At 36.5% G+C, this 239,452-nt stretch overlaps 29 protein-coding genes, 4 long non-coding RNA genes and 3 pseudogenes across 57 annotated transcripts; 15 read left to right on the plus strand and 21 right to left on the minus strand.

The window, feature by feature from the left end:
- Positions 1–7,209: 7,209 nt before the first annotated feature.
- Positions 7,210–13,290, minus strand: LOC104707042 (protein ALWAYS EARLY 1-like). Of its 3 annotated transcripts, none has more exons than XM_010423293.3 (18): positions 13,029–13,290; positions 12,353–12,508; positions 12,153–12,251; positions 11,986–12,051; positions 11,796–11,873; positions 11,378–11,552; positions 10,940–11,148; positions 10,563–10,839; positions 10,203–10,423; positions 10,055–10,111; positions 9,514–9,825; positions 9,265–9,443; positions 8,914–9,190; positions 8,610–8,798; positions 8,366–8,503; positions 8,074–8,151; positions 7,686–7,964; positions 7,210–7,570 (listed from the first exon to the last, which is right to left on the minus strand). In XM_010423293.3, exons 2-18 carry the CDS (start codon positions 12,452–12,454, stop codon positions 7,406–7,408), a joined length of 2,901 nt encoding a protein of 966 aa, XP_010421595.2. In that variant the 5' UTR covers positions 12,455–12,508; positions 13,029–13,290; the 3' UTR covers positions 7,210–7,405. The 3 variants fall into 3 exon arrangements, with proteins under 3 accessions (XP_010421595.2, XP_087318241.1, XP_019083977.2); XM_087462115.1 differs by having other exon boundaries at positions 13,085–13,251; XM_019228432.2 differs by lacking the exon at positions 13,029–13,290 and having other exon boundaries at positions 12,353–12,672.
- A 2,603-nt stretch (positions 13,291–15,893) lies between these two features.
- On the minus strand, positions 15,894–20,853 carry LOC104707043 (long chain acyl-CoA synthetase 7, peroxisomal). Of its 6 annotated transcripts, none has more exons than XM_010423294.3 (23): positions 20,232–20,853; positions 20,073–20,133; positions 19,882–19,959; positions 19,714–19,785; positions 19,553–19,634; positions 19,298–19,403; positions 19,124–19,200; positions 18,989–19,033; positions 18,808–18,894; positions 18,556–18,645; positions 18,375–18,454; positions 18,200–18,293; positions 18,027–18,115; positions 17,846–17,934; positions 17,614–17,743; positions 17,369–17,487; positions 17,150–17,273; positions 16,979–17,065; positions 16,799–16,902; positions 16,619–16,704; positions 16,436–16,522; positions 16,266–16,352; positions 15,894–16,172 (listed from the first exon to the last, which is right to left on the minus strand). In XM_010423294.3, exons 1-23 carry the CDS (start codon positions 20,356–20,358, stop codon positions 16,077–16,079), a joined length of 2,097 nt encoding a protein of 698 aa, XP_010421596.1. In that variant the 5' UTR covers positions 20,359–20,853; the 3' UTR covers positions 15,894–16,076. The 6 variants fall into 6 exon arrangements, with proteins under 6 accessions (XP_010421596.1, XP_087317500.1, XP_087317499.1 ...); XM_087461374.1 differs by having other exon boundaries at positions 18,196–18,293; positions 19,298–19,371; positions 20,232–20,490; XM_087461373.1 differs by having other exon boundaries at positions 18,196–18,293; positions 20,232–20,473.
- Positions 20,854–20,894: 41 nt separating this feature from the next.
- Positions 20,895–23,104, minus strand: LOC104707044 (DUF1995 domain protein, putative (DUF1995)). 2 transcript variants are annotated; one of them, XR_015563702.1, is made up of 9 exons: positions 22,654–22,968; positions 22,391–22,478; positions 22,184–22,297; positions 22,006–22,088; positions 21,797–21,911; positions 21,625–21,732; positions 21,474–21,539; positions 21,274–21,367; positions 20,895–21,132 (listed from the first exon to the last, which is right to left on the minus strand). XR_015563702.1 is itself a non-coding variant. In XM_010423295.3 (9 exons), exons 1-9 carry the CDS (start codon positions 22,917–22,919, stop codon positions 21,025–21,027), a joined length of 1,026 nt encoding a protein of 341 aa, XP_010421597.2. In that variant the 5' UTR covers positions 22,920–23,104; the 3' UTR covers positions 20,895–21,024. The 2 variants fall into 2 exon arrangements, 1 of the variants encoding a protein (XP_010421597.2); XM_010423295.3 differs by having other exon boundaries at positions 21,625–21,716; positions 22,654–23,104.
- Positions 23,105–23,107: 3 nt separating this feature from the next.
- On the plus strand, positions 23,108–27,223 carry LOC104707045 (kinesin-like protein KIN-14S). Of its 2 annotated transcripts, none has more exons than XM_010423296.3 (12): positions 23,108–23,462; positions 23,567–23,671; positions 23,939–24,030; positions 24,185–24,284; positions 24,370–24,633; positions 24,732–25,011; positions 25,116–25,277; positions 25,365–25,580; positions 25,678–25,715; positions 25,825–25,988; positions 26,084–26,200; positions 26,283–27,223. In XM_010423296.3, the coding sequence occupies exons 1-12, from the start codon at positions 23,453–23,455 to the stop codon at positions 27,048–27,050; spliced, it is 2,316 nt and encodes a 771-aa protein (XP_010421598.2). In that variant the 5' UTR covers positions 23,108–23,452; the 3' UTR covers positions 27,051–27,223. The 2 variants fall into 2 exon arrangements, with proteins under 2 accessions (XP_010421598.2, XP_010421599.2); XM_010423297.3 differs by having other exon boundaries at positions 23,341–23,462; positions 23,576–23,671.
- An 11-nt stretch (positions 27,224–27,234) lies between these two features.
- LOC104709462 (LOB domain-containing protein 22 pseudogene) lies at positions 27,235–27,831 on the plus strand (annotated as a pseudogene).
- A 187-nt stretch (positions 27,832–28,018) lies between these two features.
- On the plus strand, positions 28,019–28,108 carry LOC147939939 (U6 spliceosomal RNA; annotated as a pseudogene).
- A 768-nt stretch (positions 28,109–28,876) lies between these two features.
- LOC104707046 (mitochondrial Rho GTPase 1) lies at positions 28,877–33,790 on the minus strand. 2 transcript variants are annotated; one of them, XM_087461611.1, is made up of 15 exons: positions 33,343–33,746; positions 32,868–33,000; positions 32,577–32,726; positions 32,351–32,392; positions 32,079–32,255; positions 31,677–31,931; positions 31,386–31,454; positions 31,254–31,309; positions 31,078–31,159; positions 30,560–30,771; positions 30,361–30,430; positions 29,873–29,985; positions 29,630–29,780; positions 29,348–29,534; positions 28,877–29,215 (listed from the first exon to the last, which is right to left on the minus strand). In XM_087461611.1, the coding sequence occupies exons 1-15, from the start codon at positions 33,561–33,563 to the stop codon at positions 29,142–29,144; spliced, it is 1,992 nt and encodes a 663-aa protein (XP_087317737.1). In that variant the 5' UTR covers positions 33,564–33,746; the 3' UTR covers positions 28,877–29,141. The 2 variants fall into 2 exon arrangements, with proteins under 2 accessions (XP_087317737.1, XP_087317738.1); XM_087461612.1 differs by lacking the exon at positions 32,351–32,392 and having other exon boundaries at positions 33,343–33,790.
- Positions 33,791–40,937: 7,147 nt separating this feature from the next.
- On the minus strand, positions 40,938–43,332 carry LOC147939940 (replication protein A 70 kDa DNA-binding subunit D-like). The gene is made up of 10 exons (XM_087461086.1): positions 43,186–43,332; positions 42,840–43,097; positions 42,730–42,743; positions 42,461–42,585; positions 42,279–42,363; positions 42,074–42,203; positions 41,837–41,947; positions 41,538–41,636; positions 41,356–41,469; positions 40,938–41,174 (listed from the first exon to the last, which is right to left on the minus strand). Exons 1-10 carry the CDS (start codon positions 43,330–43,332, stop codon positions 40,938–40,940), a joined length of 1,320 nt encoding a protein of 439 aa, XP_087317212.1.
- Positions 43,333–45,598: 2,266 nt separating this feature from the next.
- LOC147939941 (uncharacterized) lies at positions 45,599–46,401 on the minus strand. The gene is given in 2 exon segments (XM_087462466.1): positions 45,599–45,791; positions 45,858–46,401. Coding segments are annotated over 2 exon segments (291 nt in total). The 5' UTR covers positions 46,036–46,401; the 3' UTR covers positions 45,599–45,678.
- Positions 46,402–49,619: 3,218 nt separating this feature from the next.
- Positions 49,620–52,095, minus strand: LOC104707050 (serine--tRNA ligase, cytoplasmic). The gene is made up of 8 exons (XM_010423304.3): positions 51,805–52,095; positions 51,626–51,696; positions 51,168–51,329; positions 50,966–51,080; positions 50,689–50,882; positions 50,501–50,604; positions 50,218–50,401; positions 49,620–50,136 (listed from the first exon to the last, which is right to left on the minus strand). The coding sequence occupies exons 1-8, from the start codon at positions 51,935–51,937 to the stop codon at positions 49,744–49,746; spliced, it is 1,356 nt and encodes a 451-aa protein (XP_010421606.1). The 5' UTR covers positions 51,938–52,095; the 3' UTR covers positions 49,620–49,743.
- A 4,197-nt stretch (positions 52,096–56,292) lies between these two features.
- LOC104707051 (Tetratricopeptide repeat (TPR)-like superfamily protein) lies at positions 56,293–58,607 on the plus strand. Of its 2 annotated transcripts, XM_087462646.1 has the most exons (3): positions 56,293–56,429; positions 56,888–57,206; positions 57,300–58,607. In XM_087462646.1, exons 2-3 carry the CDS (start codon positions 56,910–56,912, stop codon positions 58,515–58,517), a joined length of 1,515 nt encoding a protein of 504 aa, XP_087318772.1. In that variant the 5' UTR covers positions 56,293–56,429; positions 56,888–56,909; the 3' UTR covers positions 58,518–58,607. The 2 variants fall into 2 exon arrangements, with proteins under 2 accessions (XP_087318772.1, XP_010421607.3); XM_010423305.3 differs by lacking the exon at positions 56,293–56,429 and having other exon boundaries at positions 56,794–57,206.
- An 80-nt stretch (positions 58,608–58,687) lies between these two features.
- Positions 58,688–61,461, minus strand: LOC104707052 (mevalonate kinase). Of its 2 annotated transcripts, XM_010423306.3 has the most exons (6): positions 61,318–61,461; positions 60,721–60,857; positions 59,920–60,169; positions 59,578–59,825; positions 59,079–59,486; positions 58,688–58,978 (listed from the first exon to the last, which is right to left on the minus strand). In XM_010423306.3, exons 2-6 carry the CDS (start codon positions 60,851–60,853, stop codon positions 58,881–58,883), a joined length of 1,137 nt encoding a protein of 378 aa, XP_010421608.1. In that variant the 5' UTR covers positions 60,854–60,857; positions 61,318–61,461; the 3' UTR covers positions 58,688–58,880. The 2 variants fall into 2 exon arrangements, with proteins under 2 accessions (XP_010421608.1, XP_010421609.1); XM_010423307.3 differs by lacking the exon at positions 61,318–61,461 and having other exon boundaries at positions 60,721–60,953.
- A 178-nt stretch (positions 61,462–61,639) lies between these two features.
- Positions 61,640–62,384, plus strand: LOC104707053 (uncharacterized). Its single transcript, XM_010423308.3, has one exon. The coding sequence runs from the start codon at positions 61,665–61,667 to the stop codon at positions 62,307–62,309; it is 645 nt and encodes a 214-aa protein (XP_010421610.2). The 5' UTR covers positions 61,640–61,664; the 3' UTR covers positions 62,310–62,384.
- A 657-nt stretch (positions 62,385–63,041) lies between these two features.
- Positions 63,042–65,109, minus strand: LOC104707054 (signal peptidase complex subunit 3B). Its single transcript, XM_010423310.3, has 6 exons — positions 64,692–65,109; positions 64,404–64,451; positions 63,903–63,965; positions 63,710–63,763; positions 63,450–63,536; positions 63,042–63,347 (listed from the first exon to the last, which is right to left on the minus strand). Exons 1-6 carry the CDS (start codon positions 64,815–64,817, stop codon positions 63,222–63,224), a joined length of 504 nt encoding a protein of 167 aa, XP_010421612.1. The 5' UTR covers positions 64,818–65,109; the 3' UTR covers positions 63,042–63,221.
- Positions 65,110–71,857: 6,748 nt separating this feature from the next.
- Positions 71,858–77,080, plus strand: LOC104707055 (uncharacterized). Of its 5 annotated transcripts, XM_087462309.1 has the most exons (10): positions 71,858–72,212; positions 72,311–72,996; positions 73,385–74,031; positions 75,431–75,512; positions 75,609–75,644; positions 75,757–75,894; positions 76,165–76,251; positions 76,336–76,383; positions 76,472–76,548; positions 76,712–77,080. In XM_087462309.1, exons 4-10 carry the CDS (start codon positions 75,438–75,440, stop codon positions 76,857–76,859), a joined length of 609 nt encoding a protein of 202 aa, XP_087318435.1. In that variant the 5' UTR covers positions 71,858–72,212; positions 72,311–72,996; positions 73,385–74,031; positions 75,431–75,437; the 3' UTR covers positions 76,860–77,080. The 5 variants fall into 5 exon arrangements, with proteins under 5 accessions (XP_087318435.1, XP_019083991.1, XP_087318434.1 ...); XM_019228446.2 differs by lacking the exon at positions 73,385–74,031; XM_019228447.2 differs by lacking the exon at positions 71,858–72,212 and having other exon boundaries at positions 72,743–72,996; positions 73,967–74,031.
- Positions 77,081–85,452: 8,372 nt separating this feature from the next.
- On the plus strand, positions 85,453–93,573 carry LOC104707057 (ABC transporter A family member 7-like). 5 transcript variants are annotated; one of them, XM_087463302.1, is made up of 29 exons: positions 85,589–85,880; positions 86,018–86,083; positions 86,168–86,349; positions 86,469–86,527; positions 86,623–86,711; positions 86,805–86,876; positions 87,078–87,523; positions 87,992–88,088; positions 88,281–88,358; positions 88,458–88,583; positions 88,703–88,785; positions 88,923–89,009; positions 89,201–89,260; positions 89,380–89,449; positions 89,524–89,585; positions 89,772–89,878; positions 89,959–90,046; positions 90,171–90,261; positions 90,481–90,576; positions 90,665–90,768; positions 90,888–90,976; positions 91,069–91,323; positions 91,455–91,566; positions 91,669–91,742; positions 91,847–91,923; positions 92,053–92,141; positions 92,219–92,313; positions 92,428–92,522; positions 92,628–93,573. In XM_087463302.1, exons 17-21 carry the CDS (start codon positions 90,041–90,043, stop codon positions 90,942–90,944), a joined length of 354 nt encoding a protein of 117 aa, XP_087319428.1. In that variant the 5' UTR covers positions 85,589–85,880; positions 86,018–86,083; positions 86,168–86,349; positions 86,469–86,527; positions 86,623–86,711; positions 86,805–86,876; positions 87,078–87,523; positions 87,992–88,088; positions 88,281–88,358; positions 88,458–88,583; positions 88,703–88,785; positions 88,923–89,009; positions 89,201–89,260; positions 89,380–89,449; positions 89,524–89,585; positions 89,772–89,878; positions 89,959–90,040; the 3' UTR covers positions 90,945–90,976; positions 91,069–91,323; positions 91,455–91,566; positions 91,669–91,742; positions 91,847–91,923; positions 92,053–92,141; positions 92,219–92,313; positions 92,428–92,522; positions 92,628–93,573. The 5 variants fall into 5 exon arrangements, 3 of the variants coding, with proteins under 3 accessions (XP_087319427.1, XP_087319428.1, XP_087319429.1); XM_087463303.1 differs by having other exon boundaries at positions 85,610–86,083; positions 86,168–86,367; positions 86,623–86,876; ... (3 more) ...; positions 91,069–91,183; positions 91,267–91,323; XM_087463301.1 differs by lacking the exon at positions 92,053–92,141 and having other exon boundaries at positions 85,453–86,083; positions 86,623–86,876; positions 87,078–87,202; positions 87,378–87,523.
- Positions 93,574–103,622: 10,049 nt separating this feature from the next.
- Positions 103,623–105,104, plus strand: LOC104707058 (uncharacterized). The gene is made up of 7 exons (XR_015563094.1): positions 103,623–104,003; positions 104,113–104,159; positions 104,283–104,333; positions 104,439–104,550; positions 104,640–104,717; positions 104,841–104,959; positions 105,063–105,104. It is a non-coding gene; the product is annotated as an uncharacterized LOC104707058 (long non-coding RNA).
- Positions 105,105–105,985: 881 nt separating this feature from the next.
- On the plus strand, positions 105,986–106,408 carry LOC147939942 (glutathione S-transferase T2-like). Its single transcript, XM_087461087.1, has one exon. It carries the CDS (start codon positions 105,986–105,988, stop codon positions 106,406–106,408), a length of 423 nt encoding a protein of 140 aa, XP_087317213.1.
- A 3,639-nt stretch (positions 106,409–110,047) lies between these two features.
- On the plus strand, positions 110,048–110,766 carry LOC147939943 (uncharacterized). The gene is made up of 2 exons (XR_015563194.1): positions 110,048–110,241; positions 110,522–110,766. It is a non-coding gene; the product is annotated as an uncharacterized LOC147939943 (long non-coding RNA).
- A 1,268-nt stretch (positions 110,767–112,034) lies between these two features.
- On the minus strand, positions 112,035–112,922 carry LOC104707059 (uncharacterized). The gene is made up of 3 exons (XR_754541.3): positions 112,683–112,922; positions 112,395–112,567; positions 112,035–112,303 (listed from the first exon to the last, which is right to left on the minus strand). It is a non-coding gene; the product is annotated as an uncharacterized LOC104707059 (long non-coding RNA).
- A 5,303-nt stretch (positions 112,923–118,225) lies between these two features.
- On the minus strand, positions 118,226–119,559 carry LOC104707060 (E3 ubiquitin-protein ligase ATL31 pseudogene; annotated as a pseudogene).
- Positions 119,560–123,840: 4,281 nt separating this feature from the next.
- Positions 123,841–126,242, minus strand: LOC147939944 (uncharacterized). Its single transcript, XM_087461088.1, has 3 exons — positions 125,774–126,242; positions 125,401–125,663; positions 123,841–124,014 (listed from the first exon to the last, which is right to left on the minus strand). The coding sequence occupies exons 1-3, from the start codon at positions 126,240–126,242 to the stop codon at positions 123,841–123,843; spliced, it is 906 nt and encodes a 301-aa protein (XP_087317214.1).
- Positions 126,243–126,305: 63 nt separating this feature from the next.
- LOC147939945 (uncharacterized) lies at positions 126,306–129,037 on the minus strand. The gene is made up of 9 exons (XM_087461090.1): positions 128,749–129,037; positions 128,424–128,661; positions 128,260–128,336; positions 128,046–128,155; positions 127,690–127,928; positions 127,445–127,593; positions 127,082–127,207; positions 126,482–126,838; positions 126,306–126,358 (listed from the first exon to the last, which is right to left on the minus strand). Exons 1-9 carry the CDS (start codon positions 129,035–129,037, stop codon positions 126,306–126,308), a joined length of 1,638 nt encoding a protein of 545 aa, XP_087317216.1.
- Positions 129,038–140,915: 11,878 nt separating this feature from the next.
- On the minus strand, positions 140,916–144,690 carry LOC104709470 (uncharacterized). Its single transcript, XM_087461091.1, has 10 exons — positions 144,664–144,690; positions 144,197–144,318; positions 142,330–142,454; positions 142,169–142,253; positions 141,921–142,056; positions 141,773–141,828; positions 141,647–141,688; positions 141,433–141,556; positions 141,193–141,351; positions 140,916–141,101 (listed from the first exon to the last, which is right to left on the minus strand). The coding sequence occupies exons 1-10, from the start codon at positions 144,688–144,690 to the stop codon at positions 140,916–140,918; spliced, it is 1,062 nt and encodes a 353-aa protein (XP_087317217.1).
- Positions 144,691–148,649: 3,959 nt separating this feature from the next.
- On the minus strand, positions 148,650–150,594 carry LOC104707061 (uncharacterized). The gene is made up of 6 exons (XR_015564777.1): positions 150,455–150,594; positions 150,272–150,348; positions 150,077–150,125; positions 149,834–149,948; positions 148,850–148,934; positions 148,650–148,761 (listed from the first exon to the last, which is right to left on the minus strand). It is a non-coding gene; the product is annotated as an uncharacterized LOC104707061 (long non-coding RNA).
- Positions 150,595–157,157: 6,563 nt separating this feature from the next.
- On the minus strand, positions 157,158–161,702 carry LOC104707062 (branched-chain-amino-acid aminotransferase-like protein 2). Its single transcript, XM_087462066.1, has 21 exons — positions 161,572–161,702; positions 161,143–161,241; positions 160,963–161,034; positions 160,781–160,873; positions 160,538–160,675; positions 160,387–160,445; positions 160,245–160,299; positions 159,808–159,876; positions 159,535–159,723; positions 159,342–159,442; positions 159,203–159,257; positions 159,038–159,124; positions 158,875–158,926; positions 158,697–158,782; positions 158,561–158,614; positions 158,386–158,469; positions 158,241–158,312; positions 158,082–158,162; positions 157,966–158,001; positions 157,644–157,802; positions 157,158–157,425 (listed from the first exon to the last, which is right to left on the minus strand). Exons 1-20 carry the CDS (start codon positions 161,638–161,640, stop codon positions 157,674–157,676), a joined length of 1,680 nt encoding a protein of 559 aa, XP_087318192.1. The 5' UTR covers positions 161,641–161,702; the 3' UTR covers positions 157,158–157,425; positions 157,644–157,673.
- A 375-nt stretch (positions 161,703–162,077) lies between these two features.
- On the minus strand, positions 162,078–164,343 carry LOC147939946 (S-adenosyl-L-methionine-dependent methyltransferases superfamily protein). Its single transcript, XM_087462065.1, has 10 exons — positions 164,126–164,343; positions 163,962–164,028; positions 163,618–163,746; positions 163,466–163,529; positions 163,286–163,373; positions 163,109–163,193; positions 162,972–163,028; positions 162,776–162,892; positions 162,611–162,684; positions 162,078–162,534 (listed from the first exon to the last, which is right to left on the minus strand). The coding sequence occupies exons 1-10, from the start codon at positions 164,230–164,232 to the stop codon at positions 162,201–162,203; spliced, it is 1,122 nt and encodes a 373-aa protein (XP_087318191.1). The 5' UTR covers positions 164,233–164,343; the 3' UTR covers positions 162,078–162,200.
- A 49-nt stretch (positions 164,344–164,392) lies between these two features.
- On the plus strand, positions 164,393–166,292 carry LOC104707064 (tagatose-6-phosphate ketose/aldose isomerase, putative (Mog1/PsbP/DUF1795-like photosystem II reaction center PsbP family protein)). Its single transcript, XM_010423334.3, has 7 exons — positions 164,393–164,786; positions 165,144–165,223; positions 165,308–165,368; positions 165,474–165,531; positions 165,619–165,676; positions 165,771–165,843; positions 165,946–166,292. Exons 1-7 carry the CDS (start codon positions 164,484–164,486, stop codon positions 166,036–166,038), a joined length of 726 nt encoding a protein of 241 aa, XP_010421636.1. The 5' UTR covers positions 164,393–164,483; the 3' UTR covers positions 166,039–166,292.
- Positions 166,293–166,366: 74 nt separating this feature from the next.
- On the plus strand, positions 166,367–171,158 carry LOC104707063 (uncharacterized). Of its 2 annotated transcripts, none has more exons than XM_087461601.1 (12): positions 166,367–166,690; positions 166,801–166,892; positions 166,990–167,072; positions 167,179–167,259; positions 167,364–167,446; positions 167,628–167,679; positions 167,771–167,860; positions 167,961–168,029; positions 168,138–168,239; positions 168,375–168,443; positions 168,525–168,581; positions 170,717–171,158. In XM_087461601.1, exons 1-12 carry the CDS (start codon positions 166,614–166,616, stop codon positions 170,801–170,803), a joined length of 942 nt encoding a protein of 313 aa, XP_087317727.1. In that variant the 5' UTR covers positions 166,367–166,613; the 3' UTR covers positions 170,804–171,158. The 2 variants fall into 2 exon arrangements, with proteins under 2 accessions (XP_087317727.1, XP_087317728.1); XM_087461602.1 differs by having other exon boundaries at positions 166,999–167,072.
- A 325-nt stretch (positions 171,159–171,483) lies between these two features.
- On the plus strand, positions 171,484–174,866 carry LOC104709472 (glutathione synthetase, chloroplastic). The gene is made up of 12 exons (XM_087461598.1): positions 171,484–172,083; positions 172,340–172,509; positions 172,613–172,688; positions 172,782–172,912; positions 173,013–173,135; positions 173,255–173,335; positions 173,447–173,527; positions 173,612–173,681; positions 173,771–173,892; positions 173,998–174,137; positions 174,224–174,416; positions 174,509–174,866. The coding sequence occupies exons 1-12, from the start codon at positions 171,781–171,783 to the stop codon at positions 174,630–174,632; spliced, it is 1,614 nt and encodes a 537-aa protein (XP_087317724.1). The 5' UTR covers positions 171,484–171,780; the 3' UTR covers positions 174,633–174,866.
- On the minus strand, positions 174,850–175,533 carry LOC104707065 (inactive Serine/Threonine-kinase, putative (DUF679)). The gene has a single exon (XM_010423335.2). The coding sequence runs from the start codon at positions 175,531–175,533 to the stop codon at positions 174,955–174,957; it is 579 nt and encodes a 192-aa protein (XP_010421637.1). The 3' UTR covers positions 174,850–174,954.
- A 688-nt stretch (positions 175,534–176,221) lies between these two features.
- Positions 176,222–184,211, minus strand: LOC104707066 (sugar transporter ERD6-like 18). 4 transcript variants are annotated; one of them, XM_010423336.3, is made up of 18 exons: positions 183,909–184,211; positions 183,022–183,084; positions 180,464–180,553; positions 180,301–180,360; positions 180,110–180,175; positions 179,937–180,002; positions 179,332–179,407; positions 179,103–179,167; positions 178,901–178,993; positions 178,694–178,780; positions 178,489–178,573; positions 177,912–177,955; positions 177,568–177,630; positions 177,357–177,416; positions 177,177–177,230; positions 177,024–177,083; positions 176,730–176,844; positions 176,222–176,464 (listed from the first exon to the last, which is right to left on the minus strand). In XM_010423336.3, exons 1-18 carry the CDS (start codon positions 184,053–184,055, stop codon positions 176,325–176,327), a joined length of 1,434 nt encoding a protein of 477 aa, XP_010421638.1. In that variant the 5' UTR covers positions 184,056–184,211; the 3' UTR covers positions 176,222–176,324. The 4 variants fall into 4 exon arrangements, with proteins under 4 accessions (XP_010421638.1, XP_010421639.1, XP_087317725.1 ...); XM_087461600.1 differs by having other exon boundaries at positions 176,264–176,464; positions 176,730–176,779; positions 177,039–177,083; positions 183,909–184,111; XM_010423337.3 differs by lacking the exon at positions 183,022–183,084 and having other exon boundaries at positions 183,909–184,181.
- Positions 184,212–192,369: 8,158 nt separating this feature from the next.
- LOC147939947 (uncharacterized) lies at positions 192,370–192,975 on the plus strand. The gene has a single exon (XM_087461092.1). It carries the CDS (start codon positions 192,370–192,372, stop codon positions 192,973–192,975), a length of 606 nt encoding a protein of 201 aa, XP_087317218.1.
- A 3,131-nt stretch (positions 192,976–196,106) lies between these two features.
- LOC147939948 (uncharacterized) lies at positions 196,107–198,490 on the minus strand. Its single transcript, XM_087461093.1, has 5 exons — positions 197,680–198,490; positions 197,561–197,593; positions 196,916–197,403; positions 196,612–196,755; positions 196,107–196,553 (listed from the first exon to the last, which is right to left on the minus strand). Exons 1-5 carry the CDS (start codon positions 198,488–198,490, stop codon positions 196,107–196,109), a joined length of 1,923 nt encoding a protein of 640 aa, XP_087317219.1.
- A 9,857-nt stretch (positions 198,491–208,347) lies between these two features.
- On the minus strand, positions 208,348–222,348 carry LOC104709473 (sugar transporter ERD6-like 17). Its single transcript, XM_087461094.1, has 14 exons — positions 222,009–222,348; positions 221,841–221,903; positions 214,928–215,017; positions 214,691–214,750; positions 214,463–214,528; positions 212,407–212,472; positions 210,890–210,963; positions 210,729–210,795; positions 210,555–210,642; positions 210,361–210,446; positions 210,146–210,230; positions 209,738–209,781; positions 208,525–208,610; positions 208,348–208,426 (listed from the first exon to the last, which is right to left on the minus strand). Exons 1-14 carry the CDS (start codon positions 222,153–222,155, stop codon positions 208,348–208,350), a joined length of 1,101 nt encoding a protein of 366 aa, XP_087317220.1. The 5' UTR covers positions 222,156–222,348.
- Positions 222,349–235,108: 12,760 nt separating this feature from the next.
- LOC104709474 (uncharacterized) lies at positions 235,109–236,436 on the plus strand. The gene is made up of 2 exons (XM_087463455.1): positions 235,109–235,243; positions 235,491–236,436. Exons 1-2 carry the CDS (start codon positions 235,239–235,241, stop codon positions 236,434–236,436), a joined length of 951 nt encoding a protein of 316 aa, XP_087319581.1. The 5' UTR covers positions 235,109–235,238.
- The last annotated feature ends 3,016 nt before the right edge of the window (positions 236,437–239,452 follow it).

The raw sequence follows: 239,452 nt of genomic DNA on the forward strand, positions 1-239,452 counted from the left end.
AGAAAGATAATGAATCCTGAATAAACAGATCTAATAAATCATAAAATCTCTGTGAAAAAACCCTAAACCTAACAAGCAAACTACTCAGACATATTCAATGAATAACAAAACATAATTCTGGATAATAAGCAATTGAAATTAAAAGAGTAAAGAGGGAGTTTATGAATTCTTCTCTCAAAGCAGTTCCGATCTCTCTCTCCCAAAAAACTCTCAAAATCTCACAGGGTTGCAGAAAATAAAACTTGCTAGAATAAAACTTCCTGAAAAATAACTTAAGGGTTTCTAAAACCTAAAAATACTATATATATGTCCTAAAACATGTCAGAGGACTTATGCTGCAATTATGGAAAACTTCGGGCAACTTTGTAAAACTTCCAAATTTGAAGACTTGTCTCGACTAAACATGGGTGTCGACCGATGCTCATGTGGTGTCGGTCAATGCAACTTCGTATAATCAGACTCCAAATTGATTTCCTCCGGTTAAATGCTCCATAATCATCCAAATTGCTCTATTTCGCTCCATCCGTGCCAAAATCCTAGAAAACCAGTTAAGAATCTAAAACATCTTAGAAAATAAATCAAAAGACTCAAAAAGCACACTTATATCATGGTTAAAACCGGAAAAACCATTATATATCACAGCAAATATGCCATAGAGACCTGAAGCTTGAAAACACATTGCTTGACGGGAGCCCTGCTCCGCTTTTCAAAATCTGTGACTTTGGTTACTCTAAGGTCTGCACTCTATTCATTCCCTTCTTCTTTGCGCAATTTGTCTCAATCCTGATTAGTTTGTTTCAAATCAAAAGTATTATCTGTTCATTCGTCTTGATTTTTTATGATCTTGTCCTGTTTTCTATTTCACTTCTACTGTTTAGTCATCTATACTACATTCAAGGCCTAAATCGACTGTGGGAACTCCAGCATACATAGCACCTGAAGTTCTTTCACGGAGAGAATATGATGGCAAGGTACACTGCTCATGCCTTCTTATACATATCAATTTGTCATTAATGCATGATTGGTTATCAAAGTAAGCAAATAGTGTCGTCAAGGGAAATGTATGAGGAAAAAACTTTAGACTGCTCTAAGATTGATGTTATAGTCGGTCTAATATATACTTTGAACTGGCGTGGTCTGTGTAAAACCTTTCCCTGTAGAGGGCGGAGTTATGCTACGCGTGCGGAGCTGGTTGAGACTGCAACATAGATTGAGGAGGATATCTGGGCACAGTCAGTGGTGGTTAGTCCAGCAGTTCAGCCTAGTAGGGCTCAGCAGCAGGATGGTTCTAGCAGGGGCGGTAAGCATGCGCAAGGAACCAAGAGAAGGTGGGAGGCTATGCAAACGTCGAGTGGTGCGAGTTGCTTCAGGTGTGGAAGCAAGGATCACAAGATTTCTAGCTGTCCCAAGAGGAGTGCTCCGACAACAGCGGCTCGTGTATGCTATCATTGCAGGGAGCCAGGGCATATCTGACTTTGTGTCCCAAGTTGCAGCCGGTGGCAATGGCAGCGTTGTAGCAGGTGCAGCCTAGAGGGCAGCAGGTGACACGAATCGAGCAGGCACCACGGGTTTACTCAACTGCAGAGACTGGGGGACCCAGTGCCGGGGCGATCACAGGTATAATTTCTGGTACTTAAACTTTGTGAATTTCAGTAGGTTCAGATTTTATGTTTTTCCCGTGATAAAGTGTTAGGTTCTCAACACATGAGGTTTGTGTAGGGACCTTGTTGGTGGGCGGGTTTAAGTCCCAAGTTATGTTTGATTCTGGAGCTTCTCATAGCTTCATTACTCCGGAGTGTGCAGAAAGCGCGGGAATCAGAGGGTATTCCGGAGAGTGTACAGGAGTTGTCAGAGTTGCGAGAGGCAAGTTCCTGAGGGTTATTGGACGGGCCAGAAGAATTGATATTCAGATCATAGGGGAATCGTGGCCAGCGGATTTGCTTATCAATCCAGTGGAGTTGTATGATGTGATTCTCGGGATAGATTGGTTGCATCGGCACATGGTGCATTTGGATTGCTATCGGGGTAGAGTGGAGTTTGAGCATCCATGAGGGAAGTTGGTTTTTCAGGCTATTAGACCAACTTTGGGGAGTCTCATGATCTCGGCCATTCAGGCTGGGAAGATGATCGAGAAGGGCCGTGAGGCTTATTTGGTTACCATATCTATGCCAAAGTCAGTGGGGAAGTCTACGGTTAGTGGTATCCTGGTTGTAGAGGAGTTTGAGGATGTGTTCCAGTCGTTGCAGGGGTTACCACCATCTCGGTCTGATCCTTTTACGATTGAACTGGAACCAGGGACGATGCCGTTATCCAAGGCTCCTTACAGAATGGCTCCAGCAGAGATGGCAGAGCTGAAGAAACAGCTAGAGGATTTGTTGAGTAAGGGATTCATCCGTCCTAGTGTATCACCGTGGGGAGCACCGGTGTTGTTTGTCAAGAAGAAGGATGGGAGTTTCCGGTTGTGTATTGATTACAAGGGTTTGAACCGGGTCACTGTGAAGAACAAGTACCCTCTTCCGAGGATCGATGAGTTGTTGGATCAGCTGAGGAGTGCTACTTGGTTCTCCAAGGTAGATCTGGCGTCGGGTTATCATCAGATACCGATAGATGAGGCAGATGTGAGGAAGACTGCATTCAGGACGAGGTATGGGCATCATGAGTTTGTGGTGATGCCTTTCGGGTTGACTAACGCACTAGTAGCGTTTATGAGATTGATGAACAGTGTGTTTCAGGAGTTCCTGGATGTATCTGTCATCATTTTCATGGACGATATCCTGGTTTATTCTAAGAGTCCTGAGGAGCATGCAGTGCATTTGAGGGTAGTTCTGGAGAAGCTACGGGAGCAGAAGTTGTTTGCTAAGTTGAGCAAGTGCAGTTTTTGGCAGCGTGAGATGAGTTTTTTGGGTCATATTGTGTCTGCAGATGGAGTTTCTGTAGATCCGGAGAAGATTCAGGCTATCAGAGATTGGCCTAGACAGCAGAATGCCACAGAGATCAGGAGTTTTCTGGGATGGGCAGGTTACTACAGGAGATTTGTGTAGGGGTTTGCGAGCAGAACACGTCCTATGACTAAGTTGACAGGGAAGGATGTTCCTTTTGTTTGGTCACAGGAGTGTGAGGAAGGCTTTGCAAGCCTGAAGGAGTTGTTGACTACTGCGCCAGTTTTGGCTTTCCCTGAGCAGGGACCCTATGTGGTTTATACAGATGCATCTAGAGTTGGTTTGGGATGTGTGTTGATGCAGCATGGGAAGGTGATTGCCTATGCTTCGCGGCATTGCGGAAGCATGAAGACAACTATCCTACTCATGACTTGGAGATGGGTGCTATAGTTTTTGCCCTGAAGATTTGGAGATCTTATCTTTATGGTGCAAAGGTACAGGTAATTACAGATCATAAGAGTCTGATGTATATATTCACTCAACCTGAGCTGAATTTGAGGTAGAGGCAGTGGATGGAGCTTGTGGCAGACTATGATTTGGAGATAGCCTATCAACCTGGTAAGCCTAACTTGGTTGCAAATGCTCTGAGTCGGAAGAGGGTAGCTTCGGCTCAGGAGCAGGAGATGGAGTCTCTGGTAGGAGAGATCGGTGCGTTGAGTTTGTGTGTTGTGTCTCAGGAACTGTTGGGTTTGGAGGCGGTTGATAGAGCAGATCTTCTGAGCAGGGTGCAGTTGGCTCAGGAGAAGGACTTGGGGCTGGTGAATGCCTCAAAGGATGTGGATTCAGAGTATCAGGTCTCAGATAATGGTACTATCTTGGTGCACGGTCGGGTTTGTGTGCCCAAGGATGAGGAGTTGTGGCAGGAGATCCTGAGAGAGGCTCATGGGAACAAGTTTTATATTCATTCAAGAACGACTAAGATGTACTGTGATCTCAAGAGGTACTATCATTGGGTTGGGATGAAGAAAGATGTAGCTAGTTGGGTCGCGAGGTGCGACGTGTGTCAGCTAGTGAAGGCTGAACATCAGGTTCCAAGAGGGTTACTGAAGAGTCTTCCCATTCCAGAGTGGAAGTGGGATATGATTTATATGGACTTCATGGTAGGTTTGCCAGTTTCCAGGACGTTTGATGCTATTTGGGTCATTGTGGACCGGTTGACTAAGTCAGCACATTTTCTGGCCATTAAGAAGACTGATGGAGTAGCGGTCTTGGCTAAGAAGTATGTGAAGGAGATAGTCAGGTTCCATGGGTGCCAGCGAGCATTGTGTCTGATAGGGATTCCAATTTCACTTCGATGTTATGGAGAGTGTTTTAGGCAGAGATGGGCACTAAGGTGCATATGAGTACAACTTATCATCCCCAGACAGATGGACAGTTAGAGAGGACGATCCAGACGCTGGAGGATTTGCTGAAAATGTGTGCGTTGGATTGGGTAGGCCATTGGGCAGATCACTTGAGCTTGGTAGAGTTTGCTTACAACAACAGTTATCAGGCAAGTATTAAGATGGCTCCTTATGAGGCTTTGTATGGGAGGTCATGTCGTACACCGTTATGCTGGACTCAGGTGGGGGGAGAGGAGCATTTACGGGGCAGATTTTGTTCAGGAGACCTCAAAGAAGATTCGGGTTCTCAAGCTGAACATGAAGGAGGCTCAGGATCGGCAGAGGAGTTATGCCGATAGGAGGAGGAGACATCTTGAGTTTCAGGTAGGAGACAGAGTGTATCTCAAGATGGCCATGTTGCAAGGTCCAAACAGGTCATTCACTAAGACTAAGTTGAGTCTGAGGTATATGGGTCCGTTCAGAGTGATTGAGCGTGTTGGAGCAGTGGCTTATAGACTGGAGCTACTTGAGGTTATGCGTGCATTCTATAAGGTTTTCCATGTTTCTATGTTGAGGAAGTGTCTTCGTGAGGATGATCAGTTGTTAGCTAAGATTCCTGAGGATCTTCAGCCTAACATGATTTTGGAGGCGAGACCAGTGAGGGTTCTCGAGAAGAGGTTCAAGGAACTTCGAAAGAAGAAGATTCCTTTGATGAGAGTCCTTTGGGATTGTGATGGTGTTGAGGAGCAGACTTGGAAGCCTAAGGCGAGGATGAAGGCAAGGTTTAAGAAGGGGTATGAGAAGCAAGCCGCGACTTGAGCTTGTCTAGCCTGGTCCCATATGTAATCCGTGGTTGGAGCGGGAATGAAGTATTCCAGCCCATCTCTCTTGTTTACTTTTGTTATCATTCATAATTTTAAAGAATTTTCTTAATTTATAATCTTGGCTATCGTAATTACTAATTTTAGAGTTTAAGTAAAAACGATAAATGTTAGAAGTTTAGAGTTTAAAAGAAATTGCTACTATTATCATTTATGGTAATGATGAAGTCGAAGAAGATATTGCGGTAATTTTAGAACAAATTACATGTAAAGAAGCAATTATCGCATTTAGGACTCTCCATAATTTTTGGATGCAATTTGAGAAGACGACGATGAAAAAGATTAGAGATGAGCTCCTGTAACATCCGCGAACCAAAATCACGGTTTAGGGGATTGCATCGGTCGATGCATATAGTGCATCGGTCGATGCAGGTTCAGTTTTCTGCGGACGAGTTAAGTTAAACGCTGCGTTTTGGGTTAGGGAAAACCTTTAACACGAGTTTTGTCTCATTAGTCGGGTTTTGGCCGCTTTTGAGAGAAAAAGAAAGAGAGAAAAGTTCCCTAAGTGTTCTTGAGTGTTCTTGGTGATTTCTGGAGATTGGAAGTTGTTCCTGTAGAGATCTGTAGTTGGGATCGTTGTAGGAGCTTCCTGGAAGTGTTTTCTTGTTGGTTTAAGGTTCAGATTCGTCTTGGCAAAGGTAAGTGCAGGACCATGGCTTATCTAAGCTAGAGCTTCTCTGATCTGCTTGTATATGTGTTGTTAGGCTTGTTAGATGGTTATTTGGGACGTTAGGAAACTTTCTTGTGGCTTGGGATCGAGTTTTGTGGTTGCAGGAACAAAGATCCGGCGAGAAGCTTCGGGGAACATGATGCTCGGCATGATGCATCGGTCGATGCAAGTGCGAGGACGACGCGTAAAACCTAGGGTTTTCGTGTTATGTCGAGCATGCGTCAGTCGATGCAGTGCGAGTGTCGGTCGATGCATGTGTAACTTGCATCGGTCGATGCATCCCTTGTGTCGGTCGATGCATCCCCATGTGGTGTCGGTCGATGCAGAGTCCTGGTTTGTTATTTGTTGTTTGTTGATTGTTGGTTGATGGTTAGAGATGTCTATATTGCTTGTGTGTATAGCCCAGTAGATGGGAGGATTGCCTTACTGAGTGTTTATAAAATACTCATGCATTGCAATTTGTGTTTGTGGTGCAGGTAAAGGCAAAGTGTGATCGTGGAATCAAGGCAATGAAGAGGAGGATGTTTTAGAGACTCGATTGGATCTTGTCTGGCATTGCTAGGTTGCTAGAGTTGGGTCATTAGAAACATTTCTAGATTGCTAGTTTCATGTTTTCTGATGATTGGTTATTGGATATGCATTATGTTATAATATTGGGTTATTATTGGTATTGTTTATTTCCGCTGTTGGTTGTGGTTGTGGTTAGGTGGCTAGTGGATATGGGACCACTAGTTGTAGTTTATTTATTATTATTACTTATATATTCTTATTATTACTTATATATTCTTATTATTAAAAATATAAAAAAAACGGGTTGGGTCGTTTCAGCTCCAATAATAATGCAAACAACAATAGATTCATATTTCACTAGTTTTTTTAGATATATATATTAATATTATTTGATTATTAATTTGTAATATTGATAGGACCATATTTTTACATAGGATTTCCAAAAAATTATTATTTTATTAATTTATCAAAATATGTCATTTTTTATATCGGCCAAACTCATGACCAAAATAATTTATTAATTTATAACGAGTATTAATTTATAGAGGTTCTACTCTAGTGGCAACAGCAATACTAATATATATCATTAAAAACTATAGTTTTTGGTCTAATCTATGATTGTTTTATTTATTTTAAAGTTTGACTCACAGTTATAGTAGTCGTTTCAAACAAAAAAATTAAAAACTCAAATTTGTTAAAGTTGTCTGTTAAACGTAATTAAATTTCTGCGTATTTTATTTCCTATTGGAATTGTTCTACTACGTAAATAAGGATGCTAATAGTAAATATTTGAGATTTTTTTTAAAATCTATTTCTTGGATCATAAATATATATTTAAAAAAAAATCTTCAACTGACCCAAGAGAAAGAAAAAAACCACATCAACAATTTGCATGAAGCATATTTAACGGAGAAGAAGACAAAACTGAGAAAGAAATAGATCCAAATTTACATAATCAATGGTTAACTAACTATCAAGAGCTTTTAGAGCTGTTCAAATTTATTAACTAACTATAAAACTACGCTTACCTATCAACATCTTCTTCTTCCACATGTCAGGTTAATTATATAGAACACAACTGTTTCATGTTCTTACAAGAGCCATGATTTGAGTCTTGATCCATCCCATGCAAGTCTGAATTTCTCTGTAGATCGGCATGTTCTGTGGACACCGCGGCTGCAAGCCACTCACTGCTGTCTCCATCAGCTGTGCCACATCCGCTGGTGGGTAATGCTTCTCTGTGCACATCTGCATGTCGATATAACACAAATAAGTTCATATCAAAACCGCAACTGCATGTATTTCGATCTCAGGCAAGTGAACAGCTTTGAATTCTTGATTTAAATTTAGACTTTCAATTTACCTGAATCATGAGCCAAGTTGCAACACAAGAGGTGATAAGCTCTGAAGGTATTTGCATTTTGTTTTTTCCTGATCCGTCCTGTGATGCCAAACCGTTAATCGGCTCTGCTGTGTTTGAGGGATGATGATCCAAGCTTCCATTGGTATGCTGTTGATGCTTGATACCAGAAGACACTATAGAGTTATCTAGTGGCTGATGTTTGCCAATTGAGCTTAAAGCTTGTTGGACCATATTCCCTGCCTCTTCGTTGTTGTTGTTGTTCTTCCCCGACAATGCAGCCTAGAACCATATATTGACAACAATTTAAACAAAAGAGATAGTTTTGTTTCACTTTGGCTTCTCTGTATTTAGAGTTTCTGAATTCTTTAGATATATATATTACAACTACCTTCATAGCTGCATCCACCATTGCTTGCGCTATTGTCTTTGAACCACTGACGATTTCAATCATTTCTGGCTCCATTTCCTGAAAAGCAGAATTATGACAGGTGAATTTCTGAAGCTGTTACTAATTTAGCAATGAGCAATCCAGATATTGATTTACTTTAACCGGCACAAAACTTGACAAATTATGTCTATACTTTAAAACTGAGCAATCTGAAGACAGTTTCCACGGGTATAGCAGATCATTAACTTAAAAGCTTATTTTGTTACACAAATAAGGCATACAGATTCATTACCTGCGCATCTGAAGTACGCTGCAGTGTCAGAGGTCGTTGAATTTCAGTTCCTCTTTTTTGGCTATTGGTTGTGACAGATTGATCAGTAGTGTTGGTTGCTAACACTTTATCAAACAAAACTGACTTCCTGATATCATCCTGCAAAGAATTATGGAATTATGCACAGAGTTTACCAAAAAGTATATGGAAAGAAAGACCAAGATCAAAGCTTTGACGCACGAGTCAAACGCCCATCTTTGTTTACCTGTTTCGAAGGAGGATTCATGGAGAAGTTGACATTCTCTAGCACAGAAGGAGAGAACAGAACAGATGCATCAGAGTTTGAGTGTCTGTTAGGCTGTGCTTCTTTGCTTATAGACAAGCACTTATCGATTTGCTTCCTCAGACCCTCTGGCATGTATTCCAACGGATTTAAAGGCATGCAGTCAATGTCCTGTCAAAAAAGGGATTTATTAGATCATCTGAGATATACAAAAAGTGGACAAACTATATATGAATCACAAAGAAGTAAAGTTGTGTCAGCCGAATTGGTATAGTTTGTGATTTACCATAACTAACTCAACGCCCGATTCATCAAACAGAACGTTGCACTTGTTATGATCCACAGTAAGAATCTTGCCATCACGAATTTCCCGTGTCTTAGGATGGATGGCAATGACTCTATTCCCGACTGATAAAGGCCGGGCCAAATCTGTATGAAGCACTTCCCTAGCACATCCACGGACCTCTGTATAATGCTTTCTCACAGATTCACGATATTGTTGAAGCTTATCCCGCTCGTCCTGTAGGAATCTCTCAGAGAATCTCCGAGGTCTTCCGAGGGAACTGGAAAAATACAGAATGAGTAACCTTTTCAAATCTTTATATTTCCATCAACATACACAGGAAAGTTAGTAAACCTTTTAATGACACTCCATTCAAGACGAGTAAGTCTTGGAACATGACCAAGCCCCACATGATTTAGATAATCAGTGAACTCCATCTTTGCAAACCAGGGATAGTCAATAGCACTGTAGAACCATTCAAATATGCACCATCGACGTACCAATGGATATGACAGACAAGTCGAAACTTTCTCCTGTAAATGAAATAAGCAAATTAAAGACCAGATTTTGGATTCGTAAGAGAAATGAAGTTAGAGACTCTACCTTTAGTAATTCATATTCTGAAAACTTTTTGCAACTAAGTGGCTTGTCATGAGTGGTTTCAGAAGATACTCTTTGTTGTAAAATTTTCTTCAAACTCATCTTACGCCTGTTTGGAGGTTTCTGTGGCAAAGTCACTGGACCCGAACCTGAAACTTGTGTAGCTGTCACTACTGCATCCGGTCCAGTTATTTTCTTATCACTAGTTGAAGCAGATTCTTCCGAGGTCTTTGCAGTTTTCAGCTGATTCACTGGACCTTGACCAGAACGTCTTGCTCTGACCAGAGTCTTCAAATTATCATCTTCAGCCGATTCCTGCAATGCAATAAACAAAAAGCATGAGAGGACGCACAAGCTATAAACAAAAATCAACAAAAATTACTAAAGCATTAGCAGCTTTGATCGAAAGAAATTTTTCAAGGATCCTAACAATTACATTGTAGACAAGCAACCACAGATCACAGAGTACGGCTAAATCCAAGCCAGGAATTGCAAATAGGAAAGAATTAACGCGGATTTTGCATATATATAGATTTCAAAATACCTTAGTATCTAGAGATTTTATCTGAATAGACTCTTCTAAAGCTTCTGCATCTAGCACCTGACATTCAATGTAATTTGCATATAGTTAAGTGATGCACATAGCAACGACGAGATAAATAGAAAATCAAAGAGAAAATTGTCTTTCAAACCTTTGTTTTACGTTTTCTTCTTGAAGTGCCAACATCAACGGATTCCTGCACAGATTTTGGTTTACTTTTATCGGCGGCTGAAATTGCATGTAAGAGACTATCTTCTGGCCCTGCTTGTTTTTCTTTTTCTCTGTGATGGCTTGTAGACACGGTTTCCAGAGTGTTAGATTGCTCATCCACGTTGTTCGCTATTCTTTCTTCATCCCGCTGTGCAGATGATTCTGGATCCAACACAATAAAGTAGAAAATATAAAGAGATGAAAGGTGAACATATATTTATTAATGGGTCTCTTCTTTTACCCGCACAATATACATCTTTAATGGCACAACCCCAGATTAATAAAAACAGTCAATGCTAACCTGATTCCATCAAACCCGTTGGAGCCAGTGCAACTGACACATCAGCCAATTCCTTCAGAGCTTCTAATCCATCATCATCACTTCCTTCTGCTTCTTCAACTCTCACATTTTTTCCTTTCTGGGGAACCTCCGCGGAAACAAGTCCTTCAATATCCATCAACAATGCAATATCTCTATCAGCAGCTCCCTTTTTATGTCTCTTATCTCGACTTATTCTCACACTATTCTCAAACATGGAACTATCATGGTGCTTGAATTGAGCTTCCTGTGCTTGTAACTGGCAAAAGCAAAAACAGTAGAAATGTGTTTTCAATGGATCATGACTACACTGAAAAGAAATGACAATAAACTTAAATTTCTAGAGCTATAAAAAGTACCCTTTTTCCAAGCCTAAGTGGTGTGCTATCACTGAGTTCTGTTCTTCTATATGGAGAGCCTCCTCCCCTTCTTGATGCATCATCATTGGCATCAAGTTGTTTCTTGGCTCTTTTATTTGGTGGAGTAGAATATTCTCTGTTATTCCTCTCGCATGTAATTGCTACAAGAACCCGAGGTGTACGTTTCCCAGTGGCGCGTTGCCTTTTTTCTGCATAAAAAAAAAGTAACAAATTTTACGTTCTTGAACATGAATTTGTTACTCTGACACAGAATTCCACGAGACATGCTTACGCTATAAATGCTCTGAACTAAAAGTAAAATAAAAGGCAGCTTGTTGTTCATTTGCTCACCAATATAAATCGCAGAGCAACCATTTGTTTTAGCATCTTTCAAACCATAAATTTTTAAAACACAATTTGGGAAAGTAATGATTGTACCATAAGCTTGTGTATGCTTCAAGTGTGAGAGGCATCCTTCTGCTGATGCAATTGAATGTGGTGGAATAACTTCCTCTTGAAAATCACTAGCCTGAACTTTAGCACGTTTGCGCTTCTGATTTTTCCTCAGTACTCCAGAAGCATCATGGTCTTCTCCTTCACTTTCGCTCCCCTCCTACAAAAAATTACCATAAGCATGTAGAAACTGGACCACACAACTTTACTAAACAGACAATCTGACCCAACCAATTAGCCACATCTTTTGTTTTCATGAAAAATATAGATAACTAAACTTTTTTTTTTTAATGTGATTGACTATACTGGGTATGTAGATTAATAAACTCTTCAACTTTCCTTCCACCTGAATTTTCAAGCAGGAAGTCAGATAACATGAAGTTTAATAAAATAAACAACTCACCATGACGCTGTAATGATCAGTCATCATTGCAATGAGGCCAGCTACAGACGCAGTTCCCTCGGGCAAGGATAAGTATGCCTGGAAGAAAAGGCAAACCAAATGAATGATAAGGTATTCAACTAGTTCACTGTTTAACATAATGTAGTTCTAAAGGCAAACAATGTCCATCTCAATCTTGTACTCATCATACCCGATTCATAGAAAAGAGAGCTTCCACCATCTCAACAGACCGGTTATTCCGGACAGCAGCAGCTACCTAAGATGTTTCCAGAGAAAGAAGTAGTAATCTTAAGACTTTGGAAAAGTCATACAAAAAAGGATTCAGAAAGTACTTACAAAAAAAAGAACACAGTTTACCTTTTTCCAGTCTCCCACATGCTTACGATAAGCATCATAGAAACGCTCAAGCTCTCCTTTGGTCCACTGAGGTCCCAATTTGTCAGTCAGTTTCTTCTTCTACAATTTGAGAAGAAACAACCCCATAGTCAAGAAACCAAAGATACAGACAGATAAGAGCGAAATAGAAGAAGAAGAGAGTCTCTAAAATTAAAACTCACTCGTTGCTTGGTTTTGGTGGAGCTCCCAACATTATTGATATCTGGAGAAGCTTCACTGATGAAGCGCTTGTTCACACTCTTCAACTTCCTACTGGGCGCCATAATAAACACTTGATTCCCCGATTTCTCTGCCCAGTTGATTCCAACGAACCCGATCTGACCAAGATACGACGTTACAATTGATTTAAAGAACAAAAATTTCGCAAAACCCCAAATTTTCAATTCCCATCCATCAGTACGTCGATTGAGAGAGTTATAAATTCAAACACTTTACTCACAAATCTCTCTCTAAAAAAAAAAAAAAAAAAAAAAAAAAAAAATCGCACTATCAATCAATAAAGAAAACAAAGAATCTCCCAAATCGGAATTCAAAAAAAAAAAAAGAAGAAGAACCCAGATTCAAATTACCCAATACTCTCTCGTTTCTTCGAGATTCAAAAACAAAATCAAAACAATCAAATTCACAACTTCGAATCCAAAATCACCTTTTTATTTGTAAAAAAAGAACTTCGATTTTAAAAAGAAACGCATCGACGACCAGAATCCCAAAACCAATCCCCCAACCATAACACTCCTCTCCAATAAAAAATCGAATAAAGTGAAGTTCAAAAAAATCCCAATTAGTTCTGTTTTAAAAAAAAAAAAACCCTAAATCAAAACAACAGATCTAACTCACCGATTACACAGCTCAATACACTCAGAGAAGAAGAAGAGAGAAAAGCTCACAAAAACCTTGTTCGAGAGATCGATTAGAGGAAGAGGTTTAAAAGAGGGTGAGAGAGAGAGAGAGAGAGAGAGATGGAGAAAAAAAGGATTGAGATGAAATAGAGAGAAGAGGTGAAGAGAGGCGTTGCCGCGAAACTTGAATAAAAAGGACAGACTTAGAGAGAGAACTCTCGTAAGCCAATAGACACTTCCCCCTTTTTATAATTCGTCATATTTTTTTTAAGTATATCAAAAGCTTTCGTTATGTGTCTGATACGTACACGTGTCTTTTCATTTTCTTCACCGTTCGATTTTTCTGAGTTTCTTTTAGGGTTTGTGGTAACGGATACATGGGATTATATTTGAAAATTACCCAATTTTTTCATTAAAAATTATTATTATAGCATCTTTTTGATGCAGAAATTTGCTTCTTTTTTTTTCTTTTTTTTTTACAGATTTTAATAGAAAATAATTATCATATGTGTATACATTGTTCTAAAACATTTAATATAATTATATTGAAAATATGAAAATTAAAGTAACATGCATTATGTATATTTGAATTTAGGCAGTGACACAGATAAGATACTAAATAATATGGTCTAGTCAAATCTATATAGAGCATTAATCCAATGTAAATACGTTGTCATATATGTATAATGTATCACTCATAATTGTATATTTATTTGCTTATTTATATTACCACGCGTCCTTTTACGGCTGGTTATTTTCTTATATAAAAAATATCTCTTTAGTATATATCCAAATACACCGAAAATGCATAATTTAATCTATTACTGTTTGATATTCTTATAATTTGACTATGAGAAAGAATCTACCTTGGATTTTTTTTAAAAATCCTTCCAATAATATGACAATACATTCAATCTATTGATCATTACTATTTTGGCTTTCTCATAAATTGACTATGAGATAATCTATCTTAAATTCTCTTTAAATATTCCAAATAATAAAACAATTTTTTATGTTATGAGATATGAGAAAATCTATCTTGCATTTTCTTTAAATATTCCAAATAATAAAACAATTTCTTTTATGTTGTTAGATTTTAGGTAATGTAGATTTCTGTAGTGTGTTATGAAGATTTCCTATCATGATTGTTGGTCAAAGAGAAAAAATGACACTCCTAAAAGAATAATTCCTTCAAATGTAATATTAAATTGTCTTGATTTTCAAAACATCTACTTGGTGCTTCTTGAGTTGTTTGTAGTGTGAATTAGTGATTGTTATTGTTGAATACAAACCAACGTGTTATATAAGTTTCTAATATATAATTCAAGTCAAACCCTATTTAGTATAATACCTTTTGGGAATGAGCTCAATAACAAATCTGTGCGGACTTTGTCATCTCAGCCCAAAGCAGACAACATCATATTAATGGGACTTGACTTAGACTTAAAAAGCCCAACAATTGTGATACTTTAATTTCTCTGTTAAAATTCAGATCTTCCCTTTTTCTTAAGTTTTTTTTTGTCTCCATATATTGTTTTGGTCTTTAGCAGATCTATGTTACATTCAGCTTTGGGTTTTGGAAAGAAATTGAAAACTTTTCTAAAAAATATTATGACATGTTAATAGAGTATTTTGTATCATTATAGTTTGAAAATACAACATATCAATTGTTTTATAGATATGAGCCCTATGAAAAAATTCAAAATTTATATGATTATTAATTTATGATATTATTGGGACCATATTTTACATAAGAATTTCAAAAAAACTATTATCTTATTATATTATCAGATTTTGTTATTTTTTACATTAAACTAACAAAATTTATTAATTTATCGTGTTTATTAATTTATAATGGTTTTATGTATATCATAATAAAGACTAAAGATAATTTTACCCACATTTCTCTGACAGTATATTCAGGGTTGCAGACTAGATTCAACATTTGTCAGATTATGGGTTAAAATCAATAACTAGTTTTAGTTAATATTCAACCTAAAATTTGAAATATTCCAATAAAATCATAATCAATAAAACATTATTTAGATAATTGTTACAATGAAGCTTAATAGAAAATTTCAGATTTGGAAATGATCAAATTTGAAGATAATTAATTGGATTGAAACTGGAAAAAAAATGTAAAGAACAAACCGGTCTAAATATTGATTTTCCTTTTCAAGGATTTTATTTTGTTATAAAAACTTTAAGGGCGGCGCAGCTTTGTTGGAGAATCCCTGATAGGCGACAATGGGTATTTCTTGTGACAAGATGCGTGCCACTGGAGGCAAGCAGAAGCAATGGAGGAAAATGCAAAAGTATGAGATGGGAAGGCACCCTGCCAACACCAACCTCTCAAACAACAACAAGAGTACGCTTGGGGAAGTGAAGCAGTTACCCACAACACCAGAATCCTTGATGACGTCGTCTACAATGCATCCAACACCGAGCTTTTCGTCGGTACTAAAACACTTGTCAAGAGTGTTATATATATGTTCTTCAGATGGATGCAGCTTCTATTGAAGCAATGTTATCTCCAGCGCTTTGGTGCTTAGGCTGGCCGCAAGAAGAAGAATGCTGCTTCTTCCACCAAGAAGGATTGAGAGGAAGGTGATGAGGTACCAAGAAGAGTTGGATTTCTACATGAAGAAGATCCACAGAAAAAGGGCAAGGGTGCTGCTTAAGAGTCTGGTCTTTGCCTAATGCTTTTGTCTTACTTATAACATGTTTTGAGTCTCAATTGTCTGAGGAACTATGTTTTTGGATTACATTGTCTCTGATATTACTGATGAGAAAAAGAAAACCTAAAAAGGCCTCTTCAGCCAAATCAAAACTAAACCAAACTGTACGGACCTGCACTGGTTGATTTAGTGGAGCAGCATAGTCTGCTTGTTTTATTACGAAAGGCGGTATAGATGAAATTACAGCACGATTCTGTTTTTTCTTTCGCATCATCAAATCCACCTCTAATCCCATCTTTTACAGTTCTATAATCACCTCTGTAATGCAAAAATAAAATTAAAGAAACACTTCTAAGAAATGTGCATCTTTACAGTTTAGAAGGCATGGGGTCCAAGGCTGCGATTTCCGCATACATTTTGGATATTGCGTCTGCAAAGTAAGCTTTTGCTTGAGGTCTCTTTATCTGTTTCAAAGTTTTAAACACATAAATTTTAGAGATTCCGAGGTAAGTAACAACTTTCATTGTGGCTATCAACTTCACATTGTTATTGGTTACCTTGAATGTTGGTGTCAGAAGTCCATTCTCTAAAGTGAATGGCTCTGGTACCAAAGTCACAGCCTTTGCAAACTCAAATCCTCTCAACTGTATTAGCACAAATTAAATTGGTGAGTTGATATTTTTTTTTTGTGACAGATAAGATTATTTAAGGCAAGTCTTGTTTTTACCTGAGCTTCTTTTCCAACACCATCCATCTCGGCAAGAACAGCCTTTCGTGCTTTTGGATCGTTACAGAGCTGTCCTAGATGCTCATACTGCAATCAATAAGAAATGATTCTAAAACTTTGAGATATTTTCTGTAAAAGAAGCAGAGGAAACTCTGTAATATCACTCTGAGTTAGAAATAGTACCTTAATGCCTTCTGATGCAGCCCACTCTTTCATAACATCTGGGTCAACTGAAACAATAGCTACTAGAGAAGAATTGAAGCTATCTCCTACAATACACATTATGGCTAGGTTGAGATACAGCACAAATGAAGAAAAAGAAGCCTGTTTGGTTTGGTGGAGAGAGCAGAGTCTTTTGCTTACCGTGTATGAAACACTGCGAAACAAATCTACATTTGGTATAAACATTTTCGATCTTCTCTGGTGCTATATATTCTCCTTGCGCCAACTTAAATATGTTCTTCTTCCTGTCATGAACATCGAAACATTTCAACTCTTTAACAACAAATAAAAAAATATCAAGATTGTTTTTAATTACAAAACCTGTCTATGATCTTGAGCCGACCACCAGGTAACCACAACCCGATATCTCCTGTGTGTAGCCAGCTATCCTCATCAATAATTTCTCTCCTGCTCAAGTAAATGTGTCAAGACTCATGTCTGCTTATTAATACATATAACCAGAGCCACTAGTAAAACTGGAATATGTGTTACGTTTGTTCTTCATCCTTGTAGTAGCCTTTGAAGATGATTGGCCCTCTTACACAGATTTCACCACGTGGGTATGGTTGATCTTCCGATGTGTAATTCATTTCAGGAACATCCACAAGTTTTACCTCTGACGAAAAAAACATTTTCAAAACACAAACCAGTCATACATATTGGATCCGTAGGTCTTGCCAAGTTTGGATTCTGATATAGCACATTGCTTACCACACGCTGGATTAGGGGATCCGACATGGCCAGATAAAGTGTCACCTTCATCCATAGAACTTATGACACAAGAAGTCTCGGTCATACCATACCCTTCACGCACCGAACATCCAAAGCATCTGTGTTCATCATGATGACCAAAGACCATATTTTATCTGTTTGACTTAGTTTCAGATTCTTAGAAATCAGTGAGAGTGGAACCATGGAAGAATGGTTCAAACAGAGAAACCAGAAAATAAACTTACACTCTCAAGAAATCCATGACATCAGGTGACAATGGAGAAGCACCAGACCCCATAAAGCGAACACGTCCACCAAGCTTTTCTTTAATTTTGTTGAAGACCAATTTATCCCAAAGTGCAGACGGATTACGCCCTGAAGAAACCACACATGAGAAAGAAAGAAAATAATGCAGAAAGCTTGAAACAGGTATACTTTGGTTCACTTTTTTAAACTGTTTCTATTAGCAGACAATACCATTTACGATAGCTTTCTTCTTTGAGTTATAGGCAATTTCGAAAAGCCGTTTTTTCATAACCCCAGATGATTTCACGGCACTTGTAATTCTGTTGAGATTAAGAGTAACACATAGAACCACGAAAATTTCCACAATAAGTAATTGAAAATTACATGGGAAGTATAAGAGTGATATTTTTACCCATCATATATTCGATTATATAAGCGAGGGACACTACAGAATACTGTTGGCCTTAACACAGCAAAATCATTCATCAGCTTCAAGACATCCTGTCCAAAGAAGTATATACATTAGTCTGATTCCGTACCACAAGTTAGTTCATTTCATATGTTACAAGACATGAGCTCACATACTCCCTGATAGAAACCGATAGCAACACCACCATACACAGCCAAAATCTGATTTGCACGTTCATATATGTGTGCCAACGGAAGATATGATATGTAACTAAAGATAAAAGATAGTTAAAGATCTTTTCTATTACAATAATTGCAAGTATGTGTGTCACTTCTGAAAGGTTCAACTCACATATCTGAAGGTAAAAAGTCTATTGCCACACTGGAACCAGCGACATTTGCGATCAAGTTTCCATGAGTCAACACAGCACCCTTCGAAACAAAGAACATATGAAATCAATTATAGAGTTAAGTATTTAGCCTTAAAGTGATATTCATTCACCATTCAACAAGAAGAACTGGAAACAACGCACCTTTGGTGTTCCTGTGGTTCCACTTGTGTAGCATATGGTTGCAATGTCTTCGGGTTTTGGAGGGTAAAATGGATGTAAGCTACTTCGACCCTAAAAGATAACCAGTAGCAACATGAAGTCTCTTTCACTACCAAGCAAAAGCCATTACAAAAACAGAGGCATTTACAGTTGCTATATAATATATTAACCATTCATATAGCTAGTGACAAGATAACACCACACGTTTAGTTAAAACCCCTTGTAGAAGACTACCTGACTCAATAGCTTTTGGTATGATACAATTTTGACTCCAGTTCCTTGAGGAAGTGATGGCAAATGCTCGTCCGCTCCTCCCACCACCTTATCACAGTGCAAAAAAAGATATATGTAAAAGTAAAAAATACTACAGTATATATCAACTTACAGTGAAGTTACACATTTGAGAAGAACATACCACAATAAGACGAATGGATGGGATTTCCGCTAGGAAGCTTAGCAACTGCATAGTTCCCAACCAAAAAATAAACGCAACTCATGATTGAAAGTGCTGCATTTTAGCCTGCACATTAATAAATCAAAAGACACTTACAGTATTTAAGGTTTGTGGTACACAAAATATAGCCTGCAGAGTAGCATGATTCACAGCAAACTTTACAGCATCTGGACCTGCGTAACCATAAAATCATATTAAGAAGAGACGAGGCTTGCAAACCCAAAAATTAAAGAGAAAAAAATAAAATAAAATCAAATTCAGATTGGTTACCAAGTGTATCGTATAAAGGAACAGAGATAAATGAATATGCTGCACAAGCATGATCCGCAATCAACCACTCTGGTCTGTTAATAAAATAGAGTCCAACGCAAGCTCCCTATTAAATGAGGAAATTTTTTCTTTAAACAAAAAAAAGAACCTGGCTGATAAAATCAGCTGGAATACATAATTTTGATGGAGCTACTTGAGCTAGTTCATATTGCATAAGTTTCATAATGAACACTTTCAAAGTAGAGTGAAACTTACATGGCTAATTCCATGAAACAAGAGTCCTGAACCAATGGCTTGTCGTTCAGAAGCTGTTTCTGCATAAGTCATCCATGTGTACCTTCAAAAAACATATCACAGAAACATAAATTGAAAAGTTATATAAAAATCTCAACGCAAGAGAACAGTTTAAAACTCACTCTCCAACGGTTCCATCAAGCCGAACTCGTGTACCCAGATACTTGTTATCAGGATATTTTTCAACAGCATGTCTGATTCCATAAAAACGTAAATCCAGCATTAATTTCACAAACTAAGCCAAGCCAACCAATTAAACAAGCTCAAAGAAGTAATCCACTCAAACTTACACAAAATTGTCATGTAAAGTCCCGATTTCAGGATGATCCTGGAACCTGCTAATGAGCTTCGTAGGCGACTTTGCAGATCTAGCACGACAAAAACAAAAACAAAAACAAAAACAAAAAAGAGAATTTTTCACAAACACATACATACACTTGTTAAAAACCAAACAGAGAAAAGAGTGTTTTTTTTTCTGGACCTGTAGACATTCCATTTCCCAGTATCCAGCTTCTCTGGAAGCACCACACTATAGCTATCCTCTATAGAGAGAAAACAATTCAAACCTCTCATACTCAAGAAACAGAGAACTCAAAGTGGTTAGTATATAGGAACAAAAAAGCTGATCTCAGGTGCTTACCATTTAAGAAAGGTGAAGCAGAGGCGGTGGCGTTGAGGAAGAGAGATGTTTGGTCGTCAGCCGGAGAAGAACCTAGGTGAGATCGAACGGTTTCAAGACGACGTTGTGCCGGCGATGAAAATTCCATTTTTTCTTTGTCGATAATTTTATTTTTTTAGAGGAATACGAAATAAACTGATCAACTAAAGAAAATGACGTAACGAATATATAAATTAAAAAACATTGAGAGATGAAAATGGTATGTAATCATGTGATTGCTACGGCTGGCTATAATAAGTTCCCTAAACCACATATTTTGGAGTATGTACATTTCTCACATATTTGCTTACGTCAAATAAGGCACGCTTCTCTATGTGGATAATTTTACCATTTCACCAAAATTATTTTTTGATCCTTATCAACATATCCATGGTGTTAAAGAAGCACTCATATATTCATTGCCCATCAAACCTGACTGTTTTGTTGTGACTGGCCATGGTGTGACACTGAAATAGTGAAATCTTTGCAGCTGATTCACTCAGGCACTTATATTCTCAAGGCTAACATATAATCATCAAACAGCTCAGTATCTTCAAGCAAACGTCTAGACTGGTTATGCTGTTGAAGTTGTCAGCTACTATCTCTGGATCAGAAAGAGATTTAATGAAACACACACAGAGGCTCTGCATAAAACTCTTTGCTGAGTACGAATTATATTCATTGTGATGTATTAGCATACAAAGATATACAGTATACCCTTTTGTTACATTTCTAGTTCCAAACAGTTTTAACACTTCGGAGAGGATTATCATCTCTACATTGATTTCATAAACCTGTTAATGGATGAAAAAATTCCAGCGGCTTGGCTCAATAGAGATGGCCCTTCTTCATCTGATTTCTCTTCTACGCCCCCATATATTATCTGCAAAAAAGAAAACATTTCATCAATGGAAATGGCAGTAACACAAGCTATGTAACTAGGATATGCAACAAATTCTTTTCATGATGTAAGAATTTGTCAACTCAATAAAATCATAGGAATCAAATCTAGTAGTCAATTAACCTCAAGATCCTCGGCATCAGGTCGACCTATGAGTTCTTTAGCGAGTAGATACCGGCCTGGTCTGTCTTTATTATCATAGAAGACTTTCCATTTTCTAGAAAATAGTAAGGATTCAAAAAAAAAAAACGATCAGCTTGTAATCGATAAACCATATCTACATGGACTTAATCAGATAAGAAAAAACCAAGTCTGAGTCTTACCCAGGATAACATCTGAAAACAGCACCAGCAGCCAGAGGTCTCATAGAGTAAACCGTAGTAAAAGAACTACAAGCGCCAAAATGAAATGAACAGTTAATGATGTTCAAGTCAAAAAACCTTGTCAAGTCTCATTAAGAATTTTTCCTTGTACCTTAGGAAGTAGCGTCTTAGTTTTCTCACGTTAAACCCAACTCCGACTTCCTCGCTTATAAGACGAGGGTTCCACATAATGAGAGGCCTTGGCTTGAAAAAGAAATGTCTTCTTGATGTTAGAAGAAAAGGTTCTTGGCAAAGTCAAAATTACGAATGACAGATTTAGTTACCGGGTCATCAGCAAGCCCTTTTGCAATTTTCTCAACATATTCCAGCATTTGGTAATCAGGAACAACCATGACAATGATCTCATCTTCTTTCTCCACTGGTTTCCGGTCACTTAAGCTGCATCACAACAAGAACCATGACTGCATATTATTTCATTTCCCAGACTGTGTTGAGCTAAAACTATCAAGCTCTCAGGATGAAGCAGACTTACCTAGCAAATCCAAAAGTTGCATCCTTCCACCGATATTTGAGCAATGCAGCAGCTCCAGCATCTGGAAATACGGCTTTAACTCTCTAGCAAAACCAATCCCAAGCACTAGGAGTTATTGTTACTGACTGACTCGAACAAATGTTTTCATGTAAAGAGGATTCACAAACAGTTAGCTCACCTCACAACCTGTTTCTTTAATGAGAGTCTCCAAGAAAACACGCGAAAGGTCCCAAAGTTCAGCTTGTGCACCTTCATCATCCAAAAACTGCAGCTGAGGAATTAAGAGCTCAACCTGCAAGATTTGATGAGTCATAATCTGAGAGCTGATACCAAATCTCTTTTCTAAATTCCAACAAAGAGTACAGATTTAATCACTAGTCCTTACGATAGCTCTTGTTCCTCCAGAGTTCACAAACGCGGCACCTGCTTCACCTGATTGCCTAACAGCTCCTTCCAAATCATTAGGCAAACAGCTGAAACAAAAAAAAGACATCATTTTTAGCCTTATGTTCCACAAAACTGTTACAGAAACTGACGAAAGTGATCAACTTTGAATCAAAGCCAGTGGTTCTTCCTTCACAATGATAAGAAAAACCCAATTCACAGAACATCAAGTGTAATCGAATAAAGAAAACGAAATTACTGAACTCATCGTCGTCTTCTTCTTCTGGTTGGTCTTGAGGTTCTTCTAAAGGTAGTTCCTTTGAAACAGAGGAAGTAGAAGCTGACGTGGTTTGTTCAAGAGGAGACTCACCCTGAAACTTCTCGAATTTGACACATGTTCTTAGCCTCGAAGTGGGAGAAGCAGAGAAGCCGCTAGAGAGAGAAGGCGAGAGGAATTGGGTGGTGGAGAACGAACAACTACGGAGAAGATAGCCATGGAAACAATTTGGTGGTACTGAAGAACAAGCCATGGCAGAAACGAGCCTGATGTCGAATATACTATGAGATTGAAATAGATTTGTTCAAACAGTTGGAACAGAGGGTTGTCTATGTTTAATTATCAAATTCAGGGGTTTTTAATAAAGAAACCAAAAGTTTAGGGACTGTTTCTTAATTTATAAAATCTTTTATCCTTTTCTTCGCCGAAACGCTCCAAGCTGAACCAGAGGTTTGAAAACTTAACAGAAAAGGTTAGGATCCGTTTCAGTAACCCGAAACCGGATTTGAATCCGAATCCATGTTCTCTCTCACGCTCCTCTTTGGGTAATATGATTATAGACGTTACAAAGCTTCTTTAGATCCAACGGCTCTTATTCATCTAAATTCAAATTCTCCCCAATTTTACCTACAACACTCTCCTTCTCTCTCTAATTCTTTCACAATCTCTCTCTCTCTCTCTCTCTCGCATTCTCTTGTTCTCTCTCTCTCTCTCTATCTCTCGCTCTCTCTTTGATTCAGAATTTAGGGTTCTCTCGTTCTTTGGGTTCTTTAGCGCAGATCCGCCATGGAAGGAGGTATTATGTTCTGTTTCTGTAGTCGTAATTGTGATTTATGCTTACAGATTCATAAATTGATCTGTGGTTTTTGTTTGATTCGTTTTCTTTGATGGTTTTCGCAGATCATCTAGGGTTTATTCCAGATCAACATCAAGAAATTAGCAACGATGGTGATTTGTCATGTGAATCGAAGGAGTCTTCTGTTAACAATCAAAATTCCGATTCTGGTAAGGGTTTGATTTTTTTTGTTCTTTGGGGTTTCTCGTCGTGAATTGTGATTTTCAGTAGAGAACTTAGTTTTGTTGCGATTGCGAAATTGTGAATTAGATCGGCTCTCTCCTTCAATTATCAGAATTAGGTTTTTGGGGGTCGCTAACATATCCCGTGAATCTTCTGGAAACTTTGTTTGGTAGACTATATAGTATGTATTTGTAGATTCACTTGCGTCGTTGACTCTGATTTGATATTTGAAATTACTGATTTGGATGAAACAGTGGAAGAAAGTGAGAATGCAGTAGTTTCTCCTGCCAATGGACCAACGCTTCCAATTTTGCAGAAGATGATCGACTTCAGTGACAAAATTAAGGTACTCTACTTTCTTTCTCCTCTTCTTGAATTAACACTATTACGACAGTTCCTTGTGAATTTGCAATAGTAACCTGAGGTTGTTTCAAGATGAAATATGACTTTGCTTCTGCTAGTGTTTTATGTTCACCTTTTTTTTTATTATCATGTCTTAGGTCTTGAAGGATGAACATGCTTTGGTATCGAACCAGATGAAAGAGATCAAGAATTGTTCCTTTGTACAACCTGAAATTTCCAAGGCTCTCCAGCTTTTGAGTCAGTACCTTTCTTTGTCTTAATATTAGCAAAACTTGTTTGCTTTGGTTGTAACCTGATATTCGTTAACCTGTTTTAATGGCAGCTACTAAGCTTGGAACTCTGGAAGAACAGTACTTGAAAGAGTCATCAGAGAGGAAACGGTTATACAATGAAGTGATCCAACTCAAGGGAAATATCAGGGTCTTTTGTAGATGCAGACCTCTAAACCAAGCTGAAACAGTAAATGGCTGTGCTTCTGTAGCTGAGTTTGATCCATCACAGGAAAACGAGCTCCAGATACTTTCATCTGATTCCTCCAAGAAGCATTTTAAGTTTGACCATGTCTTTAAGCCTGAAGATGGCCAAGGTAAATTGAGACACTACCTTTGCAACTTTATTTGTCTAAACCTATGATCTTCGTACACTACACCTAACGATCTAATCTGACTGTACCTTCATTTGCAGAGACTGTTTTTGCACAGACAAAACCTATAGTTACTTCTGTGCTGGATGGATATAATGTCTGCATATTTGCCTATGGCCAAACTGGCACTGGCAAGACATTTACCATGGAGGGAACACCAGATAATAGAGGAGTGAACTATAGAACCTTAGAAGAGCTATTCCGCTGTTCAGAAAGCAGAAGTCATCTCATGAAGTTTGAGCTATCGGTTAGCATGTTGGAGGTTTATAATGAGAAGATAAGGGACCTCTTAGTAGATAACTCAAACCAGCCCCCTAAAAAGTAGGTCTTCCATTATGTTTGTTTGGTAGTAGAATAGACCGCCTTACAATTTATCTTTCTTGTTAAGAAAAACAAAAATAACGGTATGTGTTGTGTGGATAAAGGTTGGAGGTTAAGCAATCAGCAGAAGGGACACAAGAAGTCCCAGGATTAGTCGAAGCTCAAGTTTACAATACAGATGGAGTGTGGGATCTGCTCAAGAAAGGTTATTGTGTAAGATCTGTGGGTTCAACAGCTGCAAATGAGCAAAGCAGCCGATCTCATTGGTAAGCAAAATAGAGTTTAGAATCTAAAATCATTTGAAACGAAACCTGTTACATACTTATACCAACAGGAGATTTCTTTTTGTTCAGCTTGCTGCGAGTGACAGTGAAGGGAGAGAATTTGATAAATGGTCAGAGAACCAGAAGTCATCTTTGGTTAGTGGACTTGGCTGGCAGTGAGCGAGTAGGAAAGGTAGAAGTTGAAGGAGAAAGGCTGAAAGAATCTCAATTTATCAATAAGTCGCTTTCAGCACTCGGTGATGTTATCTCTGCCCTTGCATCCAAAACAAGCCACATTCCTTACAGGTATTTCCCATTTCTTCCCCTTCTTCAAGGCATTTGCATATGAGATATCCTGGTTATTGTTCATGACATTTTTTTCCCTCCTTTTTTGCAACTCCAGAAACTCAAAGCTCACCCATATGCTGCAAAACTCTTTGGGTAAAATACCAATTTTCCTCTTTTTTTTCCCTTTTTCTGGGGCACATGATTCATACGACATCTTGTTTTTCATCTGGATGGTGTGTCTATTTCATTGTGACTTATACAGGTGGAGATTGCAAGACATTAATGTTTGTCCAGATTAGCCCAAGTTCTGCGGATCAAGGAGAGACACTTTGCTCCTTAAACTTTGCAAGTAGAGTCCGGGGAATTGAAAGTGGACCTGCCCGGAAACAGGCAGATGTGTCTGAACTACTCAAGTTAAAACAAATGGTAACGTGATTTCTCCAACTTCAGTTCATTTAAGCTTTAACATATCTTAGGCTGATTTTTCTTTTTGGTGTCTCCTTTATAACAATAATAAACAGGCCGAGAAGCTGAAACAGGAGGAAAACAAAGAAACAAAGAAACTGCAGGACAGCGTGCAGGAACTAAAGCTACACCTCACTGCTAGAGAAAAAATATGCAGAGTTCTTCAAGATAAGGTAGTGCGCGTTAAATAGTGGATTCAATATGTTCTGTGCTTTCTTCTTCTAACTAACGGTTAAAAACTAAATCATGTTATAGGTTCGAGATTTGGAATTGCAACTAGCAGAAGAAAGAAAGACCAGAATCAAGCAGGAGACACGAGCTCTAGCAACTGCATCATCATCATCAACAACATCTAAACATATGAGAGAGACACTACCCACAATCACAGAGAAAAAACCGCCTTTGGCTCCTACAAAAATGCGAATGCCACTCAGAAGAATCACAAACTTCATGCCCCAACAACCATCTCAGGGTCCTTCTAAGAGATTCTCGGATACAACGTTCAAGGAGAATAAGAATAATAACAGCCTCAGAAGATCATCACTGATGGACGTGAGTACTCTAGTGAAATCAAGAAGAAGCTCCATCGCATTCAGACCCGCTCCTCCATCAGCCATTGGATCAGGCAATAAAACCGTCCTGCCTACAAGAAGAGTCTCAATTGCAACGGTTAGACCAGAACCATCATCGTCATCAATGACAACACCATCACGCCCTCCTCTTTCATTCAGAGGTGGTGACCCGAGAAAGGCGAGATACTCTAAGCTCTTCTCTCCAGACCACAATCTGGTGACTCCGAATGCAATGAAAAACAGCAGATTCATGAAGAGCCCTCTTGGAGGAGGAGGAGGAGGAGGAGGCAGCTCGTGGAAGCCGAGCCATCCTACGGTAATTGCATTGCAGAAGAAGGCGGTGGTGTGGAGTCCTCTTAAGTTCAAGAATAGAAGACCATCCCTCGTAGCGATACGACCTTCTTCTTGTTCTTCTTCATCCGCCTCTGACATGCTTCGGAGGGAACAATAGGTCTCTGGATTTTTTTTATTCACTGTCTTTGTGAAAGTGTTTGGTTTTTAAACATTCAGGTCGTCGTCTATAAAACTTTAAAATAGGGTTTCGTTTCTTTTTATCGTCAAATTGTTAACTCTACAGAGATCTTGTGCAATGGTTTTTAATCTCTCAAGCTCAAATTCATACGATTGTGTCTGTTTGTGTTCTTATTCTTCTGAGTTTTAGTACTCCTTATTTCCCTCACGACCGTCACCGCCAATTTCCTCAACGCGCATAAGCTATTTGGAGTCAGCTACATCACCAAGATCATCAAATCCCCTCCTGAGAAAAACGCAGCTATGCATACAGTCATGTTTCAGTATGGTTGTCGTGCCAATGATCCTGTTGATGGATGCTATTGGCATCATAAGAAAGCTTTAATACCAGAACGAATTGGAAGTTGTTCTTCAGCTACTGGATATGTTCCGTGACCGTGCTCATCATCATCATCATCATCATCATCATCATCAAGAACCGCAAAATCCAAGATGGAAAGAGACAGAGGATCTCTCGAGTTTTTAAAGTTTTTGTGATCTAAGCAAACAACAACAGTTCGATTTCTTACAAGAACCAAATCAACAACAACAATATTGCTCTTCCGGTAATAACTTCAATGGGTTACAGGTGTCTTAAACTTCAAGATTCATCAACGAAAGTGAATATGAAGGCAGGTTTCATCGATGAAATTGAGGACATTAAAAACCCGTGGAAGAGGTTTTCTAGCGGAAGACACGAGTTCAAGCAAAGTGGAATCTGATTGAGTAAAAATCTTGAATATATGAAAATAGCTCGAAGTTCGAACGAGTGCGAAATAAGAAAAGGCCCATAAAATATTGAAGAGAAAAGAGGCCCATTTAACTAAAGACAACAGCACTTTTCTCCCACATCGTTTAGCTGAAGAGACAAAGCTTTGTTTATAAAGCGTTAGAGTCGAGTACGTGATTGTCCCTTTGTGGACATCCGATAAAATTGGAACGATACAGAGAAGATTAGCATGGCCCCTTCTCAGATCGATTTCTTCTTCCCTTGTTCTTTCCAAGCAGACCATACTGTGTATACATGTTCGTTTGCCATCACTACTGCAAAGAGTTCGTGGTGGTCTCTTGACAGAAAATAGCAGGGAAAAGGTTAGGAAAACGGGAAACGATAGTAATAGCGTTTGGTATTGGCTATTCGGGTTTGCACAAAACCTCCTTTATTGTTCTGTTTATTCCGGCTTCTTCAACGCAACAGCCAAGTTCAAAATGACAGGGTCTCCGGTCATAAGCAGCCAAGAAGATTTTGATATAAGTCTTCGACTTCACCAGCTTCCAAGATCAAGAGCCCACCTAAATTGGCTTCGATTTCTCCACCAAAAAGAAGTGGAACTAACGTTTTGATTTCTCTGCCTAAAGCAAGGATACCACCTTTTCAGTTTTCACCATCAAGATTGGGGCCAAGGCTAGTCTCACCATTGTAGGACAGAAGAGTATAAGAAGGATTGCTAAAATGAGAAAAAAACGAACAAGAACTGTGACAAGTTTGGTAACAGAATATTTCTCAACGGGAAATATTGAGCACTAGGGTCCTTTAAAATTTGGTTGCAAATGTAACTACAATCTTGGATCCAAGATCATCCTTTAAACTCATGAAAGAAGAATCTTGGATCCAAGATCATCCTTTAAACTCATGAAAGAAGAAGAGGACACATCCATCTGGGTGTCGATTTCTTTTCCTCTTGTTTTGTTTTTTCAAGAGTTAAAAAGTGTTGCTGGGTTAATTCGGAGAACAGGTTAAACATGAACAAGATTAAACACAACAACAAGACAAAGTTCTATTGTATTGAAGAAATCAACACAATGTGTCTATTGGCAATGTTCTCTCTTTTTTTTTGGGTAGTCCCTAAATATTTGTGTTGCTACAGATCTTCTTCCACAATTACTTCAAACAAAGCCCATTTCCATTAAACTTCTAAAAACAGTACTCTGGATCAAGTTAATGATAAACAAACTCAGAACAAGAGATTTGATAATATCTTCTTCTCGTCTTTGCACCTTAATAGATTAGAATTTTCATTCTATATCTTTCTTACGCAGAAGCGCTCTTTCTTGTGGCATACACACGGTAAGCAGCCAGCCCAACGACCACAGCAGCAGCTCCAACTGTTTACACAAATCATGAGACTGAAATTAGACTTCACCCAAACATGCGTCTGAAGCTTTTTTTGTTACGGTTTTGTTTGTTTGTGAGAAAATTCATGTCAAGATTTAGGACTCTGGGAAAAGAAAACATACTTGAGACGGCCATAAGAGAACGGTTGATTAGCCTGTTGTAGTGTTTGCGGCTTTTTCCTGCTTCAGTCTCTGGAATACTCAAATGAGGATGTTGTGCCGCAGTTATGATTTTGCGGAATAAGTTGTTGAAATCCCCCAATTTGGAGCTGATGGATACTGGAGGCTCTATTCCCATATCTTGTGTCATCTGCAAGAAGATCCGTGTGCATAAATATGTATGTATGCAAGCAAGTATTCAAGTTATTCTCAGTTCATAGACTCGAAGATCAATAAGAACCCTACCCTGGTGGATTCTTGTATGGAAATAGGAAATGAATCAAGATCGTCTTTTGCTGAAACCATGAGGCAAGGGACCTCATATCCAGTGGCCTCACCGTAAGTTGCAACTTTAACAAGCAACTCCGTCGCTCTTTTCCATGACGACTCATCCGAGCTGGAGATAACAATGAACTCAGTTGTTAAGCACAAACTACAGATAGAGAATGAAAAGGCATTTACTGAAGCATATTTCGACAAATGATTTACCTGTCATACACGAAGACAGCTATGTCACATGCAGCCAAGGATTCCTTGGATGCAAATAGCCCTTGAACTCCATCTTCTGGAATTTCCCTCATGATAAGAGTTTTCTTTGAACCCTACACTCATAGATTTGCAATCATCAGGTTAAGTACATACAGAAACTCAAAAGAAAGCAGCCTTGAAGCATGCCAAAAAATATACAACCAAATAACATCTCTAATCTCTTGAGAAGTAGCACATCAGTAAAGTTTTGTATGGAACTCCCTAGTTAAAAAAAAGCATGTATCCCATAGAAAAAAAAACGCATCATAGATACCTAGCTAGTTCCCGTCCTCAGTCCCCAAAATAATACTCAACTTTGTCATTTTTGTTCAGTACTTTGTTCATTGAAGATTTCTTTGCAAGGACAAAATATATCAAAACTACGATACATATATATTTTATGCGCGCACAGATGTAATGATTCAAATTGCATACATATACTGACTTACCCCAGATTCATCGACCATATTTACTGCATAACGCTCATCAGTTGTTGATCCCTGGTTATCAGCATATGACCTAGATCATAGAGAAACATAACTGTAAATCAGATGGAGAAGTCCCCATGCTTATAAACATAGAATTGTACTCTCTTCTGTGTGTATTTTGAAAATGCAACAGGTTGTGGTACGAGTTAACATGACAAACCTTCCAAGAAAGCAATTTAGTAAGGCAGATTTTCCAGCGTTATTAGGTCCAAAAACAAAGCACTGGAAAACTTTTCTTTCACATTGCTGCTTTTTGCGATCTAAACGTCTTCTCCTAGTAACACGAATAGCAGTCGATGGATCACCCGGAAAACCAATGTAAATCAAATTTTCCACACTCTGAGCCGGTTCTAATAGTGTCATCAGTGACCACTGCAAGGATAAAATTGAAAGATTAGCACAAATAAAATTTGAATTAGTGCAATGGACAAAACTTGGCCTAGATAAGAAATCCACTCACAATCACAAAACCACATATAACCCAATGATAATTGTGTATGTTATAAAAAATAAAGACACGTAAACGATTACGTCTAAGAGAGAGAATTGAGTGACATGTTAGTCTGTCAATCAACAAAATCAAAGAAATGAAACAAAAAAAGGCTGAGTATATGTATAATGCATCCACGAGAAAAGCTTCCTTATGTATTAAGGATGTACAAGAGGAGAATTGATTACCATTGACAGGAAAGAGTCAAAGGATAGACCTCCGAGGGCCGTTTTCTCCGCAGCATCCTCATAAGGTGATTCCTTCCAAGGACTGCCATTCACAATTGAGTATAGCACGTCAATATAATGGAGACTACCATAATTAAAATTACATGTTCTTTGCCTTCTGGAGGTGGAAGAAGTACCTTTCAGGTGCAGTTGAAAAAAGGTCCTCGATCTCTTGAGGTCTCAGATTATTATCCTGCAACGTACAAATTCAGTCTGAAAACTATATTTGTCAACTCAACACTAAGACATAATAAACAAAAGAGACTTACCTTGTCGTCATCAAACAAGGCATACATTTCCTTCAGGAATTCGATTGCTACATTTGTCAGCTCAAAACTCTGCAAAAACAATGAACACAACCATTAGCTGCACAATATCAAGGAAGGCAAGTTGAAGTGAGCTGTAAGATAACCGTGTGCAATAATGTAGGCATCCAAAATTCTTATTACTGATAAGGCTCCAAATTTAATATTTGATATACAGCGCATCCAGTAACAGATTATTGAAACACTAACAAATAAATAATGAAGCAGCAATAAATATTATTTCTACAAATCTACCTGATCGGGCGCTCGCTTGAATAATGAAGACGGAAGCAATTCTTCAGCAAGTCTTATATCATTATTATATCCAAACTTCCTGAGTACAGTCCACGTCGTCTCGAGCCTCCCTTTCTCAATAAAAAGTGCATGTAAAAACAGGAAGCCAGTCACTGTCAGTCCTCTTTCATTCACACCTTCTGGCAACTTTTCTTGCACAACCCTCTTAACACCTTCAATTTCAGAAGGCTGCAATGGTGCATGGAAGCACTTGACCTATTGTAAAAAAACTATTAGGTGCGTCATGGGGATAACAACATTACACTCTTTAAGCTTCTTTCAAAAATCTGAAGGACAGACCGAAGTCAATTTCAAGACGAAATAGCAAAAGCTCATGAACACAAGAAGGGGAAACATAAGAACCTGAAAGTCATTTAATTCAGCCTCGCTAAGAGCACCATCTCTATCATGGTCACAGAGTATAAAGATACGTTTCAATGCCCTTACACACCGGGGCTTCAGTGCCTGGGAATCTTGATCAAATAGAGGTCCTGTTGGGTGAAGGACAGTTTTTTGTGCATAATAGAAAACTTCTTGTGCCTACAGAAAAGCACAATGATAGTTCAGACCTGAAATATAAGAGAACAATGATATGGCATTTCCAATTCATGCTTGAAGGCATTTCCAGTTCAGACCTGAAGGACTTTTGTTTTCTGACTAGGCATTTCCAATTCATGCTTGATAGAAGTCCAAACCAATCACAACAACATTTCAGTTTCAGGTTAAAAAATTAGGACATCTAGTGTCCTTAAAATTTCTTAGTAAGAGAATCGCATGCCTAAACTACCTCAGACTAATATTTATGCCATGTTTTAACTAAGAATATATTACATCTCAAGAGGAATAGAGAAGCCATGAAACCTGGAGTTGCTTCAGGGCAGAACACTCGATACATGTCTCTATCTCCCGAAACTGCTGCATTATAGGTGACATCACTTGTTCGAGGCTGACCTGGTTATTGTCGTCTCTGAAGTCAAGCTTACACCCTGCTACTATAATAGGAATTTTTACCTGTTCAAAAAGATCACAAGAAAATCTTTATACTTTCTAGCACGAGGACAATGATATGATCAATAGATAAGATACTGTGCACCTTCTAACCACAGCAAGATTGACATGACCAAACAGAAGATAGAGAGAGGAGAATCAAACCTCTAATCGCCGAAGCTCTGGAAGCCAGTATTCACTTAACCGGTCGAGAGTCTCAGGTCGATCACAGGCATATGTCAAAACAACTGCATCAGCGCGCTTCAACTCCTCAGCAACCATGTCCCTATCTTCTGGCCTGAACACATAACGAACAAAAACATCAAAAGATACTTCAAGAACCTAAACAAAGCTGTCAACGCAAGAATATCCTACACCCTTCTTTCGGAACACTGCAAACAGTAGCTAAACAGTTTGCACAGTGCTCTATCCCAATAGAAAAATAAAGAATTTTGAGCTAATAGTATCCTTCCCGGTTCATTCATAGTGTAAAAAGCCTAAACACAAGGTTAAATTCCTCAGCAGTCACCAAAAGCCACATTATTTATCTAAAAAACTAGCAATAGCATCGATCGTTTTCCTTCAAAGTAACCTTAATCCAAAAGAGAAACAATGCAGTGAGATTATTATATATACATACTTGGAGGAAGTGTCGACAATGGTGACGGGTATATTGTCAGGGAAGAATTCAGCAGGTAACTTGGTATCAGGCAAAACAGGAGGGACATTGGGAGAGAAAACATCAGTAGCTGCAGCCACAATCAAGCTTGATTTCCCAGTGCCCTTATCACCAACCACAACGATTCTCACAGACTTGGGTGAACCAGGACAATCAACCGTACCAGCTGAGTACCTCGCCATCTCAAAAAAACTGCAACAATTAGAGAGGCTCCAAATCAGGAATCAAGTACAAAGATTGACGAGTTTTATTTAAAAGGAATTTTCATTTTAAATATATATATATAATTTTTGATAACTTTGCTCATATATATACTGAGCCCGCCCGTGGTCTTTCAGATAGACGTTAAAAAAAAAATTCTTTTCATCCTATCCTTCTGGCTACCGGTATATGGAGATGGTTTGATTCTGAGAGTTGAGGAGCCGGCCAAGAGGCCAAGCAAGCCAAGCAATGGCTTGCGGCCGTGCGTAATAAAATGAAAATTTCGGCCATTTTCTATGAATGTTTTCCTTAGGCCAATGGTTTAGTTGTCATGTCATTGGCACCACTACTCTAGGTTCAAACCCTAGAAGCTGCATCTAGTGTGTTTTGTTTTTTTTGGCTTGTAGTCCTAGAAAGTTCAGCGTCGGCTCTGTATATATATATATATGAATTTTATAACTATTAACTACCAAGTTAGAATTAATTCCTATGAAAAGTTTATATGTACAATGTATCAAAAGATTTTATGGAGTGTGTAAACATGATGAAATTTTTTGACTTTCTAAATTTTGAAATATTCATTGGCTCACATTTAGAGTCACATCTTATTACAGAATATACAAACAAAGAAATATATATATATATATATATATATATATATATAAAGTAATTATTCTAAATTTTTCAAAGGATGAGAAAGAGAAAATCAAATTGGAGAAACAAAAAATCGGTTTGGACATGAGAATTAATAAAAAGGGTTTAAAAGAAAAAACTAAAATTTGATTACGGATTTTTATAGAATCCAAATCTAAATATAATTTATTATTATTTAATCACTGATTTCATCATGCATAAAATAGTGTTACTGAATTTGATATTTATATATCATGCTTCAGTTCTTTTTATAGGTCAATGTCAATTGACTGAAATTTTCATTGTAATATTAAAAGGTTGTGTTGATCAAAATTTAGATTGTTTGATCTGTTTTTAAACAATCGAGAATTGAATTCAACCAAATCGAGACTTTCGGTTTTTAGTATCAATTCGATTCTCTACTATAAACTGGTTGAAATATTTATAATTAGATTTTTTTTCAAAAAAAAAAAATATATTTATAATTAGAATATTGATTATTAAGATGACACAAAATAACCGATCGGTTTTACAAATCTTTATTATATCATCTTCGACATACTTACTCTCATGTGTTTTTTTATTTAGTTTTAATCTTCATGACAACAAATTCTTTGATATCAATTGGTTTCTATTTAATTCATCATAATCTTCTTTTAACATGTGCTATAAAAGGATTCATATATTTCTCTGACTCAAAATGATATTATGGTTTGGATATTCGTCTCTTATTATATAAAGTTGGGTTTTCAAAGTTAGTTATTAACAGGATCATGACACGTGTTAAGTATACTGATAAGATATTGACATGTGTCAAAAATTATCAGTTTTCAAAACAGCTAATTAAGATAATAAGATTAAATCTACATAAAATTTACATGTTTATTATATCTAAAAAAATTCCTAAATCAAAAAGAAAACTTAATGAACTAATCTATTTTTCATTTTACGCTAATTATATTATACGTGTTTTCTTAATTAGATTTTGACATGTAGAAACAAAAAAAATCACTAAACATGTATATTATTATTAATCAATAAATAGGGAATAACAAATCTAAAAAGAATAACATAAGTTATGTCAAAAGAATTATTATTTTTGAAACGTAATAAGACAGCTAATTAAGAAAATAACATTATATCTACATAAATTTACATGTTTATATCGAAAGATTTGATCTTTGATTTTTTTTTTTTATGATATAATTTTGCTTATCTATTGCGGTCTTTAATTCATGCAGGTTCTTCAATGGAAGCTATCATATGCAATGAAATGGAATCAAACTATATAAAGCCTGCTAAATTAATCGAAGATAGGACACTGATGAATGTTCCAAAAGTGATTCTACGGTTAGTAGTGTTATAAGTTTCGAAGATTAGTTGATGATTGATGTTTCTGGTCAAAATCTAGAGTTTTCTCTTCTGGATAACGTCAATGATTCTGGTATTGAAACAAAAGCTACTTGATAGAGTAAAGCAATTTTGAAATTTGGGAAGTTAGAACGGTAAATCGTTTTCAAATTGGTTTCAAATCGGATTTATGTGGTTTTTTATCGGGTTTGGTTCGTAAACCATTTAAACTCAGGTATATAGAGAAATATATGAGAACTTTTGATTCGGGTAAAAATAAGTTGAGAACTTACGATTCGAGAATATTTGAGACGAGGTCATAGTTCTAAGTAATTTTTGTACAATGCGATATTTCTGAAGAGTAAACAGGTCATCGATCTTTAACGTGATTATGACATATGTCATGTTTTTTTTTGTCAACCAAATATTAATTAGAAAAGTACTCCAGAATTAGTGACCCAACTTGGAGGGAAAGAGTTTACAAACGAAATAGATGACCTTAAAGATCTAGACGACCGAGCAAGACAATCCGCTCTCAAATTCGATGAACGAGGAATCTTGGACAGGGAGAAGAGAGGAAAGGTGGCCCGAAGCAGGTGAAAATCGTCAAAGATATTTGAGAAAGCCAGTCAATCTTCAGGAGATTGAATCATCGTAACTAATTCGGCGCTGTCCGTCTCAAAGCGCTGACAAACAACTCCATTAGCGAGTAGACACTCTATTGCCCAAAGTAGAGCCTCCAATTCTGCGTGAAGCAGGGAAGGGCTTCGACGAAGACATCTAGCACCCAACAATAAAAATCTGATCTTCGCCAACTCCACAACACCAATCTGATCTAACATATGTCATGTTTTGGATTGTTTATGAAGTTTTTATTTTGTATGTCTCAATTATCTAAAACTTATATATACCATCATGATTATAATTTTCAAATTTTTATTTTTATTATGTTATATTACATTTCTTTCAATTTCTCAATAAAAAACTTTTATTGGGTTGGTCATAAAATCGTTGTACTCGAGTTAATAATTTTCACCAATTCTTCATCCAAAATATATTTGAAGTAAAAAAATTCATGGTTAAAAAATTTATGACACAAAACAATTTTAGTAATTATAAGAACTATAATTATGCCAAAATGAAAGTAAAGTAACATAAAATTTGTTTAATTTGTTTAAAAGACATTTAAGGTGGTGATAAATAGCATACTTTAACAATAAAATAATTTTGGGTGTAAGAGCATATTTTTAATGGTAAAACGTACAATAAAATTATACGTGGTTATTAATTATATGTTGTTTTGATGAATTCTTTGCATATAAAATATTTTGTAATAAGTTGTGAAATGTTCTTGAAAATGTACAATAATAATATTTGTACTCATGAGTATTTGGTAAAAGTTTTGGTGGAGTATAATTTAGCTTTAGATTATCGTAATAATTGTTATAATATATTTAAAATATAAAAATATAAATAAGTGTATGAAGGTAAATACAAATATGATTTTTTTCTTTAACTAAAATTATTAATATATTTACTTCAAGAAATATTTTTTTTTAATATTTAAAAAAAAAATTTTAGGGTTTAAGATTTATTTTCTTCAACAATTATAACTGCACATCGTGCGGGCCCTTATCTAGTAACATATAAAAGTTAAATATATACAATTTTAGTGGATAAATCAAAATAATAATGAGCATGATGATATATAAAGGATATGTATTAACAAATTCAAAAGTAACTATATAAAACATGTGTCACTTATTTTAATTTATTGTGTATACAAGGGAAAAAATTGTAAATAGTAAACTCTTTTTTATTTCTTATGAAACTTTCAGGTAAATATTTGTTTGTAACAAAATATATTATGGGAAAATTCTATAACTAATTCGTGTTAGAATTTTCTTATTATAACAATAAAAAAAAATTACTTTCTTCTATTTTTAGAAATCCTAATAAGATTATACATAACTAAATCAACGATAATTAAAAGCAACATAAACCAAGATCTATCCTAAAACACAACATAATTTTGTTTGTATTGATTGATTTTTTATGAAAAAAGATAAACGACAATGTATTGATTTATATAGTTTTTTTTTTTTGGACAAACACATGATTTCATTCATTCAAATCAAATCAAGGTACAAAGTGGAGACTCAAAGATCCCAAAGTTTAAAGAGTTACAAGAGTAGGTATTCCCCAATACCATAAGCAAGAAAATAAAAGATTTCGAGGTGAACACCATGAGAGCTATGGAGCAAATGCGATGAAGCAGATAGAAACATGAGAGATCATGGATACTCGAAAGATCATCATCGAATGAACCGATGGATGACAGAATTGTCAAGGTCAAAAGACACGTATACGTTGTAGGAAGATCCAAAGCCAAAACGCTCGCCAAGACGAGGTACACTAGAAGTACGATGGTAGGGATTCTGAGGACCATGGTTATTGGGTCCAAGGTAGGATGATGTAGAGCGCTGGTCAGAAGGTATCTTCCATTGGACCAAGGGTAGTCTTCAAACCATAGGGTCCGAGAGCTGGAGGAGGCACTGAAGTAGAGAAGCTTGAAGTCGTCGAGTGAGACACTTGGGGAGCAGGGCGATAGACCATAAGACTTTAAGCCAATACAAACAGATCTTCCAAGGAAAACTAAAACCATAAGCCAATGATAAAGGTCAAACTGTAACAATACAGGTGGGTTCTCTCTGACTTGGGGCCCTTGTCCAAGGAGATTAAGAAATCCACACAAAGCATGTAGCCAGTAAGACCAAAGAAAAAGCAGAGTAGGCTTGGTCGATTTAGTTTTGGACAACACGGGCATGGTTTGGTTGAAAGAGGGTGGGTGAAGCTTAGGTTCCAAACTCTTGAGGGTAAAAAACATATCTCATACGAGGTTAAAATGCATATAGGTGGGATCAGGAATCAGGTATGTGAAACAAGGGCTGAAGAAGCTTCGGTAATCACCGCTCTTAAGCGACATGATCATAATGCCGAACTTCTTCAAGCCTTTCACAACATGAGTAAGAATCCTAGATGTTTTACTAGGCAAGTTTCTCATAGACATAATAGTTGGGCACAAAAAACCTTTCAATGTGAAGCTTATAAACTCATATTCCATAAAGCTAGGTGAAACTAATAGCAGGGTTCTCAACAAAATTTTGTATAACCAGAGCAGCCAAGGTATGTTAAAAGCTTCCAGGGAACACCACCTAAGTTGGCTAAGGGTAGACAAAGGGTGGTTAAGAGCAGACCTGTACTTTAGAGAATGATAGTCTAGATCACCATTTGTTAGGCGGTAACAGGGAGAAGAGTCGGAGGACCACTCTCGGAGGAAAAACACAACGCTGTAACACTCATCACAAGCCACCGCCGTCGTCTCTATCGCGTAAGACTCGGGTGATGAGGGAGGAGGAGGTTCAACAGAGGCGAGTCGAACTCCGGATCTAGGCAATGAGGAACAGGGGAACTCTGAAACTCCCGGCGGACTGGCTGATATAGTCACAGAGGGTAGAGATTGTTGTTCTCCACCTCCGCCTAGCTTCAGAGATGAACAAGCCTTATTCGCCGCTTGGGTTCTTCGGTGAGGGTTTGTAACGATTAAAACAGAGCTAAAAAAAGGGGAAAAAAGAAATGGAGATCGAGGTAAAGGGATAGTAGAAGCTTGAAATAGAAACGGGAACCAAGATTTCCCGACGCCGGCGAGCAGAGAGCCCACCGGCGTCGGAGGAGGATGGTTGAAACGGCGCTTCGATGTTCCTGCCTGGGAGAGAAAAATTATTGCAAACTCAGTTTTGTGGGGTTTTGATTTATATAGTTAACAAACAAAAATACATTGATTTACAATAAAAATAAAATGTGGACAATTTTTCATCAAGTATTATTAACTAAGACGTATTATTACTTTTAAAGCAGTCACGCAACAAATCGTTACCATTAGACTCTCCTTCAACATTTTCGCATTGAACTTTAAGTGTTTTTCCATTTTCCGTAGTAATGTTAATATCATCCATAACAACGTTTTCGCAAGATGTGGTGACACTACACTTCAGCGTTATAGCTTCTTCATTTAATGTTGTTCCATGAAAGCCAACATATTTTATATTGCTAATTGCCACGGCTGAATCCTAATAAACATAAATACATACATTTTCAAAATTTATTCATACTTTCAAAACTATATATATATATATATATATATATATATATATAATGTAGAATATTTCTCTATATAAAAATTTACCTCTTTTGCATTAGGACGTCCTTTATCAATATATTGTTGGTCGATCATAATTGGATTTTTTGCATTAATGAGCGTAATGTTCTCAAAACTTATGTTTCTTGCATATCCCTGGCCACCCTATAAATCAAAATTAAGATTAAAATCAAAATATTGTTAAATATTTATTTTATTAATTTGTAAATAATATAGAATAATAAGTATAGAAGAAAAAAAAATACCTCCCATGTCTTTATTCTAGCTCCATTCATCGTTCTATTAAAAGTACAATGCGTCACTTGAACACCACTAACTGCATCGCTTGCTCCATCGGTTATAATAGTTCTATAACAGTTATATAGGAAGATTATAGTAAATGTTTTTTGTTGGATATATCTAGAAAAGAGGAAAAGAGTGATTGGAGTAACACCACAATTTATGTCTTTTTCTTAATGTTAGTTGTAAATTTATAGAATCAAAACAAAGACTTTGGAAGTATGTAAATGTTTATATTTTGACTTGAATTCATCCATGCATTGGTTTACTTTAAAAATATGAATTAGATTATAAATTCGAAATCTGTAATGTAAAATCATTTAAATAATATTTATAATGTACTATATTCAATTCTACAGAATGCTTGAATTAAAGTATATTTAAATGAAAAGAGAAACATAACAATAGATTACGTTGTGCATCACCATAAAATATTTCAATCATGTAAATTTTGTTACAATAAAAATATGAGTCAGTATCAAATGTCTCTTTATTGATGGATACATGATGAAACTGATGGATTTCAAAGTATATTTCTTCATCATATACTCCATTGAAAGTTTTGACCCCTATAACAAGTCTTTACCATCATCAATGTCTCTGTTGAAAGAGATCCTATTTTACTAATTTAAAGATTTCTACATTAGTAAATGAATTATTTTTGATTTGTCTCCAAGAGTAAAGGAAAAAAACTAAGCACTCAAAAACTAACCACTCAAAACTAAGCACATTCTTGAAAAAATACCATAGTAATTTATTGATGACAAAGCAATCTTATATAGAAATACGATTAAAGGTAAGCATTATAAAGATGCTTATTATTGTTCAACTGAAAAATATGAAAATAACAAATTCAACCAAACATGGAGTAGGACTATGCTTTTCCGTGATCAACATCTTCACAGCTAATGACTTCATTCAAATCCTTGGTAGGATAATCTCCTTTATCTTCGGTGAAATCAGTAGAGAGATTGGAACATTGTTTCTTACTTGTAAATGATTGATCAATGGTAGGGTGGATCGATTCTGTTTTGCGCTTCGACGAAGGAGTTGAACTGGAAGAATGATTAGTTTCATATGGCTCAGTGCCATTGGTAATCATCAGTGATGCCTGCATGTAAATAGTATATACATTAGAGTTATGCATTAATAGTATAGATATATATAGAGTCATATATATAAGTTCAAATAAAAACCTGTTCAGAATTGGTGAGACTAATTCGGTCTATAGTATTTTCCGATTCTTCATTACCAATTTCCATGAATTTATTGCCTTCCTAGACATTAGCAACCTTGTAACTATCCCTAGCACCATAAAGATTGTCCCCAACAATACATATCAGAAATTGAAATGTCTTGCCACAGACAGCCTTAATTGGATCATGGATCAGATTAGGATCCATAATCTGCATAAGTAACATTTTGTTAGATTCCATATTTTGTTAACACATGTGTCTATACTAAAAGAAACTACCTCTTCAAATGAACCATTTAGTATTTCAGCTGCGGAAACACCCACGATTTTTGATGCCCAAGTATCAAACGGGAAAACTTTGGTCTCACCACTTTTGTCCTACACATGGACATGTAATTTGTACCTAAAGAGGAATAAATCATCGAATATATCAACAAACAAATACTAATATTTCAATAGTAGATCACAATTTAGCTTAATTAGAAGACTTACTTAGGTTCAATCAACGTGGCCCACTCGTTACAGGTTTGACACCTCCACCTTGGTTTGCTTGATTTCTTGACATCTTCCAATTTAACTGTCAGGTCCTCTTTATCGACCTTCTTATTACACTTTTGACAGCTAATATAGAACCAAGCCCAATCTGTATCGATTGCTGATATAGTACATGCGATTCTACATTTTCCTACCTATCAAAATAATATAACATCCTTAAGCTTGTATCACATTGATTATCTATTTTAGATTATGTAAATTACCTCTGTAAATTATAAATGTAAATGTAAATTATAGAGTATATCATAAATGTAAATTACCTCTGTTTCAGCAAGTACATCAGCAATCATTTGCAAAGGGAAATCAAGACCACTCTTGCTACCATAAGGGTTATAAACTCTCTTCCCACCAGAATTGGTGATTGTTAGAGCCAATTGATCCGCAGGGAGACTAAAAGTAAAGAGAAAATAGTAAATAATAATGAAACATACTTATTTTAATAATTTCAACTCTCTTTGAATATACATGTTCTGAAAAGCCTCCATATCTGGTAGCTGAAGATTGATCATCAAGATAGAAGAATTGAAAGCATTCTTAATGTATCGTTTTTCTGAAATCAAATATAAATATGATATATTAGTCAAAGGTGTTAAAAAAATAGTTATGATATTGTAAGTGTAAATGTATAATATTTTCTGTGATGTTACCTTTGAAGTTGTTTTGTTTAACAAAGCGTAGGAAACACATGACCATACCATCACTTGACTCATTGATAACACGATCTAAAGCTTCAGCGTAGGTTTCCCATAGAGTACACGATAATCGATTATCCCTATGTTAAGAATATGAACAAACATAGATTATATAAAAATAGTTTAACGTATAAGCAGTGAAATCTAAATATATATCAATAGATTTATAATATTACTCAGTTGTTACGACTTGTGATCTCTTCTATCCCTCCAGAACTGACTACTTGACCAATAACGTCTGTAAATATAGATAATACAACATTGTTTAACGGTTAATAAATTGATCCTTCTAAAGTAGAAACAAAAATATATGTATTTTTAAATTACCTTGCACCAGATTTTTGTCAAGATTTCCAACAAGTATACTATCAAACGATGTGAATGATAGGTAGTGATCATCAGATACATTAGCAGAAGGAGAAATTGTGGTACCATATCTTGTACTGATCTTATACTTTATAAGAGAAGGACGCAAGTAGGCTGTACATAGATTCAAACCAAAAGTTGATATAATTTTCCAAGTTCCAGGCTCCAAATCAGCTTCAAACTTCTTGATATGATCTTTTCTCACAGTAGCTCCTATTTTGTCACCCTATATAAACCAAAAAAAAAAGCAGTTAGAATGAATTGATATTAATCGATTAGTAAAGGAATATTAAATTGACATGTAAAATGCATACTATTTCGTGAGCCAGAATCAGTTTTATTGATTCACCAAGTTTAGCGGTATTCATTCTCCAACTATGGAGAATTTTAACTTGAATACGCCAAACATTTTTGTATGGTTTCAGATCTTTCAAGGGAGTGTATGAAAGGGGGAGAGCCATCATTTTGTCAAATGAATTTAAAAGTCTTCTTTTAGTATAATATTTCAATAGGAAGCTCTCAATATATTTATAGTCAAATTAGGTAGATTTATGTTATCACTTAGAAGTTAAGATTTGAGATTTCTATTATACGGAAAATATATTTAGTTACTTGATTCATTACAACTGGAAGATGAATATTCTTTTTCAAACTTTATCGTAAAAGATTAGAGAAAAATTATTATCTCGGAAATCAAGCTTGTATTACGATTTGGTAAGATGAATATTCGTTTTCAAAGTTAAGATGTGAATGATAGGTAGTTAAGATGAATATTCGTTTTCAAAGTTAAGATGTGAATGATAGGTAGTTAAGATGAATATTCGTTTTCAAAGTTAAGATGAATATTCGTTTACAAAGATTTTAACTGAATCACAAAATATATCTTTTAAAAAATTATACTGAAAGATTATTTGTTAAGATCAATCACGGTAATTAAGCAATTATGATAATTTTTGGTAATTAACATATATGGTTTTAATTTAGATACCTTAAAGGACAATGAAGTCGGAGTGTTTACCTCTAACGAATAACTCTGTTTGGTAACGGAAATAACTATTATTGAACAAAATCAAAAACAGGATCCGAATATTTTAGACATGGAGTATAAACAGATCCGCGAAGTTTTTTTCTTCTGTTTCCGGGTCATACAGGATCCGCGTCCTGTCTCAGTGGTTATTTAGTGGGCGAATGAAGGGTAAAATGGTCATTAGGCTAAATCGAAAATATAGGTTAATTTAATTAAATTAAGTGATTCTCTAATCATTTTTAATGAAAAACGTAACAAAACAAAGTCATAGTCCAATTTGAGTCTAGTAATTACTTCAGCTTTAATAAAATAGATATATTTATAGGGGTTAACCGTAATTTTAACTATGTTTATGTTTTGAATTTTTGGTACAATTACTCTAGTATTTGTTTTTTAACCATGACTAATCTAATTTTTACGGTTAATATATAGTTTAGTTATGAGCCGTTTACAATCTGACATATACCGGTTAGACTATGGTTATGTCTACGTACATTAAAGTGGAGGGTAAAATTGGGTGAAAAAAAACTATCTGGATAAAATGTTTTTGCGTAAAAGTTTAAAACCTTATCTCATTGTAGCAAAAAAAAAAAAATGAAAAGAAATAAAAATAAAAAAAGGGTCAATTGCTGCTAAGCGAGAAAGAGGGTTTTGAGTATTTTGTATCGTTTCTGCTGTGAGAAGAGAAAAGGAGGAGAAGGAAGGAAGATGATGTCCGGTGGGAGCTACACGAACATCGATCACCATAAAGTTTCTGGATCTGTTCCCGTAAGTTAGCTACCTCTTTCCTTTTTCTGATTCCGTCCTTGTGTTTCCGTGATCCTTCTCTTTTTTGCACTTTGTCATTCTTTGATTGTATTGTCGAGATCCTCTCTCCTTCTGATCACATCTTGTTTCCATCGCAGGCCGTTCTAGATCCTGGCCATGTCACCGTCAAATTCGCAGGGAAAAAAATTTCGTAATGAGAATTTTGAATCTGTAATAGAACGGAAGTAGGCTTTGTAAATTAGAGGCATTTTTGTATTTGTTGTTTGTGAGATTTTGCTGGAATCTCAAAGTCTTTTAAAAGGTTTATAAGATTTGCGTATGTATTTTTTCTGTGGTTTGATTGATTGAGGGGGATACATTGTAATTGCAGACTCAAATCTACAAACGTTTCCTCCATCTGCTACTCTGGGAAAGATCTCTGGTGGTACTAATCCTCCTCGAGATGCTGACGGTAATAATATTATATCCTTTTACATTTGGTTAAGATTCTATTCTATGGAGGTTTTTGCTCTTCATTAGCTGAGAAGCCCTTCCATATGTCTTAGGGCTTATATAGTTCGATCTGCTGCAGATACATTTTCTAGGCCTGTGAATGGTACAGATGAACCTCAGTCTGGTGGTTGGCTCCATAGATTCACTGTTGGTGCTTACAAGCCTTACTTTGATGTGGACACCTCAGATGTCGTTGAGAGACTCAAAGAATCTCTCTTTCCTTTCAGAGGAACATTTACAGAAAAGACTGCCAACAACCCTGATCTGTAAGAGTCTCTTCTTTACCGTTTTTTTCGCCGTGTAGAGATAAGTGGACTGGATTTAGTGCTTTTTCCAATTTAGTGCTCAAGAGAATAAGTTTTGTGTGTTATAGGTACAGGCCATTCTGGATATGCACAACGTTGATCTTTGTTGCAGCATCCATAGGAACATTTGTTACATACATAGCACACAAATTAAAGAAACAGGAATGGAACTACGATATTAATCTGGTGACTTGGTCTGCCGGAGTGTTCTACGGTTATGTAACCATTGTCCCTCTCGCATTATATGTTGTTCTCAAGTACTTCTCTGCTCCATCAGGCTTAGTCCAACTTTTCTGTCTCTACGGATATTCCCTGTTCGTCTTTATCCCTGCATTGGTGAGTTAGTGTATTAATTCCTCTATTACTCCCAAATGAGACATTCAATGAGATATACAAACCCCCAAGACTAAAAAATTGCTGTTTCTGCAGTGTCTCTCTGTTGTGCCACTAGAGATATTCAGATGGGTGATTGCGGGTTTAGCTGGATTCATGTCTGCAACATTTGTGGCATTGAACCTCAAAGCACATATTAACTCTGCAGGAGAGAGATGGTTCTTGATTGTGGTCAGCATTTTTCTTTTACAGCTGGCGCTTTCAGTCGTGCTGAAGCTATATCTGTTCACTGTCACCGTAGAAAGAACTGACCCCTGGATACCAAAGGCGTCCTTGGGGTGATCTCATAGTTACTACGGGTTGGAGACAGATTCATGCCTTCAGAAGACAAAGCTGTGTGTTTTCAGGTGTTTTAACTACAGTGCGATTTTTATATCTGAATCCGTAGATCATGAAAGAGTCTTTTTTTACCTTGCAGAGTGACCAATTTTTGTAATACTAGTAGAGACTGAATCCGTGTTGCATGATTCTTTCATTTGTTGTCATCAACATGAATATTACGAGAATACTTCATAAGTATAGATATCGTATAGTAAATTGGGATTTTAATCTCTCTCCCCCTTTTGGTTCAATTCCAATTTGAAAAAAAAACCCACTTATTTTCACTACCTCTATTCCTTTCCAATATTATTAAAATCTCACTTTACCCTTCTCATATTATATTATAAATTTAAATCTTAAAAAAAGAAATAAAAATAACAGAAAATAAATATTCTCTCTCCTCCCTCATTAGCTATATAAAAAAAAATTGAATTGTTTTGAATTTTGAATCCTCCACGCTCGTATTTCCTCTCTTCTTCTTCTCTATCCACCATTAAAACTCACTTCAAGATAGTTTTGTTTTCTCTTATTAGATTAGCAATGTGAAAAAAAAATCATTAGATATAGCATCATCTAATGAAATTGTTGTGGAATCTCAATTTGAAGGATTTGAAAAATTGTAGATTTGTAAGTTTATTTGTTCTTATGCTTGTTAAGGTTAGTAGACTTATTTTCTTAGCGGATTAAGGTCTTACGTTGGTTATTATGATTGAGAAAGGTTGAATTCGAGAGCTTGAATGCGGAATTTTGTAGAAAAATTTGGGGACAACTAGGACCATTGGATACAACTATGTAGAAAATTACGGATCCAAAAATTTGGTGCAACTGAGACAAATGGGTACAACTATGTTTATGGAATGCTACAAAAAATGTGAAATTATATATAGACCGTTTTCTTTCTCTTTCTTTTCAGGTGACAATGAAAAAGATTTCAGTCATACGCTTTGTTCAAATATGATGGATACTATTCAAATATCAGAGAAGATGTACAATGGATTTCAAGAGAAAGGAAGTATTTTCTTTTCTTATGAAGACATCAACTAGTGATGTATCATATGCTAAGTTGGTTGAGAAGTTGGTAAGAAGAGGTTGAAGAGGCCAAGTGGTATCGGCAAGTGGTTTAACAATGATGGTGACCAAAGTTGATTTATGATTGCTTTATTATGATGATGTTAGAAAAGATGGTGTTTGTATTTGTATTTTGTCTGTGAAACTTATTTGTTTTGTTTCGTACAACTAAGTTTCAATATGTACAACTTTGATTAATTTCTTTGTCGTATTTGTACTTATGTTGAGTTGTTTTTCTCTGGTACAACTAAGTACAACCAGTACAATTATCCTCTGTTGTCTTGCTTAATTTGCAGAATTTTATAAAATTAGAAAACTTAAAACCAAAATAAAAACTGTCTTTTAAGATTACTTTGTATATAACAACCACAAAATTTTAACACATAGATCCACTTCACCTGTAAAAAATAAATCTAAATCATAGAAATCCAAATTCTTACATAAACAACCACAAATTATGAGAATTGAGAAATGATGGTGGTTTCAAGGTTATTTTGTACACAGTTGTCTTTTAAGGTTATTTTGTATATAACAACCACAAATTATGAGAATTAAGAAATAATGGTGGTTTCAAACATTTAAATACACGATAACTTAGTAAATGTAATCTGATTACCTAATATCATAAATACAACTAAAAATTTATATTTTAGAGTAGAGAACAACTAATTTTTGTGGTTTTTAGAACAAAGAACAACTATGTTCATTTAAGTACAACTGTGTACAACTAAACAACTATATGATTTTTTTACAGCGCCATGTGTCACAATGTGGGCTTTTGACGACGCAAAAAGTTAAATTTAAGAATTTTGTTTTAGATCTCAATAGTCAAATGAGATACATTTTTACTATTTTCTTCAAATACATAGTTGTACTTAGATTTACTAAGTTGTACCAAAATATTAATTTGTTAAATAACCAAAAAATATAGTTGTCTCTAAAAATACCAGTTGTACCTAAAAAAGAATTTCATAAACACAAAAGACAAAATATCCAAATGCAAATCCAAGTTTTCAAATACACAAACAAAAATCAAATCTTTTTTTTCTCAGCCATGAAAGGAGTAGTGATGAACTTTGACGGACAGAGCTTCCCCTTCTCTCGAGTAGTACATTTCTTTCTAGCACACATTGCTTGAACTTTCATCTTTGGGCATCCCACTAGTAGCCGCCTGAGTTTGAGATGTCACAATCGCACCACCATCCATCTCAACCACCGTAGTACACTTCTATTCTCTTTCTTATTCCTTCATTCATCTCAACCATAGATTCTCTTTCTTTGGAATAGAGGGTGAGCTTTCACTATGTCTTGCATTAGATCCTCCTCCTCTGGTTTTAACTATTGGGATTGGTACCTGCAACAAAAAATTCAATATCAAACTTTCAAAAGCAATCTCATTATCTAAAGCAAAGAGATAAACTCACACAATCCAAACACAAACACAAACTCATACAATCCAAACATAAACACAAACTCAAACTCACACAATCTCACATAATCTCATTATCTATCTACATAATTATAAGAAATAAGATGTGTTTTTCACGAAATCATTTCACAAACACACATTTCACTATCCCAAACTTAGAACTCACAAAATTCAAATCTTTTTCACACAATTCAGAAAACTATGCCCACCAATAAATCGAAATGAGGGATCAAAAGCAAGAAAGAAACAAATAGAATTGCTTACAGTGACCGATAATTGAGAGGAAACGGACGCCAAATTTTGATTTCTCACGGCGGATTTCTCCAAAGAGAAGAAGAAAGGGATTGAGAGAGATGGACGACAGAAAAGAGAAGAAGACGAAAGAGTATCGAGAAAAGAGAGAAGAAAAAAAAAAGATGAAACGAGATTAATCTTCCTCTATATCGTTAACTCGAGTCGGAGAAGAAAAAAAAACTCAAAGATATTAGAGTTTTTTTTTTTTTTTTTGGATCCAAGGATTTAGGGATTAAGATTCAAAATTGATATGGATACCTGAAACTAATATGGTTCTAGATCCAAAATAAAGTTGGGTCTGTAAATATGTCAAAGATTCTAAATTTATTAGTCTTTTACTTATAATTTATATAACAATAAACATTTAAATATATTATTTTTATTAGGGGGGCTAAATAGAATGGAAATATAGATGAAGGGGCTCCAGAGATTAAAATCCAGTAAATTGATATGCTACCTACCCTTTATGAGTTGTTTTTGGCTATGCTTGACTTATTTTTAAAAATCTTAACTCAAGTTCCTTAAAATGCCAAAAGTTTGGTGAAATTGGTTCAAAGGTTTAGCTCATCTTTCAAAGTTAGATCGCGTATTCTGTTTTTTTACTGAAGCAAAGTTAACAAGAACTTGTAAAAATTACTAAAGGAAATCAGATAACAAATCAAAGGTCCTGCTGGTAAAATAACTCAAGTCCAAAAAAGATTCCACAAGAAAATGTATCGAAGTGTTTCATTGATTTCAAAAGAAAACAGAAGAGTCGTTAATCATAATACATCAATCAAGCTTTCGATTTCTTCCCTTTGGTATCAGCAACTACGGGCTTAGCTTTGAAAGGCAAAAACGTTTCTCCTCCCATAAACGGCTGTAGAACCTCAGGGATATCCACACCACCCTCTCGCTGGTAGTTCTCGAGAATGCAGCAAATGGTCCTCTCTGTTGCAGTAAGTGTCGAATTCAGCATATGCACATACTGCTTCGTCTGCTCATTGCCCTTTTTCTGACCGTATCTGATCTCAAGCCTTCGGGCCTGGTAGTCTGTACAATTGGAACAGGACACAAGCTCTCTGTAAGTCTCCGACGAAGGAAACCAAGCTTCCAAGTCGTACTTTTTGGCAGCTGCATCGTTTAATGCTCCAGAGACGATCGACACAATTCGGTATGGAAGCTTTAGCTGCATAGAAATCATACAGTTGACTAGTTAGAAACTATTGAAAAAAAAAAAAAAGTTTCTTGACTTAGGTTTAGAAATTACCGCTTGGTAAAAGTCTTCAGAGTTCTTCATCATCTCATCCAGCATTTCCCATGAGGCATTGTCGTTAGGACCAGTGATGCAGAACTGTTCAATTTTCTCAAACTGGTGAACACGGAAAATACCAAGAGTGTCTCTTCCATGCGAACCAGCTTCTTTTCTAAAGCAGGACGAGTAACCAGCATATCTGAACCAAACGAATTATAATGTTGGCAGCATTCCCAATACATGAAAGAAACAATAGTCTTATAACGCTGCGAGTAGGTATAACTATGTTTGTTTATACCTTAGGGGAAGCTCAGTCGGATGGATCCATTCATCAAGATGGTATGCACAAAGAGGCTGCTCAGCGGTTGCAATAAGGTATTTGTCATCTCCTTCACCAGTCACCTGGACAAAAGAATAACAATCTTCTCTGAATAAAAACTTCTCTTCACATCATAATTATCAAATGTTATGTAACAGATGAAAGACCTTGTAAAGCTCTTCATCGAACTGCGCCAATTGTGCGCACTTGGCCATAACATCCTTCCTCATGAAAAAAGGAGGCTGCAAGCCTGTGAATCCTCTCTTTTTCAAGAAAGTTAGCCCAAAGTTGATAAGAGCTTGGTTAAGCATCAAGCCATCTCCCTTTAGGAAAAAGCCTCTAGCTCCAGCAATTTCAGCACCTGAGGCCAAAATAGCATTACAATTAAAAAAAAACCCACCAACACAGAATGAGGAGGATGCCAAAAGTGTCAGTCAATGCTACCTCTTTTGGTATCTGCAATACCGAGAAGCTCAACAAGATCCACATGGTTTTTCAGCTTCAGACCAGGCGTAGGAACCAGCTTTTCACCCCACACTTTAATCACTGCATTATTAGCCTGCATATGGAAAAAACACCAATAAACTTATAGATTTCTCTCACCCACCATACTGACAAAACTTTGAAGGAACGAAATGGCACAAACCTCATCCTTATCAATTGGAACCGAGTCATGGATCAGGTTTCCAACCGTCTCCAATTTGGCTTTCAAAGCAGCATAAGCTTCACGAACTTCCACCTCCTTTGCGGTAGAATCTTGTTTGTTTTTCTCCGTTTGCTGAATAATCTCAGTCGCATCTTCTTTTTTCTATTCCAGAAAAACAAAAACGTTACAACAATGTTGAATTTTTTCATCTTTCTATACGGTTCGTGCAACATAACTTCTAAAATTCATATGCACAGACATATATTGATAGCACTCTAGCAAAATCTTCTGATTTAACAAGTTGGAAGTATGAACAAAAAGATTTAGTGTGTTATGTTAGTTCAATTGGGTATCTCCTTCACAACCATGGCATTCACACTAATACTATGAGTGACTAAATTCTCAAACAACCAAAGAAGAAGCACTACGGATCTAAAGAGAAGGTTGCTAAAACTAACAATTTTGAGCTGCGCGACTTGCTTGTTCAGCTTGTTGAACTCTTTTCGGAAGCTCTCAACTTCAAATTGACCTGAATACACACATACACATAAAGTAGTGAGATAAGATAACCAAATCAAATCTCAAATCCGTAAGAAGCAAAACGATTAAGGCGAGAGCGATCGTGGAGATTACTTACGTTGACGCCATTCTTTGTCGAGCTTAATAATCTCATCAACAACTTCAACATTGGCAAATCTCCGGCGTTGCGATTCTCGGATGATCTCCGGATTGTTACCTTTTTCTTCCCGGAAAAGATTGATATCCAACATTTTTTTGTCGTGCTTTCTCTGGGAATCAAAAGCTGAAACGGAACTTTAAAGATACAATTCTTATCAGATCAGCGGCGACTAGGGTTTTTGAGAATTGTTTTTCCTGTAAATTGATTTTTTCAATGGTTGGTTTCCTGTAAATTTTATTATTTTACTGTAAATTGCAAAACAAATCCCCAATTTATTTTATGAATCACAGAAAGCCCCGCAAATATGTCAATTTCAACGAAAAGAATTATAGTTTTTTTCCTCTTTAATGTAAGACTATTTGTATTATATATTATTTATTATATTATTATATAAATTAAAAAATTGTTTAACTAAAAATAGAAATGAGTTCTTAGAAGTGTAGTTTGCATTACAGTCCTTACTATTTATCATAACTAGGACTCAGACCCCGCGACATCGCGGGGGAGTATTTAAAAAAAAAAAAAATTTAAATTTAAAATTTAAAACTATACATTATGAAATTATTTGAATGTAATAGAATAGTTTGAATACATAAACTATTACTAAAAACACAATCAACAAAATGAAAACTAATTATAACAAAAAATATTATGTAGAATAAACGCAACTTTGCAAAACATATCGTTTGAAGTATTATAAATATAATATATTTTTATGAAGAATTATGGTAAAGAACTATAACTAAAAAATATCATTATGACGAAGTGATCCTTACTGAGAATATTGAAGTAATGATTATAATAAGTAATGCAATTTTCAATTAAATACCTATAATTAAAAATATATTAATAATAAGTGAAACAGTATCAATGGAAAATTAAAATTAAAATACACAACTCTTAAGAACAAAATAAAATAAATTTTAAATATTAAAATATTTTTTAATCAAAAATTTTGTGATAAATAGACACAACTGTAAATTCTACATTAAGTTTTATTAAATTTTGATATTACTATAATCATTTCTAAAATTTTAGTTAGATTATAGAATAACATTGAATATTAGATATATTCAAATTATTTAGATTTAAAATAAAATGAAAATTTTGTTTCAACAACAATGATTTGTTAGTTACTGATGAAGAGACAAGTATATAGAGAGTTCAAAATATATGACTATTTAAATAGAGACACCTATTAGAACGAAAAGTTGTGATGAAAAAATATGAATAAAATATAGTGAAAAGACACAACTCTACAATGAACAAATACAACTGTTTGAGTTTTTAAAAAAGAACAAATAAAACCAAATTTTAACAAAAAATTACTACGAAAAGTCTCAACTGTTGTTTTTACTTATTTAGATTGTTATTATTATTTTTAAATATTAAAATTTTTTTTAACGGAAAGTTAAGATAAATAGACAAAACTGTAAATTTAATATTAAGTTGTATAAAATTTCTCTATTGCTATAATCATTTCTAAAATTTTAGTTAGATTATAGAATATATTCAATTATCTAAACTCAACATAAAATGGAAAATTTGTTACAACGAACTTGTTAGTTAGTGATGAAGAGACAAATATAAAGAGAGTTCAAAAAGCATGACTATTTAAATAGACGCACCTATTAAAACGAAAAGTTGTGATGAAAAAATATAAATAAAATATAGTGAAAAAACACAACTCTACAATGAACAGATACAAACGTTTGAATTTTAAAAAAAAACAAATAAAAACATTTTTTAACGAAAATGTACTACAAAAAGTTGCAACTGTTGTGTGTGCACTTGATTATACATACAAACTCATATAAACTGCATTTAAATAGAAGACATCTTTATTACCATATTCAAAAGTCAAATCCAAAAGCTTATTATATAATCCATTTAACTCTTGGAAAAAGATTCTAAGTATAAAATTAACTAAAAGTTGTAAATTAGATTCATCTTCCAAAAATCTTTTGTTAAATCAAGAATTGGAGGAATCTCTTTACTTTTAAAAGAATGAATGTTAGAGAATTATTTAGAGAGCTGTAAAAACCGTTGAGATTGAAATTTTATATTATTTGGTGTCATGGTAAAAAAAAATGAAAACAATTCAAACAAACAAATATATATAGATCTCAAAAGATACGAATATTTGAATAGACACAACTTTACAATGAACAGTTACAACTTTATAAAAAAACTGTTACAATGAACAATCGCAATTTTGTGTAAAACACACAATTTAAATTTTCTACAGATTTTTTTGGAAAATTATCCAGAAAGTACGATTGAAGAAACACAACTTTGGTGGCATTTATTCGGATTGCTATTATATATAGGTATTTTAATTAATTTTTTATATAAAATTAACTAAAAGTTTTAAATTAAATTCATCATTTCAAAAATCTTTTGTTAAATCAAGAGTTTGAGGAATTTCTAACTTCTAAAAGAATAAAGCTAAAGAATAATCTAGAGATCAGTAAAAACCGTTGAGATTAAAATTTTATATTATTTTGTGTCAAGACAAAAAAAATAAAAACAGTTCAAACAGACAAATATATAGATTTCAAAAGATACGAATATTGGAATAGACACAGCTCTACAATGAGCAGTTGCAACTTTACAAAAAAACCGTTACAATGAACAATCGTAACTTTTTGTTAAACACATAATTTAAAATTTCTACAGATTTTTTGGAAGATTATCCAAAAGGTACGATTGAAAAACACAACCTTTGGTGGCATTTATTCGGATTGTTACCATATTGAAAAGTCAAATCCAAAAACTCACTATGTAATCCATGTAACTCTTGGAAAAACACTCTAGGTATTTTCATTAAATTTTTATATTTAAAATTAACTAAAAGATGTAAATTAGATTCATTATTCCAAAAATCTTTTGTTAAATCAAGAACTAGAGGAATTTCTTGACTTTTAAAAGAATGAATGCTAGAAAATAATTTAGAAAAATGTATAAACCATTGAAATTGAAATTTTAGTTGATTTTGTGTCATGGCAAAAAAAATGAAAACAGTTCAAACAGAAAAATATATATAGATTTCAAAAGATACGACTGTTCCAATCAACACAACTTTACAGTGAACAGTTGTAACTTTTCATAAAGAATTGTTTCAATGATCCATCACGACTTTTCAGAAAATATCCAAAAGGTACGATTGAAAAAACATAACTGTTGGTCGCATTTATTCGGATTGTTATTATTATATAGATTAAGTATGATCATCATTCTTTTTTTTGTAGGCTTATGGTTCTCTTTTATATATAACTACAAAACTGGAGATGCATGAAATATATATCGAAACAAAATGATCATAGAATCTTTTTGTTTTATAAATAAGAAACACTATATTTTAACAGGATTTTTTTTATTTATTTATCAAAATCATTAAATTTCAAGTTGTAATTGTTAGTTAATTTTATACGTTTTAGTTGATGTTTAAGATTTATAGTTGTATTTTGATTGTTAATCCTACACTTTAATTTCTGGTATACTGCACGATAATTTATTTTTGTCATAAATTAATTTATAGTAATAATATCCTTTTATATTGTTAAGTTGTACTTATTTGTTTATAATAATTATTTATATAGAGGTGTCAAACAGGTCGGTCCACATTTTTTTTCTTGGACTGCAGCGGGTCAACTTGTTAAGAGTGTGGTCATTAAAGTTATTCACAAGCATATCCTCGACCTAAATTTTTTATATTAATTATTCTTTAAAAATTTAGTGGCAAAGGAAAAAAAATAAAATTTAAAAAAACTTATAGTGATGATATTTTGTACATTAAATTTCTTCACATTATCACATATCTATATATATAAAGTTTTTTTTCCTCACTTCTGGTGATGCCACGTCAAGCACTCATTTTATTTAATGAGACTAAATTTTTGAAAGTTACCCAATTACCATTTCCTTTTATTTTGGGCTTAATCTTTTTAAAGGCTCAATTTATTATTTACAATTTTTTTATTTACCCTTGATATCAAACCCACCTCAACAGGTTGCCAAGCTGGGATATGAATATTACGACAACGTGTTGTTTCTGTGGTCTTGAGCCAGAGACACGAGACCATCTCTTCCTTCATTGCTACTTCAGTGAGGCGTTGTGGTCAGAAGCAACTAGGCGGTTAGGGTATCCTCCCTTTGTGTTTCACACTTGGAATGCCTTCTCGGCCTGGATGGACATCAAAGATGCCACCTCTCCGCAAACCCTCCGTAGACTTGTTGCACAGACACTCATTTACTCCATTTGGATTGAAAGGAACAACAAGTTACATAACAACACCACTAATCCAGCACATGTTCTCTTCAAGCAGAGCCGTCGCACATATTATATGAGCCACAAGCCCAAAAATTTTGTTTGGCCGATAATTTAATAAATTAAAGAAAATTAATAAAACTGAATGTGGATAAAGTCACCGTAGACCTTCCAATAGTTTAGACAGTTCTTTACCACTAGACTAATAAGACATTTTGCTGATTTGAGGCCAGAAAATTTTTTATCAGTATCGAGCCGCAAGCAGCTGCTTCATCAGCCTGTGCTTACGGTCTTCAAGGCTCTTGACAGGCAGGTACGTGATGCCATCCTTGCAAAGGTCCATCGAAAAAACTTCAAAAGCTTCTTGCATGTATGGCTTAGAATTGTCTAAGTGACTTGTTATGCTATTTTCCACCACAGATATCCTATTGTTTTTATTTTTTGGACAAGGGTTATCATAAGTATCAAAGCTATTGTAATCAATTTTTTTTTTTTTTTTTTGAACAAAAGCTATTGTAATCACTATAATCAGATTTTCTTCAATGAAAATTCAAATATTTTTAAAAAACAAAAAAATGTGAAACAGGGGAGCCCAGGACAATAACGCGACGAGTATTTTGTTTTCCTAATTTATAGTATTAATTAAAATTATGAATTGATGCCCTAACTTATTAATTGTGAATTCGGAGTCAAAATTTATGATTTGGGCTTGTCATATTAGTCAACGGCCCAAATCCACTCTCACCGTCTCACTTTTCTGATGCCTTTTAGTGAGAAACTGGAGCAAGACTTGATGAACCAGACTCGTCTCGCGGCTCCAATGCTGATTCGTTTCGTTGCGAAGACGATATTTCCCAGCGCCGGCGTAGCAGCAGCGAGGCTCGTTTCTTCAGTTGCAGATGGTTTCGATACCGTAGTAGTACCTCATCGGAATGGCTTGAAGGAGATACTGAGAAAGACCGGTCCACGACGCAGCGTTCCCTCTCTGCTTCAGGAACGGATCGACTCTGGCCACGCCGTCTCGTTATCTGAGCTCCGTCTAATCTCCAAACGTCTCATTAGATCTAATCGCCACGATCTCGCTCTCCAGGTTTGGAAATTTCTTGTCTTAATCAAAAACTGTGAGTTATGTTTTTATTTATTTATGGAAGTTTCAGAATTAGCCAGCCTTGTGTATAAACAGATGATGGAGTGGATGGAGGAGAATCAAAAAGATGTTCAATTAAGTGCTTATGACATTGCTCTTAAACTAGAGCTTATCATCAGAGCTCATGGTTTGAAACAAGCAGAGGAGTATTTTGAGCAACTACTAGATACTTGTGTGTCTAGCAGAGTAGCGAAATCAGCTTACCTTCCTCTTCTTCGTGCTTATGTGAAGAGGAAAATGGTTAAAGAAGCAGAAGCTCTTATGGAGAAGCTGAATAGATTGGGGTTTCTTGTTACTCCGCATCCGTTTAATGAGATGATGAAGCTTTATGAAGCTAGTTACGAGTATGAGAAAGTGGTTATGGTTGTTTCGATGATGAAAGGGAATAAGATACCGAGAAATGTTCTTTCCTATAACCTTTGGATGAATGCTTGTTGTGAGGTTGATGGGGTTACGGGTGTGGAAACGGTTTATAGGGAAATGGTTGGTGATAAGAGTGTTGAAGTTGGGTGGAGTTCGTTGTGTACTTTGGCTAATGTTTATATTAAGTGTGGTTTTGATGAGAAGGCTAAGTTGGTTCTTGAGAGTGCGGAAAAGATGTTGAATAGAAGCAATAGGCTTGGATATTTCTTCCTCATCACGCTTTACTCGTCTTTAGGGAATAAGGAAGGAGTTGTTCGTCTTTGGGAAGCTTCTAAATCGATTTGTGGTAAGATTAGTTGTGCGAATTACATATGCGTGTTGTCGTCATTGGTGAAAATTGGTGATCTTGAAGAGGCTGAGAGAGTGTTTAGCGAGTGGGAGGCTCAATGCTTTAACTATGACGTCAGGGTCTCCAATGTTCTTTTGGGTGCTTATGTGCGTAAGGGAGATATCCGCAAAGCTGAGTCATTGCACAATCGTGTATTGGAGAGAGGAGGTAATCCAAACTACAAGACTTGGGAAATTTTAATGGAGGGATGGGTGAAGTGTCAACATATGGAGAAAGCCATCGATGCTATGCACCGAGCGTTTGAACTAATGAAGGGATGTCATTGGAGACCATCGCAGAACATCGTCTTGGCGATTGCGGAGTACTTTGAGAAAGAGGAGAAAATTGAAGAAGCAACTGCGTATGTTAGAGATTTGCATCGTCTTGGTCTTGCAAGCTTACCGTTATATAGATTGTTGCTTAGAATGCATGAACATGCCCAGAGGCCAGCTTTTGACATCTATGAAATGATGAAGTTGGACAAAATCCGAATAGATTTGTAAAAAAAAACAGGTGATCAAGTTGAAAGCAAAACTATTTATTTGATGTAATGTAACAAAAGTATATAATCTACAACATATGTTTTTACGAAAGTGAGTTTAACTATTGTCATTTCATATTTCTTATCATGTCCATTATAAATTCATTGAATTCTACAATTGAAACACAATAATTTCAGAAGACAAAAATTAAATTTTTATTACTTGTTTTCAAATCATTTTCACATGGTAATAAAGCAATTTTACATTCAACACATCAGTAATAAGAAAAAAAATGACTCTTTGGATTTCTAATTGCAGCCTTCTTGAAGTACACGTCTGCAATTTTAAGAATGGTGAGAGGCCAAATATGATTTCATAGTATGATCAAAAGCAAACTTGAGCTCCGTTACCACCGATCGACGCTGTGAAACACTGAAAACCGCTGGACTCGAGCTCCTCCACAACTTTGTCCACCACCGTCCCTGAAACCAGTTCGTTTTGCAAAGGGGATTAACTAAAATTCAAGAATCAAGAACCCAAATTGAAAACAAAGTATGTTTATAATTTTCTGAAAAAGGATACCGGTTGGTAACAGAGTGAGGACGCAGCCGCCGCCACCAGCTCCTGTCAGTTTGGAGACAAGCTTGTGCTTGACCGTGGTTTTGATCACAGTCTCGATCGAGCTGTGGCTAACCCCCATTGACTGGAGCAGACCTTGGTTCATCTCCATGAGTTCTTTTATACTCTCTTCTTTCTCTGTAATTGAGGTCTCGTCTTTAGATTGAATGATCGCAGCGAGCTCTTTACTTATAGAATCCACGGCGTTGAACACTGAGTTCATCACATCAGGATGTCTCACCGCTCTCTGTGACACACCAGAGACAAGAGCTTTTGTGTTCCGCCCGACTCTAGTGTTGGTGATCAGCATTCTCAGAGGCATGTTGGACTGTAACCGAGTTATCTCGCCTGAGCAGAACTTGATCATGTTGCCTGCAACCACCGTGAAATAGAAACGGTTTTCTTTAACATATAATATAAAATCTTTGATCCGAGGATTTGGAGTTGTACAGTTAGAACAAACCGTATGCACTGACGGTGTTGTCTATCCCAGAAGGTTTCCCATGGATGATCTTTTCGCCTTCAAAAGCCCAATTATTTAGCAACTCAAGATTGGTTTCATCGAGAGATGACCAACCACTACCACGGGTTTTGTCTGAAATAGAAGAAGCGAGAAGAGCAGCTGTGAGAGCTACACATAAAGCTGCTGATGAACCGAGGCCAGATCCATATGGAAGCTCAGAGTTAATGACGACTGTAGCCGGATTAAACCTAAAAAACAAGTAACGTGAAACACAACTGGATGAAGAACTCGGAAAAAAATGTCAACAAGAACATAGAAATGCAACTGTTTTGAGTTATCTACCCTATAATTCTGGTGTATAACCAGAGAAACGTGGAGATCCCAGAGGAGAGCCAGATCTTGTCCTTTGGAAGATTTTGCTCTTCAACCAAAACTGCAATTGATTTAAGGGTCTCGTCTGTACATGAAGCCGGAGTTGAACGACATGAAGTGCTTGAATCATAAGGAATTGCTTCTTTGACTCTAGCTAAGGACCAGGAAAACTCCAACGAAATGTCCTTGAGCTGGAGTATAAGCCTATCGTTGTTATCATCTGTAAGAAAAAAAAATGGTAATGTAATGCTTCAGATTTGTTTCTACATTGGGACAAAAGACTATAAGCAAACTACATCAACCATCAAATTATTTAGAGGAAGTTGATGCAAAGATGAAATGATTCAGTACTAAGGTAGAGTCGTTTGCCACACTAATGTGCCTATAGACTCTTACAAACAAGCAAGGAGGGCACAAAATGAATTAACCCATATTCTCATAGTTGACGGGACACACTCTACCATCTTAATGCATCCTAGAACCCTTTGAGAATACTATTACTACTGACATTGACTAAAAACATAGAGAGTATAACATGAGCATTCAAAGTCTAGAACCCAAATCAGATGTGAACAAATATAAACTCATGGATCACTAGCAGTTTCCAAGGGTTGGTTAGTTCTGGATCCAGTTAACTAGAGAAACAAGAACTGCTACAAAAAGCATAGATCTTTTGCTAATCAATCTCTATATAGATTCACTTATGACTTCATTCCAATAATTACAGGTTTGGTGATCTCAAAGGAGCAATAAACAACAAGAAAAGGGAACCTGATTGAAGAGGAAAGCGAAGAGTAACATAAGTGTAGAGATCAATGGCTGCAGCTACTGCAGTAGATCCATGGACAACTGCGTGTTCGCCTGCGAGTATGATCTTCCCAGGAGCTCTTGCTTTCACTTCCATTTTCCTAAATCAAAACACACAAAAGTGAAAAGCTTTGGAAAAGTGATCAGAATAACAAAGGAAACAGACAGGATGCACAACAAGAAAAGATCTTTATCTATACATTTCCCAGATTCTAACAACTAACAATAATTGAACACAACCAACTCTGAAAAAAAAATAATATAATAAGCCCTTTTGCTCCAAAACGTGGATCAGATCAAATGGGCATTATTATATAATTGGCTCATACGGATCTGCATTTGAACAAAGACTACACATTTATAACACAAAAATGGTAAATGTGAATCAGATCAAAGCTGCTCGGATCAATCACAAGTTGGGAAATTTTTTTAAATTTGAAACTATGAAAAACTCGTTTTTTTTTTGTTTAATGTCCTTCTCTTTTACTTCATTCTCTTACCTAGAGCGAAGAGAATTGAACAAAACAATGGCAAAACATTCAATAGACAGAAACAACGTACCTGGAATTGCTGAGAAGCAAAACCCTAGAAGATGGAAAATGTCTGAAAGCAACAAGAATCGTGTTCAATTAGGATGATGATACTACTGTAAAAGAACCGATTTTGGTTTAACATTCCCCGGTTTGAAATGCACATCGGTTTAGCAAAGGTTTTATACTTCATCTGTCACTTTCTTTAATTCGAATTTTTATCGGTTATTTAATTATCCGGTTTTGGTGATTGGTTCGGTATGGTACGAAGAAACAAATCCCAATACGCATAAGCAACGGCTATGTCTTTCGTCTCTAAACTATTATATATAAAATTAGGGGATTAGAGAAGAAGCAAGACGACAGAAATTACGGTGAATGACTCTTCTTCATCTCACATCGCATCTCAATGGGTTTCATCTGCTTAATCCGCAACAAATTCCGAAACTTTCATCAGTCTCTGTGTCGATTTCACATCGAACCCAGTTCCAAAGTTTGGTTCTTTGTGCAAAGAAGAGGAATAAAAGAGTTGGGTACCGAAGAATCACTAGGTTTCTGTTCAATTCACTGTCTTTACTCTCCCCTAATCTCCAGATTTTAACACAGCCGTTGGATCTCGTCGTTGCTGATTTGGGCGGCGTAGATGGAGGAGGCGGAGGAAGAGGAGGAGGTTTAGGGTTTTGGAGAGGATGGGGAAGATTTGATGGATGGAGAAGGAAACGTAACAGAGTACAATTTTTGGTTTTTATTTGTGTGATTCTTTGGATTTATGGGTTCTGCAAAGTCTCTGGGATAGAGATTAAGAGAGAACTGGTTTTGAAGGTTTTGGGGGTTTGTTTGTTTGGTGTCACTATGGTGAAAGAGTTGAAGAGAGAGGCTAGAGTTTTGGTGTTTGGGTTTCTTTGTTGCGTTGCTTCATTGGTTCTTGGATTCAAGAAAGAGAGTTTTGTCAAATTAGCTTCGAGAGTTAGATCTTGTTCTTCAGTTCTTCTTTGTCATAAGAGAAGTCGTAGAAGAGTATAAATAGAGAGGAAGAAATTACTGATTCTGTTATTTCCTTCCTCCATTATCTTTCAATTGAGATTCTTTTTTTCCTGAGATGAATTTGTCTGAAATTAGTGTACTTAATAGTTCCAGTTTTGTTACCATTGAACGAAACCAGAGTTAAGGTTATGAAGAAGCAGTTCAAAAAAATGGTGTAGCGGAAGCAACTCCATGGCTTAAAAATTGATCAGAAACTCAAGTCGTATAGAAGACTTGGTTCCTCTAAGCTGAACTCATACCTATCTTTACGATTTGATAACAGACCATGTTGTTTCCTTCCACCATTATCTTTCAGTTGAGATTTTTGTTTTTTTCCTAAGCTTTGACGACATTTGTCTGAAATTGGATGTGCGTAATAGTTCCAATGTTGTGTTCATCGAACAAAACCAGAGTAAGGTATGAAGCCGAAGTTAAAAAAAAATGGTGTAGCGGAAGCAACTCCATGGCTTCAAAATGTTCAGAAACTCAAAGTCATATAGAACACTTCGTTCCTCTGAACTCATACCTATCTTTACGATTTAACAACAGACCATGTTGTTTCCACTTGCTTGTTTACTATGTACATGTTCTAATGGAGTAGGAGGGGATGGTTGATTTCTTGGTTTATACTATGCGATCAAGATGATTTGGTTGATTTCTTGGTTTATACAATGCGATCAAGATGATTTGGTTGCAAAGTAATGGTGGTATAAAGCTAGTCAAAGAGTCGGATGAAGTGCAAAAGGATAATCTCATAAATTGTTGGCTCATAATACAATCCAAAACAATGTTCTCAACTTCATGACAGTATATAGATCAGCAAGTCTAACTGAACACCTGAAACAGAACTCTTTTCTTCCCTAGTGTAGGAGATTTTTGTTAACCTTAGATGATGCAGGAGGCTCTTCATCATCATCTGTACGCGTTGGGTAACCGATAACCAGACATAACTATTTTGTCAGCAAACATCTTTCCCGTCTTGGGCATGACATGCCAGTGCAGTGTCAAGTTGAAGTCCTTCCCTCGGAGGTTGTGTCCCTAGAAAGATCCCATTCACAAAAATCAGATACTCTCTCGTGAAGAAGAACTACATGAAGGACTGGTGTTTCAAGAGAGGATCATAGAAAGTGCTTCATGTACCTGATCTATGAAACGGTACTTGTTTGAAATTTGTATCCAGAACTTGGCATGCTCTTTCTCGGGTATTATGGCATCCCATAAAGACACCTGCGAAAAAATGTTAAATATTGATAGTAAATCAACAAAAAGGGTCCCAAACAACATCACAGGTATGAAGAAGGCAGCAACACTGAAACCACATAACTCTCGAGTCTCTGAAATTGTTCTTAGCCCCGACGAGAGGAGTAGCCCAAAGCGTTTGAAGCAAAGTAGATTTATACCTGGTTCAGGGCATTCTTCGAGGTTTCATACTCTGCTGCTACAAAAGCAAATACCTGCAAATGTATTCGTTAGTGTTGGTTTTGTGTTTATCCGACCATACAAAAAGAGGTACACAAGAAAACAGTACGTAACACCGGGGATACTTAAGCTAATAGCAACAAAGATGGATTGGTGTAGATTCGAATGCTATACCTGCTTTGTGTTCCAAGTAAATAGTGACTGCAAGTCTGCTGTTACGTTCAGTGTCAAGCTGACCTGAAAACACACATAAAATGCTAAGCAATTAGAATATATACGACAGGTAAAGAGCAGCCTGATGCCTCAAAAAACAAGGAAAAAAAAAACTACTGGTGTATATAAATATGTAAAGTCTGGCGTATATTAATCAACTTCAACAATTTGAGTTCTAGAGTAGACTAATGTAAAATCTTAAGATTTTACTAGAACACATATGAACCTCAATGGCTATCAAATTGAAGAAACACATATGAACCTCAATGGTTATCAACTTCAAGAAACACAAAGACTACTAAGCTTAAGAAAGATGACTTTAGCACCAGAAATTGCAAAGATAAAGGTCATGACCTTATTCAAACATCAAGAGAAAAGGTAACATCCCTGCACATACCTAGAAATACAGCAAGCAAATCATAGATACTTTTTAGAAGAGGCAAAGACCATGAGAAACCTTACCTCATCATTTCCATGGGGTTGCTTCTGAAACCAATTGATATTTAATATCTGCAAAACCACACCCCAACCATTAGCCCCCAAAAGATTCTAAAAACTCAGAGCACACAAACTTCCAAAACCATTCTTGAAAATTCCCCCAAAACAAAGAGCTCAACCATTACAATTTTGAATTTTCTAACCACAACGCCAGAATCCAGCACAAATTAGGGATCAACTTGGAGCTAAACCGTGCACGCATCCATGATACAATAAGGAGATCTCTGCAATTAAAATCAAACACATACATACCTGGATCTGAGCAGAGGGAGTTTGGTTACTGAAGTTATCAGAGAAGGAAGCAATCGCACAAATGAAAGCCAGAATCGTCACGGCGAATGTGAGCAGAGCATTGGCTCTGTAACCAAAAGAATGCATCCTCTTTTAATCACTCAATCCTCGAAGAAGATGAAGATAAAATTGAAATTTCTTTTTTTCTTTGGCCAAGACAGGTAGTATACCAATGTGATTTAATCATATAAACTGGTATTCCTGTTTAAAATAGCACGGTCCAGAAAATTATTGATCGGTCAGGAAACTAGCAAAGGGTGTCTATGACTGACTAGTGACTATATTACATATCATAGCATGTAACCGTAGTAGTTTGACAAAAAAAAGTAAAAAACATGTAGCAGTAGTTATTATGCAAGGCAAGATGATTCGATACATTGAGAGAATTACAATATATATAGCCTATTACAATATATATAGCCTTTGGCTTAGGGTTTACTAACCAAATGAATTACATATATAACCTTTCTATACTATCTCCTTTATACACCCCCTCAAGATGGAGGCAAATCTTTGAGTCCAATCTTGTTGCACAGTGTGTGAAAACGGAGGGGATGGCTTCGTCAATGCATCGGCGAGCTGGTCTTCGGTGGAAATATAGGCAACACGAAGAGCACCAGACTCTATTTGACCACGCACAAAGTGGTAATCAATGGCAATATGTTTCATCCGAGAATGCAACACAGGATTGGCGCAAAGATAGGTGGCTCCCATATTGTCACAATAAACCACTGGTGCGGTCGGCAAAGAGACTCCCAGTTCAGTAAGTAAAGAACAAATCCAGGCCAATTCAGAAGCTGCATTTGCGACAGCCCTATACTCTGCCTCCGTGGAAGAACGAGCTACACTTCGCTGCTTTTTCGAGGACCAAGAGACCGGACTCCCCCCAAGATAAACAATATATGCGTTTGTCGAAATGCAGTCACCTCTATCACCTCCCCAATCGGCATCCGAGAAAGCATGAACAGTGAGAGGACAGTCGGAGCGGAGGAATATGCCATGAGACTTGGTTCCTACCAAATAGCGCAACACCCGCTTCGCAGCTTGCCAGTGAGCCGTCGTTGGTCGATGCATAAACTGAGATAAGCGATTCACAACAAAGGCAATATCAGGTCTTGTAAAAGCCAAATATTGCATACTGCCGATGACCATCCGATATTCTGTCACATCCGCAAGAGCCGTGCCAGTGGTGAGAGTAAGTTTCTTAGTGTGACACATTGGGGATGGAACCGGCTTAGCATCAAGCATATTGGTGCGAGCCAACAAATCACAAATATACTTATGTTGCATGAGATGTAAGCCTTGGCGGGAACGTGTGGCCTCAATTCCAAGAAAATAACTGAGCGGACCAAGATCCTTAAGCGAGAAACGAGAGGCAAAAGATGTGTTGAACGGTTGAACAAGATGTGAAGGACCCGCGATGATGATATCATCAACATACACTAAGACGTAGAGGTAGTCATTGTTGTGCTTATAAGTGAACAAGGATGTGTCAGAGAGCGAATTTGTGAACCCAGCCTGTGTGAGAAAATTGCGTAATTCCTGATACCAAGCCCTCGGTGCCTGTTTTAACCCATAGAGAGCTTTGCGCAACTGACACACATGAGTCGGTCTATCTCGATCTACAAACCCCGGTGGCTGAGTAACATACACCTCCTCTGTCAGTGTGCCTTGTAAGAACGCATTATTGATATCGACTTGGTGAATCTGCCAATTCCTCTTAACCGCAACCTCGAGTACAAAACGAACCGTTGTTGATTTGATGACTGGACTGAACGTCTCCGCATAATCCAACCCATATTGTTGAGTGAAACCTCGAGCAACCAGCCGGGCCTTATATCTGTCAATAGAACCGTCAGGACGATACTTAAGCGTAAAAATCCACTTACAATTGATGACATGTTGTGTCGGCTTTGGTGGTTCTAAATCCCAAGTTCGATAACGCATTTGAGCATCAATCTCTACACACATTGCATTCCGCCAGTTGGGATCCTTCAACGCCTGAGCCACCGTCGTCGGAATCATCGGTTGAGTGTTGGCCATGAGATTGAATTTCTTGTTCGGTTTAGTAATGTGATTTTTAGCTCGAGTTCACATTGGGTGATGATTGATTGGTGGAGGGGAAGGTGTGGGTATGATGGAAGAAGGGGTTACAAATGGTGGAGTTAGCGACGGGGGCAACGGAGAGGAAGAAGAGGACGGGGTCGAAGTTCTTTTCACGGGTGAGGAAAAAGAGGAAGGTGAGATATATAATGGAATTGGGCTTGGATTTGTTGGTAAAGGATTTGGGCTAGGATTTGTTGGTAACGGGCCTAGTTGTGTAGAAGAAGGTGGGCTTATAGGGATAGGGCTTTGGAACTGAGAGCGGTCCATAGGTGTTAATGGTGAGGATGACGATTGTGGCTCAGACGGTGTGAATGGAACAACCGGAGAATGCTGCGGTGGAGATTGCGACGGAAGCGGCGGAGACTGTGTCTGATGTGACGGAGCCGGCGCTGGGGGAACCGGTGACGCGGAAGACAGAGATGGTGACGACGAGTGAGGAGTCAAGCACGGGGGAGGACCAGAACGAGCTATTGATGAGGACACAACTTCGACCGGAGGACCAGAGTGAACCGGAAAGGTGGCTGGTTCCACAAAAGTACGCGACGACGATGGTTGGACATTGAATGGAAAACGCGTTTCCACAAATTGGACATGTCGTGAGACATACAAACGACCGCTCACCACCTCCAAGCATAAATAAGCACTCTGAGTTAGCGAATAACCAACAAATACACAGGGAGCAGATCGATCTTCCAGCTTGTTGGAACGATATGGTCGCAGCCAAGGATAACAAAGGCATCCAAACACGCAAAGCTTTAAATAGTTTGGTGACTGTTGAAAAAGCTTGGCATATGGAGAAGTACCATGGAGAACAGCTGTTGGCATGCGATTAATTAAGTACATCGATGTTGCAAAAGCATAAGGCCAGTAGGTTTTCGGCATCGAGGCATGACTAAGGAGAGCAAGACCCGTCTCAACGATGTGCCTATGCTTTCGTTCAGAGAGACCGTTGTGTTCCGGAGTGTGAGGCGTCGATGTCATGTGTGAGACGCCATGCGAGATCAGGAACGAACGCAATGCAACAAATTCACCACCATTATCAGAGTATAAAGTTCTGATTTTAATCTGAAACCGATTTTCCACCAAAGCCTTAAACGCAATGAAGACCTCTTTGACTTGAGATTTTTGTTGCAATGGATAAAACCATGTATATCTTGTGAAGTGATCAACAAAGATAACCTAATATTTGTAGTGATCGATGGATAATATGGGAGAGGTCCACACATCAGTGTATATATATTCAAGTGGTTGGGAGGAAGTGATTGTGTTTGCAAAGAAAGGCAATTTGTGACTTTTATTGAGTAAACAATCAGAACAAGACAATTGTTTTTGCTGGGAAGGAGAAAGAGGTAAAGAAAACTGAGAAATAACAGCTTTTAAAGTAGAAAAAGAGGGATGCCCAAGGCGATCATGCCATGATGAAAAATCGGTTTTCGGTGAAGGGGAGGCGGAGAATATCGAGATGGTGTTATTAGTGACCGGCCACTCATATAGCTCATTCTTAGTCCTGCCTTGGAGTAATCGGACCCCCGTGCTGAGATCCTTCACCTGAAAGTGTGCAGGTGAAAATTCCACAGAAACTTGATTATCATTGCAGAGTCTATAAACCGAAATAAGATTCTTGCAAACATTTGGCACATATAATATATCTTGAAGTTTAAGTGAGCGTGATGGTGTAGGAAGTAAACCAGAACCAGTATTTGCAATCTTGAGACTCGAACCATCAGCTATGGTGACGTCTTCTCCACCATTATACGGCTGGTCCATAGACAGATTTGCTAAATCAGAAGTCAAGTGATGGGTTGCACCTGAATCTATAACTCAGTTTGCCGAGGAGGATGACGGTGCTATTACCATATTCGCCTGAGGCTGCCATGGAGACATGGGTGACGCTTGATAGTTTCCACCAGAGGACGCAAACCCACGACCGGAGGAGTGAAGTTGCGTACACCAACGAGCACTGTGACCATGAGTGCCACAGAGTTGACAACGCCCCTGATAGCCATGACCATTGGAGCCACGGTCACGCCCCTGAGACTGTTGACGTGATTGCCATGACGAACCTCCACGAGACTGATGTGAGTTACGGTTGTTGTTACTTCGGTGAGAAGCAACATTGGCAGAGACTGGAACCGGAGAGGAAACAGTGAGCAACGTTTGAAGTTTCAATTCTTGATTGATCAACTTCTCTAGAACAACAGTCAACGATGGTGTAGTATCGCGACCTTCAATCTGGTCGACCACTTGTTTGTACTCGTCAGGAAGACCACCAAGGATGTAGTCAATCTGATCTTCTTGGGCGATAGGATTGTCAAGCAGGGCCAACTGGTCAAAACGTGTGGTAAAGCCTTGAAAATATTCCTCAATCGATCTGGAGGCTTTCTTCCAATGCTTCAGTTGTTCACGAATCTGTTTGACATGAGTACGACTAGGCTTAGCATAGGTATCGGCGAGAGTGCGCCATATCTCAGCCGATGTTGCAGCGGTAGAGAGAAGAGGTTGGACAGAGAGCGAAATTGCACCAAGAAGGCTGGATAGGATGAGCTGATCTTGTCGCATCCAGTGTTTGTAGGCCAGATTTGCAGTGGAGCCATCAGCAGTGGTTACCGTAGCGTCAGGAGCAGCCACAGAGCCGTCGAGGTAACCGGCGAGATCATAACCCTTGCACAAGGCGTGAACTTGACGCTTCCACATCAAATAGTTGGTGGCTGTGAGCTTGGTGACGTTCGACATATTAATGTTAAGGAGAGAGGACGCATCTGCGGTACCAATGACTTCGGAGGAGGAAGACATGACCGGGAAAAGAGAAGAGAAATGAAACAGAGATGAAAGAAGAGAAGAAGAAGATAAGAACAGAGGAAGCGGCGAAAAAAAGAAAAATTAGGTCTTTTAGATCTTACAGCTCTGATACCATATTATGCAAGGCAAGATAATTCGATACATTGAGAGAATTACAATATATATAGCCTTTGGCTTAGGGTTTACTAACCAAATGAATTACATATATAACCTTTCTATACTATCTCCTTTATAGTAGTAATTAGCAACTTATTTGTTTTTTTTTTCCACTGAAAGACGTTACAAACATAATTAAAATTTGATACTACAATGTTTTTCCAATCCTTAAGGTGTAATGATATTTTCCAATCCTAACTAAAATTTGGGCTGAAAATGAACTTTTTTCCAAATTATTTTGAGTTATGTCTTGAGTTGAAATGATATAATATCAATGATTAATACATTAATAAAGAGTCATCATTTTTTAAGTCAAGGAGTAAACCATCAACGATTATTCATTTCGTGGCTGCAGGTTAGGTTCCAGGAAAAATACTAATTGTTGCGGGTTCCCAAAAGCAGGAAATAGTGTCTGCTCAGACATTTTCTTAACAATTTTCGATTCTTCTTACTTTTTTGTTATTGTATTAAAGTCAAATATAAAATCTGATGTTTCATAATTAGAATTCAAAACCCTTAACTACATATACATGTTAAGGTATCTTTATCAGCCATAACATGATGTCCCTAATGGACATGTGACCTTTAAGATGCCTCATATAAAACAATGATTGTGAATAGTTGCATTGTGAATATATTATGAAAGAAGTTGTAAAGTTTATGCACATTTGATACACAAGTACAAGAATTAGATACATTATCAAGTTCAATAGATATGTGGAGATGAAGGTTTCTTTATCAACCAAGATTTTATTAACCACATTGATAATGCATATCTAATTAAGAATAATGCATTATAATATATGATATATGATATTTAAAAGGCACAACATGTTTAACAGAAATTACATATATACCATGGCATTAGTTTTAAAACATTTTAAAATTTCTCATTAAGCGTAAAAATGTAAATAAATTTTAAACTAATATAATTTTTTAAATAATTTTTAATTTTCAAAAAAAAAGAGCTCACTTTTTCTCTCTCTAATTAATTATAGACAAAATTTACCAATTTTTTTTCAAAATGGTCAACTAATCATACTTAAAAAATAATATTTGATATTATAGCATATTTTTATTTTCTATTATTGTATTTAGAATATTTATTTTATACTGATACTTTAAAAAATAAATTAATAGTGATATTTTCGGAAAAATAAATTAAAATTTGGTATTTTGAAAAGTTCGTTTATGAGTAATAGTAGTAAAGAAATTATTTGCCATATAAATTCTTTATTTTATATCATCTTTTTTTTTGTCACATTATCATGTAAATATAGACAACAACTGATAAGTTTTTAGTGTGTGCGTGTGTATTTTCCGTTTACATACGTTTATGTTTTAGGTACAACAATTATTTTATTAGTTTTAACTTTTAAGATTGCATTTGAGCCAAAAGTTATCACGACTTTTGGATTTTTATTTTCCTCATCGTCACGCGACTTTTGATCATTGTTACATAATGTTTCTAAAACAAATTATATTGAATGATGGCAACTTCCTACGTCACACTATTCAAATTGTTGAACAAGTAATCATCTTCGGATCTGTAAAAGATATTAAGATGCAACTTAGTCGTGGTCTATGTAAATAATGAAGTAACTATAGTCCAAATACAAACGGGCGGGCGATGGTCTGGACCAATAATCAAATGGTCTAATTGGTCTAAAAGACCAAATTTTACCCATGACTAAATAGGCAAAACCGTATGGTCAATGGGCATTGCCCAACTCACGGAAATTCTAGGATTATCTAATTTTGGAATGACGTCCTATTTCCCCCTCGGAACTATCATATCGTACCAGATTCACTCCGATTTTTGACCTCTTTCTATATCTCCCACAAACTTAAGTGCTCCACCGATTTCTACCCGAATTCATAGTTCTATTGCTATTTTTCCTTCGGAATATCAGATATCATCTATTGTCCCATGAATCTTGGTTTATACGGTTTAGTATTGGTTTACTATTTGATTAACCAACTAATGAACTTATGTAACCGGATTAAACAAAAATTCAACCCAATTACAAAACTAAACCTAGAAAACTTTAAAATAAAAAATTCTCAAATCAATTTATCTTCTTCTTCTCGTTTTTTCTATTCATTTTAGAGAAGTGGATTCAAAACCCTGCAAACAAAAATAAAAGAACAAATAATCAATTACATAAGCTTAGTCAATTACACATAAGCTTAGTTTCACGTGTTATTTGCTTTGTTTTGTTTTGTTTTCAAATCGATCACGAAATCAACGAAAGAGAGAAAGTGAAATCTACCTTCCGGAGACCATGAAACATGAAGGAGGAGGAGGAGCAGCCGACGTATGGTTTCACCACCGATGGTGTTCTCCGCTGCTGCTGTTGTTTCCCATATGAAATGATGAGTCTTAGTGTTAAACCCAGATCAAAAAGACTAGATTTTTAGGTGACTCAAATGATTAATTCTCAAAAAAATTTTGTTGTTTTTGAGTGAATAATTTAGGGATCTAAGGGATTGTTGTTGTTTTTGAGTGAATAATTTAGGGAGGTGAAAGTGGGTAACGAGATGATGATGATGAGGAGATCGGGGTTGGCCAAGAAGCTCCACTCATGAACATAAATCTATGTGATTGTCTTTGATCCGTTTGTAGTGAGATAATGCACTCGATCGAGAAAGAAAAAAATCCAGAAATCGTTTATGTGTTTTCAAATTCAAGAGCTCCTTCATGGAGAATACAATGCATTTTACTCTCTCAAACAATTTAGTGTTCTTTGCTCAAAACTGTTCAAAATTTGTTTTTTCTGGTTTAGTTATTTAGGGTTTTTACAAAATGAATTTGAGAATTTTCGATTTGGAAGTGAAGAACATGATGGGTCGGGTTATATATCTTAATCGGGTTATAAATTGGTTTCATACCGGTTTTCTGTGGTTTTTTTCCGGGTTTAACTTTAAAACTGTCTAAATCCAGATTGATGGGGGAAATAGCAATAGAACTATGAATTTAGGTAGAAATAATATGATAGTTCCAAAGCTGAAATAGGAAAGGGGAAATAGGACCTCCTTCCACTAATTTTGGGGGAAGATTCTCTCTTCTTCTTCTTCAATCGATATCTCTTCTTCTTCTAAGAATCAGTCACCTTCTATGTCGCCTCTTCCTCTATCAATCTCATCGCAACCATGGTAGGCATCTCTGCTCTCTAAATCACTCGCCTCGCCTCTTCCTTTGAAGGTACATCTCTATGTGATGTTGCTTATGGGTCATTCGTTTATGTACTTTTTAGTTTCTGAGTTTTGTTGGTGAGGTTTGATACTTTGAAGTCTTTGATCGGGTTTGATACAATATCATGGAGTCTTATGTGATGTTGCTTATGGGTCCTTCGTTTAGTGCTTTATATGTGATTAGTGTGTGTGTCTTCAACTGTTTTTAGTCTCTAAAGCTGTGATAGAAATTGATTTGATGTTGGTGAAGCAGAGATTGAAGTTTAATAGATTTGTTTGGTCTTTACATTTCGTCCAATCTCTAATTAGATCTTATAGATTCGTTCTTCTCCAGCTAACTCTGTGTAATTGATTTTGTTCCCAATTTTGTGTTTCTTTTGTTTTCATTGTTCCTTCAGTCGGATCTGATGCTCTTTTGCTGATCTCCTTTCCTCAATGGCTCCCTCTTTCATCATTTTGTAAAGAAGAATGAATAGTTTAAACTGTTCAAACCTAAAAAATGCCATGCGTCGGATTCTGGTCATATAGTAGCTGTTCTTTTTGCCATTGAGTGTTGCCTTATCAGGTTTCAAGCTTTGGTTAAGCATGTTACCACCAATTGAGAGTTTTCTGTTTATGTCTGCATTTACTGGCGTTCTCAATGGCGTATTTCTGCTTTTATTTGGGCTTGGTCTTGTTATATTATGAGTTCCCACTGGAGATTCTTCAGACCCTGAGATGAAAGCAACAATGTCAAAATTGCTAATGATGTTTTTGGCTCAAATGCTAAGGATTAGTTATTAGTAATTAAAAACCAGTTTTCCTTACTCTCTTTGTCTCTGTTTTTCATGTTCTTTCTCACTCCTTACTAGGATTTGACAACAATGTAGTTCACCTATATATATATTCTCAGTGTCTATCATTATTAGTATCGTTTTTCTCCAACGCAAATCCATGTTTGTCAAGTTTTGTTGCTTCTTTCCCCTTGTTTTATTATTAAGTGAAGGAATGAAATCTCACAATCACTATGTCATCTCTGCAATCGCTTCTTCAACCTTATCACAAGGTATTACTAACATTCAGTTAATGTATATTACCTAATATATCACTTATGAAATGCAAGTAGATTTATTGGATTCATATATACTTTACTCTCTTTTTCTTCATACAATATTGAAACTTTGAGTTATATTCAGATTTGTATTTTACAATCGAGTAGAATTGTTGCCACTTCTTGCAGATATTAACGCTGTGTTATTCACCAGTGTTGATGGCTCATTTGTTAACAGTTGTCGTAACAGTTGATTTGATCTGCAATTTTCGTTTTAGCCTTTGATATGTTCGATGTGATGATTAGAAGCTAAGCTAAGCTATTTTTTATTATGTTTGATTCAGTTTGTGATTGGAGAAGGAAGCTTTGTTATGATTCAGTAAGAGTATATGTTTATTTTTATTTGCCCATTCGCATTATTGAATCAGAGGTTAGGTTAATCATTTCGTCTAATCTGGTTACTTGATGTGGCTTTAGCTATATAGATAGACTAGACTAGAGTTATCAATAGAGAAGTTGTGTTCTCGGTTGGTGTTGTGTTTTATGTTACTTAAACACATACGTATGTTTACTTATTTAAACAACATGTAACGAGTCTCTTATAATAACGAGTGTTATTTGAATCTTATGTGATGATGTGAATCTTAAGTGAAGAGTTTCTTATGATATTCCTTATGTTTCAGACTTTGAATTTTAATTTTAATGTATGATTTTATAAGAAAACAACAAAAAAATCAGATTTTATAAAAGAAACAACAAAATAAAATTCAGATTTTATAAAAGAAATAAAACACTGATTGATACATGTTATGGTTTTGATGATTTGGTTTAATGGTTTTGGTTTTAGTATCGGGTTTGGGAGTCTTTTCCTTTTAACACTAGATTAAGGTTTTGGTGATTTTCCTTTTCTAATTATGCTAAGTCGGCTTGTACGTGGGTCTTATATAAAGACCCCTTATGATCAATAAGAATTAACCTAATTCTCTAGAAAGAGACTTGGGTTAAAGGGAAGGTTTAACTTAATCTTTTGTTCTAGTTTCAATCACGGCTCCAATCACTAGATCAAAATAGGCTCATAACACTGATTTTATAAGTGAATAACAACAAAAATAAAATTCAGATTTTATAAAATAAAATAACAAAAACAAGCTCAGATTTTATAAGTGAAAAACAACATAAATAAAAATGGGTTGTTCATGGTCATGACCAATTGGACATGGTATTAATGAGCATGGACACTTTTAGGACCATTGTCCATTTGGGCATGTCCAACTTCCAACCCGTCTATGGACGGACCATTTGACACCTCTAGTTATATAGCAAAGTTTAGACACCTCTAGTTATATAGCAAAGTTTAGTTTTTTTTTATTGTCAAGTTTTAATCTTTTCGAGGATTTTGTTTTTGTGAATGTAGCAAAAACATGTCTGGTGAGTTGTGTTCGATGAGACCTTTGTTTGGTGGCGCTATCTCCACTGTCTTCCCTCAAAGATTTGAGGTTCTCTAATCTCTCAATATAACCCTTTTCTTCTTTTTTTTCTCCGCTGCTAATTGTAATTCACGTTTTCCTGATTTCTTTATCCTGAATCTTCAGGATGTGAGTGATATCCGACAAGTTCCAGATCATCAGGTTTGGTTTTTTCTTAGTTCAAAGATTTCGAGCATTGTTTTCTAATTAAGATTTGTTGATTTCGACAGTCCTTAATTAATATATTTGTTGTTTAAATTATTGGTTTTTACAGGAAGTGTTTGTGGATCCTTCAAGAGATGAGAGTTTGATATTTGAGTTGTTGGATTTCAAGACTGAGGTTGGTGACATTGGTAGTGCTTCTTGGTTCCTTAATGATCTTGCGCGTGAGCAAGATGCTGAAGGATTTCAGGTATCACCACTTACCACTACACTAGAACTCTTTTTATATGTTTTTGGAAGACAAATCAATTTCAAGAACTAGTTTTTATTTCTCTAGAGTTTCTTCTTGATTACAAAATGTTATAAACATATAGATTTCTCAAAGTTGGACCCTTTTTGTCTGAGATAACAGTAACGAGGCTGTTTTTTTAGTTAGTTCAGTCTCTAAAACTAGTCGAAACAGACTAATCCTGATGTATTTTATGAAGTTAATCTAGTAATATTGTCGTGTTATTTTCAGTTGATTGAACAATCAGAGGTCATTGAGACGACTGGACTGTCGTACAGAAACATCCCTGCTGTTGCAACAACTGCTATTGGAGAGATGGTAAGGTCCATTCACATGATTTTAACGGTTTGTTTGCCCATAAGTTTCCTCTCTATTTGTTTTCTCTAACAACGATCATTACAGGCTATATCCAAAGGAAGACAGGGAAGAGAAGCACAAAACCTAGTGAGGGTAATTAAGCTTATCCTTGTTCTTTACCTTTTTCCATAAGTTTGTTTCTTGAGACGCATCTGGTCTTATGTGATGGTTTATTCTGCAGGTATATGTGGCAAATCTGCGTCTTAAGGGAGTTGATACAGATGTCTTAGTGACTACGTATGAACCTATACTGATAAAGTAAGTCACACAAACGTTAAATGTTTGAGTCACTCAGTTATGTTGCAAACAATTGAATATGAATATGCATCATTTTGATACAGAACTAGGAAATCAATAGCTTTGTTGTTGTTGTTGCTGTTTCTACATATCTTTCTGTCTCACGTGTTTGCGTATTGGGCAGCCCTCTGAGCGAGAGCGCGGATGCTGTGGGATCTGGTTTAGCTGTCCCAGCTTCACAATCTGGAAAAATGCCAATGTGTGATGTCATTAAACAATCACTCTCTACCTTCAAAGTCAATGACTGGAATCTTTTCGGTTCCTCAGCTTGAGTCTATGCCAAAATGAGAAGACGATTTAATCCTACCAATACAAAGGCTTCAAGAAGTTTGCTTTATTAAAGTTATTGAAGTACTTTTAATTCTAGTTCTTGATCCTTTGAATTAGGTTTTAGGCTTTTAGTAGTTGGAGCTTTATAAATAGGATCTTATTTCCCTTGTGTAAGACACCTTTGGCTTTGAGTAAACAGAGACTCTTCTCCCTTTTCCTTGAATCGCTTTGAATTCAGTTTGCCATTGATCTTATCAAGAACCTTGTCAAAAACTCATACACAGACTTACTTGCTTCTTGAATCTCAGGTTAATCAAAGCATGAATGATGAATCCTTTACTTGTGCACGTTTAGCTTCACAAATCTTGGTTTGTGTCTATGGAAGCTTCAACATGTAATGGCTGTTATATATATTGACCTAGAGCTTGAGAACAACACCGGCCGTACGAGTGTCCGTACGGCTTAGGCCTCTAGGCCATGGTTCAGTTTGATAAATAAGAAGAGAAGGCCTTGATCAATATTGAAGCCCATGGAAAGAAGGATCTAGAAGAGAGGAGAGCAAAATATCTAGGAAGTCACATGTCTACCTTGGGAGCAAGTGGAAGCGAGTCGACCAAGGGAAGGAGATGTCACTTTCATCATTAAGGCCAATTGTACTATGAACTCTCTCCTCCCTTTTGTATCACCAACGGCTACATACTCAATGCCCCTCTATATATGGTTATGTAACAAACATATGAAACATACTAATTAAGTCTTTTGAATTCTCTATTCTATCTTATCTCTTACTCTCTCGTTTCTCTCCATTCTTCTTTAGTTTATTCCGCAATTCTAACATGGTATCAGAGCTTGGTTTCTGTTCTTGACAAAACCATCTCCATTCTCTATTATCTAGTCTCGATTCTCTATTCTTGTTGTTAGCTTTCTATTCTAGTTCGTGTCTCTTGTGTTTATCCACCGGTCAAAAGCTTTACCCCGCGGTCAATAGCACCCAACCATGGAAAACACCAAGCCTCTTGTTCTACCGACTGTCCTCAAGGGAGGAAACTACTTACTATGGTCAAAGACCACCAAAACCGCGTTGTGTGGCCGCGGACTTTGGAGACACATCGAAGGTGGAAGATTTCCAAAGAAAGTCACTCAAGAAGATGGCAAAGAAACCATCAAAGAAGATGAAGAAGAGGCGAAGCTCGAAGAAGAAGCTAAATGGTTTCAAGAAGACCAAACTGTCCTCTCCATACTTCAAAACTCTCTTGAAGCTCCCATACTAGAAGCCTATTCTTATTGTGAAACGGCTAGTGAACTATGGGAGACTCTTAAGAATGTATTCGGCAATGTCTCCAACCTCACTCGAGTCTTTGAAGTTAAGAAGGCCATCAACGACCTGAATCAAGAGGATATGGAGTTCAACAAACATTTTGGGAAGTTTAGGTCACTTTGGGCCGAATTCGAGATGCTCCGACCTAACACCATGGACCCGGCCGTGCTTAACGAGCGAAGGGAACAAGACAAGGTTTTCGCCTTACTTCTCACACTCAATCCTACCTTCAATGACCTCATAAAACACATCCTACGGCCAGACAAGCTCCCAAGCCTCGACGATGTGTGTGCACAGATCCAAAAAGAGCAAGGCTCTCTCGGTCTCTTTAGTGGTAAGGAGCAGCTTGTCACGGCAAACAAAGGGGTATTCAACCCGGAGGAGCGGAGATCAAAGGGTGGATGTGAGCATTGTAAGAGGAAGAACCACACCAAGGAGAAGTGTTGGTTCCTACACCCTCACTTATGCCCAAGCCAACACCACAAGGAACCACGAGCTAACCTCACTCACACCAAAGACGAGCAAGGTCAGACCGGCGGTTCTTCAAGGAGTGGTGACGAGGCGACATCAGGGGACTATGTGAGGAAATTGGACTTAGAAGCTTTCTTCAAGTCACTGGCCCTCAAGGAGCCTTCCGGTAAGACCTTCTTGACCCGAACGTCCGAGAACTCTCTTGTTGTAGACTCGGGTGCTTCTCACCATATGATTAGTAATTCGAGTCTCTTAAACAACATAGAACCGGCTAGGGGTGAGGTTATAATAGCAAATGGAGATAAGATTCCTGTCCAAGGAATTGGTAACCTTAGGTTATTTAACAAAGAATCTAAGGCATTTTACATGCCAAAATTTACTTCTAATCTTTTATCGGTTAAGAGGGCCACTAATGATCTCAATTGCTATGCTATATTTGGTCCTAATGATGTGCATTTTCAGGATATTGAGACAGGAAAAATGATTGGTGGAGGTGGAACCAAAGATGATCTTTATATTCTTGAAGAGAGTTCACCAAAGTCACCAAAATCTTTTTCCCTTAGTTCTTGTCTTGGAATTTCTTTTAATGCAATATGGCATGCTAGGCTAGGCCATCCTCATTCTAGGGCCCTTGAGTTGATGATACCTAATGTCTCTTTTGATCATTCTAGTTGTGAAGCTTGTATTCTTGGCAAACATTGTAAAACTGTTTTCACTAAGTCCACTACTTTTTATGAAAAATGTTTTGACTTAGTTCATTCAGATGTTTGGACATCTCCATGTGTCTCTAGGGATAATAACAAGTATTTTGTGACTTTCATAGATGAAAAATCAAAATATACTTGGGTAACTTTACTTCCCTCCAAGGACCGTGTGATTGATGCCTTTATAAACTTTCAAAACTATGTCACTAATCAGTTTAATGCTAAGAATAAAATGTTTAGAACAGACAATGGAGGCGAGTATACAAGCAATCGATTCAAAGAGCACCTAACAAAGCATGGCATTGTTCAACAAACAAGTTGTCCCTACACCCCTCAACAAAATGGTGTGGCCGAAAGAAAGAACCGACACTTGATGGAAGTAGCCAGGTCAATGATGTTTCACACCAATGTCCCAAGAAGATATTGGGGAGATGCGGTGATGACGGCTTGCTACCTAATCAACCGGACTCCGACTAAGATCTTGGAAGATCGATCACCTTTTGAGGTATTGAATCAATTTAAACCATCACTTAATCACCTAAAAGTGTTTGGATGCGTTTGTTTTGTCCTAGTACCAGGTGAACTACGGAACAAACTTGAAGCCAAGAGCACCAAGTGCATATTTCTCGGCTATTCTATCACTCAAAAAGGCTACAAATTCTTTGATCCGGTCAACAATCGCACCTTGATTTCACGTGATGTTAAGTTCCTTGAAGACCAAGGTTACTTTGACAAGAAGGATTGGGCAGGCTTGAGAGACTTGGCGACGCCTACGGATCAGTCTGCTGGTCTCAAGTTCTTACTTGATCACCTTGGCGTCTCATCTTCTCAGCCTCCACCATTGTCCCAGGACACTACACCTGACTCACTTACCGGCCCAACGGCGTCCCAACCGCAGCCTTTGTCCGAGCAGACTTCGTCCGAGCAATCTCCAACCATGGCTGATGTTGTGGTTCCGGAGCCGGAGGGGGAGAACAGTAGGCCAGAGGAACCAATACCGACTGAGCCAGCACCAGCTCCACAACCAACTCTACAGCCGCGTCGGAGTACACATGTTCGGTCACATCCTTCTACATGGAAAGACAAACGCATCTACTACAACAACCAAGCTATAGCACATCCCATACAAGCTGTTTGTTCACTTGCGCACCTCCCAGCTGATCATCAAGTGTTCCTTGGGAAGTTAGACGCACAACCGATACCAAACACTTATGAGGAAGCAAAAGAAAGCAAAGAATGGCTTGGAGCGGTAGACGATGAGGTTGATGCTATGATACGTAATCGCACTTGGGACGAAGCTGACCTACCACCCGGGAAAAAGGCAGTGAGCTCAAAATGGGTATTCACAATCAAGCATCTAAGCAATGGAGACATCGAGAGATACAAGGCCCGCCTAGTGGCGCGTGGCTTCACTCAAACATACGACCAGGACTACAAAGACACGTTTGCACCAGTGGCCAAGCTTCACACAGTGAGAGTAGTCTTATCCTTAGCTACTAACCTATCTTGGGAGTTGTAGCAAATGGACGTCAAAAACGCTTTCTTACAAGGAGAGTTAAAGGAAGAAGTGTACATGACACCACCTCCAGGCCTAGAAAGCACCATTACTCCCGGGAAAGTACTAAGGCTAAGGAAAGCAATATATGGTTTGAAAAAATCCCCACGAGCATGGTACCACAAGTTGAGTACCACACTCATAGGATATGGCTTCAAGAAATCTCACTCGGATCACTCTCTCTTTACCCTTCAAAGCAATAAAGGTATAGTGGTTGTACTCGTGTATGTAGATGATCTTATCATCTCTGGAGACAACCAGGAAGGTATTAAGAATATCAAAACTCATTTAAATTCTGTTTTTGATATCAAAGACCTTGGTGAGCTTAAGTACTTTCTTCGGATTGAAGTATGTCGATCTCCGGAGGGCTTATTTCTTTCACAACGAAAGTACACACTTGATTTGCTTTGTGAAACAGGAAAACTAGGGGCTAAACCGGTTGACACTCCACTTCCTGATGGCTATCAAGTCGAACGAAAGGGGGAGAGGAATGATCCTCCATACGAAGACCCTTCCCGCTATCGTCGCCTTGTTGGTAAGCTCATCTATTTAACACTTACTCGACCTGATATTTGCTATGCTGTGAATCAGGTTAGTCAATACATGAAAGCTCCAACAACATATCACTGGAGTATCTTGGAACGAATCCTTCACTATCTCAAGAAGAGTCCAGGCCAAGGCATATGGATGGGTAAAAATGACAACACCGAGCTTGTAGGATATTGTGACGCGGATTGGGCTGGTGATAGGACAAATAGGAGGTCTACAACGGGCTACTGCACCTTCATAGGAGGCAACCTAGTGACGTGGAAGACCAAGAAACAAAAGGTGGGGTCGATGTCGAGCGCCAAGTCCGAATATAGAGCGATGCGGAAGCTAACCACCGAGATCACATGGCTTAAGGCATTACTAGAAGAACTAGGCATCAAGTCATCAACACCAATTCCTATGCACTGTGACAATGAGGCCGCAATACACATAGCTACCAACTCGGTGTTCCATGAAAGAACCAAACACATCGAGTAAGACTGCCACAAGGTTCGAGAAAAGATTGAAGAAGGAGTCACACTCCCATACCACACACCAAGTGTAGACCAACTCGCTGACATCTTCACCAAGGCCGCAAGTCGTCAAGTTTGTAATCACATTCACAACAAGCTTGGACTGGTGGACTTGACCCGGCCTTGATCACAAGCTTCCGACCCGTGACCAACACACTCTTTTTCCCTCAAGGTAGTTTTTGTCCCATGTGGTTTTCTACTTTGAGGTTTTTAACGAGGTGTTGGCTTACAGGACTCCAAGCTTAACCATTTCACCTGGTTAAGCTTGAGGGGGAGTATTGACCTAGAGCTTGAGAACAAGACCGGCCGTACGAGTGTCCGTGCGAGCGTCCGTACGGCTTAGGCCTCTAGGCCATGGTTCAGTTTGATAAATAAGAAGAGAAGGCCTTGATCAATATTGAAGCCCATGGAAAGAAGGATCTAGAAGAGAGGAGAGCAAAATATCTAGAAAGTTTGGGAGCAAGTGGAAGCGAGTCGACCAAGGGAAGGAGATGTCATTTTCATCATTAAGGCCAATTGTATTATGAACTCTCTCCTCCCTTTTGTATCACCAACGGCTACATACTCAATGTCCCTCTATATATGGTTATGTAACAAACATATGAAGTCTTTTGAATTCTCTATTCTATCTTATCTCTTACTCTCTCGTTTCTCTCCATTCTTCTTTAGTTTATTCCGCAATTCTAACAATATATACAAGTTAAAACGTATATCTCAATATCATTCTATGTTTAATACATGCTTATATACAACTTGAACACCATTGTCTACAATCAAAACATTATTAAATGGTTGAATCAAATCACATTTTAGGTTGAAAATGCGTAATTTGGGAAGAGACGAGATTCATATATAGTCACTTCGATCTAATTGGGTTAGAGAACTTGTTAGAATTAAGGTCACATATTAAACCAACCTGAACCAATCTAAAATTATTTATGAGATCACGGTGGTTAACATCACGGTTAAAGGCTTAAACCAAAAAGATTACAAACCTGGTTTTATATCGAACTTGCACATGCCAATTATGACGTGTACAACAAAGCTGGAATTTGAATTTTTTCTCTGTTATCGAAGCGGATCTTATTTTGGGATCTCTCTTTTTCAAATTTTGAAATTTATATAAACTCCAACGGAAGTTTCTCCCTCTCATATCTCTCATTGTGTTCTAGAAACTCTAAGTTCTCACATCTCCGCAACTGGTGATCTGGAGAGCTTGAAGATCGGAGTTTTTTTTTTCGGCGGTCTTGCTTACTCCACCGATCTAATCATAATCTCTCAATTCGGTTAAGTTATCGATTCCTAAGGTCAGTTATCGGTTAAGTTATCGATTCCTAAGGTTTTGATAACGATTGTGGTTTAGGTGATCGAAGGTGAAGTAGTTTTGTGGTGCTCAGTTTCTTGGTTTAGATTCTGTTCTGAATCACCGGTTTGATTCTTCTGGTTTATATCTATTTTTTTTATGCTACAGATCTGATTAAAGTCTTCTTTAGTTGATGAAAAGGAGAATAAGATGCTTTTCTTCTCTACATCGGTAAACATTTTCTACATTTTTTTTTGTGTATTTTGCTCCACCTTTACAAATGAGTCGTCGATCATATGAAAAATTGTGATTCGATCGAGTTTTCTTTGGTAATTAGTGTTTGGAAATATTTACTCATTGTTCTTGTTATTCAGTTACGAGATGATGGTGATATCATATAAGTGTGGTTCTGATTCATTGTAGTGTTAAGTGTAACTAAGGAAGCGGCTCTTAGGTATGGTTATCTTTCTTCTTCTTGGTCTTTTGGTTTTTGTTCTTGCCTTTTTGGAGTTTGATGTTAAGTCTCGTTTCTTCTGCAACTGCAAATCCCAGAGCCTATAATGTGGATTCGAACTCAGAAAACAGAGAAGTATGGATTGATTGTTGGCCATAATTGAAGAATGCGTATACTTACATCCATTTATTCTTATATGCATACATTCATGTGTCCTTGCATTGCATTCATTCATACATACATGCATACATCCATACATACATGCATACATCCATGCATACATACATCATACATGCATACATCCATGCATACATACATGCATACATCCATGCATACATCCATGCATACATACATCATACACACATGGATAGTTGCATATTTACTTGCCTTGCACATTCATAATTGCTTCCTTATTTTTGCCTTCAATCATTGCTTGTTTGCTTGCTTGCTCGCTTCCTTGTTTTCTTGTTTTCTGCCTTCATACATTAGGCGATGCAGAAGATGGAAAATGAGTTCATGATATACTGGGACGGTCTGAGGACAAAAGAAAAGGATCATGTTCTGCTTCTTGCAGCCACAAAGACCTTTTGACCTTGATGAGGCTATCATTAGAAAGGTTGCCTCGGAAGTAATTTTATAAATATCTTCCTTGTTGGACTAAGCTTTCAGTCAAATGGACTTCTGCAGGTTGATGGTGAGACTACCAGATGCTCTGAATATATCATAGATATTAAAGGTTATACTTGCAAAAGAAGACTTGTCCCCTGATATGGATATTGATGGAGTTACTAGTATGATTAATAGATATTCTGGAAAATATCTTAAGGTAGATTCCTAGTGATTCCTTTAACCTTTCTTATGGTATGCCAACATGATTATAAATGCAAACTAATGCTCATATAATTCTATGTTACATGCTCTTTTGGTGCGTGCATAATCTATGTTTACTACTGCCCGCTGCCCACCTTCCAATCAAGGAGATAATGGAGAAGGAAAAAATTGTAAGTCGTCTTGGTGTTGAACCAAGAAAACTTTATGCTGCCTTAACTTCTCTATTTAATCAAATATGCTTATGATAGAATATATGGTAGGAGCGAGATGCTGCTCTGCAGAGTTCCTTCAGCTCATAATATCCGAGCTTTAATCATGGATGCTTTCCTTTTTTTGGTAATTTTGGGTCTTCTAAGTTTTGTAAGTTTCTAATATGTTTTGATCTTTTCTTAGAAATTTGTCTTGCTTTCTCCTGCATTATAAGGTAAAATTCTCTTTGCTAATATATGGTGATGAACTTCTGCTATTTCAGATAGATTAGTAACACATTCAGCTGCAGAGAACAACATAATTTAGTAAGAGAAACATGAATATATTAAGGTACTGTAATCTAATGCTCTTATTCTTATCTTAATTTGGTCATTCATATTTATGCGTCTCTGATTTATCTATCAGGGAAGAAGCTTTTGAACAAGAGTAGATAATTGTCATCAGGTTTAGTTCATAATCAGACTCAGGTAAATCTGTTTATCTTTCTTAGAGGAGTTCTGTGGTTGGATTATGTTTGTTTTCACCATGAAGTATATGAATGTTTCTTAGCTTTCTTTGAGCTCATGTTTCAGGTTACAACACCTGAGGCAGATTTCACCAAGTATCTTGATCCAAGGATTGCCTCCACTACAAAAAAACCCCTACATTAATAGCATATGAAGATAGCTCGGTTTTCTCATTTGCTATTAAAGATAAGTTTATAATTTTAGTCTTCATATGATAGCATTCAATAAACGCTAAGTCGAAAAATCTCTAAGCGGGAATCAAAAATTGCATTGTCCGCCAACACTTAACCAAATAATTCACTAAAACGCCTTTTCCCTACTCATTTCTCCTAAAACTTATTTCTCGCTCTCTCCTTCAAACCCTAATCCCCTTTCTCCATCTCCAAAGATGCAAACCCATATCTTTCTCTTGTCTTCGTCGATGACCAGCCCAGATTTTGAAGCTCAATCTCTTCTCATTGTCTCCTCTTTCTTCTTTGTCTTTCGCCGTTTGTTCCTCTCGTCTTCTCTTTCTCTTCTCCTTCTTCTCGGCTCATACTTCTTATTATCATCACCATTAAACCCTAGATTTACTTTTCCTTCACTTGTACTCGGAAATTTCTCCGATTTGGTATAGTTAGAGCTCAAATCGAACGATTTTATGTTTGAATTTCGATTTGGCATCATGTTGATTTTACGAGGAACTGTAAAAAGTTTCGTTTTTTATTTTTTCAAAATTAATGAGCAGAGGTAATTTTTCCGAAACAGAGTTTGTGGGAACCATAGTCAGAGATTGGAAGGTGAATTGATTCCATGCCCTATTGATCCATCTCAGTAAGTCAAAGGTTTTTTTTCCAAAGGTTTTAGTTTTCTATGTCTCTTGTTGTTGTAGCAAACTGTTTGATTCCAATTTTGTAGCTCTGTGTTGCAGGAGAATCTCGAAGGGCATATCAAAAGATGTCCTTTACTCAAACAAACCATACAATTGTCTGGTCAAAGGTTATATTAGAAGGGTATTAATGCCGGAAACAAAGAAGAAGAAGATAAGATGGGATCTTGTTCTGTTGTAACTTCAGAGATGAAGAGGAATCTGCTATATAGTATGAGTGTTTTTCTAAGTTTCGTCAGCTAATTAAGATAATTGCTTTGTTTGTGTTCATTCCTTTTTTTTGAGTAATTTAGCTTATTTCTCAGTCCTCATTTATTTTACCAATTCTAGGCTGATCGGGTCATTGAGGCAAAAGGAGAACTTAGTATAAGAGCGTATGAGAATCGATAGTAAGGCTCCCTTAATCCTTGTATGTTTCTTGTTTACTTGTCCTCGGTTATGTAGTATTGATCAAAAAATAAAACCTTTTGTGTTTATGTTTCAGGTGTTTATACCAAATCGATTTGGGATCTCTTTGCAGGACAAAAATCGATTTTGGATCTCTTTGCAGGACACATTTATATTTAAATTTCGGTGTTGATGATAAATCACCCATTTGTTATCTTACTGTATCGGTAACTTCAGTGCAGAAGTTTGATGTTTTCATCTATCTTGCTTTTACGTTAGGTCTTGTTGGGCCAGTGCTTGCTAAAGAAGGGGCCACCAGATGTATCCAATTTGGTTTCGGAGGCTTTTAAGGTATTAATATCTATGTCGCACTGCTTATCATCATCTTTCACCCACCTTCTAATTTCAAAAAGTGTTCTCTTTTTCCTCTTTACGACGAAATACTATAATGATGTTCTTTGGAATAATAGATTAATGGTTTATATCTCTTGATAGATGGTATTTAGGCAACTGAAACAAGATTTACTTGTCTTATCTCTATTTTTCTTGTAGGTCAACAGTCTTAGGCGTGAATTGCAGTTGCTGGGTTCAGGTCCTCTAGAATTTTTATGTTGAAAGTTTTGTATCCCTCTCTGCTCTAATCTTCTAGTACTAATAACCCACAGCTCGAGAATCTTGTAAGTCTTCTTGCCATTTTCTGATGGTTCATGTAATCTTGCAGATAGAATAGAACATTTAGTGACTTTGTCATTTGCTAGTCAAAATTTGCAGGCTTTCACCCAATTGAGTATGTAATGTAGCCACCCTTTACTTGTTTGTTTTAGTATGATACTGTACTTGTAAAATTTTCAGATAAATGGGCAAAACTTTCTTTTGGAATAGCCTCAAATACTCGGAGGCTACCAAAGCAGAGGAGATTGGTTGAAGAATGTGATCACAATATGGCGCCACAAGAGAAAGGATAGACGATGTATCAAAGGCTAAGTCTGCTAAGGATGGTATTATTCTTTTGTATGATCTAGAAGTTTGTCTCTATTTATTGTGATGTTAGTTTTATTTTATTTAAGACTTTGTGGCACTTGATGTTATGTAACGCTTGATATTATGTAAGACTTCTTTTGGTTAATGAAATATTAATATTATGTATGTAGATGATTTTATGATATATATATATATATAAATCTAATTAAATAAATTCTGCAAAACAGGATTCAAATATACAAATTATAAAATTTATATAGTGAAAATAGCACTAATTTTGTGTTATAATAAAATATATTATAGCATTTGATTAGTGTTATAATATAAAAATGTTATTGTATGTGGGGATCTATCAAAACATGTCAAAAACGCTATCGTATGTGAGGTATCTACCATGGCTGCGGATGTCACAGCATTTACGGTAATGCTATGAAATATGTACGATAGCATTTTTCGCTCGCTAACAATGTACATATCTCTTGTAGTGCTCAAATCTTTCCATCTACAATATCCAACCGTTGTGCATTCTCAATGCTACTTTGCCTTTCTCATTCGGACAACCTCCTCTCAAGTTTTAGAAAGGTATTGAGTTGTCAGTCTCATAGGTGTTTAAGATGTCAATTTAAACATTTAAGAGGGATATTGAGTGTTATATATGTTTATAGCAGTGTTAGCTTAATGTAATCTGCTTGTGTTCCTCTGTATGCACATCCCAAGTTTGTTAAACATATATTGACCTCATTCAAGTTGGTTAATTTGTTGTGTCAAAACCAGAGTTGAGATGTGTTCAAGGGTTAAATCTTTGGAGATTTTCAAGGGTTATCGAAAAGAAGATAAATGAGATCGCTGCAGGTTGGTCAAGTTCTCAATAGGTTTATCTATAACAATACTTAATAATTAATATGCACATGAGATTTCTGACTCATCCTGTCTGATTTTTTGTTGCCTTAGCATATGATCTCTTGAACATAGATAGGAACAACTTCAAAGTGCACAGATGGTATTAATTCAATATACAAGGACGAATCAGGAATTAGACTTATAAAGTTGGTCCGAGTTCCCCGCTCAGTCAATATGGTAAGTAAACAAAAATGTACTGAAGACATCCTCCCTCATCGTTGCATTCTCAATATGTTTTTAACCATGTGGGACTGCTTTCTTGATTGAACTGAGGCTTACACTTTGACAAACTGCAGGTGTCAAAAGCTTACCTTCAATATTTACAAGGTCCGGGTACAAGGATGTTGTTTGAACCATGCTAAGCCTATGTATACCACTTGTAAGTTATCATCTTCTTGGTCTTAAGAAATCTCTTCTAATACATAGCATTATTAGTTTATTCAGTTTTGAAATATCGGTGTTGATAGGACCTCTTGGTCAAACTAATTTATATCCAAAAGTGTACTCTTGCTAAAGTTGCAGAAAGAAGCCAAGAACCGGAGTAATTGTGGAAAGGGTGATTCAAAAAAAAAAAATAGACAGGGGACCTTCGTTCAATTTCGAGTATGTATTCAACCTTTTTCGTCTAATAAGTATTTCAACTTTTCTCTTATGTTTAGTATTTCTTCAATTTTTCTTACGCAAGAGTAGATCATCTGAGATGTTGGTTTATAAATTGATAGATACAATCCAAATCATTTCTCTCCACGATTACTAGACAGTGGTTTAAAGAATATACTTATTAACTTCTGCAGGTTGATGGTGGGACTTCCAGATGATCTGAATATGTTCATAGTTTTGGTCTCCCAGGTCTTGTAAGTTTCATGTTATCTAATATGTTGAGATCTTTTCTTAGAATTTTTTCTTGCTTTCTCCTGAATTATAAGTAAAATTCTCTTTGCTAATATATGGTGATGAACTTCTGTTGTTTCAGATAGATTAGTAACACATTCAACTGCAGAGAATAACATAATTTAGTAAGAGAAACATGAATATATATGAAGGTACTGTAATTTAATGCTCTTATTCTTATCTTAATTTCGTCATTCATATTTAGCGTCTCGTATTTATCTATCAGGGAAGAAGCTTATGAACAAGAGTATAGAACTGTCATCAAGTTTAGTTCATAATCATACACAGGTAAAGCTGTTTCTCTTTCTTAGAGGTTTATAGATTCAAGGAATATATGTTTTAGGTTGAGATTTAGACTAAATGCGGTGCGGAACAAACAATTTTTTATGAGCTTTGGTACTATATTCCGCCAGCCCTGCATTGTCTCTATTCAAAGCTTGAAATTGACTTAAGTGTATAAAAATTTGTGGACAGTGCGACGTCAAATATTATACTCGACAGAACTAGTGATTCAGAAGATGCTCAGCACAAAATTACATTACCTTGATGTATTCATGGAAATAACCGTTCTCTTGGAGGAAGTATGTTTCTTTCTTTCCCTTGTTCTTTTGGTATACCTTATATTCTGTTCACTAGAACCTATATTTTATGTTTTCTCTAGCTGTATATGGGAATCTGCTCACTAATTCTATACCGGCGAACTCCTCTGACGGTCTGACCAATTGCGTGCTTTAGCTTACAATATGTTGGTGAGTTCTGTGGTTGGATTCTGTTTGTTTTGACTTTTTCGTATATGAGTCTGTTTCTTAGTTTTCTTGAGCTTATGTTTTAGGCTACAACACCAGGCAGATTTCACCAACTATCTTGATCCAGGGTATTTCCATCTACAGTATCCAACCTCGGTGCATTCTAAATGCTACTTTGCCTTTCTCAATCGTACAACCACCTCTTAAGTTTGAGAAAGGTATTGAGTTTTCAATGTCTAAGATGTCAATTAAAAAAAAGGTTTAAGAGGGATACCGAGTGTTATATATGTTTATAGCAGTGTTAGTTTAATGTAAACTGCTTGTGTTCCTCTGTATGTATATCCCAAGTTCCTTAACATATATTAACCTCACTCAAAAGTTATCTTCTGAGGAAACATTCTTGTAGTTGGTTAACTTAAAGGATTAAATCTCTGTAGCAAAGAAGACAATGATGAGATTTTCAATGGTTATGGGAAAGGAAATCCTGAGGGAAGATAAAGGAGATCGGTGCGGATTGGTCAACTTCTCAGAAGGTCTATAACAATTCTTAATATGCACATGGATTTCTGATTCTTCCTGTATTATTTTTTGTTGCCTTAGCATATGATATCTTGAACACAGATAGGACCAACTTCAATGTGCACATATGGTATAATTCAACATACAAGGACGAATCAGGAAATAGACGTACAAAGTTGGTCCGAGTTCTCCGCTCAGTCAATTTGGTAAGTAAACAACAATGTACTGAAGACATCCTCCCTCATCATTGTATTCTCAAAATGTCTTTAACCATATGGGACTGCTTTCTTGATTGAACTGAGGCTTACACTTTGACAAACTGTAGGTGTCAAAAGCTTACTTTCAATATTTACAAGGTCCAGGGGACAAGGATGTTGTTTGAATATGCCAAAGAAATGTCTAAACCAGAAACAAGTCTTATTCTGATCCCTTTAAGTCTTTCAATAGACTATTTTACGTTTTATTTAACAGATATTCACTATGATGTATAGTGTGATCTATTGCAGTAGCAAGAATAGATTGATGGATCAGGTGAAACTACCTCGAACTCTCACCAAAAACCAGAGTGCACTAATCCATTGCAGTAGCAAGAGTAGATTGATGGATGTGCTTTTCAGGAAAGTGGCAGCTGAGGCAATTCAATTAATTTCATTTGTTTGAGTCTAAGCTTCATTGCTATAATTAAGTTTCTCAAACTTTTTCAGGATTGTGAAGTAGCATGAACGTACATGCTATCTAGGCCATCTCCATCCAAGTATTCAGTAAGTAACTTTGCATCTAGAACGTATATAATCATCCTAGTACTTTGTCACAACTTTGTTTATTAACAATTGTGATTTTCATATCCAAGCTTCTTAATGACTTGCTATATTTATATGCTTTTATATCTTAGGTTTCTATATGTCCAAACTTTGAAGATGATTGTGAGGTCATTTAAAAAAATTCCCGAAGAAATGTATGCGTGGGAAAAGTATCAAACTCCCATTCATATGGAGTCAATGCAGGTAGATACTAATCATTCTTTATGTCATGAATTTTTCGATTTTCTATATAATATATTCAAATCGACATAAATCTGATATTTCATATATATGTGCTTCCATTAGTATCTACAAATCTAGTGGGAACACTAGAACTGAATAAACTGGTGACCACTTGTTTACAGTCAAAGCAAAATAAGGTACAATTGTTTAAGCCTCCTATTGAATGTTATATAGTAAGGCTAATTGAGCTAAACCAGACAAGAAAAAATTGATGAGTTGATAGTTATACAATCATATGTAGACCTTGTAAGCAGCATCTCTAAAAACCAGAGATCGACAACCTGGCCATGAACCATGCTACGCCTATGTATACCACTTGTAAGTTATCATCTTCTTGGTCTTAAGTAATCTCTTCTAATACATAGCATTATTAGTTTAGAAATATCGGTGTTGACAAGGACCTATGGGTCAAACTAATTTATATCCAAAAATGTACTCTTGTTAAAGTTGCAAAAAGAAGCCAAGAACCGGAGTAATTGTGGAAAGGGTGATTAAAAAAAAAAAAAAAAGACAGGAGACCTTAGTTTCAGTTTCAAGTATGTATTTAAACATTTTCTTCTATTTAGTATCTCAATTTTTTCTTATATTTAGCATTTCAACTTTTCTCATGCAGGAGCAAATTTCATAGCCAACTGAACTGCTGGTTTATAAATCATTTCCCTCCACGATTCCTAGACCGTGGTTTGAAGAATCTACTTGCGAATAATAGTGAGTTTTATATATAAATATTGAAAAAAATTAAAAAAAAAATATATATTATTGAGTTTGGAGTTCCTGGAGGGTGTTTTTACCCAAACATTGTCTTCAAAATCGCGTTTGCAGGAAAGCGTCAAGTGTGTGTGAAGAATGTTGTCCAAACCTCAGAGGAGACAAGCGGAAAGAATTAACAAACCCATGGACGAATTAGTTTCTCGAAGGTAACATGTCGTGATCAACCACCCAAAAGTGGAAAAACATGTTTCAAAATTCTTTTGTGAGATCCAAACTTAAAACAGAGAATGTGTTTTGCCACATGTTTTAAGATTCGGCACATAGGAGACGTAGGCGGAGCTTCAAGGGATTTCCTCCAAAGATTTTTAGAGCTAATGTCTGGCGGTTGTCGGTTGAATGGATAAGCAGGCTCAGAGAAAAACGACGACTAGCGTTCTTCTGCCTCGAGGCAATCTGTAACTGCCATAAGACAACCTGCCGAAGCTTAATCAGCCTCTTCCGTAGCCAGCTTTTGGGATCACCATTCACCAAACAACCCAACCTCTTTGATAGCTTGATTGCGATTGATATGTTGAATTATCCTCCATCCATGTGTGCATACATTCTGACATGCATACATACATTAACATGTGCATACATTCAGACATGGGTGCATACATACATACATTCAAATGTGCATACATTCATTCATATGCGCATACATATATTCATGCATATTTTCTTTTTTTGATGCATACATACGTTGTTTGCTTCTTTACATCTTTCTTTTTTCGCGTTGGTTCTTTTGATTTTTGATTTGTGTATTGTTGTGTGTTCTTTGATATTCTTGTTTATTTGCTTTCTCAATTGATTCAAATATTGCTTAACTCTTTTCTTCCTCTGAGTCTTTGTTCCCTTACTTTCGTCACTGCTTTCTTACATAATTAACTTTATCAACTTGTTTCTTTGTTTGTTTAAGTTTAATTTGATTATTGCTTCCATCTTTTGCTTTTTATTTTATTTTTAGTTAACTTCATTGCACTTTTTTTTTTAATTGAATTCATTGCACATTTTCTTCTTTTCTGTACTTGTTTACTTCTATCATTAGTTGTTTCTTTTTACCTCTTTTATTGTTTCCATAATTTATTTATAACACTTATTTGCTCACTAACTAATATCTCTAATAGGATTTTTCAAATATTTTACAATAACTAACTAGATGATTATAGATTATAAACTTGTGTATATTTATGTATGGAAATAATGTTGTTATGAAAATTATTCTATTTTAAAACTATCTATATGTATATCTTGAATAATATACTAGATATAATAGAATTGATTATATTTAATTATGATAATAACATAGTGTGAATAACATATAGTATGACTGGATCTGGTATATATTTAATTTACTTCTATTAAAATATCATGTCACTTTTTTAGCTTATCTACACAAATAATTTTTTTGACCAAAGAAAAAAAAATCTATACAAATAATTCAAATATCTGCAGTGCAATATTTTTAATATTCTAATTAACTGACTGAAAGAAATACATACTAATCAATATTAATAAAGCTATAAAAGTTTGTGATCTACAAATCTTAAGTTTATTTTTACCAATTTTAAAGTATCATATGTTTTGTATTCCGATTGGTACCCCAAAAAAACAAACGAGTTTAACGCAATAGAACCGAATGCCATTTGCATTTACAGTATAAATCATTGTTTATTTCAAATTGAACCGGACCTTGAACACAACAACCAAACCATAATTTCTACTACCGATCCTAGTCCTGAGTATGATGAAATAGCTCATCACTCACAAAATCATTATTAAAGCTCAAAACATGTTCCTTCGATAGTACCACCCGTTCATTTTGTTATTTTTCATAACCAAATTTAAAATAATTTTTTATCTCAAATTGAACAAAAACTTCAACCAATGATCTCTAGTCGGCTAGTCCTGTAGAATGAATTAGCTACGGGTTGATTATGAAAGCTTTTAAACAACATATTCCATTAATTGCATCAACCGTCGAATAAGTAGCAGGAAACCAAAATGTAATTTGACTAAAACATTAACATATTTCTCTAATTGGGTCGTAGACTCGTAGCTTCAAACCCTCTTTGAATAGCTGAGAAAAGAAAATGCGAATAAATGAAAAACATGTTAAGAAGAAAAGGTTGAATTCCTCTTGGAATCCAATAATTTACTTTGTGTAAGTTTATTTTCTAATATAGGTTTTTGTAGCAGTGCTTTAACCTTTTAGCTTTCTTTTTACAAATTATTACTAGTATTTTTTTGGCTCCTTTGGATTTAATTCTTATCTGCATAAGTCGTGGCAAACAAACCGAAACTTTCCAACGAACCTATTAGCTTTGTTAATAATAATATGCACGCAATACGGTTGGAATTAAGGAGATATGATTTGCAATTATGGCCAATTATAGCATTTGTCTTTTGATATTAGACTATGTGCAATGGGGCTGTCGAATGGCTGTTGAAAAAACAAAAAAATCGATGTGGATTAATCAGTGTTGAATTTATTCAACATGTTGGAAAAAAAAGAGTTGGGGCCGCATATGCCACATGTCAGAAGCTAATTGAAGTGTGTATTTCACACATATGGTTGGCGATTGAAGGTTTTTTTTGTTTTTTTTTCTTAAAACTATGACAATTGTTAAGTTGCAATTTGCTGTTGTGATTTTGGAGATTTTTTTTATCTCATCCTACCTATTTAGGATCAATTATTATATAACAAACAATTTTTTTATATAAAAATTATACCAAAATTCATAACATTTTAATTTCTATAAATAAACACTTGGTTCATTTTATTCGGACATATAAAAAATACCATATCTACCATAATTTAATTTAATTTTAGTTGATATTTTAAAATTAATCTAATTGTTATTAATATGCAATCACAAAAATAAAATTATATGTGAAAAATATGAAAGAAAAATTGTGGGATAGAATTTTAAATTTTATTAAACAAAACCATTGTAGTGTTCATAATTTAGATGAGTGTTGAATGATTATGTGGAAGAAAGAGAATATGAGGTGGAGGGTTAAAAAGTGATAAAGTAGGGTGTTGAAACATTTTTGGAATGCACCTAATCTTATCCATTCCCTTTATACTTAATAGTTGAAAATAGTTCAATTGATTCATTTCCATGGGTTTGGTCCTTCTTTCAAGGATGGTAGGAGTATAACCATTTATAATTTGGCTCATTAGGACACACACTTATGTTTTAAACGAAAAATCTTGTACATAAGTCCCATCAAAGCCTTGATAGGTTACTGTAAGAAAACTTTCGTTATTGTTCAATTGTCTAATCTAATCAAAAGACGTCTTGTCGGGAAAATTGGGGTCGAATCAATGAAGCAAGAGGTAGATAGATCACTAGGCTAATCTATAACGAAGTAAGAACAAACTTATAGGATGGGATTATTTAATAATTTACATCACATCACGTGTGGATTTTCTTAAACTATTTTGGGGTTGAAATGTAATCCTATCTTCATTGACCAAGACAAGTAACAACGAATCAAAATACAAAACCTTAAACAAGCAAAAGCTAAACTTCGGGCAAACATTATAATCATTGATTTAAATTTAAAATTAAATTTAAGTAGAGAGTTATTATAATGACAGCAAAGTTTTGTTATTTATACTGGGCTAGGCCCATACATGTCACTAGGGCATTTTCATCGGTTATATAGTTATTTAGATTTAAATCAATGTAGACACAGTAAAAGAATCACTAGGGCATCTCTTATATAGTTATTTAGATGTTAAAAGAATTAAATAATAATACTTCTAATTTAATTTAATTATTTAATTATTTTATTGTTTGTCCAACCAATCAAATGATGACAACTGTGGAAGTTGTGTCTTAATTGTTCTCTGCATACACTTTCTATTCATCTCTCCACATTTTTCTTAATTTTTCTTTTTTTTTTATTCTTCTGACTTTCTATCAAATATGTCCAATGGAAATGATTTTACAATCATAAAAGATCAAACCAAAATATTTATATTCTCGCTGCATGTAGAAAGATAATAAATCGATTTTCTCTTTTGTTATTTCATTCTAGAATATGACAATTCTTTTTATGTTGACTTTTCAATAACATTTTCAAATTTTGATATTTTTGGTCTTTTACTTTTAAATGAAAGTTTTGAAGGTTGTATATTGATTACTCTGAAATATTTTGTTATGAACAGATACTATACATGTACAGTATATAATATTTTAGTTTCAATTGTAATAAAAAATGGATTTTTTTACCATTTTGCCTGGATCGGATGATACGGGATACTATGGTCTTTTTCCTTTCCAATGGCATAAACAATCTTATTAGTTTTTTCCATATTTCTTACTTACAACAATACACACATTTTTTTTTCATGTGTTACATATACTTTTTGACATCATTCTAAGAACTTGTCCAAATGTCTTCTCTTCCTTTTAAGACAATGGAGATGATTCGAAGGAGTATGACGTCAGTCCTAGTAAAGATTGGGAAACGCGAATACGGACGGTTGGAGTGTGACGTAGCATTGTCAGCCTCACCCACCAAACTCGGCCATAGACCTCTTTTCCAGTTTCCACTAAACTTGTCTCACGTACATTTTCGATATATATGTTACAAGAGTGTCAACTGTATTTATACGTGTAACTGGTTACATATGTGTTTTTTAATGGAGATATACATGTCGAGATTTTAAAGGTTTTGTCATTTTGTGGTATTTTGCCGACACGGATGTTGATAGGCTCTGGGTGGTGTGTGTGACCACCAATTTTTTTTTTAAAAGAAAAAAAATAATATAAATACGTAAAAGTGGTACGTAGGCTCGGATCAAATAGTGATGGAGAGAGAAGAAAACGACTGAAAGAAACTTGAGGGTTCCTCAAAATCACTATGTGGTATTTATCGTAATTCCCTACATGGGCTCGAGAGGTACTGAAGAAATATATAACTTTTAAATAAATTGTATTTTTCATTCCACTTTAGCAATTTAAAAACAAATGAAGAAAACGCTCCTTTGGCAGCCCTTGTCCCCCTTATATATTTTTTTTCATACAACCGCGCAAATTGGTAATTCCCACAAGAAGAAAAGTTAGACAACCTTAAATATAGATAGAATATTTTTCTTACCCTAACTTATATATTTAGCCCTCCTGTGTCACATGCGAGCAAGGCATATACATATATGTATATATTGATAGACACGGGATTATGTAATATTCCCTTTCTTTGTATAGATTGATATTGCTTGGGCATCACCCATTGCTTGGGTATTACCCATATACACTTGTATATATTGTGAGAAATGTAATGAGAATAGCATCAATGGTTTTACCAAGTTACATTGTATTAGAGCCTATTTTTCTAACCTAAAAAAAAAAAACACAACCGCCGCTCCTCTCTTTCTTCCTACCTCGTCTTCTTCCTTTTCTGCTTTCCTTCTTTCTCCCATTTCCATGGCTCAACAACCACAACCTCCCCACTGCTTCTCACAAAGCCTTTCGGGTAATTCACATCAAATCTTATATTCCGATAACCCTCGACATGACCAAGATCAACTACGATGCTTGGCGTGAGCTTTTTGAAACACATTGTTTCAGCTTTGGCGTGTATGGCCATCTCGATGGCACTTCTCTACCTGCAAATCCAGAGGATATATCTTGGAGAGAGAGTGATGGTCTTGTCAAGATGTGGATCTATGGAACCATCTCTTCGTCCCTTCTCGACACGGTTCTCAAAACTCGTTGCTCTGCTCGTGAACTCTGGCTCATCATCGAAAATCTCTTCCGTGACAACAAAGAAGCTCGTGCAATCCAACTTGACAATGATCTCCGCTCTCTTACCATCGGCGATCTCACGGTACATGACTATTGTCAAAAGCTCAAGACACTTTCTGATCTCCTTGCCAACGTTAACTCTCCGGTCTCTGATCGCGTCGTCGTGACGTATATGCTGAACGGTCTCTCCCCGAAGTTTGACAACATCATCAACATCATCAAACATCGCCAGCCGTTCCCCACCTTTGCTGTTGCCCGATCCATGCTTGTTGAGGAGGAACAACGTTTAAACCGTCAGACCCAGATCCGTACCCCTGCCTCTCTTGACTTGTCATCCCATAGCGTGCTATACACGAACTCTAGCGGACACAACAACAACACCGGTGGTCACCGTGACAACAACTACAACAAGGGCAGCTCCTACGGCGGGAGGGGTCGCGGTCGTGGACGTAACAACAATAACAGAGGACGTGGCCGTCAACAGTGGCAATGGAGTCCAAACTAGAGGATGCCTCCACCGTGGTTCCAGTCACCGCCTTCGTTTCCGCAGCAGCAACAAAGTTACTCGCCGCAACACCCGCACATGGCGAACATCACCGCTACACATCCTGCGAGCGGCATCCTCGGTCCATCTCCTACGGTACCTCAACCAACACAACTTCCAGCGAACCTGTCTGCAGCCTTTGGTACTATGACCATGCCAGATCCCAACGATGCCAGCTGGTACATGGACACTGCAGCCACGTCTCATCTCACGGCACAACCATGTACTCTCTGTTCTATTTTTAATTCGAGCTCGTTCCCATCGGTAGTTGTCGGTGATGGATCCTCTATTCCCACTAAAGCAATCGGTTATTCTTCTTACCTTCTCAAACACATCCTCTCCATCTCACTAAAGTGCTTGTTTGTCCCTCTATTATTAAGAACCTAATCTCTGTTCGTCAATTTACTATAGATAATTCTGTTTCTGTAGAGTTTGATCCTTTTGACTTTTGTGTTAAGGACCTTCATACTCGAACGAGCTCCTCCGATGTGACAGCCCTGGTCCTAACTCCTTGTTGTGGCATCGTCGTCTTGGACACACAGGAAACACAACTTTTCAATCTCTTATTTCTTCTGCTTTAATAAATTGTTCTAAAATTGACAACTCTCTTTGTCATGCTTGTCAATTGGGGAAACACATTAGATTACCTTTTGATTATATTATTTCTTCCGTTTCTGAATCTTTTGAAATTGTTCACTCTGATGTAAGGACCTCTCCGGCATCACTGGATTCAAATATTATGTTATTTACCTTGATCACTTCACTCATTTTCTTTGGGTTTTTCCTTTACGACAAAAATCAGAAGTGTTTTCAACTTTTTTAAAATTCATGGCTTATGTTTCTAATCAATTTGGTCGCAGCATTAAAGCCTTACAATGCGACAATGGTGGTGAATATCAAAACAAATCCTTCCTTGATCATCTCTCCTCTCATGGCATCATCCCTCGTTTCTCTTGCCCTCACACTTCTCAACAAAATGGCAAAGCCGAACGCACTCTCCGCACCATCCATAATAGCGTTCAATCCCTGCTTTTCCAAGCCTCCATGCCACCATCTTATTGGGTTGAGGCTCTTATGATGGCCACCCACCTCTTCAACATTCTCCCATCATCTTCCATAAACAATGCCATCCCGTTCACAAAACTACTTCACAAACCGCCTCAATACACTCATATTCGCGTGTTCGGTTGTCTTTGTTATCCCAACCTACTTCCTACAACCTCCCACAAACTTGCTCCCCGCTCCACTGCCTGTGTCTTTCTTGGATATCCAATCAATCATAAAGGATATCGGTGTCTTGACCACTCCACCGTAAGGTAATTATCTCACGTCATGTTATCTTTGACGAAAATATTTTTCCTTTTTATTCCCCTCTTCCAAGTTCTCCCTCTTCTAGTCCCGAAAAAGTCATTCCTTTACCAGTATCTCCCATTCTCCGCCAAGCACATTCACCACAAGTGGATACCGTTGCCCATCCTCAACCACCACCACCTGTGGAACCTACCCCTCCACCGGTTCCCCAAGTGGTTGCTCCTCCACCTCAACCTGCGGCTGGTCACTCAATGGTGACTAGAAGCAAACGAGGTATCACAAAACCAAAACAGCCTCTCTCCCTTCACACTGAAATACTATCTCATCTTCCTACTTCTCACCTTAAAGCGTTGGAGGATCCAAACTGGAATCCTGCCATGAATGAGGAATATGACGCTTAAATTAAAAAGGGAACGTGGGATCTAGTACCACGACTCAAAAATACTAATATTGTGCGTTCCATGTGGCTTTTTAGACACAAGTTTGGTGCAGATGGAAAGCTTTCGCAGTACAAGGCTCGTTTGGTGGCAAATGGAAAATCTCAAGAGATAGGCGTGGATTGCGACGAGACATTCAGCCCTGTCGTCAAACCTGCCACCATTCGCCTCGTTCTCGACATCTCTCTTTCTCGCAACTGGCTGATACGTCAACTAGACGTGAAAAACGCCTTCCTCCATGGCACCCTTGACGAAACCGTGTACATGCACCAGCCACCCGACTTTCACGATCCTACCAAACCTGATCATGTGTGCTTACTAAAGCGCTCTCTCTACGGTCTCAAACAATTCCCGCGTGCTTGGAACCAACGTTTTGCTCAATATGCCCGCCGCATCGGTTTCACTCAAAGCAAAGGTGACTCTTCTCTCTTCATCTATCATCACGCTTGCGGCACCGCCTATCTTCTTCTTTATGTCGATGACATCGGCCTCACCGCCTCGTCACCCTCACTTCTCACCGACATCATCGCATCTCTTAGCAAGGAATTTGAAATGTCAGACCTTGGCGATCTTCATTACTTTCTCGGCATATCCATCAAACGCAACTCTTCCGACATGTTTTTGAATCAACGCAACTATGCCGCTGACATTTTACACCGAGCAAACATGACGAACTACAATCCTTGCTTAACACCAGCTGATTCACGTACCAAACTTGCTGCCGATGACGGTCCCTCTTTCGCTAATCCTACACTTTACCGCAGCCTCGCCGGAGCTCTTCAATACTTAACTTTCACGAGGCCAGACATTTCTTTCGCCGTCCAACAGATCTGCTTGTTCATGCACGACCCACGCGAAGCTCACTTCAAGGCTCTCAAGTGCATACTCCGCTATTTCAAAGGTACTCTCGACTACGGCCTGCAATTATACCCCACCACTACCTCCGGTTTGGTGGCTTACACCGACGCGGATTGGGCTGGATGCCCCACCACACGGCGATCCACCTCTGGCTATTGCATCTTCCATGGAGATAACTTAATCTCCTGGTCTGCCAAGCGCCAACACACCGTCTCCCGATCGTGTGCTGAAGCAGAATATCGAGGTGTGGCCAACGTCGTCGCCGAAACTACATGGCTCCGCAACATTCTTTTGGAACTCCATTTTCGACTCACAAAAGCTACACTGGTCTATTGTGACAATGTGAGTGCTGTTTACCTCTCCACTAATCCAGTTCAACACCAACGGACAAAACACGTCGAGATTGACCTTCACTTTGTTCGGGAACGCATTGCGCTTAGCACCGTAAGTGTTCTTCATATACCTTCCTCCCATCAGTATGTAGACATTTTCACAAAAGGTTTTCCTACCCCGCTGTTCACTGCATTTCGCAACAGTCTAAGCATCATTCCATACAATGCTACGACTGAGGGGGAGTGATAGACACAGGATTATGTAATATTCTCTTTCCTTGTATAGATTGATATTGCTTGGGCATCACCCATTGCTTAGGCATCACCCATATACACTTGTATATATAGTGAGTAATGTAATGAGAATATCATCAAGGGTTTTACGAAGTTACATATATATATAAAAGATCGTTTTTCAATATCTGGTATCTTAAGATTAAACGAACTAAAATATGATAGCATATTTGTGTTGCACTTTTTCAAAAAAAAAATATTTTAGTGTTGCATGCGGTTGTGTCACGCCCAGCATAATAGATATGTTAAAAGAAAATAATGTTTCGACTTCAGGTAAATTTCATATAAACTAATAAAACCCACAATAATACTAAACAACTAAGAGATCCAACGGCATGTCGATTGCATGCATTTTGGAAAAAGGTCATTAGCAAATTAGAATCTTTGATGGAGAAGGAAATAGTTCTAATTAATTACACTAGCTAGTTGATGATCCAAGAGGACTAAGATCATCTAGAAATAGTTCTAAATTTCTAATTACTAACTAATGGTCTAATTAGAGGACTAATTTTAGCTAGACTATCACAATTTTACGGAAGGAAAATAATTTCGTAAATATTAGTATTGTTTAAATAATAAAGGAAAATAGCAGATAGAGAGAGTAAATGCTTCTGCCTTCTTGTGTGAGATATACGCAATACGCATAAACGTACAAACATTTACGTATATTTCTATTTGAGTAGTGAGCTGTTTTTTTTTTTTTTGGGATGCTATTCCTCTTCCAGCATCTACATGTTACTATGTTAGTGCTCTCGTCTTTTTTTCCTCACTTTAGTTTCCATTATGTACGTAACATTGTGTAAATAGATTATACATTATATTAAACAATTCAACCATATTAATCGTATAAACTCACAACAGAGAGATGTTGCAACTGAAATCATATACACACATGTGTATCATAATAGTATATTAGTATGCATGATGTGCCTAATGACAAATTGTAGTAATTAACGATTTTCCAAAACTTATGTAATCCATTGGAATCAGGACTGATTGGTATAATAAATATGCTATTTAGGCTTTTAATGGAGCACTCAGAGTAGAGTGGATCAAGTGCGTCCATTCAACAATCTTTATTTGTGCCAAGAATGGTTTACTTTTTTTCTTCCAATTGAAGTTTCGGACTGGCTACATGGTGCGTTCAAGTATGTGTCTTTGAAAAAAAAAAAAACTGAAGATTTTTTATAAATTAATCAATCAATTAGTACAATTTTATTTTAAGTAATTAAGAAATATTTTGGTCATATAAAGTGAAAGGAAATTAAATAATATATATTTAATAATTATTATTTCAATACTTTAATTATTATAATACCAACTCAACTTTTGTATAATTCCACACCGTTTGTTTAACATATTTCGTATGTTCCATATTCACCATATATATTATTCTTTTTCGTTTCGTCCGAATCCATTAATTGATCCACAATGTCCGTTTTGATGTAATTATATATTCTAGAACCTCTTAGCCTACGGAGTGGAAGCACATACGAAGTTTATAGCTACTAGAGCAAAGAGTGTGCACTAAAACTCATGTATAAAGAGAGTCTTATCAATACCAGTACGTACCGATGGTCATAGTCTCTGGATATATGTGGGAGTTAACAGCTATAAGAGAGGTGATCATAGTAATAATGAATCTACGATGCTATAAATTAAATGGTGATAATTAATGTCGATCGAGAGTCAAAATTGGATAAAAATTACAAAGGCTAACTAAGAGCATGATTAGTGGGGAGTACTCACAAAGTTACTCCACTATTTGGGCCCCAAAATAATATTAAACAACCCAAAAATGGGTCCATTATCGAAGAATCGATACCCTGGGAAGGAGTTTGAGCAACACTTGAAGAACGCTACGTGGCGACTTGTGAATGGGTGTTTGTTAAATATAAAAGCGTTTTTTTTTTATTTTTTACTCATTTTCTTTTCTTTTCTTCCCCAAAGTCTCTCTCTCTTCTCTCTCGAGAACTCCGGCGAAAGAAATGGCGATTCATATGTAATCGGGAAAAGAAGAAAGAGAGAAGAATCGAGTTATCAATTGGATTAAGCAGTCTGCCCAAGTGATCTTCTTCATTCTTAAGGGTTTCGTTCCTATCCTTCTAGGGTTTGTTCTCTCTCTCTCTCAATCCAATTGCATCGCTCTGTTATTCTTTTTCTTAACGCGTCGCGTCTCTGATTTTTTTGTTTTGTTTCTTCGTCGTCTCTTGTTGCAGGTTTTTTAAAGCAAGTTTAATCTGATTGTCGCTCACACGGCCTCTAGGTGAGTTCCTCTTCTAGGATTTGGCTTTGATCTTTCGGTGATTGATTTATCGTGTTGCTTCCTCTGTTTTTTTTTTTACTAACTTGTTTCTTCTTCTTCTTCTTCTCCTTCTGTCTCTCGCAGGTGCTTTTTGGAAGCATGGCTTTCGTCTCTGAAATCTCAACTTCTTCTAGGGTTTGATCTCTAAATTGATTTCTATTACATAGGGTTTTTTTTTCATTCACTCGAATTCCTTATATTTACTCATATTTCTATTATTATATTTTTTTGTAAATCCAGATTGATTGATTGCGGAGGATAACTGTAGTATTGATCGATCGGCGATTGAGGAGGATACTAAGATCTCTCCCTGATGGTTTGATTGAGGAGGAGGGCACTAAGATCTTCTTGGGTTTTTATTCATTCTTGTCACTCTCTGTTTGATTTTAACGACTTCTTTTCTTTTTTGGGGGGGTCTCACTCTCTCTCTCTTTGTTGCAGGTCTTCTTTTGGAATTACTCCCGAACAGCAAGCTTTGTCAAAGGATGGATCACAACTAGCAGCAATATGAAGGGACAAGTAAGTTTGCAGCCATGAGCTTAGACTTGCTTATTATATATATGTCTTGTTATTTTGTTTCTTATCTCTTGTCTCTAGCTAACTTTTGGTATGCATGTTTTCTTTTCTTTTTTGTTGCATCAGCCTCAAGGATTTGTCTCTTGACTAGCAGATAAAGGCATCAATGGAGATGATGACTTGCCAAAGCGCAAGACCTTTTGTGGTTTCTGGGACTAAGATCTCTCGGTGATGGTTGAGAAAGAGTGGAGTCTTCTCTTTGTTTGTTTTCCTAATCTCTCCCATATTTACTCTCTTTTTTGATATAGTGAAATAACTGTTGATATGGCTTTTTTATTTTCCTCTTAGGAGTTGAAAAACCGACGACCATCATTGTGGCTTATGTAAGTTAACTGATTAACTATGTTCATCTCTCTTTCTTCTTTTACATGAATTTTGAGATTTACCAAGTTATACTACTAACCCTGCTTCTGATGATGTTTTCTCTTTCTAGTTTCAGCTGATTTGTGCACAGGCTCTTGGATTGCCATTAGAGCAGCCAAAGAGTGTAAACATGGAGAGGTTGCAAAAGGTGAAACTTCGTGGGGCTCTTTAAGCTCCTCTCGAAACCACCAGAGGTTTGCTTTTTATTATGAGATTATTCTGTTGTTCTTGTTAAGAGTACAATGTTTTTGTTTCTGTTTATGTGATTTATATTGACTATTTTTACATGTTTGTGCGAGGTCAAATGGAGATCATTTGGAATGATTATTCATGAAGCGGACTGCAGCGTTTTGGATTCTCTTATTTGAAAAGGTATGGTACGACAGCTTTCATATGTTGTTGATAGTTATTGTTTGCGATTGTGTGTTGGGATGAATTAGTGTTAGATTAGGTAATAGTCAAGTCAGGACATTGATGATTGCTTTTTTGTTTGTTGGAGTTCTTAAATACGAATAGTACTTGATTAGAGAGATACTTGTCGAGTAGGTTGTTTTAATGTAATAAATTTGTGGTTGTTGTAGTTAATTTACAACCATAAATTTGAAAACCCAAAACCACTTGAGCTCAATATAAACCCTCCATGTTAGCAGCGGCTACAAAGTTTCTGGAAGAGGGTTGCTGCCTACTACAAAGCTAACTATGGGTCATCTGTTTCAAATGCAAGAGGGCCTACACAATGTAAGGCTAGGTGGAGCAAGATAAACCATGGAGTCAATAAGTTTGTGGGCTGTTACGCACAAGCGAGTTCAAGAAGAAAGAGTGGAGAATCAGAAGATGATGTATTGAGCATGGCGTATGAGCTTTACAAGAACGACAAGGGCAAGCCATTTCTGCTAGGACATTGCTGGAGGGAACTGAAGCATGATCAGAAATGGATCACGGAGGAGTGTAGCCATAAGCGGACTAAACTCGCTTCAGATGGAGCAGGAGCATCCTCACCCGGAGAGTGCAATGATGGAGCTGAGATGAGGCCTCCGGGGGTTAAAGCTTCTAAGAAAAAAGGGAAGAAACCGGCTGTGACTATTGATGTAGAGGATGGTTCTGTTGGTAAGCTAGACAAGATCATTGCAATGAAAGAACAAGAACAAGCGGCTAAAGAGAGACACGGCAAAATGAGACTGCTAGACAGCCTCCTTAACAAGACTGAACTAACAAGTGCCGAACAACTTCTTAGGGACAAACTCGTTGACCAAATGTTGACAAACACTTAGGTTTGGGTTTAACTCTTTTGTGTGTAACTATCCTCTTTTGTGTTTAACTCTTGTTTTCATTAAACTTATGCTATATGTTGTTTGTTTAACACTTGTTTTGTTTTTTGTTCTTTTGTTTCAGGTTTTGCGACAACAAATTAAGGTGATACGAGAAGGGAAACATGTGTTGTCAAAGACATAGATGTGTTGTGTTTACACCCGTGGAGGGGTGTTGTTTTTAGTTGTTGTCTTGTTGTCTTGTTGTCACGGGTCTGTGAGTTGTTGTCTTGTTGTCTTGTTGTCACGGGTCTGTGAGTTGTTAACTCTTTTGTAACCCGTGGAGGGGTGTTTTGTAACACGGGTTGTGAGTTGTTGTCTTCTGTTTTGTTTTGGTTGTCTTGTGTCTTGCAAGGACAGTCACAGATTTGTTTGTGTTGTTTTGTCTTTTGTAAGGGTTGTATTGCCCACTTGGTACTTTGTGTTTGCTGTTAAGACTATATATTCACTTCTCCTACTCTTTCATCGTTTTACATCAATGCTTTCTGATTATTCTCTTCCGATTATTCTCTTCTCTTTCATCCTATCTTCACTTCTACTACTCAACCAAATAAAATTTCCTTTGCTCAACCTTTTCACTTCTACTACTCAACCAAATATACCTTGTAACCTAAACCCTTTTCCTATACAAAATAAATCACACTTCCCATAAGCCTTCTACTATATCCAAATTGCAAAAAAATGTCTAATTGGAGTTCCGATCAAGAAGTTGATGATATTGTAGAAGAGGAAGTTGATAGTATAGTGGAGATGATCCAATACAACTACACTCACCCATATGTACCACCAGCTCCAATAATCCGAAGAGTGCACATTGAGAGAGACCGTGAAGAAGGCCACACTCGGTTGTGGAATGATTATTTTAGTGATAATCCAACTTACACTAACGCTATGTTCCGTCGTCGCTTTAGAATGAACAAACCATTGTTCCTTCGTATTGTTACCGCTATTGAGAATGGAGTCCCATACTTCAGACAAAGGCGAGATGCTACTGGAAGGCTTGGTCTTTCTGCACTTCAGAAATGTACGGCAGCTATTCGTTTGATGGCTTACGGATATACGGCAGATGCGGTGGATGAATATTTACGACTCGCTGAAACAACCTCCCACAAATGCCTTCTACATTTTGTTGAGGGAGTTATAAATTTGTTTGGCGACGAGTATCTGAGAAGACCTACACCGGAAGACCTCCAACGATTACTGAATATTGGAGAACATCGCGGTTTCCCCGGAATGATAGGGAGCATAGATTGTATGCATTGGGAGTGGAAGAATTGTCCCACTGCATGGAAAGGACAATATACACGTGGATCTGGTAAACCGTCAATCGTACTAGAAGCTGTGGCATCACAAGATTTATGGATTTGGCACGCATTTTTTGGACCACCTGGTTCGTTAAATGATATCAACGTCTTGGACCGCTCCCCTGTGTTTGATGATATCCTAGAGGGCCGAGCTCCGAGAGTTAGATACGTTGTCAATGGACGGCAATACAAAATGGCGTACTACCTAACGGATGGTATCTATCCCAAATGGGCAACTTTCATCCAATCCATTACACTTCCACGTGGTCGAAAAGCAAAACTCTTTGATCAATGGCAAGAAGGATGTCGTAAAGATGTAGAGCGTGCATTTGGAGTCTTGCAAGCTCGATTTGCAATCGTGAAGAATCCCGCACTTTTTTGGGATAAAGGGAAAATAGGGAAAATAATGAGAGCATCTATCATCCTGCATAACATGATAGTGGAAGACGAACGACATGACTACAATTTCTACGATCCAGCGGAATTCCATCACGGAGAAGGAAGCGGAAGTTCTCATGTCGATTTATCATATTCTACAGATATCCCAACAAATCTACATAATATGATGGGCATTCGAAATGATGTTCATGATACACAAATGCATGATCTTTTGCAAAAAGACTTGATTGAGCATATCTGGCAAAAATTTGGTGCAACCGCACAATAAATCTTACTCCAAACTATGTTTAATATGTATAATATTTTGAATTTTATAAAATATGTTTACTATTCCGTATTTTGTAAAATATGTTTAAGTTTGTAAAATATTGTTTTCTATTTTATGTAATATAAAAAATTTAAATAATTGTTTTATCATTTTAGATAATTAAAGTTTGATAATTAATAAATCAAAATTAAAAAATTATTATTTAAATGTTTGAGTAACCTCTTTGTAGTTCTCTAGTAATAGGATAATTTTACTTAGGTTCTCTTAGAGTTACTTAACTTAATTTATGATTATTTATATAATTAATTAATGTAAGAGTAACCATGGTGGGTTACTCCACTAATGATGGTCTAAGTACTCGTCCTGTTGTCCTACCATAACCTATATATATACGTACATAAATCTAAAACGAAAAAAGATATATAAAAAAAGAGTTATAATGATTACTTCTTGGTCGGAATCTCACGGGTGTTTTATATGCTAGCTCAGAGTAATCATTGAACTGTATATTTTTCTGAGCTATAATTTGAATTAATTAGTATTAGTCATAACAACTGCTCTAGAAGTGAGCACGTCACTGTTTTAAAGCAACCTAAAACTGTCGAATTCCTAAATCAGAACACTTATAGAATAATAGAATGATACCAATAATATAATAATATAATGTTTGAAAGTTTTAATATGTATTAGAAAGTATTTTTATTTAACAGATCCAAACAGGCCATGTAAGACTATAAGAGTCTCTGTTCTTTCTTCAAAAAACGATTCTGGACCTTTAAGAAGAAAATTAAGATGATAAGAGATCATACACGGTCTTATATGGATATAGTCAGTATATATATATAACCAACCTTAATAACGCTCAATATTCCAGGATTTCCAGCCAAATTAGTTTTTTTCTCGATCTAAATAATTTTAGAGAGATAAAAAGGAAAACTAAAAATTGAAGAAACTATATGGAAGAGAAGGTGAGACATCGGTATCACACGGTCATGGAGATCAGATGAGGTACATAAGAAAATTAAACATATATATACATATAGACACACACACGCATCCTCTTCTGTCTTGTTTTTGGATTGTTTACACGTACGTATGCATGCTGTATGCAATTACGTCCACGCACATGTGCTTGTATAAAGTTTAAACTAAAGCTACACATATAGAATTAATTATATACACACGTTAAGCGGTATAGTAATCATGCTTGTTTTTTTGTACAGTATAGAATTTTTTGATAAAGATGTTTTGTGTTGAATTAATGCATATAAATACCTCGATTAAAATTTCTGTATAGAATTAATGCATATGTATGTGTGTCATGTTTTTGTTAGATAGACAAGGAAAACATAAATTTTATAATATACTTAAAATATTGAAGAGGATATAACTGACATTAATGTCATCTTTGAATCAAAATATAAATGGTTTAGTTTGTGAGAAATTAAAAAACAATTATAGTAATTAGTTAGTTAGTTCCGATAAATTGAAATTTATACGTAAGATGTAAATGTAGATAGACAGTTGTAGAAAGAAACAAAAGGAGTAGAGACAGAGATACGAAGGTAGAGGTGCAGACATGAATTATGCATAAATATAGATTATATAGAGATCCTATCAAAAGAAAAAAATGTAGTATAAAAATAGATTAGATAGGGTCCAAACACAAACAATGAATGATGAATGCTAGGGTTCCGGATGCAACGTGATTATGTCGCTAGCCGTAGTGGCAGTTCATGAGAGGACAACTTTTATGTTGTTTCTTCCTCTCTCTCTCTCTCCTTCTATGCAATAATTTATAGCACCAAAAGTAAATTAAATCAAACGTAAGTATTTCTTCAATAAAATTTGCTTACATATACACTACATTTTTTACCTTCAGAATAAACCAAATCAAAAGTATGAAAATGAGGATTAAGAGAGTCTTGAATGGTCGATCAAGGTAAGGAGAGTGACCGCTCAAGCCTCAAGTCAATTGCTGTCTAACTTGTCTTTAGCTTCGATCGGTCAACAAGATGAGAGAGTATTCAGATTCACGATTAACACGGAGGGTTACTGGTCAAGTTTTTGGGTTCACCACACTTAGTTCTGATTTTTGATCCACAGGTCTTTATTTGGAACTATTCTTTGATATATTTACGATGGAGCGGTCATGGTAAAACATCCTTTTTAATTATGGCATCGGACTTGAACTTGGTTTCATTCGATTGAACTAACTTTGTTTAGATATTTCTCGACCAAACTGTGTTTGCTTATAAGTTGTATATAGGGACTATTGTCACATGGGTTATACATGCCAATGTTATTATTCCTTTCATTACCTCTCTATCCAACATGGACGGTACATGGCTTTCAATGCTCTCTCTCTCTCTCTCTATCTCTCTCAATGTCATGGATATATCATATATGTATGCTAATTATTTATCTTCGTTTAATTTATTCATAACCAGAATTAATATAACCATCAAATTAATAAAAATTAAATAGTGTAAATGGTTCTCGTAATCTAAAACGTGTATTTATAATTATGCTAATGTTAAGCTGTCTGTACCATTGAGACGAGACACATAACGAAACTTATATAACAACATTACATATATAAAATTCAACGAGTGTTAATCTAGAATAAATTGTATTTATTTACTACCAAAGTAGAAAATTGAAACCTTGTTTTAATCTTCTTTTTATTAAAACGGAAGTACACCACTTCAAATTGGTAGAGTTTATATTTTTAATAAATGGTTACAAATAGGTTATACATATATTATAGATTATTCCATATATTAATTGGTTACATCGAAATATTGGGTGCAACTATAATTGGGGATATTCCAAATCCATATATTAATTGGTTACACCTATATATTGGGTACAACCTTAATTGGAGATCTTCGAAATTGATGATTGATAATTAATATATTAATGGTAACAAATAAAATCGTGGATATTCCAAACTGTATTTCTGTAAGATTTAGTCCTATATCACGTTGTTTCCAAAAATCTTTAAACACAATATTACAAATTTATATTTCACAGATTTTATTGATAGACCACATCGTTAACCAAGTTATTAAAGGGATAAAAATATATGTGAATCATAAAAAACGAATAAGATCGTCCTAATTTAACAAGATTAATCGATATCTCCGAGATTGTATTCTGAAATTAAAAATAAAATCTTAATCAGAATTTTCAAAATTTTCAAAATTTTGTATAAAATAAATTTTAACCAGTGTTATAGCACTGATACTTATCTAGAATCATTAACAATATAAAACTTACAAAATAGGTATTGAAGCCATTGTATTTAGCATATGATTTTATGACATAGTGTTTTATCCAAAAAAAGTTTTTAAAAACAATCACATAAATCACATTATATATAAAAATCACAATATAAATAAAATAAATTTTAACCCATGCTCTACGGGTCTTAATTTAGTCTGATGTATGATGTTTTTAATGTCTTAGGAAATCTAATTGATTATTAATAAAATGGAAATTATGACCAATCGTGCTTGTTATAATGGAAAAATCGCTTCTTCTTTTTTAAATCCATAATCATATATATATATATATATATATATATATATATGAATCTTGTTGGAATGCACAACACTATCCCTCCAAAGATGAAGTCCAAGCTCATGAACATGAGTCTTTTTACAACCGGGAACGTAAGTCCGATCCATATACATGAGAATATCCCTAATCATCTGCAAAGCTTTGTTGTGATCATTCCATTTCCTATTAAGCAATTCTAAAAAAGCACCTCCTTGATCTTCTTCAATAGAATTACAAATCTCTTTGAGATGAAACGTCATAGTGGTAACAAGTCCAGTATAAAGCTTTTCCCCAAATTTATGTAGAACTATGTTGTAAGCGTTTCTGAAGGAAAGAAACCAATAATAACACACAATTTCAGAAACAACAACAAGTACAAGTAGCTAAAAAAATCAAAAGTGGGAAGATGTGAAACCCTGTAAAGCTCTTCGAAACTGAATCCACTAGCGTTGTGATTGTAAATCTCATGAATCGCATGTTCGAGGATCTTCCAAGTCTTATTTGCGTATTTTGGATCAACCACGACTCGTTGCTTAAACGCTTCAATCTGGAAATTTCTCTTCCTTTGATTACTCATGATGTTGGGAACTGAAATCGGAAACCCCCAAAAAAACACACCAAAGAGAATCACAAAATCACTTCAAAGAAAGATAAACAAATATAGAAAAAAAGCAGGAACGAAGATCGAAGAATTGATTAAAACCTTAATTAGCTCTAAATTGAGGAGGAATCTGAAGAAATCGGAGGTTAGGTTTTTTGTGATGTTGAAGAAGGGAGAAGAAGAATTTTTGAAGGTTGAAGATGATGATGATAGCAATGGAGCGGAACCAAAAAAAAAAATTTCTTTTTTTCGTAATTGTCTTCTAATCCCAATGGTTTTGATTACCTCCTTTGTTACTTCGTCCCCCCTTGGTTCGATTCTTTTGATCGATCAAACCCGCAGAGAAAATAACAAAATGCGTTAACGGGCTTTTAAACCGTTTTACGAACGTGCCTGAATTAAAAACTTATCCAAGTAAACGCCGAATTAAAAAAAACTTATTCCAAGTAAAACGATGCCGTTTCAAACGAAGCCGTCACTTTGCTTTCATTCAGTAGAAGAAGAAGATGAAGAAGAAGAAGAACACACTCCTTTGAACCAAAAAAAAAAGAAGGTAATTTTTTATTTGTTCATTATGTTTTTTTTCTTCCAGCAATTTCTTCTCTTTGTTATATATTTTTACACCTTATAAGTATTGAAAATTGTTGAGTTTTTGTTTCTTTCTATGATTGTTTTTTTTCAGTATACCCAAAAAAAGAGTCGAATTAAAAAAGTTGCGATTTTTTTGGTTCCTTTTTTTTTTTGAATTCTGAGTTGAAAAGGTTTTTATTATTTAAAGGTTATAGTTTCCTGTTTGCGTAAATTTAATGCTTCTTGTTCGGACGTCAAAGCAACGCTTACTTTTTGATTTCGACTGATATAAATACTCTTAACTTTACTTTTTTTATTTCTCTGCAACTTGGGATTTTTATTCTTTGCTCTTTTACTTTCCACAGATAACATCGATCGACTGGTACTCTTCTCTCTTATCTTTAATCCCAAATTTAGGATGTTGTTCTATGATCTGAGTGCATAAAAGAGTGGAGACATTGGCGTTTCATATATACAATTGGAAGCATTGTGAATGTAGACGTAAATCCAGGTTAAGGGCTTTAAGTGTACGTATGTGAGTATAGCTGTCAATTGGGCGGGCAGACCGTTGGCTTGTCCAGTCCAAATACAAACGGGCGGGCAATGGTCTGGACCAATAATCAAATGGTCCAATTGGTCCAAAGACCAAATTGGACCATTTCTCGTTGTTTAGGCTTTAGCTAAGGGTTATGTGTTTTGAATTGTGGTGATTTTTGTGTTCGTTCTCTGGGTTTCAATGTCTCGTTGTGTTTCAAATATTATTTTGAAATTTTACTCTACAGCATTGAAAGAACTCAAACAAAGTTGGCTGATGTTATTATCAGGATGAAGATAGCTAACTTGCTTGTTATTGCTTGCCGTGTTCAAAGTATATATATGTAACCTTCAATTTAGTTCTATATTATATTAGGATTGAACCAACTTCGTGTAACATATAAAGCCTGTACATATTTGCATTACATTACAAACATTGTGATGAAACACACGAAACATTCTCGTCGTCTTGTTGGGTTAGTGTTGTTTAGTGATATGATATTCCTTGCGTTTCAGATTGATCCAACCAAGTACTCGGCTGGTTCCAGAATTTTGCTGAAAGAGCAAGGAGACATTACTCTTCCGTTTGCTTGTAGACATGGTATTGTTCTATGCTTTACTAATTGAGCATTGAGTTGTGAATGTGATAGATGTGTTGTTCTAGCTATATAGTTCTCTTCTTGAACGTTTTTCTCACTCGCTTTTGGATTCCAGTTAGTTCTTTGATTTTTATTAGATTTTGTTCTGTTCTTGTGACGTTTTCTTGTGGTGATGGATCTGTGTTTGCGTGTGTTTGTTTCAATGTTGGATTGGAATCATAATCAGCTAAGAATTATTACAGAACATTAGCTAGTTTGTTTGAGAATCGAATACTGATGAAGTCTTTGTTTTCTTTCCTTTTTTCTGTTGTTTTGATCAGGTTTGTTATGTTCTTGTAAGGTTTACTTGTGTTCGCATATGCATATATGGTGAATACAATTGCACAAACAAGAACATGAATCTTTGTGGTGCTATTCGTAGTTTTGCTTGTATTTATGTTCTTATTCGTAGTGAGCCTCTTACTTCTTTGTAGTTCTTTGCTATTCTTCTCGAGACTCATTGTGTAATCTATAATATGATCTTGTTTTCGCAGGTCAGGAAAATGGATTTGGATACTCAAAACTTGATTGATCAATACAACTTGGCTGATGAAGACAACTTGTGTCTTGAAGATGAAGATATACCGCCAGAAACTCTTGGTGAGAATGAGATCGTACCTCAGGAAACTGCTTCTTTTAATACTGCACAAGGTACAAGTAGTTCAAAACCTTCTAGTAGACGTCATGCTAGATGTTGGAAGAACTTCACACTAGGAAAGAAATATGTTGATGGACCTAAGGTTGGTAAACATGATGGTACATGCAAACATTGTAAGAGGAATTATTGTTTGAATCTAAGTCGAAATGATACTAACACCATGAATCGCCATATGAGATCTTGTTCAAAGACTCCTGGGAGTACACCTAGCATTAATAGGAAGCTGGGTATGGTTGTCTTTAAAGAAAAAATTGTAGTGGCTTTAATTCAGCATAATCTCTCATATTCCTTTGTTGAATATGAAAAGATTAGGAAGGCTTTTACTTATGCTAATCCTTCTATAGAGTTTTGGAGTAGAAATACTGCAACATCAGATTGTTTCAAGATTTTTGAGATGGAGAAAAGTAAGCTTAAGACAGTTTTAAGTAAAATCTCTGGTAGGATTTGTTTGACAACGGATTTGTGGAGAGCTATAACAATAGAGGGTTACATTTGCTTAACAGCTCACTATATAGATGTTGATTGGGTTTTGAAAACCAAGATACTATCTTTTTGTGATTTTTCGCCTCCTCATACTGGTGTAGCTATAGCAATCAAGCTTACTGAGTTATTGAAAGATTGGGGAATAGAGAAGAAGGTGTTTACTCTAACAGTAGATAATGCTTCTGCAAATGATACTATGCAAGGTATTTTGAAGAGAAAGCTACAAAAAGATTTGGTTTGCAATGGGGAACTTTTTCATGTAAGATGTTCAGCGCACATCTTAAATTTGATTGTGCAAGATGGTTTGGATGTGGAACTTTGGATAACATCACATATAGTATTAAGTATGTCAAGGGATCTCAGTCTAGGATTGATTTGTTTCAAAACTGTATGGAAACAGTTGGAATTCAAGTTGAAGCAGGTTTGGTTTTAGACGTTTCCACTTGTTGGAACTCTACATTCCTAATGCTTTCTAGAGCTATTCAGTTGAAGGATGTATTAAGAAACATAGCAGAGGTAGATAGGAATTATAAGAATTTCCCATCTGATGTGGAGTGGGAAAGAGCAGAATCGATTTGTGATCTTCTGAAACCTTTTGCTGAAATTACAAGAATGATTTCTGGTTCATCTTACCCAACAGCAAACTTGTATTTTATGCAAGTGTGGGCAATTAAATGTTGGTTGAGAGATCATGAAGATTCAAGTGATGAGATTATTTATTAAATGGTGGAGGATATGAATGTGAAATTTGACAAGTATTGGGAAGAATTCAGTGACATACTTGCAGTTGCTGCAATTCTTGATCCAAGATTAAAGTTTCCATTTCTGGAATATTGTTACAACACTTTGGATCCTTCAACCAGTAAGTCAAAGTTGGCCCATGTCCGCAGCAAAATGGCGAAGCTTCTTACACCTTATCAAAAAAGCACAAGCAACGTTACCACAACCAGTTCACAAGTTCCAAGAAAGAGTGTTCCTTATGGATATGATGTAAGTAAACTCTCTATTTTATCTCTGTTTGTTTTGCTGGACGTTAACTTGTTTGTTGTGCATTATTTTAGGGATTTATTCTTACATTTCTCAAAAGACTGGTGGTAATGGTAAATCCCCTTTAGACACCTATTTAGACGAGGAGGTGTTAGATATTGTCTCATTTAGGAGTTTGAATCTGATTGGTTATTGGAAAGACAATGCAAATAAATTTAAAGAGCTTGCATTGATGGCATGTGATGTCTTGAGTATTCCTATCACAACGGTTGCATCAGAATCATCTTTTAGTATTGGCAGCCGTGTTCTTAATAAGTATAGAAGTTGTATTTTACCAACTAATGTTCAAGCATTAATCTGTGCAAGAAACTGGTTTAGAAGATTTCAAGATATTGGTAAGAATTCTACTTTTTATTTGCATTTGAACTATATTGGTAATGAATTTTTAACTTTATTGATTTGAATGTTGTAGGTGATGAAGAGTTCAAGTTTGTTGAAGAGGAAGGGAATATTGTTGCTGTCTAAGTTCAACTAATGTTGGTTTATCTACGGGCTTCTTTGCAGCGTAACTATCCATTCTTCGTCTGTTTTTTTGCAACAAGTGAATTGGAGAATCTTTGTAATCATCAGCTTCTAGTAGATAACTTTGTTGTCGATGATGATGATGAAGAGAGTTCTGACATAATATGTTATCACTTTTGCAGCTCGATACATTGTTCATTTTTTTGGTATCAGACGTAATGAGAAGATTGCTTGCTACGTCACTGTCAGGGGAGAGAAGGCAATGCAGCTTTTCTGATTCTTTTAGATTTTCAAGTGAATATGTTATCACTTTTGTAGCTCGATACACTGTTCGTTCTTTTAGATTCTTTTGTTTATAAAATCTGAAAATTGTTTTGTTTATGAATTATTATGTTTCTGATAATTAATTTGTAATATTTTAGAAGAGAAAACCTTAGAAAAAAATAGATTTTATTAGATTTTATAACAGAAAACAACAAAATAATATTCAGATTTTATAACAGAAAACAACAAAATAATATTCATATTTTATAAAAGAAAACAACAAAATAATATTCAGATTATATAAGAAAAAATAACAAAAATAAAGCTCAAATGTTATCACTAAAAATAACAAAATATTGTCCAAATGGACATGGGCATATTTTGGACTTTGGACCACTATCCATTCTGGACCACACCCATTGAACACTGGACAGCCCATTTGACACCTATAGAAGTAACTAGGCTCTTTATATTTTACGTACGTATTATGATTTCATTTCCAACTTGCAAGTTATATATTTTAATGTATTATGATTTCATTTCCAACTTCCAAGTTACATTAAAAATAAGAATTTCTAAAACTCTCCTATAATTAAGAGTACCTCGTACTCTAATGTTCAAATGATTTTACTTTTTCCTTTTGACGTTCAGATGATTAATTGTTGGCATTGTTGGAATTTATAATTGATCTCCATGTGTTCTTTTTATATTACATTCATATATTAGTATCATCCGACCACAATTCTTTTAGAAACATTTTTAAACAACCATTGTATTGCCCCCAAAACGAAGAAAACAATTGGAAAAAAAATATTGTAGTCTATTCTTGGTCGATCGAATAAGACTTCTTTTTTTTTCTTTTTTTTTTTTTTTTTTTAAATTTTTTTAAGAAGAAGAAGAATAGAAGACCATTCTCCACTTCGTTCTTTGTTTGACTATTAGAAATTATTTTGTTGTCTTTGAAGAAAAGTATAAAATGGAAAAGTATAAAATGAAATAATTCTCCGTTTTTTTTTTTCTGGGATTGTCAATTTAAAGTATCTTACAAAAAAAGATTCAAAAACAAAATCAAAGAATTGCGTAAAATCTATTTTGCGTGTTTATATGAACGATGCACAAAAACACCAGTAAACCAATTAAACCGGTAATCTAACAGAACCGCTAGCCGTACCAATATGTTGAACCGACGACGTTCCTTCACCGTCCTTATTGACTCCAACCCTCGGCGAAGGAACCGGAGTCGTATTCCTCCACAGAAACGATGGGTTTCTTAGAAAAGCCCACCGGTCTGCTGGAACCGAATCACCGGTCGGACTTGTCACTTCATTTGTTTTAATGCTGCCGGTACCACATAGTCTAATCGAACCATCATCCCGGTTCCGCCACAGAAACGACGGCGTTTTACGGAATAACCACCTGTCCGATTTAGCCCTCGACCTATCAACCGGTTTACCACTCGTGGAGCTTCCTCCTCTCGGTAAAACAAGTAAACTATTGGACCGGTTCAATTTCCAATTCGCCATTATCTTCTTCCTTAAATCTTCCGGTAATCTAAGCGTAAACCGGTCGGTACTCTCTCCAGGTAACACCACGGAATGCCCCGTCGTATGCGACCTCGGGAATTTAACACGTGGGAGTTCCACCGCCGGTTCGGGTATCGCCGATTCAAGATCCATTTCAACCACCACATCCGGTTCGACCGGTTCAGCTATCTGCGTCGTCTCTTCAGCAAGATTAGTCCGACAAACAGGACAAGTCACGTGACCTTGTAGCCACGCGCCGATACACTGAGGATGAAACACGTGATCACATTTAGGCAACAAACGCAGCGTTTCGTCGTCTTCGAACTCATTCAGACAAATCGCACACTCCAACGCTCCTTTGCCGATCTTCTGAGTCTTCACTTCCGAGTAGACAAAAGTCGGAAACGTCTCGATCGTCTCCGCGTCTAACCCACGCGCTACCGTCGCGTTGGTCACTCTCCTCCTCGCTGCTCCTCCCGTGGGAAGTAACGCTGCCGTCGACTACTCCAGTACAGTGACGTAAGTAAACGGTGAAGAAGCCCATGAAGAAGAGAGCTGCGATTACGACGACCACGACTACAGCCATGGCTGGACTAAGCTTGCCGCTGTAAGCATACTGGTCATTTCTCGGGTCGGGTTGGTTAGATTCACCCGATGCTAGAGATAGTAGTAGGGAGAACAAGACAAGAAGTGGTAAAGAGATATGCTTTATGGGATTCATTGTGATTCTTGAATCCCCAAAAAGTTAGTTATGTGTTTTTATTCCGACAAGAGAGAAGTTTATAGAGAGGTTTGAAAAGTTTTGAAGAAGTCGTGGAGAAGAAGCGAGGAAGGTTAGGGGATATGTCATAAGCAAATGTGTCACTTTACTGAATGCCACGTGGATGAAATATGAATTTTCCAACTGAGGAAGGCTGTGAATGTCAAAATTGTTGGGTGATTCTCAGAAGAGGTTGACTTGGTCCAGAACTCTTCTTCGTTCATTATCGTATTATGTATGAAACGTATCTTTTTTAGTTATAGTTGGTCACATAAGTCAAACAATAATTAAGCAGAACATAAGCGAAAATAGCAGTAAAAGTATGTAAAAATCAAAGAGAAAAAAGCTAGAATATTAGAAATAACGTATAGAGTGATTTGACCCAAAAAAAGGAGGTATAGCGTGAAAACATAAAACTTATACAAGAGACTGTATTGGTGTGCACCAATTATCAACTTTAACTAAAGCATACACAAACTGTAGAAAGCGGCGTGGTCTCCTTGAATCCGTAGTGTTACTGCTTGTGCACCTTCCACAAGAGAATGTTGGCGTCAGAGCCGTGCCAAGGTTTATGGTGGCCAGAAGTGATAAAACTAAATTTGACCCAATGTTCAACAAAAAATGTTTGTAATAATAAACGCTAAAAAATGTCTACCAAAAACTATTATATAACAAAAAATATTTCGAAAGAGTGATTCTTCTCCCTTTTCTCCCATAAAATTATTAACCAAATCTCAAAAATCATTTTCTCTAAATAATTTTATTTTAACAGATAAGATATTAAATAGAGTAAAGTATGCTTTAACCTAAGTTTATAAGACTTTGTTCTATTTGTTTCCTCGTTCCTTTAACTTTTTTATATTTTAGTTTTTTTTTAATTCTTATTGCTACTTAGAACTTGGGTGATCTAACCAATTGAGCCTGCTTAATTAAAGGTATTTTGTAGAAATATGCCTCTTTAAGTGTTTCTCAAAAATTTGATGCCGTAGGCTAAGGTTTCTTTTTTATACATTGAGGCACGGCCTTGGTTGGGGTTATGGTGAAAAACTCTACTTTCAATCAAACAAAAACTCATAAGATTATTTATGATGTCTTTACCTTAAAGCTGGTATTGGAAACCACAAAGTTCCAAAGACAACAAAAGAGTAGCTATTATGTATTGGTATCCATTTCATGATAGTTTTTTTTTCACTAACAATAATCTTTTTCCTATGGGTGAATTAGTCCAATAACCAAAACAAAAAAACTATAGTAGAAAATAACGCTATATTTAAAAAAAATTAGAAGAGTAGGATGAGGATAGTGTAAAATTACCAATTTAGTGTTTTTAAGTAGTGGAGGGTAGTGGTGGTTGTTGGTCGGCATGGGCAGACAGCGGCGGTGGCCGGCGGAGGTAGCCGGAGAAGTTGGTCGGAGGTGGCGGCCGGTGGTGGTTGCCGGAGTTCGCCAGAAAATGTCGTCGGAAGTCACCGAAAAAGTTCGCCGGAAGAAGAAAACTATACCCTAAAAAATTGTACATTGAGAACCCAAGTGGTGATGGTGATAAAAAGGTGAAAGTGGTCGCCGGAGGTGGTTGCCGGCGGTGGTTGCCAGCAGTGGTTGCCGTAGGTGATGACTGGAGATAGGGTAATGAAGGGGTAAAAATTGGCATTATACATATAATATAAGGTATATAATTAATATATGGTTAGTGTAGTTAGTTTATAAATTATAGTATCTTTTTTGGTTATACAACCCAATTTCCCTTTTCCTATTTTGTGTTTTTTTTGTTCTTTTGCATAGAACCAAAAGAAAAAACATGGAAAACACAATTTAAGGTTATATAGAGACAATATCTGAACACCATGATTGGTGATGATAAGAGTCTTGTAAGACTATCTCCAACGGGAGATCCATCAAGGGAGTCTAAGTCTAAAGTGTTTAAAAAAAAAATGTACATAAAAAACTTGGAATCGAGTCCAACTTTGGAGTTTTTGGAACCGAGTCTAACTACATATGTTTCAATTGTGGCTGGTTGGGTATGTGTATTAGACAAAAAAAAAAGTTCCCTGATTCTTTCTTATTTCATGGCTGATTGTGATATTCGATTCTTCGATCAGCCGTGATCATCATCCGCCGCCGCCATCGTCAATTGGCACAAGTTTATCACTATGATAAGATCAAATCTCCTCATGTTTGTATTCTATTATTTGGAGAATTTTGCAAATCGATTGATTTTTTTTTTTGCTAAATAAATCGATTGATTTACAAACATGCAAAACTCTATTATTCGGTTTGCTATAGTAAAGAGAAATTTGCTTCAATTGATTTGCTATAGTAAAGAGAATTTTGCATGTTTGTATTCTATTATTTGGAGAATTTTGCAAATCGATTGATTTTTGGATACAAACATGCAAAACTCTCCGAATAATAGAAAACAAACAACTATCATATTTTAATTGTGTTGGTTACTCGTTATTTTCTAATCTATTAGTAGTGATTAGGACCTTGTAGATTTTGAAAGTTTAACTCGTCAAAAAATTAGAAATTTTTTTTCCCCGTTTACGAATATAAGATGAAGCGAGGCAAAATGAATATTCCAATAAACTTTCGTACTTTAAACTTGGCATTGTTCTGGTTTTATGAGAAACTAGGAGAGTTACCCGCACGCTTATGCGGGCAGTAATTTGATAGAAAATAAATTCAATTTTATTTTTTAAATTACTAATTCAGGGTTTTTTTTTAATGTTTAAATTTTTTCAGTTACATTTTTTAACAATGGAACAAAATAAAAGTATTCAATAAGATGTTTACTATAGTATTTTACATATGTAATATATTTATTAAGATTTTAAGGCCCATTTTCAAATTTTCAAGTATTTAATGAGCCCAATACATTCGTTATGATTAATTTTAATTAGAATAATATAGGAAATGAGATCACTATGATCTCTGAAATCAATGAACTAATGTACTTTGGTCTATTCTTTGGTCTATAAATATATGAACTAATGGTATTTGGTTAATTCTTTGGTCTACAAATATATGAACTAATGTTCTAATTGACTTCCTTCGTTTAGACCATTGAGATAATATAGAAAGCAACCCATATAAGGGTTTCTAGTACTTGGTCATACAAACATTTAAAATATTATCAAGTTTTCATATACAAAAAATTTAAAAACTAATGTGCCTTCAGCTTACGTCCTTGTAGTTTCTCCTTCATGCTCCATTACATGATTTATGTAATAACGTCCAGCAAATTCCGAGCTGAAGATATAGAAAACACATTCATAAGTTAAACCCTAGCATGATACACTACTTGATTTTAATGAACATTTCAAAACTTACATAGCCTTGTCAAGTCCTTCAAACTCCGGTTTTATAAATATTTTGGAGGAGGCCAGTGTGTTTATAATACACGGTTTACCTAAGGATGTTTTAAGTGTTATAAAAGTTTGGTAAATGATTATACCACATAGTGTTTAGCATTTGTTCAATCAAGCGAGTGTTATTAATAGTAGATACCTTCATACTCTCCAACCCTCCAAAAATGCAGTACACAAAACACCGGTTCGGTTTGATATGTGAGATGGCATCCAGATGACTCCCATGAAGACATAAAACGGGTAGCACAGTCGCTTACTGCACGACACTTGATAGTTTCATTCCTACAAATGTAGATAGTCGAAACATTTTATGAAAGAGTCAAACTTATAAATCTTAGTAACATGATAGGTGGAATAAATGTATTTTACCTGCCATTTAATAGCGTGAAGACAACTTCATTATAATGATCTTTGTTGTCCTTCATAGCTACTACACATCCGCAAACATCTATTGTGGCAAAAAGTCATTTTTTTCCCAATGAGATGAATGAATATTTCCAAAATCTATCATCTACATATAACTATTTTGGTAAAAAGTTCTTTTTTGTACTTTTCTATAGGAGGGACCAATACACAAAGTTTCAAATTTCCTAAAAAGTCTCTAGATTCCTTAACACAAAGATTTCATAACTATATTAACAGAGTTTAAACATCTATTTTGACAAAAAGTCAGAAATTGTCTTTACATTGAATAAATGAATGTTTCCAAAACTATTTAACACTCACATATAACTATTTTAGTATAAAAGTTCAATTTGTATTTTTCTATAGAATGGACCATTACAGAAAGTTACAAATTTCCTAAAAAGACTCTAGATTTCTCAACACAAAGATATCAAAAACCTAAATTCACGGAGTTTAACTTTAACTATTTAAAACTATTTTAAGAAAAACGTACCAAAAGAGATGGGATGATGGATTCTTCCACGGAAAATATCATCCAAATCTTCGAATCAGAAATAATTTCTGGAATTTATTGGTTGGAGCAGAGTCATGGTTGTTTCATCCGTAAACTTGATCTGATAAGGATGATGGGTATTCCTAATATCATACCATTCATCCTCGTCAATGTACTTCCGGAGCTTGCATGGTGTAGTTGGTACAAAGACGGCCTCAATTGTGTCACCCTTCAAAGTTTGATAATCATAGTGTAAGTAAAGTATGATTTAAGAACTGTTTAAAATCAGACATAAGTAGAATTCTCGTTCTATTAACTACTCTAACCTTTTCGTCCACAAGAAGAAGAACCCATTTTGTGAAGAATTCGTTGACATACCAAGAATTTAAGACCTTGGCGTGGATACACCATCTCGTCCTTCCGGGATGAAGTTGAGATATATAATGGCTCCTCATGATTTCCACAAATTAGGGTTTTCCTGTTTATCCTCTGTTAACGAAAAAGAAAAGGGGATTGGGGATTTGTAAGAATACAAACAGTCACGATTAAACGTTGCGTCTAATACGTTTTAGTATCTTTCATTTTCCTAGACTATTAAGTATTTTAAATAATTTATATTATATGTATAATAACAGATGAAAGTAGTGATATAGCTAATAATTATATTTTTCAAAACAACATTGTTGAAACTAATAAAATGTAATGATGTGAAAATTTTTAAACAATATGTTCTTACACCATCTACAATGTATATATGTAAATTTTCTTTTATAATATAGAATAAGACAATATTAGGAAAATGGATTTCTCTAATTTGAAAGTTTATATGCTAATGACATAGCAATCTTATTATTTGAGATATGTTAGAGTTAAACATTTTAGTGTCTTACCTTTTTTTTGACTATAGAGTATTTTTAATCAATTAATATTATATTTATAATAACTGATTAAACGTAAATTTTATTGTTAATATATAAACTTAAAGATATAGCTAACAATGATATATTTTCAAACAACATTGTTGAAACTAATAAAAGGTGATAAGGTGCAAATTTACAATAATATGTTCTTAGAGCATCTATAATATAGAATAAGACGATAATAGGAATATGGTTTTATCCAATGTGAAAGTCTACATCCTACTGACATAGCATTCTTATAATTTGAGATATGTTAAAGTAAAATATAGTAATTAATGGGGCAAGCAAAGATTTATAAATATCATAAAAATCAAATTATTTTAAGAGATAAAACAAAGTTCAGCTCTAAAGATCCAAAAAAATAATCCAATTACAAACCATAATTAAACAGTCTCAAATACCTCTTTGAAAACAACATTAAGTGTTTTATTATGGCATTTCCCATCTTTATCTGTAATTAACACCTTCAATCCTTCTCTGGTTGTGACTCGAGAGAAGGCAACATAAAGCTGTCCATGTGTGAAAACCGGTTTCGGTAGAAACAATCCAACATGTTCTAGCGTCTGACCTTGACTCTTGTTTATAGTAATTGCAAACGCCACAGTAACAGGAAACTGTCCTCGCCTCATACGAAAGGGAAACTTTGCATAAGGTGGACTAACATACATCCTAGGGATAAGTACTCTATCACCAACCTTTTTTCCTGTCACGATTCTTGCTTCGATTACATGATTGGCCATCTGAGTAATAATTAGCCTCGTACCGTTACAAAAACCTCCCCTAGGATCTATATTCCTTAGCAACATGACAATAGCTCCTATTCTCAATGTCAAAACATGGCTTGGCAATCCGGAAACTTGTATACTGTTTAAGAATTCCTGAGTGTAGATCATATCATCACGTCCGCTTGTATCCGACGTTTCAATACTGTCAGAGCTAAGATATCGTCTCTCCTCACCTGTAAATAAGATAATTTAGGAATTTTATATATGTTTTAATATTAGTATGTTTTTTTAAAAAAACGTTTACTTGTATATCCATATTCCATATTCTATTTAATTTGCATACCTGGGAGCTTAGTAAGCATAAACTGATTTATCTTATCAACATTGTCATTCCTTGGACTTAAAATAGCTCTTTCACTAAAGAATTTTGGATCAGTCTTCCTTGCGAATTGTTCTCCGTAAATCTTTTTAACTATTGCTTCAATAGGATTTTCACTTGTATTAATTAACAAATCATCCGGAATTTCAATCTCCACATCCCCACAATCTGACTCGTTGATTTTGCCATCCCCGATATCAAGAAGCCACTTTGAAAGAGTAGCGAGAGCACCTGCATCCATACTATTACGTGCCTTGCGAAGTCTCAAATTTTTGGTAAGTTTAAGAACTTTACAACTATTCCAAAGAACAGATGAGTTGATAGATGCTAAAACTGTTGCTACTCTTCCTCCTTCCATAATAACAGGTACTATTTGTCTAAAATCACCTCCTAAAACAACAACTTTACCTTCAAAAATCTGGTCAAACCTCATAATATCTCGCAAACTCCTATCCAAAGTTTCGTAACAAAGCTTGTTCATCATTGGAGCCTCGTCTCATATTATGAGTTTTGCTTCTCTAATCAATTCAGCAAGATCAGATTCGACATCTATCGAAAACACAGAATATTCATTAAGATTTATTGGAATATCAAATCTTGAATGAGCCGTTCTACCACCTTCCAAAAGCAAAGCAGCTATACCACTTGAAGGAACATTCAGAACAATATTACCTTTAGACCTTATATCAGCACCAAAAATAGTCCACATGAAAGTTTTACCAGTACCACCAAAACCATGGACAAAAAACATACCACCTTTGTTGTGATTCACAGAGTGAATGATTTCTTCATAAACACGTCCCTGCTCATCAGTTAGCATAGGTAACAACTTATCGTACAATTCCTGTTGTTTATGAGGCTTATATATTCTCTCATCTGCGATAAGCCTATTTACACCTGTGATCATTATACTATCATCTGGTTTAGGCATTTTCTCGAAGGCCGTAAGAGACGTCCCATTCGATCGTAACATAAGTTCTATTTCAGTTAAACATATATTTTCTATCTGAGCTTGTGTCAACATTAGACCTACCACAGTGAAGTTAAAACACTTATTTATAATCTTGTCTTGAGAAAAAATAAATTATTTTCAATTAACAAAATAATATTTTGATGTACCTGGATCGTTCCTGTTTCTCCTTTCTTTAAACAAAATATCCTCACACAAGATGTCTTTTGTTTTATTCCAAACTTCAAGAGGAACAGTTAAACTCTTTGTATGCAGTAGGATTGCAAATAACTTCCTTAAAAATTCACTAAAACACCTTTCACCTGCTTCATTTATAGCCGCAATGTATTCCTTATCGTCATCCAGTAACCCCAATGCATAGCAAGCTTCTTGAAAATCCTTATGAAGAACACCATTGACTGTTTTTAAATAGTCAAAGCTTGTTGGTCCTGAAATTTTATTAAGCAAAACTCGCAAGTAATAGGCTTGTCCTACAGAAGGTGGTACGTACGTAATTCTGCCAATTGCAAAACTTTTCCGTTTCTCTGACCTTAGCTTCCAAAGTTTTTCTCTCTTATTCCACACAAATTTAGATGGAAATCCAGCATATGTGAGTTCTCTGGCTTGGGGATAAATCTTGTTTCATTCCATCCAGCCCAAAAATTTAGAAGTTCTATTTGTTGTACGGTGCAAATCATCTTCTATTGGATCATCCTCGTTGTAAATAGCCAATTCTTGTCCTGGAGGATGAAAAGAGAGTTTTTCTACGGGTGTAGTACGATAACAAATCGGGAAAGCAAAAATTCGCCAAAAAGCCTCACATGCAGATACGTATCTAAAAAAAAACTTGAATTAGTTAGATACGTTTTTTTAATAAAAAAGTATTAATAATTAAATATGATAATGTTTGACAATTTGAATAAACTGCTACCTGCAATTGAAAAACTTTTTAATTTCATTTTCCTGATCTTCTTTTCCTACTTTGGCTCTAATATAGTCCGGACCTTTAGTGATGTACTTCAACAAATACTTTACTGAACGTGTCTGATTGCACCACTCAACATTAATATGAGCACGAAAATGGAGACACAAATCACGATTATAGGGAATAACATAACTATTATCGTATTGAAAACCCTTTTTTCCATAAATCTCCCATCGGTTCGTCGTCTATATATTGGATAACCAACATCATCGACAATAGTATTATCCATGTATGGTTTTGGAAAGAATTTAGTGAATTGCCCATTATTTATGCAGACACTATCTCTGTTCATAGGACCACACAGACCATGGATCAATGTCGTCTGTTGTACGCATCTTATTGTCTGGATGTAAAAACAGAATCATGTGCGCATGAGGCAGCCCCCTCTTCTGAAATTCTATTGTATACATGGCTGAAAAATATGAAAACAAATAAACATTAATATATAAACATTAACAAATTGAAATTTTTCTAAAGACTAATATAAATAATAATAATAAATATTATAAAACATACCAGAATTTACGATACCAAAAGTTTTTTCCTTTATCACTTGGTCCAATAATCTATCAAGTTTCATCTTGAAAACTCGACTACATATATCAGGTCTATCTTCTTTACTAAGACGATACCTTTCTAGATCGATCTATTTTAGGCAACGTTCAGGAAATCCATAATACTTGCAAGTAGCCATGGCGTTCAGATAATGTTGCATCATATATCTCTTTCCAATTGTAACGATGACGGAATAAATATTCTCTTCGTGTTGTGAAAGATATCTATGTCCTTTTTCAGCAGCTTCAATTATCTTATCGACTCTTTCAGTTCGGAGTTTGCTTTGGTTCATCCAAATGTAGTTCAACCTGTTTGATTCTATAGTAGTGAATGCATCGACTAAAAACTGCTGGAATAATTTGCCTGCCATAACAATATTCAAAGATTCTTCATATCTTTCAAATATTCTATATTCATAAAATTCCCTCATGGTGACCGTTATCCTTTTACGTCCACGAGTATCCACGAACCCTATATCGATTCCTAATCTGAATCCATCTTCATCATAAGGGAACAACAATGGATATTGTAAAGGCAAGTATGCGGGATGTAGCTCACTTATCCTCTGTAAATTACCCGAACGACTTTCTATAACAATGTCACGTTTATTCACACCAGCCGTAAAATCTCCGGGTATTAGAGCAACAACCTCTTTGCTGGTAGGAAGATTATGAGTTCTTGCATCAGTGGTTCTTTCTGAAGGTAACATTAATCGCAAACCTTCGCTACCTTCCTCCATATTAAATCTTTCATGTGCCGATCAAAACGCCCTAGCATGCGGATTATGACTATCAAGCATCTTTTTTAATAGCCCAACAATCTCGTGTCTTAAATCTCCCGAAGATCCAGATGTTCTATATCAACGACAAAACACAAATATTTATAATAATCATGATTAGTAGAATATAACGAATATTAAAGATATTTAACATATTATAAGATATGAATAATATTTATATACGTATTTAACAATAATATTAATAATTACCTACGTCATGTATATATAATTGCAAAAACATTGGTTCATTGCCAGGTTCTGGTAAAATATCACCAATACGATGATAGTTTTCTCCGCACATCTGAAATAGATACAGTCCTCTACCATTATTGATGGAATGGTTAATTTTTCCACCTAACGATGTGAATGAAAAACATCATGTTGTATGCTCGTATGTTCTCACGGAAGTTTTTCCCCTGTCGTCGTTATTATAAAACAACAATAGTAACGTTTTAGGTGCAGTCTTCAACGTAGGAACTATTACTTTGCCACGATGGCAACACAATGAAAAATCCGGCTTCGCCTTTTTAGTCCGTTTATTCACCCGTTCTCCATCCCACATATATGCTCCACAATTATCACATAAAAAAGAAGGATATGCATCATCATAATAACCTATATAATTTTTTTGTTAATATTTTAAATATATATTAGTTAAATAAATACATAATTACAAAACTATCATATAACCAATCACATATGCATCGAGCTATACCATTATTTAGTAACTTAGCTTTTACTGGAGGAAACCTAAGAAACTTGTCAGATATCGCATCGTTATCATTTATCTCAAATGAATTCTCATCAGTAGAGCTATCAGAATCACTTTCATCGTTCGTATCCGAATCAGTTGTGACGTAACATGCGAAATCTTTGTGTAGTCCAGGAAGAAGAAAATTTTCTGCATAGGTAACGATTGAATTAGTTAATTAGCATTTATATATTTACATATATATTAATAAATTCCTTTCCGAACATATAACCTCTTTTCTTTTTTTTTGCCCTTTTAGACTTCAATATTTGCATTCTTTTCAACCTCGCCGTCTTATGTGAGTCAGGATTCTGAATATTTAATGCATTCGTAAAAGCAGGTAGATTTATCGTAGAACTAACACCTGGATTTCAATGTCGTTGCCTACGATCTCTTAGCTTTGAATATAATATATCTTTTAATATAAAAAATTGAAAATGTCGTTACGTTTTCTAGAGACAGCATGTGTCGATACATTTGAGACGACCTGACCCGTTTTTTTTTTAATTAATAAATAATAAATAATAATAATAAATACACTACAGCTAGTGGTCCTATACCCACTAGCCACCTAATCAAAAACACAACCAACAGCGGAAATAACAGATACCAATAACCAATAAATAATCCAATCATAATCCAATAACCAATATTAATTCCAAAACATAAACTAATGATCCAAACAGCAAAAACCAGAGAACCAGCAATCCTAAACAACATTCTAGGACTCAACTCTAGCAACCTAACAGAAGCTAGACAACCAAGCGAACCACTAGAACATCCTCCTCTTCATTGCCTTGATTCCACGATTACACTTTGCCTTTACCTGCACCACAAACACAAATTGCAATGCATGAGTATTTTATAAACACTCAGTAAGGCAATCCTCCCATCTACTGGGCTATACACATAAGCAATAGAGATACTCTAACCATCAAACAATAATCAACAAACAAACCAGGCTCTGCATCGATCGACACAAAGCTTGCATCGACCGACACCATCAGGGACCAGCATCGACCGACACATGGTATGCATCGATCGACACAAGGTTCACTTGCATCGACCGATGCTTCCACTAGCATCGATCGACGCATGCTCGACATCACGCGGAAACCCTAATCGCATCAAACCACGCCGTCCTCGCACTAGCATTGACTGACGCACATAGTGCATCGACCGATGCACATGCCGAGCATCGTTTTCCCCAAAGCTTCTCGCCGGATCTACGTTCCTGCAACCACAAGAAACGATCCCAAGCCACAAGAAAGCTTCCCAACGCCTCAAATAACATTCTAACAAGCCTAACAAAACAGAAACAAACAGATCAGAGTAATCTCCAGCTTAGATAAGCCATGGTCATGCACTTACCTTTGCCAAGAAGATTCTGAACCTTAAACACGTAGGAAAACACTTCTAGAAGCCTCCTACAACGTCCTAAACCTCAGATCTCATCAGAAAAGCCACCAATCCACAGAAAATCTCCAAGAACACCAAGAACACTCTTTCTCTCTTTTGTCTCTCTCAAAAGCGGCCAAAACAACTAATGAGACAAAAGAAACGACTTAAGGGTTTTTCCCCTTTTCCTTTGCCCAAACCGCAACATTTCACTTAAACTCGTCCGCAGAAAACAACCTTGCATCGACCGATGCAATCCCTAAACTGGGATTTCGGTTCGTGGATGTTACAATTCTCCCCCACCAATTTAGATTCGTCCTCGAATCTCGATCAACACTCAGCCAAGGACTCCCGTGCTACCGTCTCCATGGCCCACATTCCTCCGACCGATGTACGAAAGGTCACCTCTAGGCGATAGACTCACGCTCCAGGCATTATTTGCTCTCGACTTTTGGACTCTCCTTTTTACTCACAGGCCTAAACCTTGAGTTTTTATTGGCTCCTCATCAGACCGAAGCCTGCATGCCATAATATTGGCTCCTCATCGGGCCTAAGCCCGCACGCCATAATGGATATAAGGGAGTCCAAGACTCGTCTCTCGGGTTGCCACCCTACAGCACGCCCCCGGATCGTCATCCGAAGTCGATATACCAACCATACTCCCAAGCCACAAAGTCTTAGAATATGACGGTACTAGGAGGAACTAAGTCCCCCAAGAGTCACGAGCAAACAATTCTGAACACGTCTGAGTCCTATCCCTATCCAGGTTTCCTTCCCATGGCTGGCGTAAGACAACACGATGCCGTACCAACCACATATCCCCTCACTAGAATACCTCATGACCAGACAATGATCATCTCACTGCCCAACGGGCCGCCAGAAAGGCCAAACAAATGTCCTAAACAGGACCGCCACCAAGGCCAAACAATTGTCCTAAGCAGGACCGCCACCAAGGCCAAACAAATGTCCTAAACAGGACCGCCACCTAGGCCAAAACAAATGTCCTAAAAAGGACCGCCACCAAGGCCACTCGTCCTGAAGGACCGTCACAAAGACCATCTGTCCCGAAGGACCGCCTCAACAAGCACTCTGGCTATACAACCAGCCACAAAGGCCACACTCTGGCTAAACTGCTCGCCACAAAGACCACACAATGGCTAAACAGCCCGCTACAAAGGCCACACAATGGCTAAACAGCCCGCCAAAAAGGCCACACAATCGCTAAACAGCCTGCCACAAAGACCACACAATAACTCAAAAGACCACCAGACACGGCGCAATGACTCAAAAGTCTGCCACTAAGGCCACACAAGCCCTCTCCAAGGCTCTCTGCCACTAGAAATGGACAAATGCTAACTCACATAAAAATTTCCATTTTTAGCACTTTCCACTTATAGAAACTTTTAAATTAGGAAACTTTCCTCCAACACACTGCCTCGCGAAAAATTTGTACCCCAAACACCACCTCATCTTGTTACTTAGTCGCACAACCAACTACCCCAAGCGACCAAGTAAACAAGAAAGATGGGCTGGAATACTCCATTCCCGCTCCAGCCACTGACTACAACGGGGACCTGGCTAGACAAGTTCAAGTTGCGACCTGCTTCTCGAACCACTTCTTGAACCTTGCCTTCATCCTCGCCTCTGGCTCCCAAGTCTGCTCCTCAACACCATCACAGTCTTAAAGGACTCTCATTAAAGGAATCTTCTTCTTCCGAAGTTCCTTGATCCTCCTCTCGAGAACCCTCACTGGTCTCGCCTCCAAAGTCATGTTAGGCTGAAGATCCTCAAGAATCTTAGCCAACAACTGATCATCCTCGTGGAGACACTTCCGCAACATAGTCACATGGAAAACCTTATGGATGCACACATAACCTTAGGTAACTCCAGTCTATATGCCATTGGTCCAACTCGCTCAATCACTCTAAACGGACTCATATACCTTGGACTCAACTTAGTCTCAGTCAATGACTTGTTCGGACCCCGCAACATGGCCATCTTGAGGTACACTCTATCTCCAACCTGAAACTCAAGATCTCTCCTCCTCCTATCGGCATAACTACTCTGCCGATCCGTAGCTTCCTTCATGTTTAGCTTGAGAACCCGAATTTTCTCCGAGGTCTCCTGAACAAAATCTGCCCCGTACATACTTTTCTCTCCCACCTGAGTCCAGCATAACGGTGTACGACACGACCTCCCATACAAAGCCTCATAAGGAGCCATGCCAATACTCGCCTAGTAACTGTTGTTGTAAGCAAACTTTACCAAGCTCAAGTGATCTGCCCAATGGCCTACCCAATCCAACACACACATTCTCAGCAAATCCTCCAGCGTCTGGATCGTCCTCTCTGACTGTCCATCTGACTGGGGATGATAAGCTGTACTCATATGCACCTTACTGCCCATCTCTGCCTGAAATGCCTTCCAGAACACCGAAGTGAACTTGGAATCCCTATCAGACACAATGCTCGCTGGCACCCCATGCAACCTGACTATCTCCTTCACATACTTCTTAGCCAAGACAGCTGCTCCATTAGTCTTCTTAATGGCCAGAAAATGTGCCGACTTAGTCAACCGGTCCACAACGACCCAAATAGCATCAAACGTCCTGGACACTGGCAAAACCACCACGAAGTCCATAGTAATCATATCCCACTTCCACTCTGGAATGGGAAGACTCTTCCGCAACCCACCTGGTTCCTGATGCTCAGCCTTCACTAGCTGACACACATCGCACCTCACAACCCAACTAGCCACATCCTTCTTCATCCCGACCCAGTGATAGTACCTCTTGAGATCTCGGTACATCTTAGCCGCCCCCAGATGAATAGAAAACATGCTAGCATGAGTCTCTCTCAGAATCTCCTGCGTCAACTCCTCATCCTTGGACACACAGATCCGCCCATGCACCAGAATAGTACCATTAGCCAAAACCCGATACTCTGAGTCAACATCCTTTGAGGCATTCACCAGCCCCAAATCCGACTCCTGAGCCAACCGCACTCTGCTCAACAAATCTGCTCTATCAGCTGCAACCAAACCCAACGGCTCCTGAGAAACCGCACACAAGCTCAACGCACTGATGTCCCCTACCAGAGACTCCATATCCTGCTCCTGAGCCGAAGCCGCCCGCTTCCGACTCAAAGCATCTGCAACCAAGTTAGCCTTACCAGGATTATAGGATATCTCCAGATCATATTCCGCCACCAGCTCCATCCACCGCCTCTGCCTCAAGTTCAGCCCGGGCTGAGTGAATATATACTTCAGGCTCTTATGATCTGTAAACACCTGTAGTTTTGCACCATAAAGATAAGATCCCCAAATCTTCAGGGCAAAAACTACAGCACCCATCTTCAGATCATGAGTAGGATAGTTGCCCTCATGCTTCCGCAACTGCCGCAAAGCATAGGCAATCACCTTCCCATGCTGCATCAACACACATCCCAAACCCACTCTAGATGCATCTGTATAAACCACATAGGGTTCTCCCTGCTCAGGCAAAGCCAACACCGGAGCAGTAGTCAACATCTCCTTCAGGCTTGCAAAGCCCTCCTCACAGTCCTATGACCAGACAAAAGGAACATCCTTCCCCGTCAACTTAGTCATAGGACGTGCTCTGTAAGCAAACCCCTGCACAAATCTCCTGTAATACCTTACCAACCCGAGAAAACTCCTGATCTCTATGGCATTCTGCGGTCTAGGCCAATCCCTGATAGCCTGAATCTTCTCCGGATCTACAGAAACCCCATTTGCAGACACAATATGACCCAGAAAACCCATCTCACGCTGCTAGAAACTACACTTGCTCAACTTAGCAAACAATTTCTGCTCCCGCAGCTTCTCCAGAACTGCCCTCAAATGCAATGCATGCTCCTCAGGACTCTTAGAATAGACCAGGATGTCGTCGATGAAAATGATGACAAACACGTCCAGAAACTCCTGGAACACGCTGTTCATCAATCTCATAAACGCAGCTGGTGCGTTAGTCAACCCAAACGGCATCACCACAAACTCATAATGCCCATACCTCGTCCTGATAGCAGTCTTCCTCACATCTGCCTCATCTATCGGGATCTGATGATAACCCGACGCCAGATCTATCTTGGATAACCAAGTAGCACCTCTCAACTGATCCAATAACTCATCGATCCTCGGAAGAGGGTACTTGTTCTTCACAGTGACCCGGTTCAAAACCCTGTAATCAATACACAAGCGGAAACTCCCATCCTTCTTCTTAACGAACAACATCGGCGCTCCCCACGGTGATACACTAGGACGGATGAATCCCTTGCTCAACAAATCCTCTGCCTGCTTCTTCAGCTCTGCCATCTCTGCTGGAGCCATCCTGTAAGGACCTTGGATAACGGTGTCGTCCCTGGTTCTAGTTCAATCTTAAAAGGATCAGACCGAGGAGGTGGTAATCCCTGCAATGAATGGAGCACGTCCTCAAACTCCTCTACAACCTGAATACCGCTAACCGTAGACTTCCCCACTGACTCTAGCATAAATATAGTAACCAAATAAGCCTCACGGCCCTTCTTGATCATCTTCCCAGCCTGAATGGCCGAGATCACGAGAGTCCCCGAAGTCGATCTAATCCCCTGATAAATCAACTTCCCTCCTGAACGCTTAAACTCCACTCTACCTCGATGACAATCCAGATGAACCATATGCCGATGCAACCAGTCCATCCCCAAGATAACGTCATACAGTTCCACTGGGCTGATAAGCAAATCTGCAGGCCAAAACTCTCCCGCGATCTGAATATCGATACCCCTCGCTCTATCGATGACCCTCAGAAACTTGCCTCCAGCAACTCTGACATCTCCGGTACGCTCTCCGGGATCTCCAATGATATCCGCACTCTCTGCACACTCCGGGGTAATGAAGCTATGAGTAGCTCCAGAGTCAAACATAAAATGGGACTTAAACCCTCCCACCAACAAGGTCCCTACACAAACCTCATGTGTTGAGAACCTAACAGTTTATCATAGGACAACATAAAATCTGAACTTACTAAGACTTCACAAAGAAAAAGTAGAAGAAATTATACATGTGATCGCTCCGGCACTGTTTCCACCAGTCTCTGCAGTCGTGTAAACCGTAGCGCCTGCTCAATCCGTGCCACCTGCAGCCCTCTCGACTGCACCTGCTGCAACGCTGCCACTGCTACCGGTTGCAACTTGGGAAAATAGGGCATGATGTGCCCTGGCTCCCTGCAATGATAGCACACACGATCTGCTGCCGTCTGAGCACTCCTCTTGGGACAGCTAGCAACCTTGTGATCCTTGCCTCCACACCCGAAGGAACTTGGACCACCCGACCTCTGCATAGCCTTCCATCTCCTCTTGGTTCCCTGCGCAGGCTTGCCGCCCTTGCTAGAACCTCCCTGATGCTGTGCCTTGCTAGGCTGGACTGCTGGGCTAGCCGCCACTGACTGTGCCCGGATATCCTCCTCAATCCCTACTGCAGTCTAAACCAGCTCCGCACGCGTAGCGTAACTCCGCCCTCTACAGTGAACCCTCAAGTCATCACTTAGGGCCCTCAAAAACCTCCTGATTTGAGCCTCCTTAGACTCCATATCTCGACCCCCACACCTCAGAAGTCGACAAAACTCCAAGTCAGGCTCCCGCACTGACCGAGTTCCCTGAGCTAGCTGAAGGAACTGCACCTCCAACCTATCCAGTGCCTCTCTAGGGAAATACTTGCGGTTGAACTCCAGGATGAAGTCAGCCCAAGTCATCTCCCTCTGCACTCTCCTGGCTGCCACAGAACTCCACCACAACTGAGCATCACCAGTCAAGTGGTGGACCCCAATGTCCACCCAAAACTCCTCAGGACATCTCAGAGTATGGAAGTTACGTTCCACACTGATCCTCCACGCCTCTGCAGCGGTAGGATCAGTATCTCCCGAAAACCGCTCGGTACGAATACGACCCATCTGTGTCAGCATGCTGATATAACGAGAATGGACCCCCACATCCGCAGCCACTGGCTGCCGCTCCTCCGACACCACTAGTGGCACTACCTGAGCCTGAGCCGGTGCCACTTGCGGCAACTACGCTATAAACTGTGCCAGCAAACCCGCAAGGTCGACACCCGGGACTCCACCCACTGGGACACCCGCACCTGGGGCCCTAACATCACCGGCTACTGGAGCATCAACACCGCCCCCTCCGGCCACACTCACAGAATCCCCCTGGACACTCTGCGACTCGTCGACATCCTCTGCTGTCACACTCTGGTCCTCGGTCTCACTAACCATAGGGACTCTGCCCCTACCACGACCACGTCCGCGTCCACGAACACGACCACGACCAGCAACAACATCCTCTCTAACCATCTGCACTACCATGAACACAAGGCTAAGCACACAATTATCATAACACAGAAACATAAACTCACCGTGGAATCACACTGTAGGCTCGAAGAGGATGTTCAAGGACTCCATGCCACACGCAATTGACTAACTCACATAATCAATCAAGACATGCTATCCCAAACATCACAACAGAAACCTAGTGAACCCAAACCTAGAACCGTAAGGGCTCTGATACCAAAGTGAAACGACCTGAACTGTTTTTTTTTTTAAATTAATAAATAATTAATAATAATAATAAATACATTACAACTAGTGGTCCCATACCCACTAGCCACCTAACCACAAACACAACCAACAGCGGAAATAACAGATACCAATAACCAATAAATAATCCAATCATAATCCAATAACCAATATTAATTCCAAAACATAAACTAATGATCCAAACAGCATAAACCAGAAAACCATCAATCCTAAACAACATTCTAGGACTCAACTCTAGCAACCTAACAGAAGCTAAACAACCAAACGAACCACTAGAACATCCTCCTCTTCATCGCCTTGATTCCACGATCACACTTTGCCTTTACCTGCACCACATACATATTTTGCAATGCATGAGTATTTTCTAAACACTCAGTAAGACAATCCTCCCATCTACTGGGCTATACACAAAAGCATAGAGATACTCTAACCATCAAACAACAATCAACAAACAAACCAGGCTCTACATCGACCGACACAAAGCTTGCATCGACCGACACCATCAGGGACCAACATCGACCGACACAGGGTATGCATCGATCGACACAAGGTTCACTTGCATCGACCGATGCTTCCACTAGCGTCGATCGACGCATGCTCGACATCACGCGGAAAACCTAATCGCATCGACCGACGCCTCGACATGGCATCGATCGATGCTCCTAGGTCAAACCGCGCTGTCCTCACACTAGCATCGACCGATGCACATGCCGAGCATCGTTTTCCCCAAAGCTTCTCGCCGGATCTACGTTCCTGCAACCACAAGAAACGATCCCAAGCCACAAGAAAGCTTTCCAACGCCTCAAATAACATTCTAACAAGCCTAACAACACAGAAACAAACAGATCAGAGTAATCTCCAGCTTAGATAAGCCATGGTCATGCACTTACTTTTGCCAAGAAGATTCTGAACCTTAAACACGCAGGAAAACACTTCTAGAAGCCTCCTACAACGTCCTAAACCTCAGATCTTACCAGAAAAGCCACCAATCCACAGAAAATCTCCAAGAACACCAAGAACACTCTTTCTCTCTTTTGTCTCTCTCAAAAGCGGCCAAAACAACTAATGAGACAAAAGAAACGACTTAAGGGTTTTTCTCCTTTTCTTTTGCCCAAAACGCAGCGTTTCACTTAAACTCGTCCGTAGAAATCAATCTTGCATCGACTGATGCACATAGTGTATCGACCGATGCAATCCCTAAACTGGGATTTCGGTTTGCGGATATTACAACATTCTTCCTCCGATATGGAATCTTCGAAGGTCTCGTTATCAAACGTCAAGAATAGCGATCTGCAAAATATAAACCAAACTACGATCAAGAATTCATATAATCGAGTTATTATGATCCTTCTTATTTATACCTTAATTTTCTTAGACATTTAGTGAATATCGCTGTTAGGTCTGTTTATATAGAATTATAGTATGTATATATTCTCTAAACTAAAAATGTACTAATTATTGATATATACGAATATTAACTTATGTTTCTATATATCCTATTAACTTTTTAATTTAATTTTCAAAACATTTGTTATTTATCGTTCTAATTATGTATGCGGATCTTTAATACAACTTTTTGAGATTTACTTTCTTGAACTTCTTCAATATTTTATTTAGTTATATTTCCATAATCTTACATATAAATATCAGATTTTAATTTAACCATTATTTTATTTTTGAATTTTTGATCTGATTAATATATCATATATATGGTTCCAAATAAATTATATCAACTTATATAATTTAATTATTTATTAGCAGCATTATATTAAAAATGTAGTTTTGGTTGGATCAACATATCGTAATCATTATTAAAAAGCTATTTCATTGTGTTATCAAAACGGAATCTCGAGAAACTAATGAAAGTGATAATATATCCCTTATAAAAATTCCAAAACGAATTATAGTAATATCATGATCATAACTATTAAATAAACTAGATATTATTATAAAAATTTAAAATTTAAATTCTAAAACGATCTTCCAAAAGTCAATCCTTTGACGTGTTAGATCTTTGCATCCATATTTTATTCTTCTCACACCATATAGATCCAGAAGCAATCTCATCATATGTGTTAATTGTCTCGTTGATAGACATCATATTGTATTCCATCCAAGTATCAAATTTAGATTTCTTGTTCGTTGATTTCAATATACTATCTTCACCGTCAACAATGGAACTTTGAACGTTAAGATGCGCCAATGAGTTATCTTCAGAAGATCTTGATTCTTTCCTGGTTATTCTAGTTTTTTTTTTTTTTTTTTTCTGGTTCCAGAATGCTATCCTCACAAAAGAAAATTAATTGTTCTGGTTGAAGTTGCGTTCGAAGTGCATATTCATCAGCACTTGAACTTTTCTTGGTAGATCGACGAAATCCAGTTGGACGTTTCATTATGATTCTTCAAATATACATTTGAAACATGTGAGTATGAAATTTCAATGATTCGAAATATTGTAAAAAGCTTAAATTTTGTGTTACCTCTTACGTCAAGCAGCTAGAACTCAAGAATTGGTTTTTTTTTTTTTTTTTTTTTTTAGAGTTGACATTGTACAATAGTAAGAGTTATAAGATATAACACGTAGAAGATAAGTTTTCACATCTGTGAATATTGTATTTCCTCAAACTTCGTATTGAATATTGACAATATTTAAGTTTACCATTAAGTTTTTAATTTAAAAATATTTATTAACAAAAATGCTAATGTTCATTTTCCTCAATTTTCGTATTGAATATTCAGACTATTATTTTTTTACCATTTATTTTAACGTATTATCGTTCTTTTGGAACTTTAATTTATTTTAAAATAGTTTTACTTTTGGGTCATAGGAATATACTAACTATCAATATTTCCAAAATGATTATATATTATGTTTATTTATTTATGTCAGATCATATATATAAATCTTTGTTTATTTCTAAAATTATACCAGTAAATGACTAAAATAAATTAAAACCAATATCAAAACGATAACACGTTTTGAAGTGACGGAAGTTGTCTGAAATAATATAAACTTTCTGTAAAAAACATAATCCCCGTGAAAGACTAAAATAATTAAAAACCCATGTCAAAACGAAAATATATTTTGAAGTGATGTAAATTGTTTAGTCTCTGGGTTCAGTTTTGATCTTTTTCCTTGTCTTCATGCTATGACCCCCGTTCGACACAACATCGCTTTCTGTATGATCTCTCTTAGATGAAGACAAACTCGTTTCAGCTGGTGCGATTTGCAACTTATGATCGTTTGTATCCGAGGAAATATTTGAAAGTTCATTCCTTCCAAAGAGTTCCTACATTTTAATTATATACATTGAGATTAAAAATTAAAATGATATAGTATTCATAATGGTATTATGCGTTTTTGTTCTTTTTCTTAAGTACCTTGCCAAATTGAACAACCATGTCATCCTTTTCCCAAAACTTTTCGACAGCATAAGCAGACTTGTCGCTCTTTAAATTATCGCTTGTAATCGAAATTTTAAACAGCATAGTCTTCCATACTAAGACAGAAAGAGATTCAGGAATAGCTGTAATATCCTCCTGACCATAGGTGAACACTTGATTCAATATTTGTTTATATATTTTTCAAACTAAAAGAAGTTCAAATGGTACTATACTTACTTTTGATTTTTCCAAAGCCAGTTCTTCAGCCTTTTTTCCAATAAATAGTTGAGCAAGACCGTCAAAGAAGAGCAGTTTAATCTTTTGTGAACTTCCATATCCAACATGAAGTATGAGTTTATACCTTTCAAACAGTTAAGCATAAATTAAAATGTATATATAGTTCCAAATCACAAATCTTAAGAAACTTTTTAACAATCCAAGTGAAACTTACTTGTAATCAACATCCGTAACATCAACATCACAAACTCCACAACTATAAAGTAGATCTTTTCCAGATTGAAATTCTAGTGGATACGGCTGCACCTTCTTATTGCAAACTTTACATGCAATTTAATACCATTTAGGCAACACTTCAACAGAAGAAATTTTGGCGATTGTCACACATGTTCGCGTCTGTAAAGAATAAACCAAACGTTTGTTAACTTAAAGAGTTTTCAAAAACAATTCAAGTTATATGATATCAATTTTCTCTTTACAAACATTACCTCAAGTGCACAAACGATTTGGTCCATAGTACTCTTTTCGTTAATAATAAAAAACTCCTCATATAATGTCACCTTTGATTTTTGAGGGCTTGGTTCATCATCAAGTTGTACTAAATCAATAGCATCAGTGGGCAACCTGTAAAGTTATGATAATAATAAGATCATGTAAACGTTTATAGCATGTATCGCTGAGTAATATAGAAAGGATATATATATATATATATATATATGTGTGTGTGTGTGTGTACTTTTTTCGAAACTCGTCCACTTCAGGCATAACTGGATTTATCATAATGTCGGTAGAGTTGAACGCACTGAAAATACTATTGTTCCCTGAAATTTTGATTTAATTGATAACTTTAGATTTGTTAATCATAAGTTCTAAGATTTTCAGAAAGTCAGTAATTACCTTTCCACTCCTTCAAGCATGCAAATCGTATTACACAAACGAAAACAGTATCTTGGTATTCCTTTATCTGTGTATCAAAGGCCTTTGCAAGATCAGCCCACACAGTGCAATTCACCCGGGTTCCACTATATGACGAATGCATGAAATAAGAATTTATAATTAGATATTATATTCCAAAATAATTTTAATTATAAAAAAATTTACTAAGGAATCATAAGTGAAATCTTGCAGATCGAAACTTAATTTGACATTATCCTTCCCTTTTGTTTTAACGCTATCAAGATCTGACCGATAACATCTACCAAAAATACATATGAATTAATAATTTTCTTCTTTAAATAAAAATTTTAAATATGAAGTTAACAACTCACCAAACAATACATTATTGTCTAATTCTCCAGCCAATATAGAAGCAAAATTCTAAAAATATTTTTCTGGGACACGAACTAGGAATTCATCACATGGTTTCACCATAGTGATTCTATAAAATACGATTTTAAATCCCAAAGAACTTGTCTTATAACTACTATCATAATCTACTAAGCTGAATGTATCAACTATCTTAGACTCGCCGACAGCGACTTGGTTCTGGAACCTGCTGACCAAACCATCTGCAATAGATGCATGTATCCTTGTACCCTATATATAACGTTTAGAAGTTAGAAAGCTATTATCGAGATTTTTCTTAAAATATGATAGAGATACTAACTAAACATTACGCTTAAAATATCTTATTAAATCTTACATCACTGTCAACTAAGACCATTTGTAGAGACTTAAATGACTTCCAAAGTCTTATGATACGGACTCTAATTTTGTAATGGTCTAGCGCAGGGTTGAGATCGCATAGCTGAACAAAGGGACGAACATTCATCTTTTTAGAAGTCATACTGAGTTCTGCATATGACTTTTTAACACATTAGCGTATCAATATATAGAGATGTTATACAACCGACTTGATTTTTTTAAAAGAAATAATATTTACCTTTTTAAAAAAGACGATAATGATGAAGAATGTAAACATATCATAAATGAATATTCTAAATATGTTAACTAAATTTTTAAGTAAATTTTACATAATTATTCTTCAATAATTTTAATGAAAATCATCAAGAAGTTATAAATTACTATATGTTGACATTAGGAATAAATGTTTTTTTGTAAATTATAATAATGGACTTTATATTAAACCATTTCGCAAATCCCTACATGTCATCATTTGCAATCAATGTTATTTTAAAATAATTTAAAATTTGAATTAACGATATTTAAATTAAATATAAATCAGAATCTTTAAAAATCAAACATTAACCAAATATGTTTATCATTAAAACAATTAAATACTCAATAAGGAATTCGATGCTTCTCATAAGAATCCTCAACAGCAAGATGAATATAGGAGTCAAGTGCATCACTGTAATTTGGAGGAGAAATAATCTAAAGCAGTGTTGCCCATATCAATTAATCATTAGACAAAAAAAAGTTAGATTTGTTATTTACCTTTAGTCCATAACGAAACGATAGTCGGTATCATCCAAATCTTTTATTCTGGTCTCTCCATAATTAATGAAATTATACCTAAATGTAAGTTTGGATAAACATATAATTTATTATATATCCACATATTATTATATTTAATTAAAAAATGTTAAGTAATACGAATTTGATTTACATGTGCATGTAATCTGCAAAGTCTTCACTCTTTGGATCCTCTATTATGTCCGAGCATCCATCACCGTTTGTTAGGAGAACATGATCATCTAGCATCAACGATTATAGATATTAAGTAAACCCATTAATAATTTCATAATAATAATTTACAGCATTGAATTTAAACAAACAATATTTTATAAACATATTTAATCACCTCCAAATCTGACTGCTTTCCACATCTTGAACAGACAAACCCTCTTCCCATTTCCCAGCTTGAAATTTTTGAACATATGATTTGCATAACATCCTGTCGCGAAACAGTCCAGTACATATCCCCTTGTAAAAGGATAAATGAAATCAAAAAGGTCATCAAACGTATTTTTATCAAGTACATATACATCATTCAATGATATGTCTATCTATTTATTATATTACTTATATATAATAATTATACATTGCATATACCATGTTTAAAAAACTTACTCAATTGACTTGATAGTGAATTTTATGTAACGATTCATCAAACTCCAACGATCAGCACTATCTTCTTTTTTGAAACTTTTGATTTCGCCCATATTACTGATGCATCCAATTAGATTAACTGCCATAAAATTGTTTAATATATGTATTATAAATAACAATTTAAAGATTACTAAAAATACATTATAAAGTATAACTTACCGTAAGGCCATCTTCCATGAAACGCATTATCATAAACACCCCTACAATTTTACTTCTTTGAGAATTTGTTTATATTAATATGAATTAAAAACGTAAAGCTTATAAAATTAGAATAACCTACTAAATATTTTCTAGAACAAGAAACAACTCATTCCATTCTTTGTATGGTTGACCTTGTTCAAAGTTATTTCCAACACTAAACACTCTTCCGATAAGGTCTGCAAATATTTCTCAATAGTTAAAGTAATCAACAACTTCAAACATAACCTACAATTGAAAAATAAATTGTTATTCTTACCTACACAATAAGCAGAATTTAAATATCCTCTTTTAATATCATTGAATGATACAAAAGAGAAAAATTGTTCTGAAGACAAAGAAGGAATTTTCTTAAACCATGTCATGTCTCTCCAATGTATTCTAAAGCGATGGTCAGTTGGTCTAAAAACGCCATCAACATTGCTTAATGAGAAACTTGATAACATTATCCATTCACCTTCTTCCAAATTGTTTATAAAGATGTCACGATAAGGAGAACCCATCAATACATGAATTTTCGTACCCTACGTAAACGTTATACATAAGTACATAAAGATTAAAATAAATTTAAATAAACACTATATAATGAAATTATACCTTCTCATCAACTACAATCAAGTCTGTTGATTTGAAAAGAGGATGACGGCACTCAAACTTCCTCAATATTTTTACGTTGATTTTCCAACTATGAACGAAGGGGTTTAGATCGTCAACATCAAAATCTCTCTTCCCGACCTTTTTTTTATAGCATTGGAAAGAAGGCTAGCCATATTTTTGTTTCAAAGATCTAGACTAAAACGAAACTTACGATTCTGAATTTTAAACGTATTTATATATACATAATACATAAAATTTATTTTTTGGAATATTTACATTTTAAGATACTGTCAAACTTCAAATATTTATCATCAGAAAAACTTAAATGGTAATTTTACAATTATCATTGGGTACCAAATATATTATATATATTTCCCGATCTTTTAATATTTCGTTTAAGATAAGTATTCAATATTGTTAAGATATTTACATTCTAAATCATGGTATCACCATAAGCATTTAGAAATAATCGGATAATTTAATTATAGTTTTTTCTATATTTGATTTAAAACGTTTTTTAAAAAGATTCAATTTCATATTAAAATTTTATATTATCTTCACAACTAATTTTGTAATTACCCTATTTAGTTAGTTTGTATATATATATATATACTATAATAGAATTTGATAATTAAATCATGCGATAATAAAATTTATGATTAGTTATTTAGTATAGTTTCAAAAATTGTTAATTATAATTTTAAACAAACTTAATGTCAATTAATCTATTAATAATAATATCTATGAGAATTTCTTAAGAATATGATTCTGGTTTGATAATCACCAAATTTATAATATATTAAAATATAAATATGTCTAATTAAAATCTAAGATCAATATCATAATGATTTAAATTATGTCAAATTACACTTTAAAAATTTAAAATTCAGTTCTCCATTTCGACAAAGGAATCAAACATCTGCGTGACTTGTGGACATTTAGGATTGATCATGACCATTGTACAATTTTCCACCGTTGTTGCCATCCATGTATCTACATTAAAAATATCTAATTAATTAACATATTTATTAATCTAAGCAATAATACTTTTTAACATGAAGAAATAATACGAAACCGTTTTTAGTCTCAAGTTTGGTAAAACGTAACACACATATGATATCACAAACACAATGAATCTAATTATTGAAAAAGGCATTCGCGTATTCCTTTGGTAAACGACATGACAATCGATCACCCCTACAATTTTGCTTCTTTTAGAATTAAAATATGAATGAGTATGATAATATTTAAATTTAAAATTTTTAAAATTGAATGACTTACTCAATATTTTCCAAAACAACAAACAACTCATTCCATTCTTGATATGGTGGACCTTCTTCAAAACGATTTCCAACAGTGTAAACTCTTCCAATAATGTATGCTCATAAAATTTTCATTAGAAGATAAATTATTAGATATATTTAAGTTTTATAATATATAATTTTTTATCTCACCTACACAATAATCAGGGTCTAAATATCCACTTTTGATATCATTAAATGATACAAAAGAATAAAACTGCTTGGAAGACAAAGGATGAATTCTTCTAAACCATGTTTTGTCTCCCCAATGTATCATAAAACGATGATCAGTTAGCTTTAAAATCTCATCAACCATGGTTAGTGAGAATCTTGATAACGTTATCCATTCACCTTCTTCAAGATCATTTATTAAGATATCACGATAAGGGGGACGCATCATCACATGGATTTTTTTACCCTACATTTTCAAAAATATGTAAGCAACATAATTTTTAAATTTTTTTATCAAAACACGATGTATACTGTAAATATACCTTATCATCAACAACAATCAAGTCTGTTGATTTGAAAAGAGGATGACGGCACTCAAACTTCCTCAGTGTTTTGACGTTAATTTTCCACTCGTGAATGAAGGGGTTTAGGTCGTTCACATCGTAAAAATAGTCTCTTTTCCCGTATTTTTTTTTAATAGCATTGGTTAGAAGGTCTATCATGTTTTCTAAAGGAAAAAAACTTATGCTAAAACGAAACCTACGATCTTCACTTTAAAAAGTTGTAAACGAATATATATATATATATACATGATATAACTATTTTTGGAATTTTTTCATTTTACGATATCGTCAAAACTCCAGTTTACTTTGTCATTGGATAAACTTAAATGGTATATGTACATTTATCAGTAATCACCAAATATATTATTAGATTTCCCATTTCTTTTTTAGAAAATTACGATTAAAATAAGTTTAAAATATTTTTATAGATATTTCATTCAATGAATATAGAAACTATATCACCATGAATACTTCTGTAAAATATTAAAGTCCAATACTATTTATGTTTATTTCCGAATTTTAATTCAAAAATTTAATAAAATTATAATTAAATTTTGTAGATAGGTCAATATCTCTATTTTATATTATCGCTTTAACAAATTTTTAGGTTTATAAAATAATAAAATAAATACCCGTTAATTTTTAGACAGATAATAAAAAATTTTATTAAAGAACTCTGAACGTCTAAGTTGAAATTTCTAACATAGTTAACCACTAAAAGGAACACGAAGTTTTTCCCAATCAACAGTAGGAACAACACATTCTTTGACATTTTTCTCAATAACAACCCTAACATCTTCTAGCCTGTTATGCTCTGCAACCAAGTCGATTTGCCCCTCCAAGATATCATTCATTAGCGAGATTTGAGCATCGACTGTTTCAAGTTGACAGATTAGGCCAATATATTCTTCCTTTTTCTTGATATAATCTTTCAACATATCAAGTATCGCAGTGAAACGTCTCGTCGTTTCCTTTAGTACCACATCTCTCGATTTTTGAAACGCTTGTTTAATCTTCTCAATTGCTCTATCTTCCCATTCGAAATCTGACATGAGCCATTTGTGTTTCCTAGAACTTCCACCTTCCATCACAATTTCTGAAAAAAATATTTATGAAAAGCTTTAAACTTCCAAACCAAGAATTCAGGATACGAAAAAATTTAGTAAATATCGATTGAGATCTTACCACAAGGATATGGATGATAACAAAAGCCAAATGGTCAAAAAATTATTAGAGAGACGTAGAATGCTTAAATATTTTTTTTAATAGCCGCGAAGGCTTTCATATTGGCGTAAATTAAGGCCATGCCCATCTAAGTTAACCAAGATTAACCGTCGATTCTCTTTGTCGAAATTAAGAGTAAAGTTTTATTAAGTTAAACTCAAACTTTTAAGATATATATATTAGTAAAATAATGATATTAGATTAAAATTGTAGTAAAAAAAAATAATCATTACAAACATAACTAAACACGAATATTTCATGTTCAAATTTTAACAAAATATTATTTAAAAGTCTAAAACAACAGTAGTAAAGTGAACATAATAAGAAACATTGAGAAGTGGAACTATAGTCATCTACTCGAACCACAGTCTCAATCTTTATCTTCATTGTCTTCATCACTGGAATCAATGTCTAGCCAGCGCCTGTAAAAATTGAATAATTCAAGTTTAAAATTCCCGCATAATTTTGTTCATACTAAATTTATTCAATTTATTATATTAACAACATTACATCATATCGCCAGTATTAAATCCATCAATTTCATCTTCAAAAATGACCTTCGAACATTGTAGCTGAGACATCAGACATTGGATACCTAGCAAAGTAGAATTTAAGTAAGAAAATGATAGTTTCGAGTGGTATATAAGACTATTTAACAATACTTTCGTAAACAGAGATCCTCCAAAACAGAAGAGTACACACCATGTTTAAAAATCGCTAGGCGCTAGTCGGGCGGTGGATGAGGGCCTAGCGATTAGTTGATTAATCGAGAATTATATGGGGATTAATCAGGGAATAGTTTTAGGGTATTTTAAATATTTTTTATAATAAATATTAACATTATAAGTTTTAGTGGTTATATATTTCCTTTGCGAGTGAATAGTTTAAACTTGGCACAGCACAGTCGGTATATAACCTGTTTGTAAGGTGGTGTTACACTGTTCGAATCTTACTGACTCCATTTTTTCCCTTTTTCGACATTTTATTAATAAAGGGCAAAAATGTCATTTTCAGATCATCTTCTTCCCATGATTTTTTATTAACCTGCAACCCTAGTTTATGGCCGCTAGTGAGTTAATAACTTGTTTTTCATCGATTTTTTTCTCCAGTTCAACCGTTTTTGATGACCAAATATTAGATCCAACATCTATCATCCTATTTTCAGCAAAAAAATCGATTTATTCCAATTTTCCGATTTTTAACCGATTATAGGAAAATCCCGGCGGTGGTGCTCCACCGAGCGATAAAACGGCGCCTCGGCGGGCTCGGCGGCCGCGTTTTAAAACAGGGAGTACACATTATTGATTGATTAGAAAAGGTAGGGGAAGAAATTTTTTTTTTTCCGTTTCTCGAGAAATGCAGTACAAACAGAACCAACAACAACACATTCAATCTCTAGGCCACTTAAAAAAAAAAATTGATTGTATATAAGTTAAACAACCAGTAAATAGATTATATTTTTAAGAATATCGAAAGTTTCGAATATTATCTTACTTGTGTTCAAGGATAATGAATGTCACAACTTCATTCTCTGAAATGTAGCCATTTTGATGTTCAAGGAAATCAATTGTCTGAGGCTTGTTTACGTGTGACAGCATTCCCATGACATCTAACATAAAATAAAATTCCAACGAAAAAACAACAATATAAAAAAACAAAAGAAAGTCATCATCTTTAAAATAGAATAGCATCACATAAGAACAGATTTATTAAGTTTAGTTGAATATAAAAACTTACTTACACAGCGGTTCTTCTCTTCAGGCGTCGAATTATTCATTCTCAATGCCTCATAAAAAAAGGATAAAATTGTCAGTACTTCGCACATATGTTAGGATCATTTTTGTTTTATCCTGGATCAGGATCTGAAACGGATGGTTTGAGTTCCTAAATGATTGTTGACCTTCAATCACTAAAAATCCAGTAATCTCGTACCAGTCTCCTTCCTTGATTTTTCCATAGTATCTTGATACATAAAGATCCGCATCTATCTTGGCATCAATCCTATTTCCCTATAATAGAAACACAATTTAGCATTTAACTGTTTTATTTTTGTTGTACATCTCATTTGGTATTTGAAAATAATTACGGCAAATTGGGAATAGGAAGAAGAATTACCCTCTCGTCTACCAAAATCAAACTTTGATAAAAAGGCTGTCCTTGAATAAAATGAGGTGGCCATTCTCTAAGAATTTTCACAGCAACTTCCGGGTTATGTAACATCGGATTCAGATCTTTTACGTACAGCACCATCCTGCTTGGCAATTGTTTTCCTTTTTTTTCGAGTATTTAGAAGCAAGAAGAAGTTTCAGAGAGAAGTTTCAAATATTATAGTAACTTATTTGTAGTTCATATATTCATAAACTAAAGAAGATAAGGATTATAAGAATAAGAGTTCTAGATTTGTGTGGATTGTATAAAAACCCGTGGTCTACACAGGGAAAGCTGCATGTGTCTCTGTTCGATAAGAATGAACAATATTTTATTTTTAAAATAAAATACTTTATTTTAAAAATTTTAATTTGACGGTTGAAACTCTAAATTTTAAATTGCATGTCTGTCTTTGCATTATTCAACTTGCATGCTGACATCTTTTTATTATCATGCATTGGCCTTTCGTATATTTGTTACGGTTTTTGTTGAAACTTTATTGGAAACTTCAAAGTCTTTGTCTTTACATTTTTTTCTAAGTATTTAATATGTAGATATTTTTATCAAAATAATGATAAAAGAATAATCTTATGGTTAATTTAACCATAAATCAATATATGTAATAAATTTAAACTGTTATCTATTTAAATTCAAAAAATTAGAATCCATCTATCATTTAAATAGAAAATAATTAAAACCCCCTAAAATCCATAATAAGCCAAAACAAAATAAGGAAATCGTCAGTCTTCTATTTGCGAGTCCTCTTCCTTGGTCTCATATAAATTAGTTAATTAATACATGAAAAAATATATAAACGAATTTCTAGAATGTTTTCATCTAATATATAACATGAACAGAGATGATAATCTTACAGTTCCATCATTTTCGACTCATCTGGAATTTGCGGATTGAGTATTATTTGCTTACAAATTGTATAAGATATACTTCTTTTTCCTGCAAAGTTAAAACAGAATAATTCTTTAATATTTGATCAACAAAACTGAGCAATAAATATCATCAAATTGAATGTATACCTTGGAAAACTTCAATAACACCCCATCGAATAACACAAATTAAGCGATCACCCCGGAAAGATTTATAAGTATCGTAGAATTTTGTAGCCGATCTTTCGAATAATTCACACCTTATTAGGGTTCCACTAAAATGTCAAGAATTAAAACTTTATGTTTCAATATAATTCAAGATCATAATTATGTATAAAATATATATTATTATTATAAGAGTATTATAATTCACCTAAAATCACGTAGATCAAAAGATATTTTGTGGTTAATAGAGTAATCCTCTGCTCTACTATTTATTTCAAGATTTTCTTTAGAACTTTGCATCTCATCGTTCTCTTCATCCTCCTCTAAACCTTGGATATATTTATCCTCATTATGATCATCGTTATCACTATTATCTGATTGGTATTCGACCTCATCATCAGTTTCTTCATCAATGTCATCATATTCTTCATCCATTATATCATAGGAAACATCATCTTCTTCATCGCTTCCTTCTTGTATATAATCAGAATCGTCCTGATCTCCAACATTACTGTCGTCATCAAATTCTTCAAAGACCGTACAATCTGTTTCTGAGTGATCAAGATAAGAAGTGTTTTTCTTTTTTTTTCTGAACCAAATCGAGTACAATACTAAAACAACATACGAATATTGTGTTGCGTCATCAGATTTCTCATGATTTTCCGACTTATTGTTTTCGTCTTTTTTTTTGTAATTTCCTGAAATTACAGCTGAATTCCCCAACATTGACAACCTCACCGATGACGTCTGTATAAAAATAAAGTTAGTTCAAATACAAAGATTTACTAATAATAATTGAAATTAATATTATAATAACGAAAATAATTCCTCACCCACTAAGTAATCTTCACATTGGGTACCATCATTAATGAGTTTAAAATCGATGAAATCATAGAAATCTTTCCCTCCAACAATTGAATTCTCTTTGATTGTGGTATTATACAAAATAACAATTTTGTAACGATGTGTGGTAGCTAAACATGAACCATACTGCTCAACAACCTTAAAGTCTTCGAAATCGAGCCAATCACCAACGTTGAACTTGGAGACAAAAAGATCATAAACATCTCCACGAAAGGAACATTGGACCTTTACACCCTAATAAAACATAGTACTAATAATTGTCACATAATATGATTTTATATGTCAAAATAATATGCTCAACGCTTGCAAGTAAAAACTTTCAGGTATAATTGCATATACGCTTTATTTTTGGAATACATAATGAGCTTATTATTAGAATAAAGTAAATACCTTAATATCAGATAAAACCATCTCAAAACATGGACCTTTTTCTTCCCATAAACACAAAAACTTCACACGAATTTTCCATTCATATTTCGATAAATTCAAACGCGAAACATCATCGAAAAGGCTATACCTAACCATAGTTTTCTCTTTTTTGTTTTCTTCTTTGATTTAGGTTGAATGTCAAAAGAGTCGAATAGACGTGTATATATACATATATGTAATTTAATATATATTAGATATACATTTTTTTGATAAGTGATATTTAAGAATATATGTTTACCAAATCTTTTAAATAATTTGTATAGATCTCCAGACATAAATATCTTTACACTTCCCTTTATTTTAGAGATAATAGTAAACTTCTTAATGTTTATCATTACGACTTTTAATGCGTATTTATATTTTCTGTTTTTACATTAATAGTGATAATACACTTTATTCTGTTCTGTTTTTAATATGGAATACTTCTTAAGTTTATCCACCCTACTTAACATAACGTAAAATTAATAAATTTTCACATTTTATCAAAAAAATTGTAAATATTAGTTTAAATTAACAACCTTGAAAATGATAATTATTACATTTTTAAAAATTCAGCCTGAAAACGTTATATATAAACCATTTACATATACTTAATATGGGTACTTAACTCGTTTACTTCTATCATTCATATATACAATTTCGGAATTTAAAATATACAATCTCACGACATATTGAAATTTACATAATGATCAAGAACTTTACCTTTTGGTTGATTGTATTGCTACTAATTTAATTTCGGTACGCACATTTCTCATTGATAACACGTCTCATCTCATTTACTTATAGAACGACATTATAAAGCACTGTAAATTTTAAATTAAAAAAATAAACTTTATAGACATATTATTATTTCATAAAATATGCATCCATCTAAAACAATATCCAAAAAACAGCAATTATAAGATCTCAGAACATTCATCATACTATTCTCTAAATTATGTTCCACTACTCGCTTCACGCCAGAATATTTGCTACGACACCAATTAATTTTCCTTCCATATGCAGACTATTTTAAAATAACAAAATATGTTAGATTAGATATAATAAAAATCTAATAAGAATATATTTTAGGTAATTACCGTGAATCTTAAACAGAAAGGAAACGACTTAGATTCTTTGCGATAAATACCTTCTCTGCAGATAATATCAAAAAAAAGGGTTAGGGTTAAAGATTTACGAATAAACGCTAGTATCATGTTTTTATAAAAGAATTAATATCAGGGTGACCTTTAAACACAAATTGTTACCGTGATAATACCAAACTAAGCAATTTTTAACAAACATTAGAACATTATTTTATCAAAGAATTAGGGTTAAGACTGCTGTTTTAACATAAACAACTACCAAGCAATAGCCGTAAGACGTCGTATTGCTGACCCTGCATCTTTCACCTGCTGATTAACTAATCAATCTAAATTATGTTATATCCGAGAAAATAAGAATAGGTAATTTTGAACATTAACATATACTTTAATTAAGATTATACCATAGATGTTGGGATATTATTAGCACCAATCATAGCCTTTCTACAAAATAAAACAGTAACTACAAAATATTAGTATGATTTCTGAATCAAATTTATAATATTAATAATCTTTCTTATAAACTTTTAAACAATACCTGAGTTTCACTATACGATCATTGGTGGATTCATCTAAATAATGTTTTAATTTAAACCATTAGAAAATATTTATAATATTAACCAAAGAGTTTTTAATTTAGCAACATACCTCTTAGCAACGATGAGGAAGCATAAATCAAATAAAAATGTTCGATAGACTTCGCCACCTCTACCTATTGATTTATATTTATTTATTAGAGCCAGAAACACATGAATAAATGTCAATAAATATGATAGAATAGTTTACTATTACAATTACCAAACATCTCTCATTAATATTAGGATCTTCCGAAATTTTCCTGTAACTATAAACATGAGACTTTTAATTTAGCAGCATCAAGGTATAAATGAAATAAGTTTAGGCATACAAAAAAATAAAATACCTAATTTTCTTGTGTGGGTACATAGAACTAAGATCACGACCATCTACTAACTCACCTGAAACATACGAATTAGTATAATTTGATTTACAAAACTTTTAATAATTCAAGAAAAATATACAATATAATATAAGAAGTAAAGAGACCATACACAAAGTTTTGGTAATGCTTGAACTTGCGTTCCAAACAAATACTACAAAAAGAGGATATGAATAATTAGAACACGAACACGAATACGAAGAACCATATAAAAGATCATCAAGACTATAATACAAATATAAATTCGAGAACATGAGAGTAATTTAGGGTTTTTTCTTTTTTGAAGATTTCGAATTATGGACAATGGTTAGGGCTGCACCTATTTATATTTAGGGATTTTTGTCAAATCTGCCATATTTTTTTAAAAAGTTTCCAAATGTGTCATATTGTTTTCAATCTTACGAAATGTGTCATATTTGGCATTATGGCATAAATTGTTGTCCACCAAAATGAAAGAAAAAAGGTTAAAGTCGTCCACGAAGGTTGAAGTTGTCCACCAAAGAGGTTAAAATTGTCCAAAAATGTTAAAGTTGGCGAACGAAGGGGTTAAAATTGTCCAAAAAAGTTAAAGTTGTCCACCAAAGGGATTAAAGTTGTCCACCAAATGTCAAAAATGTTGTCCACCAATTTAAGTTGTCAGCCAATTGCCATCGATGTGGCACATTTGGAAAGACTTAATCGATTATGACAGATTCGGAAAAGAAAAACATTGTTCATGGCACATTTGATAGTTTTCTCTTATATTTATGAATAACCTATAATTTTAGGGTTTCGAAGAAGTCGGTATATTTTTGTTGGGTTTTCTATTAAGCCCATTATTTTAGGTTTTAGGGTTTTATAACTTATAGAAATCACGTTTTTGACGATTATATAGATTAGATAATTAAGAAAATTAAACTTTAAAATATTTTTAATTAAACTAAAGGGTATAAAGGTCCAGTTTTGAATCTCATTAATGGCAAATTAGTAATCTTAAGTCTTAGGATGAATGTGGTGCGTTTCAGCAACCTAAATAGAGAGGAAAAACTTGTCCGAAATTTTTTTAAGGACAATTTCATTAAGGATAAACGATGTTAATTTTTGTGAGATTGGCTGTGAGCCCTTTTGACTGTTCCTTTAATATATTAGATAATACATAAAATTTTCTTCACTTAATTTTACGTGATCTATAAGTCACTTATAAAGTATAAACTGTCCAGAAGATTTTCAAACAGGATACAGTATATGTATAACTTGTACATTTTCATTTTGTTGTTTTATCATTTTAGAATATAATATGTAACTTAAATTACTGTTACCTTAGATGATGTGGAGAATTGACCAGATTTTTCTCTGGAATGATAAGCATTTTACACTTACTCGATCTAGTAATAATAAATAATGTAATGATTAAAGAAAATTTACTTATAAAGAAAACACAAGCAATTTACAAAGACATATAATTTTATGAGACAAACGAAAATGTTTTCAGCTTACAAAGTTACAAGTTACAAATTTAAAATACAACTGAGGGGGCGTAACTCTTTAACATTTAAATCTTTAAAACTGTATTCAAATATCAAACCAATAATCTCCACTTAAATAAATTTAAGAACTTATAGAGGAAAGACCATAAATTGGAAACATGGTAATGACATTGTGCACGGTTTGCCAAAAAAAAAAAAAAAAAAAAAAAAAGTAATGACATTGTCCACGAAGACCAAAACACATGAATAATCAGAACTTTCTCTTATACCAATCTTAGCAATAGCCATCATTCACAGACGACTACTTTGATACTCACATTCTTCTAGAAAGTCTTCTAAGCCATCAGAGGTTCATAGGTCTATCGTGATTACTAACTCATATATGTTTTTCAATATATTATATTTTCTGACTTTTTTTGTGAGAAAGAAAAATATTATATTTATGCTTCAATATATTAGCGTTGTAAATTTATGATTTAACGTAGATTTATCAACTAAACTAAGTTATATATTTTTGTCTCCTAAATTAATCGAAACAAAACCGCTTTTAGACACCAATCACATTCGAAAATGATATGGAAACTAATCCATTAGGGAGTTCACTACTTCAACTAAGTTTTCTTTACTAATGTAAGTTTGTTCTTATTAATACCCTTAGTTTACTCAAGTGTTTTCTTGTGGATTAACCATCCGGATGCAAACTTGTATAAGAATATAAACTTAAAGAAAACGTTAATCTGGATCCAAACTCGTTTAATGCATAAACAGATGGTGTTGTTATGGTTTTATTCAAGGGTCAGTCCGTCAGTATTGTCATCATGGTGGAGGAAAAAATAAATCAAATAAGAGGCTAAATTGACTTGGACTCACGACCAACTGATAATTACATTGACAACACACACCAGCTGCCCAGCATATGAGAGAGTCATGGAGCTAAAACAACACGCATTTTCTATTCATTACGTTGAAACACCACAACTTTCTTCTGAATCAATGTAACCCACAGCTCATTCTCCACCCATTTAAAACAACATGCCGTTTTGTTCGTATGCTATGTTTGCAAACACAAGACATTTTTGTTACGCTTTATCTGAAATAAAATAAAAGAAATAATGTAAGAAGTTTCCTCTTGTTCAATTACGTTCTTATTAGAGTTTAGAAAGTAAAATCCATTTTGTCAAAAAAAAAAAAAAAAAATGTAAAATCCAATGACTAAAGTTTTTCCAATCTGATCTATTCTGCATTTGGCCAAGCTAGTGAATTCGAATCCAAGAATCTAGATGAACACATTTAAACAACGTAGTTTACCATTATGTGTTATACAATCAAACGTATGGTTCAAGGTTCTTGGTAAGTAGGTATTGGGACGCCCGAACCATCGGTCAGTTTCTTGTAAGCGTTTTGCAATCTTCTTGTTACCGGTCCTACTTTTCCTTCACCGATCACACGCCCATCAATTTTCACAACCTAAAAAGCCAATAAACTCGATATATAAGCGACACAAAACAAGCAAGAAAGTGTTTCAAAGATTGTCATATTACTTAAAAACATCAGAGTAGTTTCTTTTATTTTGTATATGTTTTGGAATCACAACATTCACTGACTGTAAAGGAGAGATTTGTGTATGTACCGGGCTGAGTTCTCCCATAGTTCCTGTAGTCCATACCTGGCAAAGTATGGCATGAATGGAAAATAATTAGTTATTGATCATTTAAAATTCTAAGATAAAGGAAAAGATGAGGAAACCTCATCAGCTGTATGGAATTCCGACAAGCTGATTCTTCGTTCTTCTAAGATGAAATTCTCTTTCACGACCAGTTCCATGACCTGGACATGGAAGAGATGTCATGTTATAGTCACTGAGAGATGTAAGGAGAAATGAATGTGTATCTTCTTCTCTCTTACAGTAGCTCGGGTAATGCCCGGGAGGCAGTAATCTGCATGAGGAGTGAGTACTCGGTCTTTCTTCACCATGAACTGCATTAACAGAGTTAATCTACCATTTTAGTTTCCAAATGGAGAGTAAAAATGTTAAACCCGAGGATCTTACAATGTTGGTTGCATTGGTTTCAGACACAAAGCCATCCTTGTCAAGCATGATTGCATCATCGACGTTTGCGTTGTTGCTTTCAATCTGTGTCATTATACAGAACAACATCTTAAAATGATGTCCCTAAAGAACACACGATCACAAATTTAATTCGTTATGGAGCGAAAGATGGAACCTTTGCGAGTATGTTATTGAGGAGGTTGTTGTGATGGATCTTGGAATCTAAATTCTGAAAAATTGAAAAGAAAAAGAGATTAAACAACAATGGACAATGTCACTCAACTAAACAGATGAAACAGCAATTTTTATACATTGGGTGAATTGCGACGTGTAGTTGCAGTCACCAGCACAATCCCGCCATCATTGTCATAAACAGTAGGCTTCCATTCGGCAAGCACTACATTATTTTTTGAAAACAAATAATACTCAAAAACCATATTCTATAGAGTTTAGTTGTATGCTTGCAAGAGACAAAATCTGAAACTTTACCAATTAAAGTACATCCATAGAGGTTAAATGCAGGGCTCATTCCAGAAGTGACCTTAGAAGAAACAAATTCATAGCTCATTCAGGTTTAAAATGATTGAACTGAGAACTAGAAGAACTCGTTGCATATTATTTAGATCGCACTTCATAAAAGTGTAGTTAGTACCTTTTTGCCTCGAGTTAGAGACAGTCTTATATGTGTATTGTCAAACATCCCATTGGTTATGAGAGTTCTGAAAATGGCTTCTTTTATCTGTGCATTTTCCGTTGAAATAGCTTCATTCAAACCCAAAATTCAAAACTATGATAATGATATTTATCAAATGCTTACCTCCTCGCGGGTTGGGACATTGTTGAAAGCCAGAGCCTTTGCTGAATCATGCAACCTATATGCAACACTTCAATATATTAATAAGAATGCCTTTGAAGAAGTACTGCTAGGATTTTTCTCTTGCTTGCTTGCTTCTTACCGGTCTAGATGTTCTTCAAGCTTGAATACTTTCCCTCTGTATATTCGAGGACCTTCCCATACAGAGTCACCGCCTTGCACGACCGAGTCAAAAACAGATACCTTAAACAAGAATAAGGAAATATAACATCAGACCAGAAACGTACACAAGCAACAACAACAAACAGAGATCTATGCATGTATGGTTTAAGCACCTTCGCCATCTCACGTGGCACAATCTCATCACCAACCCAAGCAAGAAGTTTCGCATTTTCAGGAACTGGGAGACTGGGAGGAGTTAAGGTGCTGGTCAAGAGAGATGACTTGTGCTTCACATGGCGCCTGAGAATGTTGTATAGCTGTAAACATTGCTCAAGCAAATCGTAATGCTTCAAAGGAAAAGTCTGAAAGCAAAACAAAACACATTATAGTTTTGAATGATGTCTGAGTTTCAGAATCTTTAATTGCAAGTAAAACCGAGCTTTTACATGAGGGTACTTCTTTGGAGACGAGAAACCCGTTGATTTGTGAAGAGTCTTGTACCACCGTTGTTGATGCTAGGATCGGTGACAATTAGAATGTTTAGTTATAGGCAAAATGGGGATCGAAAAGATCTTTTATTAATCGGTGCCGGGGCACAAAAAGGACGGACTACAAAGTGAACAAGACGAGCTAACATAGTGAAAGGTAAGATGAAGGACGAGCTTGCAGCTCGTCGATTCAAGACTTCCAGTGAAGGGATTAATACTTATGACTCGTATCTCTTCCTAATTTCTGCCAACCCCCTTTTACGGACATTGTACGTCCGTATTTATGGGAACTGTGTCCGTTCGTCTTCTTGACAAAACCAAAATACTCTTCCTTCCTTGGAGGTTTATTTGGGCCTTTAATGGACCGAGCTCTTTGGTAAGGGGTGTGGATCTACCCCTAACAACCATGGAGCCCATAGTCCATCTTCTGGTATAGGACGAGCCTCCCATCTTTAAGAAAACACAAACAATATAATGAAAATATGGTCATTATTTTTCCATTAATCGTCAAATCCAAGGGATGTAGAGAGGGTGTACTTTAGTATAGAGGCTTGAAATGGGATCTCTAAGTCATCGCAAAGACTGCGTAGTGTAGCCTGAGAATAGAAGAATTACACAGAACATAAGCAACTTCTTACAAAAGAGAATTGAGTTCATTGCTTAAATTTCACAATACTGCAATATAAACCTCAGGATCTCGCTGGAGCTCATCTGCATCGACGATTGCTGGTGGTGTTCCCATTAGACAGAGATCGCTGTATATCGAAACTAACTCTCCTAACCCCAATTCAAGGAACGACAGAGGGTGTATCTTCTCAAAAGAAGGCTACAAGAAGAGACAAACAAACAATAAACATGTCATCAAACCTGCAAAGGATCAGAACGTCAACACGAAACCAATTAAGAAGAATTTCCAAGAAAAAGCTTTTACCAAAATATCAAGGGGATTACGTATCAAGATAAAGTGCTTTCCTTTACTCATTAGTTCACTTGGCAAACCAAGAAGTCGCTGCTTTGAAATATGCTGCACAGAAAAGGGCCACAACCAAATGAGAATCCTTTGACAATGTTTTTTAAAAGTCTGTGAATCAGAGAGAGAGAAGTGAGTATAACCTTACAAAACCTATATTTCTTCTTTCCTGGACCATAGATGATATCCTTCACCACCTTTTCTCCATCACACTCCTATCAGACAAATGTGACGATAATATATTATTTAAGACTAAGCAAGTAAGCATTGCCTATTAATACCCCGGAAGCTTAAAATGGATCACAGTGAATGAATTGACATACCATCTTAGAGAGAAGCTCATCTCTGTAAGGCCTATCAACACCCGTAGACTTAACGAAGGCACCGTATAAGGGCTCGTCCAGCACTTCAAAGTCATCTCTCTAAGTAAATTAAACCAAAGTAATCTTGCAAGTTACAACTCACACCAAACATCGTTTCAAAGTGATTTGAAATGTTGTAACTTAGATACAGAACTGTTAAACTTTGGGGACAATTACAAATAGACAAAGACGGAGAGAAGTAGAGACGTATTGTCTATATTTCCCAGAAGATGGGACTTAAACAATATTTCCCAGAAGATGGGACTTAAACAATATTTCCCAGTAGAGACGTATTGTCTGTTTTAGTTTTCATCATAAAACAGATAAAATCTGGTTATTTTCTGGGAAAAAATTTCTGAACAAAGAAAGTAGGAAACAAAAAAAAGGTACCTGGGCAAAGGAGTAGAGGAGAGTGGTGCTGAGTGATCTTGGAGCAGACCATGCGTGAATCACCTCCATTAAAGACGATCGCTTTGAAATCAAAACAGACACTTCGCTCTGTAATCACTCCACTCAAGATTCAACTTCAGCTAAACTATCATTGCCTTTGGTCAGTGTTTCTCTTTATACAACAAGAGAACCAGACGAGAGAATCATTGACCAAGGCAAAGGCACTTTTAGGGAAAAAATGATTAATTTTTTATTTCTCACTTTAGAGAACACTTTACCCAGTTGACCGACCGATCATCAGAGATGTGTTTTTTATATTAGTTTAATCTTCACAAGCATCTTATCTTATCTCTTGCTACAGCGAAGTTGGTGAGTGATTATGTAATTATTTGCACTTACAAAGATCCTAACAGTTTCTGTAAAAAACCATAAATCAAATAACTGGTATCGACAAAGAGATCCAATCACTGTCAGAGAACAAGAGTAAATATATCAGAACGGGTGCGTTTTCTAGCAACAACGGCGATTTCATCCACCAAACCATGGAAAATGTTTCGATCAACGGACCAAGAATCTTTGATTTCAAATTGTAAAGAAACTAAAGTGCTTCTCAAAGAAAGAATTATACATTATCTGGAGGATATAGAGAAGAGCCGAATACTTGAGCGGTCATACGAATGCATATACGGTAAAAGCTCGAAGCGAGGTGTCAGTTCAGCAGTCACGTCCGTGATGGAAAGGTCCATTTGGTCCACAAGTGTCAGAAAAGCATTGAAGGTGTCTTCATTGCGGATCACAGATGCGATATAGGCCATTTTGGGGCTACATCCTTGTTGTGCGTCTCTGTTGTCTTCAGTCTTGAGAGAGCCATTGTCTCTTTTGGTTGGTTTCCTTAGAAGAGCTACTAGAACCCGCAGTAGATGAGGGAGACATGACGGATCATAAATTACATCTGCACCTAGACTGATAAGAAGAACATAAAGGGTTTAGGGAGACTGTCATACGCTGTCTATACAAAATGATTTTATGGTTTACTCACATGATATCTGGACAATATTTGCTAAGTTCACTTTCTGATGCAGTTTCCCATGGAAGATGAATGCATTTAACTCGCTGTTAGAGGAAAAAGAATCAATCTTGAATCAGCGAAGTGTATACTCTGAATCAGAACTCATAAGGCACAAAGAAAGTATTTTCAACTCACTGTACTCTGAGCTTCTCCGGTTTGGTTGAGCAGCTCGTCATCATAGTTTAAGTGATTCCTCTCCAAATTAAGCCTCATGTTAGACAGAGTTAAAAGATCTCCATCTGTTAGTATAACCTGCGGAAGAAAAAATGTGACACACAACATAGCTGTGTACATATGATGGGAACTTTGGTATTAAGAGACTAGGGATTACCTTTTTGGCCTTTACATGCGCAAGGCAAATTCCGACCATGCCAACTCCAGAGCCAACCTAAACAGGACTCAACCGAATCACGAAGTGAGTAAATAGATCAGAACGTAAAACTCATCAGTCAATATAACTCTACTAACCTCAAAACATGATTTATTGGCGAATAACTCCGGAAATGACAGAACAAACTCTGACAGAAACAGACTTGATGGCCAGATGGAACACCTGCTCGAAATCCAGGATCCAAGTTGAGAAATGTGGATCGTGAATTGAAATGAATCCGTGGCAGTCAAATGATCATATAAAAAACCTCTTACCCGGTACCTCCTTCAAGCATGTTCAATGAACATTGCAGATGAATAACTAATTTCCTTGACAATGGACAACTTGGGTGTTTGTATGAACCTAATCCACAGATAAGTCAGCAAAACTTATCTCACTCAGGAAAACTCAATGAACAATGAATAAAAACACACAGCGAAGACATGATTTTTTACCTTCTGGGAAAAGAAAAGAGATAAATTTGGTGATCCTAATGTTTTCTTTCACCAATGTATCTTCCTAAAACACCCAACCAAACATTGTTTTGTTTTCCATCAATTACGAAACAAAACAAGGAAAATATCAATAAGAAACAAAAAAAGTAGACCTTTGAAGTTGACATGTATAGCGCATACTCCTCATACACTTCATCCAATACTTCACCATTCTCCAACTCAACTTCATTTATAAGTTTCTTCAGTAACTTCTTGGCGTATGATCCGTTACCACTCGCAGCCTGGTTCCATGCAAGAGTTTCACACTAAGTTACACATTACAACAACTCAAAGATTTAATTTTTCGCAAAGAAAACATAACTTGACAAACAAACACTAAAAGTCCCAAATCAATCCACTGACTACAAAATCCTAACAATATAATAAAGCTTCCAAATTTCTCTGAGTTCTCTGGTTTTAGTACTCAAAGCAGAGCAGAAGAGTAGAGTTTACTTACAGCTTTAACACAAATTTCCCAGAAAAATCTCTGGGCACTATCAGTAATTGATCCTCCGTTACACTCTCTACACAATGGCCAAACAAAATCAAAAATCAATCGCCGGAGCAACTAGAACCAAAGAAGCTCACGGCGGCGACGGCGAGGTTGACAGTGGTTTTTACCTAGCGAGAACGATAACGGAACCCACCGGTTCCATGGCGAGGAGAGCAGAGAGGACATGGAGGTACTGTGACTCCGCCTCCGCCGTTGAGTTTTCTCTCGCCGCCATGACTTCGCCGTGTCAAGCTCCGAGGATCTCACTAGCCATGTCAAAAAAAGCCTTCGCAAATAGCAACTGTAAACTTTGGGCCTTATGGGCCTGGCCCATAAAATGACTAAATAACCCTTAACCAAACAACGAAACATCTAAAATACCCCTCATCTTCGCCAAGCTTTTAAAACTTCAGAGAATCTCCGCACTTCTTATCCAATTAGAAGAAGCCATGGTGAAGTCTTCTTCTTCTTCTTCTTCCTCTTCACATGGCCATTCTACTTCACTCTCTCTGTCTTCATCCGCCAAACCCTAAACCTCAAAACCATAATAAACCCAAAATCTTATCACCTTGTGCAACCTTCCGGAGAGATGTGGTGCTTAGAACAGCATCTCTCTGTTTCGTCTCGTTCATCTTTCAAAACCAAATTCCAGAGTCATTAGCAGATCCTTTGAAGTCTTCTAAACCGTTAAGACTCGGCATTGCCAACACTTCGTCTTGGTTCCAGTTCTTTGGTGATGGGTTCGCCATTAGAGTTCCTCCTGATTTTGAAGACGTCAATGAGCCTGAGGTGTGTATTCTGTGTAACCAATCTCTTATGAATCAGTGTAATTTCGTTTAGTATCTTACTCAATCTGAAAACTGGACAGTAAAAAGACTACAAAGCCTGCTCCTTTGGTCAAAGTTTTGATTTTTTTTTTTTTTTTTTTTTTGGGTAATCAGTGTACTTAGATGCCAAATTGGATGTTGTTAATCAATGAGTTAGGGGTTTAAGGGTTGTGTGTTTTCAGGATCAGCAGAACCTTAGCTATTAACTGAAGAAATATGTGTGTGTATCAAAGGAATTCAAAAACTGGTTCTAGTCCTTTTTTGTTTGGATGAAATGATTCATTTTTCTTGACAAACGTGTGTTTACCTCATGCTTTAGGATTACTCTGCAGGATTGTCACTCTATGGGGACAAGGCAAAGCCAAAAACTTTCGCTGCCCGGTTCCAAACTCCTGATGGGTATTGTTTGTCCCTCTTCCCTTGTAGTTTAGTTGACATCCATTAGTAAAACTTTTGTGACATATCATATGGTGATGGATGCAGATCAGAAGTTTTAAGCGTAGTCATTCGCCCTTCAAATCAACTTAAGATCACTTTCTTAGAGGTTTGTACAACAATAACAAAAAAAGACATCTCCTTTACGATTTTTACTTTTTCCGCAATCATCAGTTGTCCGGTAAGCTCATCAAATGCTCTTTGTTTCAAATAGGCTACAGATATATCTGATTTGGGATCGTTGAAGACAGCTGCAAGACTCTTTGTTCCAGGTTCTCTAAATCATTTACATATTAGAAAATTGCGTATGAAATCCTCATATTCTTGTGATCATTTTAAAAATATTTAATGATGAGCAGGTGCGGCAACGATTTACGCTGCTCGTACAATCAAGGTAAAGGAGGAAGAAGGTTTAAGGCAAGTCTGCTTCGAACTATTCACTCCCGTCAGATTTAAGAGCTTATGTTCTTGATTGGAGAATTTGAAGTTCTTGTTATTTTTTAATCTGCAGAAATTACTACTTCTACGAGTTTGGTAGAGATGAAGAACGCATAGCTTTAGTAGCCTCTGTGAACAGAGGGAAGGTATCATCTGCTGCAAACACACATATTTGATTACTCCTTTTGACATATACATATTTCCAGATTCATGACTCATTCTGTGTGTCTTTCTTTAATCTTGAAAAGGTTTATATCGTTGGAGCAGCTGCACCAGAATCGAAATGGAAAGATGATGAGTTGAAGCTTCGATCTGCTGCCATTTCTTTCACTATCTTATAATCGACGACGACCTCACTATCTTCTTCTTTTGACAGAAAACGCGAAAACGCTCTTCAAGTCCATCAAGAAATGCGGAACTAAGACCAAACAAGCCAAATGTGATAACCGGGACATTGTTTTGAGTCGCATTTCGTCATTCACTTTCGTTAAATCTGGCTTTGGTTTTTGTCCTTTTGACTGAGATGTGTTCGTTATTGTTGTACTTCCCCTTGAATAATGGACAAAACAAATCAAGAATTTTTTGGAACGCGAAATTCTTCAAACGCAATTTTACAAAGGTCCCCCTTGGCGTTTGTGTTGTTGCAACCCTGTTCAATGCTTATGTTTTAGCGGCCAATCCAGTCACACGTACGCGGTTCTAACATAAATAACACGTGTAAAGGTCTAGAGGAGAGGTACACCGATATACAGTGCTCTGCGATGTACTCGACGTGTTCCTCCTTAAACCCTGCCTGACGATTGAAGTCGAACTCGAGCAGACAGAGAGAGATCCTCCTCCTCATCATCTGACGGTATTTGAAATTAATCAATGAAAGTTAGGGTTTTTCTCTGAGATTTGATCTTGGTTATCGAAAATGGCGCTCGTGAGAAGGTTTCACACAGTTCGTTCTTTGTTGCGAACAGCTGGATCAAGAGAATCTTCTTCACTCCCGTAAGCAAATTCCCTAACTTTGATTCTTCTTCATTTCATTTGAGTTTTAGGAAAATGCGTAAAACTTAAAAAAGATTGAACCTTTAGCTTCTTCATCATTTGTTTTCCAGATTTGGGAATGGAAATGAGTTCTCCTTGGCTCAAATCGGAGATGATTTCAGATTTGGGTATTGGAGAAGCTATCATTCTTCCCTTTCTCACGGTAATTTCACTCAGTTTCTCTATTTGAATTTGATTGATGCTTTGGGGGGGGGGGGGGGGGGGGGTAATTTAGTATATGTAATTGACATTTTTTCCAGTTCCTGAAGCTCATGGGAGAAGTATGCATTCACGTTTGTATGAGAGCCATAACGTCAACATACATTTGCTTCGATCTACTCTGGTAAAAAAAATCACCAGATTCTTCATTAGGTGTTGAAATCACTGATCTTTTTTGGTTTTGTTCCATGTATACATGATTTTGTGTTGTTTCTTATTGTGTTTATCAGATTGCAGAGTCTTTGCCGTTTACGAATGAGAAAAGGTTTGTTGCAACGCAAGTTAAGGCTCCACCTCAACTACAGAAAACGGTGTGTTAAGTTGCTCAACCTCAATTGTTGTGCCTCATGTCACTGTTGTTAATATATTGTATTCTATGGTTTTGATGTTCTCACATTAGTATTTATGAGTGCAGGGTGCCGTTAGAGTGTCTATGGTAAGTCCTGGATTTGTATATGAACCCTATGCACTTCAAGAGAAGATCTCGATTTGGCGGAGGTATATTGGAAGATGCTGTTTCTAACGCGATCAAATTCCCTTTTCTCCATGTTTTCACTGTTAATCTTCATAGGAAGTTCCGAGTATAATCGATAATATAGTTGTTGGTTATACTAGAGTTTAAGTTTCTAACTGCTTTTTATAATTAACCTCAGCTGTTTTCTTGTCAATCGTTGTTCAGATGTTTCACAAGAGGTGGTTGGCGAAGAACAAAAGAGGATTTTGTACGGGAGGTTGAAAACATCTCCATGCTTTATCTTGACTGGAATTCTATAGATATATTTTCGCACATGTATTAATACACTTTGAAATTCCAAATTTCAGCTAAGAAGCGCCTACGCAATCGCTAAGTTAAGGAAGACAGGGTATTCAAAGAATACGTTCTACATAGAAGCACTGGAGTTGTACAAACAGGTCTTACTTATACACCTTTTGGTTGTTTTTGTTTTTTTGGTTTAGTCTTCCCAGCAGAATGTTTTATAATAATCTTGACTTAGCTACCTGTTTTCTTCAGATTAATATTCTGATGGCCAATGGTGACAAGAAGGAGATAAGAAAAAACGTAACGGAAAGAATGTATTCTGTAAGGTTTCCACCGAATTGATTATCAGTTTTTTTTTTAGTGTGTTAAAATTGAAGATGATGATATGGTCCTCTACAGTGTTAAATTTTTGTTTCTTTTCACTATTAGGCACTGAAGAATGAAATCAAACAAAGAGAAGCCATCTGGGATGGTGTTTACTGGGAAATAATTGAGCCAGTTGACAAGATCAGAACTTTACAAGCTCGACTGGCAAGTTCTTTACAAAGCTTGAATAAATTTTAGATACTGAGAATTATGGTCTGAAGTAATGAATGATTAAAGATTTCTCTGCTAGTGGATTGTGAAAGTCACCCTATTACTTTCATCCTTTTGACAACTTCTCAGATCGGAATTGACCGTACAGACCTTAAGAAAGCATTCATACAACTGACACTCGAGTTTCTGACAAAGCAGGTCAGTATTATCTTAAGTCATCAGTTTGTTTCTCAAACTTTGGGGGCTGTAATGAGTTCCTGAGATCTATTCTATCTTCAGAAATTCGAAGCATACGATGCAAAAGGCAATGTAGTAGCTGGAGACAGGAAGAAAGAGGTAAAGTAAAGTTTAATCATTGATTTTCGATGATTGTTGCAATCAGTTGGCAATATTGTAGATCGAAAAAAGAATTAGACTAGATCCAACATGAACCTCCTGAGAATCTATATAATAATAACAATCCGAATAAATGCGACCAACAGTTGTGTTTTTTCAATCATACCTTTTGGATCTTTTTTGAAAAGTCGCGATGGATCATTAGAACGGTTATTTATGAAAAGATACAATTGTTCATTGTAGATTTGTGTCTATTAGAATATTCGTATCTTTTGAAATCTATATATATTTGTCTGTTTGCATTGTTTTCATTTTTTTGTCATGCCATAAAATAATATAAAATTTCAATCTCTACAGCTCTCTAAATTATTCTCTAGCATTCATTCTTTTTAAAAGTAAATAAATTCATCCAATTCTTGATTTAACAAAAAGATTTTTGGAATGATGAATATAATTTACAACTTTTAATTAATATTATATATAAAAATTTAATGAAAATACCTAGAGTTTTTTTCTAAGAGTTAGATGGATTATATAGTGCACTTTTGGATTTGACTTTTGAATATGGTAATAAAGATATCTTCTATTTAAAAGAAGTTTATATGAGTTTGTAGGTATAATCAAGTACAAACACAACAGTTGTAATTTTTCGTAATACCTTTTCGTAAAAATTATTTTTATTTGTTTTATTTAATTCAAACGATTGCATCTATTCATTGTAGAGTTGTGTCTTTTCACTATATTTTATTTATATTTTTTCATAACAACTTTTCGTTCTAATAGGTGTGTCTATTTACATAGTCATGCCTTTTGACATCTCTCTATATTTATATTTTCATCACTAACTAACAAGTTCGTTGAAACAAATTTTATATTTTATGTTAAATCTAAATAATTGAATATTAATATCTAATATTCAACGTTATTCTATAATCTAACTAAAATTTTAGAAATTATTATATCAATAGAGAAATTTAATACAACTTAATATAAAATTTACAGTTGCGTCTATTAATCGTAACTTTTCGTTAAAAAATATTTTAATATTTAATAATAATGATAACAATCTGAATAAATGCGAACAACAGTTGCGACTTTTCGTAGTAATTTTTGTAAAAAATAGTTTTTTTTTGTTAAACTCAAACAGTTATATTTGTTCATTGTAGAGTTGTGTGTTTTCACTATATTTTATTCATAATTTTTTATCACAACTTTTCGTTCTAATAGGTGTGTCTATTTAAATAGTCATGTCTTTTGAACTATCTATATATTTGTTTCTTCATTAATAACTAACAAATCATTGTTCGTTGAAACAAATTTTTTGTTTCTGTCGAATCTAAATAATTTGAATATTAATTTCTTCATTAATAACTAACAAATCATTGTTCGTTGAAACAATTTTTTTGTTTTTGTTGAATCTAAATAAATTGAATATTAATATTTAATATTCAATGTTATTATATAATCTAACTAAAATTTTAGAAATGATTATAGTAATATAGAAATTTAATAAAACTTAATATAGAACTTACAGTTGCGTCTATTTATCGTAACTTTTCGTTAAAAACTATTTTAATATTTAAAATTTATTTATTTTGTTTTTAAGAGTTGTGTATTTTAATTTTAATTTTTCGTTGAAATGTTTCATTCATTATTAAATATACTTTTAATTATAATTATTTAATGGAAAATTGCATATAATCATTGCAACCATTAGTTCAATATTCTCATTTAGGATCAGTTTGTCATAATGATTTTTTAAATTGTAGTTTTTTACCATAATTCTTCATAATAATATCTTATATTTATAATACTTTAAATAATATGTTTTACAAAGTTGCGTCTATTCTATATAATATTTTTTGTTATAAGTTTTAATTTTGATGATTATATTTTTAATAACAGTTTATGTTTAATGTTTATGTATTCAAACTATTCTATTACATTCAAATAATTTTATAATGTATAATTTTAAATTTAATTTATTTTTATCTGAGTCCTACTATCTATAAGAAAAAAAAAACATAATATTTGGCGTGGATCGATGAATAATTTGGTTCAAAGAACTGGTTATTGATTGGAACCCAAGCAGCTTTCTTCCCTACAAGGGAATGACAAGTTTGTTGCTTGTGCAGGTGCTTGTACGTGACATATGGGTCTTTGAGAAGTCTCTTTTCCATACAGGAGCTTACTGGCGGCTCTGTGGCCGGATCAAATTATGAAGTTGTGCAATATTGTGGCCCTGGGCAAAGAGTGTCAACAGTTTCAGACAAAGAATAAAAATTCCAACATATCCTGATTTATTGCTGAGTCAGTATTCTCCTTTACGGTTGGCTATCTTCTATTTTCCTCTTAAAATGCAAGCCTGAATGTTATCTGATTAGGTCCCTAGAAAAACTTTGCTGCTATCTTGCGAGCTAAATCATCGATACGAAACAAGCAAAGATCAGAAAAATATGTGTTGGGTAGTCTGGTCTCAGTTTTTATTTTTTATTTTTTATTTTATTGTAGTTCAGTTACTGAGACTGGCATATGTTGCTTCTGTCATTTTCTATGATCTCTTCTATTGGTGGATTATCAATGATTCAAGTAGCTAGTGAAAATAATATACATACAGTCTTAACTCTTAAGGAGGGCTGGGACATTTTTAGAGGATAAGAGTTGTGTTGCAGGAAACAAAAGAAAACTAGATTTGTTTTATTTTGTTTCCAAACTGACCTCTTGGAAAATTCTCAATTTATCTTATCCCCAAAAAGTCATTCTCAATTTGTACATACTGAAACAGGTCTAATAATAGATAAGAGACAAGTTTTTCAGCTACGCATTGTACACAAACAGGTCCTACAAATAAAGACGACGACATGTCTCCACTACTTAGCAGAGCCTCCTCAACTACCTCCTCGCAACTTTAGAGAAATAAAACAAACGTTTCCTTGTTTAAACGATATTTTACTAGTTGGGGAACAAAAAAAAAAAAAAGAAGAAAACTTTGAATTTTTCATAAAATCCGTTTAGCTAATTTTAACTTAAAATAAACATTTGCTTTATACTAGGAGGGAGAGGATAAAAAGGCGTAGTGATCATTTTTCTTTTTTTTTTTTTTGGTTGTATCTTCTTCCATCACAGTTCTTTCTGGGATTTACCACGATTAAAGGGTGGTTGAAATAGTGTCAAACCAACCCGGCTTAAAGGGTTACAAATGATCAGTGGCTGCTCTTCTCTCTCATACTTTTCTTCCACTTGCGTCACTGGGGCCTCTGTTTTCACTTGTTCTTCTACGCTGAAACTCAATCCAAGAAGAAGCAGATTACTTTTCCAGAACCCTAGAATTCTGAGAAATCAGGAACCTTTGTTGAGGTCTGGGAGATCCCTGGTGATGGACTCACACAAACCCATGTTCGATGTTGACAAGTTTGATGATGAGTTTGTTCAGAAACTGGTTTATGATGCTCTCGTTTGGTCTTCTCTTCACGGTCTCGTCGTTGGTGACAAAACTTACCAGGTTCTCTTTTTTTTTTTTTTTTTTTTTTTTTTTTTTTTTTTTTAAATTCGTTGGAATCCCACACTTTATTAAGTTCTTGTCTTTTTTTCATCTTTGTGTTTGATTAAATTGAAGACAAAAAATTCAAAATTGAATCGCTTATAGCTGAAATCATTATGATAATCTCTTCGTCCTGGATTGTGTTAGTTTCATGATGTAGCTTTATATCAGTAGAATCGAGAGGTGAAGAAGATCTAATTTCTTCTTTTGATTACAGAAATCAGGAAACCTTCCAGGGGTTGGAATGATGCACGCCCCCATTTCATTGCTACCAACTGCATTCCCAGAAATCTACTGGAACCAAGCTTGTGATGTTACTCCTATTTTCAGTGAATTGATTGATCGTGTTAGCTTGGATGGCAAATTCTTACAGGATAGTCTCTCTAGGTTTGGCTTCTTTTTTGAGTCTTTATCTCAGTACTGGAATCTATCTGCCTTGTGTTATATTTATCTATCATCTAAACAAGTATTGATGTTTTCTATGTTGTAGAACAAAGAAAGCTGACATCTTTACATCTAGACTTCTTGACATTCACTCCAACATGCTAGAAAGAAACAAGAAAGAGGTCTTTTACATTTTATCTCTACTTGAATGTTAATCTCTCTGATTCTTCGGTTCTGCATCTTTATTCGTTTGGTTGTGTTTGTGTTGTTGGCAGGATATTCGTTTGGGTTTACACCGGTTTGATTATATGCTTGATGAAGAAACAAATTCACTTCTTCAGATTGAGATGAACACTATCGCGTGTTCGTTTCCAGGCCATAGTCGTCTTGTTAGCGAGCTACACCAGTACGCACGGCGACAGACCATCTTCTGCATAACTTGTTGTGTTTTTTTTTTCTTTTAGCTGAAAAGCTTCACTTTTTTACTTATTTCTCTTGTTTTGCAGGACTTTGCTTCGATCTTATGGGGATCAGATTGGGATAGACTCTGAACGTGTACCTAAGAATACATCCACGGGACAATTTGCTGATGCAATGGCTAAAGCTTGGTTGGAGTACAATAACCCAAGGTTAGACTTAACTAAAGAATGCGTTCTTGAATGTGATGATAAAAAAATGCTAGAAATCAAGAATCTATGATGTAATTTGAAGATTTTCTGTTTGAATCTATAGTTTCTCTTGGTTTCAGAGCGGTGGTCATGGTAATTGTACAGGCAGAAGAACGCAACATGTATGATCAACATTGGCTGAGCAGTATGTTGAAAGAAAAATATCCTCTTTTTATCTTGTTTCTTTGAACTCCAGTGGTTGATCTCGACATATTTATCCTCTAACTTGTACCACAAAAAAAAGGTGTTGTTCTTCCTTAGCTTCAGAACACGCACAATATAGTAGCCATCAGGAAGACCCTAGCAGAAGTCGAGAAGGAAGGGAGTGTACAAGAGGATGGAACCCTTATTGTGTAAGCATTTTTTTTTTGCATTGTGGTTTTTGAGAAGTTACACATTCATCTTGAAAACTATGTTAAGATTTTCCGTTGTTGCAGTGGCGGCAAAGCAGTCGCGGTGGTTTATTTCAGATCTGGCTATACTCCCAATGATCATCCATCTGAATCAGTAAGTAGCTGTCAAGTTTTCAATATATGTGGCGTTTACTCTTTGAGGATATATGTATCAATGGTTGGTTTATTCGTTTCAATTTGAAGGAATGGAATGCTAGGATGCTAATAGAGGAGTCTTCAGCAGTCAAATGCCCCACTATAGCTTATCATTTAACCGGCACCAAGAAAATCCAGCAAGAACTGGCAAAACCAGGTGTTCTCGAGAGGTAAGTAGATCGCCAGTTATCTTGTAGTGAGGCTGAAACTGAAGAACGGTTTCCAAATATCTCAGAGGTGATCACTTTTTTTTTTACTATAAACATGAGAAACAGGTTTCTGGACAACAAAGAGGACATTGCTAAGCTGAGGAAATGCTTTGCTGGGCTATGGAGCTTGGATGATCAAGAAATCGTCAAGCAGGCAATCGAAAAACCTGGATTGTTCGTTATGAAGCCTCAGAGAGAAGGCGGAGGTTAGAACCCCAACTGAACTGAGTCCCCCTAACTCCTCAATTTCTCTTGGTCATATTCTAAAGCGTATCTTCTTGGATTCTTCCAGGAAACAACATCTATGGAGATGATGTGAGGGACAATCTTCTGAGACTGCAGAAAGAAGGAGTTGATGGAAACTCTGCATATATCCTGATGCAGAGGATATTCCCAAAGGTGTCAAACACGTTCATGGTGCGAGAAGGTGTTTACTATAAAAGTCAAGCTATATCAGAACTCGGTGTCTATGGTGCATACCTCAGGTACAAGTGCATAAAGAAGAAGAATTTGGTAATGTTTCATTCATTCTCTACTGAAATTTGTGCCATTATCTTTGATTAAATGATTTGTGTAGGAACAAAGACAAGGTTATAGTAAACGAGCAGAGTGGTTACCTAATGCGCACGAAGATCTCATCATCAGATGAAGGCGGCGTTGCAGCTGGTTTTGGAGTCTTGGACAGCATCTATTTGAATTGAGATGGATCACATTCACAATCATCCTGATAAATTCTTCTGCTGGTTTATTTCTTCTTATTCTTGCTTGTTGAAGTCTTGTGTATTAATCCATGAAGAATCAATAGGACCACAAAGCATACATAAAATTGCTTATTGTTATTTTAAGTTATTTTGGACCGTGTGAGACGATCACTCGTTTGAGATCATGAATGGAATAAGATACGATCAATCATGAATGGAATAAGATATTTATGATTTCTTTGTTAGCACTTATTTAAAAGTGGTGATTAAGATCATACATACGACTATACGAGCAAATACATAAACAAATAAATGTTATAAATCAACGAATGTCCGTAAATCCGATGCCTCTTCGTTTTGTGGGGAAGATAGCAAAGAAAAAGCTCGCCACTGTCACCACCATAACCGCAAAATACTTGATCATAAGTACGAAATGACCACCCCAACTATGGCCGTCGTCCTCAGGGAGCAAACACCTCCGAAAATCCGAACTCTCTACGGCTAACGACAAGAACACGACAACGGACACAAAAGCATGCACGAAATCGACAAAACTCAACTTGTATCTCCGTTTTTTGTCGCCAGTTAAGCCGGATTCCGGATCATAACCGTCGTCGTCTGGATAGTCGTTGAGGATGTAGAGACCGTTGGCGGTGGCAATTCCGTAGTAAATGCGGCCGTCTTCGCCTACGAAAGAGTCAGTGAAAGAGGAGAAGAAGCAAGCCGCGGCGCAAAAGGAGATGAGGGAAATGGTGAGGAGTTTATTAGCGGGTTTATTGGTGCATTCGCCGCCATTGGAGAAAGAAGGGATAAGGGTTTCGAACATGAGGGCGGTTCCGGTCGGCAAGAGGTTGGCGAAGTTTCCGGCGGACGGTAGAGATCTAATGAACGACGCTTCCATTTCGAACTTTGGTCGGGAGAGGAAATTTTTTTGTGTGTTATATGGAGAAAGAGTGTTTTGTAGGTTCTTCTTTACGTAATGCATGCATGCGTGAGGATATTTTTGATGTGTCTTATATACATTTCTTAAAAGAATCGAATTTTGTTTGGTATCCGAATATATATATATATATAATATACATTTTGTTTTATAAGCTTGTATACACAAATTTTGTCAGAAAAAAAAACTATTTGATAACCGCTCATTTTACTTATTTTTATGAAAGTAATATTTTTATAGAAACAATACTCCACTTTTAAAAAAACATTTCGCAAGTTTATAAAACGTAATAATTGTAGAATTACATGTTCGATGAAATTGAGTCCATAAAGTCTTGCACGGTTGTACCTAACTCCTCTCGGTGACCTTGTCATATTAGATATGTAATGTACGTGACTCTATAAAGAAATTCACAAGATTGAGAAAATAAGGTACACGCAACCCTCTTTTTTTTTGTTTTTACATATTATTTCCCCATTTGTAATTACAATAGTATCATAGTTTTATTAAAGAAAGTTTGATAATGAAGAAGAGTGAATAATTTAAGAGGGTTCGGGCGCCTCATGTCCGCCCACACTACACAAACCGTATAACAAATGTAAACTAGCATATGTGTTTTTTTTGTCAGTTATTCTTTCTCTTTAGTAAAAGAACATAAAAGTTAAGAAATATTTTTGATATGGACATGTAAATTACTAATTACATAACGAAAAGAAATGTAAATTTTCTTTGCAGATGAACATACATATAATCTAAGTTTGATTTGTTTCATTGGGCTGGTGAATAAACTTAGTTTGTATTTCTTCAAGTGATAATCCTTTTGTCTCCGGGACGAGCAACCAAATAAAAAGCAACGCGGCTCCCGCAATACCCCCAAATATGTAAAATGTTCCTATTTCAGTTATAAAAGTTAAGAGAAGAAAATTTATTCATTAAACTCTACTTTATATATAGAATATAACAATTTGGTTCCACAGTTATAAGTTATATAATTTGGTATGGTCTAACAAACGAATAATAACGATCTAAAATGTATACAAGGTTTATAATGATGCCATAAATACAGGTTCTGAATACTCTATTATTTTTCATTCTTTTTACCTAAATAGTTTATAACATAATTAAAAATAAGTTGGAAAAAGAAGTAGAAAAGATACCTTGGGTGCTCCACTCGAACAGGAAGTTGAAAGCGTAAGTGACCATCGAACTACTTGAAAATGATACCAACGTAACTATACTCCCTGCTGTTACCTTTATATTTATTGGAAATATCTGCACACAACAAACATTATACATATATTACTTTATTTATAAAAAGTGTGTTAAAACTTAGAAATTCATTTGTTCGAATCTTATATAAAAAAAAAATCTAAAATATCAGTTTAGTATAAGGGAGAGAGTATACATTATTTTCTGTATTGAAAAAATAAAAGTTGAGCTAATATATGTACCTCAGACATAGTTACCCAAGGAAGACCTCCCAAACCTATTGCAAAAGTTCCAATATACAGCTGCCAATTTAGAGAAAAAAAAAACTAATTTAGAAAAGAGACCAAAATGTTATAATCAGAAAGATTGTGTGAAAGTTGGATAAAATGTTTTACCATAAGGCATATGAACGTGAATATTGGAGTCAGGTTTGGTAGCAATTTCATTTTCTGCTCATACCAAATTAATATACAAATATATTGTTGAAAAATAAGTGAGGTTAAGAATATAAAACTGTAGAATAAATTAAAGGGATTCCACAATAAATAACAGTAAACAAATACTGAAAATATAACCTGTAACGTGAAGGCGATCCCAATAAGTATGGAAGATATGCTCATTCCAGATGCAGAGGTCTATATATAGCAAGTCCAAATATGAATCAAATCAATATCAAACAGCTTTTAAAATTTTTCTATATGTTAATTAGTAAATAAGTAAATGTGCTACAAGAAAACAAATACGTAAACAAATGTAACAAAATTACTGTTAAAGGTGCTTGCTTACCAACAAGAGAGGCCGTCTGCCCCATTTATCTACGAGAATGACACCAATCATGGCCTTTGGTATCTGCGAATAGTACAAAATGTAAATTCTAGATTTTTTAATAGATTTTTTTCATTATTCTATACAAACTTTAAATTGATTTTGTTTTGATCATTTGTATTCTACAACTATTTTTTTGCTATTGACAGATACAATTTTCTTAATGTTTTATATCTTAAACATTTTTCTTAGTAAAATAGATGGAACAGTTGAATAACAACATAATATAGTTTGACTGCATAAATTTGGTGTCGTGCATCCATACATTTAACAATTTTTTGACAAAGACCAATGTATATACTTACCATGAAGAATCCTAACAGTGTCGATCCAAGGGCCACCGAAAACCCTGTTACAACTCAAAATAAATTATTTAAGGCAAATCAAAAAAATGGAAAGAGAACTTAACTAATTTATTTTTTTATTAAAACTTTTATCCTAAATCATGAGACCATGGCATCAGTAAGCAAAAAAATAAAATAACAAGAGGATGAGTGAAAGAAAACAAAAATATAGTTTAAAAGCTCATTAAAACTGGAAATTTCACTCTGCAGATACAAATTAAACACACTGTTATATGTTAGTGTGTGTATCAAAAATGTGTTTCTCATCGTTAAATCATTAAATTAATATGTTTGCTTGTAGTAATTCTGAATATATATATATATATATATATATATATATATATATATATATATATATATATATAGCGACCGAAATAAATGTCTAACGACCAACAACCTACGACTTACGACCTAGGACGAAGTCATATTCGACCGGTAGTTTTTGATATCAATTTACTATAAGTTTGAGCGGTTTATTACATAAGTCAATGTATATGTAACTATGAAATTTTTTGATAGAGCTTAATCTTAAATTTACCAGATTTTCTAAAAATGGTACTTGCATACGCGACTACTGCAGAACTCCCCGAAAATTGTTGTACCAACATCAGCCCGATTCCTACCTGAGAAATAATATTCAAAATAAACAAGTTATATGCTTTGTGTAGATAAATATTAGAGTTAAAATAGTATTGAAAGTGTATATTTTATGTACTTATTTTGTAACATAAACTTCAGTTTACCACGAGAGTGTAGCTATATTTTCTCTGGAACAAATCACAAAAAGTCGACCTTGAACTTGAATCATTTTCTACCATTTTGGTCACAACCTGAAAACAAAATCAAAATCATTCAGACTTTACTTGTAAAGGGATGAATATAAACTAAAAGTAATTTATAATTGATTATATTATGTTAACCAAAAAGTATTAATTATATAGAAACATCACTTGAATTTCTGAGGCTTCACGTGAAATATCAGCATCCCTCCCTCTAAGCCGAAGTAGTGAATTCTCTAGTTCTGTATCTGTACCAACTTTTGCCTTCATCAAATTCAAATAGTTTAGTTTTCATGGTTAATAAATTGTGTGTGTTATTTTTCTGTAACGTTAGTACGTAAATTATGTAGCAAAATAAAAAATGACGACAAACCAGCCATCTTGGAGACTCTGGAACGAAGAACAAACCGATTGCTTGAATGAAGCATGGTAAAACACCTAAACCGGATAAAATATTGTAAATTTATCAGTTCATTTGTATACTCTTTACAATGTAACAACTCAAGTTTTTCCATATTTTCCTACTATTTAATCATTCTCTTACGCACCTATATAAATATCTCATAGTTTCACAGTTAAGAATCGTACAATGGAAACGTTACCTATTAGAGCCAACGTCCTCCAGTTGATATAATTCCCAGAAAAATAAACCATGGCGAGTCCACAGTTTTGAAGAATCTGGAATCACTCACACGATGATAAAACAGGGTCAACAATACTCACCAAAAAGCTAACAAATATTTATCTGAAATTTCCTAATGTCATATACTAAAAACAGATTTTGTAGCAAACCTATTTTCTTATACAAAATTGTGCCATCTGAATTATTGACATAGCAATTTTATTTTTGTTATAAATCTACTTATGCAAAATTATTGTTATAAATGTACTATATGGAATATTATTTTAAAATTCTTTTAAAAATTTATAGCTCTGGTAAGGTCAATATCAATATCATATAACTATGTCCCCACAATTGGTTTATTTAGCTCGAGCATAATTTGCTCATATGGGTGAGATATTTGATCAAATTAAAACCATATTTATTGCAGTCTGGATATTTGTACTTTGTCCCCCCAAAAAAAGGATATTAGGCTTCTATTAATTAGTTTCTTTTATCATCATCCTTATTTATTTATATTTAAACATATATATTAATTTTTTGTTGGCACTCATCCTAAAATATATTTTTGGAACTAAAATTTACCTGGTTTGTAAAGGTAAATGTACCACGAACATGTTTAGGCGAAACTTCTGCTATATAGACAGGTACCTGGTTGGTAAAAAAAATAGGTAAAGAAACATATTAGTTGTATCAAATGTAAAGAAATAAATATAAAATGTAAATATATTAGTTGTAGACTATAAGTTACTAAATACCACATAGCTAATTAAGCCGAGCCCTATCCCTGAGGAGATTCTTCCGATGTTCAGCCACATTGCATCCTTTGGTGTTCCATACATGAAATATAAATGACTCTTTAATTGCTGGTTTTTTTATAACCACAAACTACTAAATAATATTTGTATCACGAAGAGAAAATATGTTTGTAGTAAAAATATTCAAATACCTTAGCGAGAGCGATGGAGAACCAACCAATGATGCAGAGGATATCGGAGACCCACATTGTCTTAATAATTAATATCATGAAAAGCAAAAATTTAGTCATTAAAATTTTTAGTTACAAATGGTTAAACTTGAAGAATATATGAGATTAAAAGTAAATTAGTTACTCTTCTTCTGCCAAGGGACATTGCCATTTTACCGCTGAACAAAGCTCCAATTGCAGATCCCAACGTGTTGAATGAACCAAATGCTGAAAACTGTTAAAGATAATTAATTCGAAGATAAATTCCAAAAGTTGAGTAAATCATTTTATTGGGATTTTTTTGTTGTCCCAATAAATTCCAAGAAATGATAAAAATGGAGGTGAACCACACCAGCCAACCAAGTATACTCAACTTCATGGGGATTACGACCAAGGTACTCTTCATTTGGTAAACCAGACGTAGTATTTGGATGCAGATGCATGCTACTTTGGGGCAATGTTTGGAAGATGAAATGAAGTCTGTTTTGTCTGAAATTTGGTGAGAAGCTTCATGATGCTTTAGGTTTCATATCCAACGGTGTATTTGTGGAATGAACAGTTGGTTTGTGATTTAATCAAGTGTTTGTATTGCGGATACACATATAGACGATTTTGTGGTAAGGTTGGAGTGTCTAGCGACACCAACATGTTATTGTGTTTTTGGGTTATGGGAGAACATTTAGGGTTATGTTTGGATGAGGAAGGATTGACGGAAGTGATGTCGTGGGCGTCGGTGTCGACCGACACTAGGAGAGCGTCGATCAACACCATGTGTGTTGGATCACAAGTGGTGTGATGGGTGAAGATTAACACCAGGTGGAGGTGCCGATCAACATTGGAGGAGTTGATAATGAATCGGAGAATTCGTGGGGAAGTGTTGTCCATGGCTAAACGAAATCAAATATTCTAGCCCACCTCTCTTGTTACTCGGTCACTAGGGATGGTTGGTTGTGTCACTCAATAACTAGATGAAGTGGGTTTGGTGTATTTGTGTAAATTTTGTAAGAAGTGATTTCTACAGCGGTTATCTCGTCGGAATTATGGGATTCCAGTGAGATCATTTCCTGTGGATCCTGTGTGAGGATGGACAATTTGGGTACGATCGTTTCACTGTGTGATTGGTAACAACACCATACCATTGTGGTACATTGTGTACAGTTTATATTGTAATCAGTCACAAAAAAAAAAGAATATCAAAAGCAATAATATATAAAAAAAAAAAGAATTTTAAAAATGTCATTTTTCCTATATTACTTTTCAAAACAGACCGTTTCTAAAAGCCTATAAAAATGCTATTTTCAGATATATTCAAATAAGTGTGTAATCTTATAAAACCATACACAAATTACTTTTATATGAATATAAAATTTGTATAGTATTTTTATAAAAAATAGAAATACATTATAAAATCTTATAAAAGCCATATAAAACATTAGAAACACACTTAAATGAACTCTCTAAGTAGCAGTTATCATCAAGAAGTAACTTCTAAACTTTATAAACACAAATTACTTTTATATGAATATAAAATTTGTATAGTATTTTTATAAAAAATATAAATACATTATAAAATCTTATAAAAGCCATATAAATCATTAGAAACACACTTAAATGAACTCTCTAAGTAGCAGTTATCGTCAAGAAGTACCTTCTAAACTTTATATGCATTTTCAGGTTTGCCGAGGAGTTTTTTTGAAAAAGGACAGCTATATGCCTATTTTTGAAAGGCATTTCTCAAAAATTCTCATGTGCATAATGTTAAGTACTCTTTATACTCTCTACTTGAACTATACACAAATTACTTTTATATGAATATAAAATTTGTATAATAATTTTATAAAAAAATATAAATACATTATTAAATCTTATAAAAGCCATATAAAACATTAGAAACACACTTGAATTCTCTAAGTAGCAGTTATCATCAATAAATACCTTGTAAACTTTATAAGCATTTTCAGGTTTAACGAGGAGTCTTCTTGAAAATGGACAGCTATATGCCTTATTTTGAAAGGCATTTCTCAAAAATTCTCATGTGCATAATGTTAAGCACTCTTTATACTCTCTACTTGATATTGTCAAAAAATTTCGAAAAATACTTTCAGAATTTTTAACCACCCTTTTTTACTCTCTACTTTATATTGGTTTTACTTATGTGCATAATGTTAAATTTTTATATTATTTTCTGTTACTAATCGAATCCAACGTGTTTTTTTCAGTCTCTCACTCTCTACTGTTTTGTGTAAACTTTTTTTTTTCTTTAGTTTACGGATAAATAAACTGTGACTAGATTAAAATATGAGGAAATCTTCAAAATATCACGTTTAAAGTTTCTTATCAAAAATAACATATTTTAGTTTTTTTTTCAAAAATACTAAATTTTTTTGGTCCAATAATACCATAAACACAAAAAAAAAATGATTTTGAATTTTTAAGGGTGGAAAATTTGTTTGTTTAGGTTGACAATTTTAGTTATAAGGAATAGTTTTAGGGGGTTAAGTTTAGTATTTTAGGATTTAGGGATTATTTTTTGATATTAAAACTTTATTTTAATTTTGTGATATTTTTGGAAAAATACATTTTAGTAGAATTTTTGGAAAAAAACTAAGATGAGAGAAAACGTTATTTTTAGTGGTATTTATAAGATTTGCCTTTAAAATATGTTGATAGAATTTTAAAAAAAAAAGTGATCGAGAGACATACTTGCGCGATAGAAAGACCTAAGTCTTTCATAATTCCTATCTCAGCAGCTGAAGTATAACCCATCTGTAAGATAAAATTAAGAAAGAGAAAAAACTGTTTATATGAAAATCTATCTTAACATTTTTGGATTACATTTTTGTGTCATCCTCTCTTATCTTTGTATCCAAATAAGTTCCAATTAAATTCTCTACAATTCTTACAACCAAACACAAAGATTTCCATATTTGATAATATTAATTTCCTAAAAATTATCTATCTAATTTAAAGAAATATATTAGATTAAAATATAATTTTCCTTTCACTTTTATTTAATCTTATATTTAATTATTTAAATTACTATTTAATATGTAAAGTTAATAAAAGTTTAAATTTTTTTTTCAGCATATGATGTGATTTGAATTTTTATAAACGGATATATATTTTAAAAATTGTTTTAAGATTTTTGTAACCAAACAAGTATATTCAGATATAAATTATTTCACATTTGAGTTATTTTAATATATAATGAATATCTATCTTAACATTTTTATTAATTACTGTGAGAACACACATATATAACAATATAACATTTATATTAAAACTCAAAGAAACTTGATCTATTTAAAATATATTCAAAAGTTTTTTTAAAAATATTATCTCGTGGTACACCACCGGATCAAACCTAGTAGATAATACGAAATTATAGTTTTTTATATGAGTTTTATAGTTCTTAAATTATTAGAACATTGGTAAATAATTGACGATATGGTAAATATATTTGGTTTAATGCATGTGGCTTGTAATGTTCTTTCTCTCTCGGTTAATATACTCAGTTGACGATAAAGATCAAATTAAAAAAAAAATGTAAAGTAGGACTAGCTAGCAACACCAAAGGAGAAGAAACTCACAGCAACACCAAAGGAGAAGGAGCCACAGACGGCGACCAAAGTGCTTAGGATAACACATGCAGTCACACGACAGCCTGAATCGTCGTTTTGGTCATTGAGATGCAAAAGCTGTTCCTCTATGCTTCTTTCTTCCTCCACCACCATCATTTACACATGCATGTACTGATACGACACAGTTTCTGGTAAAGGACAGTGAGATCTAGGGAGAGAGAGAGGGAGACAGAGGAGAGAGTACAGAAGAGTGGGAGAGAGACAGAGAATGCTCTGTTTGTCAAAATAGGCTTCGTATTTAAGGAAGGTGTCACGATTATGAGAATTCTTTTTGGGGCTTTTGTGTCAATTTCCAAGTCACACGTTTTGTTCCTTGTACAGTTACCCAAACATTATTTTCTAGTCTAATAAAAGGGTGGATAATTTGTTTGAATCAAAATTTTCATTCAACCATGGACAATTCTCTTAACTGCCACTAAAATGAGTTTCTTTTCTTCTAAAAAATATTACTTTTATTTTTGTTTTCTAAACATATCATCAAAATATATTTTTCAAAAATATCACAAAATTAAAATTATTTTTTTTAACATTAAAAACACAAAAACACAACACATTGAAGAACCAGCTCGTATATACGAACCAATCTACGATGGTCTTGATGAAAGAAGAACCAAGAGGATCCAAAGCAATAACTAAGCACTAAGACAAGGAGAGAGCAACGAGGAAGAGTCCGATTCTACAACATCGCATGACGAAAACAACGAGTCAACTGAGCCCACCTTTCACGACTCTCACGCCAACAACCAACGAAGAAAAGAGTTACCAATGAAGTTAGTTGGCCAAGAGATGCATGAAGATGTTGACTATAGAGACTCGATCAACAAGATCAAGCTTACACCCACTTCCCACTTTGCAAGCTCTTGGTCTTATTATGTTGAATGAACTAGTACTTGTTTCATGAAGTCCACTCGTCAAGAAATTTACAAAGAAGAGACGAGGCAATTCCTTGCCACGATTTCACTTGCCTTCCCTCGTGCACACTCACCTTTGGTGCGAGATGATGATATGCTCTCCTTCACAGTTCATGACAAGCACTATACCATCTCTATTCCACAAGTACTAGACGAAGCACTTAGATTTACATACCAAGATGCAATCGATTTTGGATCGGAAAAGTTTGATGTTGTGTGGCAACGAATTGGACAAGGTAGTTTCACTAGCGGGAAGACCAAAGCATCTGCACTATCACACGCGACCATTAGATGCATGTATAAGCTACTCGCCAACACCATCTTCGCCCGAACCGCCCAAAACTCAGTCCTTGGCGATGAACTTCTTGTCTTGAAGATACCATTAGTTGATTTTCCAAGTAGAGTTAACTATGCCGCGCTTCTAGCAAAACAGATGGTATAATCTAAAAACGACCTCATCAACGATGACGCTTCTCTAAGATTCGGTGAAGAACCTCCACACATTCCAGGTTACTCGGGCCTATCTTTACTTTTACCCATTTTTATATTATACTAAGATAGTATCCACGCTACACCGCGAATTATTTTTAATTTTGTTTTTATTTTAATTATCTTAAAGATGTTGTTTATATGTTGTTTGCAATAATAATAAAAAAAATCAAAGCATGTGTTGGTTGATTATCAATTTTGATTTTTTTATTTAACTCAAAAATATGATTTGTCAACATTAAAAAAAAATATAATATTTAAATAATAAAAACTCTAGGATCGCAAAATGTCAAAACTATACCATATAAATCTCATAATGAAATTCTCTAAAACATATTCCGCATATTCGAAATCACATCATAGTTATGCTTATGTAGCATTAAAACTACGAGTAAATAAAGATGAAGAAACATGTTTCATCTATCCGTTCCTAGTTTCAATCTCTTCATCAAAGAAACATTTTCATTATTCTTGCTCCATCGTAAATCATTTCGAACAAAGATATGTTCTTTACTCTTGTGGTCTTTTAGTCTACAGTTTAGTATTTGTAAAACTCTAACATCTCTTCTTCCAAAACAAAGATATGTACTTTACTCTAGTGGTCTTTTAGTCTGCATTTTAGTATTTGTAAAACTCTAACATCTCTTCTTCCAAATGATGAGTCTTGCCTACAATCACAAGTTAACCTCTGACTCTTTATCTTCCATCACAGCTTTTTCAGTCTCAGCATTGTGTCCATTTGTCTAAACCTCTGATTCTTTATCTTCTGTCACAGTTTTTTCATCATTTTTTTTTTAATCTCAGCATCTATCTCCATTTTCTTTTTCGTAACTTCTTGTGTTTCGTTATCTAGAGAATTCTCCTCCTCCTTTGCCACTTAAATGTTGAAACTCATTTCTCCTTTCCCATGTCAGTCCCAATTTCAAGAACACTCATACAAAGCTTCAGCTCCATCCAACCTCGTTTGTCAAACCAAACATTAAAATGTTATTATTTACTCCATACAAATGTCTCAAAACACACCGGTGGAAAACCACAACTAACCGTTAAAATCACAATCCCACCGTTGAAACTGTAGCCAGTAGTACCGTGAAGCTCCTCACCAAATCTCAGCTCGATCGGGTAAGTTTTGGACTACCAAACACTGTTCCAAGGAGACAACCTCGAATATGATTTCTAGGGTTTCTGGTTTGGGCAGTTCCAGTACCTTTTTGCTTAGGAACCAACCCACATAACTTCTTGAATATAACTCTGATCGGACTTCCGTCAGTTTCTACGAGCTCATGGCTTGATGGTAATCACGCAGGTATTTTTTTCTTTCTAATCCAATGTAACATCCAGCACCGACGAGCCTCCAAAGGTACCTCTCCAAACTGCTTTATTTTCTTATTCCTCTTTCTCGTTCTTCTCTTCTCCAGCTCCGATCTACTCCGACTTTGCTCTTCCACCACCATCGTGGCCTGCCACAGTCACAATAATGACTACCAGATCCACCACCTCCGCAACGTCTCCTTCTCCGTTGATTGTCATCATGTTCGCCGCTTCCCACCTCCATCTCTCGGCACCATCTTTTCTTCTTCCTTTTCTCTATTTTTTTACGATCTCTCTTGCTCTCCCATACTCTCTCATGGCTACCTCTCTTCTCCTCTCTCCTTCTTGTGGAGATGTTAGCGTTCAACACCAACTCTCTCTCTCTCCCTCCTTGTTGAACGAAGTCGGCGATACAATTAGTGTGTTTAACACACGATCACACAAACCCTTTTCGTTACACCGATGAAAATAACGTTGAATCTGCAGTGATGGTGATCCCATGGCTCTCTTTCTATCGATTGGATCAGAACCAACGACGAAAGCTAATTATAAAGAAGAAGAAATCAAATCATCCAGGAGAACAAATATGTGTCCACCTAGACAAAAAACTGATCTGTATTAATGTTTTAATTTGATAGGTTAGTGAATGATTATTATTGGAATAGAATGATGAACTGTATTAATTAAAATGTTTTTATTGGTTACCTGTTTTAATTGATGTGTCATCTCCAGAATGCTTCACAATGCTGAAGTGTCATGCTCTGGAGAGAAACATTCAACTTTTATTGTATTGATATATTTTCCCATCTTTTCTGGATTTGTTCACACTGGGAACAATGTGATTTAAGTCTAGGAGGATGTTATCCGTTTACTAACGTATTCTTTTTTCACTTGAATGTCTTTTTACCAAGTCAGTATAAAGTTTTGGTTTTATTGGAGTCAAAACTTTGTAGGAAACGATGACTATGATATGATGAAATTCGACCTTTATATGTTCTAACTCATCCCCTAAGTGACAAGTTTCGTAGAATTTGAAAAAAGAGCAGCCAATACCTAGAACCTCATCGTAGTGTTTACCATAAAAGTCAAGCTATATCAGAACTCGGTGTCTATGGTGCATACCTCAGGTACACAAGAGCAGAAAGAAGAAGAATTTGGTAATGTTTCAGTCATTCTCTACTTAACTTTGTGCCATAATCTTTGATTAAATGAAATGTGTAGGACCAAAGACAAGGTTATAGTAAACGAGCTGTTGGATATGGGCTATGCCCAATATGCCACTCGGCCCAACAAGATTCATTAATTACAATCTCGGCCCGACAAGATTGGGAGCAAGTCCACTAATTCCCGCAAAAGGGCAATCTCGGGAATTCACGACGAAAACCCTAGACATCTCTAGGTCAACAGTCCCCTATAAAAGGAGAAAGCATTTATTGGGATCACCATCCTGACCCGCGGACAATACCTACAAAGCAATACTTTGCATCGAAAACTGTTATTATCTTTCGTATAATTCGTTCCTATTTTCAGTTCGTCATTTTTAGCTTGCTAGTTCGCTTGTGAACTAACAAGCTCTATCCCGACTTGTTTTAAGTGACGATCTCACGTTTTCCCCGATTAATAAAAGAACTTGCTTGCTCTTTCCCACAAAATCTTTATTTGTTTAAGTTGTGCAATCCCCGGTACAAACAATTGGCGCCCACCGTGGGGCAAGAGTAAAGCGTTTCTTTTGACGAATCAAAACCGACGATCCTCACTTCTTCGAAGTCTCAAAAGTCATGACGAACCCCAGCGAAAACTTCAACGAAGCAACGGAGCAGCCAACGGGGCAGCGATAGGGGCAAACAAGAACACGAACTGTCCCCCTGCCGAGCTCCCTGCCGAGCTCCCTGCCGAGCTCCCTGCCAAACTCCTTGCCAAGCCCAACCAAAGGCTCCTTGCCGAGCCCAATCGAAGGCCCACTGCCGAGCACAATCTCTCTGCCGGCGCCCGATGCGCCCTCCGAGCCTCTCGTAGCTACACACGCCGAAGCCGGACCTGCCGCAGACCAGCTGGTTAGCAATGCCGCTGCTCTCCTCACCGCCACTCTCACCAACGCTACCACTCTCCCCAGCGCCACTCTCCCCAGCGCCACTCTCCCCTTACCTGTACAAAGAAACAGACTCGACGATATGATGCAGGTCATCCTCGGTCGTCTTGATGGCCAGGAAATATGAATAAACGAATGGCTCGAGGCCATCGCAGCCGCACAAGAGGCCTCGCAGAACCAAATCAGCAAGCTCCAACGAAGGAGGGGCGGGCGCCGAAACGACAGCAGTCCTGCCGGCGAGAACGAGAATCCTCCCCCAGCGCAGCCATCTGTGGAGGACCGATACGACGGCCACAGACGCTGCCCGACGTCCATTATCGTAGGATCCGTTGATCGATGCAGTAGAGAGGAGCCAAATGAGGAGCTGCGAGACGGCCAAGACCAAAGGAGCGGTAGCCCGCCGACTCCGACACTGCCGATCCAACAGCCCGAGGCCGATCTCAAGGATGAAACCATACGACGCCTAGAGGCGATGGTCCACGAACTCTCTTCCAGAGTCCATCGAGCCACGAGCTCTGCTCCCAACCTCGATCGAGTGCTCGAAGAAGTCCAGCGCTCACCATTTACGGCACGAATCTCCCACATTCAAGTCCGTTACGTAAACAAGTTTAAGTTCACCCCGTACAACGGATTAGACGATCCGAAACCATTTTTAACGTCAATGAGTTTTGCAATCAGCTGACGAAGAGTACAAAGCTGGCTGCTGCCAGCTATTCGTTGAGAATTTAGCCCATGAGGCTCTAGGGTGGTTCTCCCGGCTCCCGCCGAACTCGATAGGGAGCTATCACGAGTCAGTGACGAAGAGTACAAAGCTGGCTGCTGCCAGCTATTCGTTTAGAATTTAGCCCATGAGGCTCTAGGGTGGTTCTCTCGGCTCCGGCCGAACTCGATAGGGAGCTATCACGAGCTTACCACCGCTTTTCTCCAACATCACTCTACATTCATGATTCGAGGTTCGTCGAACGCCGATCTCTGGAACATGTTCCAGCGAAACGACGAATCTCTCCGAGACTTCATGGAGAGGTTTAAATGAATCGTCTCGAAGCTCTCGATTGCCAACGACACAGCAATATCAGCTCTCCGAAATGCTCTCGCTCACGGCTCCCGATTTAGGGAGGACATAATACTACACGAGCCTCTGACTCTGGATGACGCACTACAACGTGCTAACAGATACATAGAGTTAGACGAAGAGAAGGCATCAAGGACAAACCGTCCAGAACCCCCGGCCCCCAAATCGTCCAAAGGAAAAGAGAAGGCACAAGACGAGCATCACGAGCCTCTTCAACACTTTGACAAAGAATACGCCGATAAGTTGGACAAAGGAAAGAAAGTCCAAACGTTTGCAGTTAGTAATCAAGATCCCAAGGCATCTTCATCAAGGCCCTGGAATAACAAGTGGGTCCGAGACCCATCAGGAAAGGGTGGTAACAAATATTGCGAATACCACAAGCGAGCAGGACAATCAACAGAAGAGTTTCGCACCCTCCAACAAATATTGCTCGACAAATTTAAAGAGGGCCAAATTGACGTCGATCTCGAGTGGCGACAAATAGCTGTTCACAGGGATAACCATTTCTTCAATCCTGAGAACGAAAACCCAAGCAAGCAATATAACACCGCCCCCGCGCCATAACCGAGACCCGAAACCCTACCACCGCCCCCACCATCAACCTATAAAAGGAATCCCGAGCGAACTGAGGATGTGAACGCTCCGGCTCCACGCCGAAGAATAAACATGATCATGGGTGGTCTGGCGACTTGCCGAGACTCGGTCCGTTCTATCAAAGCTTATCGACGGGGACTAGAGGGCAAGCGAGGATGGTTAGCTCAAAGCATCCCACCTACTATGAACTCCGATCCAATCGTGTTCACAGAGGCCGACGCATCGGGTCTAACTGGGCCTCATAACGACCCACTGGTGGTCCAGATGGAGATCGGCGAAAGTATGGTTACCAAAATCTTGATCTACACAGGTAGTTCGGTAAACGTCATGACGGTGACGTGCTCATTCAAATGGAAATCGACCTGCGGACCACCGAGCACGATGTTCAACCTCTCACCGGATTCGACGGTGACACGGTGATGACGGAAGGCATGATCATGCTACCAGTTTATGTGGGTGGGACGATGCAGTGCATCAACTTTGCTATCATCAACAAGCCAATCGTATACAACGTCATCCTCGGCACTCCTTGGCTGCATAAGATGAAGGTCGTGGCGTTAACTTACCACCAGTGCGTAAAGTTCCCAACTCCTAGAGGAATATTTACACTACAAGGGGACCTGTTGGTAGCAAGAACCTGCTTCATCATTGAGCGACAACAACACCACGCCCGGACATTCACCGTTTCGGACTCAGCTGAGCGGCCAGATAGTCGTGTTCGCCCTAACTCTGAGTCAATCATCCAAGTAAACATCGACTCTTCCGACGCAACTCGATGCGTGGGAATCGGGGCCGACCTGCCACAACCAATCAAGGACGAGCTCGTAAAGTTCCTGTGCCAGAACGCAACAACCTTTGCATGGAACATGAGCAGTATGACCGGCATCGACCCCAACATAACCTGCCATGAGCTCAATGTGGACTTAAGCCGATAAAACAAAGGCGACGAAAGCTCGGTCTAGAGCGTAACGCCGCCGTTAACGAGGAAGTAAAAAAATTGCTCGAGGCTGGATCCATCCGTGAGGTTAAGTATCCCGACTGGCTGAGCAATCCAGTCGTGGTAAAGAAAAAGAACGACAAGTGGCGGGTGTGCGTCGATTTTACCGATCTCAACAAGGCGTGTCCAAAGGATAGCTTCCCCTACCGCAAATCGACCAACTAGTCGAGGCAACCGCGGGGAACGATCTTTTGTCGTTCATGGATGCGTACTCAGGATACAACCAGATTATGATGCACAAGAACGATCAGGAGAAAACGGCCTTCATCACCGATCAGGGAACTTACTGTTACAAGGTTATGCCATTTGGCCTAAAAAACGCTGGTGCAACCTATCAGCGCCTCGTTAACCGCATGTTTGCCGAGCAGCTCGGACGAACCATGGAAGTTTACATCGATGATATGCTGGTCAAGTCAACCCAAGCCGCTGATCATGTCGTGCATCTCGCTCAGTGTTTTGAAGTGCTAAACCGATACAATATGAAGCTGAACCCAGCCAAGTGCTCGTTCGGCGTGACTTCTGGAGAATTCTTAGGATACCTCGTCACGAAGAGAGGTATCGAAGCTAACCCGAAACAAATTTAGGCGCTTACCAACCTCCTATCTCCACGCAACACCCGAGAAGTTCAACGCCTCACCAGGCGGATCGCTGCTCTAAACAGATTTATTTCACGATCTACCGATAAGTGTCTACCATTCTACCAGTTGCTTCGTAGCAACAAGAAGTTCGAATGGGATGATAAGTGCGAGTCTGCTTTCCAAGAACTCAAGCACTACCTAGCTACTCCCCCTGTCCTAGCAAAGCCCGATCAGGGCAAAACTTTATATCTGTGCATCGCTGTCTCCGGCTAGGCGGTCAGTGGCGTACTAATCAAGGAGGACAGAGGAGAACAACACCCAATCTTCTATGTGAGTAAAAGCTTAGACGGAGCCGAGCTCCGATATCCCATGTTAGAAAAACTCGCTTACGCCGTAGTTATTTCCGCAAGGAAGCTTCGGCCGTATTTTCAATCCCACACTGTTGAAGTATTAACCAACCAACCCCTGCGAACCATTCTCCACAGCCCCAGTCAATCGGGCCGCCTGGCGAAATGGGCAGTGGAACTCAGCGAGTACGACATCAAATACAAAAACCGCACTTGTGCAAAGTCTCAGGTGCTCGTTGAGTTCTTGATCGAACTCCCTCCCGAGCTAGAATTTGGTTGTCCGCGAAAGGAGAAGTGGACACTGCACGTTGACGGCACATCCTCTCGACACGGCTCCGGGATCGGCATACACCTCGTTTCACCAACGGGTGAAGTACTCGAGCAATCGTTCCGGCTCGCCTTTCCCGCCTTGAACAACGAGGCCGAGTATGAAGCCATAATCGCCGGAATGCGATTGGCAAGTGGAATTGGGGTGAAAAAGATACAAGTCTTTTGTGACTCACAGCTGGTAACTCACCATTTTAGCGGCGACTACGAGGCAAAGAACGACCGCATGGATGCCTACCTCAGAGTCGTCCAAGACCTGTCCAACAACTTTGAGACATTCGAGCTGAACAAAATTCCCTGAAGTGACAACGCACCGGCCAACGCTCTGGCCGTCCTCGCATCCACCTCCGATCCCGACCTCCTGTCGAGAGCATCGATCGACCAAGCATCAATCTCCTCGCACACGTCGAGCCCAATATCCAAGATAAGAAAAAGAAAAAACAGATTATCGAACATGAGACTTTCAGCGATCAAGTCTCGAAAAAGCAAAGAACAGAGGACGGCACCCCCATACTCACGCTATTCGTCGTTGAACCATCGGCAAATGTACCACCGGTTGAGTTCTCGGCCGAGCAAGGATCCGCGACTATCAAAGAAGGACAAACTTAGTCATCTCAGGAACAATCGTCACCATCTCACGAAAAAGTTTCATCGTCACCATCTCACGAACAAGCGTCATCGTCGCACGAACAAGCTTCATCGTCGCACGCCCAACCCAATCCCGAACTTCACGAGCGACCACACGATTGGCAAGAAGAAATCCGTTGTTTTATCGCAGACGGTATCGTCCCCTCGGACAAGTGGGAGGCCCGGCGCCTTCGGACTTGCTGCGCGTATTACACACTTCTCGATGGCAACGTCTTCCGTTGGACAGCATCTGGTGCACTTTTGACTTGCGTCGGTCCCGAAGAAATCAATGATGTAATGAGAGAGGTTCACGAAGGTTCTGGCGGTAATCACTCCGGCGGTCGCGCGCTCGCACAACGCATACGCAATAATGGTCATTATTGGCCAACCATGAACGACGACTGCGAGAAATTCGTCGCTAGATGCGAGAAATGCCAGCGCCACGCTCCAATCATCCATGCGCCAACCGAACTGTTGAGAACGACCTCTCCACCATACACATTTATGAGATGGGAAATGGATATCGTTGGACCTCTCGCTGCGTCTCGTCAGAAGAAATACATTCTCATTGTGACGGATTATTTCACCAAATGGGTTGAAGTCGAAGCCTATGCAAAAATCGGAACAAACGAAGTCCAAAATTTTGTGTGGAAAAACATCATTTGCAGGCACGGAATTCCGTATGAGATTGTCACCGACAACGGCACGCAGTTCACTTCGCTCCAATTCGAAGGTTTTTGCGCGAAGTGGAGAATCCGTTTGAGCAAGTCGACCCCCCGCTATCCACAAGGCAACGGACAAGCCGAGGCGACCAATAAGACCATCATTGACGGACTAAAGAAACGACTCGAAGATAAGAAAGGTCTCTGGGCCGACGAGCTCGATGGCATTCTATGGTCACACCGAATTTTCCCGTGCCGATCAATAGGAAGGACACCGTTCTTCCTTGCGCATGGAATGGAAGCCCTTGCACAAGAGGAAATTGGTGTACCTACATTACGATGCTCAATGCTCGTTCACGATCCTACTCTCAATAGTAAGATGATGCTCGATACCCTCGACACTCTCGAAGAAGAACGCAACAAGGCACTTCTTCGAATTCAGAACTATCAACAGCAAACCGCTAAATATTACAACAAGAAGGTGAAGCCACGCCACTTTGACGAAGGCGATCTTGTCCTCCGAAAAGTCTTCGAGAACACTGCCGAGCTCAACGCAGGAAAAATGGGCCCTCATTGGGAGGGCCCTTACCTGATTTCCAAGGTCGTCACTCCCGGCGTCTACCAGCTGCTCGCCATGGACGGCACACCAATTCCTCGCTCATGAAATTCCGGCAATCTTAAACGTTATTACCATTAGAACGACCGTACTACCGAGCTATCAAAAAAAAACAAAAAAAAGAACGCTCGTACTACCGAGCTCTCCCTTTGTAATATGAACTACGAATGGCTTGATACCAAAAAATTAAAAACAAAAGTTTCAACCCATCAAAACACACGAGTCCGTCTTTGCGAGATATCCAGCTCTTACATCGACCCTCTGGCCAAGGGAACGATTTAAAATGCGTTCCTCATGGATGCAACGGTGAAATAATCCGCATAAATAAGCCGACCCAGATCGCATTCAGCTAGTAGGCGGTTAAGTTTGTATAAGCCAAGTTCTTACTTGCACTCTCTTGCCGATCTCGTGGCACACACAGGGTAAGCCGGACACCAGAGCCGCACCTAAAAGGTATGACGAGCTCATCTCGACTACCACCCTAAACATTTGTTATTCGATACACGTAATAGGATAAGCCAGGAGACGTCTTGCACCGTAAAGTACAACTCGATACCAAAGATAGGAAAACACAAAAACATTCTTATTCCATAATCCAAAAGAACACAAGGACAAGGCAACGAAAGCCAAATACGAAAGGCCACATTCGGCACAAAAAAACTAACAGAACAAACAAGTCTCAAGTGCAAACTCAGTCTTCAAATCCCAGATCGGCATCGGAGGGTTTATCAAACTCAAGCTCGCCGATCTTCACGTGCCAGAACTGGCACTCCCTCCGCATACTTTCTAGCGTGTCCATCGGAACATTCGCACCCCTAGCAACCATCTCCTCGAGATACGAGCGAATCCCCTCAGCACGGTTGCTTTCAACGAAGAAATGGTCCGTACACTCTAACTGAATAATGTAACGACGCAATATGTCAACCCGAGTCCGGCAAGCATCAAGCTCGGGTCGACCTTCGAAGGGCCTGCTCCCAATAGGCTTGAGATCGCCCGCTTCAAGGATGGGAATCTCCACCTCAGCCAATGACGCCTCACGACGAGAGCGCTCCTCTAACAAACGATCCCATCTCCATTTCGGAACCAAAAAACCCTCGTCGATCATAGTTTCAAGATATCCGATAATTCCGTCAACACGATGAAACCAGAAATGACGCTCGAACTTTCGACGCGTAGCGAAAATGTAAGCTCTCAACCTCTGGATCTGAGCATGATAAAACTCCATCTCGGAACGAACTACGTCATCGGACCTCACAGAGAGCCGCTCTCGCGCCCTCCTCAGCCATGCCGACCTCTTTGTCACAGGCATATGATCGATCTCAACTACTCTAAAATCAAGAGGAGAGGTTTATCTTAAAAACAAGAAAGGAGGATGATGAGAAATGAGCAACTTGAAATCAGAAGACAACACATAAAGCAGGTCCAGTCATAATGCAAAGGTTCAAAAAGAAAATACACCGCCTAAACGTCTCAAGATCCGCTACAAAACGGGAATAGGTTCTAATAGCACAACAAGACAAAAGCAAGTCACTGCTCGGCAGCAAACTGAGCGTCCGAGGCCGCAGGTGCCCCTGCCGTGACGACCTCCTCTCCTACGATCACAAGAACCTCCGCCGCCTGAAGATTCGTAGGAACGATCGCAGTCTCTGGAAGAGCCTCGAGGTCGCTGTCCAAAACGTTGGCGATATCGAAACCAAGGACCTTGTCCTCCCACATCTTCGCATCAGCCTCCAAGCCGAGCAAAGTCTTCGACGGAATGACCGTACCACCCTTCACCAGCTCATGAAGACAATCATAGGTGCCGGTCACCTGGCTCAAAGTCAGAAGAGACTCCTGCGCCGCTCTGTTGTCAATAATATGCTTCCTCATCCTCTCAGTACGAGACCTGTATCCAGCAACCTCGACATCAACGTCATGTCGCTCTGCTTGCAGCTGCTGCAACTGCGCCTTCTGAAATGCATGATAGACCTCGAACTGCTCGAGACGAGAGCGGGAAGCGTCAAGAGAAGCCTTGAGCTCGGCCACCTGCAACCCCCCGCTCTTTTTCAAGATCCTGACGAAGCTCCTCAGCCGATCTCCTCGACGGTTCAGAAGTACGAGAATCAGCAAGTTGCCTCTCCAGCTCGGCAATGCGACGCTCGTACGAGACGACCATGCGATTCACACCACCACCATCCTGAAATGCAAGAAATAAAGAATCAAGATAATTATTGGGAAAATTCAATCAAGAACATAAAAAGAATGCCAACCTGGAAGTGTTTTCGAGCCCACGACCGATACAACACGGGATCATAGAGAGAACCCACAGAGGGGAGCGGGTCGAAGAAGTCGCGAACCTTGCTAGCGAGCTCACCACATGCAGCAGCGTTGTTGATGAACAACTCGTCCTTCGTCTTGTAAGAAAAGGAGAACGAATCATCAATCTCAGTGGTGTCGCGCGGTATGCCATCCCTCCTAGATCTCTTGGACGACTCGGGCTCGGGAACAACCACCTCACCATGAGAAGCTCTCTTCCTCGATGGAGTAGGACGCCTAGAATCAGCGACAACGATCGCTAGGGCATCAGAAGCCTCGCCACATGACTTCTGCGCACGCGGAACGACAGCAGGAACCTTGGCAGCTCTTTTGTCAGCAAGGGTAGCGGCCACCTCCGCCAATCTCAAATCCCCTGCAACTCGCAGATCAGCACCTCCGCCGGCTGACGGGTCAACGACCTCGGTGTCGGCAGCACGCGAAGAAGACCCAGCATCAACGGCCTTCTTGAACGGATCGGCGTATCGAGGAAGACGAGTGTTAACTTTTTCCATCCCTAAGCGCGGTAGACCTAAAAAGGAAAACAAAAGTGTGACGACCCAATAACCAACAAGGAGAGCAACAATCGATTCAACAGAATAAGGAGGAAACTCACGAGATCTCTGAGTAATCGAAGGCCAATGGAGTGCCCCTAGTGTTCGGATCTGTCTGAGATTATAAAAAAAAACCTGGAGGATTAGCGCGCAAGCGGACGACAGGCTCTGCAAACACCAACAAAAATAAAGAAAGGGTCAGAAACCAGTCAAATAGCAATCAAACAAGTATGAGTGAGAAACTATGAAGCTACCGGGAAACATATTCCACTCAGTAGCACAAAACACATCGAGATCATCAAACGAAATCTCGTCCCGCTTGACAAAGAAAAAATAACGTTGCCAACGACGAATCTTTTTCTCAGCCCCGACGATTATCTGATGACCTGATTTAGCACTGGTGTAGAAATATCCCGGACTACCTCTAACTTTTGTGAACTTGGTGGCTTCCTCCAGAAAATGCACGTCAACCTCTACACCACAGTTCGTACCAAGTATCACCAAACCAACCGCATTACGGATACCTCCCACAGAAAGCTGAGAAATGGCAATCCTACGCCTCGCACAATAACTTATCAAAAAATTCGGCAAAGGGAACAAAAGACCGCATTCAGTAAAGTAATGCTCAAAAAGCGCAATGAAACATGTCGGAGGCGTCCAAGGACGTTCGTGAGACTCAGGAACCCGGAAAACCAATCCCTCGGGCATCCTACACCACCGCGCCATCTCAGCAATAATATCCGATGTGCACAACGAAGGACCATGATCGGCCGAGCCGACTGAAAGATTGGCACCAATCGATGCAGCACTAAGACCCAAAACAGCCGAACGTGGACCAGTATCCTCGGCCAGGACAACGTCCATAGGACTCCCACCAGAACCACTGTCGCTATCTTCGCTGAACTCGAGAATATCAGCAAAATTGTAGTCGTTGGCCAAGCTATCAAAATCTCCACACTTTGCTCCAATACCGACACTAACATCATCAAAAACGTCTTTATAAGCCGCAAACTCTTCGGAAAAAGCACGCTGGATTCCCGCAAGAGTTTTACCACGCGTATACATTAGAACTCGGGAGCTCGTCGAAGGACGACCTTCTTATCTGCACGAAATGCCGACCTCGCGACCACCCACCATGAGATCGGCATCACCATCGTCAGAATCGACCTTGCAGGAAGTATCGACGAGATCGGAACCGACCTCAACCCGGCGACTAACTGCGCCGACCTCAGGAGCACCCATTCGCCAGTGACATCCTGCTCGCGAGACTGCCGATCTCACCAATTCGACGAGTGGTCGCAGTGCCCTTAACTATGTCGATCTCCGGTTCGTCTCCTATGCCGACCTCGGGCATGCCATCTTTGCCGACCTCGTTCATACCCCCTCGTCGATCTCTCTCGTTTGGAGTCCTATCGCCTGACGACCGAGAACCGAGACCTCCCACGCCGATCTCACCGACGCTAGGCCGAGCTACGAGATCTCTCATCCCGATCTGGCCGACAGATTGCCAACCTCCGAGATCTCTCGTCCCGATCTCGCCGACAGATTGCTGACCTCCGAGATCTCTCATCCCGATCTCACCGACGCTAGGCCGAGCTACGAGATCTCTCATCCCGATCTCGCCGACAGATTACCGACCTCCGAGATCTCTCATCCCGATCTCGCTGACGCTAGGCCGAGATCCGAGATCTCCCACGCCGAACTCACCGGATCCAGCCACTCTCAGCGGAAAAGCACCGACCACACCATTCAACCCGGAACCCTCACGATCCAATCCACCGATCTCCGCCGATCGACCAGACTCAAACGCTCCGCCTCTCTCAGCCGGATTCACGGAATCCATATGGCGCCGATCTCCGACCATCCCGTTGCCGACCTCGTTCTCGCTGCCGCCCTCGAAACCCAGCTCGATCTGATGACCTTCAAACCCGCTCAAGCCCGAGCCAGCACGGCAACCTCCATCTCTCCCTGTATCGGCATCGTGCCGATCCCGAACCGAACGGCCTCGCCGACCGCCGACCATCGGTGATCTCCCCATGAGAAGCTCGCTCGGCGGCGGCTGCTAGGTCTTCAAGGATATGTGACCAAACAAAGGGGAGAGAAAAATAGAGAGAGAAAGAAGTAAAAACATGAAAATAAAAGGATAGAGGGAGGAAATTACCTTTTTATGAAGTGGAGGAAGTGAAGAAAAAGGGAGAAGAGGAAGAACAAATAAATAAGTAAATAAAACGGAAATTTTACTGCAGAATCCGTCACCTCGATATGCAATCTGCTCTTTTTCGGGAAACTCATTGAATACCGCGCTTAGAGTAAAGACCGCTGGATATCCACGGTATCTCTCGAAGAACGAGCCTGGTGACTACAGAAGAATCGTTGTAGCAATTTTGTTCCATAGAAGCGACCCGAAACAATATGAGCCGAGCAGGCATATTACGGATAATTTAAGTACGTCCGCTGATCGCAGAAGGAATGCCACTCTCCGGACTAAGGGGGGGACTATTGTTGGATATGGGCTACGCCCAATATGCCATTCGGCCCAACAAGATTCATTAATTACAATCTCGGCCCGACAAGATTGGGAGCAAGTCCACTAATTCTCGCAAAAGGGCAATCTCAGGAATTCACGACAAAAACCCTAGACATCCCTAGGTCAACAGTCCCCTATAAAAGGAGAAAGCATTTATTGGCATCACCATTCTGACCCGCGGACAATACCTACAGAGCAATACTTTGCATCGAAAACTGTTATTGTCTTTCGTATAATTCGTTCCTATTTTCAGTTCGTCATTTTTAGCTTGCTAGTTCGCTTGTGAATTAACAAGCTCTATCCCGACTTATTTTAAGTGACGATCTCACGTTTTCCCCGATTAATAAAAGAACTTGCTTGCTCTTTCCCACAAAATCTTTATTTATTTAAGTTGTGCAATCCGCGGTACAAACACGAGCAGAGTGGTTATCTAATGCGCACCAAGATCTCAACATCAGATGAAGGCGGCGTTGCAGCTGGTTTTGGAGTTTTGGACAGCATTTATTTGAATTGAGATGGATCACACTCGCAATCATCCTGATAAATTCCTCTGCTGCTTTATTTCTTCTTATTCTTGCTTGTTGAAGATTTGTGTATTAATCCATGAAGATCAATAGGACCACAAAGCATACATAAACTTGCTTATTGTTAGTTAACTTATTTTAGAGCTGTCATGTAAGAGAAACGAATATAAATGAAAAAGATATAAAAACAGGGATCTGCAGCAAATCTCCAAAATGAAGGAAGAAACAAATCAAGACCCAAGAGGAGAAACTCGTAAGTGTCTTCTTTGTTGCTAGATAGATCAAACAGGGAAATAAAGGCAGAGAGAAGCAAATTAAGACGGGAGAAACCATCGAGCATCCTTGGGGTTCAAGTCGGAGAGGCTGGGGAATTGTGTTAGCTTTTTTTGTGTCAAGATTGAATACACAGATGCAGGGGCAGATGTCTGGGCAGGAAGGTTTCAGTTTACAGTTACGAAGACGGTCATGACGGGTGAAGTAGATGGAGTTTGGTTGGATATCGAGGGTATGGTCAGCAGGCACAGTGAAACCTAAATCCAGAAGGAGGGCCTCATTGCCTAAAGAATCTACCTCGACAGACAGGTTCGGGTTGTATATAAGCTCATCGGGATCTGGATTAGGATCCGTCTTGTAGAGGCGGAAGAACCTCTCCCGAGGTATTTCATCAGAGGTTGCCTCATAAGCGATGCTCTCGACCAACAAAACCTCTCCCGAGGTTGTAACAGCAATGTTATGACTAGAGATTGCTCCATCATCATATGTGGTTTCATCATCACTCGGAGGAGAAGCTGGATAAAATGGTAGTAATATGTAACTGTCGGGCACAACATCCTTGAAACCTTCTGGTACAGACAAATCCAGGATTCGAATGAATCGGCGTTTTGTGTAGACGTAAAGAGTATCACCCCGGAGTAAAATTCTATTGAATAAATATATGTTTCAAAACAAAAAAGTAAAACCATATAAAGAGTAAAATTCTCAAACAAATTTTTTTTCAACTATGCAACAAAAACAAAAAATATCACCAAAAACATACTCAGATTTTTTAAAACATACAGGTCCCATAGATTAATGTAGTTTCTTTTTTTTGTTAGTGTATATTAATTGTTTTTTTAATTTTAGTTCTCAACACATTACTTATATAGATTAGTTGCTTAAATTTTAAAATAACAAAGAAGCTTAAATCATGAAATACAGACTGATTTTTTCATTTTTTTTAATAAAAATTATCAAAATCAAAACAAGATATTAAAAATATAGTGTTTCCAAATTACATAAGTTAATGCTTTTTAAACTTAATCTGTATTAATAGAATTTATACAACAAAAAAATTTCAAAATACATTTGCTCATAAAATCAACTCACACAGTTGTCAAAAAAAAAAAAAAAAAAAAGACTCACAGAATCTGAATTTTATAATACTCATATTTTAATCAATTAGAATGCAAAGAACTTATTTTCGTCAATAGTATCAAAAACAGTTATTCATAACAATAATATTAGATTATAACATATGGTATTTGAATAACTAGAAATCCAATATCCTTACACATAATTTTAATCTTAATTTTATAAAACACAAAAAATATTTTACTAAAAAATCATAAATAATTATGATCAATCATAATATTAGTTTTCCTTAAATAATTATTTTGATCATTTGAAATTAATATAAAAATAATTATACACATAAAATTATTAAACCTCCGCTACTAAACAGTGCGCGTTACAATTTTTTTTGGCAAATTTTTTACAATTTATAATATTTTTTGCTAAAAAACTTCGTCTGATCAGAAATTAATTCAAAATTTGAGAGGATTTGACATTTATAATTTAATATAATTGGATGATTAAGAAATCGCCTAAATTCTCCATCTTAGGAGAGGTAATATATTGTTGTATCACACTAAACAAAATATATTTATACTTTACGGGTTAACTTATTTGATACTTATAAATATTCAAAATTTATGATTTTGCCTTGATCTTGATGATTTTTTAGTGAAAAAATTATATTTTTTTACTCTGTTTCACCTCCCGCTCATATAATCTCATGCACTTTAATTCATTTTCTATGTTGACTCAATATTAAAGTATTAAAATATTTTCAAAATATAAGATTACATTTAATTTATCAAACATTTTTCGCTGTGTACATTGCATAGTAAATATCTTATTAAAATTTTTAAAGCAATAATAACATATTTTATTCAATATAATATATGTAACTAAAATACTATGAAAAATTAAAAATGTGATTCTAAACAGGAACGCTACAGTTAGTAATTTGTTAAGTTTACTATACTGACTATAGTCAAAACCAGAATATGAAATTAAATATATAAATTAGAGTAAATCAAATAAAGATGCTACTATTATTTTGTAACCAATGAATTAAAATTTTATGTGCAGACACTTTGGCGCGCAAGGCGCTTACAACTCTATATCATGTTTTGTATGTAAACTATTTGGCTCATATGAGCTAATATTTTTTTGTCAATAAAAATTAAAATTTACGTAAATATTAACCTGTGGTTTATAGTGCAGGTCACCATCTAGTTACGTTCTCTATTTTACATAGAATGTCATTTTGACATAATGCACACAAATTTAAAAAAAAACTATCTAAATTTATATTTTACCTTTTACAAATACACTATTTTTTCTATTTCTAATTAATAAGCTCAAATAATATGATAAGAGAATTTAATCTTAAAAACTACAATGAAAACATAAATAACACTCTTTTTATATAAAAATGTCAAAATGATAATATTTATGAAAAAGAGTATTAATTTATAAAAATACTTTCTTAATTTGTTATTTTTTTTAGAAAAATGTTTATAAAATAAGATTTTTATCATTATAACTAATACTTTTATAGAATGATTACAAAGATAATAACAATTACCATGTTTCAAAGATGAACTATGAAGATGTTTGTACCTTCTTCATAGATGAAAAATGTCTTGTCAATACTTTCTCTTTTAAACCAATTATCAACCAAGAACATAATGAAACGTTCATACCAAGTACGAGGTGCCTGTTTAACCAGAGAGAGATTTCTTGAGCTTGTAGACCTAGTTAAGGAATTTTGGATCTTTAAAACCCTTTAGCTGGGATACATACACTTCTTTTTGGATGATTCCATTTAAAAAGACATTTTATACTGTATATCAGTATACATACACTTCAATTAATATTAGCCATAAACTTACATCAGTCAAAATAATAGTCAGATCGAACTTCTCGTACAACATCATAATGCATGATGCATAGTCCGCAAATGTTATTTTGATGTTAAAATCAAAATAGTAAGCACTTCTGCCACAGTTAAACCAATACAAAAATATTTTCTTAAAACATATCGATTGACAAAAATAAAAAAATAAATAAAAAAATAAAAAAAAAAAGGAAATATCACACTTAACTCTGGGCATTCGGGTTCGGGTTCGGGTTTTCGGGTTTAGACATATAGAAACCGTTTGGGTTTTTTATACTATTGGGTCGAGTATTACCCGTTCGGGTTCGGGTAATTCGGATATACCCGAACTCAAACAAACCATAAAAAAAAAACTAATTTTTATTTTTAAAAATTTTTAAAACACTTGTATATATATAAATATTTAACGTTTCACGTTAGGATAGAGAAATTTAGATGACAAAATGGTTAAAGATGCACCCTTAAATGCTCAAGGTTATGGGTTCAAATCCTTTTAGATGCATATTTTTACATTTAATTCGGATTAGTTCGGGTGAGCATTCAGGTTCGGGTAATACCCAAACCCGATCGGGTATCCGAACCTTAAATGTATTACACCCGATCAGATTTTATACACTACCCGAACCCGACTGTTGGTGTTGGGTTTCGACGATAGACAAGCCCATAGGAGAAGCCCAATAAGGAGCGGTTGTCACAATCAGTAGCGGGTCCTTTATGGGCCCAAGAAGAAGGTCCGACCAGGAAGAACGTCGAGTCAACTGCGAGAGGAGGTCGCGGGATCACGAGCCCAGATCTTCGGAGGAGATGGAGGAGATAGTTAAGATTTTATTTTCTGCTTAAACACTGAGGTCATGGTTAAGAAACAGACATGTAATTTTACGCAACAAAACAAAGAAAAATCAATACAAAATCTAGTCTGTCATTCTTCATTGTTCTTGTCGATTTAAATCGAAAGTCTGCCCAGATCTTATTTCACCTTCGAATCAATGTAGTTGTTGTTTCTCGTATCAACAATTTGGCGCCATCTGTTGGGACATAGGTCTTTCTATTCTCAAAAATCGATTACTTTGAAGAAATCTAGGCAAAATGGATCCATCCGCAACTAATACAACCATGCCAGAAATCACTCACGAACGCACCAGCGACATCGCACCACCAATAACACATCAGGGGTCCGTCCCTAACAACGCCCCTTCTCAGGGTGAGCAGACTCAAGTCCAGTCCGATCGTGAGGTCCCAAATTCGGTCAGATCTGGGACACACTCGTTGCTTGGCGACACCCAGACACCGGACCAAAGCTCTTCGGGTTTCTTGGATTTCACCCGCCAGAGACCCATCTCAGTTCGGGATCCCGGCAGCTCGAATCATGGGCTTTCCGTCGAGGTTACACTCGTGGTCCCCATGATCCCTACGGGAAAGAGGAACCAGTCTCGACATCGCACCGAATAGAGACGTGTTTGACGACTGGAGCAAAGATCTCCTGATAATCTACTCCTTCTTTCTGCGAGAAACCTCTGGCCACAAACCTGGCTTTGAACCTCGGAGGATCAGAATCTGACATGCCTGCTTTCCGCTTGAAAATCCACTTACAGCTAATCGGCTTACAGTCTTTTGGCCTGTCGATAAGATCCCAGGTGTTATTTTTTTGTTGAGAGCTTATCTCCTCCGATGCTGCTTCCATCCACTTGTCACTGTCTGGATCCCTAATTGCCTCAGCAAAATTCTCTGGCTCAGTGAGGCCTCCATCTTCAGACAAGAAACACACATAGGCTTCCATATCATCCTCCTCTGTGCCTACATCATAATCCTGAAACCTTACAGGGGGCACAACCTGCCTTCTGACCTATCCCTTGCTAACTGATAACTACTCGGATCCTGATGACCTCCACTTTGACTTGCAACCTCTGAACCCTGAACATCTGAATCAGTTGCAATCTGCTCAGACGAAACACCCGGTTCTGAGAAAACTCCACCGTGAGAAGAATCTCCTAAGACCCTGTGTTCACCTGCAAAATCAAAACTTAAAAGTTTATCAATAACCAAAAAAATTTGATCATTACCTGTCGTTAACTCGGTCTTAAAATCCTTGAACATCACGTCCTCCTTAAAGACCATATTTCTGCTGATAACAGACTTCTTGTCGTCTATAACCTTTAACTCCATCTGGGTAACCAGTAAAATCTCCTTTCTTTGCTCTCGGTTCTAGCTTTCCCTCATTTGAATGAATATAAGCTAAGCAACCAAACCTCCTTAAACCATCCACAGAAGGCATCACTGATGTCCACAACTCCTCAGGGACCTTGAAATCAATAGCCGAAGAGGGTGAACGGTTTATCAAGTAAACCGCTGTAGAAGCTGCTTCTGCCCAAAAACTCTGACCGAGACCACTCTCGCTTAACATGCTACGAACCTTGTTCATAATGGTTCTATTAAGTCTCTCTGCCACTCCGTTTTGTTGCGGAGTATAGGTGCACGTCATGTGTCTAACTACACCTTCATCCTTGCAGAAACGGTCAAACTATTGATTGTAGAACTCAAGACCGTTGTCAGTGGGAAGCTTCTTCACTTTTCTTTCTAATTGAGTTTCCACCATTTTCTTCTAGTCTACGAAACTCCTGAATGCTTCATCTTTGGATCTCAAGAAGTAAATCCAAACTTTCCTAGAGTAGTCATCTGTGAAAGAGATGAAATACTGACATCTCCCTAAACTCATAGGTACATTCGGGGAACCCCACAGATCAGAATGCACGTAGTCCAGCTTTTCTTTAGTGACATGATGAGCTGAACCAAAACTCACCTTGTGTGTCTTACCGAAAACACAATCTTCACAGAAATCAACTCCCGAAACTTTACTGACCTTGAAGCAACCTCTCTTAGCGAGAACCTGAAGTCCTTTTCGACCAATGTGTCCTAGTCTGTTGTGCCACAACAAACTTTTTTCATCAGCTTGAACAGATCAGTAAGCTTCTCTGACTCTGCTACGTGAGCCTCTGCACCTTTTGCAACTCCATCCAGAATGTAAAGAGTTTGGCGTCTTGTTCCCTTCATGAATATTGTACAGCCTTTCACAACCTTAAGAACACCATTCCCCCCTTTGAACTCACACCCCTTCATCTCTAAGGTGCCTAGGGATATCAGATTCCGAGAATTATCAGGCATGAACCTAACATCATGCAAAACAAAAGTAGTACCATCTGGATTCTGAAACCTGATTGAACCAATGCCTTTTACCTCGCAAAAGGTGTTGTTAGTCATTCTAACCTTCCCGTTGGATAACTCATTCATGTCAATGAATAAGTTTCTCTTTGACGTCATGTGGACGGAGCAAGCCGAATCCATGATCCACTCATCTTGGCTAATATCTCCTGTAGCCAAATTTACTTCTGAGGCTACCAACCCAAGCAGATCTTGAGCGTCGTCCTTCACCATAGCAGCCTCGCCTTGGGTTTGAGACTGAGTGTTCTTACCTTTGTTTCTTTCCAACCACTTGTAGCACTGCTTTTTAAAATGCCCCTCCTTCCCACACACCCAACAGATCTTCTTACCACCATCTCTGGATTTGGATCTTGACTGATTCTTGTTATTGTTCTGTTGAGCGTTTCGGTTCTCCGATCTTCCTCTGATTAAATGAGCTTCGGAGATAGTCTTTAAGCCATTACTGTCCCGAAGCTCCATCTCTTTTGATCTAGCAGCACTTGCGACCTATTCAAACTTGATCCCTTCTCTTCCATATCTCAATGTCTCCTTGAGTAACTCATATATCGCCGGAAGAGAACTAAGCAACAGAACCGCTTGAACCTCATCTAGAACCTCTATATCTAGATGACTAAGATCAGCAATCAACTTCAAGAACTCATCAATATTCTCGTCTAAAGTCTTAGACTCTTGCATCTTGAAATTATAAACCTTAAGCTGTAGATAAACCCTATTTGGAAGAGTCTTTACCATAAACAGACGCTCTAAGGTCAACCATGTCTCTACAGCTGTAGCACACTTCTCGATCTTCCTCAAAACTTTGTCCCCGACGTTCAAGGAGATCACATGCTTTGCCTTGTCACATCGATCGAGTCTTGTAGCCTCATCCTCGATCAGCTTCTTCTTCTTTCCTGGATCTCACTCTTTTGCTTCTGTCAACACCGGAGGTGTATGCTCCGATATAACATCCTTCAATCTCAGGATCTTCAGATGCGCAAACATCCTTGTTCTCCAAAGAGAGAAATCTCCAGTTCCATCGAACAACGCGACTTCTAATTTCGCACTCATCGTAGATCTTGATTCGCCTTAGCCGTAACCTTACTCTGATACCAATTTGTGAAACCTAATCTTCGATCTTGAGATTAGATTGAACTCGAACCAAAGAAAAAACAAGAAAGAGAACGAATCAACACAGGAGATTTAACGAGTTCGGGCTTCGATGTGAAGCCCTACGTCTCGCCGTCATCGGTGCACCGGAATCCACTAAACTCAGCTCAAACTCGAGCTTAAACTTCATCGGTTACAATCACTCAGAACTCTCTCTACAATTTCCCTCTCTCTCTACAATGAAATCGATACAGAGATAAGAAAAAGACGATAGACCTTTAAACGTCTAACAAACCCTCACACGTGCAAGCGTGCAACCAACAAGAGAACTGAGCGTGTCAACGCTTTAGTGAATAACCAAGTCCCAACCGGACTCAATTGAACCAACCGGTTCACAAGCTAGACCAGCTCCCGGAAACCTTCTGCTACACCCAGAATGTTTCCAACACTTGGTTAATTCCACATTAACCTTCTGATCTTTATACTACAACCTTCATATCTTTTATAGATTGTCTGAACGTACGTAAAAAGTAAAGACGTGCTCATCAACAAGAGAGGACGTCTGCCCCATTTATCGACAAGAATGAGACCAATCATGGTTTTTGGCATCTGCGAATATCCAGAAAATACCATTTAATAATGCTAACGAGAGTAGAATTGTTTTTGCAAATTATTTAACTTAACAAAAAATGATCATTAAAATGCCAAAATCATTACAGTTATAGTAGTTAAATAACAACTAATTTCAAAAATACTATAGGATACAATCCATTACACAAAACTGTACTAATATAACAATAAACCTGATACTATAGGATACAATCCATTACACCAGACGTCTTCCTTGGATTGTCTAGTGTATCTGGAAAGATAGAAATAAAAAAGTTTTTCAGGGTATAGAGGCAGAGCCAGCTGATATTATCACTCAGGCGACTATGGATAAGTTGTTATGGAAGGAGACTAAGTCCTTCACTTTGGTTCCGTTAGATCCTTTACCTTTGGAGATTCGGCTCCTTGGTCCCGGTGTCAGGTCGATGGATCTTGGAAGGCTTCAGATCCTTTGGAAGGGTTAGGTTGGTGGTTATGTAATAATGAAGATAGAACGTTATTAATGGGAGCACGAAATCAGCGACGCGGACCATCACCTCTACATTCGGAGCTTCAGGCGTTGATTTGGGCGATGACATCCATATTGGCGACGGGCACTCAATGTCAGAGTTTCGAGACGGATTGTGCTGAATTAGTGGCGATGGTACAGTTCCATGATGATTGGCCTGCTTTTTCTAATATGTTGGATGAGTTTAGCTCACTTCGCTCATCATTTCCATCCTTTTTACTTTTGAGGATTCCGCGTACGTCTAATGTACGGGCTGATTGTCTTACCCGTTCTTCGAGATTGTTAGTTTCTGCATCTACCTTTGTAAACTCTTTCCCTCCAGTTTGGGCAATCAACTTTGGAGTTATCTTCTAATTTAATGTTCGGTTGACAAAAAAAAAAATCTGATACTGTACAATAAAAAAATAATAAAAAGAATAATTTTTAATAACGCTTTTGTGATTGTAATTGTCAAAGCTATTTGTGATTCACCATGTACTATTGTAGTATGGGGTTACCAATTTTAGTTTTACTAATTAAAAGTTTTAACTTAAAATATTTATATATATATATATATATATATATAATCAATTTTCATGCATATAAATTAACAAAAAAAAAAGTAGATATATAAACTTACCACGAAGAGGCTTAACATCATCATTCCAATTGCCACCGGAAAACCTGTTTTAACTCAAAAAAAATTATTAAGCAAAAAAAAAAAAAAGGGTTGGAAACCTGTTTTCTGTTCTTCAGCTTGTGCTCTGTTTTTCCATTTTATTATTTTGATCAGCTTTTACTCACCTCCATACATTTATATACTCTTTTTTTTTTTTTGAGAAATAAATTTAACATTTTAACCAAAAAGTAAATGGAAAGAGGAACCTCATGGTAAATATTTACTAAGATATTTTTTTTTCCACAAAAGTAATAAAAAAATCTTATAAAAAACTGGAAATTCTATGCAAATACTTCACTTGCAGATTCAAGTAGACTGTTGTATATGTGTGACGTGTCTATATAAAAAGAATCAAAAGCTTAATCTTACCAGATTTTCTAAAAATGGTACTTGCATAAGAGATTACAGCAGCACTTCCTGAGAATTGTTGTGTCAACATTAGCCCGACTCCTACCTAAGATATAAAATCATAAAAAAAATAAAATAAAAAAAATAATGTTATGCAGATAAATATGAAAAGTAGAATACATTCTACGAATACAGTTTTATGTACTTATATCTCAAACATGTAAAATTAACTGTACCACGAGGGTGTATCTATATTTTCTCTGGAACAAATCACAAAAACTCGACCTCGAATCATTTTCTACCATTTTGGTCATAACCTTAAAAACAAAACAAAATCATTCAAACTTAACATTGTTTTTTATTTTTCAAGGACTGAGTTGTACATACTTTATAGCTGAAAATATTATGAGAATAGTAAAACTCCCTTTAATTTCGGAGGCTTCACGTGAAATATCAGCATCTCTCCCTCTAAGCCGAAGCAGTGAATTTTCGAGTTCTTTATCTGTACCAACTTTTGCCTGCAAAATTTTAAATGGATTGGTTTCATATCTTCCCATGGTTGATAAATTATGTTAATGGGTATTAACAAAAAAAAATGACCAACCAGCCATCTTGGGGACTCTGGTACGAAGAATAAACCGATTACTTGAATGATGCATGGTAAAGCACCTAGACAGGGGAAAACAAAAATTTTTATTTTTATCAGTTAATATATATATATATATATATATTAATTTCTCCACAGTTGATATGATATTTATAGTTGATACAGCCAACATCCTCCAAGTCATGAAAATCCCACAAAAATAAACTATGGCGAGTCCAGCATTTTGAAGAAGCTAATACATAATCAGACGAGAATAACAAAGGATCAATCTACGTACTCATGACAAAGCTAATTAACTAGTTTAAATTAAGAAAAACAATATTTACTGGATTTGTTTTGGGCCAATTTGCCTGATAGCCAAATTTGTAAGTAAAATTAAGAATATAGCAGAAAATTTGAAAATATTAGGAAAATAGGATCAGGGGTATTTAAAATTACAAAGAGTGGTGGTGGTGGCTGGAGGTAGCCGACGATCGGAGGTGGAGGTGGTGACCAGTGGCCGATGGCTGGACAGAGGTCAGAAGTGGTGGTGGTGGCCGGCGGCCGGAGTTGGCCGGGGTTGGACAGCGGCCGGAGTTGGACGGCGGCCGGAGTTGGCTGGAGTTGGCCGGAGCCGGAGTTGGCCAGAGTTTGACGGCGGCTGGAGTTTGACGGCGGCCGGAGTTTGACGGCGGCTGGAGTTGGCCGGAGTTAGCCGGAGTTGACCGGAGTTGGATGGCGGCCGGAGTTGGCCGGAGTTGGCCGGCGTTGGAAGTGGTGGACGGCTGAACGGCAGCTGGTGGCTGGACGGTGGCTGTTGATGGTGGTACTGGGCGGAGATGGTGGTGGTGGGTGATGGTAGGGATGGTAGTTTTTGGGATTAGTTTTGGAAATATTATAGAAAATATAGACTATATCAGCTTTTAATGGTTAGTATAGTCAGTCACTTAATTATTAAAAATTTTTAGTTATACACTGCAATTCCTCATTTAATTTAGTTTGGGTATAGCTTTTTTTGTTTTTTTTGGCTGGTATAGTTTTGTATTTGTTTATAGTCTTCTTAATTTTTTTTTTCCAGAAACAATGGACTTGTTGTAACAAAAGTTTTTTTGATGAATAAATTTGACATTCACTCAAAAAAAAAAAAAGATTGTCTTGATTTTTACTCTTTGATGTTGGTGGACACTTATATACTTACATCTATCTTAACATTTTTGCAGTATATTTTTGTGTCATCCTCTCTTATTTTTGTATCCAAATAAGTCTCAACTAAATTCTCTACAATCCTTACAACCAAACACAATGATTTCCTTATTTGATAATATTAATTTCCTAAAATCTATCTACCTAATTTAAAGCAATATCTTAGATTAAAATATAATTCTCCTTTCACTTTTATTTAATGTTATATTTAATTATTTAAATTACTATTTAATACATAAAGTTAATAAAATTTTAGATTTTTTTCAGCATATGATGTGATTTGAATTTTTATAAACGGATATATATTTTAAAAACTGTTTAGAATTTTTGTAACCAAACAAGTATATTCGGATATAGATTATTTCACATTTGAGTTATTTTTAATATATAATGAATATACATCTTAATCTTTTTATTAATTACTGTGAGAACACACACATATATAACAATGTAACATTTATATTAAAAAACTCAAAGAAACATTTACATTTACCTGATTTGAAAAGGTAAATGTACCGCAGACATGTTTCGGTGCAATTTCTGCTATATAGACAGGTACCTGTTAGGTAAATAAGCAAACAAAATTTAGATCACATATAAATTTGATACTAGGATTTTTGTGTCTTAACCTATGAATGAATGAATGCTAACAAACAAACAAACTTAGGCTAAGATGATCAGGTGAGATGCAAGGTGTTTCTCTATCCTAGCAGGTTCAATTAACCTTATGCATTGTAGTACTTAAGGTGTCAATCCAAATGGGATTATGCTAATCACAAAAGATGCAATCAAAATAGTACAAGTTAAGCCAATTCAGAAATGGGTGATATTCTATCAACCTAATGAAACAGAAATGTAAAATGCAAAATGTAAAATACTTAAACAGAAACTAAATGCAAGATAAATAAATGAAAGCAGTGCAGAATATAAATAAGGAAGAGTAACAAAAAGCAGTAAATAAACAGGATGAAAACTAAATTAAATAGGAAATAAACAAGAACAAACTAGAACAGAACAATGCATAAACAAGAAAGTAAACTGGTGCTCGACCTAGCACTCGATCGAGCATGGTATGAACCAAGGTCGAGTGCATGGCCGAGTGATGCAGAACATAAGATTGAATTTAAAACTAAAAGCAGAAACAATAAAGCAGAAAAAGACAAGTAATTAAATGTAAGAAACAGAAGTAAACAAGTAGCAAATAGATCCTAAGGATGAGAATTATTGGTTGATATTAAAATTAATCTATCTAGGTTGCTTAATAAACCTCAAACAAATAATGAGCTATCTCTAGACAATGATCTTCTAATACTTGTTAATTCATTCTCATGACAATAACAATCAAGCTTAGATACTCTTAAACCTAGTTCTCACTAGCTATTACATATAAAAGCAGGCTTTAAAACCCAGATCATCAATGTCAAAAATCACTTTAAACATCTAATCTCTTAGCATGCTTCATGATAATCTCTAGCATTAGCCTTATCTAACAACTTAGACATTGGTGTGATGCTAAGAAGCTTAAGATCTATCATTACCCTCTCAGTATAAGAATAGCATAGAGCATATCTAATCTAGAAGATATATATTATCAACAAGCTTAAACATCCTAAACAAACTAAGTTCTCTACCAACCTAACCCATCCTTAAGAATCTACCTCTACTCAGAATCTAATAAATGAGATTTAAGAACACAAACCCAGAAAATGATGAAACAGACATAATCATAAATATGATGATAAAATAAGCAACTTTGTAGAAGAAATCAAATGAAAATACTTAAAGGATCAAAAGTTATGAAGATTACAATTCTTGGTGGCTAGACCTAAAAAAAAACGAGTTTGTTCTGTGGCCAGAGGTAAGAGGCCTATTTATAGGAAAGAAGAGAAGCCCTAGTTAGCTAGGCGACAAAATAGAGAGTCGGTGGTAAATGCTCGAGCATGTGCTCGGTCGAGTGCATGGTCGAGTGGTTTGTCAAGTAGCTCCAGTCTTCGATCTGGTATGATATCCGTTCAGTAAAACAGCTATAACTCTTGCACCACAACTCCGATCGGCCTGAGACCACCGGCATTGGAAAGCTAACTCGACTGTGTACAACTTTTGTGAAGAACTCTGAAGCTGAATGCCAACAGAAGATTTTTATTCTTGTCGATCTTTGAGGGACTTGTCTTGAATCCGACCGAGTGTTCTTTGGCAAACGGTCCAGTGTGTGCTCGACTCCATGGTCGAGTGATTGTTTTCCTCCTCTTTTGAGCCTTATTCCCTTGCTAGATGTCTCCTTGTGATTAAAGCTTCTCCTTGGTGCTTCCAAAGTACCTAATTCACATGTTTATGCACAGAAATATGCAAATGCAATGCAAATTCTATGCTAATGCATAAATTGAGAATAAAAGACATAAATGTGTTAAAATTAACTCTAAACAATATAAAACAGGAGATAAATGCATGCTAAATGATGGTAAAATATAGAGTTATCAAAATTAATAAAAACCAAACTGTTCAAAATGAAATTCAATAAAAACAAAAAAACTATAAGTTAATATAATTACCACATAGCTAGTCAAGCCGAAACCTATCCCTGAGGAGATTCTTCCGAAGTTCAGCAACATCACATCCTTTTGTGTTCCAAACATAACATAAATCACTATTTAAGTGCTGTTCGGTTTATGTTGATAACTATAAATTAAATGGTTTGTTTATTTTCTGAAGAGATGCTTTAGAATATCTGGGACCTTAGGAATAGGTATATTTTTGAGGTTAGAAATGATGATTAATACCTTGTCAAAAGCGATGGAAAGCCAACCAGTGATGCTTAGGATGTCTGAGACCCACATTGTCTTTTTCAAATCATCAAAAGTAAGAAATAAAACTTATAAGCATATGTTTTAACTTTTAAGTTTTAGCACAAAATGGCACTAGTAATCAAATGTACGTAGACAAATACGAGAACTATAGTCAAGAAAGAAAAAAGAAATGGTGAATTGAGTTATCAAGAATAATGGTTCATTAGTTACCCCTCTTCTGCCGAGGACCATAGCCATTTTACCGCTGAACAGTGCACCAACTGCAGCTCCTAACGTGGCCAATGAGCCAAACGCTGAAAACTGGAAAAACAAAAATGATTAATCAAAAAACTATTAATCCAAAGGGAAATTAAAAAAGTTGAGTAGATAGTTTTTATATTGGGTTTAAGTTACTGAAACTAATACATACTAATTATTTTACTTTATTATTTCTGAAAAAAAAAATCATGAAAGATATATAAAAAAAAAACAATTGACATGAGTAAATGGTACTTCTATTATTGTAGATGAGAGAGTGACAAGAGATTGATTCAGTAATGATGGAATTATTGATAGATACTGTTATATATATACTATCTTTTTTGGATTGTTTCGACAACTCCATATATCAGGATATTATAGTTATATTCTTTAGGTAGGGTTATTAGATTTATGATAATAGTTTAAAAAAAGGGTTAAAACGGAGGTGAACCAGACCAGCAAAGCAAACAAAGTATACTTCATTGGGATCACGTACGAGAACGACTATATATATATATATTTGTGAAAGTAGAGATACTCGAAAGATGTATTCTCTTGTATTATTAAATGATTCAATGAATAGTACATTATATAGTCAAGGATAAAGTCCTAAGTACAATGAGATTCCTAAACCGACTTACAATAAGAGAAGAGGGCCAAAGGGCCTTGTGGACTTGGACATATGAATGGGCCGGTTATGGAGATACACTCCAAGTGATTTACAACACTCCCTCTTGAATGACTTAACCGTGCAAATGCTAAGAGATCACCGTAATATGCTTGGAGACGCTGCCTCATTAAAACCTTACCAGGAAAACCCATTGGGACAAAACCGTGGTGAAGGAAAAAGAGTACAGCACGAATTACTCCCCCTGTTCCAAGCATCACTAAAAGTCCTTAAGTCTCCGCATTCCAATCTGGTGCGTGAGCTTCTTGAATGTCGATGTCGGTAATGACTTGGTGAAGAGATCGGCTGAATTGTCGCATGATGGAACTTGTACAACTTGAACTTCTCTGGCCTTTTGTAGTTCATGTGTGAAGAAGAACTTAGGCAATATGTGCTTTGTCCGATCTCCCTTAATGTATCCTTCCTTGAGCTGTGCGATGCAGGCGGTGTTGTCTTCACATAATATAGTTGGTCCCTTGTCATCGGCCATGCCACAATCTGATCGGATATGTTGTGTCATGGACCTCAACCAAACACACTCACGGCTGGCTTCATGCATGGCTAAAATCTCTGCATGATTAGATGATGTGGCCGCAATGGTCTGCTTCATCGAACGCCACAAAATTGTTGTACCACCGTGCGTAAACACATAGCCGGTTTAAGACCTTGCATTACGTGGATCGGATAGATAACATGCATCAGCAAAACCAACTAAACCTTCTTTGTTATAGTTAGTATAAATTAAACCCAAATCCAACGTTCCTTGTAGGTAACGCAATACATGTATGATACCGTTCCAGTGTCTTTGGGTCGGACAAGAACTAAATCTTGCTAGGAGGTTCACGGCAAAACAAATGTCTGGTCTAGTGTGGCTAGCCAAGAACATTAACACTCCTATAGCACTGAGGTATGGCACTTCCGGACCGAGAATCTCTTCATCGTCCTTCTTTGGACCAAATGGATCACTATCCAAATTAAGGCTTCTCACAACAATTGGGCTAGGCAATGGGTGAGCCTAGTCCATATTAAATCTCTTGAGTACCTTTTCAGTATATGTCATTTGATGCACAAGGATTCCATCATTTATGTACTCAAGCTGCAATCCCAAATAGAATTTAGTTTTACCTAGGTCTTTCATTTCAAACTCTTTCTTGAGATATTCAATTGTTTGGCCGATTTCCCCAGAGGTTCCTAGGATATTCAAATTATCAACATATATTGCTATGATTACAAACCCTTTGTTTGCAAACTTCTTTATAAAAATACATGGACTGATGGGATCATTCTTATAGCCTTCTTTGGATAGGTACTCACTCAATCTATTGTACCACATACGCCCAGTTGTTTCAGTCCATAAAGGGATTTGTTTAGCCTTATGCAGTATTGTTCTCGAGAACCACTCTTATCTTTGAGCTCAATACCCTCTGATAATCTCATATAAATTTCATTATCCAGTGGATCATATAAATATGCGGTCACTACATCCATTAGCCGCAAGTTAAGTTTTTCTCTTATAGCCAGACTTATTAAAAATCTAAAAGTCGTTGCATCCATCACAGGGGAGTATGTCTCCTCATAATCTATTCCTGGTCTTTGAGAGAATCCTTGTGCTACAAGCCGTGCCTTATATCTCACGATTTCATTATTCTCATTTTTCTTTCTTACAAAGACCCATTTGTGTCCAACTGGCTTTATATCGAATGGTGTCCTTAAGATCGGACCAAACACATTCCTTTTCTTTAATTAATTTAACTCCACGTCAATGGCTTCTTTCCATTTTAACCATTCTGAACTTTGAGTGCACTCTAATATAGACGTGGGTTCATGATCCTCATTTATTTCAAGTGCTACCTTGTATGCAAATATTTCATCCATGACGACATCTTTCCGGTTCCACTGAATTCCAGACATGATATAATTTATTGAGATCTCATTATTATCAATACCATCAGGACCTTGAGGTTCAGCGTCCCAAATCTCATTCGGTTCCTTAGATTTTGCCGCGGCCATGTCTATGGTTTCCTTAACCTCGGTTTGATTTGCACCTTTCTTTGGTTTCCGAGGATTCTTATCTTTGGAACCTATTGGTCTACCATGTTTCAAACGTGCCTTAGACTTTGTAGCAACTTGATTATGTTCCTTTTGAACATCAATACGTACAGGTACATTACAAGCTGGTATGTACGATTTCATAACTTTCTTTGGGTCAGCAAAGGAATCTGGCAATTGATTAGCTAGCTTTTGTAAATATATAATCTTTTCGACCTCTGCCTCACATGCTAGAGTCTGAGGATCTTGCCAATTTAAGGATGTTTGATTCCATGATATTTCTTTGACCAGCTTGTTTGTCTCTCCACCCAACATAGGAAATTTGGATTCAGCAAACTGACAATCCGTGTATCTAGCCTTAAATAAATCACCCGTAGTTGGCTCTAGATACTTACTAATGGTGGGAGAATCATATCCAACACATATTCCCATCCTCCTTTGAGGTCCCATCTTTGTTCTCTGTGATGGTGCAATCGGTACATAAACGGCACACCCGAATGTCTTTAGATGGGATATGTCTGGCTCATGACCCGTTAGTAATTGGGATGGCAAATATTTATGCTCACTAGATGGTCTGATGCATATACGCTCTGCTGCATGTAATAATGCGTGTCCCCAAGCCAACACAGAAAGCTTCGACCTCATGAGTAATGGTCGAGCAATTAATTGAATTCGTTTAATGAAGGATTCATCTAATCCATTCTGTGTATGTACATGTGCCACGAGATGTTCCACACTTATCCCCATGGACATACAATAATCATTAAACGCTTGGGATGTAAATTCACCAGCATTGTCTACACGTATAGTCTTAAGTGGAAAATCTGGAAAGTGGACTCGCAGACGTATGATCTGGGCCAGCAATCTAGCAAACGCAAGGTTTCTAGTTGACAATAAGCAAACATGCGACCATCTGGTCGATGCATCAATAAGGACCATAAAATATCTAAACGTCCCACAAGGTGGGTGTATTGGTCCACATATATCTCCTTTTATCCTTTCCAGAAAGTTTAAAGTCTCTTTAGTGACTTTTACTAGTGATGGCCTTATAATGAGTTTCCCTTGTGCACATGCCACACAGGTGAGATTTTTAGGGATAACTCGTCTCTCTTTAATAGTGTGCCCATTTGAATTCATAATTAGCTTACGCATCATGTTCGAACCCGGATCGCCAAGCCGGTCATGCCATAAAGTGAATTGTTCAACATCTTGTTCATTGCCAAATTAGCCTCTATCATATTTATTTTAGCATGGTAAAGACCAGTGGATAATGCGGGTATAGTCTCTAGGACCTTCTTATGGCCTTGGGTGATTTCAATAATATATAGGAACTCTTGGTTTCCTTCACCCTTAGTTTCAACATGTAGACCATTCAAACGAACGTCTTTGAAACTCAATAAGCTCCTCTTTGAGCTAGGTGAATATAAGGCATCACTTATTTCAAGATGTGTGCCATTAGGTAATAAAATATGTGTCTGGTCGTAGCCTTCAATTAAACTTGCTATACCCGCTATTGTGCTAATATTGACATTTTTCAAAATGAGATTATGCAAAATATCTCTTATGTTCTTGTCCTCAGCCATTTATTTATATGGACAAGAATTATGTTTTAGACATAACAGAATAAAACAAACAAATATATATTGAAGGAAATAAAATAATTGAATTTAAACCAAAATTATAATCTAATAAAATTCAAAGCATAAAACATGGAAATTAAATCAAGACAATATTTAAATTTAATTATCCTCTCTTAGACAATCCGAAGTCTCATAATCCAATAGGTCATCATTCTCATAGTCGAAATATTTTTCACCATCGAGATGAACCAAGTTAGCTTTTGGATTCTTTTTCAAACTCTCTTGATAGAGATCAACAAGGTGCTTAGGTGTTTTGCATGTCTTTACCCAATGATTCTCCATACCACATCTATGGCAAATGGATTTGGTCTTATGTTGCGGTTTGAAAATTCTGCGGCCTCTACCTCGACCACGCCACGGCCACGGCCGTGATACTTGTCTCTTTGGACATAGTTAGACTCTTTAGGCTCTTTAGGCTCTTTCTTAGGCATATCAACCTTGTGAGCTTCTGGTAATGGGGCAGTACCAGGAGGTCTCATTGCACTGTTCATTAATAATAACTCATTGTTCTGCTCAGCAAGCAGCAAACAAGAGATTAGACTTGCATATGTCGTAAAACCCTTTTCACGATATTGTTGCTGAAGCAGTATGTTATTGGTGTGAAAGGTTGAGAATGTTTTCTCTAGCAAGTCTTCCTCAATAACCTCCTTACCACATAATTTCAAGATCGAGACTATCTTAAATAGCTCTGAATTATACTTTCCATGGATTTAAAATCCTGGATTCTTAGATTTTTCCAATCAAATTGAACATTTGGTAGGAGCACCGTCTTTTGGTGTCCATATCTGTTTTTCAACTCTGTCCAAAGGTCAAGAGGATTCTCAATGGTAAGGTAATGGTTCTTGAGACTCTCAGCAAGACGATGGTGTATTAGCAAAATCGCCTTGTATCTATTTTCTTCTGTGAAGGTGAGGAAGGGAAGAGGAAGTGAATTTGCTTTGGGTGTGGGTTATTCTTTTCAGTGCAATTATTATCATCCTCAATGCATTCGCACAGGTCCTTTGATTTCAGGTTAATTTTAGTGTCCAATGCCCATTGTAAATAATTGTCTCCAGAGACATTAAGTGCAGCATACCGGAGATTGTCGATCTTGGACATCTCTAAAATACAAAACATGCACCCGATTATTTTCATGCGCTATTTAAGACCAAAGCATGCAATCGCTTTAGTCTAGGTCATGCGGTATTTAAGACCGAACCATGCCAATTGTTTTGGATTATGCCATGCGGTATTTAAGACCAAACCGTACAATTAATTTCGTCTAGGCCATGCAGTATTTAAGACCGAACCATGCCAATTTTAGTAAATAATTTCTTGTCTTTTAATATATAGTTTTTTATCTTTTAATATATAGTTAATATATGCATGAAAAAATCCTAGACAAAAATATAATCTAGTATGGACAAGGAAATATGCAAATAATTTTAAGTTTTAAAATTGTCCTTTTCTCTATATAAGATTATTTCCTTTTTAGTTTAGTAAATTTTCCTATTCTGAATAGAATTAGGACAAGAGGTTTTAGGAAAAACTTTTCTCTAGGGTTTCGATTTTAAGTTCTTAGTTTTAGGGTTTCATGCAAGACAAAATTCCGATTTTAAGTTTCAATTTATGCAAGACATAGAATCAATCAAAACAATAACAATCAATCTTATCCTAAGCAATTCTAAACCTCATATAATCTGAATTTTAAAGTTTTAGGGTTTAGGATTTCAAAGCTTAGAGTTTTGATTTGTTGATTGTGTAATTGTATATTTTAGGGTTCCCATATAATTAAGAGATCAGGTTCGATATATGTGTCCGATGAGTTCGATTTATTTACCTTCCACCGTTTTGGGGTTGACTGGAATTGATCCGGGAGCTAAAGACATCGGATATACCTTGAGCTTGATCACGAACCTCGGACTAGTCACGAACAAAACTTGATCACGAACAGAATCTGACCACGAACGCGGATTGATCACGAACAGGAACCGGTCGTCGAGCTTGAACGAACAAGAACTTATGTGCGGCGGCGGTTTAGGGTTTTAGGGTTAGGCAATTTTTCTCAGTTCGAGCTTAGAGCAAACTCGTGCTGATAACGTGTTGTGAAAGTAGAGATACTTGAAGGATGTATTCTCTTATATTATTAATGATTCAATCGAATAGTACATTATATAGTAATGGATAAAGCCTTAAGTACAATGGGATTCCTAAACCAACTTAGAATAAGAGAAGAGAGCCAATGAGTCTTGTGGACTTGGACATATGAATGGGCCGGTTATAGAGATCCACTCCAAGTGATTTACAACAATATTATATTTCTTCTTTAGATAATTGATGGTTGTTTATTTCAATTTTAAATGGATATAAAAAAACAATTTTACATATTTGTTTGCATATGTCAATGTGTCGTCGTCATCACTCGCTCTCTGTTACGCAAACTTTTCTTTTGGTTATTTAAGGTTAACACTATGAAAACCACCTTGTAACAGAGTTATTATTTTTTTTTCCGACATAGAAACAAGAGTAACAAAACAGAGAAACATACTTGCGCGATAGAAAGATCTAAATCCTTCATAAGTTCTATCTCAGCACCTGATGTATAACCAGTCTGTTAAAAAAGAAAAAGAAAATTAGATAGAACATAATTAAGAACTTTTTTAAATATGAAGTTTGTATAAGAACAAAATAAGGATAAGGAGATAAAGAAACTCACAGCAACACCAAAAGAGAAGGATGCACAAATGGCAACAACAGTGCTAAAGATAACACAAGCTGTAATACGACATTCAGGATCGTCGTTTTGATTATCGAGCTGTAAAAGCCCTCCTTCTATGCTTCTTTCTTCCTCCACCACCACCATATCGGATGCAACAGAGTCTCTGGTATTAACAAAGGAAAGCTAGAGACAAGAGAGAGAGAAAGAGAGGAGATAGAGATAGAGAGAATGATCTAATTTGTCAAAGTGGGCTTGCTTGGTTGTATAAAATGAGGGATGATGGTTATGGATGGGTCATTATTATGAGTATTATTCCATTTCAGTATTTCACTCAATCAAGATTTTTGGTTTTCTACTCAAATGGGTTTGGATTGGAAGGCTAACGTGGACGTGAGACATTTTTCTATAAAATGTATTTTTTTTTTCTATAAAATGTATACATTTTTCTATAAAATGTATTTTTACTTTTCTAAAACAACAGCCTGGTTCAAACCCATTTTTCTAAAACAACAGCTTGGTTCAAATCTCATGTAATAGACATTTTTCTATATCGGGGATGATATATATCAAGTCCAGCCCACTTTGAACCTAATTCAAGTTCAAGAAAATCCAAGATAATCACTTTATTTTGTGGTCAAAGAGGGATGACGAAAATGGAGTTCAACTCACCTTGGAAAGGACACCTTGGGAAGAGAAACATGCACCAAGAGTTGAATCTTCATTCAACTTACTATCTTTATTATCTTTTAGTTTCAAGAATAATCAATACTTAGCTTTGTTACCAAGTTTCTTATCACTATATAAACTCATGTAATTTCATTTGAGAATAATCAATCAATTTTCTTTTCATTTTAAGAGTCTATCTCTTTGTTCTTTGTCTAGAACATTTCTTTGTTTCTTGGTGTGTAATATCCAAGCAACAGCCTCCTCTTGTTGGACTAGTGAGTCATATCTAGCAGCCATTGGAGTTGGGAATATCAGCAGCCTTCCGTAACTGTTGTGCGACCCTTCCATCCATCAAATCTCCCTTGTTGCACCTTGCACCTTGGCGAGTTTTTATCCTTTCTAATCCGGCTGAGTGATCCTCGAATTTGGGTGTATCAAGGAGGATCACATGATGGCATTAAGTGGTGCAGCTATAGTGCTAAAGTCTTTCACAAAGTGCCTAATGGAATCCAGCTAGTCCATGAAAGCTCCTTATTTCTCCAACGGTCTTAGGGATCGGCCATACTCTTATAGCTTTAACTTTCTCCTCATCAACCTTAATGCCATCTGCTCTGATACCACTTGATACGCCCAAATTCAAGGATCACTCAGCCGGATTAGAAAGGATAGAAACTCGCCAAGGTGCAAGGTGCAACAAGGGAGATTTGATGGATTGAGGGGTCGCACAGCAGTTGCAGAAGGCTGCTGATATTCCCAACTCCAATCGCTGCTAGATATGACACACTAGTCCAGCAAGAGGAGGCTGCTGCTTGGATATTACACACCAAGAAACAAGGAAATGTTCTAGCCAAAGAACAAAGAGATAGACTCTTAAAATGAAAAGGAAAATTGATTGATGATTCTCAAATGAGATTACATTTCTTTATATAGGGATAAGAAACTTGGTAACAAAGACAAGTATTAATTGTTCTTGAAACTAAAAGATAATAAAGATAGTAAGTTGAATGAAGATTCAACCCTTGGTGCATGTTTCTCTTCCCAAGGTGTCTTTCCCAAGGTGAGTTGAACTCTATTTTCGTGACCCTCTTTTGACAACAAAATAAAGTGATTATTTTGGGCTTTCTTGGGCTTGTATTATGCTCAAAGTGGGCTGGACTTGATAGATATCATTCCCAATAGAAATTCCCATGTTCTCTTTGCTCCAAATATCTTCAAATATCAAATGAACAGCTCCAGCAAGCTGTTTGGTCCTTGCCCTTGTCATTGGTCCAACAGGTACAAGCATAGCATCCTCAGGAACAAGCTCAGCTTCAACTTGATTATCCTCATTGCTTTCTAGTATCATATCATGCCCCTCCTCTTCAAAAGGATTTGTCCTCAAATCCGCACCATCTGCAACAAATGGAGCCAAATCAGAAACATTAAAAGCGGAACTCACTTTGTACTTACCTTGCAAATCAAGCTTGTAAGCATTGTCACTAATTTTCGTCAAGACTTTGAATGGACCATCGACCCTTGGCATTAGTTTAGACTCTCTTTCAGCTGGGAAACGTTCATTTCTCAAATGTATCCAAACTAGATCTCCCACTTCAAAAAACCAGCTGACGTCTTCCTTTGTTTGCTTGCTTCTCATACTGCTTTGTCCTTGTTTCAATATTGAGTCGTGCCTTCTCATGAATCTGCTTAACAAGTTCAGCCTTCTTTTTTCCATCCATACTAACTCTTTCACTCAAAGGTAAAGGGATTAGATCCAAAGGTGTTAAAGGGTTAAAACCATAAACAATTTGGAAAGGGGAATACTTAGTAGCAAAATGAACTGAATGATTATATGCAAACTCAACATGAGGCAAACACTCTTCCCAAGATTTGATGTTTTTCTTAATGATAGCACGCAAAAGTGTAGACAAAGTTCTATTTACTACTTCAGTTTGTCCATCAGTTTGAGGATGACAAGTAGTTGAAAACAACAACTTAGTCCCTAATTTAGACCATAAAGTTTTCCAGAAATAGCTTAAGAACTTAGTATCCCTATCAGAAACAATAGTTCTAGGCATGCCATGCAATCGAACAACTTCTCTAAAGAACAAATCAGCAACGTTTGAAGCATCATCAGTTTTGTGACATGGAATGAAGTGTGCCATCTTAGAAAATCTATCAACAACCACAAAGACAGAATCTCTACCTATCTTGGTTCTAGGCAGACCTAGCACAAAATCCATTGAAAGATCAGTCCAAGGTTCAGTTGAGTGGCTCAAGAAATGCAGTTTTTGTACGGATAACCTTGTCTTTTTAGGTTTTGTTGTTAGAGCAGATTGCATTAAGTGGTAATCTCATTTGAGAATCATCAATCAATTTCTTTTTCATTTTATGAGTCTATCTCTTTGTTCTTTGTCTATAACATTTCTTTGTTTCTTGGTGTGTAATATCCAAGTAACAGCCTCCTCTTGCTGGACTAGTGTGTCATATCTAGCAGCGATTGGAGTTGGGAATATCAGCAGCCTTCCGCAACTGTTGTGCGACCCCTTAATCCATTAAATCTATCTTGTTGTACCTTGCACCTTGGCGAGTTTCTATCTTTTCTAATCCGGCTGAGTGATCCTTGAATTTGGGCGTATCAAGTGGTATCAAGACAAGGTCCAGTTGAAGAAAAGTCAGGACAAAAAAATTAAACCAGCAAAACCTGAGGTATCTCCTAAGAACTCCAACTTCTTTGTCAAAGAGAGTTAAGTAAGGAAATCTGTGTACTCTCAACAGCCATTGCTTTTGCTTGTGTATAAAGAAACACTAATGGGATTTTCTGACCTTGCACCGGAGCTCCCGAGTAATTTGATAGATATTTTGCAGGAATTCTCAGATATCTTTCGAGAAGAGAATCCTAACGGTTTGTCGCCAATAAGAGCTTACAGGACTAATTCCGTGGAGACATTGGAGATTTAAAGGCAAGTTAATGAAATCATGGAGAAGGGACATAACAGAGAGAGCGTGATCCCATGTGCGGTTCTAGTCTTACTTGTGCCCAAAAAGGATGAAAGTTTGCGCATGTGTGTTGATTGTAGAGCCATCAACAACATCACGGTAAAGTATCGACATCCTATTCCTACTCAGCCTTGGCATGATATTTCTATGGATTTTATGTTTGGTTTGCCTAGAACTAGGACTGGTAAAGATTCAGTTTTTGTGGTCATTCATCAATTTTTAAAAATGGCGCATTTCATACCTTGTCACAAAACTGATAATGTTTTGCATGTTGTTGAGTTGTTCTTTAGGGAAATTGTTCGTTTGCATGGAGTGCCTAAGTCAATTGTTTCTAATAGGGATACAAAGTTTTTGAGTTACTTCTGGAAAACGCTTTGGTCTAAACTAGGAACTAAGTTTTCTCCGTTCCAAATCGTTTGTGGCTTAATCCTTTATGTCCATTGGATCTAACCCCTCTACCTTTGAGTGAAAGAGCTATTTTGGATGGGAAAAAGAAAGCTGAACTTGCCAAACAGATCCATAAGAAATCAAGAATAAACATCAAGGAGAAGATCAAGCAGTATGCAAAACAAGCTAACAAAGGAAGGCGCAAGATGGTATTTAAACATGGAGACCAAGTGTGGTTTCACTTGAGGAAAGAACGGTTTCCAGCTGAAACGAAGTCAAAAATCATGCCTAGAATTGATGGACCCTTTGAGATCAAAAGAAAGATCAATGACAATGTCTACCAACTTGATCTTCAAGGTAAGTACAACGTGAGTTCAAGCTTTAATGTTTCTCATTTAGTTCTTTTTGTGGCAGATGATCCAGATTTGAGGTCAAATCCTTTTCAAGAGGAGGGGGATGATGTGATCATGAATGAAGCTAAGGAGGATGAACTAGTAGTTGAGCTTGAACCTGAGGAATATGTAGCTGAGCTTGAACCAGAGGAGCTTGTAGCTGAGGAACCATTGCGTGTACCTGAAGGACCTATGACTAGACCAAAAGCTAAGCAGCTAATGAATGCACTAAATGGGCTTATTAGAGAGTTTATGGCCAAAGAGAGCATGGAAAATTATATTGGGGATGATATCTATCAAGTCCAGCCCACTTTGAGCCTAATTCAAGTCCAAGAAAGCCCAAGATAATCACTTTATTTTGTGGTCAAAGAGGGATGACGAAAATGGAGTTCAATTCACCTTGGGAAGAAAAACATGCACCAAGAGTTGAATCTTCATTCAACTTACTATCTTTATTATCTTTTAGTTTCAAGAATAATCAATACTTGGCTTTGTTACCAAGTTTCTTATCACTATATAAACTCATGTAATCTCATTTGAGAATAATCAATCAATTTCCTTTTCATTTTAAGAGTCTATCTCTTTGTTCTTTGTCTAGAACATTTCTTTGTGTCTTGGTGTGTAATATCCAAACAACAGCCTCCTCTTGCTGGACTAGTGAGTCATATCTAGCAGCCATTGGAGTTGGGAATATCAGCAGCCTTCCGCAACTGTTGTGCGACCCTTCAATCCATCAAATCTCCCTTGTTTCACCTTGCACCTTGGCGAGTTTCTATCCTTTCTAATCCGGCAGAGTGATCCTCGAATTTGGGCGTATCAGGTTCTATGACCGGTACGGTCATGAATGTGTGACTGATGCGCCCAGGATTGTGTGGTCGGTGGTGCTGGAGTCTCAGGAAGGGGAGCTGCAGCAGATATAAGCCGGCAAGGGCAAGGTTGCCAGGTACATAAGTTCAAGAGAAACCTTCATGACAGGATAAACTCATTGTTGCGACGATGGTGGATGAAGTTCATTGGAGATGGACATGGTTGCTAGATTCAAGTTTTTGGCAAGCTTCCTGGGGGAAAAAGTCAACTGGGTTGAGTTAGCGGCTTGCAAAGCATTGGATGCAGTGAATCGGAATATGTGAATGTATGGTACTTGTTTGTTTTATTACGCTCGTATTGATGATTTGCTTTGGAGAATTCCCAAGCGGAAAAGCTATTTTTGGAATAAGTTATCTTGTGCAAGTTTTCCTAAGAGACAAGTTACTTGAGGTTCTTGGATGGATAAAAGGTATTGATATTCGGGTGGTGGTGAGTTGATGTCGGCATACTTGATTATTAGTCTAGTAGAGCAGAGGAAGTAACCAGAGGATTTATTGAGCAGGGGATTCATTTGTCTTATCACTTCACCGTGGGAAGCTTCGGTGTTGTTCATCAAGTAGAAGGACAAGGTATGGGTTTATGAGTCTGTGGCGATGCCTTTCGGGTTGACTAACGCACCAGCAACATTGATGAGATTAATGAACAGCGTGTTTCAGGAGTTTTCTTGACTTGGATGTCATCATTTTCATCGAGGATATTATGGTTTATTCCAAGAGTGTGGGGGAGCATGTAGTGTATTTAATGGCAGTAATGGAAGATGTGGGAGCATAAGTTGTTTGCTAAGTTGAGCAATTGTAATTTTTGGCAGCAAGAGATGAGTTTTTTTAGGACACATTGTGTCTGCATGGGGGGTTTCTATTGATCCGGAGAAGTTTTAGGCTATCCGAGTTTGGCCTAGACCACAGAATGCCACAGAGATCAAAAGTTTTCTTGGGTTGATAAGTTATTACAGGAGATTTGTGCAGGGCTTTCCGAGCAAGGCACGACCGATGACTAAGTTGACAGGAAAGGAGATTCCTTTTGTTTGGTCCCAGGAGTATGAAGAGGTTTTCGCAAGCCTGAAGGAGATAATTACTACTACGCCAGGGAGAGCCCAATGTAGTTACTACAGATTCATCCAGAGTTGGTTTGGTGTGTGTGTTGATGCAGCATGGGAAGGTGATTGCCTATGCTTCGCGGCGGTTGCGGAAGCATGAGGACAATTATCCTACTCATGATTTAGAGATGGCTGTTGTAGTTTTTGCCCTGAAGATTTGGAGATCTTATCTTTATGGTGCAAAGATGCAGGTGTTTACATATCATAAGAGCTTGAAGTCTATATTTACTCAGTCTGAGCTGAATTTGAGGCATAGTCGGTGCATGGAGCTGGTGGCGGGTTATGATCTGGAGATAGCCTATCACCCTGGTAAGGCTAACTTGGTTGCTGATGCTCTGAGTCAGAAGTGGCGGCTTCGGCTCAGGAGCATGACATGGAGACTTTGATAGGAAATATTAATGCATTGAGGTTGTGTTCTATTTCTCAGGAGCCGTTGGGTTTGGAGGTGGCTGATAGAGCAGATCTTCTGAGCATAGTGCGGTTTGCTCAGGAGAAGGATTTGAGGTTGGTGAATGACTACAGAGAGGTGGTTCAAGGTATCAGGTCTCAGCTAATGGTACCATCTTGGTGCACGGGCGGATTTGTGTGCCCAAAAATGAGGAGTTAAGGAAAGTGATCCTGAGGGAGGCTCATACGAGCATGTTCTCTATTCATCTAGGAGCGACCAAGATGTATCGTGACCTCAAGAGGTACTATCCCTGGGTCGGGATGAAGAAGGATGTAGCTAGTTGGATCGCGAGGTGCGATGTGTGTCAACTAATGAAGGCTGAGCATCAGGTTCCAAGCGGGTTGCTGAAGAGTCTTCCTATTCCAAAGTGGAAGTGGGAAATGATTACTATGGACTTCGTGGTAGGATTGCCAGTGTCTCGGACCTTTGATGCTATTTGGGTCACTGTAGACCGGTTAACTAAGTCAACACATTTTCTGGCCATTAAGAAGACTGATAGAGCAGCGGTCTTGGCTAAGAAGTATCTGAAGAAGATAGTCAAATTGCATGGTGTGCCAGCGAGTATTGTGTCTAATAGGGATTACAAGTTCACCTCGGTGTTCTGGAGAGCATTTCAGGCAGAGATGGGCACTAAGGTGCATATGGGTACAACTTATCATCCCTAGACAGATGGGCAGTCAGAGAAGACGACCCAAACGCTGGACGATTTGTTGAGTATGTGTGTGCTGGATTGGGGTTGCCATTGGGCAAATCACCTGAGCTTGGTAGAGTTTGCTTACAACAACATATATTAGGCGAGTATTAGGATGGCCCCTTATGATGCGTTGTATGGGAGGCCATGTCGTACACCGTTGTGCTGGACTCAGTTGGGTGAGAGTAGCATGTACGGGGCGAGTTTTGTTCAGGAGACCTCAGAGAAGATTCGGGTTCTCAAGCTGAACATGAAGGAAGCTCAGGATCGGCAGAGGAGTTATGCCGATAAGAGGAGGAGAGATCTTGAGTGTCAGGTGGGAGACAGAGTGTACCTCAAGATGGCCATATTACGGGGTCCGAACAGGTCATTGACAGAGACTATGTTGAGTCCGAGGTATATGGGTCCATTCAGAGTGATTGAACGGGTGGGACTGGTAGCATATAGGGTGGAGTTGCCTGAGGTTATGCGTGCTTTCCACAAAGTTTTTCATGTGTCGATGTTGCGGAAGTATCTCCGCGAGGATGATCAGTTGTTGGCTAAGATTCCTGATGATCTTCAGCCTAACATGACCTTGGAAGCGAGACCAGTGAGGGTTCTCGAGAGGAGAATTAAGGAACTTCGGAAGAAGAAGATTCCTTTGATGAGAGTCCTTTGGGACTGTGATGGTGTGGAGGAGCAGACATGGGAGTCAGAGGCGAGGATTAGGTCTGGGCAAAAAAATTGGACCCGAAAACCCGAACCGGAACTGACTCAAAAATATGGACCCAAATCCGAACCCAGAACCGGTAGAATACCCTATTGGGTACTAATTTCCTAAACCCGAAGAACCGGAACCGAACCCGAAACCGAACCCGGAACCGAACCGAGAACCGAATGGGTACCCGACAAACCCAAAATAAAATAATATACATAAAATACTTGTTATATTTTTTTTTTTATAACATAGTTATTCAAAGTTACAACTTAAAATTCAAAAATATTAGTACTTCCTAGATCAAAATACTCAAAATAACCAAAATTCTATTGAAATGTTTAGCTATATTTTTAAAAAAATTAACCAATTTTTTAAAAATTTTATTTTAATATTTAACATTAAAATTTATGGGTAATCGGGTAAAATTCAGGTTATCGGGTTAAATTTTGGGTAATCAGGTACAAAAAAACCCGAACCCGGATGATACCCAATTTTTTCGGATATTTATAGGTTCTGAAATTTTAGACCCGAACCGACCCGAACCGACCCGAACCCGTAAGACCCGAACCGAACCCGAACCGATATTTTCTGTTTACCCTATTGGGTCCTAAACTCCTCTACCCGAAAAACCCGAACCCGATCGATTCCTATCTGAACCCGACCCGAGTACCTGAATGCCCAGAGCTAGCGAGGATGAAGGCAGGGTTCAAGAAGTGGTTCGAGAAGTAGGTCGCGACTTGAACTTGTCTAGCCTGGTCCCAGTTGTAGTCTGTGGCTCGAGCGGGAATGGAGTATTCCAGCCCATCTCTCTTGTTACTTGGTCGCTTAGGGGTGGTTAATAGTGCGACTAAAGATAAGATGGTGTTCGGGATATGAAGTTCCGTGAGGCTGTTGTTAAAGAGGGAAATTTTCCTGGATTAGCAGTTGCTGAAAGGGGAAAGTTTCCAAAAGTGGAAAAGTTCTAAAAATGGAAAGTTTTATTTGAGTTAGAATTTTTCCATTTTTAATAACTGTGAGCCTTGGAGGGGCTTGAGTGACCTTCGTTGCAGACTGTTGAGTCTCCAAACTCTCCAAAATATATTTTTCAATGCATAAAATTGCTAAACCGTTCAATCTTTCTTGAGACATTGATGATCTCAAATTATTTTTCAGCAATTTTAGCTTAGAGAAACTTATTTCCGCTAATGCTACTGTCACATGAATGGTTAGTAAAAGTCGATAAGCAATAACTACGTTTGGATAACAACCAATAGTTTTTACAAACTCAAGAACCTCAATAGGTGTCATTGCTTCATCCTGTAAAGTCACCTGCAAAATTCTTAACTCAGAGAAAAAGTCATCCAAATCAACATTCGATGAACCACAATGAGAAAATGTATTATGAAAATTAGTGCACCTTTCTCTTAATTCAATAGCATCACGTGACTTAAGTTTCACTGAATTATATAAAAATCCAAAAACAGTCTCGAATGTTCTCATTTCCTCAAATCTACTTCTCAAAGAAGCAATTGCCATATCCACTACAACAAAAAAAATAATCAATTTTAAAAGCATCCTTAGGTGTTTGAATTACTTCATCATGAGTGTTATCGTCAAACTGTTTTTTCCTAAACCTCCGACGCTTACTTGGAAATATGACATCAACATCCATATCATCAACAAGACCTTTAGCCATAATCATACTTGAGTTAAATCCATCATTTCTATATTTCTCAAAAAAAGATATCACACCTTCTACTTGCTTCATTGCATTATCAATACACATAGTTTTAGCTTGTAAGTTCTTACTCACCAAATTAATAGCAAACAAAATGTGATGCCAAATAACAATCCCAAGAAAAAACTCAAAATTTTCAAGTGTATCTACCAAACTTTCAGTTTCACTCTTTGATATAGCATCATCACACAAACTATATAATTCTAGTAAAGCTGACCTTATTTGAGAAGTTTGATATCTTATAGCCTTAACACTTTTAATTCAACTCTCCCATCGAGTACTAGAAAGATTTTTTACATTATGTAGATATTATGGTTTGTGTTCAAGATTCCTTATTATTATGAATAATCAAATGAACCCGTATATCCACACTATACAAAAAATATAGTTAAATTATTAATGTATTAATTTTATTAATATACTTTCCTTTTAACCGTAAATCCAGACTATACAAATAATGTTTTTTTGTATGAAATATGGTGTATTCCAGTGAATGGAGATGTCAATGATTTAATACTAAAATTATGGATAGGTGTTAGGTAAGATTTTATTTTGGTTGTATAATCGGAAATCATGCTTAAGAGTGATGAATTTACGAGATTTTTTTGCCTTATGTAAATATATACTTTGGAGATTTTATTATATTTTTGGAATGTTTTTTAAAAAATATCTTAAATCTAGGTATAACTAATGATTATAATCCATATAACATATTTTGTAACCAACTAATAAATCAAATAATAATATAACTTTATAACTTATAACTATTTTATAGTCTATAAAAAAAGTTGTGTACTTCCGTAATATTATATAGGAGATATAAAGAACATTGTGTATTTGATTAACTATAAAATTTAAGTAATAAGGTACATTCAATGATGGTCAAAATAATGGTCAAGCAAAATAACAGAAAAATAAAGTTTACTAGCACCTTCTTTTACTAATCCACGTGTGGCCACTATGATTTACTGACCAGGAGATTCATTGAATCTAGACAAGAGTGAGTAAGATCCAGCCAAAATGTTTGGGAATAGCAATGAAAAAATATCTAAGAGACATTCATAATGTATACTACTCTTTATCAAGAAAGTTTTTCGCAAGAAAATCAAATAGAATAAAACCAAACCAAAAAAAAAGAAAAAAAATGTTTTTTTGTGTAATCATGTTACCAATATTGATATGTTTCAAAATAAGTTTTGTTTAGATTTTAGAAATATTTTTTGACACAAACTCTATCTTAAATTTTAAGTAAAAACAGGAAGATTACAAGTGCTATGTCATAATTGTAACAAAGTAATTGTGATGACCAAATAAAACTATGTCAACCAAAATTAGAAGGTGGTATGAGTTTCACAGGCTTAAGCAATTTTAATCAAGCTTTGTTAGCTAAACAGTTGTACCCATGGTCGGTTGTGGCTCGGTTCTACTAAAGTTGATATTTCATCAAGAAGTCTTATGGATTGTGGTATTGGTAAAAGATCGTCTTATGCTTGGAGAAGCATGATGCACGGGGGTGAGTTGCTGAAAAAAGGCCTATTGAAGACAGTTGAAAATAAGTATGATACGAGTGTTTGGATGGATAAGTGGATCTTTGATGAGAGTCCCATAGCTCCATATAGATTGCAAACTTTCTTTGATGTGAATTTGCAGTTTGTAGATTTGATGGAGTATGGAAGCTGTCGGTGGAATCTTGAAAAGGTCAATCACTTATTCTCGCCTTCTGATGCAAAAAAAATTCTAGCTATGCTTAGAGCCATGGATCTTGTTGATAGCTTTATCTAGCTTTACACCAAGTCAGGATCATATTCAGTGAAAAGTGGGTAACGGACCATACTGCAGCTATGGATACTGTTAATAATCCCAAGGATTAGCCAAGGTATTCTGCTATCTTGAGAGAGATTCAAGCGAAACTCAACATTTTAATCTCATGGGATTGTCATTCAGTTTCGGTATCAGCAAATAAAGTGGCTAAAGCTATTGCGCAAAATATTACACGAGATGGTAGCTTTTAGTCCTATTTGGCATTTGGAGGGTCTTCTTGACTTCATGATCAAGTGCGTTCAAAGGAGTAGAGTAGATAGATCTTTCGTTTCTTGTCTTATTTTTATTCTTGTTCTTGAACTATTTTGCTCTTTTGGTTCCGTCAGAGGACAAATTTTTTTTTTTATGAAAGTGTATTAAAAGAAGAAATATCAGATATTGTCATGTTATTGTATAATATATATTTTATTATGTTTTCAGTTTGTATAAAAACGTCAAAATATCACTTATTATGAAATTTATAGTCTATAATCTGTATTTTTTTAATAGCAAATTTTTATTAATTTTGAGCATTTCATACTTTTGATATTAAAATCTTTATTAGTCAGTAGTATCTTTTCACTCATAATTTTATGATAATTCTTATTATTTAGAGAAGTCTTTGTGAAATCAACAATATCTAATGCAAAATTACTATAAATTCAGAGATATATAAAAAAATGTACTTATGATAACAACTGTCAAATAAAGCTAAACTTATGTAAGTTAGATAATTTTATTTTTAAAATTCACTTTTTAAAAGTAATGTTCAATCAAACAGTTATTAAAACGAAACTGTATTTTTTTAATGCATGAGAATTATTATTACATATATATATATATATATATATATATATATATTAGATTTTAGTAAATAAATTAATATATAATCTCAAAAATTACATTTTATGATAACCTTTTTATAAATATACTAGAAAAATTATCCGCACACATGCGCGGTCAAGTGTAATTGAAAGAAAAATTATTTTAATATTACTAAATTTTAATTATTGGTATTAAAATTAATGATGTTAACTATAGGGGAAAGGGTATATTTCTACCCGTACTATTTGTAAAGTGTATATTTCTACCTGAACAAAAGAGAAGTGTATTATCCAACCGGAACGCCAATAAAATTCGAAATTACTACCCAAACTTTGAAGCGTTATCGATAATACTACATTGACACAAAAACTGTTAGTCAACCGTTAAATATGAGTGATTCGTATGACACATAAGCAATGATGTGGCAGGAGTTTTTGGAATCAAACTCAAAACGACGTCGTTTTGATTTGGGGGAAAATTTTCAATTAGGGTTTTTTTTTTTTTGATTTCACGATTCATTTCTCTCTTTCTCTTTCTCTTTTCCTGCGAAGGCGAAAATGGAGAACGAGGATCGAAGTTAATTGCGAGGGATAAGTGTAGAGGAAACAAGGCGTGAATCGTGGGAGTTGTTAGCATTACCCACAATCGTTTCTACAGAAGCGAAAATGAGGTATTTTTAGTTCGTATTTTGTCGTATTTTTGGTATTAAATCTTGTATTTTTGGTAATACACAATCGATTTTTGGTATTAAATCTTGTATTTTGTCTTGTTTTTGTTTAATAGTTGCATAATGTAGATATTTGGAGACAATAATTTGAAGTTTTATCTTTAAAGAGTCGTATTTGTTTACTGCACACTAAGTGTTTGATTAAATGCTTGAGTGTTTGAAACTTTGTATAATTTTTTTTTGTTGACAGCAATCCGGATCATGTGACATTCCTTGTGTATTTTGGAGGGTATTGGGTGAAGAATCATGTAGGAGATGTTGCTTATCTCAATGGTAAAGATATAGCTATAGAATGTAAACCAGAAGAGTTTTTCATCAAGTTGTCGGCGGAGTTGGGGGAGGGATTATATGGCCAAAACATGTGGTATAAGTACCCTTTTGAAGAGCATAATGAAAGAAAGAGATTGAGGTCTGCGGATTTGAGTTTTAAGAGGATGTGTGATGCGGGCAGATGGACTGGAGTGATGAATGTTTTTTTGGTGAACTCAACAGAGCATCCTAATGATATCGAGTCATCTGAGCCATGTGAAGAAGAGATCCGGGTTGAAAGAAATGTGGCTTCTTTTGTTGATGAGGATGAGGATTTCGATTATCATAACACACCTCCTAACTCTGATGGTGAAGAAGAAGAGGAGCATTTGGTTAGATACAAACGAGGTAGTGGTCAGCTAGAGATAGAACAAGTATTTGATAGTCTAGAGGAGTTCAGAGAAGCTTTAGTAGCTTATGCATTAAAAGAGGGTTGTAACATAAAGATAAGTAGATGGGGGAAAGACAAGTCAGCGGCTGTGTGTGGGACTAAAGAGCCTTGTCCATGGTATATCTACTGTTCTTATGAGGAGTGCGTTGGCAAGTGGAAAGTGAAAACTTTTGAAGATCAGCACAGTTGCACAAATGATAACTATTGTAAGATATTGAAAGCACCTGTGATTTGCAAGATGTTTTTGGATGATATCAGAACTGATCCTGATTATGGACCAAAAAGGATGCAACAAGAGATTGAGAAGAACTACAATCTGATAGTAAGCATAGACAAATGTAAAAATGCTAAGAAAAAAGCTGTAGAGATCATCGACCGTGAGCACAAGGAGCAATTTTCTAGGCTGAAAGATTACCGCTTAGCACTTCTTCAGTAAGTTCTTCTTTCATTACTGAAATTTTAAATTTAACAAGTCTTTTCCAATCTGTTAACTAGGTTTCCATTTTGATATTTTGCTAGATCTAACCCTGAGTCAACAGTAGTGCTAGACATAGTGCTTGATGATGATGGATCAGAGATCTTGTATAGATTCTATGTGTGTTTTGCTGCCATTCGAAAGATGTGGTCTATGTGGTGTCGTCCTATCTTTGGAGTGGATGGTTGTTTTATGAAATGCACACTAAAGGGACAATTATTGGCTGCTGTGGGGAGGGATGCTAACAATGGAATGTATCCCATGGCTTGGGCCGGTTGGATAATACACTTCTCTTTTGTTCAGGTAGAAATATACACTTTACAAATAGTACGGGTAGAAATATACCCTTTTCCCGTTAACTATATGCTTGTAACACCCTGGTTTCAGGTATTTGTGGAGAGATTTAAAAGAATTGATTTGACTATCGATGTACTAAAGTGCACTAATATTTTTGGTCAAAGGTTCCACTTAAGCGTGATTATGCGGGAGTAGTTCTAGGATGGGTGACCTTCTGAGAAGTGATTGTTGGAATTTTGCGAGTGAGTACAAAACATATCAAAATATCATGTGGTAATTTGTAAGTTGGATAAACAAGTCTTAAAAAAATTCTAGATGTAACAAACCGGATATGCCCATAGGCCAGAAATAAACACGAGACCTATTAAGAAGTGATTGTGGGACCGTTACAATACTCATATGAAAATTGTTTTGAAAATAAAAATAGTTGATTAGAATTTTATTTTCGTCGTTCTGCATAAATTAATATTTTGTGTGGAATCTATACTCACTACGTATGTATAATAACTTAATTTTTAACTTATATTTTTGCAACATAATCTGAATAATAAGAAGAAGTAAAAGAACTATAGAGTATAAACTAACTAAGTTGATTTTAAATGTTTCCATTTTTTTGGGCTTAAGACCTTCTTTCTGAGCTAGTATCTTCGATTAGCTGAAATAGAGCTTTGACTGGATTAAAACACTATTCGTTTGATTTTAACTTGTTTTCGTCTTTGTCTTCACTATTATTGCAAATCTCCAAAGGGTTCTAGGGTTTGTTCTTGAGTTTGACTGGATTTTTTCAACTTCGTGTTTCTAAAGTCTAGTTCTTCCCTTGTACCTAAGTTTTGGGGTGGGGTGTTCTATTGTGGATGTCGTTTGAAAGTTTTTGGTGTGTTGTTGTTCAAAGAAATTGTAGATCAGAAATCTAGTCAAAAAAATTTCTCACGAAACCATGTCTTCAGCGGTGGATAGAAACTTTGATGGCGATGTCATTAACAGAGGAGGATGTTCCGTTTGAGATGTCGTATTTACCTGAATTACCATCTGTTTAAGCAAATGTTATGAGTCTTGTGGGGCGTTTACTCAACCCAAAATGTCAGTATCTGAAGAATTTTAGTTCGGAATATGCCCCGCAAATGGCAAAGAGAAGGAATAACTCGAAGCATTGCGTTAACTAAAGAGAAATTTTAGTTCTTCTTTAATTCCAAGCATGATTTAGAAGACATTCTTCAGAAGGAGATTCATACTTTTAACGATTGGTCAGTGGTGGTTGATAGATGGCATGAATCTCCCCTAGATAACTATCTTCAATTTACCCCTCTGTGGGTACAAATTTGGAATGTACCGATCAATTACTATACCAAAAAAGCAATCACAGCGTTGGAGGAAGTGATTGGACAAGTGGTCGAGGTAGCCTTTGATACTAAGAAGCCTCAGCTGAAAGAGTATGTGAGGGTAAAGGTTATCTTTGATGTCTCTAGACCTCTTAGGTGATAAAAGCTGGTAAATTTGCCAAAGGGGCAATGCAAACATCTTCTTTGAGTATGAAAGAGTCTAAAACGGTGTTTTGAGTGTCAAAGAATAACGTATGAGGTGGATGAGTGTCCTATAATCATTAAAAAGAAAAAAGATTATTTATATGCAAAAAAAAGCAGGGAACACGGTGGAAAGACCTCATTCTAAAAGATTATGATCCTCTGTATAAAATTTTGAATGAAGAACAGGTGGGGTTTGATCCTGTGAGTGGAAAAAGAAGAATATCACCAACGGTGTTAGAAGGTATGAGACAATATATGCGAGTCTCTTCCGAAAAAGAAAATTCGTTGAGAGCTGATAAGGTAAAATCTATCGTCGGAGAAGTCGATTAGGATCCTCTTTCTGCAAAGACTATTCTGAGATTGGAACCCCCTCCTATATTCCATCAGGATGTGAACAAGAATAAAGGAGCGGTTTTCTCTTATCAAACGCATGTTGTGTCTATGAGTACAAAGGCGTCTTCCTCAAAAGAAATCTTTACAGGTGATTATGAGGTTTTGGATCCTGTTGAGAGGTGGATCAAGGAGCAAGGATCTTCATCTTCCTTGGTAGGTTATGGTAAGTTTTTGACTTTATCCCAGCCATTTCAGAGCAATGCAACAATTTATGAATCTTATCCTTTTGGGATAGGATCTTTCGTGATTGTTCTGATAAAAGACAAAGAGCAAACCAAGGAAAATACCTACAAAAAGCAACAGGAAACCAAAGCCCCTGTGCCCATATATAGAAATGATGGTTATGGAGAAAAAGCTAGGCACAAAAGTGGGAAGCAAGGAAAAAAGAAAAGTAGATGATGAGGGTACAAGCACTCCTAAGATGGTAAAGCTTAATTATCAAGAGGTTGTCAAGGATTGGGACAGTCTTAAGACTTGACAATTCCACGCCTAAAGGAAATGCGTAAACAACATTTCCATGAGGTGTTGTTCCTGATGGAGACTATGTATAGAAGTTTAGTTGATCTTCAAGTCTGGTTAGGTTACGATCAAGTATATACAATTGATCCGATCGGAAGGAGTGGAGGTTTAGCTTTTTTATGGAAAAGTAGTGTGACGGTAGATATAAAGTTTGATTTCTAGAATTGTAATTGGAAGAAAAGACATATGGCTTATGTTGGGCGATTTCAATGAGATATTTCATAACCGGAAAAAACTGGGAGGCC

This window comes from Camelina sativa, chromosome 8 (assembly GCF_030686135.1).
Source record: "Camelina sativa cultivar CO46 ecotype springtype chromosome 8, ASM3068613v1".
NCBI lineage: Eukaryota > Viridiplantae > Streptophyta > Magnoliopsida > Brassicales > Brassicaceae > Camelina > Camelina sativa.

Bases quoted from the DNA above. Each gene is read 5' to 3' on its own strand.
- LOC104707042 (XM_010423293.3), bottom strand. From the start codon at position 12,454: ATGGCGCCCAGTAGGAAGTTGAAGAGTGTGAACAAGCGCTTCATCAGT. The intron at 10,424-10,562 runs GTTAGCATTGAC...TGTTGGATCCAG, and splicing joins AACGGGTTTGATGGAATCAG to AATCATCTGCACAGCGGGAT. The intron at 8,799-8,913 runs GTAAATCACAAA...CTTTTTTGACAG, and splicing joins CGGGCGTTGAGTTAGTTATG to GACATTGACTGCATGCCTTT.
- LOC104707043 (XM_010423294.3), bottom strand. From the start codon at position 20,358: ATGGAATTTTCATCGCCGGCACAACGTCGTCTTGAAACCGTTCGATCT. The intron at 19,960-20,072 runs GTCCAGAAAAAA...TTGTCGTGCTAG, and splicing joins GGGAAATGGAATGTCTACAG to ATCTGCAAAGTCGCCTACGA. The intron at 19,201-19,297 runs GTAACCAATCTG...ATGGTTACGCAG, and splicing joins TCCTTTATACGATACACTTG to GTCCAGATGCTGTAAAGTTT.
- LOC104707044 (XM_010423295.3), bottom strand. From the start codon at position 22,919: ATGGCTTGTTCTTCAGTACCACCAAATTGTTTCCATGGCTATCTTCTC. The intron at 22,479-22,653 runs GTTCAGTAATTT...TTTTTGTTTCAG, and splicing joins GAAGAAGAAGACGACGATGA to CTGTTTGCCTAATGATTTGG. The intron at 21,717-21,796 runs GTAACTAAATCT...TTCTTTTTCAAG, and splicing joins AAGGGCTTGCTGATGACCCG to CCAAGGCCTCTCATTATGTG.
- LOC104707045 (XM_010423296.3), top strand. The intron at 24,031-24,184 runs GTACTCTACTTT...ATCATGTCTTAG, and splicing joins ACTTCAGTGACAAAATTAAG to GTCTTGAAGGATGAACATGC. The intron at 26,201-26,282 runs GTAGTGCGCGTT...ATCATGTTATAG, and splicing joins GCAGAGTTCTTCAAGATAAG to GTTCGAGATTTGGAATTGCA.
- LOC104707046 (XM_087461611.1), bottom strand. From the start codon at position 33,563: ATGGCGAGGTACTCAGCTGGTACGGTTGATTGTCCTGGTTCACCCAAG. The intron at 31,455-31,676 runs GTAGATTTGTAG...TTGTTTTTGCAG, and splicing joins TCAAGCGAGCGCCCGATCAG to AGTTTTGAGCTGACAAATGT. The intron at 29,535-29,629 runs GTAGGGTTCTTA...ATCTTCTTGCAG, and splicing joins CCATACAAGAATCCACCAGG to ATGACACAAGATATGGGAAT.
- LOC147939940 (XM_087461086.1), bottom strand. From the start codon at position 43,332: ATGGCTCTCCCCCTTTCATACACTCCCTTGAAAGATCTGAAACCATAC. The intron at 41,948-42,073 runs GTAATTTACATT...TTATTTTGATAG, and splicing joins ATGTACTTGCTGAAACAGAG to GTAGGAAAATGTAGAATCGC. The intron at 41,637-41,836 runs GTTAAATTGGAA...GTCCATGTGTAG, and splicing joins TCGATAAAGAGGACCTGACA to GACAAAAGTGGTGAGACCAA.
- LOC104707050 (XM_010423304.3), bottom strand. From the start codon at position 51,937: ATGTTGGATATCAATCTTTTCCGGGAAGAAAAAGGTAACAATCCGGAG. The intron at 50,605-50,688 runs GTCTTTCATCTG...TCTTTTGTCCAG, and splicing joins TCGATGAAGAGCTTTACAAG to GTGACTGGTGAAGGAGATGA. The intron at 50,402-50,500 runs GTATAAACAAAC...CGTTTGGTTCAG, and splicing joins CCGACTGAGCTTCCCCTAAG to ATATGCTGGTTACTCGTCCT.
- LOC104707051 (XM_010423305.3), top strand. From the start codon at position 56,877: ATGCCTTTTAGTGAGAAACTGGAGCAAGACTTGATGAACCAGACTCGT. The intron at 57,207-57,299 runs GTTTGGAAATTT...GTGTATAAACAG, and splicing joins GCCACGATCTCGCTCTCCAG to ATGATGGAGTGGATGGAGGA.
- LOC104707052 (XM_010423306.3), bottom strand. From the start codon at position 60,853: ATGGAAGTGAAAGCAAGAGCTCCTGGGAAGATCATACTCGCAGGCGAA. The intron at 59,487-59,577 runs GTTTGTTCTAAC...CGGTGGTTGCAG, and splicing joins CAACACCGTCAGTGCATACG to GCAACATGATCAAGTTCTGC. The intron at 58,979-59,078 runs GTATCCTTTTTC...AACTGGTTTCAG, and splicing joins CCTCACTCTGTTACCAACCG to GGACGGTGGTGGACAAAGTT.
- LOC104707053 (XM_010423308.3), top strand. From the start codon at position 61,665: ATGACTCTTCTTCATCTCACATCGCATCTCAATGGGTTTCATCTGCTT.
- LOC104707054 (XM_010423310.3), bottom strand. From the start codon at position 64,817: ATGCATTCTTTTGGTTACAGAGCCAATGCTCTGCTCACATTCGCCGTG. The intron at 64,452-64,691 runs GTATGTATGTGT...GTGGTTTTGCAG, and splicing joins CTCCCTCTGCTCAGATCCAG to ATATTAAATATCAATTGGTT. The intron at 63,348-63,449 runs GTACATGAAGCA...GGATCTTTCTAG, and splicing joins AGTACCGTTTCATAGATCAG to GGACACAACCTCCGAGGGAA.
- LOC104707055 (XM_010423311.3), top strand. From the start codon at position 72,910: ATGTCGCCTCTTCCTCTATCAATCTCATCGCAACCATG. The intron at 75,513-75,608 runs GTTCTCTAATCT...CTGAATCTTCAG, and splicing joins TCTTCCCTCAAAGATTTGAG to GATGTGAGTGATATCCGACA. The intron at 76,384-76,471 runs GTAATTAAGCTT...TTTATTCTGCAG, and splicing joins AAGCACAAAACCTAGTGAGG to GTATATGTGGCAAATCTGCG.
- LOC104707057 (XM_087463301.1), top strand. The intron at 90,262-90,480 runs GTATTGAGTTTT...AAATCTCTGTAG, and splicing joins ACCTCTTAAGTTTGAGAAAG to CAAAGAAGACAATGATGAGA. The intron at 90,769-90,887 runs GTAAGTAAACAA...GACAAACTGTAG, and splicing joins TTCTCCGCTCAGTCAATTTG to GTGTCAAAAGCTTACTTTCA.
- LOC147939942 (XM_087461087.1), top strand. From the start codon at position 105,986: ATGGCGTATGAGCTTTACAAGAACGACAAGGGCAAGCCATTTCTGCTA.
- LOC147939944 (XM_087461088.1), bottom strand. From the start codon at position 126,242: ATGAGGTTTGACCAGATTTTTGAAGGTAAAGTTGTTGTTTTAGGAGGT. The intron at 125,664-125,773 runs GTATGCAAATTA...TCTTATTTACAG, and splicing joins TATGCTTACTAAGCTCCCAG to GTGAGGAGAGACGATATCTT. The intron at 124,015-125,400 runs GTTGGTGATAGA...CAAACTTTGAAG, and splicing joins GAATCGTGACAGGAAAAAAG to GGTGACACAATTGAGGCCGT.
- LOC147939945 (XM_087461090.1), bottom strand. From the start codon at position 129,037: ATGGAGGAAGGTAGCGAAGGTTTGCGATTAATGTTACCTTCAGAAAGA. The intron at 127,208-127,444 runs GTACAACAAATA...ATAAAATTTCAG, and splicing joins AATAGAAGATGATTTGCACC to GACCAACAAGCTTTGACTAT. The intron at 126,839-127,081 runs GTGAAAGGTGTT...TCACTGTGGTAG, and splicing joins TGCGGCTATAAATGAAGCAG to GTCTAATGTTGACACAAGCT.
- LOC104709470 (XM_087461091.1), bottom strand. From the start codon at position 144,690: ATGCGTTTCATGGAAGATGGCCTTACG. The intron at 141,689-141,772 runs GTATTAAATTGC...TCTACTTTATAG, and splicing joins GTTGAAGTGTTGCCTAAATG to TTGTGGAGTTTGTGATGTTG. The intron at 141,102-141,192 runs GTACTTAAGAAA...ATTAAAATGTAG, and splicing joins TGGTTGTTCAATTTGGCAAG to GAACTCTTTGGAAGGAATGA.
- LOC104707062 (XM_087462066.1), bottom strand. From the start codon at position 161,640: ATGGAGGTGATTCACGCATGGTCTGCTCCAAGATCACTCAGCACCACT. The intron at 158,783-158,874 runs GTAAAGTTTCAG...AAAATAATGTAG, and splicing joins CTATGGATGTACTTTAATTG to TGCTTGCCGAATGGAAGCCT. The intron at 158,470-158,560 runs GTTCCATCTTTC...ATAATGACACAG, and splicing joins TCAATAACATACTCGCAAAG to ATTGAAAGCAACAACGCAAA.
- LOC147939946 (XM_087462065.1), bottom strand. From the start codon at position 164,232: ATGGCGGCGAGAGAAAACTCAACGGCGGAGGCGGAGTCACAGTACCTC. The intron at 164,029-164,125 runs GTAAAAACCACT...GCCATTGTGTAG, and splicing joins TCCGTTATCGTTCTCGCTAG to AGAGTGTAACGGAGGATCAA. The intron at 163,530-163,617 runs GTCTACTTTTTT...TGGGTGTTTTAG, and splicing joins TATACATGTCAACTTCAAAG to GAAGATACATTGGTGAAAGA.
- LOC104707064 (XM_010423334.3), top strand. From the start codon at position 164,484: ATGGCCATTCTACTTCACTCTCTCTGTCTTCATCCGCCAAACCCTAAA. The intron at 165,677-165,770 runs GCAAGTCTGCTT...TTTAATCTGCAG, and splicing joins AAGGAGGAAGAAGGTTTAAG to AAATTACTACTTCTACGAGT. The intron at 165,844-165,945 runs GTATCATCTGCT...AATCTTGAAAAG, and splicing joins CCTCTGTGAACAGAGGGAAG to GTTTATATCGTTGGAGCAGC.
- LOC104707063 (XM_087461601.1), top strand. From the start codon at position 166,614: ATGGCGCTCGTGAGAAGGTTTCACACAGTTCGTTCTTTGTTGCGAACA. The intron at 167,861-167,960 runs GTCTTACTTATA...TGTTTTCTTCAG, and splicing joins CACTGGAGTTGTACAAACAG to ATTAATATTCTGATGGCCAA. The intron at 168,240-168,374 runs GCAAGTTCTTTA...ACAACTTCTCAG, and splicing joins GAACTTTACAAGCTCGACTG to ATCGGAATTGACCGTACAGA.
- LOC104709472 (XM_087461598.1), top strand. From the start codon at position 171,781: ATGATCAGTGGCTGCTCTTCTCTCTCATACTTTTCTTCCACTTGCGTC. The intron at 172,689-172,781 runs GTCTTTTACATT...TGTTGTTGGCAG, and splicing joins TAGAAAGAAACAAGAAAGAG to GATATTCGTTTGGGTTTACA. The intron at 173,336-173,446 runs ATATCCTCTTTT...GCTTCAGAACAC, and splicing joins AGCAGTATGTTGAAAGAAAA to GCACAATATAGTAGCCATCA.
- LOC104707065 (XM_010423335.2), bottom strand. From the start codon at position 175,533: ATGGAAGCGTCGTTCATTAGATCTCTACCGTCCGCCGGAAACTTCGCC.
- LOC104707066 (XM_087461599.1), bottom strand. From the start codon at position 184,055: ATGATGGTGGTGGAGGAAGAAAGAAGCATAGAGGAACAGCTTTTGCAT. The intron at 180,554-183,021 runs GTATGTCTCTCG...TATCTTTAACAG, and splicing joins TAGGTCTTTCTATCGCGCAA to TTTTCAGCATTTGGTTCATT. The intron at 177,956-178,488 runs GTAAATTTAAGA...GAGTTGTAACAG, and splicing joins TACCATTTTTAGAAAATCTG to GGTTTTCGGTGGCCCTTGGA.
- LOC147939947 (XM_087461092.1), top strand. From the start codon at position 192,370: ATGTTAGAAAAACTCGCTTACGCCGTAGTTATTTCCGCAAGGAAGCTT.
- LOC147939948 (XM_087461093.1), bottom strand. From the start codon at position 198,490: ATGTATACGCGTGGTAAAACTCTTGCGGGAATCCAGCGTGCTTTTTCC. The intron at 197,404-197,560 runs GTTTTTTTTTAT...TTTCCTTTTTAG, and splicing joins CTTGCGCGCTAATCCTCCAG to GTCTACCGCGCTTAGGGATG. The intron at 196,756-196,915 runs GTTCGCGACTTC...CTTGCATTTCAG, and splicing joins GTGGTGAGCTCGCTAGCAAG to GATGGTGGTGGTGTGAATCG.
- LOC104709473 (XM_087461094.1), bottom strand. From the start codon at position 222,155: ATGGTGGTGGTGGAGGAAGAAAGAAGCATAGAAGGAGGGCTTTTACAG. The intron at 210,796-210,889 runs AACTATAAATAT...TTTCCCCTGTCT, and splicing joins TGGAGGATGTTGGCTGTATC to AGGTGCTTTACCATGCATCA. The intron at 210,231-210,360 runs GTACAGTTAATT...TTTATATCTTAG, and splicing joins AATATAGATACACCCTCGTG to GTAGGAGTCGGGCTAATGTT.